This window comes from Marmota flaviventris, chromosome 16, assembly GCF_047511675.1.
Source record: "Marmota flaviventris isolate mMarFla1 chromosome 16, mMarFla1.hap1, whole genome shotgun sequence".
Lineage (NCBI taxonomy): Eukaryota > Metazoa > Chordata > Mammalia > Rodentia > Sciuridae > Marmota > Marmota flaviventris.
Window position 1 is genome coordinate 73,753,102 of NC_092513.1, and position 286,979 is coordinate 74,040,080.

The window sequence follows — 286,979 nt, forward strand, 5'->3', positions numbered from 1 at the left end:
CACGTAGAATTACATTTTTATATAAGGAACTAAAAAAAATCTGGTTTCCATAATGGACTCAATTAGGAATCCACAATTCCTATGACCCTACCAACAATGTATAAGGGCTCAACTGTCTCTATATCCTCAGCAATGTTTTCCCATCCATTTTTAGAATTGTAACCATTCTAGTGCATTTATCTCCTGGTTTGAACTGTTTCTCTGATGGCTAATACTAACCTCTCCTCTTTTCCTACAAAGAATTTAGTGTTAAATATTTCCTGCTCAGCATTGCCCCAGCTGACTCCTACGCATCTTGATAGATTGTATTTTCATTTTCATTCAGCTGCATGTCTTTTTCAAATTTCTCTTGAGACTTCTTGGACCCATGAATTATTTAGAATGTATAGTTTAGGTTTCAAGTGTATGGAGAATTTCCTATTATCTTTATGTTATTATTTTCTAGTTTGGCCCTACTGTCACCACAAAGCATGTTTTAAAAGTTTTAAATTCACTTAAAATTGTTGAGGTTAGTTTCACAGCCCAGCTTACAGTTGATTTGGATTGTATGTTCTGTGGGCACTGGGATGCACATGCTGTCGCTCCAGGGTGAAGTGTTCAATGTTGAGCAGATCTTGTTGCTTGTTGGTGTTGAGTTGTTCTATATCCTTGCTGATTTTCTGTTTAGTCTACCAATTGTCCAGAGTGGGGTCTGTAGTTTCTAACTACAATTGTAGGTTTCTCTGTTTCTTCCATCAGTTCAGTTTTTAAAATTGGCTTTATTAGTGAATTATAGTCATGCATGATAGTGGGGCTAATTTTGGTGAAATCCTACATGCACGGAATTTCATTTGTTCCATTTCACTCCACAGGGCTTCCTCTTTCCCTCTCTTGCTCCTCTTCCTCTACTCTATTGGTCTTCCTTCCATTTATTTATTTATTAAGTTGATGCTCTGGAGATATACAGAAATGTGGAATTCACTGTAGTATATTCATACACACACACACACACACACACACACACACGTACACATATACAGGGTAGTTTTTTTTTTTACTTCATTCTGCATTTCCTCCCCTTTTCCCATCCCTTCTCCCCCCACCTCAATGGCCTTCCTCTGCTCCACTGATCTTCCCTCTATTTTTGTGAAATATGCCCTTTTCCCGATTTGTCCTTACTTTACTCTAATTTCTGCCATGACTTGCACAGCTGAACCCAAGGAACCGGAGAGAAGCAATGGGGGATTAAGAAACACACACACACACACACACACACACACACACACACACACTCACACATAAATATTAAGAAAAGCTGGGATCAGGGGGAACATTGCACTCTAATGGAGAAAGAGTGTCTGAAGAGCTGGCCCAGCAGGTTTATTTATATAGGGTCTCATAAACAAGAAGATCAAGAAGTAAAGGATTACAGAGCATTGTTCTTTGGGCACTAGAAAGTTACAGGGCTAGAAACATTCTTGCAGCTATTTCACTGTTGCAATGCTTGGGGCTTCTTGTGACACCCAGGAAGCCCATTGTCTTATGTTACTGTTAAGCAAGTAGCAGTGCTGGTGAAACATTGTAGTTGTCTTGTTCTGCTCAGAATTCCTGTATCCCTGGGAACTATGTGCCTAAGATCAAGGTAGAGACTGATAAGACTCTTGCACAGAGCCTCTTCAGGTGGAGCGTCATCATAGCAACTGTGCACCCTGTTCCTCTGCACAGAAACATTCCCAGGCAGCAGGGGGGCCACAGCCATGAAGCAATCAGGTACCCCCAGTTTCAGTCACCACACTCCACAAACTTATGCATGTGAGAAGAAACATTTGACCATTGACTTTCTGAGTGTCTTTGCATGATATTCTCCAGTCCATACATTTCCTGGCAAATGCCATAATCTCATTCTTCTTTATGGATGAGTAAAACTCCATTATGTATATATACCACATTTTCTTAATCCATTCATCTGTTGGCAGGTATCTGGGCTAGTTCCAGTACTTGGATATTGTGAATTGTGCTGGTCTAAATATTGATGTGACTGTATCACAATAGTGTGCTGATTTTAGTTCTTTTGGATAAATACCAGTGTGTGGGACAGCTGTCCTAGGGTGATTCCATTCCTATTCTTTTGAGAATCTTCCAAAGTGGTTGCACTAATTTGCAGTACCACCAACAATATACGAGTGTCCCTTTCCCCCCACATCCTCACCAGCATTTATTATAACTTGTATTCTTGATGATTGCCATTCTAACTAGAGTTGGAATCTCAGTGTAGTTTTGATGTGCATTTCCCTCTCAGGGTAGTTTTGTCCAGAGCCATCCGTGGGCTGTGTGTGGACTACATTGGCATTGCAGCCTCGTGAATAGGAGAATGTGGTGTCTGGGAACTTCCAGTGCACATTTCCTCTGATTGACTGCCCAGACACATTGTGAGCCCTAGACAAGGTCTGCCCCAGGTCCCACATAGCACCGGAGATGGGGTGACCTGCTGCAGCCACAGAGCCTCTCAGAGATGGGCATGACCTGCCAAGATGCCAATGAACATGCTGACTTCCAGACACCATGAAGCAAAATTCCACCCCTGAAACCTTATCCCTCCCTGCCTTTGGTGTACCCCCCTAAATAAACCACCCGAGCCATTTTCTAGTTGTTTACCTCCAGCTCCTGTGTGGACTGGACCTATCAGGTGCTTCATCCTTTAAAATTAATTCTGACTTGGTCTTTTGTTATTCACTAATTATTCTAGACTTTAATTTCTTAAGTGGCTTACATCTTCCAAAGCAGGAAGAAGAACATCCTAATGAGGCGCTGGATACCTCTCTCTCTCTCTCTCTCTCTCTCTCTCTCTCTCTCTATATATATATATATATATATATATATATATATATATATATATATATATGTAATTTTTTTTGTGGTAGTGCTGGGAATTGAACCCAGGGCATTGTGCATGTGAGGCAAGCACTCTGCCAGCTGAGCTATATCCCCAGCCCATCCCCCCTCCACATAGTTTATTTGCATTTCCCTCTCGGTGCAGTTTTTGTTTTAAATATGTATTTTATTAGTTGTAGGTGGACACAATATCTTCATTTTATTTTTATGTGGTGCTGAGGATCCAACCCAGCACCTCATGCGTGCCAGGTGAGCACTCCACCACTGAGCCCCAGTCCCAGTCCCTCGGTGCAATTTTTGATTCATATATTTTTTAGCTGTTGTTTGTGCTTCACACTTAGGATTGCTATATCCTCATGATTTACTTATCCTTATGTTGTTATATAAAGTCTTTGGTAACTTCCTTTCTGAAATCTACTTCATTCTGATTTTAACATAGACACTCCTGCTTTATTTATGTCCATCTGGTATACCATTTTGTATTCCTTTTCATCCAACCTCTATCATTATATTTATGATGAGTTTCTTATAGCTACCATATACCATATAGTTGGGTCTGTAATCTCTGTCTTTAATTAGTATATTTAGACCACTTACATGCCATGTAATTACTGAAATATTAGGGCTTAAGTTTGGCATTTTAATTTTTTCTCTTTTATTTTTCTTGCTTGGTTTCTTTGATCAATTTTAGTATTATGTTTTAGTCTATCTACAGTGTTTTTGAGAGTGTCTCTCTGTACCTTCATCAGTGGCCATCCTACGTGCTACTCTGTGCACTTTTCTCTAGTGGTGTCAGTGTTCTACTCATTCAAGTGCAGTGCATAAGTCTTGCTTTCCTGTGTGCCTTTGCCCTCCCCTCTTTATAATGGAATTATCTTAAATATTTCTTCTACAAATGTTTCCTCTACATATGATCATTCATGTTATTTTTGTTTTACCATCATACATAAATTAAAAAGCTCAATATGACCAAGAATATGAGTTGTATTTGCCCCTTCACTCTTTTCATTTTTCTTCCTTCACTTTTTTTTTTGGGGGGGGGGTACTAGGGAATTGAAACCAGGGGCACGTGACCACTGAGCCATCTCCCTAGCCCCATTTTGTGTTTTATTTTGAGACAGGGCCTCACTGAGTTGCTTAGCGCCTTGATGTTGCTGAAGCTGGCTTTGAACTTGTGATCCTCCTGCCTCAGCCTCCCGAGCTGCTTGGATTATAGGTATGCACCACCGCACCTGGCATCAGGTCTTTTGATATAGTAGCATTAACACACCGAGACAAGATTCAATTCTGTCAAGTTGTCAGTTTGTTCCAAATTGATCTATGTACTCAATACATAAAATTATTGGCAGGATTTTTCTTGGGGGGTAGGGAGTTACTATGGATTGAACTCAGGGGCACTTAACCATTGAGCCACATTCCCAACCCTTTTTTGTATTTTATTTAGAGACAGGGTATCACTGAGCTGTTTAGAGCCTCACTTTTGCTGAGGCTACCTTTGAACTTACCATCCTCCTGCCTCAGCCTCCCAAGTGCTGGGATTGCAGGTGTGCACCACTGCACCCAGCTTCCTTCACTTTTTTTTTTTTTTAAAGAATTTCTTTTTTCACAATGCCTTTATTCTATTTATTTATTTTTATGTGGTGCCAAGGATTGAACCCAGGGCCTCATACATGCTAAGCAGGTGCTCTACCACCGAGCCCCAACCCCAGCCCTTTCTTCACTTTTAATGGTTTCAATTTTTATTATTATCATTCTGTTTAGAAAAATTTCTTCAAATTTCTAAAAGAATAGCTATACATTCTTTTAGTTTTCCTTCATCTGTGGATGTCTTGATTCCTCTTTCATTCCTTAAGTAGACTGAATCGGAGTTGATTCTTTTTTCCTTTTTCTTGGTGGTGGTGGGGGGGGGGTTGCCAGGGCCTGAACTCAGGGGCACTTGACCACTGAGCCCTATTTTGTATTTTATTTGGAGACAGGGTCTCACTAAGTTGCTTAGTGCCTCGCCATTGCTGAGGGTGGCCTTGAACTTGTGATCCTTCTGTCTCAGCCTCCTTAGCCCTTGGGATTAAAGCTTGTGCCACTGTGCCCAGCTGATAGTTTTTTTTTTTTTTTCGTTTTTTTTTTTTTTCCCAGTACTGGAAATTGAACCCAGAGATGCTCAACCACTGAACCATATCCTAAGTTCTTCTTATTTTTGAGAAAGGGTCTAAGTTGCTGAGGCTGGCCTCAAGCTTGCAATCCTGCTTCAGCCTCCTAAATCACTGGATTAAAGGCTTGCACCACAGCAACCTGCTTTGGTTGATAGTTTTTTTGTCTTTGCTTCTTTTTTTTTTTTTAAAGAGAGAGTGAGAGAGAATTTTTTAATATTTATTTTTTTAGTTTTTCGGCAGACACAACATCTTTGTTTTTTGTATGTGGTGCTGAGGATCGAACCCCGGGCCGCAGGCATGCCAGGCGAGCGCGCTACCGCTTGAGCCACATCCCCACCCTTGTCTTTGCTTTTGAAAAAAATTTTGTCACTTCCTTCTTCCATGGTTTCTAATGAGAAACCCACTGTCTCTTTTCCTCTTTGGGTCAACTTTCATTTTTCTCCTGCTACTTTTAAAATTGTCTTCAATTTTCAGAAGTTTAACTAAACTGAGTTAAACTTTAGTACAGATTTCTTTGAGTTTATCTTGTTTAGAGCTTGCTCATCTTCTTTGATCTATAGGCTTGTATCTCTTGCCAAATTTGGGGAATTTTCAGCCATTATTTATTCACATTTTTTTTTCTTCTCTTCCTTGTTGAACTCTGATGACACAAAGCTTTCTTCTCCTTCTCCACCCCTCCTCTTTTTTTCCCCCCCTTTACCAGTCTATTTCCATGTTTGTTAGTTTGGGTGGTTTCTATTGTTCTGTCTTCAAGATCACTGATTGATTTCTGTCTCCCCCATTTTTCTGTTGAGCCCATTCACTGAGTTGTTTTGGTGATTATGTTTTTCCATTCCATAATTACTATTTGGTTCTTCATATTTTCTATTACTTTGCTCAGACTTTCTATTTTTCATTTGTTTTAAGCATTGTTTGAATTTTTCATTGAAGCATTTTCATGCTGGCTGCTTAATATTCATTATCAAATACTTAAAACATCTCAAGCATGTTGGCATCTCTCTCTCTTTTTTTCTAGCACTGGGGACTGAACCCTCATGCATGCTATGCACTCTACCACCAAACTACATCTGTGGTCCTTTAAAAAAAAATTTAGAAAATTTTGAGACAGTCCTGCTAAGTTGCTCAGGCTGGCCTTGAACTTGCTGTTCTCGTGCCTCAGCCTCCCAGGTAGCTGGGGTGGTGTTGGTATCTCTTGATTTTTTTTTCGTTCACATTGAGATTTTTTTCATTCAAGTTGAGTTTTCCTTGGTGTTTGTACAATGAATGATATTTCACTGAAATATGAAAAATTTAGGTATTATATTACAAGACCCTTGATCTTATTTAAATCTTCTATATTGGTCAACCTGTTTTCGCATCACTCCAGTCAAGTAGGTCTGGGGCTGTGCTAGCTACAGCCACGAGAGGTGGGAGTGCACAAGTCAAGGGGTGGAAAACAAGTATAATGGCCATGATCATTTGATTTAAGTAAGGAAGAACAGCTTAAAGGTTTCCCTTTCAGCTTCCTGGTTCCTAATAGGGAAACCTGAGGACTCCAGCACCTCACTGGGTTTCCACTGTATTACTCTGGCTACCCTGGGCACAAATGCCTCATTACTGCTTCTCAAGGGGCCTCTACTCACACAGAAGAAATGAACACACTATCATCACCTGCTGACTGTCTAAGAGGCTTTAATACCATCCCAGCGTGGAGGGGGAGGGTTGCCTCATTAGCATCCGGTTGGGGTGGAAGTCCAGGTTGTCCATGCACAGTCTCTTACAATACCTGGGGCAGGCCTCTCCTTCTCCTGGCAGGGGTGGAAGTATTGAGTCCCAGCTTGGACTTCTCTGCAATTACCCTGAAATGGAGTTGGGGAGATTTACGTGGCATAAGTGAACACTAGGCTCCCCTCTGCACCTCTCCTGGTGGAGCTGGGGGTCTGGCTGCAGTTTCCTTGGTGGTCCTTGGCTGGAGTAGAGTGATTATTGTCCAAAACCTTTTTTTCTCCCTGCAGGCTGCTCCTTTCCTAGTCCTTTGACTAGAGAGAAAGTTGGTTTTGACTGAAGGTTTTTGTTTTGTTTTTAGATCCCTTGATATTTCATGTTATCAGCTTCTGCAGCACATCTTAGATGCATGAGGCAGAAAGAAAACCCGTCAAATTTATTACTGTGTTGTTCCCAGGGTCTGGAGGCCCCTAGCCAGTTGTGTTCATCTCCCTACCTTTCAAAAGCTTTTTATGCTTGTTCTATACATAATGTCAAGGACTTTAGTTCTACTTAGCAGGAGGAACAGGAGAAAGTACTTCTATTCCATCTTTCTAGGAACAGATGTTTCAGACAATTTATATCAATGTGACAGGGTTTGATTGAAATCTATTATCCTATTTTTCTATTTGCTGCATATGTCCTTTATTTCTTTTTTCTTCCTTTTTAACCTTTGTTTGTAAGTGTTAGATATTTTGGTTCAATTTTTTCTACTAGGGGTTGACACCAGAGATGCCTTAATACTGAGATGCCTCACCATTCCTTTTAATTTTATGCTTATTAGGGTTATAGTGTTATCTTTAACTCACCTTAAGTCTACTTCAGATGATATTGTATTACTTCACATAAAGTAGTCTTATGACAATATACTTTTCTTTCTCCTCTCTTTGTGCTACTTTTGCCACACATACAGAGATTTACTTCCATAAATACTATAAACTCCACAGTCTATGGTGCTATGGACTGAATTGTACCCTAACCCAAATATGACTGTATTTGAAAATAGAGCCTGTAAGGAGGTTAACAAGGTTAAATGAGATCACAAGGGTAAGACCTTGATAAGACAGGATTAGTGTCCATGTAAGAGACACCAGTGTATTCTTTCTCTTCCCATCATGAGAGACACAGTGTGCAGGTGGCCATCTGCACAGGAAAAGAACTTTCACGTGAATTTGACCATGCTGGCACCATGATCTCAGGCTTCCAGACTCCAGAATGTGAGAAATATATCTTTATTGTCTAAGTCACCCGGTCCATGGTTATTTTGTTATAGCAGCCCAAGCTAAAATGCATGGTCATTATTTTGCTTTAAACTTTTGATAAACAATGATCCCTGACCCTGGCAGTACTGGGGATGGACCCCAGGACCTTGTGCATGCTAGGCAAGCAGTCTACCACTGAACTATATCCCCAGCCCTTTATTTTGAGACAGGATCTAAGTTGCCCAGGCTTGTCTCAAATTTGCAATCTTCCTCCCTTAGCCTACTAAATAGCTGATTTATAGAACCAAGATCTCCTAAAAACTTTTAAATAATAAGAAATTTTAATCTAGATGGGTAGTTATCATTTCTGGTTCTCTTCATTCATTTGTGTAGGCCCAGATTTCCATCTGGTGTCGTTTTCCTTCTGCCGTTAAATAATGTCACTTAACATTTTCTTATTTAAGCCATCTCCTGCCACAAGTCAAGGGGTGGAAAACAAATATAATGGCCATGATCATTTGATTTAAGTACGGAAGAAGAGCTTAAAGTCCCATATACTTTTCTAGTTTGTGTGCAGAGTAATGATCCAAACCAGTGCCATGGTCCCTGGTGCTTGGATAACGGTCCAAGTTCTCTTTATTCATCTTCATATTTAGTTGGAAAATAGATTCACATGAGGGTCATGGAGTAAAGTATTATTACCACCTTCCCCAGGGAAAGGGCTCAGACTCGATGTAAGTTGGGGATAGGTGATGAACTTGGGTCTCTTGTGATATGACTAGATTAGTGTCCATGTAAGAGACACCAATGTATTCTCTCTCTTCCCACCATGAGAGGACACACTGTGAAGGTGGCCATCTGCACGGGAAAATAACCTGTGTGTTCTGTGATGTGATTTCAGAAAAATATTTCACCATGCTCACTCCCTACCCCTCGGAGTGTAAAAAGTAGGTGCTCACATGTGCACTGAGCCCTCTTCTCATAGGGCACTCAACACAGCTGCCCCACCTGTAGGCAGGACTGACCCAGCAGCCAAAAAACCCAGGATGTATATACAACTGCCACGACCACCCGTCATTTAACATTTTTTTACATTGGAGAGTCTTCTAACTTTTCTGTTTAAAAAGGTCTTTCTTTTGCCTTCACAATTTTTTTTCCTTACATAAATAGTTCTTGGTTGCCTGGAGGTTGCTCCATTTTTCTCCCGGCTGGTATTATTTCTATGAGAAATGCGCTGTCACTCCTATCCTTGTTTCTCTGTACATAATATGCATTCTGGGCAGGGTTTTCTATAATCATTGTCTCATTTTCACTGCTTTAAAAATTTTATTATGTTGTGCTTTGGCGTGATTTTCTTCACAGTTATTTTACATGGGTTCATGTAGGTTCTCAAATCTGCGGGTTTATGATTTTCATCAAATTTGAAAATGACTTTTTCAGTCCATTCAACTACCCACTTACTATGTTCAATATTTCCTCTAATTTCTTGAACATATGGAATATAATCACAAAAACTGCTGTCAATGTCTGTGTCTAATTCCATCATTTTTTCTCCTCCTGGTAAGCAGAATACTATGCACCCCAAGATGTTCATACTGTAATCCTCTGAACCTAAAAATATTATAGGCAAAAGGGATTTTACATATGTGATTGAGGGATCTTGACATGGGGACATTAAATGGGGCCTTACAAGGATCCTTATAAGAGGCAGGGAGAGTTACAAGAGAGAGACCAGAGTGATGTGGGACCACTAGTCACGGGATGTGGGAAACTTCCAGAAGCTGAAAAAGGTAAGGAAAACATTCTCTTGGGGAACTCGCAGAAGAAACACAGCACTGATCACTCAGTGTAGACTTGTGGCCTCCAGATCTGTACAATAATGTATTATTTTAAGCTACTACATTTAAAAAGCAATAAGAAATGAACAATTTTCATGAAGAGTTGATTTCTAGTTTCTTTGAGTGTCTGGTAATTTTTGATTGAATAACAGACATTGTTTTATCTTGTCGGGTGCTGTATATTTTTTATATATTGTCAATCTTTGTTAGGCAGGCCTGCAGCTGAATCTTGTCTCGGGTTAATTTATCTCATTACTGAAGGAAGACTCTTTTTGGTACTGTTAACTTTTGAATGATGTGATTCTCCAATCTTCTGGGAATAGGCACTACTTTTGGCCTTGTGGTAGTTTCAGGCACTATGTATTTTTTGCTTTGTTGTGTGCAGCTTCCTTGTGTGCATGCACTGATCAGTCCTTACTGAACACTGAAGGAGGGACCTCTGCAGGTCCCCAGTGTCCTCTTTCTGTACACCATTCCCCTTTCCTGCTCTCTGAATTCCAGTGATGCTGCCCAACCCTCAACTCAGGTAGACTGCCAGGATCTGCCTCATTTCCCATCTCTCACATCATGGCCTGGAAACTTTCTCCAGGCAGTGAGTCAATTGTGACTTCATCTTTTTTTTCCTAAACTTTCAAGAATCTCTGTTCTGCATTGGCTGATGGTCAAATGTCTCATATATTTTGTCTACGTTTTTTAGTTGTTTCAGGTGGAAGGGTGACCCAGTACCTGTTACTACATCTTGGCTGGAAGTGAAAAGCAGAAGTTTCCATCTAAATTAATCTTAAAATAAAATTTTCTTAAAATTAATTTCATATGATCTCCTAAGGTATATTCTCTAGTCTTTCCACAGGCATTAATACCTTTCTTGGCAATATAAGTTAAATATGCATATGTTTTTATCTTCTTAAAGTAGACTGAGCTTCTGGTAGGAAACATAAAAAAATTCTGAGTCCTAGTATAGGACCTTACAAATGTGAGAAGTATGAATACTTAATAAGCATCTACTTAATGGAATAACTAATAAATAGGAATCCTATTTGGCCCAGGACTTCAAGATTTCAGATAGAAATGTTGTAGTATTTTCCTAGCAGTAAGGCTATCCATAATCTTATGAGAGTCTTTGTGATAAGATGTAGATATTGGGCTGGGGCTGTGACTGGGGCTTAGGGGTAGCACACTTTCCTAGCATGTGTGAGGTCCTGAGTTTGATTCTCAGTACCACGTATAAATAAATAAAATAAAGGTCCAGCAACAACTTAAAAAAAAAATTGGGGCTGAGATGACTGAGGCTCTAAAATTTAAAAAAATGTAGATATTGATTTCTTGTGTAGGTAGGTGTATCTGTAGTGTTAAATAAATGGGGGGAAAGGGAAAATGAATCAAATCAAAATAGGATAGTTCTTTAGACAAGTGACTTGGCAATCAATCAGTTTCTAATCAGTGGCTTAAGACTTAGAAGGCATAGCTTTATGATTTCTGTATCTTCTAAGGACAGGGTACATAAGAGGCTTATCATGTATGTTCAGCTAAAAGTACCCAGATTTTTCTCTGAAGTTGTACACAGTTCTGGTGAGATTGTCATTCCAAGTATCTGCTTCTTCATATTAAAGCCAAAGAAACTTTGGCTTTTCACTGCCAAGCCAAAGAGATGTTTGGCCCATTTTACTTTTTCCATGACTTTGAATACTGAGCACGTGACTACAAGATAAGAAAAGACTGCAGTTCCCTGTGTTGTTAGCACCTGGGCTGAATTACATCTACTAGTTCCCACCCCTTTCTAATAATGGTTCTCCCACTTTCATAGATTGACTTTTGAGTTCTTAATCTTTGTAATAAGTTACTTTTTGCTTATATTAGGGAGAGTCATTTTTGCTGCCTATGACTGTTACAGTAACATGGAATCGTATATCTCAAGGTAGGGGTTTACATGGTCTTTTCAGTTAATTTGGCTGTCTGACTACAAGTTCAAACCTGTGAGAGACATCTGCTGTAATGGTAATTCAGCCTAGTCTGCACTCACAGACCTACCCAGATCTCAAGAAATAATAATTGCACAGTACTGACCAGGCAATAAATTGACAGTTGTGTCTGGTACAAGCAAAGTATCCTTAAGATTATTGAAAAACTGAAGAGATATCCGGGAGAATATATCCCAGGTGGTGAGAACTTTTTGAGTGATGTGATATAAATAGTTGTTTAGGCTGAATTTAAAATGTAGGGGGTAAGCCTTAAAATTTCCACATTTATAGAAGTTGGCAGCCATCTAATAAGAGAGTAGAGGAGATTTTGGAAAGAAAGTAATTTATGAAGCATAAAACACTGCACAAAGAAGGTTATAACGAGGTATGACTAATTTATTGAACAAACTAATGAACACTAACATAATCCAATATGGGATCAACTGGTGTAAGGGCCCTTAGGAATTAAGATCTTCCAATATGGTAGCCATTAGATTCATGAGGTTATTTAAGTTCAATTTAAAAATTTAGTTTTTCTGTTGTTCTAGGCACATAGGGTTAGTGGTTACAAAATTAGTACAAATAATTTCCATCATAAGAAAAAATTGTTTTGGACAGTGTTCCTCAAGAAAAATGTCAGGATAAGTTTAGTCAATGTATTAGTGACATAGAAATTTTGATTTTTAAACATTTTATTGTGTTTCCTAGTTTAACAAACTGGAGGTGCCTTTGTATATGATGACCTCACAAATAATTGTGCTGAAATCCTTACTCCTGACTACACTGACGTGGTAGATGGATGCCCCAGGCTCTCAGCTCCCAGACTGGGCCAGTTCTCTCTGCACCACAAACTGTAGCTGCAGAGGTTTAGGTGGAGGCAGTTGTGAACAGAAGGCAGCCAGGACTGTCTCCTCTTTCCCAGCACTGGGCTTTCCTAGGCTCAGGGTATAGCACCACACTGAGGCTATTTGCACTTGAGGTAGAACTTTCTCCCCAATCAAGGAGTTTCCACTAATCCCAGGATGACTGTGTTCCTGAATCTGAGACCCCTGAGTACACTGTGATCTGTTTATGCAGCTGTCTCCTGTGCTAGACTGAGCTGCCTGAAAAATAGACCAATTTCTCTATGTCCATAATCCCAGTAGCTGGCCTACATATAGCAGGTGCTCAGCGAGTGAGTTGTTGTTTTGTTATTGACATCACCGACTGGACATGGCACTTACCCCTCTCAACCTCCATATTCAGATCTGTGAAATGAGTAGGTGGGTAAAGGCCCTTCCATCTTTGAAGAGTGAAATGACACTCAATTCTGCTTGTGGTGGCAGTACTGAGAAATGCCCAAAGCACTACTAAATGTCCTGTTCCTTCACATCTTTCTTCTTCTTCTTCTTTTTTTTTTTGGCACTAGGAATTGGACTCAGGGGCACTCAACCCCTGAGCCTCATCCCCAGCCTTATTTTGTGTTTTATTTAGAGACAGGGTCTCACTGAATTGCTTAGCAGCTTGCTTTTGCTAAGGCTGGCTTTGAACCCAGGATCCTCCTGCCTCAGCCTCCTGAGCCGCTGGGATTACAGGTGTGTACGGCACCCAGCCCCTTTCTTCTGCTTCTTGATGGCCTTGTAAGACCCAAGAAATACTTCCACTCTGGAAAGAACTCTGAAACCAGAACCAGAAGCTCAGGAGTGATGAATTGAGGTTTTTCCCTGGCGTGATGGACAGGACCTACAGATTTGGCTACTAATGTTTTCTTGCTACTTCAATGCCTCTGCATAGTTGGGAAAGATCATTAGGGTGGATATTGTTTTGTTTTGAGATACTTTGTTACTGACATTACAGCTTCTGGAAATCTGAAAAGAAAAGTTAATTTATACATCAATTATTTGGAATATGAAATGCATTCACTCTAGAGAGTCTGAATGTTGACTAGTCACTGCCTCCGGGTAGCTCACCTACCTAATGCTGGTAAATCACAGCACTGAGGGGATCCTAAAGACCAGCCATACTTCTGAACTACTGATATACTGGAAAAGAAGTCTGATTAGTTACTGATCTTCCATTTCTGATGAAGTTCCAAAGTTTGCAAACAATTTAAGGCTATGATATGAGTCACTCTCCTTTGTTTACACTCTAGTATGGGAACTAGGAGGAAAATGGAACAATGGGTTTTCTCAGGATAGCAACATACTCTTTTGGACATCGTCCATCATTTGTGGGAAGAAAGTAAGAGATTCACTGATTCAGAAGACCTTTTGTATCAGGATCCTTGTTCTAGTGTGGAGCCAGTAACTTATCTTCTTTTTCCCTTCCATTTCCAGCCTGGTCCTTAGCAATTCAAGTCAGGGGTGCACCGGGGTGGCAGTAAAGTGTTGGATGCTGGGATCTCTAGCTGCAGTAAAGAGAGATGTAGGGACGAAGATGTCTTAGATGCCAAGAAGTGTGCAAGAGGCTTCTGGGAATTCCCAATGCATTTGAGGTATATATATATTGTGGTAATGGGAATTTGGAAAGAGACAACAAACAGTAACCCCACAGTTGTAGACAGAAGGGATGAGACAATTGTAATGATCAAGGGAACATAGTGACCCTTCCATTAAGATGGTCAACAGCTGATTATATAAAATGTGTGTCAGCTAAGCATTTGAAGACTATATTCTTCATGAGTGCCAGAAATGTGATTTTATAGAAATCGGCTTAAACTTTCATGTTGGCTTATAAATTTATTTTCCTTTAAAAATTTATAGTTGAAAGAGAAAATGAATTCACATCTATGTGGAGAATAAGACTCTTTTTTTTTGGTACTCAGGGGCACTTGACCACTGAGCTATATCCCCAGCCCTATTTTGTATTTTCTTTAGAGACAGGGTCTCACTGAGTTGCTTAGTGTCTCACCATTGCTGAGGCTGGCTTTGAACTTGCAATCCTATCTCAGCCTCCCCAGACGCTGGGATTACAAGCGCCCTGCGAGAATAGGACTCTTAATCCACACAACTAAAGACAAAAAAAAAAAAATACTTTCTAATTTTAGAGTATAAAAACCATCAAAACATCAAAGTCCTCTCAGACTGTAGAGATAAGCCTGTGCTCTTCCAGGTAAATTAAGATGACAATCAAGTAACAGATTAGGCCTGGGTCTAGGAAACATTAGGCATTCAAATCCCAAGCATGGATTACTCTGTCTTTTCCCTGGTCACAGAGTTTAAGCTTAGCCCCAGTCCAGTTCCCCTATCCTACAACAAGACCTGGTAGGAGCCAGGTCTCTGTCATCTTACTTGAAAAAGTGAAAACTCACCTGTTATTGCTGGTGAATATAGGACTCAACTTAGTGGAATATAAATTTAAGATATCATTCTACTATAAAACACATTGGTTTGGAAAGAATTGAGCAATTAAAACAATAGTTTCCTGCTTTGGGTTATAGATGAATTGACTGAAAGAAACCAACTAGTGAAAATGAAGGAAAAGCTGAAAGAATATCTCCTTGGTTTGCCACATATTGATAATTTCTGAACATCCTGGGTTGGCTCTGTCTATTAATTATCACTTTTTTCTGAGTTTTCAAAAACATAATTTTTGTGAAGCATCCCTGGGTATTATTTAGCATTTTTCTTTTTTCCCCCCCTCACTGGTATGGCAATCTCTTCTTGAATTTTAAAGTTTCTCTTATGATTTCCAAAGATTAAATGGATGGAAATGAAAATCCCCAATCATTAGTTGTTCTATTATAAACCCAAGCAGATGTGACTTTTTATTCAACTTTAAATATATTTTCTTTCATTTTGAGATTTAGAAAATGTAAATATCACCCAACCCCTAAATTTTACATAGTGTATCTAAAATGTTTTGTCAGCCATTAATAATGCTACTAAATTTTTTTTAAAATAAAGGTCAACAGTTAAATAGGAAAAGTAAGCATAATTTATGAACATTTTAAACTTTCAAATAGTAAAATAAATGGTCCATGTTCTCAAGCATAAAGTCTACACAATTATAGTATATTGAAATAGTGGGTATAAAACCCAACATTTATTGAGTATTTGTATAAACTGGGAAGTAAGACCTTTGAGTATCCTTATTTTGCAGATGATAAAAACTGCATTCTAAAGGCTATTAGAGAGAGCACAGAGTTAAGATGAGACAGATTTGGTGGTCTATCTCCAGAATCTTAGCATTTTACACTGTCTGAAGGTGAAAATAATTTCCAGAATCCCAGATAATGGCACTAAGACAATTTTTAAAAATCAAAAGAAATAATATTTTAAAGAAATAAAAATAGGATGGGTATGTAGATCAGTGGTAGAGTGCTGGCCTAGCACGTGGGGTCCAGGCCAGCAAGGTAAAAAACAACAACAACGAAAAAAAACGAAGAATAAATATATGAAACGCAGTGCTACTAACGAAAATAACACGAGTGGTTACAACAGCTGGTCAATCTTGCTGACTGCTCTGGGCGTTTTTATTTAACATGGCTTTAAATAGATTAAAAAAAACACATGTAATTCATCACTATTTTGTGCATGAGTGGCAGGTGAAGTGAAAGAGAACTAGTCAGAACACCAAGCGCATTTGACTTCCGTACATACCACAGTGGCTGCATGAGTTTGGGGTAAGCACAGAAATTAAGGTGCGGCTGGCCTCTGCCTGCACTGGCGCGCAGGGTGGAGGCCGGCGCTGGTGCGGGTCACCCGCGCGTCAGGTGCATCCCGCCTCCCCCCAGGTCCCTCCAGAAAAAAGCAGAGGGAGAGCTGAAGGTAAGCCAAACGCCACCTTGGGCGCCTGGGAAGATTATCAAAGGCATTCGTCTCTTTGAACCTGGGGTGGCGGTCCCACGCACGCAGGTCCCAGCCTCGCCGCAGCAGCCGTCCCTGCGCACCCGGGTCCCGCGGCACCGACGTCGCTCGGCAGCGCAGGTGCAGTGCCTCGGCGGGCGCGCGGCGCCCCCTCTGGAGGCGCGGGTGACAGCGGCCGCGCACGGCCGGCGCGGACCTGCGCGCTCGGGGCGTCCCTCCGGGGCTCCCGCTGTGCGCCTGTGCCGAGCGGCGCGCCCCGCGGCTCCCGCACACCTGCCCCCCGGCCGGGCCCGGCCGCGCAGCGCCGCCGCCATCTTGCTGCCGCCGCCCTCCGCAGCGCCGCCCGGCCTCCCAGCGCCCGAGCCCCGCGGGCGGCGCCGGGGGCGGCCGAGGAGGAGGAGGAGCGCGGGGCGCAGGAGGCGCGGCCTCGCTTCTCGGGCCCTCAGGGCCAGCGCGGGCGGGGCGGGGCGGCCCGTGGCCCCGGGACGCGGCCTGCTCGGCCCGGGCGCCTCCTCAGCCCGCCCGACCGCGGCCCCCGAGGCCCGGGAAGCCAGGCCGCGCCTCCCGCTCCTCCTCCTCCTCGGCCGCCGCCGCCCCGGGAGCCGGCCGCGTCCGGCGCCGCCTCTTCCGCCCCGCCGGCGTCCGCGCGGGCGGGCCCGACGTCAGCGCCGCCCCGCCCGGCCCAGCCTCGCCTCGGCCTCGCAGCGCGGCGGCGGCAGGTCCCTCCCCAGACATGGCCCTGGGAGGCGGCAGCACATGGCGGCCGCGGCGGCCGTGAGCGCGCCCCCGGCCCGCCCCAGCCCGCCCTAGAGGCCGCCCGCGCCGGCCCGCCACGGCCCCGCCGCCCCCCGCCCCGCCGCCGCCGGCCCCGCCGCCCGCGCGCGCCCGCCCCGCCGCCGCCATGGGCGTGCAGGGCTTCCAGGACTACATCGAGAAGCACTGCCCGAGCGCCGTGGTGCCGGTGGAGCTGCAGAAGCTGGCCCGGGGCAGCCTGGTGGGCGGCGGGCGGCAGCGGCCCCCGCAGACCCCGCTGCGCCTGCTGGTGGACGCCGACAACTGCCTGCACCGCCTGTACGGCGGCTTCTACACCGACTGGGTCAGCGGCGGCCAGTGGAACCACATGCTCGGCTACCTGGCGGCGCTGGCCAAGGCCTGCTTCGGCGGCAACATCGAGCTCTTCGTCTTCTTCAACGGCGCGCTCGAGAAGGCCCGGCTGCACGAGTGGGTCAAGCGGCAGGGCAACGAGCGCCAGACGGCGCAGCAGATCGTCAGCCATGTCCAGAACAAGGGCACGCCGCCGCCCAAGGTCTGGTTCCTGCCGCCCGTCTGCATGGCCCACTGCATCCGCCTGGCGCTCATCCGCTTCCACGTCAAGGTGCGGCCGGGCCGCGAGGCCGGGGGTCCTCGGGGCTGGGGGCCCCGGGTGGGCCAGGGTGGGCCAGGGTCTAGGGGGGCCGAGGACCCTCCGCCTGGGGTCCTTGGTGCCCAGGGTCAGGGCTGGGCCTTGGGTCACTCGGACCAGGGGCAAGACTGGGCCGGAGTCCAGGGAAAGCCTGGACTGGGCCTGGGGTGGTCCTCCCTCTTTGCAAGGACTGGGTAGTAGGCCGCACCGCCTTCCCTCCATGTCCCAGGCCTCTCTCCCGGGCGCAGCGTGTCGCCAAAGTGGCGCGCGGGGGACTCGGGAGAGCGTGCCTGGAGCTAGCCCCCAGGCGCCAGATGGATGTCCGGCAGTTCGGGCCGCGCACTGTTCAAGTCCGCCCTCAGCCGTCCCTCCTCGCTGGCCTGCTCCGGCCTCACCGACGACTGAGGATACTGAGCGTCGGTGAGAGCCCTGCACCAGAACTGGCACTGGTGGTGTCGATACTCATGTCCTTAGTGTTTCCTTTCCTTTTGGAGGTGGGCAGGCTACTCACTCGCGTTTGATTTGAACGGTATATGAGTCTGTGCATTCTTCGGTTTTAGTCCTTCCTTTCTTAGCAACAGGTTTATGCTGGAAGCCTGAAGGATGAGTAGTAATAGTGGGGGCATCGCCAGGGCCATGGGGAGAAGCCGTTGGAAATGGCAGTGCTGCCTCCATAGCTGTGGGAGGCGAAACTTGTGTAAGGCCCGCGCTTTGGCCTCTAATTCAGAGCGCAGAACCCTGCCCCCGTGCCTTTGAAGATGGAGTGTGCCTTTGGAGAGTGTCTGTGTTTGTGGTGGTGGTTTATTTTATTTTATTTTTTTGCGTTTGATTCCTAGGAGTTGTAAAACTTGACAGGATAAGATTTTTTGTCAGTTTTGTGACAGACTGTTTTTAAACTAGTTCAGTTTTATGTATCTGATGCAGAAGGAGTTCAAAATTAGAGGAAAAGGTTTGGGGATCAGGCAATTACAGGCCTGAACTTGCAGGATTTATTTTTCTGGTGCATAGTTAAGTGTTCAGTGACCTTCAGCAGTGCCCTGACTGGTGGGTAATCAGAGGTCCACATTGTCAGCCTTCTGCTGTTCCTGTGGCAGAGCATTGTGAGGCCAAAACTGGGCCAGAGGAACGTGAGGACCCACAATTAACTAGCAAAATAAGTACGTAAATGATCATGAACTTAAAGTTTTGATCGCTTGCTTTTTCCTTAAAACAGTTTTTTTTTGGGGGGGGGTATGGTATCGGTTTTTTTTAGCACTTGCTCCACTGTCTTCCAACTTGTCCTTTCTATTTCTCTTGAAACTGTGCCCGAGTTCAAAGTTTGTGAAATTCTCCCTCTTCCTCATTGCCCCCACTGCCTGTGATGAGATGGTGGTAGTTAAGCCTAAAATGATAGCGGAAGTCCCACCCAGGATCCTGTTGCAGTTTCACCAGTTGCAATCCCATTGGTGAAATGGTTTTAAGGCTGTGGATAGAATTGGCTGGAGGAGTGGTGATTGGCCCATGAGCCTGGCAGATACTCTGCCTGCCATTCCTCAGGAAGTTCGGGTGAGAGACAGTGTGTGCTGCTCACATTTTCTCAGAGGCAGCCTGGGCTCTGGGAGAGGGAAAGTGGTGCCATTTCTTTTCCGTGATCCACCTCCAGTGGAGCGTCTAAGTGTTCATAGTTTTGTCTTCAGAGTTGGGAGACACCACTTAGGAGACAGCAGGAGCTTTACTCATTTGCTTTTGGTGATATTACAGGCTGTGGCCTTAACTAGTCAGTGACTTTCAAGGGAACACTAAAAATATTACTTTGGCTTAGAATCAGTCTGTATATATAGGGTTGCTGTATCTTTTGAAAGAACTATTGGATTCGTTTTTAACTGTAGATTCTCTTTATCTTTGTGTTCCTTTAAATGCCTCATACACCTAGGACTTGATCAGAATTTTGATCTATGTTTGGAACCTGGATTTAAACCGCATTTAAGATGATCTTTCTGCTTAGATTTCTGGTTGCAGAGTAATTTTGTCTAGGTTTTATTTCAGATGAGCTGTTGATTCCTGATACAGAATCACAGCATAGTGTTAATTGCACAGATTAATATTGTCATGACTTCACTACCTGATGGTCCCTTCCCTTGCAACCTCACTTTTTTAAAAAGATGCTTAATAAATTTGCCTCCTAGAAATTTCTCAGCAAGCAAGTGGGTTGTCAGGAAGTTCAGGTATAATAACAGGAAAAAATAGCCTTCTCTTTCTTCACTGTAGAACCCTTTAAGCTCTCTCACTTCCAGACTGCCCTCTCCTTTTTAGATGTAATTTAACAAGCTCGGTTATCTATTTTCTCGACTCAGCTTGAGAAGAGGGTGAAGAGGAAAGTCTGCCAGAGGCAGGAGCACCATTAATAGCAAGCAGTGACAAGGGAGAAGATTTTAAAAGCTATAAAAAGCAGACATAATTCTGGGGCTATTTTAGAAAAAGAAAAACAGCCCTATGTATGTACTTCAGTAGTCCCTGAGGGTAGTGCAATGTTTATCCTACAATGATGATTTGAGTGAGTTAGAAAACTGTATCTTCAGTGTTGTCTGTTTAAGGAGTGAGGCAGTGTATACTGTTATTTTTAAGATACCACTAAAATGGTTAGAAATCTTAAACCATGATGAGATATCCCTGTATGCCTATTAGAAAGGGAAAAATAAAAAGCTGGCAAAACCAAGTGCTAGCAAGAATGCTGAGCATCTGGAATCTATACCTACTTGCTGGTGGTAATACAAAATGACACCATTTCTCTAGAAAATAGTTTGATGGTTTCTTATGAGATTAACAATTTTTGTGTGACCCAGCAATCCCACTCCCAAACTGGAACAATCAGAATATCGTTTAGTAAGTATGTGCAACAAACTAGATCCGTTCTGTAGGGTACTACTTAGTAATTAAAAGGAAGGCACTACTGATATGTGTATCAACTTAAACAAGAATCTTTTACAGAGGTTTTAGGCTGAGTATAGGAAGCCAGGTTCAAATGAGTGGTTCTCTTTACATGACATTCTTGTGAAGATAAACCGTAACATTGGGGGCCACTCACTGGCATCAGGAGGAGAGAGGAGGAGGTGTGGACATGTGAACTGTTTCCTGGAGGTGGTGGTGGTAATGTGTTTTAACATAAGAATTGTACATCAAAAATAAATAAAAATTTTAGTGTGTGGTAATGACGGTTTTTTAAAAAGAAGGTTAAACACTGGTAAAAGAATTGATAGGAACACTTAACTGTTGGATAAAAGGCATTTCTCATACAAAAATTTACCATCTTGTTGGTCTTCTGATGTTTTATGAATGGACAGAAAGGTATAATTTCCTGTTGTCCTTGCTCAGAGAACTCCTTTTTCAGGCAGTAGTGTGCTTGTTTGTTTTCCATGTGGAGAAGGAACCCAGTGATGCTCTGCCACTGAGCTACATCCCTAGCTCTTTTCACGTTTGGAGACAAGATCTTGCTAAGTTGCCCAGGCTGACCTAAAACTTGTGATCTTCCTGCCTCAGCCTCCTGAGTTGCTGGGATTACAGGTGTGCATCACTGTGCAGGGACCGAATGTTTCTTTGATGGAGTAAAAACTGTACTTTTTTGTACAGTTATAATTGTATTTCTTTGGCCATTAAAAGTTCACCTTTACTTGAACTAGTTTTGTTTAGAACATTGAACAGCCTAATTTGAACTTGGCTTTAGCTTAAATCCGAGAGTATTTCCTCTTGTGTGCCCGTGAGTCATCATAACCTTTGAAACTTCAGTGAATGACTGATGTTTATTTTTAAATCTTGGTGGCATTAAATCACCAAGACTTTTGTAAATCTTTCTTCTATAAGACTGGTGGTAGAGATGGGAGAGTATATCATGAAGTCCTTCAGATTGTACCTTGAATTTGCTTCTATTGGAATTTTTTTAAATCAATTCTTTGATGTGCAACTTAGATCTTCTGTAAAATGGTGTTCATGTTTTAAGTCAGTGAAAGAATGTGAGATTAGACCATGCTTTCAGATTTTTCGTGGTTAGCATAATAATATGTTTGTTTCTAGAGATAATGATCTCTAGTCCTTGTTGAAGTAACTGGTATCTGACCAGGTGCTTGCTAGGTCCTTCCTCACACTTGCTAGGTCATTTAGGCCTCAGTGCCTCCCTACCCCATTTTACATGCAGAGAAATAGGATCTGCTGATTCAATGACATCTGTGGACAAGCTATTCATCACCCCTTCAAGAGGGAAGTGCAGTGCTAAAGTCCAACTTCAGTTTCATTGTGAGAGTACTTTGGGGCGTGCCTACCTGCAGTTTGCCCTGTGTCAGTTGGGATAGCAAAATGTCCATGTTCTTTTTCCAGTTATAAAAGGAGCAGCAGGGTTTCTATGTAGAAGAAATCACCCAACAGTAGACCCTGAGAATTGACTATAGTTTTTATTCTTAAGGATCTTTAGTTGACCAGGAAATACTTAGTGTTCAAAATTGATCATGTTATAACTCAAATCAGTCATCACTTAAAAATGGGTATTTTTCTCCAGTGTATCAGTTTTGTGAGTGTAGTCACATGTTGGTTAATGACAGAGAAATATTCTGATGAATGTGATTTCCTGGATACTTAGAGGGTGCAGCCTGTAGGTTGTATGGTAAACGTCCTGCTTCTAAGCTACAAACTTGTAGAGAGTATACTGTAGGCAGCTGTAACACAGTCGTGTTTATGTACCTAAACATAGAGAAAATACAGTGAAACTGCTAGATGACAGGAAATTTTCACCCCTATAATAAACCATGGTTATTTATGCAGCCCGACCTTGAAATGTTGTTATTTGGCACATGGCTGTAGTTAAATTCGCTTAGATGGCTGACTATCTTAAGGGTTCAGTCATGTTGTAGCATGTGTTATAATTCCGCCATCTTCTTTACACTAAATAATAATCCATTGTATATATTGCACATTTTGTTTATCCATTTGCCTATTTATGAATATTTGAGTTTCTCCCACTTTTTGACTTGTTAATAATGAATAATGCTTCTAAGAACAAAGTATAAAAATTATCTATTTGAGTGTCCCTGCTTTTAATTCTTTTAGGTATGTACTCAAATGGAATTGCTGGGTTGTATGGTAATTCTGTGTTTGTCCCCCACCCCCTCAATGCTGGGGGCCGAAGTCAGGGCCTCACACTTACTGGGCACTTCTCTACCCGCCTGGGATACATCCACGGTCCTGTGTTTTAACCTTTTGAAAGAATCTACACAGTTTTCACAGGGACTGCATAAGCTATAGGTGCTCTGTCATTCGATATGTTATCTGTTATTACAACGTGGTTCTAAGTTTTAACATTAACGTAATCACAGTGTAAGACCTCTTTCCGTTTCTATAGAGAATTCATTCTTTTTAATGCCTGTGTAGTATTCCATAATTTGTTCAGCCCTCACAGATGGTACACACATTTTGAAAGCCACATGGGACTGTGAGTCCACATTGTCAGATCTTCAGATTTTTTTTAAGAAAGCCATAAATCTGGATTTTATTTGAGATTATCCCATTTAAAAAGTACCAAGCCATGCAGTTCTTGAACCATCTCTTTACTATTTGAACACTGATCTTTATCAGCAGTTACCATTCTTGTCTAGATCTCTTCCTTTTTTTTTTTTTGTTTAAAGTTTGAAGTTATACTCCTGAAGCCTGCTGTCTGTTTCACTTGCCTCCTTGAATCCTTTTCAAGGATCAGAGCTCTTTCGTGTTTCCTTGGATTGCTGAAAATGACTTTGAATGCTACAGTCCTCACCCCTCCCTGTTGTCCACTCTTCCTTCTCACAGTCGCCAGCTCCCCTTTTTGCGTGGTGGGCCCTGTCCATGCCTTATTCAGTATCTGACAGCTCCCAGGCCACTCTCTGCAGTCTCCAGCACCTGCTTTCACAAGATCACATCTTGTCCCATCAGCACACCTGTGGCTCCTCTAGTCCCCACCCTGGCCTTCCCTGCTGTCCCGTTCCTCCTCCCACTCTCTGGTTTCACTTTCAGCCCTGACTGGTTTGAGCCCGGTGACCATTCACACAGGTAAGCCCTGCTACCCCAGAGTCCTCTGCCAGTTCAGCCCCATCCTGTGGTCCTGTAGTAAGGATGCGTCGTGCCATGCCGCTCCAGTCTCCACACTTGTGCCCTCCCTCATTTCCAACATCCCCAGCACGTGGACTCACCAGAGCAGCCTTGCTGCCCTGCCTGGCTTCTCCAGCGCCACCCTCGCAGAGCGGTCACCTGCATTTCCATGGAGGCCCAGCTCTTGTTGAGGCATGCAGACACCTGTAACTGGAACCCATTGCTTCATGTTTCATAATTTCTCTACTTTTTAAATGCTTTCAACCCAACTGCTCACCATTTCCTCAAGAATATTCCAAGCTCTGCTTATGCCATTTCCTGGTTTCTAACTACTACTCAGCTTTGGTTTGTCACAACCTGACTCACTGTTAGCCCATCTCAAATGTCAGCTTCCCTCATGAAGTCCCTCCTGATTTGGGGCAGGGTGTCTGTGCAGTGGGGGTCCCATCCCGTCCTGTCCTCGGTGACCTCCTGCTTGCTTTCCTCCCCCACTAAACTGTAAGCTGCCTGAGGCAAGGGATTGTGTCCCACCCCATGGGGGCTCTCCAGCGTGTTCATGTAGGCATCATCTCTATCGGAGTATTTGCTGTGTTCCATTATGTAGCCAGACCATTTTTAGATGATTAATTCTTCTTTCAGTAAATTTTCAAGTGCCTGTTACTGCCTAGGCATGGGTGAGTGAACCAAGCAGGAAGAGGGACACCTCCAGGAAGACTGCTGCCAACAGGGGTGTGGTGTGGCGTGGTGGGGGGGAGTGGCATTTAAATAATTTTTGCATGTTAATGTTTAGAACTTTCTCTGATACCATAAAACAATAAACTCAGTGAAGATCTATGAATGGTTCGCAACTGAGGTTGACAGATGAGACTTGGCAGTGTCTCGTGGCATTTTTGCTTATTAGAGCTGGGGAGTCAGGGCTGTTAACTGTAGGCATTGGGTAGAGGCCAGGGTGCTGCTAAGCATTTTGCAATTCATAGAATACTCCCCCCTCATTTCCTTGCCTTCACACTGCCCCAAATATCAGCAGTGCCAAGGCAAGGAAATCCTGGTATGGGCAAGTCAAAGAACTCTAAAGCCTGGGGTCTTCAGAAAGCCATTTAACTGTTTGAAATAGATATTTCCAAGTATACCAGGAAACAAAAAGTACAACTTTTTTTTTGTACCAGGGATTAAACCCAGATGTGCTTAACCACTGAGCCACATCCCAGCCCTTTTTATTTTTTATTTTGAGACAGGATCTTGATAAGTTGATTAGAGCCTTGCTAGATTGCTGAGGCTGCCTTTACTTGAGATCCTCCTGCCTCAGCCTCTAGAGCCTCTGGAATTATAGGCATGTGCCACTGTGCCTGGCCAACTTAATTAAAATACATACATATGTGCATCCTATTCCTAAACTACTTTTAGACCCACATGCTCTTCATTTTAATTTTCTGAAATTTATGCTGATAGAAAGAGACTAATTAACACACACTATATATCCCAGCCTCAGCAATCAGCCATAGGAGTACATGTCAAATACCATGTAATGTGAAGAAGAGATATTTTAGAATTTGAACTACTGGACTATTTAATGTATTTATAGACAAAAATTTCTAAATAAAATAATGAATCAGAGTTTAGATAAAAATATTCTTAAATTCTCTGAATTTCTTATATAGTTCATCATTTATTTCAGTTTTGCCTATTTGTATGTTTACCCAAGGAAGTAAGTTCTAAGCAGACCTTGCCTGTTGTCCACTTAGAACAATACCTGACCTGTAACAGGTGTTAAACAGTGTGTGGTGAATGCATGCCTCCGCAGTCACTGTAGTCCCTCACACAGGGCACTGTGGTGGCAGGAAGCGGAGGATTTCAAGGCCGGAGTCAGAGCTGATTTCCGAGTTCCCAGCTTGGCCACCTGGTGCGGAGGTTTTTGTCTTTGATAAGCCTTTTATCCTTCTTAGGAGGCATGTGGAAGGCGTAAGGGAATGACTGCTTGGATCAACTGCTGCTGCTTCTCTTGATATCCTGCTTCTGAGGTGCATATTGAGGGTGGAGTTGCACAGCAAATAGAGATAAGTCTAGGGTATAGTACTGAAGGATCTGCAACTCAGAAATAGCACTTCAGCATTCCAGTCATTAGGCATTTCTTAGTTGTCTCAGGAATAAATTAGCCTTTGGGGACAGTGGATTTACCTTGTTACTGGCATTTTACCAGTTATAGTTTGGGCAGTAGCTGGAGGTTTCAGAGCTGGAGGGTTGACCTCACAGGTCTGAAGAGCGTGGATTGTCTTCCATCTCCACCGAGAGCCTCACTGAACTGGTAGATGACATTTTTAGTCAATATTATCAATCTGATCTTCCTTTTTCCTGAATTCTGGAAATTAAATTTTGACATTTTGTATTAAATTTTATTTGTATTATTATTATTAGTCTTTTGAGACAGTGTCTTACTATGTTGCCTAGGCAGGTCTCAAACTCCCAGGCTCAAGCCGTCCTCCTGCCTCAGCCTCCCTGAGTAGCTGGGACTGTTGGCGTGCACTACCACATGCAGCTTGGAATGAAATCTTAACAAGAATAATCTCACTATGATGTAGCTGAGTCATCAGGAGATTAATATAGCAGGCTATTTTAAATAGATTACAAATATAAGAATTCCTTTTTTTAATTTTTAAAGTTTATAAAATTTAATTTGCATTTCTTTTATGACATTTGCTCTCCTATTTTTTTTTTTTTTTTTTAAGAAGGGAAAGGAAACGGTTTTATTGTTGAATAAGCATTAAACCAGACTGCAGTCATACCACAAGCAATCTGGAAAGGAAAAAAATGTCACCCTTTGATCCAGGCTGGGACACACAATTCATTACATGCATGCAGATTGTCATTATCCAAAGGGAAAATAAAACTTTTTAAATGTTTATATTTCTTTTAGTTGTAGTTGGACACAATATCTTTATTTTATTTATTTATTTTTTATGTGGTGCTGAGGATCGAATCCAGGGCCTCGCACGTGCTAGGTGAGTGCTCTACTGCTGAGCCACAATCCCAGACCAAAACTTGTATCTTTTGATAAGTAGGAGGTTATGTCTTAGAGCCAAGTTATATTTGAGAAGCTAAGTTTTCTGAGAAGACCGGAAGACATAGCAATACCCTTATTATTTTTAAATATGATAGTAAAATATACATAATATAAAATGTACCATTTTAGCCACTTTTAATCATTCAGTTCAGTGAGATCAGGCACATTCAAAGTGTTGTACAGACATCACCAACGTCACCATCCAGAATGCTGTCACCCCACATCTTTTCCATCTTCTTGAACTGGAACTTCATCCCCATTAAGCAACAGCCCCTATTCCTTTCTCCCAGCTGTGGCAGCCACCATGTTACCCTCTGACTCTGAGCTGGGCTGTGCTAGGAACTTAATGTAATGAGATCACATAGTTTTTGTCTTTTTATGACTGGCTTATATACCCTTTGTAGTATCTTCAAAGGTTTTTTTCCATGTTGTAGCACGTGTCAGAATTTCCTTTTTTTTTAAAGGGTGAGTAATATTCCGTTGCATGGAGAGCCACCGTCTGCTTTTCCATTCATGTGTGGACAGACGCTTGGGTCACTTCCACTTTTCCATGATTGTTGATCAGTGCTGCTGTGGACGTGGATGTGCAGTTGAGACCAGGCTTTCAACCTGGAAGTGGAATTGCAGGATCCTAGGTTGATTCTATTTACCTCGTGAGACTCCACCACGTCATTTGCCACAGTAGCGGCACAGCTGTTACTTTCCCACCTTGGTGCCCAAGAGTTCCATTTCTCCACATGCTCACCAACACTTCTTATCACCTGTTTTTAAATTAAGTTTGGGGGTAGTAGCCACCCTGAGAGTGAGGTGGTGTCTTGGGGTTTTGGTCACTAGCGAAGTTGAGTGTCTTTGCATGCATCATGCCCTTGTTTTAAGAGAAATGCTTTTCTTTGCTTCAGAGCTCACTGAATTCAGTTCTTATGGAATGAAGAAGGTCTGCAAGTTGTGATTGTGCAGCCCTGATTTGAGGTTTCCTGAGGGGAGAGACTGCCACATGTATCCTAACAGTAAATTGCCCTTTTAAAGAGAGTCAACCCAAGCATCTCCCATCGGATTGGAATTGACTTTTCTGTTCTCATTCATGAGTTGGATCACAGTAGAGAACAGAAGCCTGAGAGTTAAATTTTACCACCTAATACCTGTTGATTAGAGTTCGGTTGACTAAAGGTCAAAGCCTGTTTTTTTTTTTTTTTTTTCTGTAAGCAATAAGATGGGGTTAATTTATATCTCCTAACTCAGACAGCTGGCTGGAGGATATGTCATTTTATTCTTGGAGCTAGTGTAAAATTATTCTGAGGAAAAGCCACATAGGGCATTGTTTCTTTGTTCTATGACAAGCCCTAGTGAAAAGTATCCAGAAACCTGTTTCATGTAGCTTCCTTAAAAGATAGTAACTGACATGTATCTAGTGTTCAGTACTCAGAAGGATGCCGAGCTGTTGACATGCCTGTTGACATGCCTGTTGACATGCGCTGTGGAGCTACCCTGGAGGGGGAGGAATGCTTTTATTTTTGCAGATGAAGAAGTGGAAGTACAGAAAGTGTTACTGAAGTTGGCAGTGGACACCTCATTGTCCAAGTGTCTTCCCTGGGGATCAGGAGTCAGCAACAGTGCTGAGTGTTACTTGTACAGGACTGTCCCCATTGTCACTTTTTAAGAATTGACAAATAATTAACACTTGCCAAGTAAGGTTGGGAACTTTTTAGCCTTTATTCCTTGTAAAATTGGAGTTTTGATGGTTCTGTCTTTTTAAAATAATGACATTAAAACTATTGATTAAAAAGATTCACCCAGGATTCTGTGGTAATTTATAATAGCATAAAATTATTATCTTAAACTAAATATAAAATACTTCCTTGGGTCCCAAAATGGGATTTTGCCGCGGCTTTGACTTTTTAGTGCTAAGGGTGCTATTCCTTTCCTGGAAAGGGTGGGAGGAGAGGCTGCTGGCTGGAGCCCTGAGTGGGACCCTGGCTCCTCCTCCCTCCCGGTCCTGGACTGGAGTGTGAGATGTGGACAGGAGTTTGACTTCCTTGATCTTGAGGACTTCTAATGCACAGATGGTCTCAGTGTTTACCTGCGCTTCCCAGTAGTGAGGCAGCTCAAATCAAAGTCTGATTTACCAGCTGGGCTTGGTGACAAGCCCGTGTAATCCCAGCGACAGGGGAGGCTAAGGCAGGAGGATCACAGGTTCCAGCCTCAGCAATTTAGTGAGATCCCTGTCTTGTCCCTTTGAGGAGTTTGGGGGTAGAATAACCCAGGAGTGCGGTCATTTCTTGACACACCAGGATCAGCTGGTTGGAGTGCTCTCTCTGGTCTGGTGCGCCTTTTCCCCTTGCTTATTTGTGGCACCCTCCTTTGGAGGCAGACTAGTGAGGCCCACATACACCCAGGCCCACATACAGTGGGGGTGGAGGCCGGCAGGATTAATCAGCTTCTGTTCTGGAAGGGATTATTTGGATTCCTCTGTAGGGAACATTTGTGTCTTCTTCCCCCCTCATTTATCTCATCAGCATATCAGTCGGAAGCAGTTTATTTGGGGCTGTGATCAGTCACGTTGTCCACCATGTGGCTTGCATTATAAGGTTGGTTCTGGGACACTCCCTGTCCTTTGGTTTGGGGGCTTTTCCTTGCCTTGGCCCTACAAGATGCCTCAGGTGTGTCTGTTTCCTGGCATCTGTGCTGAGCTCAGGGAGGTCTGTGTTGTCACCAGGGCCTCCAGCAGCTCCATGGTGAGTGCCCCTCCCCCACATCTCCAGGCTGGCCCGGTGTGGCCTCTGCCTCCGCTTATCTGTACCCTCTTCCTCTGCCAGGTACCCTTTGCATCTGTCCAGGTGTTCTTACAGAGCAGTTTCAAAATCATTAACAGGGCCCTGGGGGGAGACCTTGCCAAGCAGAGGCGGTGTTTGTCTAGCCTTCGGGCTTCCTCAGTGAGGTTGCTTCACTTCTGTACGATGCAGCTCCATGCACTGGTCAGTCTGTGTTCCTCTCTGGCACTCCCCTCCCACATCATGGTTGATTTGTTTTTTAATTTGCATACAGGTTTCATTCTTTGTGATGAACAGTTGTTTGAGTTTTGACAAATGCAGGGAGTTGTCTTGTCCCCACCATCTCTGGGTTGTCAACATTTAACTTTTCGCTTCATGTTTTTTGTGGTTTTCTTCTGTAGATCTTTTTTCCTCCTTAATTGAGTGATTGCTGAAGCAAACTTCCATTATTCACCCATTGAGAAGGTTAAGCTGTTATCCTTGTGGGGTTTTTTGTTTTGTTTTTGGTGCTGAGGATTGAACCCAGAACCTGGCACTTGCTGAATGTGCTTTACCATGAGCTACCATAGCCTTACCCTTGTGGTTTTGTTTTGTTTTTTTTTTTTAATTTTTGTAGTTGTAGGTGGACAGAACGCCTTTATTTGTTTATTTATATGTTATGCTGAGGATCAAACCCAGTGCCTCACACATACTAGGCAAGTGCTCTGCCACTGAGCTACAGCTTCATCCCCTTCTTATGGTTTTTAATGTCCTGTTGCGTTTGCATTTTCTCAGATAAGGCATAATGAATTTTAACAGGTGGAGGGGTGTATGAGAATTCTAGAAGTTGAAGGATCCTTGAAGAGCCATCAGGTTTTACCTTGGGGATTGTGCAGTTTATATGGCAGGTTGGGTATGGAGTCTGAGCTGGAGCCTAGACATTTCCACGCTTCTTGGAGACTCAGGAGAATGGACCTACTCCTGCCTTTGCTGTAGGTTGGATGCCTCCCTTCTTGGGAGTGGCTCCTTTATCTTTTGTTTCAGGACATTAGGTCTCATAGTCAGCTATTTGTTTCATGCTCTGTGTACTTTGGGGAGGGTTAAGATATTGTTAATCATTTGCAAATTAGAGTTGTAGTGAATTATTAATGGTTTATGCACTTTGCTTTTGAATGTCAATCTGAAATTGAATGTTCTGAATGAGCATTCTGTAGGCTGGGGAGAGGAGGTGACTGTGAAGAGCTCCATGTACCATTTTCCTTTAATAAGGTTCTACTGGATTTCTGTCTCTAATACAAGATCGTATCTTATTAATCTTTAGATAATTTAAGAAATCTTCAGAGACCCACAAAAATGTGACAGTTTTTACTGGGTGTCTGCTGTCCATAAAGATGCACTCTGGTCCTTGTCCTCTGGGGAGAGCCAGGTCAGACTGCCCAAAGTGCTGTAGAGTGTGGTGTGCTTTCTAATAGGACACCACCAGCTTTTTAAGCATAATTATGTTCCCTGATACAACTGTGTTGGGTTTTGCTTTTTCCTTTCTACCCTGGTTCCATAAATACAGTTTTACATAGTTGTGAATACATCATCCCGTTGTGGTACAGCCGGAAGTTGATTTTAAGTTGAATTTAATTTTTCATTCAGTACAGTCACCATATTGTATTCTGGAATGATTTGATATTTTATTGTGGCATTTTCCCTCCGTTTCTCCACATCCACTGTGGTTGCTGTATGTGCCTGTCTCCATAATGTTAATTTGCTTCTTTCCTGTAGAAGTTAATGTGATAATTTTTATGCTTCTAATATTTTATTTGGCGGTTTGGTTTTTCAGGCTCTATTTCCTGGAGTGAGGTTACTGGGTCAAAGAGTATGAATGTTTTACAGCTCTTGAGATATAATTGCCACCATTTTACAGCGCTCACAGCATTATTTGAAAGTGATGGGTTAGACTTGATCTCAGCCAACTCTTAGACTTCATCTTTGACCCCAGGTGGAGTTCATTGTGTCTCTCTGCTGGGCATGTGCACGCCCACTTTGGGGCCATTGCACTTGCCCCAGGTCTGTGTGGATGGGCTCCTGGAAACCCTCTCAGGGCCTCCTCTTTCTTCAGGTCTTTATTGAAAAAGCCACTTTGCGTTAGAAGGCTTCATCCCATTCTGGTACAGCACTGGTGGGAGTTCTTCTCCATCCCATGAATTTTGTAGCCCAAGGACTGCGAAGAGTAAGCAACTGGGAGATGAGCCGTGGGCAGCTGGACTCCCTCAGCATGGAGGTGGATCTGCTCTCAGTCAGTTTCTTGGAGGAAGGGTGCTAATAAACTACCTCACAGATATAAATATGGAATATGCATACTCCTGTGTTTTTGTTCTGTACCACCACCTACAAGGTGCATGGATCTTAAGAACCAGTGGTCACCTGCCTTTTCTAGAAGTCCTGGGAGGAGAGGTGGGAGTGGTGACTCACTGTCTCCTCTCATTTTCGGGTCTGTTTATAGAGTATACAGACTTACTATTAAAGATATCTGGAAAACAGCCAGTGGTTTCTAGTGATTTTAAAACACTTACAACACCACTCTAAATACAAAGTTCTGTGTAGTAACATCATTTGAGGTAAAGAACTTGAACTTGGAGATTACCATATCTGGAAGTGAGAGAATAAAGCTGGCCTGATTTTAGAATTTTTTTTAAGCTGTACTTTTTGGTCATAGCTCGTGTTTAGTGTTTTTAGATGTAGGGATAAAACAGCATCCTCTTATTCTAAGGAAGAAAACTCAGGAAGTTATGTTTCCTTTAAATAAGTATCTTCCAATAGGCTTTCTTTGCCTCTCAGATTTCATTACAGCTAACATTTCAGTAAGATTTAGTAACCACTTGTATTATGAAAGTCACTGAGAACTGAGATTAAGTGCTGTCCAGTGGAATTTTCAGAACTGATGGAAATGTTCTATTCTTTGATATCCAGGCACTCTGTTAGGTACTGGTCATGTCACTGTCAAATGCTGTAAGTTGATTTTGAGTTTAATTTTTTCTTCAGTATAGTCATTTTAGGTTAAGGGCACTTGTGTTCCTCCACGAAGGCTCTGTAGAGAGTTAATTTTCCATTGTTAACTGAATCACCTGATTTAGTATAAAAGTTTGTTCTTTAAAATACTTTATCTAGGGGCTGGGGTTGTGGCTCAGTGGTAGAGCACTTGCCTGACATGTGTGAAGCCCTGGGTTCATTCCTCAGCACCACATACAAATAAATAGATAAATGAATAAATAAATAATCCATTTACAACTAAAAAATATTTTTAAAACAATACCTTATTTATTGTAGAAACAATAGATAAACCTTCCAGGATTTTTGTTGGAAAAATGAGCATAATAAATAGCAGAAAAGAAATCGGTGGCTTTGGACTTGAAATATTTTAGAAGAACATTTTTTTTCCAGTTATTTCTGGGACTGTGGCAATTGCAGAGGACTTTCTGCTTTTCAGAGGCGTTGCTTCTCTCTTTCCTCCATGGTGTCCTAGAAATCTGAGCTGGTATGTGTGCTCCACGGTGGGGATTCAATAGAAATAAAGAACATTTGGCTTACATTTTTCATCACTAAAGTGACAGTGATTTAGAGCTAGGAGAGGGATAATATTCAGCCTTTGCTTCTTTTAAAAACCCTTCTGATTCTTGTACCTATTTGACACATTTGGTTTATTTTGAAGAAATTGTTTTGTTTGCATGGAAGGCAGATGGCTTCTTTGTCTTCTATACTCTGTTTTCCTTCCCTTTTCCCTCCCTCGTTCTGTTTCCCTCTCTTCCTTCCTTCAGAATAGTATCATGGGTCATCCCGCTCTGTATATTTTCAAGCAGGGTGATCTTTGAACTTCACAAGAATGGAAACTTAACTTGCAGTCTAGATTGGGATCATAAGTTACTGACAGGAGGTGACTTGAATCTGATTTCCCACAGAGACTTTCTGTCGGAGCAGTGGACTTTTTGACTATTTGGCTTTTTTGGATAGTCTGTAATTTTCCAGCTTCTGTACAGACATGTCTACTGTTGAACATTCTGCTGTAAGTTTTACCACATCTGATGAAGTTTTCTTCTCTGTGCAGGTTGCACAGAGCATTGAGGATCACCATCAAGAAGTGATTGGTTTCTGCAGAGAGAACGGTTTCCATGGCTTGGTGGCCTACGACTCCGATTATGCACTGTGCAACATCCCCTACTACTTCAGTGCCCATGCCCTCAAGCTGAGCCGCAACGGGAAAAGTCTCACAACAAGCCAATATCTGATGCATGAAGTTGCCAAGCAACTGGACCTGAACCCAAATCGTTTTCCTATTTTTGCTGCTCTGTTAGGTAGGTGGAACATTGTGAAAAAATATACTGTGAGCATTCTGATCTTTGAAATATTTCAGTGCTTGAATCATTTGGTTGTATATCTTAAATTTAAAAGAACCAATGAATAGGCTCTTCCTTAGCATTCTTTACTTCAGATTTTTTGGCATGACTGACAAAGGGGTATTTTTGTTCTTAAGAAATCATTTAAGTGGGCTGAGGATATAGGCTTGCATGCACAAGGCACTGGTTTCAATCCGTAGCACCACAAAAAAAGAAAAAAGAATTCATTTATGTAGTGTTCTATCTGGGCTGAAAACTTACTTTGTGAATAAATTTAAAAGTTTTGGAAAAATAACATTTTTTAATTACAGGTATGCCTACTATGAATATTAGGGCATTTAAGCCTTTGGCATAAATTATGTTAATAATAGAGGAAAATATGCCATGCAGTTAGCACTGTTATGTTCTCCACCATCTTTAGGATACTCACTACTTAAAAGAAAAACAATTGCCTTAAAAGGAAGAATAAAAATTAAGTAAATTTATAAATTAAAATTCCTTTGGGAGAACTACTTATGTTATAATCAATGTTGAAATCTGGTATTTTTTAATATTTATTTTTTAGTTTTAGGTGGACACAATATCTTTATTTTACATTTATGTGGTGCTGAGGATTGAACCCAGTGTCTTGTGCATGCTAAGCAAACACTCTACCACTGAGCTACAACCCAAGCCCGAAATCTTGTTTTAACTAAGATTTTATATATTAATTTCTTTTCTTAATAAGTTTCGAAGAGTAATATTTATTCTTTGACTTTGTGTGGTTATTGTTTTTTTATCTCTTCTGTCAATTATTTTTCTGTGCTTGCTGTGTGCATGTCTCAAGCTCTAATTTGCAGAGTGTGTAATAATTGTTTCCACACATAAAGTATATTTAGGAGTGAGGCACTCTTGTGATTAGACTTCCTAATTCTGATGGGACTTGGGGCTTTTTTGGGCACATGGGAGAGACCTTTTGGAAACTGCATGATCTTTTAGTTTGTATTCTATAGAGGTTAGCAGCCTAATGTGGCCTGCTTGAGAGGGAAATTACATTGCAGAATTTATAGAAATTTCTAGTTGTCAGAAAGATTTCCAAAACAGTTTTAAGTTTTATTATATAATGGCCAATCAACAAAATTTTGATTTCGCAAGTTTGTTTATGTGGATCTAATTTCAAATGTAAATTTTTAGAGAACTTGTGACTTTTGGGATTTGAAGGTTTAAAACTAATCTAAGTGTATTTGCAAATATTAAAATACAAAAGGATACTTCCTTTGATGTTAAAAGTGAGTATGTGGGTAGCACAATTTATGAAAAGTTCTGTATTTGCTTAGGTTATGAAGAATGACTTCTGTATGTTAGTGAACTTTCAAAGGATATGAAATTGCATATTCTTAGAACATGGATACCTGAACTAATTTGAAATGTGAAAGATACTTTTATTATCTTATTTAAGAAATGTTGAATATGTTTTTTGGGAGGTAATGCCAGCTTATACTTTTCTAGCTAACTACATTGTGAACTTTTGAAATAAATGAAAATCAATAATAATATTTCACCTAATTAATTTGAGTCTTGGAGTCTCTTCAGAAAGTTTAGGCAAGTTACAGGTTAAACTCTTAATTTTAAGAGTGAGGTTTTCTATTTTATTTTATTTTAAAAAAATTTTTTTAGTTGTCAGTGGACCTTTATTTATTTTTTTAAATTTATTTATCCAGTGCTGAGAATCGAACCCAGTGCCTCACACATGCTAGGCAAGTGCTGTACCACTGAGCCACAACCCCAGCCTGAGGTTTTCTATTTTAGAAAAGAGAAGGCTCATTTTTCTTTTTTCCTCCCATAATAGAAAGTTTACACTTTGGTTTTAGGAAAGTTGAGTGTAATAGTCATTCATATATTTAACTCAAGTTTTCTTAGAGTCTGCTGTGGATGTTAGAATTGGCTTAATATTTTTTTCAATTTAAATCTTCACAAAAGACTTCTGACACTTCATGTTTCATAGTAAAATAGTGCAGTCCAGTAACAGCAGGAAGCAACACAAAGCACAGTCAGCCTGAGCGGATCAACGGGACATCCTGCTACTTCATTGCCTGTTTTATGTGGTGATGCATTTGGAATATTATGATGTAGCAGTGTTGCATATGATCTCAGCTTGTTTTTGCTTTCTGTCAGCAGCTAATTAATGAATCTGCTGTCTTAATGCGGAGGTGATTAAGTCATGTTAGAAAAATCAAGAGTTATTTAGGAAATTGCTGTTTTTAAGTTGCAAAGAGGTAACTAACCTACAGATGTTAGTGTATCAGGCATTCAAGCACTACTGGGAAAACAGTATTCCCTCAAAAATGCAGTTTGTCTCAGTTGAAAGCTGTTCTTATTTGGTGACTGACAGCATTCTAGTGATAGGTGGCATGGGTGAGCATTGTTGTAGGATGTGCCTTCTCACATGTAATCAGGGGTGGTGACCAATAGTCATTGACATTTGTCATTTAATTTTGCTAAGGAAGATTTTATAATTGTGCCGATTCCACATTTTACTGTTGTTCCTGAGTGCACAAAATTTTGAGCCACAGCTGTTTCTTGAAGAGATGAACACTTGGATTTGGCATCAGGGTGTTATCAGACTGACTTTTTGCAAATTGGTATTTGTTTAACACTGGGCTGGAAAGTTGCTTAGGTTTGTAGTTCTATGCAGTCCTTAGTGTGAATGTTGTTGAAACTCTACTGGAAGTTCACATTGTACTTGAGTTGGTTGTATGTTGCTTTATGTTAAAAAGTAAAGAAATATTCTCCTTTTCTGTTTGGAAATTTTAGTGATATATTGACAAGCAAGCATGTAGTGAGTTGTTTAGGCATCTCTGTGTCATTTGTTACTATTTTACGTGATTCATGTTTGTATTCTAGGGAATCACATACTACCTGATGAAGATCTGGCTTCCTTTCATTGGAGTTTACTTGGTCCAGAACATCCACTAGCCTCACTGAAGGTACAGACTTCATTTGATCTCCACCATCTATAGCAGTCGACTCTTAACTTTTGCTTTTACGCTAATATTATAAGTCACGCCCTTTATTGTAGAAGGAAATGGCAGTTAGCAGTGTCATGTTTCCCCATCTCAGGAACTGAGCAGCCTTAAAGAACACAAAGAACAATCCTCCTTTCTTCCCTGTTTCCAACGCCTGTATGTTAGAAAATTATCAATTCCCTGAATTCTCCGGGAGGAATGCTTTGTGCCTACACAGAAGGAAATCTTTGAGCTAAAGTTTCTGAATATTAATTTTTTTACTTGTAATATTCACTTTCAACAAGTGTTATAGTTATTTGCTACTCATATCAATGTATTTTAGTATAGTCTGAGAAATTTCATAGCTTTCTTACCAATTTTCTGCAGTTATAAAACAGTATAATTTAATGCTTATTGGATGATAAGGGAGATCCAAATTCATTAGAGAACTGGTTCATTTGTACTTTTTTTTAAATTAACAGTATATTTTCTTACCTTTCTTTCAATTTTCTCCCTGTTTATGATAGTAATGAACATCAGACAAGAGGTACTTCACTCTGATTTTCTGAAGTGAGGCAGTTCATGTGTTGATGTGAGCTAATAGTAATGAGTGAGATTGGTAGGAGCCCCCAGGCACTTCATCTTGCTCTCGCTGGTGATTCCTGTGATTGTAATTGTCATTGGTTGGGTATAAGTGCCTTGGAATTAGGAAGACAGGTAGGTGGGCTTTATATCTGTTTCTAGCTCTGAAACTAACTATTTGGTCTAGGCAAGGAGCGTGGAAATGAATGTTTTCTATCGGCGGGCTTTCTTGCGAAGTTCTTAGTTCTTCAGAATGGCCCTCTATAAACAGTTTTCATTGGTGTTGACTTCAAATTGGAGTTTTTCTTCCTACACTTTCATTTATACTTAACTGTTGATTCCTGAAGTTTCAAGCATACTCTCTCTGCTACAGCTTTCATTTTGTTCCTTTTTCATCTTTTGTTGGTGTGCTGCAGAACATTCTCCCTTTAAAAATTTTTTTTTTTTTTTTTTTGGTTATACATGGTCATAATACCTTTATTTTGTTTATTTAGTTTTTTTTTTTTTTTTTCCAAATGTGGAGCTGGGGATCGAACCCAGTGCCTCACGCATGCTAGGCAAGCGCTCTACCACTGAGCCACTACCCCAGCCTATGTTCTCCTTTTTACTCTAATAGTTTTAGGTTCAAACTGTTTTCAACTTGTGTTTGAAAGTTGGCTTTCCCGCCCCCTCTTATTAGAAATCACTTGTTTTCTTCTTCTTTTTTTTTTTGGTCCTTGAAGGAGAAAAGTTCTATTTGCTATGGGCAGTAGAGTCCCTCCCATATGTTCTCAGGATTGAAGTGGTAGGGTCTGAAGTGTTGCCCCTCAGCTCTCCGGGATACCACGGCTGACCTGCAGATTGGGAGAGTGCAGTCTGTAATCAGTGGTGCTTCAGAGAGCTGCACCCATGCGCATTGAGGCTGGTAAGCACTGTGCTATTACAAGTGGAGATAGTCGTGTAGGCTTGCCTCTCTCTCTCTCTCTCTTTTTTTAATCTTTTATTGATCTTATTTTTTTAAATACACGACAGCAATGGAATGCTTTCAATTCTTATTACACATATAGAGCACGATTTTTCATATCTCTGTATATAAAGTATGTTCACGCCAATTTATGCCTTTATACATGTACTTTGGTTTTTTTTGCATTACAATTCTTAATACACATATATACCACAATTTTTCATATCTCTGTATATAAAGTATGTTGACACCCAATTCAAGTCTTCAATTTTGGCTCAATAATTGTTGGTATCTTGCAGTAAAGTGTATGTGTATATGTGTGTGTGTGTGTGTGTGTGTGTGTGTACACACACATACCTAAACTGTTAAGGTTTAGGTATGAAGCGCCCCCACAAAGTTCCCAAGCCAGTGCAGAAATATTTAAGAGGTGAAATAATTGTATTATAAGACCTGTAACCTAGTCACTCGATCCTAGTTTGAATGGGCTAAGCTGGGTAGTGACTGCAGGCAGGTGGGGGGTAGCTGGAGGACAATGGGGCTGTGCCCACGAAGTGTTCATCTTCCCTGTGGCTCCTCTGCTTTTTGGCCACAGAGAACAGCAGTGCTCCTCCACCACACCCTTCTGCCATGAGGATCTCCCTCACCTTGAACCCAGAGCAGTGGAGTTGGCATTCCATGGACTAACCTTCTGAATACATGAGCCAAAATAAACTTTTCCTTCTGTAAGTTGTCTTGTTGGGTATTTTTGTTACAGCAACTCTGGAGACGAGGCATGTTTGAAGCCAGCCTCAGCAACTTAGCGAGACCTTGACTCAAAATAAGACATTAAAAAAAAAGAAAAGAAAAAGGCTAAAGATACAGTTCAGTGGTGAAGTGCCTCTGGGATAAATCCCCAGGAAACCCCCACTTAAAATAAACTAAAATAAAAAGCTTTGTTTTTACTCAGACTGTTTGGAATCAAGTTGCAAATGCTCCACCTTTGGAGACTTTGGCTTGCATCTCCACCACCTAAAAATAAAGACGTTCTTTCAGTCATTTTGCTATTTATTGCATCAGTTGAATTATTAATAATTCCCTAGAACCATGAATTTGAATATTAAATCCATGTTCAAATTTTTTCAGTTGTTCTCCAAAAGTTATTTATGGTCATGGTGTATTTTTTTTTTTTTTTTTTTAAGTCAGGATCCAGTCAAGTGTTATGCATTGTAATTGTGTGTATTTTTGAAATTAGCTGGGTATTTTTATGACAAAATGGAGCAGTGGTTCAAAGAAACTTTTCCAGTTACTTGATAAGCTGTAGGATTTTTAGTCACATTCTGAAATACAAGCACTCTGGCTTTGAGATGATTTTAGAAATTGCATTTCTTGCCACTTCTGTGTTTTGACCTTTTTTGGGGGTGGGGAAGGGCTACCAGGGATTGACTCAGAGGCACTCAACCACTGAGCCAAATGCCAGCCCTATTTTGTATTTTATTTAGAGACGGGGTCTCACTGAGTTGCTTAGTACCTTGCTTTTACTGAGACTGGCTTTGAACTCGTGATCTTCCTGCCTCAGCCTCCCAAGCCACTGGGATTACAGGCATGTGCCACTGCACCCGGCTCATGTTTTGACCTTTTATACACACTTTCTGTGCGCAACATCATTTTGGTCATCTTAATGTAGATGGAGGGAATTAGATGAGATTTTTTTTTTCCACCACGAGCATTACTGTGTGCAGAATTGCATATATCCCATCTGCTATTTTAGCTATTTTTTTCTGTCAGTTATAAAATATATCTTTTGAAAATTTATATAGTTGTTGCTTATATTCATAATATTCTTGAGAATTTTAATTGGCATTTTACATTGGAGCTTTTCTTCCTGCATATTAACTTACATTTAAAACTTTGTTGATTCCTGAAGGTATAAGCAGACTTCCTCTGCCCCATCTCTAATTTTGTTCGTTACTATTTAAAACAGCTTTTCTGAGGCTGGGGTTATGGCTCAGCAGTAGGGCACTCGCCTCACAAGTGCAAGGCCCTGGGTTCCATCCTCAGCACCACATAAAAATGAATAAATAAAGGTATTGTGTCCAGCTACAACTAAAAATATGAATATTAAAAAAAAAAATAAAACAGCTTTTCTTTTTAATTTCTTACTATGTGTTACACATTAAGTGCTCTGAGTTGATTAGGTATTAAATTCATATAATACCAACCTCTGTGAACAATAATCTAACAGATTGACTTTGGAAAAATACTACATAATGTGATAAAAGGCATGGATCAAGAAGGCTCAAACTTAAGGATACAGAACGAGATAGCCTTAAAATTATCCTACATACTATGTTAAAAAAAAATAAGCAACTAATAAAATTTCCAAGAAAATTTTGTTTTTTTACCATCTGAGGGGAAAAAAAATCACAAAATACTGTAGATAGGAAGTCATCAGTGGTCTATAATTTACTTAGTTTGGAATCCTCAGTATACTGGCAACAGTGAGTTTTAATTTTTTAAAAATTTGTCTTGTAGATAAGTAGCATTCTTAGACTTATCATTTGATTATTTTATTTTTTTGTGGTGTGGGGATGAAACCCAGCACTTGATGCATACTGGGCATGTGCTCTACTGTGGAGCTACCCGACTCCCACACCCAGCTCTGAGATTCATCTTTAAACATGTCTTTTCCCACTTCACCATGTGCCTTGCCATTCACTGAGCTTTCACCCAACCACGTACAACATCTGGAGGCCATGAGGTTCCTTCACTATCTACAGCTCTGGTTCTGCTAAAAGAGTGCTATGTTTACTTTGGGGCTGTATGTGCTGAAATTCTCAAAAATGATCTGAATCGATCAGGAAAGAAAGCTGAAATGTTTAAATCATTGGATAATATTTGCAATGAGTAAAGCTAGGACGGGAACAAATCCTATTTTGTGCTGCCCTATTAGTTAGTGAATCATGCTTATTACTGGATTGTGAATGAGATGCTGGACATGTTTAGGACCCCAAATTGTGAGAAAGCAATAGGAAATAACGTGGTTATTCAAGTTTTAAGGTTTTGTCCGAGCTCATTGTAAGTATTAAGAACTGCTAGTAAGCTGGGTGTATTAGTCAGCTTTTTGTTGCTGTGACCAAAATAGCCGATAAGAACATCTTAGAGTAGGAAAAGTTTATTTGGGGTTCACAGTTTCAGAGGTTCAGTCCATGGTTAGCCGACTCCATCGGTTGGGGCCTGAGAACATTATGGCACAGGGTGTGGCGAAGGAAAGCTGCTCAGTGCCAGGGACAAGATTACATTGTTCACCCATGCTCCACCTGCCTACAGTTACCACCCCGTGGTCCATTCAAATTATTAACTTGATTCAAGTTAATTAATATATCAATTCAAATTATTAATCCATTAAGTGGATTAATCCACTGGTAATCTTATAGCCCTCATAATCTAATCATTTCAGTTTTGAATATTCCCACATTGCCTAACAAGTGTGCTTGGGGGAGACATCTTTAGATCCAAACCTTAAGAGTGGGCTTCACATTTTTAGATTTAGAGGTAAAGAATATTCCATTTGTGTTCAGGAAAATGGAAAGCCTTTTCATATAACTTATACAATTCTAGGGCAGGATCGGGTGAGGACCTTCTAAGATTTGGTAAGTTTTATAAATGAAAGAAAGAAAAATAGTGTTATATATTACCCCTATTCTGGAGACGGAAGGTCCCTCACTGTAGTCCTGGTGGCCCAGTGACTGGGCTAATCCTCTGAGCAGGGAGTCTGGCAGCAGCAGAAACAGCAGACTAGAGCCATTGGGTGGGGCCTGAGGGCTGGTCACCCAAACCTGGGCCTGTGCTTTGTTTGCTTTAGGTAAATTACTTTCATTGGCTATAGAAACTTAGAATATTTTACTTACCTGGAATAGTTGGAAATTCTATTTCTAAACAATGGGTAGATCCTCACTTTTCCTGATGCAAGGTTTATAAAGAGTCATAGACTTAAATAAGTAGAACATCCTTCAGTGTGTGTCTTGACTCTGTCATCATGGTGAGCCCTTGCTATATTCACAATAATAAAAACCAGGTCTGTGTTTTGGCCTTTCGAAGAGGCGCCCAGTGCTGGTCCTACCCTGGACTGCTGTGTCCATTTGCTTGGTCTTGGTGGGATAGATTGTTCTGAAAGGGTCATGGAGGCCTTGGGTGGACTACGGTTCCGAAAGCTGAGCTGTCTGTTGAAGCTTGGGCCTGACTTCTGCTAGTGCCCGGTGGTAGGGCAGCCAGTCTGCCTGGGTAGGAAGAACAGTGGCTAGGCAGGTTGCTGAGGACCTCTGTAACCCAGCATGATGGGTGCTCCCAGAGGGTGTGAAGCTGCCAGCCCTGGCGCAAGGCTTCAGATATAAGAATTTTTTTTATTTTGGGTATTTTATTGTTTTAATTTTTTAAAAAATACATATTTATAGTTGTTTGCTGGCTTTACTTATTTTTTTTTAAATTGTAATTTCTTGTTGCCTGTGGTCTTCCTGAGCCTCACTTTCTAGAATGCTTGCTTCATCTGGGTGTTCTGCATTCTCACTTGGGTATTACAAGGCTTCAGTCAGACTGTTATTTGCAGATCACTGTTTTCATTTTACTAGTTTTCTGTTCCTGAACTTCATGTTCAGCTTCATGTATTTTAGTTTCTGTCCCTGTCCATTGTTCTGGAGCCCCAGTAGCCCTGCCTCCTTTCCTGGACCTCCCATCTTGCCTTGGCTGTCCTTGCCCCCAGCTTCACTGCCAGCAGTCGATGGCTTTCTGACGACTGGGTCTGCTTTGGAGATATCCCTGTCCACTCTTGGAGGAAACTCCTCCTCCGTTTCAGTGGTAAACATGAACCAGAGACTCCTGGAGGTGTCTGTCCTTCCCTCCCCTGGGTCCTCCACCACAGGACTCCCCTGCCTGACCCTCTCACTGTGCTTCCTCTTGCAGTTCAGGGAATGCCCTCCAGCTCCTGGCCTGGCCTGGCCTCTGTCTTAAGGCTGTCCTAGCCGTGGCTAGTTCTCAGTCATCTCCTTTAGGAGCATCTTATCCTGAGGGCAGTCTGTCAAGACACAGCAGGAAAACTTTGTTTTAAATGTGCTTTACCGGGGGCATTGGCTGTGGCTCAGCATTAGCACACTTGCCTTGCATGTGTGAGGCTCTGGGTTTAATTCTCAGCACCACATATAAATAAATAAAATAAAGATCTATGAACAACTAAGGGAAAAAATATTTTTTAAAAAATGTGCTTTACCAGAAGCCTTCTCCAACTTTACATTTTTTATGTCTTCATTGTGTTTAAGCTGCGTGTCCGTCAGAGCCAGGGTATAGCAGTTGGGTCTGGTTCTGAGTAGTAAGGAGGCTGGGCATTACAGGGTCTCCAGGACCCAGGAACAGAGAGCAGCCAGCCCTCAGCCTTGCCTTTCAGAGTGGGATCATGGCACCTTTGACACCTTTAAATATATCAAATATTCTTCCTGTTTTTCAAAAACCTAACCTGAATATGGAGAAAAAATGGAGGAGGACAAGATGAGGTGGTTTGGCTAACCCTTCTGGTCTTATTAGTTGCTCTTTATAGTTTTTATATTTCTTTGCTATTTTTACTGTCAAATTGAAGTCTGATAGTAGCTCAGGTCCATCTCTTGAGGCTTCTCAGATGGACGCCCTGGGTGCTGTAACCCCTGCTGCCAGCACTGCAGTTGCAGCCTAGTGCCTGCTGTGCCTGACCCTTGTGCAAGGAGCAGTGGCTGGAGGAGCCTGTGGTCTCAGGCACTGTATGGAGGCACCTTTTGTCCCAGAAGAGCTGCTGAGTGTCAGGCACTTGGAGGCATCATTGTGTGATACATAAGGGAGCTTCGTGGGAGATAGGTTGGTGAGCATGTGGCTTCATCTTTCTGAAGTCAATCCTTTTGAAAATTAAGTTGAATATAAATTGTAAATAAATAAAAAAGATGGGCTTCATTTGCTTTGCCTTTTTCGTCATAGCAGGGTATAGTTTGACTTCATGAACCTTCCAGAGAAGGAACCATTGCTGGCTTATGAGTGTTAAGTTAACTTAATGCAGTCCCTTCCCACTAAGTCATCCTGTTGTTCAGTAAGTAAGGAGCTAAGAAAAACTTCCTAAAATCTAAGAACTTCATGAGTTCTAGAGAAAATAATGCTGAAAGACAAATAAATGAAATACTTGTCTCTTTTTATTTTTCTTTTTACGTAACTTGAATGTGGGGAAAAAAGGGAGACAGACAAAATGGGGTGATTCTACTAAACCTTCTGATCTTATTAATTGATCATCACAGTTTTGACATTTTTTTCCATTTTTACTGCTTTTAGAATTTTGTGTTACCTTTTTTTTTCTGATTACAAAAAGAATATGAAAAAAAAATCAAACAACATAAAAATAGGTGGAAATGAAAGCTACTTACAACCCAACTCCTGAGAGGCAACCACTTCTAAAAGATAGCTGTTTGATCTTCCAGAATTTTTTTAAATATCCTTAAGTTTTAGGTGGACACAGTATCTTTAATTTTACATTTATGTGATGCTGAGGATTTAACCCAGTGCCTCATGCATGCTAGGCGAGCGCTCTACCACTGAGCCACAACCCCAGCCCCGTACTTCTAGAATTTTTTTTAAAAATGTACATTCTCTTGGTAGTTGTCACTATCGTCATGAACATTAACTACGTATTCTTTTTTTTTTTTTTTTGTACCAGGGATTGAACCCAGGGGCACTTAACCACTAAGCCACATCCCCAACCCTTTTTTGGATTTTATTTAGAGACAAGGTCTTGCTGAGTTGCTAAGTGCTAGCTGAGGCTGGCTTTGAACTCTTGATCCTCTTGCCTCTCTCTCCCGAGTCGCTGGGATTACAAGTGTATGCCACAGGCCTGGATACCTGTGTGTTCTCAATGGTTCATGTAAACCCTTTAGAGTACAAATTGGCTGTGCGGGGCTTTAAGCTCTGAGGTCTTGAGAACCTGCATTTAGTAAGAAATTTATTCTGCTCATTTTTTTTATTTATATGTGGAATTGTTAAATGGAATAATTTTAAATACAACACTAAACAAGACTGCTTTCCTTATATCTTCCAATTAGAGATTCCTTCTCTGTTCTCTGTTTAAAAATAAAGGTGAAAGGCGTGCAGTTCTGAGGAATTTGCTGGAATATGTTGGGATGCAGGAGTAGCTTTTCTGATTATGTTTTAGAGGTTATGATGGGTCCTCTGTCACAATGCTGGGAAGAGACGGACATCATATTTCTTTTAGAATGCTCCTACAGGAAGGGGGTCAGACTTCTTTGTGGTCCTCTTCTTGCAGTAGATGGCTGGCTAGTACAGGCAGGGCCCCCAGAAGGAGACCTGCTGAGTCTGAGTGGGTCTGAGATGTGGTGGGGGAGTGGAGCACTGGGGTTAGGGAGTGAACGCAGGACCTCATGAACGCTGGGCAAGCGAGTTCAGCTCTTCAGAGGCCCTTGGAAGAGATGGGAGGAATCATTACGCTGGAATGTTCTGGTTTTATTTTGAATAAGCAGCATAACATCAGTCTTAAAAATAACCGTGTAAACATTTTCCAGCTCATTTCCTACCCTTTAAGGCTGAGGCCTCCGCCCTGTACCTCACCTGCCTCTGGCACTTCCTGCTCAGAATACCCACTTGGCTCTGAATGTCATCACAGCACTGCTTCCTTATCCCTGTCCCGCACTTCCCCTTGTCCCAGGTAGGTGACAGGTTCTGCCCTCACATGCCAACCACACGTTGGAGGCTCCAGGGCAGCTCTCACCCTGGAGGAGGTCACTTTTCTTGATACCCGACCACATGTTGATCCCAGCAGCTCCGGCCCTGAGTGTGTGTGCCCTCTGGCTTCATGCTTCTGCCCCCCGGCCTTATCCAGGTTGGCTTCCCTTCCTCATCTTTTTGCCATGTCTGGGAGACACTGGCCTCTCTGTCTTTGGCATGAACTCTCTTCATCTGTACTGGGACCCACAGCTGCAGGTTGTTTTTGCCTCAGCTTTCTTTAGTGGAGTCCCTTCTTCTCCTTGCCTGGACACTGGGTGCTCCCATGGCTACTACTAGAGTATTCCTCTCCCTCTTTATTTTCAGTAAAGCTTTATTGAGATATATTGTTCACATACCATAAAATCCTAGGACTTCAAACAATTTAATGGTTTTTAGAATTCAGAGTTATGCAATCATTATCCATATCTAATTTTAGAATATTTTTGTTTCCCTCAAAAGGAACCATATACTCAATAATGTTCTTTTTCTCCCCACCCAACCCCAAGGCAAACACTAACATACTTCTGACTCTGTGGCTCATCTATTCTGGACATTTCATTATAAATAGAGTCACATAATATGTGGTGTTCATGTCACGTTTCTTTCACTTGGCATAGTGCTTTCAGTTCCTCCTTGTGGCATATCTCGGCACTGCATTCCTTTTTATGACTGAATAACATTCTGTTTTATGGATATGCCACAGTTTATCCATTCGTCAGCTGATGGGCATTCGAGTCATTTCTACTATGGGGTGATTCTAAACAATGCTGCTGTGAACATGTGTGCACAAACTTTTGTGTGTTATGTTTTCAGTTCTCTTGGGTGTAGACCTAGAGTTGACTTGCCTGGGTCACGTGGAAATACTGTGTTTAATGTTTTGAAGAACCACCATTCTGTTTTCCACAGCAACTGCACAGTTTACCTTCCCTCCAGCAATGGGTGAAGGTTCTGATTTCTCAACATCCGTGCCAACACTTGCTATTGTCTGCTGTTTTATTTTAGCCACCTGCTGAGTTCAGTGAGATTTCTCATTTTGGTTTTGATGTGTATTTCTCTGATGACAGTCATGTTGAGCTATTGTGTTTAGTGGTCACTTCTGTTTGGATAATGCCTATTCAGATTCTTTGCCTACTTTTAAAGAGAGTTATTTGTCTTTTTATTATTGAGTTGTAAGAATTTTTAATACATTCCAGATGCAAGTCTTTTATCAAATATATGATTTGCAAATATTTTCTCTCCTCCCATGGTTTTATTTTCTTGCTGGTGTCCTCTGATAGCTCTCAGACCTGAGCTCTCTCAGCATACACTTACACTGCTTGTGGGTCTATCACTCACTTGTCCTCACTTTGTCATTCCCTGCTCCCCTGGCCCTTTAAACAGTGCTTGAGGGCCCCTGTCCTCTGGATCGCATTGCTCCTGGTCCTCGGGTACTCCACTGTAGCACTGTCCTTAGAGCCAACAGCTGGTTCTTGTCTTCACCTGGAAGGACGCTCTTGGTATCCTAAACCTGAATCTCCTTCCTTTCTCTTCGGCCTCCATTGCTGGCAGAGGTGACACTTGGTGCTGGCTTTCTAGAGCCTCACTGGCCTCCTGGTGGAGCATCTTAAACCGGCTACACCACGTGGCCTGTCTTACCTGCCTGCCCAGAGTCTCCACCCGCGCGAGTGCCAGTCTGTGCCCTCTGCTCGTAGAGAAGCTCACTCGAGCAGGTGGATGCCACTGTGAAGATGAAAGAAGGGTCCAAGTGGATGAAGAGATGAACTGTGTTCAGGGGTCAGGTGACTCTGGTGTGCAGATGTCCCTTCTTCCCAATCATATCCCAGCAGGAGTTTCTATAGACACTGAAAACATGCTGATTTTAAAATTCTTGTGGAATGTCAAAGGACAGGGATAGCAGCACTTTTCAAAAGGAAGAACAAATTTGGATGGCTTAATACTACCAAATTTCACTCTGAGGCTACCATAATAATTCTGGCTGGTCGTATAGATCAGGGTACCAGATTAGAGTCCAGAAGTAGACCCAGGTATAAATGGTCAGTTATTTTCATCAGAAGTTCTAAGGTAACTAAGTGGGGAAAGAATCATTTTTACAACAAATGGATATCTATATGCAAAAATAAAAAGAATGCAGAAATTAACTATAGGAAAATGTAACAAAATCTTTATGACTTTGAGTCACACAAAGATTTCTTAGTTAAAAATGAAAAGCAATGGAGGGGAAGTTAGGGGGCATGGGGTTATTGACAGTGGTGGAATGTGATGATCACTATTATCCAAAGTATAGGAACAAAGACACGAATTGGTGTGAATATACTGTGTATACAACCAGAGATATGAAAAATTGTGCTCCAATTACACAATTTCCTATTACAATTGTGTAATTTCCTATTACACAAAAAATGTGTAATAGGAATTGTAATCATTCTGCTGTCATATATAAATTAAAAAAAAAATGAAAAGCAAACAACAGAGAAACTATTTGCAGAATAGAATGTCTCTGAAAAAAGTACTTATATCCAAAATATAAGAAGAATGATACAATGAGAAGTCAACTCAATAACAGATGGGCATAAACTTTGAGCAGGCATTTTAGAAAATGTTCAATAATTACAGAAAGAAATACTTCATATAGCTGAGGGAATGCAAATTAAAGCCACCATGAGATATCACAACTAACAACCAATGGACTGAGTGAAAGAGACTATTAATGCAGACGTTATGGAGGACCTGAGCAAATGCAGATTTCTCCGTGCTGTGGAGTGGAGAACTCGAGGAAAGGCCAGTTGGAAAAGGGCTTGGCGGTTGTTTATAAGGTTAGACATACCCTTGCCATATATCCAGCAGTCTCACTCCTCAGTATTTACCCTGAAGAATCGAAAGACCATGTTTACACAGAGACTTGTGTCTGAATGTTCATAGCATCTTTATTCATTATAACCAGATTCTGGAGTTAGCCTGAGCATCTGTGAATGATCTTGAAATATGCATGAATTTCAGGAGCATTATTTTCAATGAAAAGTCAAACCCAAAGGAAATCTATATGACTGCCTTTATATAAAATTCTAGCAAAGACAGAACTACAGTGATAGAAAGCAGAGCAGAGGTTGCCTAGGACTGGAGTTGAAAGGGGTTTAAAAATTGGCTGGGATTGTGGCTCAGCGGTAGAGCGCCCGCCTCGCTCGTGCAAGACCCTGGGTTCGATCCTCAGCACCACATAAAAATAAATGAATAAAATAAAGGTATTGTGTCCAATTACAACTAAATTTTTAAAAATTAAAATAAACAAATAAATAAAATAAATTTAAAGTTTCCAAAAGCAAAATAAAATACCAAATACCAAGAAAATGTAAAAGAACTTAGGAGGACCTAATTAGTTTCAAGAGAGTTGATATGGAACTATAATCTGATTTAAGCAAAACAAGCACATGTTTTACATTTTGCACACTTATTTTTAATTTTGCTTCTTTCAGTATTTGGATTTCTAACATCAAGTTAATATTTTCTAAATATATTTGTAAAGAAAATGTTCTTTGTTCACCATGAATTAATAGGCCGTAGAGTTCAGCATAGTGTAACTAAATGCATTCATCTTCCCCTATTCCAGTGTCAGTTTTAGACTACAATTTAAAATGTACTTTATAAACATATAAATGAATTTCTAACTCGTTTATGCCCCTGGGGAAAACTGACTTGTAATGTTGTTATCATCCTCCACTTACTTCCTCCCCCCACTCAGTGTACACACACTCTTACGTGGGCAACTAAACAGGTTTTACCACTTCACAGGCTCACAGTTAGTCGCTTTAGTGTCCTGAACATCCAAGGATTTCAAATTTCTACCAGTATAAAGAAAAAAGACTCAGGGGGCTAAACTCCATATATCCTGTCTGAGGAGAAATGCTGAGGAAGAAGATTATTTAATAAGTAAGACTTGATGACTTCCTGAGCCGCAGGTGCTGACATCAGATTACTCATACACCCTCATTTCCAGGGGAGTTCACTGGCTCTTACATTCTTCCCTGGGTGGGGGAACTAACTTATTGTGTTAAGGAACTCATGTGTATACATGTGTTCATCTGAGTCTTGTGGCCAGCCTGATTCAGAAGTTCTTTTTCCTTAAAAATGCAATGTGGCAAGATCAGCCCTTGGACACCAAAGTGCTCAGGGTTAAGTGTGCATCAGGAGGAAAGCAGTCATCTTCACAGTAGTGAGAAAGTGGGACCATGGGAGGGAAGGGAAGGGCCCGGTGATCCCGGTGCGCCCCAGTCTGCGGAGTAGGGAAAGCCTGGCCACTGGGAAGCACCAGAGAGCAGGAAGGACCAGAGATGGCCAGCGCTGCAGCCTTTTGTTCCGGCCCCAGGTGGTTGTTTGTCCTGCTGCCTTTTGTGCTCCTAGTGCTTGCCCTCCTGTGTCAGGGCCCGGGAGCCAGGGCCAGGGAGCAGGCAGCCGGGCTCGCAGGAGAGGGAGGGAGCCTGGGCTGTGGCAGCCGAACCTTAGAGGCAGCGAGAAGAAGATGTGCAAAATAAATAAATGATATTTGATGCAATGTGGATATAAGAGTGGTCCCTCTTCCCCTGATGAAGGACACTAAATGGTAGACAGGTTCAGTTTCTTGTGAGTGCATAATCATGAGGTGTTCTACATAGAAGAACATTGACATTAACAGTTGTTTAAAGGAAAAAAGAACCAAAATGAAGAAAAATTTTGAATGAGAATCTCTGTTCTTTAAAAAGGGAAAGTGTGACCCAATGTAAAACTAAAATACCAGTTAATTTGGAAAATGCTCATTTTCTTTGTCTTGTAAAACAGACAAGGTGAGGTGTTAAGGCTATTTAGAATTGAAACATCATCAATACAAAAATGGAACGTGGTACAGTGATTTGGCCTCCTGAAGAAGTAAATGTCTGCCTAAAACAAAATGTCCATCCTGATGTATCCAAATACTGTATCTGGAAACCAACCCCCTCCCAGTCTTTCTGGGGGGCAGCTTCCCTGTAAGCCACGTGAGCAGTGGAAGCAGATTCCTGAGATTGGACCTGTGTGGGGAGGACCCTCATATCTCTGGAGAGGGACCTGCCATCTTGCCCTTGTGCAGAAGTCTTGTATTTCCATCATGTGAAAGTCAAGACCCCTTCAAGTTATTCTTTCTAATGGTAAATTTAGAAAGCTTTTAAGAGTTTTTAATCAACAATATTACAATAAAAAGCATAATGGATTTAAATGGGCTCCTCTGAGTCCTGTGGTATGATAGGCTTGATTTAAAAGCTGGACTATGATATGGTGACATAATTTAAATGAATTCACAGCTGTAGGAAAATGTTTTATTTTAAAAATATAACCAAGAATGAGACTGCAGAATCGCAAGGAGTGAACTGCTTGGAAGCAGTGAATAAGTACATAAATGCTTCTTCAGCAGGCTCTTCTAATACTTTGCCTTCAGGAACCTGACGGGTTGCTTTCTGTGGGTCTCAGCTGTTACAGTGTACTGTGCCCAGCTTCCCTTAACATGGCTCTTGAAAGGCTAAAACAATTGACTGAGTTTAGCAGCTGTAAAGAATCAAAGATCTCAAGGGGTCGTCAGCAAATGACTGCAGAGAGGCTTCCTCAAGTCCCCTTGGGTGTGGTTCCATTGCTAAGTTGCAGTCTTGTGCTCACCACCACCCTGAGGGTCCATCCCTCTCCTCCATCAGTGAGAACACCTGCAGCTTTTTGCAGAGGTGTTCCTGGGCATGTCCAGCTGCTTGTGGATGGGTTTGAAACCTCATGCTGTATGGCCTCAGCACAAGTGCCCTCTCAGGGCCAATCCCATGACTGTGGCCAGCCAGTGTCCACACCACCACCCAGCCCCAGGGCTTTAGAGTCCAAGAAGGTCTTTGTTGTGTTGTTTTTTAAAATCCAAAGTAAAGGTTGTCCAGAGTGGTCAAAGGACAGCTTATCTGGGTGACACAGGGACATCTATTGGATTATCAACCATGACCTATCACGGAGCCAGCAGCAGGTTGCTGGGCAAGGTCTAATGGTGCCAGTATTTATAAGCACTTCCCGAATTGTTCTCATTTGTCAATGATGTGTAAAAATCATAGTACAAAGCTTTAGGTCTGGAAATTTGGAAAGAGATGATGCCAAAAGTGAAATCTCTCACAGAAGAATATTTTTGCACAGAGACGATGATCATTTCCATGCATATGGTGCCTATTTATTATTTAATTTTCTTGCCTGAAAGCAAAGGGTTGGGTTAAATATTTTGGAGGTCTTTTCTAGACCTAAATTTTTTTCTTTCTGACAAAGCAAATAACAGTGAAATTGCCATGAAGTGCCATGAAAAAAGGCAATTGATCAGAAACATTTTTTGCTCCCCCTGCCCGCCACTACTGGGAATTAGACCCAGGGGCTCTGTACCACTAAGCTGCATCCCCAGGCATTTTTACTTTTTATTTTGAGACAGGGTCTCATAAAGTTGCTCAGGCTGGTCTGGAACTTGCGATCCTCCTTCCCCAGCCTCCCTAGTGGCTGCCATCACAAGCGTGTGCCATCACGCCTGGCAACATTTGTATTTTTAATGAAACAATTTACCTTCTATTCTAACAAACAGAAAGTACATTTGTTTCCAACTTTGGATCTGTTGCAATTTATTTGATTTTTTTCCCCCAAATGTTAACTTTTTGAACTAAAAATTTAAAACAAAAGCTGAATAAAGGAAAGGAGGAAATGGAACTAATACTTGTAGCCTGCCACTATATGGCAAACACTTCTGTTACTTGGTTTGAGCGTGGATTTTGTTTTTATGAGCAGACAAGGGCATAGTAACCCTCCTGTGTGGTGACTGCTGATGTTGAGTCACTTGCTATTTGGGAAGATTTTGAATAAACAGGTCTTGATATCCCCCCCCCCCCCCATTTATTTTGATGGATAACCATCATCTACATGGTATGTATACCTATATGCATACCTTTATTTCAGTGTGCTAGAGGATCCTGGCACCAAAATTAATTCCATGGTAAATCCTTTTGAAACTCATTGCACGTTTTGCCGTGGTAAAAACATCACGTAGCATGTACTGGAGGCAGTGTGCTTTTAGCTCTTGGGTACAGTAAAGCCCTGCTGGGTATCCCTATACTAGTGCATTTTTTCTGTCCACTGGCTGCCTTCCTTGAGGAAGGGTGGGGACTGTGGTGTGAACAGGCCCTTAGGCCTCAGAGCCCTCCTCTCATACAGTGTAGATCAGAGGCTTTATCCTGAGCTGGATTTAGAAGGCTAGATTGGGAGCCATCCAGGGGAAAGGTGGGTCTGGCTATAGAACGGTCATGGAGGATGGGATGGAGTGTGGCTGTGCAGTTAGCATGTCATAAAGAGGAGTGTTTGCAGCATGAGCTAAGCTAGTGTCATCTAGCCACTCAGAAAAGTTTAGAGGACACTTTATATGATCTGGCTGGGCCCTATGGCACCTCCCTGTAATCCCAGTGACTTGGGGGGCTAAGATGGGAGGATCGGCACAAGTTTGGGGTCAGCCTCAGCAACTTAGCAAGACCATGAGCAACTTAGTGAGACCCTGCCTCAAAAAATAAAAAGGCCTGGGGATATAGCTCAGTAGTAGAGCACCCCTGGGTTATATATCTATATAGATAGGATCTGTTCACTTCAAGGGTCTTTGAGCAGCAGTGTTGTGGGGGGTGTGGCAAGACTGCACATGGGAATAAAAGCAGCAGATTCCGTTGTTTCCTTTTGAAGCAGAATGGTGTCTGACAGAGCTGCCCAGGTGCTTGAGGCATGTAAGTAGGTTTGTACTCCTTCCTGATGGGGGGTGAAGGGGTCCATAGTTTGGACATTTTTATATCTAGTAACTTCTTTTCTTGGTGAGAACTGTCATGTTTTTGTTTTGTGTGTGAAATCATCTAAAATGACCAGCATTTACTGGGTGTTTCAGGGAAAGGGAGTTGTCACTGGCTTGTAAAGTTGAGGGATTTGAGTAGTTAGCTGGTCACATGCACACAGAGAACAAGGCTGAGGCCTGGCCACCAGGGATCCTCCACAGATGTGCCACCCCTCCAGGTGGCATGCTCACTGTGAGCAGAGTGCCCAGTGTCTCCTAGCAGGAGCAGGAGAGGAACATAGGGCGGGGCAGCTCAAGGCTCTCGTTCTGACCCTGCTCTCCCTGTGGTCATGGCAGCCTTCTCACTTGCCTATGGGATTGTTGAAACATCCCTTAGAAGTTGGGGCACGGACAGGCCGACCTAGGACCTAGTGTTTACCACGTGTCTGCTGTGAGTATGAGTGTGACAGTAGCTTTTCACATTCTGCAGAGAACTCTTGAGTTTCTAGGAAGGTGTGGTGCTTTGGAGGCCCTTATTATTCCATTTTCCTCCTCTGGATGCTAGTAATCTAAAGGAAGGGAATGTGCTGCCTTAGGAGGTGAGGAGCAGCTACTCAACCATGCGGAAAACATGTTTTAATGAAAGAATCTTTTTTTTCTTTTTTAAATGTAGTCTTGTGCCTCTGAAAGTTTGCATGATAATGCAAAGTATTAATATATATGTCTGCCAGAGATTTCTTTCATTTTCTTTGCTTAGTTGAATTTTTCTAATCCTATTTTCGCCCCCCTGTCCCTCATGTCAACATAATTATCTCAGCATTAGAGGCTGGAAGTCCAAAATGGGTCTCCCTGGGCTGAAGTCAGAGTATCAGCAGGCTGTGTTCCCTTTGGCAGCTTCAGGGAGAATGTTCCCTTGTCTTTGCCACCTTCAGCTGCTGCCCGCATTCATGGGCCTGTGGCCCCCTCCTCTGTCGTCAAAGCCCAACCCTGTGATTAGGCCTCTCCATGTAGTACTGAACAGTATTCTTATTTTAAGGCCAGGTGACTAGTAATCTTAGTTCTATCTTGCCACCCAGCGCAGCATATTCACAGGCTCTGGAGAGCGGGATGTGGTTGGTGTTTGGAGACTGTCGTTCTGCTGACCCCAGAGCTTTTATCAGATGTCTTTGCCTTTTTAAAAAATCCGTTAACTTTTTCTGATGCCAGCTCTTGGATAATGAGATGTTCCTACACTGTATTTCATGTTCTGTCATTCTTCAATCAGACATGCCCTTCATCAGGCAGTGGTACCATTGTTCCATAGTTCAGAACTAAATTTGGCCTTTTACTGTGGGTCCAGCACTTGGTGATTGCCTTTATTCCTGTAGTTTTGCAGGGAGTCCTAAGTTAGTGCTGCGGATGGCTCCAGGGCCTCTCTCATGAGTTGCTTTGCACTTAGCATCCGGGGGGCACAGTTCCTATCATCAGACTTTGCAAGCTAACTAAAGGTTGTCAGTGCTCTTTTAATCTAACAGAGTTTTAGCAGCTGAGTTGTATTTCATCAACTGAAAGAAAAGTCCAGGTCTTGAGCTTCAGAGCATGGGAGACTTACGGAAGCTGTAGGGCTGAGATGGATGATAGGAGGCCCCAGGGGAACCTAGAAGGCAGCACCATATTGGAATTTCTGGACCCTGCATCCTGATGTGCCCTGCTCTGTGTCCCATGCCCACTGCTGACATGTGCATTTGCTTCTCAGGTCCGGGCCCACCAGCTGGTCTTGCCACCCTGCGATGTAGTGATCAAAGCTGTTGCTGACTATGTCCGCAACATTCAAGACACCTCTGACCTGGATGCCATAGCTAAAGATGTTTTCCAGCATTCACAGGTAAAAAAAGCAAGACTCAGGGTGGGCCTTTGCATGGTGGTGTGGCTGGTTTGGGAAGGGGACTCAGGAGGTGCGAGCTGACTGTGTATGTCTGGCTGGGCCATACACACCATTCTGAAGGAGCCCGTGGCTAAGGGGCCAGGCTCCCACCAGATGGTCTCAGTCAGTTCCAAACTATAAGGGTTTCAAGTAGTTGATGGCTGAATCTGCTGCTCCGAGTTCTCTGTTTTAAAAAGACCTGTATTCCAGAGTGGGCAGAAGATCAACTGAATGAAATTGGTCAGATGGTATTGTGAATTCCCGATTTGTCTGTATCTTTTAGGGGATAGTCAGGGATTTTCTTCTTTGGAAAGTAAGGCATGTGAACAAGTCAGTGTTAGTGGAATAGGTAAGGTTTGGGGGACTTGTCTCTGTCTAGACATATTCCTGATCAGTGTGCTGCAGTCTGTTCCACCAGCTGCAGGTGGCAGGTCGGGTCTCTTGGCAGGACCAGTGGCTGCAGAATTGAAGTCAAAGAAGTAAGTCATAGAGCCAGGGCCCAACTCTGCCACAAGCTCACAGTTCTGCTTTTCTAACTGCATTGCTTTAAAATAATTAATTTTTGATTTGATTTTTTTCAGTAGTAACCTCTTGATTTTTTTTCCCTAAAGGTTTTAATATCATTCTAAATTCTTATCTAACTTGAAAGGCTACAGATTATTATACATGTGCTGAATTATAAAAGTATGTTCATACACATGACTAGTGGCATAACTAAGGTTTTCCTACATCTGTTTCAGTCTAGAACAGATGACAAAGTTATTCGATTTAAGAGAGCAATTGGATATTACTCAGCGACTAGTAAGCCTATGTCATTTCATCCATCACATTACTTAGGTAAGTAAATAAGGCCTCTCTGTATCATATTGACCTTGCAATAATGCAGAGGTTTGCCAACTTCACCAATCAAGTCTTGTTCTTTGGAAGGGTGAATTTCTGCATTTATGCCCATAAGTGTAGCTGAACTTGCTAGTAATCCCCGAGGATATTGAGGAGCAAGAGCAAACTTAACAGACTTCTTAGAGAAAAGCGGAGGCCATTGAATCACAGGCTAGAGATCTTGGTGTCTCTGACTCTTTGGACACAAGAGAGCCTCTTGGTCTGTAAATGACTTCATAAGTACAGTGGATTTGTAGTTATTTTTTTCATTTCTCAAAAAGACCAGAAAGATCAAAAAGATCATATTTGAAATTGGGGACCCAAAATAATTGTAAGCCTGAAGTCTGCTTGCATATGATGTCTCACAAGAAGCTGTTGGGCAATGAGCCATGAGCATGCTCCTCTTTTCTAAATCAAATCTGCCTTATAACAGTCCAGAGTGGTAAAGTTTGTGCAGTAGTGCCCCAAGTCTGTTGGAGTCGTGTCATTTACTTCATGTCAGCTGTTAATAATAGAAGGCATGTTCAAGAGATTGTTGTAGGAATTAGACTTTTTGTTGGTTCCTGAAGTTTAATTCCAAGGTTGAAAATGTCCCTAAGAGCTGCCTCTGACTGTAGGAGCTTTTCTCCACGGACTCCGTTCAGTGCTGCCTGTGTGCTGGACACTGGGGACATAGCTCAGCGACATGAAGGCTTGGGCTGACTGCACAGATGGGGATGAAGAAGGTGTGGGGCCAGAGAGCCAGGGCTGCCTGGCTGTCTTTGGCGACACAGGTAGCAATAGCCTTCTGATGGGATACCTGTTTCATTCTTGTTCCCTGCAGTTCATTATCCTCATAGCAGCCAGAGTAGTGTTTAAAAATGTGAACCAGATCATGTGTACAATCTCCCCTGGCTTCCCACTGCTCTGGGAGTAGCCTCCAGCTCCTTACCCTGCTCACTGAGACCCCGGCGACTTCCCAGCCTTCTTTCTTGCCTTCAATGCACTGAGCTGGCTTTTGCCTGGGGCCTTTTCACTAGCTCTTGGGCCTGGAGGGCTCCCTTCCCTAACCTCCTGTGTTTGGGTCTGCCCAGGCTTGCTGGTTCCTCCTCTAAGGCCGCTAGGCTTCTCCGTTGCTGTACCTTGGTCAGCCACGCTGCTTCACCTCCTCCCAACCTGAGAACATAGAGACCAGGGCCTGTCTTGTATCCCTGGTAGAGGAAGCCTTGACTGAATGAATAATTAATCCATTAACTGTTTTTAAATCAGCAGAATGAAAATAATATGGTATATTTGAGGATTATCCCTGGAGAAGGGGAGAGAGTATGCTTTTATGTCAGTATCATACCTTACACACAGAAGATGTTTAATAAGTGCTTGTTGGTACATCAGAGAGCATGAATTGAGCTCTAGAACCTGTACCTGAGTATTGGGCCCCACCACTTCCTGGCCTCAGGCTCCCTGTACTATTAGAATGGTGTCATTATCTGACTGTTAAAAAGAGTATATGTGAAGAACTTGTTCAATAGCAGATGCCATTATTGTTATTCTTGTAAACCTAAAAAGGCCCCAAGAGATTGAATATTAAAGTGAAGGAAGCCTGGACATGCTTACGGAGGTAGACTGGCATCCTCAAGTATCTCCATTGATATTCTGCTCCTATTGTGTATTAGTTTGTTCTTTTGTTACTATAACAAAATATCTAAAACTGGGTATCCATAAAGAAAAGAAGTTTATTTAACTCACAGTTCTGGAAATTCAAAGTCCTGTCATTGACATCACTTCAGCTCTTGAGGACCTTATAGCAGGTGGGACCACAAAGGCAGGAGTGTTTGCTGGAGTGAGAGGTCAAATCACAAAGCATGCCGCAAGAGATAGACTGAGGTTCCACTGTCTATACTGGGAGTAGCAACCCTGGTGGCCTGACTAACGACCTCCCACTAAAGTTCTCTCTCTTGAAAGTTCCATCACTTCCCACACCACCAAACTGAGGACCAAATTCCAGCACACGAACCTTTGGGAGTCAAATTACATGCAAACCATAGCATATGGTACAATCTCTGTGGCATTTGTAGCTTAAGCAGTTGTTACAGTTTACTTGGGAGTAGAACTCTTATTCAGAAGGGGAAAAATAGGAAAGTAACTATGGAGAAACACAGTATAGTCACTCTGCATATCTACAGGTTCTGCAAATTCAATCAATTGGGTCAAAAGTATTTGGGGGGAAAAATTACCTGTACTGAATATACACAGAGCTTTTTCTTATTATTATTCCCTAAGTAGCACAGAACAAAAGCTATTTATGTGCATTTACCTTGTATTAGGTTCTGTAAGTCATCTAAAGATGATTTAAAGTATACTGGAGGAAGTGTGTAGGTTATATGCAAATTCTATTCCATTTTATATAAGGGACTTGGAAAATGTGTGGTTTGGATATCTTTGGGGAACCAGTCCCCTGGATACAGAGGGACACCTGTACACCTAACATTTAGGATTGATCTGAGTTAATGATAACCAGTTTGAAGATGTTTTTTATAAGTGAGGTGAGTTTTAAAACTTAATTTAAAAATATGTAATATTTAGCTGGTGGCACATGCTGTAGTCCCACCGTCTTGGGAGGCCGAGGCAGGAAGTTTGCAAGGGACCAGTCCACGTAACTTAGTGAGACCTTGTCTCAAAATAAAAAGAGTTTGGGGTGATGCTCAGTGGCCAGGAGAACTTCTGGGTTCAATCTCCAATACCACAAATAATGATAAATGTTCTACCAAGTGCTTTCATTTTCTTAATTAATCATTAAATGACTTGGTAAGTTGTTTCATAGATTTGACTCTGAATTCAGTTTCATTTTCTCTTTAACCACACAGTTATTCATGAAGGACAGGGGTGTATTGGTAAAGAATTTGAGATTTAGAGTGGTATTTTCAGGCAGGCTGGTACAGGTGATAGCTCCCTGTATATCCCCTGTATAAAGCCTTTCATTGTGATGCCGGCTGTTGCAGAAATCAGAATTGCATGCCTGTGGGCCAGCCAACAGGTGCAGACACAGCACAACATCAGGGCAGGGAGTGGGGCGGTGTGGAACTCAGGGTGTCTGCTGTGTGGCTGGAGGTGAGGCTACAGAGAAATGAGGTGAGACTGGGAAGGCAGGTTTATCCCAAGCTGCATAGACACAATCTGAAACCTGCAAACATGGATTTTTAGTTTTTTTCTGATCAGTCTAGAGACACAGCAGCGTGGAGAGAGCACTTGCTGGTTTTAGTTCCTTCCCGGTGTGTCCTCCCAGTGAAAACAACAGGACAAGGAGAAGCGGTCTCTACTTCCCTGGGGAGCTGCTTTTTTGGCATCCCAAGTGAGATGAGAGGGGGGTGTTTTTTAATAAGTGACAGGCAGTGGTTAGTGGTTCTTGGTGAGCGTGCCTATAACGGAGCAGATGTCGTCATGCCATTCTGTAGGAAATTACTGTGAATTTTGAACAGCCAATGTGAGGGCATAATTTTCATGTTTGTTGGAACCTGTCTTCATTGATTATTTTAGAAACTACAATGTGTGGAGAATTTTTTAAACCTTTTTAACAAAATCATGCTAGCAGTTTAGATATCTGTGGGGCATAAAATGGTGTGCATTGGCTCTAGCCAGAGGCTTATAAACCTGGCTGGAATTTTAGATTCTCCCTCGAACTGCTATATCAGGAATTCAGTTGGGACTCAGGTGTCTGTCTGTAATGTTCAGCTTCTTGTCCCTATAATGAGCATGGAGTCTAGTTAGGAAGAAAAGACGTGTATTTAGCCCACAGTTTGGTAGGTGCAAGGATGTGGTGCTGCAGAGACTCATTTCTGGGGACGGCCTTCTCAGCTGCATCATGTGATGGCAGATGGCCGTGTGGGAGCGTGTGTGGGAGCAGGTGATCACATCCAGAAACAGGAAGCCAGCGAGCTGGGTGGGGCCAGGCCAGGCTTTTATAACCAGCCTCTGGAGATCACCACCAAGAGGGTCATGCGAGAACCACCTGCATCCTTTCCAAGGTCAGTGACCTCAGTGGACCGAAGCTTTCCCTCCAGGCCCCACCTGTTAAAGGTCCACACCACCCTAACACCATCACCCTGGGAACCAGGCTTCTAATACATCAGGTTTTGCAGGGACATCTAGCATCGAAACCATAGCATTGTATTTAAAGAAACAAATTTCCTTGGCCTGGCTGTCCATCCTGGCATTTGGAAACCACCACTCAGCCTCCGTTTCCTCCTTTTTAACCTGTGGGCCTTTTGCAGTGTTGAAAAGAAAACTCAGGCTGGGTGCGGTGACGCACTCCTGTTGGGGAGGCTGAGGCAAGGGGATCATGAGTTCAAAGCCAGCCTCAGCAAAAGTGAGACCCTGTCTCTAAATAAAATACAAAACAGGACTGGGGATGTGGCTCAATGGTTGAGTGCCCCTGGGTTCACCCCCACCCCCACCCCCACTGATTTCCCAACAGTTACTGAGGGTCTAAGGAAGGACATAGGCATGCACTACGCACCTTGCCCTGCCCCGGCAGTGCTGTCAGGAACAGCCTCGGTACGTGTGGCTTGTTTTGTGTGGTGCTGGGGATAGACTCCCAGGCCTTGTGCAGGCCAGGCAAGTGCTTTACCATTCAGCTACAGCTAGGGGGTATTTTTTAAATTTAATGAATGTTTTTTTTTATTATTATTACTATTTATTATTATCATCTACCTGCTATCTATCCTGTCTGTCTTGCAGTGCTGGGGATTGAACTCAGAGCCCCATCCGTACTAAGCAAGTATTTCACCACTGAGCTGCCTCTCCTACCCTTTTTACCTGCCGCCTTTGAATTTGTGATTCTTCTGTCTTAGCCTACTAAGTAGCTGGGATTGTAAATGTGCACCACCATCCCTGGCTACAAATATGGGATGAGGGAAGAATGTATTTGTGTCTATACTTGCCTTTATGACCCCCAGAAACAATCTACTCTTAGACTTTTAAGAATAAGTACACGGGTTGGGGTTGTAGCTCAGTGGTAGAGCGCTTGCCTAGCACGTGTAAAGCGCTGGGTTCTATCCTCAGCACCACATAAAATATAAACAAACAAATAAATAATGAAGTCATGTCCATTTACAACTAAAAAAAAATTTAAAAATAACGAAGACGTCAACTTTTTTTTTTTTTTTTTTTAAAGTACAGGTAGAGCACTCACCTAGCATGTGCAAAGTGCTGGGTTCGATCCTCAGCACCACATGAAAATAAATAAATAAATAAAGGTATTGTATCCAACTACAACGAAGAAAGTATTTAAAAAATAAAAATAAAGAAAGTAGTACAGATGTGACGAGTACTTATTTTTTATGCATTTACTGTCATAAATAGTGTGCTGAGACCTGCGGCTCCAGGGGATGCTTGTGGTTGTCCTGTCAGAGCCTGGTCTGTGGTAGCTCCCAGTAAGTCACTCTGAATGTAAGCACAAATAAGACATATCACAGTTGAGTTCTCAAAAGATTTGCTTTCCTGGTTAAGCCAGAGCCTTCAAAATCACTGATAGAATTTTTAAAGTAACAAATAATAGGTATTAGGGACTCCCAGATTTGTGCATGTAGATTCTGTGCACATAGTTGAGTCCTCATGTACACTTTTAAGACTGCACAGGTGAAGCCCAAGCCCACCGAGGCTAAAGAAATGGCTACTGTACCTTAACTGGTGCTAAGAGCCACAGCCAAGTAATATGATGCATGGCATTTTTGGTTGAAAGGTGATGCCTGCAAGCCATTGAGATGATATGATTATGTTAAGATTTGCATTCATATGGATATTGGACTCCTGGGACTCCTGGAGAGTTCCCATTGGTTGGGGAAGTGCGTTAGGAGGGAATTCCGGAGGAGGAACTTCCTGTTGATCCGGGAGAACGCAATCTTACTGGGAGCATACGCGGCAGTTTCAAAAAATAAAGTTTGTTCCTGCTTGAGTGGCTCGTGATTTTGTGCCCAGCCAGACTGTGGCAAACTGGCCTTCCTTATGAAGAGTAAATGAACTTCCAGTATCCACTTGCTAGAATGGCTCAAATACAAACACTTGCCAACACCAACCAAATATTGCTGGTACAAATGTAAAATAGTGCAGATGCTTTACAGGACAGTTGGATTTTTTTTTTTTTTTTTAAACAATGAAACACACCTACTCTATGGTCCAGTGTGTTAGTCAGCTTGAGTTGCTGTGACCTACAACAGCTTGGAAGAGAAGAGTTTGTTTTGTCCTTGGTGAGGCAGAAATCATAGCAGAGGAAAGCTGTTAAGCTCAGGGCAGCCGGGAAGCGCCTGGGATGACCACTTCCTCCAACCATGCCCCACCTGCCTACAGTTACCACCCAGTAGTCCATCAGATGGACTGATCACTGATTAGGTATGGCTCTCATGACCTAAACATTTTATCTCCCACGTTAACACAGGAGCTTTTAGGGGACACCTCATATCCAAACAGTAACATCCAGCAAGCATGTCACTTGAGCATTTATCCAAAGAAGTTGAAAACTTATGTCCACACAAAAACCTGCACTTGGATGTTTATAACAGAACTTTATTTACAACTGCCCAAACTTGGAAGCAACCAAGTTGTGCTTAAGTAGGCAATGGATGAAGAAACTTGTTGATTGGTTTGTTCCATGCCAAGCACTGTTGTGGGTGTTGGCCAGTGTGGTTAACAGATGGTCATCATTATTGCTCTTATGGACAAGTGTGCAGCTGGTGCAAAGTAATCCTAAGTGAAAACAGGAAAGTCAAGGAAGACCAACCTGATGGAGTCAATATAATTAAATTAGGGGTTAATTCTGATTGATTAATATTGTAAGTGAGGTTTATATATTTGGTAAGAGTTTAGGAAGGTGAAGATATGGAAAAAAGTATATCCCATGCAGAGAAAGTGCACTGGCAAAGAGCCTGAGGTGAGAATACATGGTGTAAGAAAAGGAAGAAGATTGTGCTTGGAGCACAGGAAGCAGGGAAGAATGGTTGGTAATGGGGAGAGCTGCAGTGCAGAGGCCACACACTGCCCTCCATTCTACTTAGGCTGACAAGAGCTCATTGAAGGAATCCTAATTATAAAGATTTAAATAACCGTGTAATATCACACTGCAGTATATTTGTCAATAGAACTCCACTAATAGCTCGCTCTGATTGTGTTCCCCACCCTTGTACCCTAAACTTTATACTAGTCATTCTTTTTATCTATTTAGTATATCTGTATCCCTGGGTACCGAATAGGTTCACTTGTGTTATTAAATGAAATCATGTAACATGTATTCTCTGACTTACTGTTCTAGTTCAATGCTCCTATTACTGTGTTTCTTTTCTTTCAGCATAGTTCTTTTTTTTTTTTTTTAATTCATTGTGTTATTATTTATGCATTTTACTGTGGATAGAGAATTGGTTGTTTCCCACTGATGGCCATCGCAGACAGTGTCACTGTAAGCTTTCCTGCATGTGACTTGCTGTGCCCATGCACAGCACTCCGGGCAGACTTTCCTTTCCTGTTCATGTCTGCACTGTTGCCCAGCATGAGTGCATTTATTCTCCCAGAAGTGGGGTGCTCTCTAGTTAACTCCACATGTTTATTCATCTGGTGATTGTTGAATTATTGTCCAGGATGGTTGCAGTTTCATTTCCCTGATTATTAATGAGGTTGAGAATCTATAGCTGTGTTTATGGACGTGTAGTGTTACCTTATTGGAAATCGTGATCATCTTGATTGCCTGTGTTTCTGTTGGGTTGTTTTTCTTTTTGTGTTGATTCATAGAAATTCTTAATACAAGTTGGATACCAGTCCTTTGTCACTTTTATAGATTGCAAGTGTAACCTCCCAGGCTGTGGCTTGCATTTTACTTTCTTGATTGACACTAGATTCTTAGTTTTAAAATCAGAACCGTGCATTTTTTTTTGTTTGCTCTGTTAATAATCCCTCTCCTAGCCAGCCCTGTGGCACATGCATATAATTCTCAGGAGGGTGAGGCAGGAGGATTGCAAGTTTGAGGAGAGCCTCAGAAACTCATGTCCTAAGCAATTTAGTGAGACCTTGTATCAAAAAAAATAAAAAAAAAATTTAAAAAGGGGTGAACTGGGATGTAGCTCAGTGGTAAGGCACCTATAAAACAAAACATTAAGAATTTGTCTCTTGTATTTATAAATAAAGAGTCACCATGCCTGAGGTTTGCTCCAGTCATATGGTAGTGGGGGGAGGAAGCGCAGTCGGGCTGGGCATTCTGAAGGGGTGACAAGTGCCTAGGGCTCATTGTGCATCCTTTCACTCCTGCTTGTGCATTATTGTGCAGAAGAACGAAAAGACAGTGTAAAGGAGGGACGCCTGTCTAGTCCGAGGTCACAAACGTACTTTTTGTTTTTCTTCTAAACATTTTTATTTATGGATTTTTGCCTTAAACCTATCTGCACTGAATTTGGCTTATGGTATGAGCAGGATTCACATGGGTGACCTGCTGCCCCAGCCCCGCTCAGGAGTAGGCTGCCCCATGCTGTCCTCCTCAGAGTCTCTTCACAGGGGTCTGTTTCTGATCCTATTGAATTTCTGGTTATCCTTATGTCCATGCTATACCATCCTGGCCCTTGTGATAATAGATATCTGATTGGGCAGATCTGCCCACTTAATACTTCTGCAAGACATGGGGACTATAAAGGCATTCCGCCTTTATTTTATTTTATGTATTTTTATTTGATGCTAAGGATCGAACCCAGTGCCTCCCACGTGGTAGGCAAGTGCTCTGCCACTGAGCTGCAACCCCAGTCCCTCGAGACTATTCTTGACTCTTCACTTTTGTATATATTTTGTGATCCTTGGGTAGGTTTTCATGGAGTTGAGCTGACTCCATAGATCAGTTTGGAGAGAATAAATTTTTTTATTGATTTAGCATATTGAATAAAATATTATATTTCTCTTGATTTGAATTGTCTTGAATGTCTTTAGTGAACTTTAATTTTCTTCATAAAGGTCAACCTTTATATATTGTTAGATACATTGCTAAGTATTTTATTTGGGGGTACTATTAGTTTATATCTTAAATTATATTCCAAACTGCTTGTGTATTGAATACAAACTGTTTTTACAGATTAATTTTATATTAAACAGCTTTGCTCAATTCTGAATAATTTTTATAATTGATTTGTAAATTTCTTTGGGTAGTTATGTTGTCTGTAGTTCAGTGTCTTCCTTTTCCTTCCTTCTGAACCAGCTATGACTTAGGACACAATATTTATAGACAGTAGTCATGGGTAATATTCTTATTTAGCTCTTGATCTTAAGGAGAAAGTTAAACATTTTGCTTGTGTAACATTTAGCATTATCTCCTCACATTTTCCAGACTAAGGAAATATCCTTGCTAAAAGTTGTAATCTGGGTACCAGTATGCTCAGGGGTTCATCCTGGTCACTTCAGTTGGCATGGGCTGGGGCAGGGAGTTCTTGCCATAAATGAGGCCAGTCTGGTGAGAGGTAGAGGGAAAGGTGACCTTTCATAGATTACAGGGAGACAGAATGAGCATGCATTGAACTTGAGTGTGGGAACTTAGTGGAAAAGACTGAGGGAGAGAGAGCTCCCAGATTTTTGGCATGCACAGTTCAGGTGATTGGTATCCATTGTGAGACAGGTACTGCTAAAGGAGAAGCCAACTTGGGACAGTTTTGGATGTGAGTTTTAATGTGCCTTCTAAGATACGGGTGGAGATGGTAACACATAGTTGAATATGTGTGTCTATGCAGAGGAAGGAGTCCTGGGTGGGGCTTCAGTGGTTCATGGTGCTGGTGGGGCCGTGGCGGTGGTTAGAGGGTGAGGAGCACCTCAGACTGTAGTTTAGGCCAGGTGTAAGAACACGGGGGACCTAGGGAAGGGCGAACTGAAGAATGGTGCAGCAGAGTGTCCTGAGAACAGCTTCAGGGCAGGGCAGGGTGAGACCACACACTGCTAGTTGTCACAGAATAGCCCCGGTCAGGCCTCACAGGGACACACCACTTCCAGACCTCATGCAGGGGAAAGGGGTTCCAGGAAAAAATGTATCTTGTTTTTCTCCTCCTTTACCTCTGAAAGGTGTGGGAGGGGTGGGAAACACTGGGCCTCCTAGTCTGCCTCAGATCATTTTCATAAAGGTTGGGATTTTTAAATGAAGGGGAGACTTGAGCAAGTTTGAATTGCTAAGGGGACAAGGAACACATCTCGAGGAGGCTAGAGACACATGGTGGCTCTGGTATGTATATTCCATGGCAGGGAAGGAGGGGGCACCTGTTCCCTCCTAACACAGCCACCATAGGCCCGTCCAGTGTGCTCTGGAGCCTAGCTCGCACATCAGCATGGCAGACGAAGGGCAGAGTGTGGTGCAACGAGCCTGCTCCTCTGGGCAGAAGAGAAAGGCAAGCACAGAGTGCGGCGGTGAAGTCGGGGCTCGTGAGGAGCCCAGGCCGTTCCGGATGCGCGCACACGTGCCAGGGTGCCCTCTGCCCTGGAGGCCTGGGTCGGCCCAGCTGTCAGCACTGCTCCCGGTTTGAGGAGTCTTGCGCTCCTGCTGACTGGAAATAGCCTTCCCTAGTTCAGTTTTTAACATTGTTCCCAGTTTTTTCAGGTGCCACACAGAATGTACCTGCTCACTTACTTAGGATTTGACTTTTCACTTCAGACTTCATGCACTCCTGTGTCAGTGGGAGGTCCACAGAGTTGTGCGTGAATTATACAGACTGATAAATGTGCATAGTCAGTGGCAGCTACACAGTTCTTTTAAAGTTAACTATTGCAACTTGACCTCCAAGCTGACCATCCTGGCCTTCGCCTTCTCCCTTGGTCTGGCTCATCCTCAGCTCTGGGCACTCACCTTGTCATTGTCTTGGTTTGGGCTTGACCTGCTTGGCTTTCTCAGCCAGGTGTCTCCTTGTAGCCACAGCCAGACTCTCCCTTCTCCTCCAATGTACTACAGGCCCCATCCCTGCCTTTCTGGAAAGTCTTCATCTGGAGCATAATGGGACAGATCACAGGAGAGTCTCCTCCCCATAACTTCGTGCCTTCATTTCTGTTGAATATTGATGTTCAGCAAAAATAGCCATTGAAAGATGTTTAAAATACTAGAAAATGTTTGCTTTTTTTTTTTAACCAAACATTAAAAACTAGGGTTGGTGGTAGCCTGTATTGATTTATTAAACTTTCAATAAAGTATAAAATATTCTATTGGAGGGTCAGCACTTGTCTTAAGTTATAGAATTTTTTTTTTTTTAATTTACTTTGTTATTGTTTGTTTTGTTTAATGTAACATTAAGTTATTAGAAGAGTCTTTTTTTTTATTTTAATTTTTGTTTTTTGGGTACCAGGGATTGAACTTGGAGGCACTCGACCACTGAGCCACATCCTGAGCCCTATTTTGTATTTTATTAGAGATAGGGTCTCACTGAGTTGCTTAGTACCTCCCTGAATTGCTGAGGCTGGCTTTGAACATCCTCCTGCCTCCGCCTTCTGAGCCCCTGGTGATATAGGCGTGCGCCACCTGGAGTGTGGCTGCCTGCAGATCTAAGTAGAGGTTCTAGTTTAACACTGTTCCTTTTTAAAATTATCTTTAACGGAGAGCAAAAGCTGGGCAGCTCTGTGTAGGTGTCATGAGTCATTGGAGGAGGTGGGCCCAGAGCCACACTTAGGTGTTGCAGGGAGCAAACTCAGCTGGCACCTTGAAGTCTGCTGTGGCTGCTGATTTTCTCTTGCATTCCTAAGGAAGTCCGTAGTATTTAACAAGTACTTTTAAAGTTATAAAAATACTTTTAATATAGTAATTGAACATTCTTGCTGTGGTGTGTGTATGTTGTTGTTGTTGTTTTTTCCCTCTCTCTCTCCTGTCTTAGCCTGTCTTTGGTCTGCTTACTTTTCTAACAAACAAAGAATTGTCTCTCTAGCTCGTGTCAGTGATAGGCAGAGAATGGTGGACCAGCAGTGTTGCCTGCGCTCAGCCCGGTGCCTTTTCTAAGAAAGACGCTCTTGTCCTGGAGAAGGGAGACACTGGTTCTGCTCAGCTGCACGTGGCATGGAGAACAAGAACCAATTTAGAAGAAGGCTGCAGGCTACAGAGGCAGGCCTTGGGAGATGAGGCATTTCTGCAGCTTTCAGGAAGATGTAGACAAATTAGTTCAATTATTATAGGACTATGTGATGTGAGAATAGTGACTCACCCTGTGGAGTCACAAAGGTTTGTTTGAGGTCATTAATTGCAATGTGATTTTAGGAAATATTTTTTCCCTTGGAAATCTTTGGTTTTATGCTATAATATTATTTGTTTATTTTAAGGAAAGTTTGTGCTTTGCAGGATGTTTCAGCATGTAGTGGCCAAAGAAGAATGAAACAAAAATGATCATCCTCACTTTAAAGTTGTTGCTGCATATTGATGAGTCTAGCCTTTCATTTCTCTCATGTTAGGTATGGCTCTGCATGGTGGTACAAGCCACCAGTGACCTCAGGAGGCCAAGGTCAGCCTCAGCAACATAGCCAGACCCTAAGTAATTTAGTGAGACCCTGTCTCAAAATAAAAAGAGCTAGGGTTGGGGATATAGGTAGTTAGAGTGCTTGCCTTGCATGCACAAGGCCCTGGGTTCCATCTCCAGCACAATAAAAAATAAATAGATAGATAGATAGACAGACAGACAGACAGGCAGGCAGGCACTGGGTTCAATCCCCAGCACCACAAAAATAAATGAATAGACAAATAAATAAATAAAAGGGCTGCAGGTGTGACTCAATTGTGGAGCACCTCTGGGTTCTATCCTTAGTACTGCACACAAAAATTATTTGTTAGGTGTGGAAGATCAGCTATAAGAGATTGTATACTAGACCTTTTACAGGGTTGTAAATTACAATATTAGAGCTTGGCTGAATTCTTCAATGTTCTTTGGCCCAAATCTGACTGTGATAATCATAGCACATTTCACCTTATACTCAGAGGTGAAAATTAGTGGACTTGCTGCTTGATTAGGAACCTTCTTGTGTGCAGATGATTGTGCACATGATGTGGCTTTGTGTGCATGGGTGTGAGTGTGCTCTATGAGCACACACACGCCAGCCTCACTGTTCCCTGCTATTTGTATTTGAATGCAAAGGTAGAAGCTGTGTCAAGATTTCTCTTTGTGAAAGCCAAGATCAAAGGCCTGTGGCATTTCAGAACTTGAGCTTAGAGACAGGAACTCCAGCTAGGTACCAGCTAGGTAAGGTGTGTGAGGCTGGTGGGGCATCAGGGTGGAAGGAAGCGAGCAACAGTCTGCCCTTCTCTCCCGACCTCTGTGGGCTTAGCGCTCAGGAGGCCACGGGTCCACAGGATCAGGACAGCGTGTCCAGGACAATGTTCACAGTCCCGGTTTCACCATGCTAGTATTAGAAAGCCTCTTAGCTTTGCACTAGAGTTCGCTTGCAGAGAGTGAACCGTGCTTGGGGGATTTTCCTGTATTTTTTTTACGTGGCAGTAGGTCATGTGGTGCCGTGGGCCGTGCTCCTCTTGCCCAGTGCTGTTCACATCAGCCCTCCTGTTGCTTAAACATGGAAAATGGAACTCAGGGAGTTTGGTTTTATTCTATTTTTTGAGAAAGCAGAGGGGGTCACGGTCCAGCCATGAGGGCCCAGTTGGGGCCTGCTGTGTCTCTCCACAGGATTTGTGTCCCTAGTAGAGTGAGTCTCGGACCCTCCGGCTGGTGGTGGTCCCAGGCTCTGCAGGGCCCGTGACTCGCGTTCCTCACGTGCTTACCTGGATGGTCTTTCGAGGTGCACTGGGGCTGCCTTCTAGGCCTCAGCACAGTCCTGGTGCCACCTTAGGGAGCCTGAGCAGCAACTGGCATGAGGCACCATCCGCTCCCTGGTTTCCCTTTTGCCAGCGGATGTTGCCCTGAACTCCCGCCTCTCCTTGGACCCCATAGGTGGGGATGTTTCAGGCCTGTCTATTGCAGTTTTCTGCTGCTGTGTTTCAGCCATTCTTCCATGTGGTTTTCTATTCCCAGATAGAATTCTGAAAATACAAGTTAGTATAAGATAAATGAATAGCAAATGCCACTGTGCATCAGAACACGTTTGCAAAATCTGGTTTTCATAGAAAACAAAATCCCCAATTACTGATCCTGGTATGCATGCTAAAATATATAAACTTACATTGGTTTTGCTTAACAATTAAAAATAACCCGAGGGCTGGAGTTGTACCTCAGTGGTAGAGCTCTTGATTGGCATGTGGGTTCAATCCTCAGCACCACATAAAAACAAATAAAAAAAAATAAATGTACTGTGTTTATCTACAACTTGAAAAAAAAAAAAAAAAACCAAAAGTACAGGCAACTAGTACCACACATTTTTTATACTTAGAAACTTACGTTGGGGATATAGTTCAGTTGGTAGAGTGCTTGCCTTGCATGCACAAAGCCCTACATTCAAACCCCAGTGCAAATAAATAAATAAATAAGCCTTTCAGTTAAAAAAAAAAAAAAAAAACTTGCTAGTTAGCTGCGAATTGAATTTGTTGTTAAGTGGTTGAGACAAAAAATTTCTCTTGCTCTCCGAGTGTAAGGGGAAGTGCTTGGTCCCTATGCTGCCTGCTGGGTTTCTGGTTCCAGTGAGATTGTGGATCAGGAGCTGCGTGTTAAACCTCAGTTTATAAACAATTCTGAGAAGTGGGACCAGTGGTATCAACATCTGAGGCATGTTAGACACATGGGCCGTGGGCTGGCTCCAGGGATGTCCCAGGGAGATGACATTCTGTTCACAGTTGTTTTATTATTTCTTCCTATATTGATGAAACAGCCAGACCAAATCCGTTTGGAATGCCTGGGATGGTGCCACCTTATGTTCCCCCTCAGATGCTCAACATTCCACAGACTTCTCTGCAAGCAAAGCCCGTGGTAAGGCATTCCCTGAGATGGGTGGGGCAGTGGGCCTTGGGCATTTTGTTTTAATGAATACTAAAATTATTTCTTAAATTCTTGGAATGATATATGAGATAGGTGCCAATGTTGGTCAAATTAAAAAATCACCCAGGAGGAGGCAGCCCCGACATGCCTTGGGCCAGGCCAGCCTCATGTGATGACCTATGCCCTGTGCTTTAGGCCCCACAGGTGCCCAGCCCTGGGGGGGCTCCGGGCCAGGGTCCATACCCATACAGCCTCGCTGAGCCGGCCCTCACTCTGGACACAAGCGGGAAGAACCTGACAGAGCAGAACAACTACAGCAACATTCCTCACGAGGGGAAGCACACGCCGCTGTATGAGCGGTCCTCGCCCATCAACCCAGCCCAGAGTGGCAGCCCCAATCACGTGGATTCCGCCTACTTCCCTGGCTCTTCTACATCATCATCATCAGACAACGACGAGGGCAGTGGAGGGGCGACCAAGTGAGTGTGCGTGCTCACAGAGCACTCCCGGTGCCTGTGACCTGGGGGGCTCCCTCTGCCAGCAGCTGCTTGGGTATTAACTCAGGCGGTCCACTGCAGGTAGGTGCTGCGCCCTGTGCTCCTTGGCTCTGGAGGAGAGAGAAGAGAGGGCCTGGTCTGTGAGGTCTCCACTGTGGCTATCTGCACCAGGCCAGCACCAAGGCCAGAGCTGCAGGAAACCTCTTGGGGAGGGATTTGTGTGACATGTAGAATATGGGGGTTCATGTGCATCAGCCCCACTGTTCCAACAGCCTTAACCTCTGGGACCCTGGCTGTAGGGAACTCTAAATTCCTCTCCTTCTCCAAACTCAGCAGCTCATAGAACTGTTCTTGAAATAATACTATTTGCCCCAGTAAAACCACAGAAAGCTGCCTGGACCCAGGCCGGAGTTCTTCCAGGAGAGGAGTGTTGCAAATACGTAGTTGGTTAAAATCTGATGGAGAAAATCTTAAATGGATACTACCCCTTCCGTTAAACTGTCTTGTGTTTCAAAAAAAGGTAAGGAAAAAAGAAACAGGAAGTGTCTTTTCCATTGAGGCTGTGTTTCTTTTTCCTTAGTTTGAACTCTATCTTGTTGGGCAGATGACCAAGGCTAGTTAATAATATTTCAGTTATAACAGTGCCGGTGGATGTTACCTCTAGCTCTGACCTCTGACAGAATAAATTAGAGAAAGTGTCCAGCCTTGAGCAGGTTCTTGCTGATGTGTCCCCTGAAGCAAGTGATGTTTCCTCTCTGTAATATTCCGTGTGTCCACCTGTAAAATGGAAGCAAATGTCAGCTGACCTTGGTGACGATCAGGGCAGAGTTCTCTGCCACCTGGGACTGCATATCCTGTCTGTAGCAGAGAAATATAAAATTCATAAGTGGGCTATGTATACGCAATCCTGAAACTCCAAAGTGAAGTTAAGGATTATAATTTAGCATTCCAAAATTTAAATTGGCCTTCTAGTAGGATGATAAATTTAATACCTTTTAAACCAGAATTTCTTGGTTGGGGCCCAGAAATCTGCATTTTAAATAAGTACCTCATGGAGTCTCAGGCTCACATGGAAGTCTGACAGGTGGTCCAAGAAGCCCTTTCCCTCTAGAATTCTGGGTCGTTGTGTGTTTTCAGCGAGATCAAAGTATCTGAACAGACTCTGGAACATTGGCAGAGGTTAAAAACGCAAAAGAAGTGGACTGGGGACGGAGCTCTGTTGTAGAGTGCTTGCCTGGTATGTGTGAGGCTCTGGGTTCATGTCCCCCATGTCCCCCATGTCCCCATCACCCAAAAAAAGGCAAAAGAAGTAAGCTTATACCCAAGAGTTACGTGCTAGTGGAGGAGGTTTAGAAACCAGATTGAGGTGGTTGCTTGGACCAGGGTGGGCATTCAGGAGACCATAGACGTTGAGGCTGTAGGCATTCAGGAGACCACAGGTTGCCCATCTGATTTGTCTTCATGAGGGTGAGAACTGGACTTGGAGCAAGGACAGCTGCCTGGGCACTGTGCTTTTCTGTGTGTTCAGTTCTTAACCTATTCATAAAGGGTCTGGTCAGCTCTTCCTGGACCCTGGGATCTGGTCTCCCTGTGAAGTCTTGAAATTCCCAGTCTTCACCCCAGACACGGCATTTTTTACTGCTTCTTGCAGGCACATCTTATTTCTGCAGCTGGGGTGTGAACTGCTCAGTCTTGTGGTCGGTGTCTTGCCATCCTTGCAGCGTGAAGTGTCAGGCAGAGGAGAAGGCACAGTGCACACACAGTGCCACATCAAAAGGCTGGACTCAAGACATCTCACTCAGCAGAGATTTAATTTCCTTGAATCTTCTCCATGTTCGCTTTAATATACAGAGATCATGTCAGAAGTGAAGGAAAGCAGGCAGATAGGAAAAGTGCCTGAAGCCTCAGCGTTAGACCCTAGACTGGGGGTGTGCTTTGCTTATGGCTCGTGCTGTGGTTCAACTTAAGTTTATGTGTGTGGCAGGGGCCAAGAGGAATGAATTTCATGGTTTTCAGTGAAGGTTCTAGTTTGTTGAATGTGTTGTATGTGGTGTGTATTCTATGCAGTTCAAGACTACGTAAGAGAATGGAATTTTGTAGTTAAAAAAAAAAAAAATACTCAAAAGCCGGTAATGGTAGTATGTACCTATAGTCCCAACTATTCAGGAGGCTGAGGCACAAGGATCACTTGGGCTTAGGAGTTTGGGGCCAGCCTGGGCAATGAGAGCCTGTCTACATTTAAAACAAATAGTTAGGGGTAGTGGCCCATGCCTATGATCCCAGCGGTTCTGGAGTCTGAGACAGGAGGCTCACAAGTGCAAAGCCAGCCTCAGCAATTTATCGAGGCCCTTAACAACTTAGTAAGACCCTGTCTCAAAATAAAAAGGGCTTGGGGATGTAGCTCAGTGTGGTTAAGTGCCCCTGGGTTCAATCTGTAGTACCAAAATAATAATAATTTAAAAAAAATAAATAAACCAGGAGTACTAAGTCAGAACTTTAGTTACTTTTGGTTGGAACTCAAATTAGAACCCCAGACCTACTCTGTGCTTTTAGGATGGTCTTAAGGGGGAAAAAAAGTTATCCTTTATTAGCCAAGAAATGCTTGAGCACTTGCTGTTTACTGTGAGCAGGGCAGTGGGTGGGAGAGACAGGGCTGTGCTCATGTGGTATGTTCTGAGGCAGGACAGTGAGCAAATGAAAGTGTGAGGAAGACTTCAAGAGGAGCACTTGTCCAGAGCGCAGGAGAGCAGGGTAGGAGGTTGACACCTGGTCCCCAGGGCTGGGCCTTGTAGAGCTGGAGGCCTTCAATGCCACAGGAAACAGCCTTGAATGTGCTCAAGCAGGGCCTGGGCTGGAGAGGCCTGGTGTTTCTTTGGACATCAGTTTATTCTCAACTCTGTGCTGTTTTCCTTTGAGACAGAAAAGTCTCTGGACAGTTGAGCAGCTGAGCCTCAGAGATCTGATCTTAACCCCTTTGACAGGTGGACTGTGGAAATGCTTATAATCTCTAGACCATGAAATAGCAATGGAGAGCAGCCTTCTAGTTGCCTTACAACTTGTTCCCCCACCCCCAAGACTGCCTGGGGGGCCGAGGGGTGCTCAGTAAATACTTACTGGATAGGTTGAGATGCCTGTGATGGAAAACAAAGGTCAGCTTCTACAATTTAGAAATCCTTCCCATAATACATGTTAGATGATACCACAAGGAAGCGATAGTCAAATGCAGAATGTGGGACAGTTTACAAAAGAAATGGCCTAGTTCTCCCAACAGTAAATCAATGGCATTTTTTTTTTAAGGGTGTTGGTGATGGGTGATGGGGACTGTCACAGAATAAAAGAGGCAACCAAGAAAGAAAAATGCTTCCTACAAATTAAGATAAATGTTTTAAATGGCAAAAGATAGACGCATGCAATTCAGAGGAAATACAGACATCACTAAACACGTAGAAGGATGTTCACCCTCACTAAGAAGATCAAGGAATGAAACTTAAAACATAAAAAGGTATCTTTTTTAAAACCCATAAAATTGTCAAACATTTGTTCTTAAAGATAAACTATGGAGGGTGCCGTGGGTGGAGAGGGTGAGACGTGGCTCTCCCGGCAGGTCCTCCTTGCCCCTCAGCCCTTCCCATAGGAGTCTGAGAGCCACGGGCACTGGGCACTAGGCACCGATTGTGGAGATGTGCTCTGTACCTGTAGGAAGGTGGGTGTGGGCTGTGTGCCCAGGGAGCATTACCCAGTGCCCCTGGAATGTCCTGAGAAAGTACAGAGCTGACCCAGCTGACCCTAAGGACAGGCAGCCACACTGCCAGAGGCTATCATGACATGCATCGGGCAGTCCCTGTGCTTCATCCTTTTGTTTCCCTTTATTTTATTTTACTTTTTTTTTTGATGTCTTGTTCAGCATTTCAGGTTCTTGAGTTGGGAGAGTTGTCAAGTGGCTCTGTTCTCGGTTCTGTGGAATGGGAGTCCTGACAGTTTTGTGCAGGACTCTTGGAGCATGGGGCCGTCCTGCCACCCAGCCACCCAGCCACAGCCTCTGCTGCTGGAGGGGTTTTTCCAACAGAGATTAGCGATAGGGGCAAGCCTGTGGGAAGCAGGCCTGGGTCTAGCTGGGACTTCCATGGTGTGCTGTTTGCCCTAGGAGGAAAAGGTGCCTTGGGCCACGATCAGACCAGCCAGTTACTAGGCCCATGACAGTTGGTTTAGCAGGAGAATAAGAAAGAAATGTGTTTTCTTCTGTTCTTTTTGTCAGAGTAGCATCTGCACACACTTGTTCTATTCTTGGTTAAATTTTTTTAAATTAAGGTGGTGGTCTTCTTTTCCCTTCCCTTTGTGGCCTCTGTCAGTCCTGTTTTGGTTGAATTAAGAATTACATTCAGGTCCTTATGGAGGTGTTTATTTTGTGTTATTTTTTGTAGATTTATTTGGGCTCATGGAATTTGAATCAAAATGAGGTTGCTATATTTTTAATTCTTTTTTTACATCCTTTAAAAAATTACCCTCTCCATACAAAGTTATATAGAATTAAAACATTGGAAAATACAATATTGAGAATCTTCCATCTTCCACCTCTAGAGAGGTGACTCTCAAAGAGTTCAGACATCTTATGTTTCTCTGCATATACTGAAATACAGTTTTTACAAGATTGAGGTCTGGTCTTAGGGATAGCAACTTGCCTTTTCCCCTTTTCTTCCCTCTTTTATGTTCTATACACTTATGTAAGTTTATGTGTGTACTTGTACATATAAATGTAAATATGTGTATTACACTTAATATTGCTTTAGTGTTTTTGCATATTATTGCTGACATTTTTAAGTGGATAGGTAAAAGTCCTACTCAGAGAGAAGACATTTCAGCTTTGTGACTTTATTCGTTCACATGGGCTGTTTCATTTTCTTGTACACTGATATGTGTGCCTGAAGTGGAGAAGGGCGCCTAGTGTCGCAGAGTGTCTTTTGGCATGTACTGTTGGTTTTGAGTTATGCTTGCATGGTCGCATCTCTTGTGTGCACTTTGCACATGCTCACACCCCATTAGCTCATGTGTGTAGCTCCTGGAAGCCCACATCTGGGCTGTGGAGGGTGATTTGGGAAGGCAGGCTGCTCCGCGTAGGAGTTCAGGGCCCTGGGGAGCCTCTGTACCCCAGCAGCTGTCAAGGGCTGGCCTCCTGGTCTGTGATTATCTGGCTTCAGACTCCAGTGCACTCCTGTGTTAGTGGGAGGTCTACAGGGTTGTTCGTGAATTATACAAACTGATGAATGTGCATAATAAGTGGCAGCTATCACTATTATTTTAAAGTTAACCATTACAACAATATAAGATCAAAATATTTGCAGCTGTTGTATGTGGAACTGCAGATTGTTCAGAATACCAAGGTCTTATCCTGGAAGGGGCTTCTCAATGTATCATTGTATCATTTTGCAGATAATAAACAATTTATTTAATTTCAAAAACCCAAATATATTTTTGGTTTTTAATGTAGTATAGATAAAGAATCTCATTTTGTTAGCTCTGACCTGGCATCCCAGGCAGTATGTGCTTGAGGTTGTGTCTTTTTTTTCTTTAAGGGGGTCCGGGTGTTTTTCTTCCACTTTGAGTTTTTTCAGAAACCTTGTGGTTCACAAAGAAAATTATGTTTCCCAGCTTTGGGATATGGGGACATCCACAGGCCAGCAGCTAGGGGAATGGCTTACAATGAGCAGATGTAGGCTTGTCTTTCAAATTGTTGGGCTCTTGTGTTGGACAGATTTCTATCTTGGCTTTTTAACACATAGTGATTTTTCTAGTAATTTCTCATATAAACAGTTCTGAATTTTGGCAAAAATTAGTTTTGATCTGTGCCATTGCAGTGAGAGGGTCTGTGGATGTCCTAGCCACCCACTCCCCTCTGAAGGCGTTTTGTATTCATTTGTCACGGCAGCCAGCAATGGCTCATGGTGAGGCACCTCGGGACCCTCCCTCACAGTCTGTTAGGGGCACCCTGTGACCACATATCTCCCTGATACCAGTGAGAAAAGTGTGAGCCATGCTCACTGTTGCCTGGGATGCGCTTTCTGCACTCTCTGGTTCTATGCTCCCAACCCTGTTCCATGGAGAAGACTGAGTGCAGGGACATTGGCATAATTAGGGGCAAGAGGGCATTGTAGGTGTCTGCATGTGCGGCCTTCTTGGTCATCAGGATTCTGAAGGATGGCATTTGACCAGACCAGGCCTCGAAGGAGAACCCTGAGTGCCTGTCTGGTGAGGCCAAGTCCTGCCAAGCGCCTTGGGGCCCACACCCTCCTGTCGCACATGGACCTAGAGCCTTCTCTTTTTTGTTCTCAGCCCGGTTGAGTTAGGGAGCAGATAGCCCTGAAAACTCTTATTGAAAGTCAGCCTTATTAGTTTGGCCACGTCTGACTTTACACACACACTCTACTCAGACATTTCTACTGTGGATTGTATCTGTTACCTTTCAAAATTTAATACTTCTTCCACATTGGTATTATTTGCCTTTGCTCTTCCTATTGCTGGAGTCAGGTTTTACTCCATGTTCTGCCCCTTTTCTTCTCTCTGACATCATACTCTGGGATCTGGGGTGGGCAAACCAGCACATTCGCTAAGAAACGTGGGAGAAAGTCTTTCAGGGACTAGCGTAGTTTGCTGCCTTTGGCATGCTTTCATGCAGAAGCAGCCCCAAGTGTCCCTGGAGAAGCAAGGCTGTGTTGCCGCTTTCTGACAACCTGCAAGGCCCGCCCTGCCCTGCTTGGCTCCCCTACCACATGTGGACTTGCCACAGTGCACGTGGTCTTCCTGTTGCTCACCTGCTGGATCTTTTCAGGTGTGTGCAGCTTCCATCCACAGCCAGCTCTCCCAAGGCTACGTGTGGCACAGTTTGGAATAATGGGTCTCATTTGAAACCAGTGCCTTTACGTGTGTGTGTGCCTTGATTAGTTCCCTTCTCTCTGAGCCTGAATTTTTATCATCAGAGGCTTATACAGAGGGATGTAGACTCGGTCTGGGTCCAGGGGAGCCTCCCTCCTCAAATAGCCTAGCACTGCACCGCCTCTCCCCCCAGCCAAACGGAAAGAGGGGAGACATCTGATTTAAGTACAGTTTTAAGATCTTATCAGTTGTGTAAGATGAAATATAAATGTGCATGGAAGAATTCTGAAATCTAATCTATCTGTTCTTCCAAGTATGGCCTTTGTCACTTTCATATAATTGCTGTCTTAAGTTGTTTAGTAATAGAGTTATCCCATTGAAGTATATTGGACTTATTTTAAGATTTGCTGTTGTCAGCTGGGTGTGGTGGCACAGGCCTGTAATCCCAGTGGCTTGGAAGGCTGAGGCAGGAGGATCACGAATTCAAAGCCAGCCTCAGCAACTTAGTGAGGCCTTAAGCAACTCAATGAGACCCTGTCTCTAAACAAAACATAAAAAGGGCTGGAGATGTGGCTCAGTGGTTAAGCACCCCTGGGTTCAATCCCCTATACCAAAAAAAAAAAGGCTGTTATCAAGAGGCTTTTCAGGGAAAACTTTAGATTTTATAGTATCATTAGAAGGTTCTAGGAGCATCTAGATGACATTATTTTCAGTTTGATCAACTATATAGAACAAACACTAATACTAGCAAGTGTAGGTTCTGTGGGGTTTCTGGTAGCACAGCAGTGGGTCAAGTTCCAGGGTCACTAGAAAAATGTGATTTTGCCGCAAAACTGAGGTGGTCAGGTCAGTTTTTTCTCACTGGTTCTCATGATGACATTAGAAAGATTTCAGACATGTCACTCTGAGTAGCAAGCATGAGTTTATTAAAGGGATAGAAAAAGGGAAAAAGGGGACAGATACCCTCAGTGGAGAGGGTGGGTCATCTCAGGAAAAGGACAGTCTCCCCTGCCTTGCCCTCCAGTTTTTGGGGGGGATCCCGGAGAAATTTCCAGACAGTCTTGACTTGAGACTGACAGCAGGTTACGTCCCCACTGCACAGTCCAGCTCTAAGCCACTTTCGCCCATGCCAGCCAGTTCTAATTGGAACCTGTTCTCACAGGTTTTATGGTAGGGGGAATTATCCTTGTCTTGCTGAGTTCTGGGATCTGATCTGGGTAAAGGTCAGATAAGTCCCCCCTTTTGGCATTTTGGGCCTGCATTTCTCTTGCAGATAGCAGCTTGTTTCCTGAGGAATGTTACCTGTTCTGTTGACTTAAGCCAGGCAGTGCTGCAGATAAATTGCTTTTTTAAAAGAAAGCTTGTGGGGGTCAGCTAATTATCCCCTAACCCCGTGTTCCCACTGCTCTGTCTGTCTCCTGTCACTCTCACGACTGGTGCACAGCCTTCCTGCCCTCTGTCTGGGGTTCCTGATCCTGGGGGTGGGGGAATGCTGGTTGCCTCTGTGGTCAGTGAACCTTCCAGACGCGTCTTCACAGCGGTTAGAGAATCTTGGCTGTTCTTCATGTCGTATGTGCTACCATCGTCATGTACTCTTGGTGTGTGGCATGATGAAGGGACTCGTCTCCCGTGTGTCACCACCGCATGCCTCACAGCACTTATCCAGCTGTTATTTCTCTGACCCCTACCCCCAGCAGCACACTCGCCAGTCGTTGATGGGTCTGCCTCCAGCGCGTTGTCCAGGCCTCTTCACACTCAGCCAGTAGAGCTGCTTCCTCTGGCCTTTTTAGTGGTCGGGACCCTCCTTCTCCCAGGGTGCTTGCCCTGGTTTCCATGCCTCCTGGCCCTTGCTGGGGGTCCTCTTGTTGGATCAGTGGCACCTGAGTTCACAGCAACCTTGCACAGAGCAGTGGTTCCCTGACAACTCTGGGAACCTGGACACAGAGCAGTCTTTTTGTGTCAAGTGTGTGGTGTCCTTGACTAGAAGGGCTTGTTGTGTGACTGGGATTGAGGAGCTGGAATGAGACTCTGGGGTGTCACCTTGTGGGACAGTGTTCTTGGCTTAAGATGGATGGGATAATCTTCTCATCTATCCTCTTTTTGTACCTTTATTTAAAAATTAGAACTAAAATGAAGTTGATTAGAAGATAGGAGAATTAATGGGTCTTAAAGTCTGTCCATTTGTCACACAGGTCAGTTAGATAAGCCAGCTCTCAGTGTCCCATGCTGGCATGCCCTGTTGTCAGCACTCTTTTCATGAGGTCATTTGAGTGCTTAGGCCTGCCACAGAGGGATCAAGTCCAGGGGCAAAATGCCCAGAGCTGCCCTGGCCATCCCCACCTGGAGTCACCCTGTCTGCTGGGTCTGCAGCATGGAGTGGTTCCCTGCCCATCCTGCTCAAGGCCCCTCAGATACCTGCTACTTATAGGACAAAGCTTTCACTTTGCTGGGCACCATGTAAACTACCCTACTAGTCTTGTGGTCCACAAGCACAAGTCAGCAGAAAACTAAGAAATGGTGCTTACTCTTCACACTTGTCCTGGTCTGTTCCATTTTCGTTTTGCAACATGCTAATTCAACCCACTATGTGGTTTTACCAGACTACCTCAGGGTCACAACATGGTCTAATAGAAGCTGATAGAGACATCTCCACTGGGCCTGCCTCACCCCTCTCCCTACCCTATTTTTTTTTTACTACTTTGCCAAATAAAGCTGTTCCTCAAATAAGTTCCCATTAACCTTCTGTTCTCTAAACTCGCCACTTTCATCATCTTCTCCTTCCTCCTCTTCCCGTGCCTTCCTGATGGTCCGCTTGGCAACTTCCCTGGCCCTGGCTGCAGAGTAGACTAGACGCCCTACATGTGTGTCACTACCTTACACCTTTTTATTAGTTTTGCTGGGAACATTGAATCTTTTGCTGCCTGAATGTTGTCACTTACATGATGTGATTCCTGGTCTCCCTGTGACAACAGAAGGCTCCTTGGAGGCGAGGACTGCCTTTATTTCCTCTGCACCCTCCATAGTGCCGAGTATGTCACAGGCCATCTTTGTACTGTCTGGGTCCCTCCTTGAGAATTCCTTTTCCTTATCAATGGTTGCCACTTGCCCCTTTGAAGCAGGAAGAAATATTCCTGTAATAGAATAGAATTCTTTCTAGAGGTAATTTCTGGGGTGGGGTAAAGCATGGGAAGTCTTAGTGTTGTTTTCACAAGTCAGTAGACTTAGTTTGGGCCCTTCTTGTCATCACGAGCTTGTTTGGACGGTGGTTCACGGTAGTCAGTGATGGTGTTCCTTTTACATTCAGCCACATCAGTGGGAACAAGATTGGCTGGGAGAAGACCGGAAGCCACACGGAACCTCAGACGCGGGGAGACCCAGGAGACCAAGCAAAGGTACAAAGTCTGTGCCTTCTTTCTCTAAGTTCTAATTCTGTGTATGTTGTATGAGTGGTCAGTTTAAATAAGAATCCTTTTCGTTTGAGCACATAGGTCACATATGTCTTTCCAGAGGGGAGGAGAAGTAATTGTGGAGAGTTACCTCCAGCCTGTCTATCTCAGCAAGGCGGGGTTACCCAGTGCACCTCTCTTTGCTCTGGGGCATAGTGCCTGAGCCTGCCTGAGTTGCCTGTCTTGGGGGATTTCTGTGAGCACCTGGAATGTGTTCATTACAAATGGAAATAACTGCCAAGTGTGGTGGCACACATCTATAATCCCAGAGACTTGGGAGGCTGAGGCAGAAGGATTACAAGTTCCAGGCCAGCCTCAGCAACTTAGTGGTATCCTAAGCAACTTAATGAGACTCTGTCTCAAAATTAAAAATAAGAAAAAATAAAAAGGGCTGGAGATGGGGCTGGGGTTACAGTTCAGTGGTAGAGCACTTACCTAGCACGTGTCAGCACCACATAAAATAAACAAACAAACAAACAAATAAATAAAGCTATAGAGGAAAAAGCTAATATAGTAAATTAATCATTAAAAAAAAAAAAAAAAGGCTGGAGATGTGACTCAGTAATCAAGTGCCCTGGGTTCAATCCTTGGTTGTCCCCCTCCCCAAAAGAAAGAAACTAAATTTCACTTCTCCCTTCTTACTTGTTTCTACTTGTTAATAATGATCTCTAGAATTTTTTTTTTTTTTTTTTCCCAAAGCCACACCTGCCACCTGTGGGCCCTAGAAGGAGCAGGACTCCTGCTGGAAGAGGGTTGGTTTATATACAGGGTTATCTGAATATCAGAAATTCATTTGAACTCAACTGTTACACAGTCTCAACTGTTGAATGATTGTCCTACAAATAAGTAACAGAATTGCATTGTGGATACCTATTATTTTCAAAGCACCTTCCAAAGCATTTTGAGTTTTCTTCTGAAAGAGGGAGAATGTAGAAAACACTCGTGAATTATACACTAGTTACTCTTCTTAAGACTTATTTTTGCACTTGTGTATTAAAGAGTAAAATTAAGCACTTAATTACACCCATTTGAAAGACATTTTGTTCCAAAACAGAAAAATTTGTGTCTTTAGGGTGGCACTGAATCAAGCGATAAGCAATTCTCATTTCCAACTTTTATTCTGATCAAGAAAAAGAAGCTTATTGTACAAATAATAATTGCTCTTAGGCCGTTATTCAGAAGATACAGATTATGCCAGAGCATCTCCTGCGTCTCGTCGGCACCACCACCTGGCACTAGCCCAGCACTGCATTAATCATCTGGGGTCACAGTGCTTTCCTGTTCTGTGCACACATTCCAGGTTTTGGTGGGTAGTTATTACAAATTGGGTATTTCCCATCTAATAGATTTGAGCCATTGTGTTTGATAGGATTACTTGGATTTGTTTTGGTTTTGCTTTAATTTTTGCCTGCATGTAATTGAGTTTGGGGTTTTGTTTTCTTTCTCTCTCTTTTTTCTTTTTAAGATGGGGGTCTCTCTATGTTGTCCAGGCTTGCCCCAAACTCCTGGGCTCAAGTGATCCTCCTGCCTTAGCCTCTGGCGTAGCTGGGACCACAGGCATGTGCCACTATACCCAGCAGGATTCTGTTCTTTAAATACCAGCGATGGCAGTAAAGAGCAAGACTTGAGTCAGGGTTGGATATGAATTCAGTTCTGAATTGTTGGTTGCATATTGGTAGGCAGACTGTGTAGCCTCTCTGAGTGTTAGTTTCTTGCTGTGTAGAAATATTAGCAATTTCTTGAGGACAGCAGGAACACAGAGGACTTGGCCAAGTGGTGATGGGGAGTGAGAGCCGAGTGAGGTAGTGAAGCAGTGACAGAGCAGGAGGTCCCAAGAGATGAGCACAGTGGGTGGGGAGCAACAGTGGCTTCCTGAGCCTCGAGCACCATCCCCCCTCCCCCAGTGCAGAGTCACACAGACACAGAGGAGCTGGGAGCACAGGGCTGTCCTCTGAGGACAGCGGGTGTTAGTGGCATTTCTGTGTGTGAGGCAGTCCGAGGAGAGGATCCAGATCAGAGCTGTCTCTGATTGCTCTGTCTTTAGGTTGGCACTAGATCTGGTCTCTCCAGCTAGGACTCTGTACCCTCCATGGATGTCAGGTAGACAAGCATCTGGAACACTTGAGAAAGTGGAAATGTGATGCAAACTTGTTCTTCTCTCTCCTGTCCGTCTCTCTGTAGGCAGAAGGTTCCTCCACTGCCTCTTCAGGAAGCCAGCTAGTGGAAGGCAAAGGGAGCCAGATGGGCACAGTCCAGCCAATCCCCTGCCTCCTGTCGATGCCCACCAGGAACCACATGGACATCACCACACCTCCCCTGCCCCCCGTCGCACCTGAGGTGCTAAGAGTGGCCGAGCACAGGCACAAGAAGGGGCTGATGTACCCCTACATCTTCCACGTCCTGACGAAGGTATTATCCAGGGGCCCTGGAGTGGCTTCCATTCCTTGACAGGTGTTTTGTACTTTTTCATTTTGGAAACCATTTTTCTTTCTTAGTAAAATATTTGTAATCAGAGTTTACGTTCTCCTTTCTAAACATTAAACAAAAGCTAAACGTTTATGCCTGTAAAGACCTTTTGAAAGTCTTACTTTCTTCTTCAACTTAGTTTAAAATATTTTTCAAATTTCTAATGAAATAATGACACATCACATTGTTTTATTACTGGTAATTATATTGTCCTGATTTCATCTTCAAAATTTCTTCCATATTTGTGCTGTAATGTCAGAATTAATTCTGATGTGAGATATAATGTCTGATTTATTTATTGTTTGTCCTTAGAAAGTAATGTTTCCCCTTTTGAGTAGGTAGTAATAACTTCATGTATTTTGACTTGTTCATCTACTTCATTGAGTGCAGTTTTAATGGTACTAATAGCATTGTGGAATACAGGATCTTGTTACCATATGCACACTCGGAAAACACAGTGACCTTTTTACACAGTGTCATAATTTCACTTTACTGGTATCTTTCCAACTGCATGATTAAATATGTGCATATGGTGTGGCATTGTTTTTTAATCTGGGTGTTTCCAGTGCATCTGTGTGTATTTAAATCTCTTCAATGATCTGTAGTCTTTATGTTGGCATTTGTAATCATGGACCCACAATTTAACAAGCTACTTAAGTGACCAGTTATCATGCAGAATTGGTTTGTTACTATCATGTATTATTTATGTGCTTTCCTCAATACTTGTGCCACTATATATAATCAGGCTTTTCTGGTTTTTGCAATTCATCTGTGGTTTGTGAAATGGAGTCAGTAAGTATAAAAGACTCCTACTCCACAGTACTCATGAGGTAGACTGTTGATGGACTAGTCCAAACATTGCTTACTTTTATAAATTAAAAAGGACGTGAATATTTAGCTAGTAATATTTACTCGATTCATTTATTTTTTTAGTTGTAATTGCCTCCAAACTCATCTTACTGTTTGATATTAATATGCATGAATAGTATCACTTTGAGGTTGTGGTTGTAAGGTAAATATTATTTTGGGGTTCAAGGTAAATTATAAAGGGTAAGTGAAAGTTACTTTGTGGGAAAAGGATTTTGCTAAGTTTAAGGGACCAAAGTTTGGGGAAATAACATGTAAAAAGATGGCACAGTTTCCCTGTGGGGCTGTTGGAGATGTAGGGTACCCTGGAGCCATCTGCTGCACCCACCCTATGGGATCTGAGGCCTGTCCCCAACAGTTACTCAGATCCACATGAGGGATGCAGACTCTAGCTAACACTCTTCGGTTCTCACAAATTTCAAGGGGGAAATGTTGACATAATGACTTTGAGAAAAGTAAACCTGTCTTTTCAGATTTTAGAATGTTCAGCTTTTGAAGTATCATAGGGAATAGTTTAGAGTATAGTGCATACTATTTCTTATGAGCTGAATAGCTCTGGCATTAAATTGTACAGGCTAAGACGTGAAGCTTCATGATAGTACAGAGAATTGTCAAAGCGTCATAATCCTAAGAGATGAGAGTGTTAGAATACACATAGCTACTGGATGAATGAATATGAGAGTAGTGGACAAAAAGGGAATGACCAATTTTGAAATTAAATTTTTATGAAAGAAAATGTTATAAAATTATTAAGGCAATAAATTTAACAGACATTGAAGATATCAAATATATTTTAATGTTATGAATATACATAAATAAAATTTCTCCACAAAATGTTCTGAGATATATTTTGGTGTCATAAAATGCCCCAGACAGGACCACAGAATTTTGGCAACAGTCTGGGTTGCTGAAGGCCACACAGTGGATCCTTTGCCTCTGGGAGGCATGTTCTTGAGTCACGAGATTAACTGGAACTTGAGTGAGGTGGGGTGCTTTGATCCGTTGCCCTAGTAGCTGCTCATGACCTCACTCACAATGAGATGCTCTTTGAGCACCTATCACACTAATGCAGAGACCTATTACGTTTGTAAAATGGAGCATTCTCTTAGGTAGAATATTTTTAATATGTGGTCATTTTTAATGAAAGAGCCTAATTAAAAATATATGACCATTTCATTTTCAGAATATTTAATTCCTTGGATTGCATCAGGTCTTTAAAAATTATAAATTTTATTATACTATGACCATCTTAATCCCTTAAATAAAAAAGTTCCAAGTTCTCAACATTTTCTATTCTATTTGTTGTCTGGTGTGATCTGTCTAGGTTGTTTCAAAGACTTTGGATTTTCTGCGTGTTTTGTTATTAATTTTGGATTAAGTATAAAGTAGTGTAGGGTCTGTTTTTAGGCTTTGAGCATACATTTAGACACAGAATGCCAAATTAACTCTTCTGTATGTCGTGGTGTAGGCCAGTTGTTAAGCCTTTGATTTGGAATAGAATTGCAATGTCATTAATGGAGATAATACAGTATGTTTCTGTGAGTTGATTATAAATTCAACATGAAAAATGTGCAATATTATTCTGCTTTCTTCCATGCAAAGGGTGAAATCAAAATTGCTGTTTCTATTGAAGATGAAGCCAACAAAGACCTGCCTCCGGCTGCCCTGCTCTATAGGCCAGTTCGTCAGTATGTTTACGGAGTCCTGTTTAGTTTGGCAGAAAGCAGAAAGAAAACTGAGAGACTTGCTTTTAGAAAGAACAGACTTCCACCAGAATGTATGTACTGTAACAATCCATTGTTTGTTTTCCTCGGTACCTCGTAATCTCTTGTGCATTTTCTAAAGCCTTAGAAGAATCCTGACTGAGTTGACCCAAGAGTCTGCGTGTACAGGAGGTGGGCCGGGCTGCCCACTGGGCAGTAGGCCAGGGTAGAGCCCTGAGGACAGGAGGAGAAGCCAGACTTTCCTCAGTAATGTTCCAGTAATGGTGCTTATTCAGTAAAATAATAAAACCGCAGGTTTACACTTTAAACTGAATGTTGATCTGGAAGCACTCTTGAATGGCCGTCACTCTCTGTAATTACCCGTCTTAGTAACCGGGACACTTGTGTGTCTGCTGTGGTGTTGACAAGGTGCAGATCTGCTCTCCCCAGCAGGCTGGCGTCTGGAGACAGGTCCTGCAGGGCTCTGCATCCATGGCAGAGGTCGTGGGACTTGAGTGGGTCGTCCCAGGATTGCGCTGATTTACCTCAGAGCCCTCGAGAGGCGGTGTGCTTCCAGCCGATAGACTGGGGCTGCTGGAAAGTATTAACTTGAAACTCTGATCAAAGTTGAGGTCAAAAGCATTTTCTTTTATCTTCTAGTGGGTTTATGTTATATTTTTAAGAAAATGGTGCCTTCCTACTCTCAGTAATTTGATCTCCTGATGTAAGCAGTATAAAAACCAGTGTATGTTTACTAGGAAATAGAAAATATCCCCAAAACATAGAGTCTAAAATAAGAATATTATGAGTTGTAGAAATTGTAAATTACCACATCATTCTTTTTCAAGGAAGAACATTTGGTTACAGAGTTCCTGCTGTGTGGTGGGGAAATGCAGGCCTCATTAGAGGTGAAACTCATCATCAGTACTGACTGTGTAGTTCTGAGTTTTAGAACTTAGTTTAAAGTTCAGTAGATTCTTCAATTTTCTGTTTGCAGTTTCTGTGCCAAAATGGTGATCCGTAAGGCTTTAAACCAAGCACCTGTCACTCCTTCCTTGGAGATAGTTGTCCTGAGAGCCACTGCTGAGTTGCTTGTGTGAGCAGAGCTGATAGAAGGTGATGCTGGCCCCACAGGGTCCCTACCTTCCACCTCTGTGTCCTTGATGGATAGGAACACTGAGTGTAAGAAATGGCATCTTCTCAAAGACGTGGCTCTCTTACATGTATACATTCTCATTCTTTCCTCATATCATGTTTCATTTGCTCACCAAAAAATGGCATTTCTCACTTTGTAGCCTGGCTTGGGTTGGTGGCTAATAACGCCCAGCCTTCTATCCTGGGAAAAAGTGCTTTGTGGTAGAAAATATTTGACTTATTTGGTTAAGTGTTCCAAAACTAGACTTACCTTTCCACAGCAGGCTCCTCGAGGAATTTCCAGTGATCCATGGAGGCCAACTTGACTGTCCCCTTTCCCTCTGGCCTCAGAATGTTTGGCTTCGTGTGTGCTGCAGTGCCAGACACTCTCAGAGAGTAGTCTTAACCCCTCGTGCCCTGCTGTGGGTGTGCGACCAGCACGTGTGCACACACAGCTGACCCGTGCCTGGGTCTGGAGTGCTAATAGGCAGTGGGGCCAAACCTTCTCAAGGGCTGAAGTGTGCTGAGCACACAGGGAGGGGAGTCGTCAGGCAGAGCCTTGGCCCCAGAGGTGCTTGCCTGCTCCCACCCCTGTTCCATGCAGGCCAACCCCAGCCAGGGTCAGAGGTCGTGAGAATGAGCCATCAGAGGAAGGAAGGACCAGGAGGAGAAGTCTGGGGTGACTCAGGCAGGTATGCAAGACCTCAGGTGGGGGTGCCATAGACTTAGTGGAGGAGGAAAGGGACTTGGGAGAGTGCAGAAGGGTGGAGGTACTCTTATCTCCAAATGCAGGTAAGATAGGCTGGGCTGCCACTGTTTTCAGAGCTGGGTTGGTCTGGTCCCTCCCCCCATCTCTTCTCTACCCTATCCCTCCTTCCTCTCTTCACCTCCTCCTCCTTGGTAAGGATGGGAAGTTAAAGTTTGATCATTATTGTGGTATTTGATCAGTGGGAAGGACACGGGGAGAGAGTAGGTGAATGTGCCAGGGAGAATGGGAGAAAATTACGAAAGTTATGGATAAGGAGTGGATGTTCGTGGAGCTTAGGTGGGAGGGAGGAAGAGGGAGGAGTGCATGCTCTGGGACTGCCATTCTGGGTGAGGGCTGGGAAAATGGGGGGTGAGGCTGTCTCAGGCCTGCTTTGGAGAAGGGAGCCACTTAACAATGTGCAAAAGGATGAGACCCAGCTGGGTCACACCAGGATCATGGAGGAGTGAGGACTCCACCTGCCAGATTCATCAGACTTTAAAAGTGATTTTTAAAACACATCCATTATTATTGGAGTATCTAGCAGGTTATTAAAACAAAGGGTGGAAATTGATATAGGGACATGGCTGTGGTTTAATGGAGGTGAAGATCTGAAATTTGGTTCATTAGAAATTAAATTCGCCTGTGAGAGAGTACATAAATGTGGTGAGGTCCTTCTAAGGGTTGGTGCTGAACAAATCATTTTTTGCTTGGGTGATTTAGGGACTCCAGTTTTGACTCTTCATAGAGATGAGGGAGCCACTGGAGGTTTGGTACGAGTGATATTGCTATTTAGCAAGGTGAGTTGCCAGCTATGTACAGACTGAACTGAAAAAGACAGGTCTTTATATGGGAAGGAAAGGGCTCATTCAGGTGGACTTTGCCTAGGCTGAGTTAATTAAAGCCCTTAGAATTTAAGTGTTGGGAGAAATGTATTCATGATGTGCTGTTACAAATAAAAACTTGCTTCTCAGTGGAAATGATGTGTAAACTTGACCCGAGTTTCACTGTGAGAGATCTTAGTACTGTAAAGGCAGCAGCTTAGGAATCTTGATCTTCATGGGGAGCTCCTTCATCCATTACTTACGTTCATGAGGGGCAAACAGCCTGTAAAAGAGATTTTATGGCAGTAGTCCACCCCCACCCATGAGTACCCTAGCTGACCCCAGCTCTCCACAGGGAGATTTTCATCCTGAGAATCTCTTATGAGTGCTGTGTTTGAATGCTGTTTGTGAGTGGCATCTACTAATGCTCACTGCGGTGTGAGCACTAAAATGCCTGCCTCGACCTGCTCATCAGATTGCAGCTGACTGAATACTGGCAGCTCAGACCGTCAGTTTAGGCTTCATCACTAGAAATATCTATTAATCGATCACACATTTTGCTAGTAGTAGGGAGAGGGCTGCAGCTTCTTGATGCTGTGAGTGAGACAGGAGAAGGCTTGATCATGCTCCAGTGAAGCCGGACTTTGGACGGTTTCCCAGGAATTCGTGGTTGACTGGTGGAGTCATGATGGTATTGCCACCTGTTGACATTTACAGTCTGACCTAGGGTCACTCCTGGACTACATGCAGATTATACTACATCATTGGCTCATAGAAGAAGAGTCATAAGCCACAGAGGGCAGGCTCCTGAGAAGGCTTGTTCTTTCTATGGGCTCCAGAAGGAGCCTTCCGCTTAGACAGCTTTGGTGGCCATTTCTAAGGCAGGTATCTGAGAATTGTGCTGTAGAGATGTATGTTCCAGTTCACGGTCACCATTATGAAAATAATATTTCAAGAGGGCTTTATTATCAGAGAAAACTATTCAAAGGGTATATTAAAGTCGTAAAGGGTTGTTTAAAAGTATTTAACTCTCATTTAATGTAAGGCATGAGTTCATGTAGAAACCTAGTCTTGATTAAGGCAGGTGATCAATGTTCACAGTTTTCATGTGACTTACCTAGCCATCATTTAAGTTGCTGTATGGTGGAAATAGTATGTCAGACCCTTTTAAGAATTGTAGCCTTGGAAAGTCTGGAGTATTGTTTTCCACTCCTCTGTGTTCATCCCTAGGTTCTGTCAGGAAATGCATCAAACCTTTGCCCACTGTGGCAGCACTAACCCACCCAGGGCAGGGACCAGGAGCATCTGTGGTTGGGGAGGCCGGAGCCCAGAGGCCTGTTTCTCTTGCTGCTGGAGACAGGGCAAGGCTCTGAAGCCAGGCTCCTGACTGGAGGCTTCACCCTGTGGAAGTGCTGAGGCTCTGGCAAGTTCCCTAGGGCCACCTGTGGAGCAGGTGGTCCTGTGCACCCCCTCTTCCTCCTGGCCTTCCTCCTCAGAGCTTTGGCTGCCCCAGTGGCTTTTGTCCTCAGGTGCCCTGGGCCACCCTCAATCAGTGATTCTTCCCAAGGGCCAGGGGAGGGGCTGCAATGATTTGAGGATGAGCAAGGCCTAAGTTTTAAAAGGATATAGTGCATTGTGGAGCCTCAGTTACAATAAGAGTGAAGAATTCATGGTGTAAAGTTCAGTGATTAACTTTTTTTTAAATTAACATTCAATTAATAACAAAAGTGGCCATTATTTGCTCACTTTGCATTTCCCATAACAAGTCTTTGTCAGTATCTCCAAACTAAGTAAGTAAAAGAAACAGGCTTAGGGGCTGGGGATGAGGCTCAAGCGGTAGCGCGCTTGCCTGGCATGCGTGCGGCCCGGGTTTGATCCTCAGCACCACATACAAAACAAAGATGTTGTGTCCGCCGATAACTAAAAAATAAATATTAAAAAAAATATTCTCTCTCTCTCCCTCTCTCTTAAAAAAAAAAAAAAGAAAAAAGAAACAGGCTTTTAAAATAGGTGGAAGTAAATTATAAACTCATGATAAATTTATGGAACCTAGGGAGCAGTTTTCTAGACTGTACTATTTTAGAAAGGATTTCCCTATATAGCTTGAGTGTTTCCTTTATTTAAAATAAAGGACCAAAAATGTTTCATATTTCAGAGTTTTTTGGAATATTTGCATAAACTTTGCTGATTAAGCATCCTTTATGCCAAAACCCTAAATCTGAAATGCTCCAAGATCTGCAACATTTTGAGGTGGGGGGCTGGAGGACTAGGGGATAGATCGAGGGTCCTACAACATCACAGCGTACCTAAACACATGCTCTGCCACTGAGCTACATCCCAAACCCAAAACTTTGTGACTGTATGTTGGAACTCAAAGGTTTTGAATTTCTGAGCATTTTGAATTTCACATTTTTAGATTAGGGACATTAAGTCTATGTTCATTCTCTGTGTGTTTGTGTGGTGCTGGGGATTGAACCCAGGGCCCTGTGTATGCTGGACAAGCATACCCCTGAGCTACGCCCCCAGCCCTGTGTTTATTACACTTTCCTGGCTACCAAAAGGAGTATTGTTGTTTTTTCCCCCTAGTCCCTTTGCTTTAGAAATGTCTTGCTTATGTGACCATTGGGATTAAAAGTCAGTCAGTCTGCCATTATAGATTATTTCATGAAATAGCATAACTGATCAATATTAGTATGCTGGTTTAGTATTTGCAGTATTGTTCTCACCAACCTTTTAATTGATCCATCCCAAGATATGGTTACTTAAGACTATCACCACCACCAGAGTCTGATGTTACTCTTTTGGATTTGTATTTATTTTGTAAGGCCTTGAACTTTTGAGATTTTTTTTATTTTTTAAAATCTGATGCTGGTGATTAAATCCTGAGGTGCTTTACCCCTGATCTATATCCCCAGCTCTTTTTTTTGGAGACAGGGTCTCACTAAATTGCTGAGACTGCCCTTAAACTTTCAGTCCTCCAATCTCAGCCTCCCAAGTTGCTGGGATTATAGCAGCAGCAGGCCACCGTGCCTGGCTTTATCACGTACATGGGGAGAATGAGGATTATGAACGAGTTACCTTCGCATCTGCAATATCAGGTCTACTGCATGCCTCTGCCCTACTAATAAGCTTGATATTTCTGTGGGCAGTGGACTGCCCCAACCTCAGATAGCAAAGTTTTAAGAAGAGCATTCTCAGCCTTTCACCTTTGGGATCCATTGAGCTGTTCACAGGTGTGCAGCTGAGTGGCTAAGAACCACGGGGCTTCCCTGCTGCCCACATGCTGGTGCTGCTTGGGAAGGAAGGAGCAGGAAGCTTTCCTGTTAGAAGGAAAAACCAGCTTCACTGTATCCAGTTTCCTCTTTCTGACCCGAGACAAAGGAGCTCGTAACTGTGGGAGGAGTGCTCAGGATGTGCCTCCTAAGACACAGGTGCATGAGCATAGCAGGCTAGCTGGCCAGGTCATGGAGGTCACTCTTCTCACTCTCTTGTCCCTCCCTGTCAAGGTGGCCTATGCACAATGCAGGCTGCCCCTTCCTGAGCTCTGAGCAAGTATTGCTCATCGGGTAGTGGTGCCCTGGCACTGAGCTTAGGGACATACCATATAATGTGGCCTTATAGGCAGCCACTACCAGTCTGTAGGAACTGGCTTACAAAGAACCACGTTTCTTATTCCTTGGCTGGGGTTGATTCCAAGTCAGCATTATAACAGATTTCCAAGGTGGCTGGTTGTCATGTCAAGTGCAATGCTAGGAAAAGGTGATTAAGGTCCGATGGGAAATACTGTTTTGTTTTTGTTTTTGTTTTTGCTTTTGTTTTTTAAGGACAGCTTAAGTATGACAGTGTTTTATGCCCCCAACTTGCAGTTTAAAGGGGTCCTTTCTATAAAGAAAATGCATTCTGAATTTGGCCTCTAGTCACATAGAAAGTGGATGTCCTAGAGTTGTTCGCTAGTGTGACCGCTAAGTGAGCCTCTCAGGCTGCAGCTGAACCTCAGTGGTTGAGCACGTGCCTTAGCTTGCCTGAGGCCCTGGGTTCCATCCCCAGCACCACCAAAAACAAAAAAAGTTTGTTCCTGAAATAGTTTTCCTATCAGTAGGAAATTTGTTGATGTTGACACACAAGATTTACTCATAGATCTTCAGTTGGATGAGTGGACCTCTGGAATATGTGTCTATTTTTCTGCCCTGCTACTGGCACAGAGTCATTCATACCACCATGCTTTTCCTAAAGCCCGATCTGTGCCCATCCAAGATGTTCCTGTGGTTCGGTTCCTTGGCACCCTTCCAGGCAATCCTGTGTGTCCAGAGGCTTTTGCAAAAACGATGAGGATTCAGCCTCCTTTCTGTTAACTGGCTGCTATGAGCTAGAGCAGAGAGTGGAGACACCTGCCTTCAGGGCAGCCGTGATTCTCTGAGAGCAGTGGGCATTGCCAGCTCACTTATCCCGACTGGTACCCTTTAGCTGCCCAGTTCAGAGACTTGCCACACAGAGCCAAGCCTTTTGCTTTGTTTGGCCCCCAGCACCTTCGACGCTACTATAGTCAACCTGAAAATTGGACAAGCCTTGGAATTCTTCAATCTGTAAACTATTTTTATATTAATTTGTTGTAAATAATATATAAAATGTTGGCTGACCTCACAGTTTTTCCTGCATGGTGAGGGTTGCTAGGTGCTCCTTATGTTTAATCATCAGTCTTATGTTGCATAGCAAGGTTACAGCCCCTTTTCTTAATCCCTGCAACCAGGCTGGGTCGGGGAACCCAAGAAGACCCTCCCTTAGGCTCAGGCACATGCAGGTCACTGCTCACCTGCCTTCCTTGCCCTGGCCCTGCCTGGACACAGAAGCGGCTGGCTGAGTACTTGGTAAATGGTTTGCCAAAGGCTCCACGGCTGAGCTGCTGAGTGGCAGTGTATTCAAATGGTCTCCAGGTTATTAGACTGTTTAAAAGCAGCTGAGCATCTTGTAAGATAAAGCAACTCCAGAGCAGCTTTGCATTCGGAGCAAGATTTGTGTTCATCGTACCTATTTCCTCTGGTACAGACACAAGTTTCTAAATTAGATGTGAGCTGTGTTTGTGAATAGCGGTGCTGGAGCTCAGTGGGAACATAAATGCTTGGTGCTGTGACAGAGCCCGCTGAGTCTAGAGGTATGCATCTGAGGCACAGTGTCAGATGAGGCCAGCTCAGGCCGCTGCCAGCCCTCAGCACCCTGGTAGGAGAGTTGCCAGACCCAGAGCCTGGCAAGTGTTTCTAAGGGCACCAGGCAGGGCAAGTACCTCCCATACCTCCCCAAATGAAGATAACATAATACAATAAAATGATTGCTAAATATGACAAAAGGGGGGCAAACACAGCTGACAGAAGGGAAAGAAACATTGAAGATAAAGATAAATTTAATAAGAATGCCTCTTTTGAGAAAGTCCAAGGGGCTTCTAACATTCTGTTTTTTGTAATTCATTAGAACCCATGCTAGTGTGCATGTTTTGTGGTTGTGTGGAATGGTGTGGCGGGTGTTTGTGGAGGGGGACGGGGTGTATATGGAACGGTGTGTGGGGGTGTGTGCTTGTTGGCTTGCCCCAACAAGCCACTGGTGCGTTGGTCACCAGCTCATTCTGAAGCTCCTCGCCTGGCTTGCTCCTCTTGGCCCATACTTCCTTTGAATTGGATGCAGAAGGGAGCCAGGAAGGGGAGTGGGCTCCCAGGATGGCTGCTCATGTGATGATGATGATCCTCTGTGTTCTGACACTGCTGCGGGGGATGCTTCTGGAAGCTGAGCTGTGCTGGAGCTCAGTGGGAACTAGGTGTGGGGGAGGGGCACCTTAGATTGTGCGTCTAAAGACAGGTTCTGCTTGATGGAGATTTTTTTGGTTTTCTGACAGCTAAAAATATTAAATAAAAGCAAATAAGCGTATGTTTATATATGTATTACCTGTGTTTTTTGAGTTGATGGATTTTCAAATATTTTGAGTGTTTTAAATATCCCTTTAACATTTAAACACTAAGATAGCAAAATGTCAATGGAAGGAATTTGTCTAATGACAGCAGTAACACTTTTGTAAAAGGCTAACTTTTCAGCGACTGTCCTGACTTGTACCCCTGTTCATCCCAGTGAGCTTGATGTGTAGGGGCACAGTCTGGAGCCCTTCCCCAAGGCATGTCCATGACATGTTCCTGTGTGTGACACTGTTACTTGGCTTGTTGGGTATTGAAATGTATTTACATTTTCTGTTGCTGATAAACTGTACATCCACGTATCTAACTCCTGACAGTTTTCATCACATTTTAAGAGATTGTTGTATTGCCTGATATATTTACACTTGAAGTGGAACTGGAGACCATCCAGTTATTCATGTAACTCTGTCGCGGTTTTGGAACCTTCAGAATCTTTCACCTGCCTTAGGTGTTACTTTATAGAGAAAATGAACCCCGGGGGATTGATGTTATCTGGATAGAAATAATGTGCTGAAGACCAAATTAGAATTCACGATACCATCCTGGTTTCTGCCCCTGCTGCTGGCCTGTGGGCCGTGCCGTGGAGTATGGTGGCTAGCAGTGGGGCCTTGGACTCACGTTGAGCCCCTCACTGGGCACAGGACCACACAGGTCCCTGCTCTGGTTCTGGTGTTTACTGAACTAAAGTGAGCCACTTGTTCCTTCTGAAATGCATACCTACACTTTACCATCAGGTCGTCACCTCAGTGCAGTTGACGAGGAAGTTTAACATGCTGCTGGCACATGGAGCACCTTCATTGTATCTGCACTCTTACAGTTTTCCCTTAATTTATTTGGAAATGATGTGGGGAAAATGTGCATTGTAAGAATTCGCACTGTGGATAAGAGGTCATTGTTTTGTACTATATGAATTCAGAACTTCTTGCCCTTTGTCCAAATGAAATGTTAGAGATTCTGGCAGTGTCTTGAGTCTTGCTGGATACAGTCATTGTGCTGACATCATCCAGATTCAGAACTTGGAAATTTTTTTCTACTTGTGTCTTCCTGGCCACTCTTTAGAGTCCGCTGTTTATTCAAGAAGGAAGTCCTTGAGTAAAGTGGTTACCAAATGCAAATTATTTTTCAAATCCAATTTGTGAAAGTATTTGTGAAGAAGAGATTAGCTGTCTAAGTTGGGCTTTCCATGTTAACATAACCATATAATCATGTACTTCTGTGAATTTTACCTATTCTGTGAGTATTACTGAAACTTTTAGTAGATTTAAACTGTTGGTACATTCTAACATCCTTGATTTGTTCATTGGGTCTATGGGAAAGTCAAGTCATGATCTGATTGAGAAGAAATTTACATATGACCTCACTACAAATCTGAATGAGCCATTAATCACAGAGTAGAGGGCACAAAGTACTTGAGCATGAGGGCTCTGTGCTTGGTAGTTTGCTAAGGTGAGGACGCCTCAATTACCTGCAAGGACATATCTCCAGGCTCGTGGGTAGAGCAGGTTGTTTTTGTGCAGGCTGACGGTCGGTAAGTCATGTGCCTCAATGAGCTTTTCTCTCTCTCTCTCTTCTTTCTGTAGTCTCACCAGTGATCATAAAGGAATGGGCAGCTTACAAAGGGAAGTCTCCTCAAACCCCGGAACTAGTGGAAGCCCTGGCCTTCCGGGAGTGGACCTGCCCCAATTTGAAGAGGCTCTGGTTGGGCAAGGCCGTAGAGGACAAGAACCGCAGGATGAGGGCCTTCCTGGCCTGCATGAGGTCCGACACCCCAGCCATGCTTAACCCCGCCAACGTGCCCACTCACCTCATGGTGCTCTGCTGCGTCCTACGGTGCGTGCCCAGCCATGGGTGGAGGGGTGGACCCAGGGACTAAGGCTTGGGGAGGGGGGCAGGGTAATCACAGTGTCCAGCCTTCTAGGAAGGATGGAAAGTTCACTCTGTAGGAATTGTGTATTGTCTGTTGAGACTTGTCCTGGTCCTATATTTGTATATGTTCTGGGAATGTAGGCCCACAGAAATGCAACGTATGGTTTAATTTCTACTGTAGACTATGTTTATAAAGTAGGTATATTTGGTAAACACACATGGCCTGTAGATACATAATGATTTTAGAGAGTTTGTTCTTTAAATATTGAAGATTTTGAAGTCTGGAAGGGGGATTTATTTGGAATTCTTCTGTTGGGAAATTTTCTCTTCTTCCCCCTTCATTTATTTAATCATTTATCTAACTGGTAATGGACACAAGTGTACTCTGTAGGTCATAATCACTTTTTTGCCCTGGCTCTGGCCTTGGGAGCCCTGTCGGGTTGGCCCTGAGGCACACATCATCTTTTGGTGTGGGACTTTTCCTTGCTTCCCTGCCCAACAAGATACTTCTGTGGGCCTCATATTTCCCTGTTCCAGCACCAGCTGTCTGCGGTCCTGGAACAGCATGTGGACCAGGCTGCTGTGCTCCTGGGGCACCTCCACTGGGCCCTTGCAGCACACGGGGATGGGTGAATGGGATATTTTGAAGTTTATCTGAATTGGGGTACATACTGGATGTTTAGTACGTTTTAGTTGGATTTGTTTTATTTTGAAACCATTTAGACATAGAGAAAAGTTGCAAATACAATACAAAAAGCTTTGTTTTAAATTCAGTCCACATCCTTTATTGTAGTTTTCTAGCAAGATTATTCTGTAGGACTACCAAGTAGCCACCAGACTCAAATCCATATGGATCCTTTAGTCCATCTCATCTCAGGCTCATTTCTTAATTGTCCTAACAGTGTCCTCTGTGACAAGGGACCCACTACAGGTCCTGTGTGCTTTCGGGGGTAGTTTCCCACCTGGGGGTGCAAGGTTCCACCTGGGTCACTTGACAGTCCTCCCCAGCAGAGGACTTGATGGGGCATGTGCAGCTTCTCCCTGCAGAGTTGCTCTCGCCTTCCAGGTGATGCATGTCCCGTGGGGGAGGTGCTCTGGTCTCAGGAAATGTGCCCTCCTTTTTGGCTGTCCATGTGTTTGTTTCCGTATGGACTGGCCTCCCAGGGCCTTCAGACCATGGTACCAATGTTTATTTTGGCACTTGTCACCATGACACTGGACCTCCATGGTCTCCAACTGTCCCCTTGTTCTCTGAGCATCTCTTTTTCTCTCTGCAGGTGTTCTCCTTCCTCCTACCTCCTTGCATTAGCTCCAGGATCCCCACTTCTTCAAGCTGTCCTGGGTCCCTCCAAGAAGGGGGGTGGGATTGAGAGACCAGACTCTTCAGCCAGTGGCTCCTGATGCCTCGCTCTCCTATTTCTTGCTGAAAACAGTGCATTCACCTTGGTCCCTCTGACCTGGCACAGTGGTCCCCTCCATTGTGTGTAACTTGTGGCTCTGACAATGAGACTTGGGACTGGCCCTCCTGGCTCCCTGCTTGTTCATGTTCCCTTTGTGGGATGGGCCCCCTTCAGTGGCCATCTTCATGCAGGTCCTGATGGCCCTCTGCGCCCCTCCTACCAGGCTTTAGGAAGGCAGAGATAGAGCTTTCTTTCTATTCTTATTCCTGAAGTTTCTTAAATTTGAAACAAAATTCAAGGCCAATAACTTGTTGAAGGTGAGAATATCAGCTTAGAGCATAGTGTGCCAGTTGGTTAACTTTCTTTGACTAGGTTTTCTTGTTTTGTTTTTTTAAGAGTTTTAAGAGTTTTTTCCTATACTGGAAAATTCAACTAAAGACATGTTTTTATCATCAGTACTTTACATTAGTGAAAGTTTAAGATGAAGACTTTGGGTGCTCTGAGATCAACCCAGCAAAAGTGAGGTGATATATAGTAGCTGATATATAGTACTCACTGTCCACCTGACGCAAGAGTACACTGGACCCCAGGTGGGGGATATAGTATAGTATACAGGTGCCGCTGAACAGCATTGGTCAGGAGTGGAGCTTGATGTCCACGCTTCAGCTGCAAGTCCCAGTGTGTGCTCCTTGGTGTTGCAGCATAGACTCCGACTGCCCTTGAATCCTGGCTCTTGGCTCCCTCAGCCTCTCATCTGGCTGGTGCCACATGGAGGCTCACTCTGTGCCCACTCTCACCTCTGCACTTCTACCCTGCTAGCTGCAGTGTGAACCCTTTCCTTGGCAGGAACTACCTCATGCTCTTCTCGATGCTATTCCCAGGAGGAGACACAGGCAAGACCACGGGATGGACAGGAGAGGCAGGCCTCCAGTAAAAGCTTATTCCAAATACAGGAGCCAGTCTGTGGCTGTAGTTTTTCAACTCCTGTGTAAACTGTTGTAGATTTGACAGGTATTTCTTCGCGATTTGATTCAGCCTGTACACTCTGGTGGAACACCACAGAAGGGTGTGGCGTCTTCTCACGGCTCCAAAAGGCAGTTTTTGTCTTTGCTACGTTAATCTTGGCTCCTTGGTAAAGTTGCTGGGGTACTCCAATGTTAAATGTCACATTGTGGCAGCAGTTGAGGTGCATAAAGGAAAAGTGTCAGTTCAGTCTCTAGAATTTCAGCAGCAGAGGGAGGAGGGAGTCAGAGCACAAGTTGTCATGGCATGACTGTGAAGGCAGAAGGTTTTTTGGTTTTGTTAATCGTGCCAAGGATCAAACTCATGCCTCATGCGTGGTAGGCAAGTGTTCAGTCACTGAGCCGTGTTCCAGCCCGGAAGGTCTTGGAGAAACGTGGACAAAATCGATCAGGCCCTCCTCAAAGGTGGAAAGACAGACTTCGGGGACTCCTGGAAGGGCTCGAGTCAACATGAGTTATCAGGGAGGGCAAGCAGAGTGGCCCTCAGGCCAGTGTGTGCGTTTGGACATGCTGCAGATCATACCAGCTGTGCTCCCTCAGTGGAGCGCAGGCCGTGCTGTCCCCGGGGGGTGTCAGGGCCACTGCTCTGGTCTTGGAGCTCTGGCTTTCCCCAGCTTCCCTGTTTGAGAAGCGCAGTGAAAGGAGATCAGCCTTAGAAGACTCCAGAACAGTCGAGACGGTCCCTATCCTTCCACGGTAAGAAAGAAAAGACAAGAAGGGTAACTAGCTTTCCCAAGGTCCATTGCTGATAAGCTCTTCACGTAACGTATCTACACTCTGCTTAGTTGCATGGAAAAGAACATCCCGAGAATTTTTCCAGAAATTGCACAGGTGGACTTGGCAGTGTGAAAGGGATCTAAAGACATTCTACAGAGGAGTAGTGTAGGTAGGGGCAGCCTAAGTAAGTGAAACAGGAGTTGAGTCGCTGTGGCTGCTGCCTGTGGGTCTTGATGATTGACCCATGCGTTTATGTCCATGTATTCTCCTAACATCTGCCCCTGAGAAGAGCTGATGGTACCTTTGGTTCAGAGAGGCAAATGGAGGAAAAGGAATTCTGCCCAGTGCAGGTGTATTCCTGCAGCTGTGTTGAGTTCTGAGCGGCTTCCCTGTCAGAAAAACAGGGAAGATCTCCAGAAAACCAGCCTGTTCAAGAGCTGGTTCAGTGCTCTGGGGAAATAGTGCCTGAGGGTCAAAGTTTCAGTTTGGCTTTGGGAGGATTGGTGGCTTCAGGACACTGTGACTGTACCCAGGGCCACTAAAATGGACGCTTTGTACCTGGGAAAAGGTGTACATTTAAGCTGTGTATTTTAACACAGTTTAAGCAAAATAAAAACAAACACAAAACAAAAATTAAAAAGTTAAAAGAACATAAACCATGATCCTGAAGACAAAGTACATTGTATAATTGAGCATAACCTTCTCCACAGTGTTGTTTTTGTTTTTTTTTTCCCCAAACAACTCTGAGGACTGACACACACGCTCACTCCCCCCCCCCCCCGCCTCCCCCCTCAGTGTGTACGGTGCTGGGGATTCAACCCAGGGCCTTGTGCATGTGAGGCAAGCACTCTACCAACTGAGCTATGTCCCCAGTCCTAGTCATTGTTTTTGTTGGTTAGGGATGGAACACAGGGCCTCATCATGGTAGGAAATGCTTTACCACTGAGCAAACTCTTTCTTGCATCAAGCCCTGATTAAAACTCAACTCAGAAAGACCATTGTATTTAAGGCTTGTGGTGCTCAAATGAAAGGATGTATATTTCCTCACTGCAAATGTTGACAGTTTACTTAAATAAAAGTTTTAGGCCACTCTTTTATTTAAATATGATAAACACATTTACTATTTGTTCATCTTGAACTTGCATTTCCTGGAGCTGGGTGTGGTAGTGCACACCTGTAATCCTAGCTACTTGGGAGACTGAAGCAGGAGGCTCAAGACCAGCCTCAGTAACTTAGCAAGGCCCTCAGCAACTTAGTGAGACCCTATCTCAAAAAGGGGTTGGGAAGAGCTGGGAATGTGGCTCAGTGGTCAAGTGCTCCTGGGTTCAATGCCCAGTACCGGAAAAAGAAACTATATTTCCCTACTTTTGCCATATAATTTTATAAGCTCCCTGTGCCTCTGTTTACCCATCTCTAGAATGAGATGATAATCATTCTTGCTACGACAGTGGATGAGTTAATATGTGTAAAATATTTAAATAAATAGGAACGTGCTCTTAATGGGTTTATAGGTGTGGAACCTACCTCTCTTTGCTTAGTCTGTATTACCATGGATTAATTATTATAAAAAGGAGTTTAGGTTCAGCACCAACCCTGACCTGGGTTTTTGTAAACTTGGTTTTAAGCCCTGAAAAAATTGACTCAGCAGGTGGGGATGAAACGAGCCTTGTTAGGCATGTCACTTTTCTCCAGACTCCTTGGAGTTGTTCTCAAGAGATCATATAGCATTCTGTCATCAGAAGTTATTTTTAGTGATCAGCTGGCAACTTGATCAGATCACCTGCAGGTTGGTTGAATGAAGAGAATTGGGATCGTTGGACTTGCAGGTTTGTGACTCAGTTGTATGGTTAGCATTTCATTTTCTCTGGGTATTACCTGGGATTGTGTCCTGTGTAGTGAAACAACGTTATTTGTCTCTTGGGCAGTGTTGCTACAGAAACAGGAAGCCCATTGCTCTTGGCAGATCTGTTCTAGCTGATATTGAAGATTTGGGTGTTGGTTTCCCTTCAGCTACCCACACCAGGGTGCTCCTCATTTGAAGGGGATGGGCTTTGGTGAGCATCCTGTGCATTTCCCTGGCAACCCCCGTGGACCCGCCTGTGCCTTATCCCTTGTTGGGCGGCTGCTGAGAAGCCCTTCTTCACTCACTCATGAGATTAATCTTTCTTATTGTGACCTAGGTTCTGCCTCCAGGGCATCCTGGCCTGAATTAAAATGAACCAATCATGTGAATTGGTGTCTATAGTGTACTTTCCGCATTTTAAATGTTTCACAAGAGTGAAGTTGTATCAAAAATCACTGGTGGCAGCCATAGTGGGGCATGCCCACACTTGTAATCCCAGGTGCTCTGGGAGCTGAGGCAGGAGGATCAAGAGGCCCAGTCTGGGTGATTCAGCAAGACCCTGTCTCTTAAAAACCTGAGAGGAGCTGGGGAGGTAGCTCAGTGTTTGAGGGCCCCTGAGTTCAATCCCCAGTACTTGGGGTGGGGGTGTCACTGACGAGGTAGTCTTCAGTATGTACAATTTAGGTGCCTTTTTTTTTTTTTTTTTAAGGTGCCATTTTTAATTAAAGTAAACCATTCCAGTCAGCCTGGACGATGACTACATTTTCATTTCTAATTGGCATCATCTTGTGAAAACAGGCTGGATAAAAGCCTTCGGAGCTTTCTCAGTGATCACATCATCCCAAATGTGCTTAGAACCTCTCACTAGGTGTGACCACACAGTCATGCCCGGTGTTTCTGTCTCTCCCCAGGTATATGGTGCAGTGGCCGGGAGCTCGAATCCTACGGCGTCAGGAGCTGGACGCCTTCCTGGCCCAAGCGCTGTCCCCCAAACTCTACGAGCCGGACCAGCTACAGGAGCTCAAGGTAGTGTGCCAGCCTGTCTCGGGAAGTCTTGCTTTGAGTTTTTGGTGTAACCCAGCTAACCTTTACCAGGCAGACTTGCTCTGTGCACTAAACTAATGATACTAATTCGATGTGAATCAAGAGCCTTCAGGGCAAAAGGGACATTCCTACCTAGTTATATAGATTTGCCATCCCCAGTTGGAAATGATCAGTTCCACCTTGAGAGAAAGATTTTCCCTCATTTCCCAGTGGGTGTTTATTCTTGTTTTTCACATCAGGAAATAAACTTCTCTTTTTTATTTTAAGAGGGGATTCCAAATCGTGGGAGGGCTTGATCTTAAGGATTTTCTAACATCTAGCCAGGATTCTTTTTCTTATTTCATTCCATTGTTCCTAGTCACAACTTTAGTTTTCTCTAAAAAAATGTTCTTTGCCCTTCTAGTATTGTAAAATCCCTTTTAAAACAGCCACTTGAGGAACCACGAGACACCATCATCCCAATGCCCTTTTTAGTCAGCGTTTAACATCATATTCCTTTTAATTTTGCCTTCTAGCAGTTCCTTTTGTTCTTTGTTTTGACAAGGTTTGTTTTCTCTAAGTTGTCACCCAGTTTTTGAGTGTGCACATCTTTTTCAGTACACTTTTATTAGTTGCTGTGTTCACAATTGTTAATTGCTTTCTAATTTCTATTAAATGTTAGAATGTTCAAGACTTCAAAGTTAGCCAAACTCAGGTCTGCCTTTTCTTTTTAATGCACAGGGTTTTGTTTTTTCTTTGCCATCTGTTATTTGTTTTTTATTATTTGTTTATTTATTCATTTATTTATTTTTACAAAGTTTGATTTATAATCAGTTAGTTTCCTTTGACAAAATTGCCTTCACTTTTAGATCTTTTTGCTGTTCTTTATGAACGCATCTTGCCCTGCAGAGGAATTTTAGACTTGCTTTATAGAAGTTCAGTATTCAACAGGTGGTGCTCAATAAATGTCTGGTTTTCCCTAAATTACTGTGTTAAATTGCAAAATTTGGTGCAGAGTGGAGCTCACCTGAGGCTTCTGATGACTTTGAAACAAGCTAAGTACAAAGCCAAAACGTAGAAACCCCTCAAATTGTGTTCTTTACTTTGTGGATCAACTTTTCTGTTTGTTAGGCAGAAATTGTTATTGTCTTTAACGCTTTTGTTTCTGGTGTCAGGCAGTGTGGCGGGCCCAGTCAGGTCCTCCCCGGTGCCGTCACCGAGCTCGCTGCAGGCTGTGCTTCAGGGGGTGGAAACACTTTCCTAGAGTGTGGTGCCACCCCCTACCTCTCCTCCTGTTTCTCTTGTATAGATTATTCCTTCAGTACTGACATCCCAGTTCTGAAAGTCACACCGCCAGGGACCAGGTATGCCCACCAAGCTTTATTCACCATCAAGTTACTTTAACCAAGTCCATCTTATTTCCCATATCCTTTTCATTTTCCGATCCACACACAGGATATAACTTTTGAAACCCAGTCACTCAAAGCTTTCATTTTGGTTCTTTTGAGGTCTTAGTGCCTTCATGGTTTTCTCCCGGTTCTTCATCTGAGGCCAGGCATTTCTAGAGCTGTATGGGACACATTCCATGTGCCGCTGCCTTCTGTCTCACTCATTGCTGCCCGGGGTCTTCTTGTGTGCAGGGCGACAGTCCCGGTTAAGAGCACAGCCTACACTGGAACAGCGTCATTGTCAGGATCGGTGCAGACTCTGGAAGAGCTGTGGGGAAAAAGCGTTTGAGGGGAAGGCAGTCATTTGTTTTGTAAAGATTAAAGCTCCTCTCAGCCATCAGACTGAGAATCAGAACCAGAACAATCCTTATTTCAGTGCTAACCAAAATTCATAGGCAGAGCCAATGGTTCCAAAATTCAGTGGTGGGAAATTAAAATTAAAATTGCCTTTTCATGTAAACATTAAAGTTTTCCAGCATAGCAAAAGCGATGACAGTCCTTTCCTGTGAGATGCCATTTCACTGTTTAAGACACAGTCGCCTCTTGACTGTCGCTGCTCCTGTGTCGGGGCCGTGACCAGTTTGTGGATTGCCCAGGCCCCTCTTTCTTCTCCCCTTAGTGTCCACCACATGCTTTGCCATCAGCGGAAGAAAAGAGGAAGAACGAACCCAGTTCTGACAGCTTGGGCTCTTGTTAGCTTTTCTGCGGGGAGGTTCAGTGGGAAAAGACATTGCAACCATTACCTTAAATGAATTTTTTAAGAATTTCATTTCATCCATGCTTTCTCCGTCTGCCATGTTCATGAATAATTGAGAGTTCTGTGTGGTTCCTTGAACACCTGTGACAGTGACTGATGACCCTCATTTTTTTCTTTTTATATTTTTAAGCCCTTCTCCTAGGTTAACAGCATGAGTGTAATTAAGGTAAAATGAGCCCTGAGCCTGGGTTTCTAGGAGGGTGGGTAAAGGACGAGGAGAAGGAACTTTGTCCAGTTGTAATGTCTGTCCAGTTTCTTCTCCCTTGTTCTTGACATCCCTATAATTGCCTTAAATTCTTTTTAACAGTTTCACATGCCAAGTGCAGAATATAAAAGATGGAAAATGAAGAGCTTTAAAGGCAGTATTAGGGGCGTGCAGCATGTCTGTGATACCTGTAAGAATTATTTTGCATATAGGTAAATATGACAAATTACAGTAAGAGTCTGTGCCCTGTAGTTAGAGGACACACAGAGTCACTGTGCTGGATTTGGGTTCTGAGCTAACTAGATAGATCAAGTTTCATGTGTGCATTTCCCATAAAGTCAGAATTTTTTGCTCTGTTTCTCTAGCTGAGGAACTTTGGATAATGCTGAATATTTTATCTCAGTTTATATAAGAGAATAAGTTTCGAATATGAATATTACTGGCAGATATTTCTACAGTTGAGGGTTCAGATTGGGGTTCTGCAGTCTCTGTGACCTTGAAGTCTGTGACTGTCTATTACAGTGGAATACTGTTAGAAGTCCATGTGTCCTATAGGTGTTGAGAGATGGAAATGAGGTAGAACACATAAAAATACACGTTTGAAAAAAAGGTGGTGTCTGATACATCTTTTTTTAAGTTCCCTACAAGTATCACATTATTATTTGCATAGTAAACATTTAGGGAAAGAAAAATATTATGCAAATGTAAGTTTTAAATAATTTTCAAAGGGCTGACTGCAGTGGCACACACCTGTAATCCTAGTGACTTGGGTGGCTGAGGCAGGAGGATCTTGCCAGTTGGAGGCCAGCCTGGAAAACTTAGCAAGACCCTGTCTCAAAATAAAAAGTAAAAAGTGCTGGGATGTAGCTCAGTGGCAGAACATCACTGGGTTCAAGCCCAGTTCCCCCTGCCCCCACTCCAAAAACATTTTTAATGTAGCCTTTGAGAACTTTTAAATTAATTCTAATTGTTATTCCTGAAATTGAAAATTAAATTATAAACATCATTTTTTAAATTCATGGAAAATAGCTATCAACCAGTGTTGAGGCTGGTTGATACATACATGTTTATACACAGTACTGCCTCATGCCACCCCTCCATGCTGTGTGCACCTGCTGAGGGTGTTTTAACTCACAGTGCAGATGGCAGTTTACCAGGGTGTTAGCAGGGGTTTGTGACTGGAGGTGGCCAGCCACGATCCATGGCCGAGCATGGCATTCTATGCAGGACGCTTGGACAGAGGCAGACCTCTTCAGAGCTTCGTCAGCCCAGTCACCTCTCGCATTCGCCCTTGACCCAGATCCTCTGCTCTCTGATGTGGGCCAAGTGGGGGATGAGGCCCTGGGCCAAAAGTGGTGGGCCCTCCCCTGGCTGGAAGTGTTTTGTGGTCACTGTCCCAAAATGCAAGGGGACAGGGGACCAGTGTCCTGGGGTGGCCCTGTTTACTCATCAGGCTACACCTCTGCTTTAAACCTCTCTCCAGCAGAGCCGCTTCCCTCTTTCTGTCATGACGATTTTTCTTCTTTTGTGCAGCTCAGCGATGGGGTGGCTGGTATCTAAATAAATAAAATAGGTTTTCTCCATTTTGTTCCGATTAGACCCTCTCTTTCTCCACAATACACATAAATAATGAATATACGTCTAATTCCATCATCCAGCCCCAGCTGCTTTCCAGTAATGCATGGGGCATGTAGGAGCTGGCATGATGCACAGTTGGGTCAGGAAATGTAGATGAACCACTTTATTGTGAGCAGACTTATTTTGGAAGTTCATTTGCATTGACTTAAAATTTTTAAAAAGGTTGGAAAACAGTGTTAGCTAATAATGGGAAAAGTTGACATAAACAGCACTAAATAGCAGCTAATCATAAATTTCATTAGCATTTGGCACCAGAATGATCTGTTTTTTCTTCTTTCATGCAAAACCATTTTACTGCCACCTTTAGGCATTATTTAGACTGATGCCCCATAAAGACTGTGTTCTTGAGAAGCCATCCAGGTAGAAGATAGAAACAAGAGCAGAGTTTAAAAACTGTCCTGGATAATCCACAAACGAGGTCTTTCTGTCAGATGATCAAGAGTTGACTGTATATTCCCATTGAGTCTCTTGCCCAACCTGTCCTGAGAGAGGAAAGGGCTATGGGCAGAGCAGGCATCATCACTCACACAGGACGTACAAGCTGTGCAAATTCTGTAGTGCTCATGGTTCAATACAGGATTTCTCTTGTTTTGTTCTTTCATTTATAAGCTATTCATGTCTCCTGAAACGTTTTGACAATTTCTTTAATAAGTAGCTATCTGAAACATAAACATATAAAAATAAAAACAAAATACAAATTTATTTCTGAATGAAATTATCCCAGGTAATTTACCTGACCTGTGTTCAGATCTGAGGTGTTATTTCGTGAAGGGATCGTGAGAGTCCCAGCTGCTGAGGGGACCGTGCATCGTTGGTCCCCTTGTAACGTCCTGCCTTAAATACAGTACTTATACACCCTAGGTGATGATTTCAGATGCCAAGCTGGAATACTTCAGTATGTTCATAAAACATGTTCTTAAATTTAAATATGCTAAATAATAAGAAGTAATTCTATTTAAATAAGACCAGTGCTAGGTCAAATTAGGACTGCTTAGTGGTACCCTTTTATTGAGGAGTGATCTCTGTTAACTTTGGAGAGCAGTGGGACAGTGGGAGAATACTGAAGTGCTCTTATTCCATAGAAATCACTCTTTTCAATTTAAAGATTGAGAACCTAGACCCCCGAGGAATTCAGCTGTCAGCTCTCTTCATGAGTGGAGTAGACATGGCATTGTTTGCCAACGATGCATGTGGACAGCCCATCCCCTGGGAACACTGTTGTCCTTGGATGTATTTCGATGGGAAGCTCTTCCAGTCCAAACTCCTCAAAGCCAGCCGGGAAAAGACCCCACTCATCGACCTCTGTGATGGTCAGGTATGTTGGGCGGGACAGCCTCCCCTGACCTTAATGAAATACGGTGCACAGGCTAACTATGTCATCTTTTATACCATACTCACCATGAAACCTGTGAGAGGGCCTCGCCCAATATTACTGAATTCCTAGTAGGCCTTTGATCCTCGTTACTCCTGGTAGTTAGCTTCCAGAATTCTCCTCAGACCCTGAATTCGCGAGTATGAACCATTTCTCCTCGGAAATTTAGGATTAGGTGCCTGCACATTTGCCTCAGTCAGCTCAGAACCTTGTTCCTAGAGGGTTTCTGCTTACAGACACCTCATTTAATACATACTGTCCATTCGTGGCCTTCGAGCTCATGACAGCAGCACTGTAACTCCAGCTGCAGGAAGCTGCTCTGACACCGGCACGTCTAGTCCCGTGTGTGCTGAGAAACACTGGGCAGCGCCTCGGCACTGGGGTCCATCCTAAACACCAAAACCACCAACCGCAAGGACAGATTGCAAACAAGAAGTCACTAAACAGGCCACAAAGAGGATGCTCATTTTCAACATGAGCTGAGTCTGGCAGGTCGGTGTCGTCTCGTTTCATCTCATCTGGGCTCATATGCCACCCCATGCTCCACACAGGACTGCGAATGGCCAAGGATTGATTTGGGTGGTTACAGATAAACGTCAGCAAGTAGAGGGGTGTGCAGACAGGACTCCCAGCAGTGAGTCTGCATGTTTTAATCTGTCAGTGCTCGTTCACATCTGGTCACGACTCGAGTGGCATTTTCACCTGCCGGCTCCTTGCCTTCCAGGCTGAGCAGGCCGCCAAGGTAGAGAAGATGCGGCAGAGCGTTCTGGAGGGGCTCAACTTCTCCCGGCAGAACCACCCACTCCCCTTCCCGCCACCGCCTGCTCTGCCCTTCTACCCCGCGTCTGTGTACCCTCGGCACTTCGGGCCCGTCCCCCCATCTCAGGGCAGGGGCAGAGGCTTTGCAGGTGAGTCACGGGTTGGCATGCTGTTGGGTGGGAATGGGACATGTGGTCCTCCTAGTGGGATGTAGCCTGCCATGCAAAGCCCGGGTTATTGTCAGTCTTGGGAAGGCCACAGTAGTATTTCTTTGAATCAGCAAAGAGCGAACTAGACCCCAGAGGTGGTGGTAAGAAGGGAGGATGGCAGCCACCAGCGCTGTTATAGAGGGTTGGTCTAAAATCCGTGAATGCAGCTTACAGCGCTGCTCATGTTCTGAAGATGTTTTTTTCCTCCTGTGTGCAGTGTGGGAAAGTAATCCACCTGGGTCTGAGAAAGCCGTCTTCCAACATCCTCCTCCTGGGGCCTAGCGTGATCCCCTGGCTAGCACCCTGTTGGATGACTTGCTGCAGGGAGGGTGGCATCCAGGTGCAAAGGGTGCAAGGCAATGAGGTGGTGAGGGGGGCCAGGATACCCCTTCCCCCAGCTTAAGGAGATGGGGGTCGCTCTGCCAGGTCTCACACCGAGCGGGGGGCCCCTGACCCCTGTCCCTCATGCTTCTCCCTGTCTCTCTCTACCCTGGTCCCCACAGGAGTCTGTGGCTTTGGCGGCCCCTATGGGGAAACGGTAGCATCAGGCCCTTACCGTGCCTTCCGGGTGGCGGCAGCATCAGGACACTGCGGAGCCTTCTCAGGCAGTGACAGCAGCAGGACTAGCAAGTCCCAGGGCGGTAATTACACTCATCCCTCCCAGAGCTCCCGCCTACCAGCCCTTCCTCTGCTCCATCGTCCGGCACCTTCCCTGACTTTCCTCGTGAGCCACCTGCTCCATCAGAGCTCCCTTTCTCATGGGTCCCTGACCCGACTCCCTGCCCTCAGGTCTCTGGAGTGGCCCTGTGGTGGTCATCTTTCCTTTCAGGGTAAACCACTGAGGGTCCACCTAGAGCCGAGCACTTTTGTGCACCTGGGTGACCTGACCAGCACCCAAGCAACCCTCTCCTGGTCAAGGTGCTCACACTTGTGTAGAAAATGGTTACAGGCATAGAACTCCTGACAAAAAGGCTGTCACAGTTTATTTCATGAAAACATTTTGAAAGAAAGATCTGGTGTCTAGTATACAAATAAGTTACTTTACTTTAAATTCCTCTTGCTTCTCTTTTCATTTGAGTTAGTCTTTCCAGGGAGAGAAAAGTCTTTTTAACATTTACTATCTTGTGATGCTGCTGTCATTTGAAACTTGTGACTTCAGCTTTAGACTGCATGTCTAAATATGGCCATCAAGTCACATTGCAGGATTGTTCTGACAAATCTGGAATAACCTTTAGGGTAGGCAAGCCTTTCTCTGGGTGGGGGGCGGGGGGAGGCAATATTTTCCCAACTCAGTGACCTGGGCAGGAGGTGTGGTGTGCTAGGAGACAGGAGATATGGCTGTGGGTCCGCTCGTCTGCAGCCCAGAAGGCCCCTCTTCTTCCTGTGTTTGTTTCCTAGCCTCCCACAAGGCTTTTCTGTCCCATGGCCATTGCTCTTGCACCTCACGGCCCTGCAGCCTCTGCTTCTTCTTCTTCTTCTTCTTCTTTTTTTTTTTTTTTGTGGTGGTGGTGCTGGGAGTTGAACCCAGGGCCTTGTGCATGCGAGGCAAGCGCTCTACCAACTGAGCTATGTCCCTAGCCCCATCCTCTGCTTCTTGAGGTGCTTCAGCTCCTTGCAGTACCTGACCACTGAAGCTGGCCTGTGGTTGGGGAAAGAGTGAGGGTAGGACAGGTACCATTCTGGATAGTGTGGGTAATGATGGCCAAGGAACCGGCTTCCTGGCTTTCCTGCCACGGTGTCTGAAACCCAGACCCTGGGCTGTCCTGCATAGTAGCCACGTCTACCACTGAGCACTCCAGCTGTGACCAGTAAGTGCAGATGTACACCAGATTTCAAAGAAAAATGGATGTAAAGTAGCCCATTTACTTTTTATCTTGATTACATGTTGAAATAATGTTATTTGGGTGAAATAAGATATAATAGTAAAACTTATTTCATCTCTCTGTACTTTTTCCATGTGGCTACCAGAAAACTTTAAGTTTTATCTTGGATTTCTATTGGCCTTTGCTTACGCAGCCACTGCAGTGGCCATGGCCTGCCAGCCCACCATATGGTGGAAGGTTTGTGATAATCCACCCCCAACAGAAAACATGAATCTTGGGGCTCTGGTTTGTTTTATCTGATTTTTTTCTATCAGGTAATAGTTTGAGAATTATTTTAGGTCAGAAAAATTTTGAACATTCAAGATACCTATAATTAATAGAAGTTGGTAAATACAGTGACTACTTAATATTCTGAACTTTGGGTTTCATTTATTAATAATTTTCTATAATGTTTGGCTAAAGAAGTAAACTTGGAAGTATTTGCCTAAACAGAAAAGCATAAGGGCTGGGGATACAGCTCAGTTGGTACAGTGTTTGCCTTACATGCCCAAGGCCATGCGTTCAATCCCTAGCACGCTGCCCCAACCCCCACCCCACCCCCCAAAAGAAAGAAAAACATGTGAGTTTGCAGAGTCCCTTCTTGAATCTCTTTCTCTGAAGGGCCTGCACCCTTGCCATTGGAACCAACAGCTTAAAATCACAGTGTGTACATAGAGTCTACATAATTTAAAAAAGGAGTCTTTGCAAACAAGATAAAATGGCTTCATCCTAAATAGAAACCAGAACTGAAAAGAATTTGCCTGTTTGTTTCTCTTTACCAGTTTTAATGCTGTGATTATAAAGATTTTGTCTTCTTGTGTATTTTTTTGTGCAGGAGTCCAACCTATACCTTCTCAGGGAGGGAAACTAGAAATTGCTGGCACTGTGGTTGGCCACTGGGCAGGAAGCAGGCGGGGCCGTGGAGGCCGAGGGCCCTTCCCACTACAAGTGGTCTCTGTGGGAGGGCCAACAAGAGGGTAAGCTCTGGACCAGGAAAATGTATTTTGTCTAGTGCAAAACAGTAGCCTCTGAATTGCTTTTTTTAAAATGATGAGCTTAGCAGGAATGTTTTTGTATCATTACGTACACTTTAACATCATAAGATCCTATTATAGCATTATGTAAATTTTTTTGGGGGGGGTACCAGGGATTGAACTGAACTGGGGAGGGAGGGCAGCACCACTGAGCCATACCCCCAGCCCTTTTTTTTTTAAGAGACAGGGTCTCATTGAGTGCCTTGCTTTTTGCTGATGCTGGCTTTGAACTTGTGATCCTCCTGCCTCAAGCTCCCAAGCCACTGGGATTACAGGTGTGCGCTACGACGCTCGGCTCACTTTGTAATTTTTAAACCATTATCAAATAATCACACGTTCAGCTAATCAGTTGCCTTTTTAAAAAATATTTTTATTAATTGTTCATGGATTTTATTTTATTTACTTATTTATATGCGGTGCTGAGAATCGAACCCAGTGCCTCACACATGCTAGATAAGCGCTCTACCTACTGAGCCACAACCCCAGCCCCAATCAGTTGCCTTTTTATGACTATTTTTAAAGTATTTTTAAATCAAAAGCCTTGAATATGATGAAAATAAGATTGATTTCTTAAATAAATTTAAGCATGACCATATTCAATAAACTCCATCCCTTACGGAGCATAAGATCAGACACCTTTACATCCACTTAAAGTTTTTGCACATGTTGTCTGTGATAAATTTAAGTGCATTTCTCTTGTCCTTTTCTATTCACCTAGGCGTCCAAGAGGAGTTATTTCCACCCCAGTGATACGGACGTTTGGTAGAGGTGGAAGGTACTATGGCCGAGGTTATAAAAGCCAGGGAGCAATTCAGGTAATGCCCTGCAAGGTTTCCTGTCCTTTGCTGTGCGTGTCTCCTTTCTCAGCCAGGTTCTCAGTGCCTGTGTTCAGACCAAGGGGTGAGTGGGCACTGTGGCCACCAGGCCCTCTGGTACACGGGAGTTTGTCAGACATGCAGGCCCTGGAGGCTGAGCCATTTCCTTCTCATTTGGGAGCCTCTGTCCCTCACTGTGCTCCCTTTGGCGTTCAGCAGCTTCTTGTCTGGTGGGACACAAAATCCCATGCTCCCTGGGATGTCACTGCACCCAGAGGGACCAAACCCAGGACATCTGCTTCTGTTGGTTTCTTTTTTTCTTGGTAGGAAATGGCATTTCAAGACCACAGCCTAGGCACTGACCGCAGGATTGGTCACAGGTCCTGGTGTTCTATTGGTGTTCTGTTTGTTTTAACATAAATACACACAAAACATATACTGGCTTTTGTGGGGGCCCACTCCCCTGGTACTGGGGATTGAATCCAGGAGTGCTGATTCACACTGAGCTGAAATACCAAGTCTTTTTTTTTTTTTTGAGACAGGGTCTCATGAAGGTTCAAGCCAGCCTTGAAGCTACCATCCTCTTACGTCTGCTGCCCAAATTCCTGGGATTGAGGCTTGGCCATTGGCCCACTGTGCCCATTGGTTTTTTTTTTTTTTAAGGATAAGATCCTTGTGAATTCCTGCTGTTGTTTCTTGTCCAAGTCGAGGGCTGTGGACTTTTATTTTACCTCTTCTCTTTTATGTCCTTATGTCCTCTGGACTGAGTCTATGTTTTTAGGTTTCTCCTATGGACAGTCACAGAGACGGAAGGTACATACACGCCTGTACAAACATACCCCATAGATTCATACCTGTAATTCCTCCTCCCACCCCAGAAAATACTTCATGAATTCTTTGTTGAATCTTCCAGTTCTAATTAAGGGCTTAGAAATGTACTTACCCTCTACTACAACCTCTGAATGTTCTTTTTTTTTTCTATTCTGAGAATCTTGGTTCTTTAGAAAACAGGGTTAATTAAATTAGAATATGCTATAATGCATCATTGCTTTCTCCCATATTACACACATGGGCTCAGAATACCTGTTCTCACTACCGTGGCCAACATTATTCACTGCAAACAGCTAAAAAAAAATTTTGTAAGCAGGGTGTGGTGTCCAGCCTCCCCCACTATCTACTACATCCCCTCTCACAGTGATAACATTTATTATAATTGTCAAACCCTCCTGACAGGTCATAATTACCCAGAGTCCGTAGTTTACATTAGGGCTTACTCTTAGTGTTGTATTCTCTATAGGCTTGACATGTATCCACCATCGTCGTGTCCCAGCTCCCTGTCAGGCTGAGGCAGGAGGATCCCTTGAGCCTAGGTGTTTGAGATTGCCTGGGCAAGAGAGTGAGCCCTTTACTTTTATAAAGTGGTGCTGAGGATCGAACTCGGTGCTTCACACATGGGAGGCAAGTGCTTTACCACTGAGCCACACCCCAGCCACCAACTGTGCTGTTCTTATCCACAGTATCTGGAAGCAGCCATCACCTACTATACTTTCCCTTTTTGCTTTATTTTTCTTGATTCTGTAAATACCTTCATATTCCACGTCCTCTCTAGGCCCATGTCTATACCTCTGCTCTGGTCTTTCAAAGACTTTCCTCAGTGGATCCTGCAGGAAACGTCCACAGGAAGGACTCAGGAAACAGAATTCAACGTGAAACGGTTTTCCTGACCAGGAAACAATTTTTCTTCTCCATGATCTTCACATCATTTCATTTTGTTTGTGTGTATAAAGCTTTACTGTCAAAGACATCTAATGCTTTTCCCTTTGAATCCACTCGTGACGTTGTCCTAAGCACCCAGATTGTTTCTGGTCTTCCTTGAGAGTTAGTACCTCTCTGTCATTCCCTGGCACTGGTTTTCCTAGACCATACACAGTGTGAGGGGTACTCTTTCCACAGGTAATTTCAGATCTTATTCTGTGTTAAAGAGTTATCTTGAATTAGGAATGCTCAGTTTTCTTTTTTGATGCGTGCACATACATACACACTAGGAAATGAACCCGGGGCCTGGTGTGGGCTTTGCAAACATCTACCACCGAGCTACACTCCTGCCCAGTTTTGTTCTTTATCTTTTGCTTGACTGCTCCCATTGCTCTCATGCTGGTTCTTCTATACCTGCCTTCAGGATCTTGATTCCTTTGTGTGTGTATGTATGTATATGTGTATATATATGTATGTATGTGTGTGTGTATATATATATATATATATATATACACACATACATATATATATATATATATATATTTTAAGAGAGAGAGAGGATTTTTTAATATTTATTTTTCAGTTATTGGCGGACACAACATCTTTGTATGTGGTGCTGAGGATTGAACCCGGGCTACACGCGTGCCAGGCGAGCGCGCTACCGCTTGAGCCACATCCCCAGCCCAATTCCTTTGTATCTTTTTCTTCCCTTCTTGATAAAACTCACCTGATTAAAATGCACAATTCGGTAATTTGGTTCTTTAAGGATAGTTTGGGGAGCAGTTTTTAGGTTCACAGCAAAACTTATGAGGAAGGTACAGGGAGTTCCTGTCTGCTCCTCCCCCAGGCTCCCCACCACCTGCTTCACCCCTATCAGAGCGATGAACGTACAGATGCATCATGATCAACAGAGTTCATCAGGACTAGCTTACCTTAGGGCTCACTCTCAGTGTTACACATTCTACAGGTTTGACACATGTCCCGTATGTCCACCATTATGATATCCAAGGGTAGTTTCACTGTCCTGAAATCCTGCGTGCACCTTAGAGTCATCCCTCCCTCTCTCCTTGGAAACCCATGGCAACCACTGATCTTTTTACTCTCCCCATAGTTTTGCCTTTTCCAGAATGTTAAAAGTATGGCAGAAAGACTGGGGATGTGCCTCAGTGTTAAGAGTGTATCCCTAGCATGTGCAAGGCCCTGGGTTCCTTCCCTGGTACCATCCAAAAAAAAAAAAAAAAAAAGGCTTATCATCGTTTCTAGATCTTCTCTTTCCTTGTTTTTGCTATCCTGTTCCATTGCTACTCCACTCCCAGCTCTTCTCCTTCCCTGGAGAGCTGTATCCCTGTGGGTCAGTTCATAGAAGAGGTACCAAGAGGTGGAGGAAGCCGCGCTGCTTGCTTGCTCCGACGGCACATTTAGTGATGGCAGAAGAAGCTGCCTCGTGGTGGCAAAGAAAGAGAAACCAGTTGTAGAGTGCGTGTTTCCACATGTGGGGAAATCAGCTGTTGTTAAGTGTTCCTCTCAGGCTGGGAGTGTAATTCAGTGGTAGAGACTTGGCCTGTCGTGCACAAGATCCTTGGTCCAATTCCCAGCATCATAAAAACAAAACAAATTATTTGTTTCAGATTTCCAAGGAAATAACAATAGCATTGATTTGTGAGAATAGCATTGACTAGTGTGGGTATTTCTGAACACAAGTGTCAGGACCTAAAGTAAGAAGTGTTGTGGGAGAAAGGGGGGACTCCTGTATTTTGACAAGGGTCACTTGACATGCTCCCTCTTCTAGGTAGAGCCAGTGGACTTAGTCTGCACTAGTGTAAAGCCCCCCTGGGTTTGAGGATAGGATGACAGGAAGGTGCTGGAGGGCATCACCTTATCCTGGTGGAGAGGGCATGATTAGGTGTGGGGGCGGTAGGGGGGTACCCACCCAGTTGTTCATTTTAGAGGGCATGGGCACAGCCTCAATTTCAGAGGAGACTCATGAGGAATATTTGTTACCTTAAAAGATTGGGTGCTAGGCTTAGTGGTGGAGTGCTTGCCTAGCGCATGTGCAGCCCTGGGTTCAGTCCTCGGCACCACATAAATAAATAAAATAAAGGCACTGTGTTCATTTACAACTAAAACTATTTAAACAACAACAACAAAAGGTTGGGTGCTATATAAAGGGTTAGTTAGAGCTCCTGAAGTGGGAATCTCCCTCTTTTTCAGGATATTAACTGCAGAAATGTCAAGGAAAGGGGCCGAGAAGGGACGAACTGATATAGGAGAAGCTGTACCACCTGAAGGCCACTCAGGGCGAAATCAGAGTCGGGAGTCTCTGTGTGCTCCGAGTCTGTAGTCAGAGTCGCTAGGCCAGAACCCGGCCCGCTGTCCCACCGCTTACCCAGGCTGCCTCACCATTTGTCTTTTCCTTTAAACAGGGCAGACCTCCTTATGCTGCTTCAGCTGAAGAAGTGGCCAAAGAGCTGAAGTCGAAATCCGGGGAATCCAAGTCCTCTGCCATGTCTTCAGACGGGTCCCTGGCTGAAAACGGAGTGATGGCCGAGGAGAAGCCAGTGCCCCAGATGAATGGGAGCGCGGGTGACACCAGGGCCCCCAGCCACTCCGAAAGTGCCTTGAACAATGACTCTAAAACGTGCAATACAAATCCTCATTTAAATGCACTAAGTACAGACAGCGCCTGCCGCAGGGAGGCTGCTCTGGAGGCAGCTGTCTTAAATAAAGAAGAGTAAACTTATTTTTTATAGAGGGTGAAGGATGCTGGAAGGGTAAGGATTTAGGAATATCTGGAGAGAAAGAGAGCCTGCAGTTATGTACATTTTGTCCTTTCCGTAAGAGAAAAATGAGGACTTTGGAAATTCAGATCCCTCTTTGATATCAGAGATTTAAACAACACATTTTTAGTTTTAACCAGTTGTAGTCAAAATGCTACAATAAAACAAAAAAGAGAGAAAGAAAATGAAGAGCATTTGACTCCCGCATTTAAAATGAAGTACACACAAAGTTTAAACTGGTTATGACAAAAGCCTATAGTTGTATTTCTTGAACTATAAAGAAAACAAATTTTGGCAGTCTTTATATATAGCTTAAAATATAATTTTTAGCATTTGGCACCATATGTATGCCATTATATTTGATTTTGCATTACTGTTTCACAATGAAGCTTTGTTTAAGGCTTTGATTTTTATGATTATGAAAGAAATAAGACACAACCACAGTTTTTCTTTCTTACTTAAATTTCATCACCGTTGATGTGGTTATTTTGTGTTAAAAAAAAAAAGTGCAACTATCGAAACTAAAAAAATTATAGAGTAATATTGCCGTTCTGCTGATTTTAAATATACAGTACATCATACATACTTTACAAGCAAGTTAAATGGAGATAAAGTTGAAATCATAGAGATGCAAATGACCTTTCAAAATCAACACAATGTGTTCTGAAACTTCGTGACTAATACCATGCATCTGTGATCAATGAACTATGTGGTTTTGAATCGGACGTAGACCATTAGTATACTACTTGAGCTAAACTTCTGCATGGTTCATAATTTTTAAAGTGTGTAGTTAATATTATGCATGTTATTGTCCTTTCTTCCATTCTTACCAGTATGTGCCCATTTGCAAAACAAAAATGCTAATAATCAGTAATAGTCCTATAAAAGATGTTAACTCTGTTTAGTCATTGACTGATCTTGCTCTAACCTTAAAATTTTGTGATTATTGACCTCTGTTGCATTTATTCTAAAATCCCCCAAAAATTATCTAGCCGTTTTCGAATATCAACATTACCCTGGTGTATTCACTGCTGTATGCATTATTGTTCTTTGTTGCTGTTTTATGCCTTCATATTAGCAAAATATGAAATTCTGTGAAGAAAAAAAACCCTTTGATCTTAAAAAAAAAAAAAAAACCACCCCCCCTTCTGTAGCAGGAAACAAATTGCTTGTTCTTGAAAACTTTCCCATCAAGAATTTAGTAGAAGCAGGTATACTTCTATCATTTTGATGTTTTTGTTAATGTTTCCAAACAATGTACTTTGAAATCAGAATCACTTCTTATCGTTTTCATATACTTCTGATGCTCTTCATCACATTAGTGATCAGAAATGAGGTGTAATTCCCCAACCCCTGCCCGCAAGAGCTAAGTAGGATCTTACTGTAAGTTGAAGGGAGTTCTGCCCTAACTCATGGATTGTGAAGAATGAACTGCTGTTGGGTCTGATTGACTGTCGATGGATTGTGGTGTGGCGTATCCGGAGGCTATTGAATGCAACTTACAATGCTTAATAAAAATCTTTATTCTTTTAGTATAAAGTATGGTGTGGCTTTTAAATTCACTTGTAAAAGCATACATTTTACAGAGGTTAATTCAAATTCAGATAGCTTTTGAAGAGTTCCATCAGAAAACCAAAACGTAGAAATATTGTGCCCTTTCAAAGTTGATTCCACAGTTCTAGCTTTAGGGAAATCTGAATATATGGTCAGTGTGAAAATTATGCTGACTGCGCAGCTTTGGGGTTCTGCAGTTGTTCCATGCAACCAGAAAAGACATTGTCTGATAAAGCAGGCTTAGAAATAGGAAACATTTTTAAGTCCCGTGGTGGAAATAAATTTGATCTTGATAAAACTACGTTTTTACAACTCGGGGTTACAATGTGTGGCCTGCTTTTCGTGCCACGTTTTGACCTGCAGCCCGTGGTGCGCGCTCTCTGCGGAAGGGCCGCGCACCTGGCGGGGGCGGGGAGGAGGCCCTTTTCCAGCCCGAGGGGCGGGGACTCGGGGCGGGGTTTGCGCTGCGGGCGCGCGGGGCGGGGCGGGGCGGGGCGTTGTTGGCGTCCTCACTCGCCGCCCTGCAGGCCGGGTGCGCGCGCAGCCCCGGGCGGTGCCCAGTTGCTGGGGCCTTGCGGCCCGCGGCGGCCTGAGGGCTTCCGTGGAGCCTGGTGCCTTCGGTGCCGGAGGCGGCCCCTGATGGTCCGGATTCCCGGGGGACCCTGGGCGAGCGCTTCGGTCCCGAGTCGGCCCTCTCCCAAGGAGAGCTCCGAGTCGACCTGGGACTGACCAGGCCCTCGATGTCGCCGGAACCCGCCCTGGGTGGCCGCACCGACCTAGGGCCCCGTCGTCCCTAAGTCCCTGGGAGGTGTCCAGGGCCTGCCTGTATGCAGACCCAGATGAATTTAATTCTGTGTTGCCCAGGACTGGGCTTGAGATTTGGGAGGAGCTGAAGCCTCACTCCGATCCTCTTCCTCACCCTGATTGTCATCTATCATTTTGATCCCACTGGTTTCTCAGTGGCTGAGTTTTGAGTTTCACTCCCTCTCTGTGTGTGCCGGCTGCCTGAGGGTGTCACACCACAAAGCTCCTTCTCAGGGCTTTTGGAACAAGGAACACTCCATCTTACCCCCACTCCCGGGAGGCCTTTGAGGAGCAAGTTTGAAACACTCTGGATCCCAAACGCCTGGTAGGAGGGCAGATTTTTGGAGGAAGACTTTTCAGTTTGATGGGCCTCCAACCACCGAGTGCCAGCAGTGTCGCCCCCACTTCCAGTGACAACCACAAACTCCGCCATTTCTGGGTTCTCTGTAAGCTTAGGTCCATCCTACTTGAGAACAGCAAACTGACCTGAACAGCCCTCTGGCTTGGAGATGGGACAGGATGGGTTTCTGCACAATTCCCAGGAGCAGGAATGCCATCATCTCAAAGATGTGCATCCTTTCCTTGATAACCTTCCCCCTGCAGGTTTTCATGTCACTTGGAGAGTGGCAAGTGCTGTAGACCCTGGAAGTTGACTGCAAGGAGGGTCTCTCTGCCTGTTTCTGAAGTCCTTGAGTTGCAGGTTTGAACAGGAAAGAAAAAGGGAAAGGGTGCTGGAGGCTCCAAGCATTAAGGGGCTGTAACAGGGAGGTTGAGGACACCACGCTGGCGGTTCCTCCCACACCGCTGGAATTGCAGGGAAGACCCAAACAAAGGTCAATGCCAAGTTGGGCTGAGGGACTGCAGCTGCAGGTGAACCTGGCCAGGGCTCAAGACTGATTGTGAGGTTGGTGTTGTCCTGGGTGTATGGCTTCTTGGGGCAGGCAGGTGACACACACTGCTCCTGGCTTAGTGTTTATTTTCTTCCTTTTAAAAAAAATAGCTTTTATTGATCCCCACCACACACTTTTTTGTAAAAACCATGCTTATTTTGGCAAGTTTAAAAATACAGGTAAATAAAAAGGAAAAGAAAAGCCACCAGCAACTCTTCCATTACTTTGAAGAGTGGGTTTCCCTTATGGATTTTTTTTTCTTATATACATTTCATACTGCCCAAAACATTTTTCTCACCTAGCATCATTGATGATTGCTATACCACAGTGGATTCCCTGTCTTTATCTGGTAGCCCAGCAGGACATTCCACTTATTTGTCATCCAACAAGTTCTTTGAACATGTACATGCTCACATGTTTGTGTGTGTGTGTGGTGTGTGTGTGTGTGTGTGTGTGTTACAAGGCTTTGAACCCAGAGGTGCTCCACCCACTGAGCTGCATCCCCAACTCCTTTTTAGATTTTGAGATGGGGAGTCTCACCAAGTTGCTGAGGCTGGACTTGAACTGTTAATCCTTCTGCCTCAGCCTCCAGAGTTGCTGGGATTACAGGTGTGTGCCACCACGACCAGCCTCAACAAACTCTTAAGAAGCATCTGTGTCAGGTCCTGCCCTGGGCCCCAAGGAGCAGAAGGCGTAAGGATCCTGCCTTTGTGGCATTTACATTTGAAGGGGGGGTACCCATCGTGTGTACAATTAAAAATATTTCAGGTGGGTTGGAGACGTAGTTCAGTGGTAGAGCACTTACATAGTATGCATGAGGCCCTAGGTTTGATTCCAAGCATGGCAGAGAGTATTTCATATATTGAATGTTTGTTTTTTTTTTTAAAGAGAGAACATTTTTTAATATATATATATATATTTTTAGTTATCAGCGGACACAACATCTTTATTTGTATATGGTGCTGAGGATCTAACCCAGGCCGCACGCATGCCAGGCGAGCGCTCTACCGCTTGAGCCACATCCCCAGCCCGGCAGAGAGTATTTCAGGCATGAAAATGAGGAAAATGAGCTGGGTGATTGATGAATGACAGAGCAATGAGAGGGCTCAGGCCAGGAGGAGAGGATGGAGGTCTGACAGTAAGTCATTGATGGGGTGGGGGGGGAATCCAAGGTCATCCTCAGGCCAGGGTCTGGGGTATCACTGTGAGACAAGATGAGTGTGCTCAGAAGCCTGGGGACTCCAGGTGTCCGTGCCACTATGTGGGTGAATCATGTGACTGTCAATGCCATTACTCCTGGTGAACATCTCTCCAAAAGGAACTGCTCTCACCAATATGGCCCCAAGACACAGCATGGCATTGCCCCTATTTCCCCACCCCCACCCCCCCGCCCATTCCACTGGGGCCCAGGAGTCATTTGTCTGTAGAAGCCTACCTGCTAGGAATGGGGAGACTGGCCTTTGCCAATTTGACAGGTAAAGATGGGGTTTCATTTGTGTGACTTTAATTTTTAGTGCTGGTGAACATGTCTTATGTCTAATTTGCTCTGTTTCTTTATTTTTCTTTTGACAGGAACTTCAAATGTCCCCTGGTTCTTTTATGATCCCTCGGTCAGGCCAAAGGCAAGCATTTTAAGAAATAATTCACGGTCTATAACTTAATCCATATCACCACTTGCAGAGACAACAGGAGTGCTGGCTCAGCCTTGGGGACTCTCTGCATCCCACCTCCAGCTTAGAGGGAGCCTGTGGCTACCCTACAGGAACAAACACGAGGGGCCAGTCCTTCCCTGATGGAGGGCATCCTTAGGGGGTTCAGGAGGCTCTCTCTTCTATTGATTTAGTCTAGCCTCACTTCTTCCAAGAAGGCACTAATTTGTTATTGTCCCACTCCCATCCCCACACATCATATCTTGGGCGGAAAAATTATTTGCTACTTGACAGAGTGGACCTAGCAGAGACTTTTTGTCAGAAGCCTGCTGCTTGCTGGCCTGCCAACCCTGGCTGCATCCTTCACATTGTGGTGCTGGGAGCTGTTCACTTATTGCTCTGTGCCCTGGGGAACCATGGTGGGGTGCTCGGGCCTCCTACCTAGGCCCTGTATGCCCTGCTAGCATGGCTCAGGCTAAGGTGACTCAATGGCCTACAGGTGGGGACAGGAAGAGGTTTTTCAATAAGATGCCTCACTCTGTGCTAGGGGTAGATACATATCCCTCCCAAATTAATATTTTTTTAAGAGAGAGAGAGAGAGAGAGAGAATTTTTTAACATTTATTTATTTATTTATTTTTGGTTTTTCGGCGGACACAACATCTTTTTTTGTATGTGGTGCTGAGGATCGAACCCGGGCCGCACGCATGCCAGGCAAGTACGCTACCACTCGAGCCACATCCCCAGCCCCCTCCCAAATTCATATGGTAAAGTTCTGACCCCCAGTCACTCAGAATGTGACCTTACTTGGAAATAGGTTCCTTGCAGATATAATTAGTTGAATTAGGACAAGGTCATGTTGGAGTAGGTTGGGCCCTAATCCAGGACAACTGGTGAATTTATAAAAAGGGAAAACATGGACACAAGAGAGGCACACACAGAGAGAATCCTGTGGGAAAACTGGAGTGACTACCATAGGCCAAGCAACTACCAGAAGATGGACAGTGGTTGGAACAGATCCTTCCCTAGCACCTGTGTGAGTGTGGCCCTGTAGACACCTGGAGCTCAGACTTCTAGCCTCTAAAGTTGGAGACACTAAATGTCTGCTGTCTAGGTCTGTGGTCCTTTTTTATGCAGCCCAGGACTCTGGAACACTGAATGTGCCACTGTCCTGGAAAGTGGAGGTGTCTGAGACCATGGTAGGGCCACCGTCCTCCCTGACCCTCAGTAGGGTTGGGACTCAGCCAGTGCATGCACCCATTTTTCCCCCCCTCTGGACTCCCAAACTGGAAGTGGCCCAAGCCAACCAGAATGCAAAGGGTTCCACGGACAGTGAGCCCGCCTAGGTAGCAAGAACTGTAGCCAGCCCTGCCTCGCTAGCTAACAAGGGGAGGTAGGGATTCAGGCTGAAGGTCTTAACCAAGTGACCACAGTAGGCCCTACACAAGCACCCCAGACCCATGCATCTGGAAAGAATGACTTAGGGTCTCCCCATGAAGACAGATGTCCTTTGGGCCTTTACCACCAGCTGGTCACTCTGGAGGGTCTGCAGGGGGCTGTGCTTACTCCCAAGGGGACGGTGTCCTCCCAGGGCTGTAGAACTTTACCTGAGTGGGGGAAAGGACAGTCATGGGAAAACACACAGGAAAAAATGAATCCAAGTCGGGTGCTATGGCACACACCTGAAATCCCAGCTATTCTGTAGGCTGAGGCAGGAGGTTGGCAAGTTCAAGGCCAGCCCCAGCAATTTAGTGACACCCTGTCTCAAGATAAATAGACGAATAAATAAATAAGGCAGGGGATACAGTGTAGTGGTAGAGCTTTTGCCTAGCATACAGGAGGCCCCGGGCTCAATGCCCTGTGCAGGAGGAAGAAGAAGAAATTCAAGGAAAACCACAACAGCAATGGTAGTAGATTCATTTGTTTTGTTTTTTGATACTGGGATTGAACCCAGGGGGATTTAACCACTGAGCCACATCCCCAGATCTTTTTATTTTTTATTTTGAGATAAGGTTTTGCTAAGTTGCTTAGGGCTTTGCTAAGTTGCTGAGGCTGGCCTGGAACTTGTGATCCTCCTGCCTCACCTTCCCAGGTCGCTGGGATTACAGGCCTGCGCCCGCTCAGCAGAAGGTTCTATGGAGAAGAAAAGCAGCGGAAGTGAGGAGCATACACCAGTTGCGGGGAAAGAAGGCATCAGGGAAGCCTTCACAAGGAGTGACCTTGGAGGACAGGGTTAATTACCCAAATGGGATGTCAGGATGGCTCTAAAGATTTTACACATGTATACACACACCTTTTAGAACTAATAACTCACACCAGTCGTGGTGGCGCATGCCTGTAATCCCAGCGGCCCTGGAGGCTGAGGAAGGAGGATCACGAGTTCAAAGATTGCCAGTTCAAAGCCAGCTTCGGCAAAATCAAGGCACTTAGCAACTCAGTGAGTCCCTGTCTCTAAATAAAATACAAAAAGGGTTGGGGATGTGGCTCTATGCCGCTGAGTTCAATCCCTGGTATCAAAAAAAAAAAAAAAAAAAAAAAGAAAGAAAGAACTAATAACTTATATTCAACAAAGAGCAGGATACAAATCAACATATGAAAATCAGTCCCCTCCCCATACACTAGCAATGAACAATCTAAAAAGAAGATTAAGAAAATAATTTCATATGGCATTATGTTAACCGATGTGATTCTGCAATCTGTATTTGGGGTAAAAATGGGAGTTCATAACCCACTTGAATCTAATGTATGAAATATGATATGTCAAGAGCTTTGTAATGTTTTGAACAACCAATAAAAAAATAATTTCATTTATAAGCATAAAAAATACTGAGGAATAAACTTAATCAAAGAAGCAAAAGACTTATCCACTGAAAATGATCAAACATTGATGAAAGTAATTAAAGAAGATGCAAATAAATGGATAGACAGCTTGTGTTTATGGTTTAGAAGACTTAATATTGTTTAGAGGTCAGTCTCTTAAAATCACTCTACAGATTCACAGTGATCCCTATCAAAATCCCAATGATCTGTTTTTTAGAAATACATTTTTTAAAAAAATATTGTTTTAGTTGTCAATGGACCTTTATTTTATTTACATGTGGTGTTGAGAATTAAACCCAGGGCCTCACACATTCTAGGCAAACACTCTACCACTGAGCCACAAACCAGCCCTCAGAAATATAATTTTTTTTTTTTTTAGTTGTAGATGGACACAATATCTTTATTTTATTTTTATGTGGTGCTGAGGATCGAACTCAGGGCCTCACACATGCTAGGCAAGCACTCTACCACTGAGCCACAAACCAGCCCTCGGAAATACATTTTAAGAAAAAAATCCAACCTAAAATTCATATGTAGCCTCAGGAGACCCCCACTAGCCAAAATAATTTTGGAAAAGAAGACAAAGTTGGAGAACTCGCACTTCCTGATTTCAAAGCTTACTACAAAGCTACAGTAATCAAAACCATGTGGTACTGGCATAAAAGCACATATACTGGCAAATGAAACATAAGTGAGAGGCCAGAAATAAACCCCCACATGTACCAGAAGTCTCAAAAGGGGATCAAATCATTTTCAACAAGGGGATCAGGACCATTCAGTGAGGAAAGGGCAATCTTTTTAACAAATGGTTGCAGATATCTGTATTCAAAACAATTAATTTGGAGCATTACCTTATGCCATATAAAAAATTAACTCAAAGTGTATCAAAGATCTAAACACAAGAGCCAAAACCAGAAAAATCTTAGAAGAAAATATAAGGTAAAATCTTCCTGATATTGGAGTTGGTGACAATTTCTTGGATATGAAACCAAACATTCAAGTAACAAACAAAAAAAAATAGAAAGTTTGGACTTTATTAAAATTCAAAACTTTTGTGCATAAAAGGACATTATTAACAGAGTAAAAAGCAGCTAACAAAACAGGAGAAAACATTTGCAAATCATACATCTAAGAGATTAATATCCACAATAAATAAAGGATCCCTACAACTTAACACCCAGAAAACAACCCAATTCAAGTATGGGCTAAGGATTTAAATCGATGTTTCTCCAAAGAAGATCTGTAGACGGCCAAAAAGCATAGGAAAAGTTGTCAACATCATTAATCATTATGGAAATGTAAATTTAAACTACAATAAGATACCAACTCAGACCAATTAGGGTGGCTATTACCAAACAAAAACAACTAAGAGAAAACCAAATCTATGAGTGTTGGCATGGATGTGGAGAAATTAGAACTCATGAATTGTTGGTGGGAATGCACTGCAGCCACTGTGGAAAATGGTCTGGTTAGTTCCTCAAAAAAATCACCACATAATCCAGCAATTCCAGTTCTAAAAATATACCCCAAAGAAGTGAATAGACATTGACATATCAATGTTCATTGTAGTGTTATTCACAATAGCAAAGGGTGGAAGCAACCCCAAGTGTCTACCAATAGACAAATGGATGTTTAAAATGTGGTATGTGTGTGTGTATAGTGTACATATGTGTACATGTATATATATATATATATATATATATATATATATATATATATATACATATTTATGCAATGAAAATATACACCTGCACAATGTACACACACAGTACACACATTCACACAAACACACATGTAATGGAATGTTATTGAGTCTTAAGGAGGGAAATTCTGATATGTGCTACAGCATGGATGCAACTTGAGGATATTTTACTAAGTGACAGAAGCCAGTCGTGAAAAAACAATACCGTGTGATTCCCCTTGTATGAGGCCCCTAGAGTAGTAAAATTCATAGAGAGAGTGAGAATATAGAATGATGGTTGCCAGGGACAGGGGGAGTGGACAGTAGGGAGTTATTGTAAGAAAGACAAAGTCTGAGGGAAGATGAAAAAGGTTCTGGAGATGGTTGTTGGTGGCTGCCACAGTGTGAATGTGTTTGATACAAAACTGCACATTTAAAATGGTTCATATGGGCCAGGTTGTAGCTCAGTGGTACAGCATGCACCTAACATGCATGGAACCCTGGGTTCAATCCCCGTCATTGAAAAAAAAAAAAAGTTAAAACAGTAAATTTTAGCTGGGTGTGATGGCGCGCGCCTGTAATCCCAGTGGCTTGGGAAGCTGAGGCAGGAGGATAGCGAATTCAAAGTCAGCCTCAGCCATGGTGAGGCGCTAAGTAAGTCAGTGCGACCCTGTCTCTAAATAAAATACAAAATAGGGCTGGGGATGTGGCTCAGTGGTCAAGTGTCCCTGAGCTCAATCCCTGGTACCCACCCCCCAGAAAGGTCAATTTTAAATTGTGCATCTTTAACCACAATTTAAAAGAAACCTGCACTAGCACTCAGTCATGCAAAGGGGCAAGAGGGTGCATGCCTGAGAAAAACAGGCACTGGAATGGGTGACGCTTACCTCTGAGTTGAAAGGGAAAAAAAATGGGTCTGCCTCAAACAGCTGTGCTGGTGTGCAGCCTGGCGTGTAGGTGGCAACTGTGCTGCCGCTGGAATGCCAGGGTGCAGGGACAGCGTGGGGGCCACACAGCTAGTGAGCCCATGCTCCCTATCCCTGCAACAGGCCGGACGAATGGGGCACTGGGTGGTGACTTTGGGACACGAGTACAGATTCGTGGATGCTGAACTGCCCCTGAGCCCAAGGGCACGGGGAGGGCTTGGTGGGCAGGCATTGGGGTCCAGATAGCACAAGCAGATGGGGCTACCAAGTTTTGGGGCCTTCCCTGGCACGCCAATGGCAGCCAATTGCAGCCCTGTGCCACTGATGGAATCAGAGGCGTTTTCCTCCCCTTACCACAGACATGAACGTTAACCCATTCTTTTGGGGGTCAGGATGCCCCCTGAATTTGGGGGACTACTGATGCCCCCTGCTTGGGGGTCCTCCTCCCACCCCCTTCAGTATGGGAAGCTCACTTTCCTCCCTTTACCCCTTCTCCCAGATCACCTTCTCAGAGGCATCTCTGCGCACCCCTCAACTCCTTCCTTTTCCCCATTTGTTCCCTGCATTTACAAATGTAAAAACACACCCACTGGCTCCCTTCACTCCAGGGAGGATTCTAACAAAGCTGAGACTCTGCTAAGCCTTCAATGTCTACAGTAGGTGCTCAATAAATATCTAAATAGGGGGGTGTTGGGAGAAGGGAGGAAAGGCGCATTTGCAGAAGATGGAGAGAAAGGAGAAAACAGGGAAGGTATCAGAGAAGGCCTGTTTGGTGCTGCAGATGGCAGCCGGCCTGGAAAATTTTTGAGTACCAGGAAAGTGTCAGGTGGACATGCATAGAGCAGGTGTTTTGGTCATGGTCAGCTGCAGAGAGGGGACCATCCTGTGGGCAGGGAGGATGGACAGAGGCAGCATCTCAGTGATCAGTGCCTGAGAAACTTGCAGAGGGAGGGCTTTTCCAGGCACATTCTGGAAGGAGGCAGGCTGAAGCTTGAGTGGCTCAGGGGCCACAGGGTCAGATTGGGGAAGTGTGGGCGCCTTGCTTGCTTACTTCCTCCTACCTCTTACCAGGCAGCTCCTCTTTGGGCTAGGCATTTAATTGCTTTGGGCCTCAGTTTTCACTTCTGTAAAATGGCACCGACACCATGACCCAGGCAGTATGGCTTAGGACTAGTAACCCTGGTGAAGAACCGGAGCGTAGTGTCTAGGAGGCATTTGGTAAGTGTTGATGACTACAATCATCATCTGTGAACAAGAAAATGGAAGAGTTCAAAAGGGAGGACTGCCCACAGTTGCTGTTCCTTGCACACAGGGGCCTCCAGAAGTTTCTAGCTTTGGTGACTAGACAACTCAGGGTTTTGGCCACTGTGCTCTACTACTGCTTTGGCACTGCTGTCACAGGAAAGGAAGTGTGTCCATTAGGTAATTGGGCAGCACCCTCCCCGGCAGGGCTCCCTCTGGGCCTCCTTTCAGACTCCCCTTTTCTGCAGGAATTCACACCAAGGTGCTAATGCTGGACAATGGCTTAATAGTTATTCCTTTACCAGAGCCGAAGTAAGTAAAAAAAAACCACCCTTGAGGAAGGAAACCAAAGGTGACATTGGAATTGAGGCAGGGAGGGTTATGTTCATCCCCGGCAGCTCAGAGGTTTCGGGTGTGCGTGTGTGGGGGTGCCCCTACCCTTATTCCCAGGTTCTTTTTCCCACCCTTCACTTTCCTCATGCTAGTCCTGGAGCTAAGGCCCTTTCACAGGTTAAGGGGCCACCTGTTTGGGGAGGGTGGTGGACTCTGAGGGCAGACTGTGACTCAGTGGGAGGGAGGACCTTCACGGAGCTCCCTGGGATGCAAAGCCCCTTGGCAGGTGCCGGCTGGGCAATGATGCTGGACTGTGCCTCCTCCAGGTGCTGTGAGGGAGCGGAGGCCGGAGGACTTGGGATTCACTTGCAGCCATCAGCATTTCCCCATTTTATGTAAATTGTGCCACAGGGGGAAAGGGAAAGAAGACGGTGAGGGAGGCAGGCAGATTTCTTACCCAGCAGGGGTGCCCAAAGGATGCCACAGCTAGGGAGGGGTCAAGGGACTCCGTCCCCCAGAGGACACCTTTTCTCTCCCCCACACACCAACGCCCCTGAACACAGCAGGTGAGGCCAGAGATCCAGTTCGGGGCACAGGCTGCAGGGGCGACAGCCACAACCTAGCCCTTGGGCTCTGCCTCCCCATTTCTGCTGCACAGATGCGGTGGCTAGGCTGTCCTCCCAGACCCTACGTCTGGGGGCTCGAACCGAGGTTTCTGGCAGCACAAACGTCAGGTAAGCCGTCTCGTTACAGAGCTGACCCATGCCAGCGCGCTCGCAGGTCCCCTGATTTTTGTCCTCCTCGTCCGGGGGGCTGAGCATGAGGGAAGTCCATGGGCTCGAGGGAGGGAGTGGAGCAGCCCCCAGCCAGGGAGGAGGGGAAGGGGAAGCTGTGGCCGAGCCAGAAACTCTCTCGGAACTCGGGAAGGGAGAGAGGCGGCAAGGCCCAAGAAAAGAGAGGAACAGTCCCCTCTCCGCCTCACTCTGGGGTCAGAAAAAAGTTAGGGCGAAGGAGTTGCTTCTTGGCTTTCTGGACGAGGAAGGACATCCTGCGGGCTCTCCTCCTGTACCCAGAGACAGGGAGGGCTCCCCAGCCTGCCTTTCCTCGCGCCCCGGGTCCACCTTCTCCCTCCAGGGTCCCCCCAGCCCATCTTCTTCCCTCGGAATTTCCCCGGCCCACTTTCTCCCAAGGGGTCCCCGCAGCGCACCTTCTCCCCCGGGACCCTCCGGCCCACCTTCTCCCCCGGCCCGCCTTCCCGGCGGCGGGAGCGGGGCCCAGGCCGGCGGGCGGAGGCGGCGCCACCCGGGGCGCTGACGTAGAGGCCGCTCGGCGGCCGGGGGTCCCTTCGGTGGGGCCGCGGCTCCCCGCCCGCCGCCCCCGCGCGTCCATTCCCTTTTGTGTCCCGCGCGCGGCCCGGCCCCGCGCACACTCGCGCCCTGCGCCCCGCGGGCCGGCGGGCGGCTCCCGGCGCGGCCCCTCCAGCCAGCGCGCCGGCATTGTGTGGACGCGCCCGGCCGGGAGCGCGCGCGGGGGCTGTCGTGCGCCCCCGTCCCCGTCCCCTCCCGGCCGCGGCGCCGCCTGCGCCCCGCCGCCCCCGCCGCCCCCGCGCGGCCCGGCCCCCGGCCCGGCCCGGCCCGACCCGGGCAGCGCAGCGGCGGGGCGAGCGGCGGCGCGGCGCGGCAACATGGCGACGGTGCCCGTGTACTGCGTCTGCCGGCTCCCCTACGACGTTACCCGCTTCATGATCGAGTGCGACGCCTGCAAGGACTGGTTCCACGGCAGGTGAGCGCGCCGTGGCCCCCGCCTGGCCGGGCCCGGCTCCCGCCCGGCCAAGCCCCGCGCCTCCGGCTGCGCGCCCCAGGCCCGGCTCGGGGACCGGCCGCCGCCGCATTCCGGGCGCCCGGGTCTGGCCGGGCCGGGCCGCGCGCCCTTTTGTGCCCAGGGCGGGGGCGCTGGGCGCTGGGCCCGCGCCGGGCGCCCCCGGCCGCCGCGCACAAAGCGAGGCCCGCGGGCCGGGAGGTGGGCTCGCGGCGCCGGGAAGTTGGGGCTCCGGGCCCGGGCCGGGCCGGCTGACAGCGGGGCCGCGGCGGCCGTGGAGGCCGGGCACCGGAGGGAGGCCCAGGCCCGGCGCCCCCGCCGCCTCCCCCTGCGAAGTTGCAGGAACTTTCCCCGCGCGGGCTCGGGGCGGCCGGGCCGGGAGAGGCAGGCGCGCAGCCGGGCGCGGGTCCCCGGAGAGGAGCGAGTGGCGGGCTCCGGAGCTGGCAGGGCTGGGGCGGCCGAGGGGACTCGGGCGAGGTGGCGGCCAGGGCCCCCACCCTCCGCCGGGGCAAGGGAGCTCCCTCGGACCTTGTCCTGGCGGGCAGGACCCCTCCCCGGTCTCCGCGCAGCTCCTAGTCCCGGCCGGCCTGCGGGCCTGGGCGGGAGTGCGGTGACAGAACGGTGTCTCTGTGTGTGGGGGGTGGGGGTTGTGGCTTTGCCGCCTCCTCTCTGGCCTTCGCGGTTCCCCATTTCCCTCCTCTCTGTCCCAGGCAGGGACACCCCAGTTTTGACATGACCTTATGCTCTCTAAGGAAAACGGGGAGCCGGGAAGGAGGAGAGCCCAGATACTGAAACTCGCTCTCTTGGCCCTTGCCCATTTCCACGACCTGGCCGTGTGCCTAGTTTTCAGGAGATGAGGTCCCTTCCCACCCAGAAGTAAAAAGAGGAGGAGGAAGAGGTGGCCCTCCTGCCTAAACTGCTCCAACAGGTTCTCTTGAGTCTGACTTTGCCTGTGGGATGTGTTTGGGCCTGATGGGGGTGGGGGCTGGCCTGGGGCTGGATAGGGCTGTGTGCCCTCTGGGGTTCCAGTCTTCAATGCCCAGGAGCAGGCTGGAGGGAGGGCAGGGGGTATGGCGGTAGGTGGTCCCTGATCCTCTGTCCAGAGAGGAGACCCTCCTGCTTATTCTCAACTGTGATTGGTCAGTGGCTTTTAAAAGTGAGCTGAGGCCTCTGGTGCAGCCTGGCTCCTGAACATGTGGGGAGCTGGGTGGTCAGGATGTGACCTGGCCTGGTTACATTTGTCAGCCCTGGGCCTGCATCCTATCTCCATGCCTGTCATAGGGATATCCCTCAGGAGGGTGTGGGGCTCTGTGGCTCACTGAAATCTTTTGAGCCTCCTGGGTGGCCCTCCTGAGATGCCCCAGGCTATCAGAACAGGGGAGACCAGGTGTGGCTCTGCCCAAACAGGGCCACCACAAACACCCACCAATTGCCATCCATCTCAGAGGGATTTGTGGACACACCACAGTGGCTGAGAGCCTGTAGTACTCAGATGTCAATATGCTGGGAAGCTGGCTCTGAATGTCCCTGAAAGTGGTGGGGTCCCTTCCTTCTCCCCTGTCCCCACCCAGGACCAGCTGGGTACCTGTCAGCTCCCTGTTGCTGTCTATACTCAGTGCCCAGACTGGGGCAGGCAAGAGGGCTTGATGTTTGTCATGTGCCCAGGGCGACCCTCTGGGAAGGCAAGGCTAGTTCTGAGCTGGACTTCCAGGCCAGGGGAAAACCCAGGAGTAAAGGGCAAGCCGGGGAGAGGGACTGGGAGCTGGCCTGAGGGGTTAGTGTTTTTGCTGCTTTGGTCCAGATAGAGGCAGAGGCAGAGGAGATAGACACTTGAAGGAAGATTTTGGGGGGGACCTTATCTCCTGTTCCTTATCTGAGGTTTGCAATTTGATTCAGTAAAGGCAGTCGATCAGCTGCCACCTATTTGGGGTGGCCCTGAGTTCTGAAAGGGGGTCAGCCATGGGACATATTTTCTCATTCCTCTAATCAAGGGTCCCTTGCCCAAGTGAACCCTGAGCAGGGAAAGCCCCGTTGTGGGTCTGGATCCCTGGTTGGCTTGGGGCTGGAGCTGCGGTGGGGGGAAGGTTGGAGTTGGGCCTGGTGGGCCAGGCAGTGCGCTGTGGCTCCCACAGCCCTGGCAGATCCCTGGGCCTCCCTTGGCATCACTGCTTGTATGTAAAGTGAAGGCGTGGGGCAGCCCTGCGGGCTTCTCAACCTCCAGGTGTTCTTGGACAGCCAGACCTCTTCCTGGCCCTGCAGACCACCTGCCTATTGTTTACTTCACAGTTCACATTTCAACTCACTTTTTAAAAGTTTGCATGTTTTTACACTTTGTGTTCTGCGGGAACTTTAGACTTGCAGAAGGGCTTAAAAAACGGCAGTTTCCTTACTTGTCCCCTCCGTTCCACTTCCCCTAAAGTTAACATCTGACATGGTAACCACGGCGCCAGCGTCGAAACCAAGGAGAGAGCCCTGGCACACCACTGTTGACTGAACGGCAGGCTTTATTCAGATCAACTTAACCAGGTTTCCCTCCTGGATGTCCTTTTCCTGTTCCAGGATCTCACATCACATTTAGTTCCCTGGGTCTCCTTGCTCTGGTGAATATTTCTTTTAAAAGGAAACTTCGTATCATTGCCTGAAATAGAACATTAGTGTAACTAGCCATACACAGTGACTGTAAAAATAAATACAGTAACTGTTGAAGTCAAAAGCCTCTGTTTGTCCTACCTTAGGTCACATTATGTTCCTTCAGTGAACCTTGCTTTGGGGAGAGTTGGAGAGAGGGTCTCCCACCTCACAGTGGCAGCATCTGGGGCTGAGGATTCGACTGGGGGCAGCTTCTTTCTAGGGCCCCATCTTGCTTCTAATTCATGGCTGCAGGGACACCAAGCCCCATAGCACACCTTGAGGGCAGAGAAGGGGGCACAGCCCTGCTGGGCTGGGCATGGGTGCCATCCCCGGGGTACCCTGCATACCCTGGAAGAGGCAGTGTGGGGGTGGGAGCAGATGGGGAAGGAGACCCTCTTTTCAGCCCCTGGGATGTGAGTGTCATACCTGAGTTACCTCTTTCCCAAATCGTTGCAAGATTCTTCCTCCACTCTCACCTTGACCTTGGCTGGTGCTCATGGCACTGGGTACCTCATCAGCCAGCTGGTCTTTGCTGACCTCCATGCAGTACGGCCTGGGAATTCAGGCTTTTACTAAACAGGGATGGATTTGGGGGCAGGACCTGGTAGGAGGTAGCTGGAGGCCAGTTGCCACCTGACTGTCTTGTGCACTCTGTTTGGTGGAGATGTGGTGCCTTGCCCGGGTGTAGGGAACCTATCCTCTCCTTTCAGAGGTCTTACTTTCCGACAGACTCCTTGGGTCATGGGCTGTTGTCTCTCTTTGTGCCTGTGCCTTCCATCTGGAAGATGAGACCAGACCCCATGCCCTCCACCCCTGCCTCAGCCATATCTTGACGACCTGGCTTCTCACCTGGTTGCTAATTTGATTGGAGCATTTGAATCTCTGGGAAGAATGATTCTGTTAAAGCACCCAACGTCCTTCAACCATAGCTCTGTGCTCCTCTTTCAGCTGCTTGTCCTATTGCATTTGAAGGGTTTTGGGAAACATTGTCTGTTAAATTGGCTTGAAAGAGCTTGAAGGCTGCGCAGGTGACTTTGGTGACAAAAAATTTCATTTATTTTTCAGTAAATATTTGTTGGTGTGAATTCTATGAGGGGCTTGAAGTTGGCCAGGAGAGCTCTGGGGTCAGCCAGACAGGTCTCTCGTCTCTTACAGGGTTTCTTGTAGGGAAATCACACTTGCAGATGGAGTCCCATCTCAGGCTGGTGAGTCTTGTCACAGAGGGGGTGAGTGAGTGCTCTGAGCATAGAGAATAGGGTTGGGAGAGGAGGAGGCCATCAGGGATACCCGTAGGTGTAGCCGGGAAGTCGGCTTCTCTGAGATTGGAAGCCACACTGGGGGTTCTGAACAAAGAAGGGGCAGGAGTTTTGACAGGGTCCAACCTGGTAGCCAGCAGTTAGGGGCAGTGAGCCAGTCAGAGGCAAGGGCTACCATCCAGGTGGGAGAAGACAGGGCTCCTGTAGGGTGTGGGGAGATGGTCAGATTCTGGAAATGCCTGGAAGTGCATTGCTGGAGGCTCGCCTGGCATGGCCCCTCGGACCCTGTATTCTGTCTTTCGCTCTGGGCTCTGTCTGCCCTCCTTGCTGGGGGCTCTTTCTTTGTGTCCATCTTCCTTAGGAGTGAGATGGACTATGGGATGTCAGTATGTCCCCTCCTTGTGGCAGAGCTGTGTCTGGGTACCTGGGGACGGGGAGCAGGCTTGTGGTTGTGCCCAGTGGGCTGGCTGTGGTGTTGCCAGTGGAGTGTGTGGGAGGGGAGGAGGCCCTGCCGTGGTCAGATGTGAACACTGAAGTCTGGGTGACCAGGACCCCAGAAGCTGAATGCTAGGGGAGGGGTCCTCCCCACGGGGGCAGTGTCATGAAGTGTTTAGGAAGAATGATTCATCAATTTAAGACAAGGACTTCTCCCTGTGTGTTTCTGAACTTCTGGGGGAGGTGGGAAGAACGTTTGGCCGATTTCTAGAGGGGAAAGCAGACCTCCCTGTTTTTGTTCAAAAGAGGTGTCTTGAAGGGAGCAACTTGACATAAGCCTCATCCTAATTGCCAGAATGTTTGATGTGAGCCTCAGAACTGCAGCCCACATTTGTTTGGAGCCATGTGGGCATCAGGTGTGGCCACAAATAGCCTAAGATCTGGGCTGAGATTTGGTATGCTTGGTGTCAACCCTGCCACCTCTGGGTACCTTCTTCTCTGTGGCCATCTCCTCATAGTACCTTGCTACTTGCCAGATTGATTTTTTACCCCCACCTGGTTCAGGGGACTGAGTCCAGGGATGCCGTACCACTGACCTATATCCCCAGCCCTTTTTGTGATTTTATTTTGAGACAGAATCTCACCAAATTGTGGAGGTTGGCCTCAAACTTGTGATCCTCCTGCCTCAGCCTCCTGAGTAGCTGGGATTATAGGTGTGCATCGTGACCTGCTAGTGTTGCCAGGTCCTATTTTAAAAGAATGGCGGGATTTGTTGTTGGGAATAAACGTGGGCCATCATATGATGTTCCCTGATGGAGTTTACTAGAAGAATCTAACTCCTAAAATTCAGGGTAAGGGTAAGACAAAGTCCACCAGTTGGTTTGTGGAGTTATGGATGGGGATGGTCATTGCTGTGGGGGCTGACCTCTGGGCAGTGTTCCCTGCCTTAGGGGCAATTGTACATTCATCATCTTATTTTGTTCTCATATTGAATCTGAGTGGTAGACGGGGCAGGTCACACCATGGTCCACATTCTCAGCACTAAGCCAGAGGCAGCCGGAGGAGATGTCACATAGCTCAGTGACATGCAGGTTTCCAGACTTCAGGAGGCGTCCTCTGACCTGCAGCAGGCAGATGCACACTCCCTGAGAGCGTGCAGGTAAGGAGGTGGCATCTGGCTTATGCTCCTCTGGCTCAAGGACCTGAACAAATACCAGGTTCTGGTAACTGTTCATGTCCACAGTTGTGACAATGCACCAAACGGAACTGTCACAGAGGAGAGTTGCAAACTGGGCTAGGTAAGGGACGCGTTCCCTCCAAGCAGCTCCATCCTGGTCTCAGTCTCTGAGGGGCCCTCTCATTGCAGCGCCTCCCTCTCTGTGTCCCTTCTCTGCCTGTTCATTGTCCACCCTAACTTCTGCTACCTGGAGTCCCAGCTCTGTGGCTTGGTGGTGGTAGAGGACTCTCACTGTGCCTCCACCTGGCCACCCAAGTGCTGGGGAAAACAGGAAAACAGAATTCTAGCCAGGACGGCTTTCATCTCAGGCCTGGGAATGGAAGGTCTCTGTGCTGTCTGTCCAGGCTAATGGAGAAATCAGTCTTATTTCTTTCTTTCTTTATTTTTTTAAGTTGAGGTAGAATTTATTTATTTATTTTATTTTTTATTTTTTTTTTAAAGAAAGAGTGGGGGGGGAGAGAGAGAGAGAGAGAGAGAGAGAGAGAGAATTTTTTTTTTTTTAATATTTATTTTTTAGTTCTCGGCTGACACAACATCTTTGTTTGTATGTGGTGCTGAGGATCGAACCCGGGCCGCACGCATGCCAGGCGAGTGCGCTACCGCTTGAGCCACATCCCCAGCCCCTGAGGTAGAATTTAGATAACATAAAATGAACCATTTTAAAGTACATGTTAGTGGCATTCGGTGCATACATATTGTTTTGCAGCCATCATCTCTAGTCCCCAAATATTTTCATGATGCCAAAGTGGATCCCCATCCTGTAAGCTGCCATTCCCTGTTCCCTTCTGTCCCTTCAACCCTGGACGACCACCCGTCTGCTCTCTGGCTCTCTGGGTTTATCTATTCTGGGTACTTTGTTATTTCATATAAATAGACTCATACAATATGCAACCTTTCGAATCTGGCCTCTTTTTACTGAGAGTGATGTTTTTGAGGCTCCTCCTCATCGCAGCCTGGGTCAGTATTCATTGATTTTTAAGGGCTGAACATTATTCCGCTGTATGAGGCCAAAGTTTATCCATTTATCAGCTGATGGACATTTGGATCCTTTCCACCTATGGCCGTTGTAAATAGTGATGTTGTGAACATGTGTGCACAAATGTTCGGTTGAACACCTGTTTTCAGTTCTTTGCTGCATACTAACCACGTGGGCATACGGCTGCTGAGCTACACCCCCAGCCCTATATTTAACTTTTCGAGTAACCAACAAATTATTTTCCATAGGGGCAGTGTTCTTCTCCACATCCTCACCAACACTTGTTATTCTCCTTTTTTTTTTCCATCATAAGCCATCCTGGTGGGTGTGAAGTGGCATTTCATTGCGGTTTTTGCTTGCATTTCCATAATGATTAATGATGTGAAGTATCTTTTTATGTGCTTGTTGGTGATTTTTCTTTGGAGAAATATCTACTCAAGTCCTTTTTTTGTGTGGGGGGGTGCTGAGGTACTGGAGATTGAACCGTGATACATGCTAGCCAACCCCCTTGGCCCATTTTTAAATTGGATTGTTGTTTTTTTATTGCTGAGCTTTAACGGTTCTTTATATATGCTACAGACTATAACTTTATCAGCCACACAATCTGCAGGGTTTTTTTTTTTTCCCTGAGAACCTGGGCTGTCTTCTCACTTTCTTGAAAATGTCCATTGATATACAAAGTTTTTAACTTTTTTTTTTTTTTAAGAGAGAGGGGGGGGAGGGAGAGAGGGAGAGAGAGATTTTTAATATTTATTTTTCAGTTTTTCGGCAGACACAACATCTTTGTTTGTATTTGGTGTTCAGGATCGAACCCAGGCCGCACGCATGCCAGGCGAGCGCGCTACCACTTGAGCCACATCCCCAGCCCCAAAAGTTTTTAACTTTGATGATGTTCAGTGTATGTACTTTTTCTTTTGTTGCTCAGGCTTTTGGTGTCCTATCTATCTAAGAATCTGTTGCCAAATCCAGGATTATGAGGATTTATACTTGTGATGTCTTCTAACAGTTTTATGGTTTTAGCTTTTATATAAGTTTTTCAGCCATTTTCAGCCTATTTTTATAGTGGTAGGAGGTGGGATCCAGGTTCATTCTTTTGCATGTGGATATCCAGTTGTCCCAGGACCATTTGTTGAAGAATATCCTTTCTCCACTGAATGCTTTTGGTGCCCTTGTTGAAAATTATTTGGCCATATACACAAGGGTTTATTTTTGAACTTTGAATTTTGTTCCATTAGTCTGTATGCTATCCTTATGTCAGTACCACACTGTTTTGATCATTGCAGTAGATTTGTGTGTGTGAGTAGGGGGAGTTCTGGGGCAGCTCAGGGCCCCATCCACACTAGGCAAGTTCTGTACCACTGAGCTACACCCCTAGCCCTGTAGTAAGTTGGATATCAGGAAGCATGAGTCCTTCAGCTTTGTTCTTGTCTAAGATTCCTTTGGCTGTTTGTGGCCTCTTGCAATGCCCTGTGTTTTAGGATTGGCTACTGCAGTTCTAAGAAGGCTGTTGGAATTTTTGGTAAGGATCACATTGCATCTGTAGATTGGTTTGGGTGATATTGTCATCTCAACAGCATTAAGTCTTCAGACAACCCATGAACGTGGAAATGTCTCTCCATTTATGTGTGTCTTCTCTAATTTCTTTCAGCAAAATTTTGTACTTTGTTTGGGGGTGGGTACCAGTGATTTAACTCAAGGGCTCTTTATCACTGAGCTACATCGGCACCCCTTTTTATTTTTTAGTTGTAGTTGGACAACAATACCTTCATTTATTTATTTTTATGTGGTGCTGAGGATAGAATCCAGGGCCCTCACTTGCTAGGCGAGCGCTCTACTGCTGAGCCATGACCCCAGCCCCTTTATTTTTTATTTTGAGGCAGAGTCTTGCTAATTTGTTGAGGCTGGCCTTGAACTTGTGATCCTTTTGTCTTGGCCTCCCAAGCCACTGGACATTTTGTACTTTTCAGTGTTCATGTCCTTCACCTCCTAGGTGGTTTTTTTTTTTTTTTTTTTTTTTTTTTTGGTGTTTGTGGATGCTATTGTAAGCAGAAATGGTTAATTTTTTTTTTTTATTCATTGCTAGTACTCCCCCCCCCCCGCCCCCGGGGCAGGGACATGCTGGGAATCAAACCCAGAACCTTGTGCATGCTAGACAAGAACTCTACCACTGAGCCATACCCCAGTCTCATTGCTGATGTTTTTATCCTTATTTGTAATCACTTTTCAACATGTAATAACTGGGTTTCCAGAACCACACTTGTGCAGGGTGTTTATGCACATGCTGTGTGTGTATATTTAAGATGCCATGTGCCTCCTGCATGTCTGTGTGCTGTCTTTTTTTTTTTTTTTTTTTAACTGTGGATTGAACTCGGGAACTTTACCATTGAACTACATCCCTAGCCCCTTTACGTTTTATTTTGAGAAAGGATCTCACTAAGATGCCGATGCTGGTCTTGAACTTGTGATCCTTCTGCTTCAGCCTCTTGAGTTGCTGGGATTATAGGCATGTGCCACCATGCCTGATGCTATCTTCCTTTTTGACCATAAGCATTTGTCAACCCTCTCTGCCAGATGCAGGCATTTCTGCATGCATGTGGGATCCCTCTTGAACTGTGCTTGAGGGTCCTCTTGTACAGTCTCCATCTCCTTCCCCTGACCGCCATCCTCCCTGAGCCCTGCCTTTGTGGTTGGAGATTTGGTGGTGCCAGTCCTTGGCCTCCAGAGCTTGGGGTGAAGACAGTGAGCGATCTTGGAGCGGTGCTGGTGTTCCAGGTGGCAGCACACGGCCTCGTGGATCTCGATGCGGCATTGAGAGCTTGGCGGGTTATTCCCATGCCAACCAGCGCTCAGAGGGCTCAGCTGCCAGAGTCAATACGACAAAGTGGCAGGTCGGATGTGCAGTAGGCTACCCCAGTAGTACTCCTTCATTGGTAAAAGTGTCAGGAAGCTCCAAGACTAGCCAGGGGAGCCCACCAGGCTAGGAAGAGGACACCTGGAGTGTCCTGGGGTCAGGGATACCTGGAGCTAAAGCTGGGTGGGTCAGGAGGGGCAGATTGGCTAGGAGGTGGCAGAGGACCCTAGCCTGGCGTGGGTAGGGTATGCTCCTTTGGGTCCAGGGACCCAAGAAACTTGCAGGGAGGCCAGGAGGGAATGCTGAGGCCATGCAAAGCCTTGGGTTGGGGAGGGACCTGTGTCCTCTCCCGCTCCTTGTAATGTCCATCCAAAGACCACAGTAATGGTCAGGGAGGGGAGGTACCTGACTAGGTCCTTGCAGCCAGACCCAAGCAGGCTGTCAGAGGTCACATGGCCTGCAGGCGCTGGAGGGCCAGCAAATGAGAGCAAAGGTCACGAAAGCGTGACAGGGCCAGCAGAAAGAGAGCCTGCTGAGATATAGGCCTCCCTGCCTCATGGGGCCAGGAGGGAGGCCAGAGGGAGCCACCAAGGACAGTGGCTCAGGCCTTTGGAGCAGCCGTGTGCTGAGCAGGCTGTGTCTTAGGAGTCTCTGGCTGTGCGTGGTAAGGCTGACTCCTCCAAAGTGGGAGCACCGCTTTCTGATCCACACAGAATGCTTGGTGGCCAGCAGCAGCCCTGAGACTGTATAAAGCTCCCATTTTTGTGTGTGTGGTCTACTGACCAAACCCAGGGCCTTCCGGATGCCAGGGAAGCACTCTACCACCGAGCTACACCCCAACCCTCCTCCTTCATCTGGTCCCCGAAGGCTGTGGGCTGGGACAAGGGCAAGGGTCTGATTGGCCTTGGGGAGTGTTATGGGCCCAGGGTTTGGGATGAGGACTGACACACCCAGACCCTGGACAGCCAGACTTGAGCACAGAACTGGACCCCGGCCCGCTACCACTGCTGCTGACCGTTCCAAGTTCCTGGAGGACTGTCACAGACCAGTGGGCTGGACAGAAGATCGGCGTGTGGCTCTGTGACTGACCTCTGTCTGGTGGTTTTGGAGCTGCTGCCTGTAGTGGGGGGTTGTAGAGCCACACACAGGGAGGGGCTTCCTTGCCTGCAGTTTGTGCACAACCATCAGGCCCCTCCAATGCCACCCTGGGCCTTGAAGCAGCTCTGCAGTGGGCCCCCGACCTGAGGCTGCTCTGTAGGGACCCTCTGTGGGGAGGCCCAACTGCCAGCCAGGTACCCGGCCAATCATGAGGCCCTTACTCCTTCCATTCCAGCTCACACCCGGGCTAGATAGGGACAGGGAGGCTTTGTGCCACTCCTGGCTGTGCCTGGTGACTGCGTATCCCCCACCAGGCATACCTTGGTCTCAGGGCCCAAGCATCCTGCACAGACTGCACTGGGAGGCAGGAGGTGTGCGGGTGACTGGACGTGGGTCCTCATCTGTCTGTCCATCCAGCTGGCCACATTTGCTGAACTCCCTGGGGGGGGTGTCTATTAGCCACTGGGATGTGGCATGAGGAAGGCAGCAAGGTCCCTATGTTTATGGGTGGCACACACCAATAGTAGACTCCATTGAGGGACCATGGCTGGGAATGCACATCAGGCGGGCACATCTCTTGTTGCCAGCCACCCAGAAGTCTGTGCTAGGGAATCCCCTGAGGGGATAGCTGGCCCCAAGAGAGGGCACAGGCTGTGGGTGAGCCTGTAAGCCATGGGTGGGAGTTTGCATTTAATTTCCAATGCAAAAAAAGAGTAGGACCAGGACAGGGGCCCAACATTCTCTAGTTGGTGTTTTTACAAAGGTCTCTCAGAGGGTTGCCAGGATTGTAGACAAGATGGAGAGGGGCTGGGGCTGGGGCTCAGTGGCAGAGCGCTCGCCTAGCACGTGTGAGATCCTGGGTTCGATCCTCAGCACCGCATAAAAATAAATAAATCAAATAAAGTCATTGTGTCCATCTACAACTAAAAAAAAAGATGGAGAGAGACCAGAGGCCGGTTAGAAGCTGACAGTGTCAGGGGAGGAGCGGAAGATCCCTGGGGTGGCCCTGGAGTGACCCTGGGACGGGGAGTGGAGGAGCCCTGGCTGAGAGAACCCCCGGGTCCAGGGCGCAGGAGCTGGGGCTGGGCGAAGGTTGCCTGCCCCATGGAAGGTCTGCGTCTGCTCCTGCTCTGGGCTCCACCGGTGTCCACTCCACTAGAGGACAGAGACTAGCTGCCCTTGCCGTTGCCGTGCTGGGGAGCTAACACAGGCTCCTGGGTGCTAGCAGGCGCTTTACCATCCACCCCACCCCCAGTCCCAAGACAGCTGCCCTTGGCCTTGAGGTTTGCACAGTGCAGTCCTTATCTGTGTGGCTGACCCTCTGATCTGCCCCTGTGTGCTCATTGGCCTCTCTGTCCTGTCCCCCTGCGGTGGCCTTGTGCCATCTGAGTTGCTCCTGGGCCCTGGGTGTGGAGCCCGTGGTAGCCATTGGTGCTCACTGTCTCCTTGGTGGTCACCTACATGAGTCACCCGGGTGCCTGAGGCAGTCACGAGTTTGTGAGCCTGGGGGCTGCTCCCCTGCGTCAGGCTGCAGCTGTGGTGGCCTGGAGCTCTGAGGACCCATGTACCTGAGTTCCCATCTCCAGGTGCTGCTACAGATGCTCCCTTTCTGACCAGGGCCCTCTCAGGAGGGCGCCTTGGGCAGCCTGTGTCCTGCACATGTGACTGGGGCAGATCCCTTGCTCTTGTGGGTGTAACACTGGGATCCGGGAGGCTCTGCCTTTGTGTCCAGCATCATGTGATGGGGACCAGGGGGCGGAGGGTGGAGATGGACAGCAGCAGGTGAACTTGGTGCCAGCCTGGGTGCGGGCTCCGTTCTAGCCTGAGGGCCATGCGACACGCCCAGACCAGATACAACCTCTTAGAGTTAGGCACAAAGTTAGAGAAGTGATGAGAATAACTTGCTCTGCATGCACAACAAAGCCAAGCCAAGCCTTGCTGACTTCCCCCGAGTTCTTCCCCCAGGTCCCATAAAGTCCTTCTGAAGTGTCTGTGTGTGGCAAAGCCGGGAGTGACCCTCTGACTGCCTGTGGGTGATGGTGTGAAGGAGGGACAGCTTGAGGTCTGGGGACCTGGGTCTAGGCCTGCCCCGCCGCCCCTAGATGCCCTTCCTTTCTCTTGTTCCTTCTGCTGAGTGGGCACCCCGTTCACAGAGCCGGGGAGGAACCAGGGGAGGAGAAGGAAGATGGTCAGTAGGCACTTTGAGAAGCTTTCTAGTAATTGAAACTGGCCCCCAAGGGGACACTGTCTAGAGAAATGAGGTGTACGGGAGACCAAGTCTTCTCGGTCTCAGTGCTGTGGACACCCTGGGCTGGAGATTCTTGGTGGCAGGGCTGTCTTGTGTACTGCAGGATGGTTAATCCTGGTCTCCACCCCCCAGATGCCAGAAACAGCCCCCAACATCCCAGCTGTGACAACTAGTATCTCTAGATATTGCCAAATGTCCCACGGGAGACACGGTGAGGCCCAGCTGAGGCAAGAAGAGACTCACCTCTGCCGAATATACTGTTTTATCTGATGGAAAATCAAGCTCAGGGGCCGGGGTTGTGGCTCAGTGGCAGAGCGCTTGCCTGGCATGTGTGAGGCCCTGGGTTCAAATCCTCAGCACCACATACAATAAATAAAGCAAAGGTCCATTGACAACTAAAAGAAAAAAAGAAAAAAGAAAAGCTCAGTGGCACCGGGCTTTGCTTACATTTATTCACTTACCTAAGAGATCAGCTGCATTTGGGGCCAGGGTTGTGGCCCAGCGGTGGAGCGCTCTCCGAGTGCGTGTGAGGCCCTGGGTTCGAGCCTCAGCAACACAGAAAAATAAAAAATAAAGGTATTGTGTCCCACTACAACTAAATAAACAAAAATATTTTTTAAAAAAAACCAAAAAAATAAATAAAATTAAGGTATTGTGTCCAACTACCACTAAGGAAAAAAAAATTTAAAGAAAGAATCGCAGTGCCTCAGCTACCATCCCCTGTCCCCGCCCCCCGCCCCTGGAACCGACTCCATTCCCCCTTCAGAGGTCCCTGGTGGTGACAGCCTCCCCTTCACACTATGAGAGGCGAGGGGCGCTGTGAATGTGGCCCTGCAGGTGATGCAGGGTCCCCCCTCCCCTACCCCCTGGGCTGCAGCAAGATGCACTGGGCTCTCAGCTCTTTCCCATCGTGAGCCCCCACCCTGCCCAGCGCAGGTTGTGCCTGTGTTTCAAGAAGCAAGTGGCGGGGTTGAAGGGGACGGCGTTCAGGTGTTTCAGTTGCCGGAGAGGTGGTTCTGATTTCTCTACACGCGGGCAGCCTCCTTCAACCTTTGTCATTAACCTAGAAAAACAGTCTTCTCAGTGGTTTGCAGTTGTTTAACTCTTGAGCTCGCTCACATTTAACTTCCTCTTCCCCGGAGCTGTGCGTTCTGTCTGCTGTGGACAGAAGGAACAGGTCCAACCTGCGAAGCCAGAGGGCACAGGAGCCGTCCTCCCCTGGGTTGGGGACGACCCTTCTGCTCTGTTCTCCCTCTGCAGAGCTCCCCCAGGGCTGGGTGGCCGTCTGTCTCCTACCTGAGTGCTGACTGTTCCCCTTCCTGGTTTGAATCCTGCTGTGAGGTCCAAACTCACTGGTTTTCCTCCCTCATACACTTTTCAGTTTAGAATTATTTTACAGAAAAGTTGCAAATCTGGTGCGGAGCATCTCTGCACAGCCCTGGCCCAGTTTCCCGGGATACTCACATCTTGTCGCCACAGTAGGCGACAGTGTCCGTCGCCATCCATGAGGCCGTGGGCTTGCTTGGGGCCACAGCCCTTCCTGCAGGTCCTCCCTGTGCCAAGACCCACCCTGAAGGCCCCTTTGGGTTCTGGGACGACTTCCTGGACTCCCTGTGTTGGCCAGGCAGCACGGGTCAGACCAGAATATCCCTTTATGGCTGGTGCTCTGTCGAGGGGCTGCCTGTCCCCAGATACTCCAGCACACCTCCAGGTGGCTCTCCAGGTGGCAGACTGCTGTGACCCTGAGAGGGAGCTGGTGCCAGTTGGCGTGTGGTGACCAGATGTGGTGGTCTCATGACATGTGTTCTCACGGTCTGCTGGAACGCGGGTCCCTGTGGCTGCCCTCCATGCCAGTGTCTTCCTGGTCCTGACCGTGGCCCTGATGACCATGAATGCTCTTTCCTGTTCGTGGTGTCTTCTAGATTTCAAATGCATCATTTTGTTAAATTTCAAACTACTCTTTGGAAAGGAGAGAATCCATTACCTGGGTCTTCCGCATCTCATCTGTTAGGACTCTAGAAGGGTTTGGATTGGACCAGGCCCTCCTTAGGCAGAAGGTTTGCTGGGTTGCTTCCAGGGCTGTCTCCCTCTCTGGGCTTCCTCTGAACAGGGTGTGAGAGCTGAACAGGCCCAGGGAACATTGGGTCTCACCTCCTCCTTCTGCAAATGGGAAATGCGCTACCGTCACGTCTGGGGTGGACAGGGACCACGCTCCGCCTTCTCTCTGGGCCTTGGTGCCTTTTCTTCTCTGAAGGAAATCACTGTAACAGAACCAGCTGCCATCCCGAGAAGTCCCCAGGCCCTGGCAGCGTCTGGGTGGGCTGCCATCCCACCTGGGGGGGATGGCTGGGCTTAGGGACAAGACCTGGTTCTCGCAGCTGCCTGGGGAGATTCTCCGCCGGTTGTTCAGGGTCTTTCCCAAGCAGAGCTATGCTGCTGTCTGTCCATCCCTTGTGTGTCGGTGCCGGTTCCCTGAGGCGTGGCTGGGTGTCCAGGCTGGTCTGCTGCGTGCTGCCCGTCCTGGGAGGACTCCGAGGCTGCGGGCAGCTGGAGAGCCCCAGCAGGTGTGGCCCACGGTGGCGAGCCAGCTGGTGGGAGCTCTGGGCCTCTCCGTCTGCCTGGTCTCCTTGCTGTAGCTCTAGAGAAGCACAAAGCTGCTGGCCCCACCTGGTGCTGTCCCCTCTCATGGAAGGGCGCCCTTCAGGAGGTACTGGCCTCATCCTGGAGGACCGTGGCTCTGCCCCTGCTCCAGGCCCAGGTCCTGCAGCCAGATCCTCATGGGGTCAGGGGCAGGGTCTATCCGGAGGCCCCAGGAAGAGGGGCCCAAACTGCTTGTCTGCATCCACATTTCTGTTTCCTAGTCTGCCTTGTCCTTTATGACTGCACAACAACAACAGCTACAACGAAAAGGCCCAAGAACGGATGCCTGACTCTTCAGACAGGATGGGCCGTAGTCAGGTGCATAGCCGTGGGGGACCTCTAGGTCCCAGAGTTATCAGGAGGGTCTCCTAATTCTCACCTCATATTCTAATGTTGCCTGGAGAGCAACAGTGCAGAGATATCCCCCCTCTTCCCCTAACCCCACCACAGAACTGAGGACAGGGGTCTCACCTCCCTTGGTCTGGAGTCCCTATCTCTGTTAATAAGACTCTGGACCACATTTGTATACAAATCTGTAGTCAGATTTGTCTTGTCTCTGAGGATTTTATCCAGATCCCAGAGCTTCCTAGAAGAGATATTTGCTCTAAATCTGCATACAACTGGTTTCCTTAGAAACCGCTGGAGTGGATGTTCAGAATACCTGCTAATGATTTTCAAAGAGACCCTGCCCTTTATTGAGAATAGCTGGTAAAGATTCGTAGGATAAGTTTTAAAGTACATATGGAGGCAGTTTGAATCTTCATTTAATATACCAAGAATCCTACATGGTTGAAGGTTAAAGTAAATGACAGTGTATGCATACAACAGGAAATCATGCCGTCATCAATAGTGGTGTTCACAGCAGGTTGACCTGGGGGACTATTTATGATGTAATAAGTGAAACGATAGCGGGCTTTAATCAGTCGAGGTAAAAAATAGACTGAAAGATTAATTTTCAAATATTTTTGAGGTGCTGGGGGTGAAACCGAGGGCCTTAAGCAGGCAGAGCGAGTGCTCTATCCCTGAGCTACATCCTCAGCCTGAAAAACTGAAATGTTTAGAGCTTAAGAGACTGCTTTTTTCCTACCACTTTTACACTTCCCTACACTTTCCAACTGCTTCCCAGGCCCATTATATCACTTTTATAATCAGAAATAAAGCAGGCAAGGAAGTAAGGATGTCAGGGTTTAGAGGTCAGGTCACCTGGCCTCCCTTTACAGATTTTTATGGACGACTCTGGGGTTTGAGAAACTCCCTGTCCCAGAGCTGCTCACCCTAGGCCTCTTGATACTGAAGGCTGGGACTGGGGTGTCCCCCCTTTCCTGCACCACGTGCCCCCTCTTCTGCTGTGAGCCCCCCACCCCATTATGCACATGAGCCTGTCGATTCCTTTGGCCCCAGGGGGCTGCAGGTGAAGCCTTTAGTTCAGAAGAGCCTCCCCAGCCAGCCCCTCACCTCCTTTGAACTGTGCTGCGAGGTGTCCTAGTCCCAGAGGGCCAGCAGTGTCCTCCCACAGCCCGGAGCAGCAGGGCCACCCTGTCAGCGGCTGTGCTCTCTCACCCTGGGGGTCCACTCTAAGTGGGGACTCAAGTGCATGGCCAGCTGCAGAGGCCACCGTGGGCCTGCATGACCAAGCCCCTTCTGGCAGGTTCCCCTCCTGGGTGTGGGCAGCTGAGCTCCCGTTACTGCTCCTTTGACGACACAGGGGCAAGTTGGGACCTTGTGCTGCACACGTGGATTTCAGGGTGCACCGGGGTGAGCCCAGTGAGGGCCTGGGGGCAGCCCAACAAGCACCAGCCTCACCACACTGGCCGAGGGCACAGACCAGCGTAGATTAGTTCTGCTCTGCAGACATTAAACACGTGGATCCCTCCTGCATGGGGCTTCCCAGTAATGTTTACCGTTCCCCCGGGGCTTAGACACGAGGTGACTTCTAACATAGTTGGGGGTTACAGGTACCAAACGATTACAGCTCTTTAGGTGCTCACGTACGCTGAACCATTAGAGATGCTCAGGTACTTGTAAATACTAAATGACTACTTACAGGTACTCGAACACCTTCAGATGCTGAATGATTACCTGAACACAGGGGCACTTGCAGATACTGAATTTGTTTTTTAAGGTTTTTTTTTAATGCTTCTTTGTAGGCACATGGGTACTCACAGATGTTGGGAAGTTACTTTATAGGTACCAGGGTACCTATAGGTATCAACCCACTGTTGATGTTCAGGTCACGCAGATACTAAACAATTGCTTACAGATATTCGAACACTTACAGTTGCTAGGTGGTCACGTACAGATACTCCCCCTGGAAGTAGAAAGTAAGGTAACGCAAGGCCAAAATACCAGGAGCCACTTTGAATAGGATCTCTCTCCTTTCGGAACAACAGTAATGAATCTCTGAAAATGTAATGTTAGTAATTTAAGACTTGGGGTCACAGAAAACATTTGCTGGTCCCATTCATTGTGTGACCATTTGTGGACACAAAGCCCCGTTCTGAAATGCCTGTGAACACATCTGCCCGGGTGTTGTGCCCGGGTCCATTCCGAGTGTGCCAGACGCACCGTGCACAGCCCGAGAGGTGCTGACTGAGGCTGACGGCGGGTTGACGGTGGCCTCTATAAATCTGTGTGTGTGCACAGCTGGTTTGCTGCTGAATGTGCTCCTATCCAGAGGTGCCTTGGTCGCAGTGGCAGTTCCCTGAGGATGCACAGCTGCATTTCCTGAGCTGGTCTCATGAAACCAAAGTCCCCTTTCTCTGCTTCAGCCGAGCAGGCTCACTGACTCACGCGGGTTGGGGTCATGTCAGCTTCGCTCTTGGCTCCCGGCCTGGGGGATGCCGAGTTCAGATCTGGTGACTGGTCTTAGTGTGAATTCTCGTGTCCCCAGCAGCCAATTGCTCGCTTGCGTGAGGCCCTTGGGCTCCACCACACCTGGCCCTTCTGTGTGTGAGAGGCGGCTTCTCCTCCTGTGTGTTGGGTTGGGGGTGTTGGACAGGCCAGGTTGAGCAGGTGATGTCCCAAAAGCTGACTGTAGCCCAGGGTGACAACTTTGCCGAGCCTCGGGGAGGGAGGCCGTCTGGGAGGGGCTCCATCTGCACACTGCACAGGGAGTGGCCATTTTTCCTCTTCTTCTATTTCCCCTCCTCCTCCTCCCCTCCTGCCTCTCTCCCCTCTTTTTTTTTTTAATATTGATTTTTTAGTGACAGGTGGATACAATGTCTTTATTTTACTTTATGTGGTGCTGAGGATCGAACCCAGTGCCTCACTCATGCTAGGCGAGCACCTTCCACTGAGCCACAGCCCCAGCCCTCTTCCCTCTCTCCCCCCCTTGCACTGGGAATGAACCTGGGGTACTCTACCACTAAACTACACCCCAGCCCTTGGTAAATTTTTTTTGAGACAGCATCTTGCTAAGTTGCTGAAACTGGCCTCTTACTTGGGATCCTCCTGCCTCAGCCTCCTAAGTTGCTGGGACTAAAAGTGTGCCCCACAGCGCCTGAGGGACCGTTTTTTAAGAAAATATTTATTTTTTCAGTTTTGGGTGGACACATTACCTTTATTTTACATTTATGTGGTGCTGAGGATCGAACCCAGTGCCTCATGCATGCTAGGCGAGCGCTCTTCCACTGAGCCCCAGCCCCAGCCCAGGGACCATTCATTTTTGGCAAGTGAAAGTCAGACTTCTCGTTTAGTGATGATACTCTGGGCCGGCGGCCAGGCTCCCACCCTCCTGGAGACAGTGGTCAGGAGGGGGCAGGCGGTCTGCAGGGTAGTCAGGGCTGGGCATATGCTTCCAGAATGGCAGTTACAAGAAAATAAAGCCACCAGCCCCAGTGTGCTGAAGTGGGTCAAGCCCATGCTGGCCCTGGCCTCTGGGCACCTTGTCAGAGGGGGCAGGAAGAAGTCCCCAGAAGGGCGGTGGTGAGTGTTGGGAGGGGCTCCCGCTGGCTGGGGAGGCCTTAGCCGGCCCTCCCAAGGAGGGAATGTCCAGAGAGCCCTGAGCTGGGATGGGCTGGAGGCCACTTGGACCCTGGGCTTGTCTCCCCTCCCTGACCTTTGGCACAGGCCCTGGAGTGAGGGCCTTTCCTCTTTTTAGATTTAATTTTAAATCACTCCAAGTCAGTGAGAATCCATCCACTTACCTAGAAAACCTGCAGTCACATTCCGTGCGCCCCTTCCTCCGTTGGCTGGTCCTGGTCCCTGCACCTCAGGGACTTCCCACGGCCCCATTTTGGCGTGGGCTGGTGAGAGTCGTTCTGCGCTGGGCTGCTTCTCCTGGAGCCTGTTTCTTACGCTCTGCGCAAGTCTCATGGCCCCTCCGTCCAGTGGTGTCCCTGGGGATCCGCTGCAGGGAAGCAGGGCAGCTCCGGGTGGTCCTCTGTGCACCTGCAGGGGCTCCCCCAGGCGAGCTGTGGCCTCTCCGTGTGTGTCCACCATCAAGGGAGGTCAGCTCTCTTGGGCTGGCCCTTTGCACACGTTCACTGCCAACACCATGTTTATCTTCGAGGGGCAACGAGGACCAGGGACGAGGTGGCATCGGCTGGGCAGGAGGGTGGTGTGCGCGACAGAAGCGTCCCACCACACTCCACACTGCCCACACCCCTGCCCCTAGCAACCTGTTGCTCTGGCACGTTTAACAGGGGGGGGACCCAGTGAGACGCAGGCAGAAGTTCTAGAGAATTCCAGACGAGCCGTGGCAGGGGTGGGCAGGGGACAGGGTGTGGAGGGCAGAAGCCATGACTTTACAAGTCTGAGGGAAGAGATCCACAGCCGGTGACCCTCAGTGCTTCAGACTCAGGGTCGCCTGCCGGCTGGGGAGTCGCTGGGCACCTGAGGGGACCCCTGTGTTGGACCTCACTACGCCACAGTGCCACACTGGTCCAGCTCTGGTGACGCTCAGCTTTAACTGGGGTCCTGTATTTTTTTGCGAAGTCTGGTCCCCGAGTGCTGACCAGCTCTTTAGCTTTGCCCATGATGACATTGACGCCGGGAAAGGGGACACTTGGAGAGCCCTGAGCTGTTCGCGAAGATTCAGCCCTGGGGACTCCCCTGCCCCAAGCAGGCAGCAGACGCCTGGCCCCGTCAGAGGAGCGCCCTGGGGGGTGTGTGTGTGTGTGGGGTCTTTGTGCCTGTAGTATATGTCGGGTTGTGGTGTGTATGTCGTGTGCGTGGTGTTGTGCACGGTGTGTGTCTGCTCGTGGTGTACGGTGGGTGTGGTGTGGCGTGTGTGTGGCATGTGTGTGGCGTGTGTGTGGTGTGGCTGTGCCTGGCGATGGCACCGTGGGCCTCTTGTCACCTTTGTCTCGCTCTCTGAGAATCTGGGGGAGGCAGGTGTCACCTGCAGGCGCTGGAGCTACACATTTCTCTGGAGGGGAGGACGGTGCCCAGAGGGGTGGACGGGAGCCTGGCAGAGCTGCACCCCGTGCTCTCCATCTGGAGTGCGCTCACCTGTGAGGACCCGGCTGCCACCTCGTGTACCCACCGTGGTGCTGGCGTGAGCCCAGGTGACCCTTTCCTAAGCTGCCCCGCAGGAGGGGCCGGAGAGAGCCCCCACCCCAGGTGTGCTGTGACAGTGACTGGCCGCGGGCGGTGTCTGGGGAACTGAGGCTCCGGCGGTGCCCAGGGCAGGGTGGGGGGAGACCTGTGCTCACGCCGTCCCCCTGCCGAGCGCTCAGTCCTCCCGATGGCCCAGAGGGACTCAGCCCTAGGGGCCATGCCCAGGCCCCAACCCAGCCAGACTGCGGGCTCCCGGACTCCACGCTTCTGACGTGGGCGTCTGTCCAGCGCGTCGGGGGACAGTTAATGTGTGACCTGGTATTCCTGGGAATCTGTGAGTGTGAAGAGAGATCCCGGGGTCACCCGATAGACAGGGTGACATTGTGCGGAGTCGCTGCTCCTGTCCTAACTGACAAGCCGGCCACACACTGGTGGGAGGGGTTTCCTGGGGTCAGTTTAACTGGTGCCAGTAGCTTTGTCCCGCGGACCCTCACGGGCCTTGGGGGGAAGAGAAGGTGGATGGTCCCTGCTTCCCCTGAACGGTCCCATCCCAGTGTTTATGGGACTCTCTTTCCCTCCGCTGGAGCTGTGCTCTGGCTGGACCTCCGGGTTTGGTGGGTGGCTGAGTCCAGGTGGGGCGCTCGCGAGGCCCCCAGTGACCGAGTAGCCACACCTCAGGAAACAGTCACTGTTGCTTGGGCTCGGGAGCAAACCGCGGACAGCACGGTGGTGCTGTGTTAGCAGGTGGCCGTGGGCGGGTGGGGGCAGCCTGGGTCAGCCTCTCTCGTCTCAGTGTCTGTCTGAGGAAGACGAGGAGTTGGCCAGTGTGGACATAAAGGCCGAGGACCCGGGTGGCTTTAGAGGTGTTTCCTGTGTGCATGCCAAGCTCTGCCACCGCTGTCAGGGGTGTCTCTGGGACCCGTGAAAGCCTGGGCCTTGCCCCGGCTGCTCCTAGCTTCCGGGCTCCCTCTGCCTGCGACGGCCCCTCCTGTTTCTGCTCCAGCTCGCGGCTGGGCATCTGCACCTTCCCGCGGCCTCCTCCCGGCCTCACGCCTGGGTGATGTCTTCAGAGCTCTCTTCCGGCTCACCAGACCCTGGAAGTGTTGGAAGTCAGGAGCAAAAGTGTCCAAGCTGTTGTTTAAAGTGGCCACGAGTTTTGCATCGTAAAGCCCCTTTAGATCCGGAGGGCCTTGTTTTCCCAGTTTGACGGTCGTTCCCTTGTGTGTGAGAGTGCGCGCTGCCTGGCCTCCCATCTTGGCCTCCAATGATCTTTTCTCCCAGTCATTTAACACACCATGTTCCACTGTCTGTCAGGTGACGCGTCTGCTGACACTCACTGGGGCCCATCCTGTCTTCGGGGTTCGGCGCTACCCCACGGAGAGTGTGGCCCTGCAGCAAGGCGGGGTGTCTGCGAGGCTCCGCACCGTGGCTGTCTGCGCAGGAAGACTTTTTAATTCTTTTTGGTTATACATGAAGACTTTTGGTGGTGCTGTGTTTGGGGCTGATTTCCCGCCTGGGCCGACAGGGTGGTGCTGATGGGCGCCCTGCCTCCTGGAAAGTGGGTTTGGCCCATGGCTGCCCAAGGAGCCCCCTGTTTCTGCAGCCAGAGCTCCTGCTTGGACGGAGGCCATCTCTGCCATCTGCAGTGGGACTTTCCCCGAGGGCATGGTGCTCTGAAGGGCCTGGCCTCCCACAGGTGTGGGTGTGGGGATCATATTGCTGTTCTTCTGACTCACATCGATCTCAATACCTGAGATTTTGGCTCCGAGACTCCCCTCCCGCCCACCATGGACCCCAGAGCTCCTCTCTGCAGCCCCTTTGCTTCTTTGCCACTGAGCTACATTCCATCCCCAGCCCTTTTTATTTTTGATTTTGACATAGGGCCTTGCTAAGTTGCTGAGGCTGGCCTTGAGCCTGTGATCCTCCTGCCTCAGCCTCCCGCGTTGCTGAGATCGCATGGGTGCTCCACGGCACCCTGCAGGAACCTCCCGTCTTTATTGAGGATTGGCTGGGTATTTCAGGGGGTGTTTGCCATACCCCACCTGTGTCCCCTGGACTGTGCAGTTTGAGCCCATAGCTGGCAGGAGAGAGCCATTCCTGTAGAGCAGCCTGGCACACGCCACTCTGGGATCCTCTGCTGCCCGCGCCAAGCTTTGTGAGGCAAGGCCTGGCTCTGAGGCTCGTGGCGTTACACCTGGGGCCCACCCAGGTCTGGGTGAGGCCCTGCGCAAACCTGCCCCCAGATGTCGGGGCTCCTGCTCGCTGCTCTTCCCTCGCTCGACCTTCCCTCTGGCCCTCGTGGACCTGCTTTTCTGACGAGGCCCCTTGGAGCCTGGGCGTTAGGGGCTGAGCAGTGGCAGGATTGTGAAAAGAGGCATCGACAGTGAGGACACCACAGTGCCATCACCTAGGAGGAGAGGAGCCCCGGAACATTTCCCTGCACCAGACAGGGGGCTTTAGTTCTCAGACTGTCAACAGGAGAGCCTCAGACTTCCCCCAGGGCGGGGCAGGGTTGTGCTTCCTCTCAATCCCAGCCTCCTGCCTTCTCGCCCTGGGGCCCTGGAGTGCTGTAAACTGCCAGGAGCATTTAAAAATGTTGGTTGGAATCACTCTTAGGGGCAGGTTCTCAGCAGCTATGTCACCTGGACAGAGGGACAGTCTTGTCTGATGGTTCATTTGTTGTGATGTTGACCCTCCAAGGACCACCTTGAGCCAGGCTGGTGAGGCCCACCTGGGGTGGAATCCTCTAGTTTTCCCCAAGCCTGGGGCTGGGGCTCTGCGTGGGAGTCTTAGAAGACAGCAGGCAGAGGTGAGAGGCGTGGAGCTAGAGGGCGCTGGACGGCGGACCAGGGGCTGCAGGTGTGGGGGGCTGGGAGACGGGCTGGCTGTGCAGCTCTGCCCTCCCCTGTGGGGGCCCAGGGCTGCTGAGGCAGCTGGGCTGGATGGTCACATGGGTGCAGTGAGTCTCCTGGACCCTGTGGGTGCCCTGTGCACGGCTGTCCTGCGTGTCCATGGCGGAGAAGCACTGTGGGCTCCGAGCTCGGCCTGGTCTTAGCCGCAACTGGAGTACCCTCGGTGCCCTCAAGTGAGGACACAGTCTGTGTCCTTGTGTTGTTTTTTCAGGTGCTCCTGGGTCTTCCAAAGAACTGCTGGTGTTGGACAGGGGGATTAGGGACCAGCCACTTATTGGCCAGCCCTCCCTGTAACCCTCCACCACAGCTGGGGTCTGCCATGACATAGTGCAGATCCCTGTGGGGCTGACAGACACTCCGCTGTCTGCAGAGTCCAGCAGGGACCCCCATGCCTGGGGTCCGCACGTGCTGGATGCAGCCCTCTATCCTGCCAGGCCGTCCCCAGCAGGGACCATAGGTGGCACCTCCAGGTGTACCCCTGCTTGGTCCACTGGGCTCCTTACCTGTGCACTTGCCTGAGGAGGCCTCACCCAGCCCTCGGGACCAGCCCAGCGCAGGGCCTCCTTGGAGAAGCCATCAGATGGGGCCAGTGTTCTCTCCCCTGTGCCCTCCACATAAGGTTCTGTGGACCCTGGCCCAGCACTCACCCTCGTGGCCACTGTTGGTCTGAGCACCCAGGGGCTGTTGGCTTTCTCCTGATCACCCACCTGAGGCCAGCTGTGGTCTCAGCAGCATATGCCCCGGGTCAGAAGTGGCCTGTGTGCCCCACTGGCCAGCTGAGGGGCATTTCTGCTGAGTCAGACAGCAACCTGGGTTTGACCCTGGAAGCAGATGAGGTGACCCTGGGAGGAGGCACCCAGGGGACCTGAGATGAAGAGGCCCAGTCTACATGGGAAGGACAGGTCATCGAGTCGGTAGGGAAGAGACGTGTGGCTCTGGTCTATAGACAGGTCACACAGGGCAGGGCTGCACCTCTCCACTCTGCTCCTGCATGTCCAGGAGCCCTGGACAGGGGGGTGGGCTCTGGCAGGGGCAGGAGGCTTTGCCGTTTAGTTGAGCGAGTTGAGCATTCCGTGCGTTTGTGTAGGAGTGTAGGCTACCTAGCAGCAGACTCCAGGGTCTCCTGAGCCGATAAATCAGTATCCCTTACCTTCTCATCTTTGTCCCTTTGCTTGCTCACTCTTCGCTATTTTAAGTGATAAATAATGAATAATGAATGAATCATGAGATAGAATGGTTGCATTCCGAGTGTTTATTTAGCGTCACCTTCATGAGATTTTTCCCCTCTGGGTAGCTTTGCCCACATCTCCCGGCATTCCCACCATGACTACTGATGCTGCTGTGTGTTTCTCTGGGGGTTTTCAGTTAGGAATTATGTGCATTGTGATTATTTTTGACAGACTTAACTGTTAGACCACTTTTAGATTTACAGAAAGATGGAGTGAGAAGAACACACCCCTCTTCCCTCCACTAAGTTTCCCCATGATTTACATTTTGCATTGGGTGGTACATTTGTTGTGATGGTACCTTTGTTATGGTCTTTAGTCTGCATTAAAATCCACTCATTGTGTTAGACCACTTATGGCTTTGAACTCTAATGTCATGGATGCACCATTGCAGGGTCATACAGAATAGATTCTCCTAAAGTCCTCCGTGCTCCACCTGCTCGTCTCTCCCCTCTTCCCCGAATTCCCAGCAACGATAGATCTTTTGATTGTCTCCGTAGTTTTGCAGGATGTCATATAGTTGGGATCATCCAGCGCGTAGCCTTTTCAAACTGGCTTCTTTCCTGTAGTGATAGGCGTTCAAGTTTCCTCTGTGTCTTTTCGTGGTTTGATAGCTCATTTCTTTTTAGTGCTGAATAATATTCCCTTGTCTGGATCTGCCACAGTTTATTTATCTGTTCATCTACCAGAGAACATCTTGGTTGCTTCCACACTTTGGCATTTATGAATAAAGCTGCTATAAACACACATGTGCAGGTTTTTGCGGTGACATAAGTTTTCAGTTCCTTTGGGTAAATACCCAGGGGAGCAACTGCTGAATCATACGCTAAGAGCATGTTCAGTTTTGTAAGAAACTGCAAAAAAAGAGGCAGTGCCATTTTGCATTTCTGCCAGCAAGGAAGGAGAGTTCCCGTGGCTCCACAGCTTCATAGCATTTCCTGTTGTCAGTATCCCATCTAATAGATGTGCAGTGGGAGGTCCTTGTTGTTTCAATTTGCATTTCCCTGGTGACATACAACGCTGCCATCTTTTCAGATGCTTCTGTAATTGCCATCTGGCTATCTTCTTTGGTGAAGTGTCTGTCAAGGTCTGTGGCCCATTTTTAAGTTAGATTGTTTGTTTTCTTATTGTTGAATTTGAAGAGTTCTTTGCAAATCTTGGATGGATACCAGTCCTTTAACAAAAATGTTTTCAAATATTTTCTCCCAGTCTGTGGCTTGTCCCTCTCTCTCTCTCTCTCTCTCTCTCTCTCTCTCTCTCTCTCTCTCTCTCAACAGTGTCTTTTGCAGAGCAGGAATTTTAAATTTTAATTACGTCCAACTTGTCAATTCTTTCATGAGTCATGCCCACGGTGGCGTTGCATCTAAAAAGTCTTCAGCAAACCCGAGGCTGTCTACGTGTTCTGTGTCACCTTCTAGGAGTTAGTAGTTTCACATTTTTATATTTAGGTCTATTATGGAAAGTTAATTTTTGGGAAATTTATAAGTTCTGTGTCTAGATTCTTCTTCTTTTCCACCTCTTCCTCCTCTTTGTCCCTCCTCCACCTCATTCCTTTTCGTAGGAGATGTCTGGTTGTTTCAGCATCATTTGTTGAAAAGACGATTTTCTCCCTTGTATTGTCTTGGCTCCTCTGTCAAAAATCAGTTAATTATATTTGTGTGGGTCCACTTCTGGGTTCTTCCTGCTCTGTTGACCTCTTTTACTGTTAGTTCATCAACACACACACACCCCTTTTTTGATACTGGGAATTGAACCCAGGGATACTTTACCCTCCCTAGTCCTTTTTTGTTTTATATTTTGTGACAGGGTCTTGCTACGTTGCTAAGGCTGGCCTCCAACTTCTGATCCTCCTACCTCAGCCTCCCCAGTGACTGGGATTACAGGCATGCACCACCATGCCCTGTTTTTACCCCACTATTTTGATCATGGCTGTTTTATAGTAAGTTTTAGAGCCAGGTGGTGTTACCCCCTCTGACTTTGTTCCCCTTTAATACTGTGCTGGCTATTCTGGGCCTTTCGCTTGGCCACACATAAACTTTAGAGTCAGTTTGTTAATCTCCACAAAGTAACTGGCAGGCGTTGGTCTCATGTCAATTCTAAAGATCAAGTACTGTACCACTGAACTCAGGACCTTTAAAAACAGATATTTTGGAGACATGGTCTTGCTAATTGCTCAGGCTGGCCTTGAATTTAAAATCCTCTTGCCTCAACCTTCCAAGTAGTAGCTGGGTCAATGTAAACACTCTTGGCATTTATCCCATTTAATGTCCTCTGAGCTTTATGGCCTTGGAAGTTTCTGTGGACAGATGTTCAAGTTCCTTGTTTCTTCTATGGCCACGTTCCGTTTACTGATGAGCCCCTCAAAGGCATTCTCCATTTCTGTTATAGCATTTTTTATTTCTAGCATTTCCTTTTGGTTCTTTTATATATAACTTTATTTATTTTTTCAATGTAGTGCTGAGGATCAAACCCAGTGTGTCACATGTGCTAGGCAAGCGCTCTGAGCCACAACCCCAGCCCCCTTTTGGTTCTTTCTTAGAGTTTCCATCTCTTTCTTTACATTGAATCTGATCTTACAGTTTGTCTGCTAATTTCCTTAGCAAATGAATCATAGTTGTTTTATATTCCTGTTCTAATTCCAACTTCCCAGCCGTGTCTGGGTCTGGTTCTTTACACTTGCTTTGTGTCTTCAGACTCTGGGTTCTTTTGTTTGCTTTTGTTTTTAGTGAGCTTTGTGATTTTTGTTGCAACAATATTAAAAACAAGTCTAACCCCCTGTCCATTGCCATCCAGAGGGAGGTCACCTGTAAGATATCTGTATGTGTTTGCCTCATACTTTTAGTCTTCCCTGTGGATGTTGAGATCATGTGGAATCGCTGTTTCCCATTTGGAGCCCTGTGATTGTGGGGTCTCCGATGCTTTAGTCTCTGTGTTTCTTTGGAGTGGTATCTGAGAAGGCTTCTCCTTGTGCATGGGGCCTCTTCTCACAGTGCTGAGTGGTGCCTGGTTGAAGGTGAAATTGTCATGAGAAGTCTCCACTCTTGACTTTTGTGCCCTTGCCTCACAAACCAGAGGGAGAGACAGGATGAGAAGATTCTTGATCATTTCTTTTTTGTGCTCGAGAGCCTCAAGTTTTGACTTGCCGTTAGCTACTTAACCTGAAGGTTCTGAACAGTTCTGAACCAGTCCTTGCTTTTGACTTGCATTCTATACAGATCGATCTTTTAGGATTAGAAAGTATTTATTTTTTTAAAGTAAGTTTCTATATACTTTTAAATTCAAATAACTCTGATTGAAACCAAATCAATTTATTATGATTAAAAATATTTTTTTAGGGACTGAGGACGTAGCTCATTGGTGGAGTACTTGTCTAATATGTGCAAGGTCCTAAGTGATCCCTAGTCCTGGAGGCAAAAAGCCAAAGAAACAAACAAACAAAAAACACTTTAACATCTTCACTGGGTGGATAGCAATAGATACACACAGGGAAAAAATGCTACAGTTAAAACTTTGCTATGAAGAGTCTGTCCCTCCTTGCTACAGACTGCAGCTACCAGACCTCTCCAGAGATGTATCTTTCCAGAACATTGTGATCACAGAGAAGCATGTTTTTGGATTTCCTTCAGTTTCCCACCCCAACACACACAAAAAACTGGCTGTGGTTTTACACTGTTCTGCAACTTATGTTCTTTGCTGAACTGAACCTCCTAGAGATTGTCCAGATTAGCAAGTGTGGAGTTTGTAGTTCTTCATACTCCAGTATATTTACCTGTTTCCCATGGGGGGGGGGGACGCTTATGCTGGTTCTAACTTTGGCTGCTGCAATAGATGCCCTGTGCTCAGGTGTGCCACATGTCCACAGGTAGAGTCTCAGAAGAGGACATAGAACAGGTGTCTGTGTTTCAGATATTGGCTGCTCCCACCTAAGAGCTCACACTAATGCGGGTTCCTGCCAGGAATCAATGAGGATGCTTGTTGGTCTGTAGCATCAGTCTCAGAGTTCGGGTCTGGAATGTATCCCAAAGGCCCAGGTGTTGAAGGCACCATCTTCAGCCTGTGGCACTATTGAGAGGTGGTGGAATCTTTTGGAGATGGGACCTAGTGGGAGGTTTTAGGTCATTGGTGATGTGCCCTGGAATGAAATATTGGGACCCTGGCCCCTCTGCTCCCTCTTTCTTTGCTTTTTGGCTGCCATGGGGCAAACGGGGCTTCATCTGCTGTGTGCTCCCACCATGATGTACCATGCTGCCACAGGCCCAAAGCAACAGGGCCGAGTAGCCACTGATTCAAAGCTTTGAAACTGAGCCCAAATAAACCTTTCCTTTTTGTAAGTTGATTATCTCAGGTGTTTTGTCATAGTGATGAAAAGCTGCCGACACAAGCAGTACCACCAAGCACCCTCTGAAATTGTTGACCTTTACCAGCCCCATGGTGAGGAATCTCACTGCGGTTCCAGGGGGCATTTCTTCCTACCAGTGATGTTGCACATCTTTTCATATGTTAAATAGCCATTTGTATGTCCTTTTCTGTAAGCTATTTAGGTCACAGCTTCAATCAACAGTCAGATGTCTCAAAAGAAGAACTACAAATGGCCAAAAACTACATGAAAAAATGTTCAACATTTTTAGCAATCAGGGAAATGCAAAATCAAAGGTACACTGAGATTTCATCTCACCTTAGAATGGCAGCCTTCAAGAGTACAAATAAAGACCATTACTGGGGAAAAAGGTACTCTCATAGGTTGCTGCTGGTAGGACTGCAAATTAGTACAACCACTCTGGAAAGCACTGTGGACATTCCTCAAAAGACGAGGAATGGAACCACTATATGACCCAGCCATCCCACACCTTGATATATATCCCAAAGAACTAAAACCAACGTACTGTAACGACAGATGCAAAACAATGCTTATAGCAGCACAATTTACATTAACCAAGTCTTGGAACCAGCCCAGGTGCCCATCTGTAGCCAAATGGATCAAGAAAATGTGGTGTAGATACATAATGGAGTTTTACTGAGCCATAAAGAAGAATGAAATGATGTCATTTGCTGGTAAACGGATGGAACTGGGGAACATCATGCTAAGCAGAAGAAGCCAGACTCAGAAAGTCAAGGGTTGAATGTTTTCTTTCATATATGAAAGCTAGAGAGAAAAAAATACATAAAAAAGGGGATCTTATGACAATAGAAAGGAGATTCGCTAAGTAGAAGCAGGGGACCAAGGGTGAGGGTGGAGGGAAGGCAAAGGGGAAGAACTGGGTAATAAAGTTGACCAGATTATGCCACTTTATATATAATTATAATGCACCAATTAAAAATAAATAGAGGGCAGCTGTTCCCTTGTCCTGGATTATCTTGATTTTTGCATCCACAATGTGGTGGAGCTCCAAGGGTCTCAGGAGAGGAGCCCCCCCACCCCCATCACTATGGAGGTGCAAGAAGGTCTAGTTCACCTGCACATACACTCCACAGCCATCCCTGATGTGGCTTCAATTAGAGCAATAGGCCAGTGTGCCCCGCTGACGTCTCTCCCACGTATATTTATTTTAAATAAACCTACAGTGGTGTTTTTGCACTTTTAAATGCCCTAGAGGTCTCACTTTCAACAGGCTGCCCCAGAATGTCGTATTTCAGCTGAGTTACCTAGAGCGACTTGGGCCTTTATGCCTTGGCCACTCTGGCCTGCCCTTCCTGGTTCCTGTTTGCCTCTGGACTTGGGGATATCTCCTGATGGAACCTGAGCACTTCCCTGCTTCCTCTGGGAGTGCTCAAGCCTGGGGCAGGTTTTTCAGGTTTCTTGGTCATGGAACATTAGCTGTCACAGGGACTTCTGAGATGAGCCCAGCAAAGCCCTCGGCTTTAGAGCTCGGTAACTGGGCCTTGTCACACTAAGTAATGCACCTCTGGAGTTTAGGGGAGGTCTGCTCTGGCCTGATTTCCACCAGCCATGCTTGGGGTTTTCTTTAAGCAAACCATTCTAGAAATGTGGCTAAGAAGGGAATTCCCAGATAAGCCAGCCAAAGCCAGCACCTTGGCACGGGCTGCATGGCTGGGTGCAACGATGCCAGAGGGAAAGCAAGGGTGGCATGTGGGTCGGCACGTGTCTGGGCTAGTCCCAATGGCGCATGAGAAATTCATCGAGGAGGCCTGGTGTGACTTTAGGGACAGGCTCTGACCCAGCAGGACCTGGGGGCAGGGTGGAAGTTGGTGTCCAGATTTCTTAACCCTTCCCGGATGTCTCTGTGACCTGGTGTGGAATGACTTCCAGGACCCATTGCCAAGTGCAAAGCCCCTGAGGCTACCGTGGGTCTAGCAGGACCACCCTGAGCCCCCAAATCAGAGCTTCTTCACATCCTGACAGTAGAGGGATTGGGAGGCTCACCTCAACCAAGAGACCCCAATCCTGTCCCCATCCGGGGCAGCCTGGCCTGTGCCTGCAGTTGGCATATGCAGCACCACGCAGCGCCTGCTCTAGAAATGCACAGCTTGGCACAATCACGTGGAAACACCAGAGAAACCCAGACAGTGGTCTCTGCATCAGACCAGCAGCCCAGGGCCCTCAGGAGGCCAGGCTGTGAAGGACAAGAACCTGCCCCAGTTTAAGGAGCTCGGAGACCTGGAGGCTGAGTACTGCATGTGATCTTGGAGCAAATGCACCGATGTCTACACTGACCACTGTGGGGACCCCTGGGAAAATCTGAAGACGTAGATATCTAGAGGAGGGAGCTCATCCCAGGGTGTCACTTTGTCTGATGTTGCATTGTGGTTGGGGTGGACAGTGTCCTTGTGCTTAGGAGGCTACCAGCTGGTCAATTAGGGGGATGGTCCCCTAATCAGTGAAAGACCCAGCACCTCAGGAGACTGAGTGACAAGTTTGAGGCCAGCCTCAGCAACTTAGGGGGGCCCTATTAAAAAAAAAAAGAAAAAAAATGACTGGGGTGCAACTCAGTGGTGAAAGTCCCTCTGGGCTTGATCCCCAATACAGGAAGAAACAAACCAAAATAAAGCAAAACCAAAATCAGAGAGAAAGCAAATAAAGCTGAATGTTAGCATCTGAGGGAAATGATGAGTATTCCTCATACTAATCTTTCTACATTTCTGTAGATTTTAAAGTTTCAAAATAAAAAGTGGAACAAAGAGTCCTCTTGGAGGCCATTGACACAGAGAACTGTCACCCGTCTGTCCGTGGCCACCTCCTCCTCTGCCTCACACTTCACCAGTGCCAGATCAGGGCCCAGGTCCTGCCTGACCCCATGTGGCTTCTGCTTGTCCACACCGAAGGGAGAGTCTGGGGGAGTTGGGGTCCATCCCTGCCTGCTGCCAACCTTGTGTGCCGCACCTTCCATACAAGGGGGAACTGTCCTGGGCTGTCAGGAGGACTTGGGGAATGGTGCCGGGGTCGGGTGACTTCTTGCCTGGCATCTGACCTGAGAGAATGAGGGGCACTGTCCACCCCACACCCAGGGCCACTCCACGCTGCTCACACTGTCTTGCAGCGGCCTGTCCAGTGGCTGCCAGGCAGGCTTGATACCTCAGTGCTAGAAACACCAGAGAAACCCAGACAGTGGTCTCTGCAGGAGACCACCAGCCCAGGGCCCTCAGGAGGCCAGGCTGTGAAGGACAAGAACCTGTCAGTTTAAGGAGCTTGGAGACCTGGAGGCTGAGTACTGCATGTGATCTGAGCAAATGCACAGATGTCTGCACTGACCACTGTGGGGACCCCTGGGAAAATCTGAAGACCTACCAGGTCCTCTTCTCATGATTTAGTCCTCACAGCCACTTTGGAGTAGGTGGTGCTGTGGCCCCTTTCCAGGTGAAGGAGCCAAGTCACCTGCCCCAGGGCTGCCAGCAGAAGAGGCACAGGGGTCAGATCATGCCCTCCAGTGCCAGGTCGTGTCCACTAAGGAGAGAGGACGTTGGCTCACAGGGCCGTCACCCAGCATGTGTACCCACTGACCTAGAAGAGAAGAGCAGCCTCCCGGGGCCTGTCCCTGGGTGTTGGCGTCTCTCGTGCGTGGACCCGAGTGCTGCTCAACATGCAAAACGTGCTTCGCTTGGTTGTGACACCGTGAGAACTTGAAGATGCACACAGGCTCCCTGGGCCCAGCTTCTTCCCTTTCCACAGGGATTTTCTCCCTTCTTCCCTGCCTGTGGCTTCTGTTCCCCCGGCCACCCTGTCCTGCTGAAGAGAAGCACTGCAGAGTTCACGTGAAGTCAGCACTCCAGGAAGCAGCTGTTGCCCTACCCCTCCATCTTCTCCTAGGAGTGAGAAAGAGGCTGGGCTGGGCTCCATCAACTCAGGGTTCTGGAAGAGTGCACTTGGCACACCTGGTAACAGGGAAGAGATGTTGGCTTTCTTCCCACCCAGATTCTGTTTCCCTGTGGAGTTTTGCCCTTTTTTAGCCACTCACTACCAGAAATGAAAGTTATTGTAATGTTCTGTCAGCCCAGCAGGAGAAAATGATGACGGTGAGAGTGATGGGGATGATGGGGATGATGGTGGTGCTTGGTTTGTATGGATACTAGTAGTAGTGATCCTGATGGTGATGGTGGTGATGGTGGTGGTGGTGGTACTGATGGTGGTGATGGTGGTGATGATGATGGTGGTGGTACTGATGGTGGTGATGATAATGGAGGTGGTGATCCTAATGGTGATGATCCTAACGGTGATGTGTTGGTAATGATGGTGGTGATGGTGATGGTAGTGATGGTGATGGTGGTGATGGTGGTGCTGATGGTGGTGATGATAATGGAGGTGCTGCCCGTGGTGATCCTAATGGTGATGATCCTAATGGTGATGTGATGGTGATAATGGTGGTGATGGTGATGGTGGTGATGGTGATGGTGCTGATGGTGGTGCTGATGGTGGTGATGATAATGGAGGTGCTGGCGGTGGTGATCCTAATGGTGATGTGATGGTGATAATGGTGGTGATGGTGATGGTGGTGATGGTGATGGTGCTGATGGTGGTGCTGATGGTGGTGATGATAATGGAGGTGCTGGCGGTGGTGATCCTAATGGTGATGTGATGGTGATGATGGCGGTGATGGTGATGACTATGACAAGCAGTGAACTATCTTTTCAGGCACCTGCTGTGTGCTAGGCACTGTGGTTGGTGTGGTACATACAATCCCTCCTGTAATTCTCTCATCAACTCTATTAAGATCTGATGGTCTATTCTTTGTGGTAAAGAATCTGAGACTCACTGTGGCTCAATACGTCTGGTGGTCACCAAGTTGGTGATGGCAATCACAGCCCAGGGTTTCTACATGCTCTGGGTGTCACTGGACCTGAGATACCCCAGGTGCTGTGCTAGGGGCCAGACCACTGGACCTCCTGACATCTTGGTAGCCTCTTCATGCCTACTTCTGCCCCATCACCACTGGGATCCTTTTGATACCCAGGGCATCTTGAGCAGCAGGAACCTGTCTATACCACGATTCGTCCTGAGACAGGTCCCCAGACTCACTCCAGGCTGGATGGCTCAGGAGGTGTTCTATGAGGGCACAGAGCACAGGAAAGAGGGAGGAGATGACTAGGAAGATGGCTGTCCTTAAGCAGGGTTTCTTTTGCTAGATATAAAAACCCGGTATTTTTGGTGATTTAGTAAAGTGTAGGGGGTATGCTGTCATGTTTAGTGTGTTGCATTGAAACTTAAACTTCTCAACTCAGACACTCAGAGGACCACAGTTTTATTTATGTATTGACAGTGCTGGGGATCAAAGCCTGGGACTTATGCCTGCTAGGCAAGCTCTCTACCACTGAGCCACACCTCCACCCAAGACCTGTTGTCTTAACTACTGTGTCGTTTGAGCACAGCGTGACCTGGTTACCTGACGGTTGCTGGCTGGAGATGTACATTATCCCCAACTTTTGTGATTTTAAAATAACCACGAGTCTTTGTGTGCATGTCTGCTCTTTGCCTAAGGTCTGTAGATGTGGAGTTACTGACCTAAAAGACACAAATCTATTACAACTCTTGCCACATGTGGCTGGAGCTTAGGAGGCTCCTTGCCAATTTACCACCCTGCCTGGGAGGACCAGAGCACCCACCCTGCGCTCCCACTTGGGTCACGAGTTGGTGTTTTTAAAGATGAACTTTGCCAAGGGCCATTCCCAGTGGTGGTCGCTGCCTTAATGCACACCTGCCACCCGGGGAGCTTCTGTGGTCCTGCCAGCGATGCTGCGGAAGGGCCAAAGGTCGGTGAGAGCTCGGCCTCTCCCCCCTCCTTGGGGATTAAAAGAGGATCTGAGATTCTTCCTATAATTAAAACAAAACAAAACAAAACAAAAAACTGTCAGAGCAAGGTTACAAGAACTGAGGTTAACGGAAGTCAGTGCTTTTAACAGCAGGAGGAAAAGCTTGACTGCTGTCCAGTTGTGTTGCTCACAAACTAATTCCATTCTGGGTTTTAAAGCATTAAGGAATGCGACATGGTGACGGGTGCCCTGCTGTGGGCCAGGATCAGGACCCAGTCTTCCCTCCCTGGGCTACTGTGCTGGACCCTTGACTCTGCTTGGAGGGAGCCCAAGACAACGTGAAGCCCTCCAGGGGTCTCTGCCCTGTGGTTGACTGCTGACCGTGGCCTTGGGCACCTGTCATTGCTCAGTGTTGTACCCTGACACACTTGAAGCTGGGATTCCATGTCACCCTCAAGAAAGCCGCTGCACCATCTGCAGAGCAGGGATTCCTGCAGGACAATGGGACACTCTCTCAAAAATCACTTCCTCTCTGGGGCCCCCCTTGCTTGTCCTATGGAGAGGGTCTTAGAGCCGTGCCGAGTGGCAGAGTCTGGTGTTCACCCAAGGAACTGCGTGAAGGCTTCCTGGGAACTGACAAGCTCCGTGAGCCATCTAAATGGGGGTTTCATGGTCCCTGCAAGTCACCGAATCCAGCCCTCCTGCCTCATCCCCGTTCAGTTTCCTTGATCTTGGCCATTTTCTCTTGGGTCGCATCCCCCACCCCATCCATCTCTGGATTTGGAAATTCTACCATCTTTCTGGTTACTGAACTCCTGGCCCTCAATTTGCTTTAGTTTTCTTTGGAGTCCACTCAGTTTGTAGTGCTGGGGTCATAGTTGGCTCAGGTGAGACCGGTCGGCCTCCCTAGTGGTACGATCACACCCGTGCCACTGGAACGCGGCTGCCTCCACCCTGTCCTCTCCACAGGGCCCTCCTCAGGGCCAAGGTGAGTGTGATGGACCGAATCCCACATATGACATGAGTATGGGTACACGTGTGCACCGGCATGCGTACACCCAGAACTGGACACGTGTGCATGCACACACAAGCCAGCACATCTGCCCGCATTCCCAGGCACACACTCATCCCTGGGCACACGCACACACAGACGCAAGGTACGCACAAGGCACTCATGCCCACACCAGGCACTCATGCACGCACATGGCCACACATAGCACGTAGATATACACGGATTCTCACACACGCGTGGCATATCCTCATTTTAAAAGGGATCGGGCCGCTTTTCTCCTCTAACCCGCGTCTTTGCACTTACTGTATTGTGGCGCTCTCATCAGCATGGAAAAGTGACTTCATTCTTTTTGTTGTAAATTAGTTTAGCAGCACTGTGGTCTGCTTGTCTGCCTGTATGTGTGTCTGTCTGTGTGTACAGTGTGTGTCTGTGTGGGGCGTGTGCCAGTGTGAGTGTGAAGCCACATCATGGATTGGTGCTTGGATGCCTATTCGTGGCCATGTGGGCCTCAGCGTCCTTCTGTGGTGACATTTTGAGAGCTGCCTCTCCTGTCATCACGGTGGTACTTTGCTGGGACCTGCAGAACTGGGCTCCCTGTGCCCTGTGCCCACACCCACCCCTCCTCACCCTGTGCCCCATTGGCTTCTCCTTTCTCAGGGCCCCGGTGGACCCTCCCCATCACGTTGACTGCAGGGCAGGTGTTCTGTTTTCTCCCCACAGCTCTGAGGTCTGAGTCTGTGTTTGGTCCTTGTCCCATGCCCCTCAGCCATCACAGGTGTGGACACCCCTGCGGAGCCATCTCCCAGCCCCTTGGAGCCCCACACCTGAGACCCAGACTCGGGGCCTGGGCAAACCTCATTCCTCCGCTTGTGCCTCTCCCTGGGGACTGAGCTGCTCAGATGCTCCCAGGGCAGGGAAGGAAGTTTCGACTGGTCTGAGCTGGTGCCCGGGAGCAGCATGTGCTGGCATCACCAAAGTATGGGGCTGGTCCTTCCTAGTTTTCGAAGGATGGAGTTGTGCAGGTGGCAGTGGCTGGGGGGAGAGTCCCAGCAGGATCAGTTCTTAGGTGGCCCCAGTGGCCTGTGCTCTGGGCTCTCCCCGTAACCAAGCCTGCTCTGTGGCTCTCCTCCAGGCCCGAGGGGGGAGGACCGCTGCGGCTGTCCGGCGGGCGCGACCCTGCCGGGTTTGCACAGCGGCAGTGTGTTCTCTTGTGGAGCCGGTGTCCTGGGCCCTCCCTGCCTCCGAGGTCTCTGACTCCCCTGGGGTCAGATCCTGCCTCTCCCAGCTCCAGGTCTCTCCCCTCTCCCCCAGGTCTGGAGAGGCAGAGGGCTCTCAGCAAGGCTGAAGGAGGCGGTCAGGCCCGGGGCCACCCCTGAGGCTCCGTGTCTCTGCTCTTTCCCAGGGACTACAGCTCATCTGCCTTGGCTTGTCAGAGGGGAGGGCAGCCGAGGCCCGAGGACCCTGCTGCAGGGCACAGGTGACCAGTGGGCCCTGTGCTCGGAGCCATGCGCCTCCTGTGAGGTCCTGTTGGGGGCTCATTCTTCACCTGAGCCAGCTTTTCCCCAAGGGGGTGGCATTAAAATTAGCTAAATCTGGCCGTTGAAACGTCAGGTGGCCTACAAGGGGTGTCTTTTGGAGGGCACGGTGGGCGAGGGCCACTAGGAGTGTCCACAGAGCAGTACCGCTGAGTGACATTTCCTGTTACTCAGTGAATGGTGTTAAACTCACACCAGGAGTGCAGGGACTATGGAATCCTAAAGCCACCAAGCCCCCTTCAGAATGCCAGCGTCATTTGCTCCTGGCTTAGGAAACTCTTTCCCTCTGTGCTGTGGCTATTGTTCTTCATGATTTCTTAGGGGCACTTGGAAAGCTTTAACTTTGGGATAATAAAATAAAGTGACCAGTGTCGGCAAATCGCCTGCCTGTGAGGATGGTGGTGGCCACAGTGGGACCTGGCTCACAGCAGGTCCCTGGGTTCTTCCGTGGCCCTCTGCTCCTGAGCCTCGTTTAGGTAGCTTGGATTTTACCCCTAGGTGGCTGTGGTCAGGGTTGGAGGCCCGGGCAGTAGGGCCTGGCGTAGTGACTCGAGGTTAGGGCCTGTAGGGAGCCCACCCGGGTTCCCTTAGCAGGTCTGCTCCTTCAGTGTGGCAGGTGACAGGGAGGCCCCTGTGGTCACCCCTGGGCCAGCCCTGCACGTTCTGTGCCCCCTCTGGCCCAGGCCCTGGCTGGCTCAGGTTGAGAGGGCACCAAGGCCCTCAGTTCTGTGAGCTTATTTGGAGCAGAAGCAGAGAGACCAACCTGCGACAACCACCTCTCTCTCTCTCTCTCTCTCTCTCTCTCTCTCTCTCTCTCTCTCAATTAGAGCTTCATGGTTATACATGGTGGTCAGGTTCATCCAGGCAAACTCAGACCTGCTAACCACCTCTCTTTCTCTGGAGCTCAGGGTGGCCATTCTGGCCGAGGACAGGCTGCCCCGTCACTGTGCCGTCAGTTCATTCCCTGGCTGCGTGGCGTGGGGTGGCAGGCCTGGATGCCCCGTTGTGTGGGTGGACCCTCCTGTGGATCCTTCTGTGGCTGGTGCTCACCCGCAGTGCAGAGCACAGGGACACTGTGTGGAGGACCCAGAGGTTGTGGCCCGGTGAGCGTCAACGCCCCTGCCCTTTATGCCCTGAGGTGCTTGGAACCTGGTCATGCACTGACTCCCTGGACAGTGCTCCCAGTCGGGGTGCTGGCTGCCACGGGGGTGTGCCCTTGGCCTTGGCTTCCTCGCCTGTGAGCTGGGCTCACGCTCTCTGCTCCCTTGGCGTCAGGATGAGGAGCCAGGGATCTGCTGGCAGAGCCAGGACAGGCATGGTGGGTGCTCCCAGGCCCCGTGCTGGTCCTCCGATGCTTTAGTGGGAGGTGAATTTGAAGAACCTGTTGGTTTCCGTCCGTGAGGATTGGCCTGCAGCCCAAGCTCCACTGTGGCTTTGCGACAGGGTGGATCCCCCACGCGCTTAGATTCGCCTGTGGAAACCCCCTCCACTGCTCCCGGGGCGCAGCTGGTCCTGGGCTGAGGCAGACATGTTGCTTGCTGGGGCATCGCCTGCTCTCTGGGGCGTCTGGGGGCTTTCCACAGACCAAGGTGGTCCCAGCTCTGAAACCAGCAGGATGCAGCCCGTCCCCCTGCCAGGTGACTTGGCTTGTTTCGTCATTATGAATTATGGCAGTCATGACAAAGGTGCTGTTCCGAGCCTGCTCCCTGTCTGGTCCCACAAAAGCCTTTGGGCCTGCTGAGGCCCAGGGTCACTGTGAAGGGGAGGTGTGCAGAGTGCCACCGGGTGTCATGCTGCACCTGCACCTCCCGGCTCCACCTGCTGGCTACATTTCTGTCCCCGCCCTCCTGTGTCGTGGCATGGTCTGTTGGGGAGATCCCCGAGTCTAGTGGCCTCAGGGCGATCCTGACATTGCGTGGGAAACGTCCTCCGCAGGCTCGTTTTCTGTTTTGATGGTTGGGAGCACTGTGTGAATCCTGGGCGTTCTCTTCGCTTCCTTCCCAACTTCTGTTTGTTTACCCAGCCACTTGCCTTCCTGGGAGCAGACGAAGGTCCCTCACTCTGCTCTAGCTGGTTTTGTCTTTTGCTGGACTTTTTAGGCTACCTGGACTGCACTTCGGTTTCGGTCTGAGATAGAGGAACGCTGTATGTCTAAACGTTTCCAAGGTCTGTTTCTGGGCTTTGGGCTCTCTCGCTCAGACTCACGGCCGTGACAGCTCTGGCAGAGCCACCTGCACAGGGACAAGGCCCTGGTGCCTGGGAGGGTTGGTCGGGTACCTTGGGCAGTGGCAGTGACCACTCCATCTATGGAGCACTCACCCCGGGTCAGGCCCATCCGTCCGTTTGCCTCCTGGATCTGCACCTGCAAATGCCCCAAAGGCAAGGGCAATACTGACCCCATGAACCAACAAGAACCACGTTTAACCCCGTGGGCCCAGTTTCTCTGTTCTGATAAGTAGGGCTGATGAAATAATATCCCCATCATTGAAGCACTGCTTCACAATTGCATTTAGGGTTCTTGGCAGTGATGGGGTTCTGATAGTGAAGAAGGTGATGATGATGGTGGTGGGGATGATGGTGAAGAAGGTGATGATGACGGTGGAGATAGTGATGATGGTGGTGGGGATGATGGTGATGATGATGGTGGAGATGATGGTGATGATGATGGTGGGGATGATGGTGATGATGACGGTGGAGATGATGGTGATGATGATGATGGTGGTGGAGATGATGATGATGATGGTGGTGGAGATGATGATGATGATGGTGGTGGAGATGATGATGATGATGCTGGTGGAGATGATGGTGATGATGATGGTGGGGATGATGGTGATGATGATGTTGGTGGTGGGGATGATGGTGATGATGATGGTGAAGCTGGTGATGATGGTGATGATGATGATGGTGGGGATGATGGTGATGATGACGGTGGAGACAGTGATGATGGTGGTGGAGATGATGGTGATGATGATGGTGGGGATGATGGTGATGATGATGATGGTGGTGGGGATGATGGTGATGATGATGTTGGTGGTGGGGATGATGGTGATGATGATGGTGGTGGTGGGGATGATGGTGATGATGATGTTGGTGGTGGAGATGATGGTGATGATGATGGTGAAGCTGGTGATGATGGTGACAAAAGGATGGTGATTATGAGGGGGATGATGATGAGGATGGTGGGGATGAAGATGATGGTGATGAGGGAGATCATGCTGGTGGTGATGTCACTCAGGCAGAGTCAGGTCTTTATTTTTTTTCTCTCTTTTTTATTGAGCTAAAATTCATATAACTTGAAATTAACTGTTTTAACGTGAACAAGTCAGCAGCACTTCGTACATTCAGTCCGTGTAACCATTGCCTGTATCTGGTTCCAGAACAGATCCCAAAGGAAGCTCCACAGCCACTACATAGTAGCCTCCCATTCCCTCGACTTGCTCCCGGCCTACGCACCACTCTGTGTCTCTCTAGATGGACCTGTTATGGACATTTCTTATCAGTAGAATCACACGGTGTCAGTGCAGGTGTGTGTGACATTTTCCACTGACATAGTTTTGAGATTCATCCACATTCTCGGACATACTCAAACTTCATTCCTTTTTTAGGGCTCAATGATATTCCACTGTATGTAGGACCACGTATTGTTTATCTGTTCTTTGTCATTGGCTGTTTGGGTTGTTTTCACCTTGTGGTTTTTGTGAATACCCTTATTACTTGTATTCAAAGATTTTTTTTTGAAGCCTATATTCAGTTTTCTTGGGTATATACCCATGAGTAGTAATTGCTGGGACACATTGTAATTTTATGTGTATTTTCTGAGGAAACATCAAACTTTTTCCCCAAGGTGCCTGTGCCATTTTATATTCCCTCCATTGAGGAATTGGAAGAGGGTTACAATTATCCCATACCCTTGTAAATACTTACTTTTCTAAAAAAAAATTATAAAAGCGAATTTATAGCCATTCTAGTGGGTACGAAGTGATACGTCATTTAGTTTTGATTTGCACTTTAATAACAATGGTGAACATTTTTTCATGTGCTTGTCAGCCATTTACCAATCTTTGGAAAAGTGTTTAAACCATTTGTCCATTTTTAAATTGGATTATTTGTCTTTATTGTTGAGCTGTAAGCGTTCTTCATATGGACGCCTGGTCCTTATCTGGTATATGATTGGCAAATATTTCCTTTCATTCTCTCAGTGCTGTTTCTCCTCCTCCAACTCCTTTTTTTTTTTTTAGTACTGGGAATTGAACCCAAGGGCACTCTACCATTCAGTTGTGTCCCCAGTCTTTTTGTTTTTTACTTGAGGCTGGGTCTTGCTGAGTTGCTAAGGCTATCCCCCAACTTGTGATCCTCCTTCCTCAGCCTCCTGAGTCCCTGAGATGACAGGCGCCAGCCATCCTCACGGTGTTCTTTGATGCACAAAGAACATTTAATTTCCATGAGGCCAGTTTATCTATTTTTTCTCTTGTTGCTCATGGTTTTGGTGTCATATCTAGGAATCCGTTGACAAATACAAAGCCACAGAGATTTTTCTCCATTTTTTTTTTCTTCTAAGAGTTTTATAATTTTACATCTTACATTTAGGCCGTTTTCATTTTCAGCTAATTTTTGTATAGGGAGCAAGGTAGGCATCCAAGTCCGTTCTTTTGCATGAGGCTGTCTTTTGTTGAAGAGATTATCCTTTCCGCCATCGAATGGTCTGGTAACCCTTGTCAAAAATGACTTTTTTATGTTTAAGTGTGAAGTTTTGAAATTGGGAAGTGTAAGTCCTCTTTATTTTTCTTTTTGGAGGTTGTTTTGGCTCTTTGTGGTTCTTTATTATTCCATACGAATTTAAGGATAAGCTTTTCCATTTCTGAGAACAAAGGTGTTGGGATTTTGTAGGGATGGCATTGGATCTCTCATCACTTTCGATATTATTGCTATCTTGACATTAAGTCTTCTGACCTGTGAACATGGGATGTATTTTCATGTATTTCTGCCTTTTAAAATTTCAGTGTTGCATAGCTTAGGTTAAGTTTATTTCTAAATATTTTATTTATTTATTTTTTTCCAGAAGTAGGGCTTGAACCCAGTGCCTTATGTGTGTTAGGAAAGTGCTCTACCACTGAGCTTCAACCCCAGCCCTTTTTTTTTTAATACTTATTTTTTAGTTGTAGTTGGACACAATATCTTTATTTTATTTATTTTTATGTGGTGCTAAGGATCGAATGAACCCAGGGCCTCCCACGTGCTAGGCGAGTGCTCTACTGCTGAGCCACATCCCCAGCTCAACCCCAGCCCTTTCTATTTTATTGTGAGACAGTATCTTGCTAAGTTGCTGAGGCTGGCCTTAAACTTGGGATCCTCCTACCTCCGCTTCCCAAGTGGCTTGGGATTACAGGCATGCACCACTATGCCTGGTTCTAAATATTTTATTCCTTTTATGTGATCATAATTGCTTTCTTGATTTTATTTTTGGATTATTCCTTTCTAGTGTATGGAAATACAGCTAGTTTTTGTGTGTTGATCTTGCATTCTACAACTTCTGAATTTATTAGCTCTAGCATTTTTTTTTTTTTTTTGTGTGTGTGTGTGTGGATTCTTTAGGAATTTTTGTAGGATTATGTCATTCAAATAAAGATCATTTTACATCTTCCTTTCCAGTTTGGATGCTTTTAATTTCATTTCCTTTCTCTGAATAGGACTTCTAGCACTGTGTTGAATAGAAGTGGCAACAGCAGACATCCTGTCCCCTGCCTGATCTTCTAGGGAACGCTTTCAGCCTTTTATCGATGTGTATAATGTCACCCTTGTGTATGATGTTAGCCGTGGGTTTTCACGTATGGCCTTTATCATCTGAAGACGTTCCCTTCTATTTAGAGTTTGTGGAGTTGTTGTTGTTGCTGTTTTTTAATCACGAAGGGTGTTGGATTATGTCAAGTGGCTTTCTCTGTATCAGTCTAGAGCCACAGAAGTGGCGTGTGGTTTTCTTCATTACGTTGATGTGGGGTGTGGTGTGGAAGGAAGGAGACCAGGAGAGGACTGGGAGAGAGGGAGCAGAGGGCGAGGCAGAGGCTGTGCCGCCCCAGAGAAAGGGCCAGGTGAGCCACACTCCCCCGTCAGACCTCTGTCTTCTTGAGTAGGGGAAAGAGAAGCAGAAATCTGCTGTCCCAGCCTCCAGGGAGGGCTCAGGGACACTTGCCTTCCTAGCAGGCAGCTGTGATGCCTCGGGGATTGCAGCATTGGCTCATTTCCCGTGTGGAATGACCCTTGCATTCCTGTGATAAATCTCACTTGTTTGTGGTATGTGGTCCCCTTAAGGTGCTGCTGGGTTTTATTCGCTAGTATTTTGCTGAGGATTTTATACCAGTGTTCATAAGGGTTGTTGGTGGGTAGTTTTCTTGTAGCGTTTGCCTGACTTTAGAGTCAGGATGATGCTGAATTTTTATAATGGACTAGGAAATATTCCTTCCACTTCTAACTTTCTGCACAGTTTGAGAGAATTGGTGGTGCTGAATTATTTTTGGCTCAGCCCAGGTTTGGTATTATTCATCTTTAAATATTTGATAGAATCCACTAGTGGTGATTTGGAATTTTGTTTTTAGGAAGGTTTTTCAATGACTGATTCCATCTCTTTATTTCTTATGGATATGTTTAAAGTTTCTATTTTTTTTTTAAATTTCGATAGTTTGTGTGTTCCTAGGAATCTGTCCATTTCACCTCGGTTGTATAATTTATTGGCCTGTGCTTTTTCATATTATTCTTTCAGAATCCTTTTTGGTTTCCTTAAGGTCAGTAGTAATTTCTGGTTTTAGTAATTTGAGTCTCCTCTTCTTTTTTTTTTTTTTTTTGGTCGGTCTATCTAAAGACTTGTCAAAGAACCAGCTTTTGGTTTGGTTGATCCTCTTTTAAAGTCGCTGAGTTCATTTTTACATAGGTTACTACATTCCCCTCCCAACACTTAACATTGGAGGGCCCCCCATTCAGGGGAGAAAACAAGTTCAGAGATAGATATGATGTTCCATCATCAAAGAAAGCTCAGGGCTATAAGACGTCAGGAAAAGTATCCAGTGGCTCAGACCCAGAAGAGCACGGGTTCCCCTGGAGGTGAGTCCAGCTGCCCTGAGCTTCCCTCTCCAGGGACCCGTGTGCCCTGTGGCTCCAGCAGCCCTCCTGGCATTGCCAAGGTGACTGAGTGGGCTGGGGAATGCAGCCTGTGTCCTTAGCAGGTGTAGGAGAAGAATGACAAGCTCAGAGCCAGGTGTGAGACCAGGCCCAGCATCTGCACTGAAATATGCTGCTTTCCCTGTGGTTCAAGCGTAGGCAGTCTGCAAGGGGAACTGTCACCCTCTCCCACCCTGACGTAGCCTGTCAACTCCCAGTGGTAACTCACCTGTCCCCACATGGTCTTGTCATTCATCACTCTTAATGGTCACTGATGATTCCATTAGGGGGAGGGACACTAGATGGCAAAGTTTGTCTCTGAAGAGAAAATTTAAGCTGTTTCTAATCTTCTTCTAACACAGAATGCTGAACAAGCGTCGCAGTGCATACAGTGCTTTCCTCTCGGGATGTTCCCATGTCCACCTGTTGGGGTGTGTGTCCTGCCCAGGGCTTCGCCAGTATGCCCTGCCCACAGGAGCCGTCGTGTCCCTATTTCCCAGTCTCATCACCTTTACGTTTTAGTGTTTTAAAAGATTCCTACTAATTTTGATAGCTATGAATCTCTATCGGCCCCCAAATAAAAAAAAATAAACAAAAGAAAACATTTAAAAGGTCATTCTAAATGTGACTGAAAATGGTTTAGGAAACTTGGCTTTAATTGTTTGGGAGTGCCTGCCCTCCATCAAAACCATCTGCTTGGTGGACATCGGTGGCTTCTGGATAGCTTGTTCCTCTGAACTCCTCCTACACAGAAATTCTGGATGTGCCCCTGGGGAAAAATGTCATTTTTAAAAAATGTCTGGTCAGTTTTCTTTACACTTCTTGGCTCACGAGAAGGAAACGCTGAAGCGTGTTCCCAGCCCATCGACTGCTTTTCCTTGTGGGGGTAGATTTCCCCACGTCCCGCCCTTCATCAGCTCGATTCCCATTTATTGCATGGTACAGATGGCCACTTTTCTGTCACTTTTAACCAAAAAAGTAGAAGCCATCGGCATGGAGCCATGTCTTTCCATCTTGCTGGGTTTGATACTCTAGAAGCTTTTGATGTTTTGGGTCGTAGCCTTTGGTGCTCACTGTCCTCATTCCCTAAGTGGTTTTGGCCTGTGACCAGGCCAGTGTCTGCTCAGCGGGCAGCTCTCTCCTGGGCTGAGTTCTCAGCAGGAACTCAGGGAGGGAGGTTGGAGAGGTCATGATTCCTGTGACCCAGGTGTCATCCTGAGCCCTCTGGGGTTGAGCTGGGCAGGTGGCCGTGGTATGTCCTGCATGGGGTGCTCCTGGCTGTTGCTGGTATGTTCTGTCCTCACGGGCTGCTCCGGGGAAAGACCTGGGGGTGACCTGGCTCTGAGATCCCCCCTCATCTTCTCTGAACCCTGGGGGACAGGGTGGAGGTGGCCTTGTGGAGACAGGCCTGCTGGATGTGAGGCCCAGCCCATCCAGTGGGTCCACATGGTGGTCATGTCCAACACTGTCTGCGTCTGGGCTGCAGATCCACTCTAGGAGGGCAGCCCTGCAGCCCCCCTGCCCTCCAAGGACCCTGTCCCTGTGCAACTCTACTCCATCTGGCCTCAGTCCTCAAGTGGTGAGCTGGGACCCTACCTCAGAGTTGGTGGATGAAAGTCACCTGAGGGGGCTCCAATGAGAAGGTAACGATCTGTTTCCTCCTGTTTCAGCTGTGTTGGGGTGGAAGAGGAGGAGGCGCCAGACATTGACATCTACCACTGCCCAAACTGCGAGAAAACCCACGGGAAGTCTACCCGTAAGTACCCAGAAGGCCGCCTCTTGCCATCTGGAGTGGCCAATGCTCGCCTTGGTTGCAGGGAGGGCCGGGGCTCTGCTAGGCCTGAAATGCCCTGGGTAGCACCAAATGGCAGTGTCACAGCCTCAGGACTCCAAAGCTGGGAACCCCTCAGGCCTCACCTGCCCCTTCTGATTGGCTCCTGCCCTCAAGAGCTATGCAAAAACCCCACTAGATTTAAGGCCCAGGGCTGCATAATTAACTCTGGTAGTGGCCACAATAGCCTGAGTCTGGGGTGCAGACTTGGGAATTCAGGTAAATGGCGATGACGGTGCATCAGGGCCCCTAGCTCAGCCTATCCCTGCTGCACTGTCCATTGCCACGGGTGGGCCCAGGTCGTCCGTATGTGTTTGTGGGTGGGCTCTGCATGCTCCTCCAGCAATAGCACCCCCCTTCCCAGGGAATCTCGGAGGGCCTGTGTCTCTCAGAGCTTGCTGTTTGTGTGTGCTGAGGCCTCCCCTTTCCTCTGGTCCCTCTCAGGTTCAGTGGGTCCTGGGGGGCTCCCAAGGCACAGGCTCAGTCATGCTTGGCAGGTTCACCCAAGTAGGTTTTCAGCTCCAAGGCCAAGCCTGGGTAGCAGGTGGGGGTCAGAGCCATGTTCTGCAGAGACCTCAGGAGAGAAGGGGCCTGGAGACTGGACCCGTGTCACAAGTGTGCAAGTGTGGCCTCCGGGCTCCTGCCTGGGTTTGTACTCACAGAAACTGAGGCTGATCGTAGCCTTGGCTGGCTGGCTGATCACACTCCCATTCCTGGCCCTGGGCTGGCTGGGCTGAGTGGGATGGTACCCTGGGATAGGGCTGGGGCGTCAGTCTCCTTCAAGAGAGTTCCCTCCGGGTCCCTGTTGCAAGTCCCAGGGGCCAGACCCTCAGGCTCCGTGGGCAGAGCCCTGTAGACCCAGTGGGATTGGAGGGAGGAGGCAGAGGTGGGAGAAGCCCCAGCGCTCTTGTTCTCGGAGTCCAGCCTGATCCAGGGGAGCTTTGGCTGGCCTGGTGCTTGGTGAAGCTGGCGCTGTAGAGTGAGGTCTCCCTACTCTGGGGACCTCACTGCTGTCTCTTGGCCTCTCTAGGGCTTGGCCTGTGTGTTAGTCAGCTTTTTGCTTCTGTCACCAAAATACCTGAGATAAACAACTTAAAGAAGGAAAAGTTGATTTGGGCTCATAATTTCTGTCCACTGCTCTGGGCCCCAGGTGAGACAGAGCATCATGATGGAAGGAGTGACAGAGGGGCACTGCTCAGCTCTTGGCAGCCAGGAAGCAGAGGTGGGGGAGGGTAAGGGGCCAGGGACAAGATATACTCCCATGGGCAAACCCAGTGACCAGGTGTCCAACCATGCCCCACCTGCCTGCAGTTTCCACCTGCTCCCAATAATCTATTCAGCCTTCAGTGGACTAACCGTTGAGGTCACAGTCGTCCTTCTGATCCAAGCACCTCCCCAAAATCCCAACTCTGGACATTGCTACATTGGAAACCTAGTCTTCAAGACGTGAGCTTTGGGGCACATTCCAGATCCAAACCGTTAACTGCCTGTGTCCATTGCTCTGAAGGTGGGGGCTGCACCTGTTCCAGATTTTGTCCCTTGCTCCCTAGCACATTCTCAGCCCCGTCAAATGCCACCAAATATGTGGGTGGGTGAAGATGAGAAGTCTGGTGGTGCTTTCTGAGCTTTCTAGGCTGAGGCTGTGCCTGGGGGAAGTTACCTTCCTAGCCCCTCCCCAGCCATTGGCAACCCTGGGGACAAACGATGACCCTACATTCTGGTGACTGCTTCAAATCAGAATTAGGGGAGGAAGAATTTCTCCTGGGTCCAGATACCTCGCCGAGCACACCTGGAGATCTCAGGGCCTCCTTATCTTTGCAACAGGACCCAGGCAAATGAGGCAGAGCTTCTGGGCGGATCCAGGGCTGCACCATGGGACCTGGGAGGTGGCCAGGGCAGAGCAGGGCTGGCGTAAGGAGGTCCCAAGAAGTGTTTCCTTGGGGTGGAGGATCCACCTTTCACTCAGGGGCCGCTGGTCAGAGGATTTTGGGGGCAGCACTGCTCTGTGTGGTTTATGCCACAGGTGCACATGAGTGTCACCTGAGAAGAGGTTCTAGACTTAGAGGTCTTGGAAAGCACAGGCTGCGGCTCCTGCTTTGACAGTCAGCACGTGTTCCAGGTGTCTTTGCCTGGGGACTCTTGTGAGTCTGGCTGGGTTGGGGTGGGGGGTGCGTAGCTGAACAGGTTACCCACATTGACGAGCACATGGTGTTGATGTCTTTAGTGCCCCTGGATGTCCTCTGAAACACTCAGTGTGACAACCCACGTGCTGTGGGATGCATGTGTACCCACCCCACCCAGGCCCCACCCCTGTGCTTGGGGAGAGTTTGGGCCAAGGTTTGGCCATCAGCTAAGAGCTCACATGCAAGTTCCCCATCCCATCTCCTATAGCCCAGCCCCTAGGGAGCAATGTGTGTGTGTGTGTGTGTGTGTGCGCGCACGTGTGCATGTGTGCGTTTGCTTGCTTGCGTCTTTGTTTGTGTGTGTGTGTGGGTGGGGGGTGGGTGTATTAGTCCATTTGAGCTGCTGTAACAAAATACCAGAGACTGGATGGCTTAAATGACATCAAATTTATTTCCCACCACTCTGGAGACTGGGAAGTTCAAGAAACAGGCTCTGGCAGATCCTGTGTCTGGTGAGGGTCCTGTTCCTGGTGCAGCCTGTGGCCTGTGGAGCCCTCTGGAGGCCCCAGGCCTGCCTCCTGCCTTCCTGCCCTTGCTGTTCTGGCCTGGACTGGGGCTTTCAATGGACATGGCGAGGACAAGAGGGACCCATGCCTGTGGCCAAGCATCACCTTCTCTTTATGGAGGCCACAGTGGTGGGATTGCAGGGCCCTTCCCCGAGCTGTCCCGTGTCCTGATAGTTCCTTGGACTGATTTTGAACCATGGGCCCCACAGTTTGTCTGACCAACATAAGGCAGGTGTAGGCCTCAGGTTCCTAGACTGAATCTTGGCAAGGTGTCCTGTGTGACAAAGGCACAGGAGAAGCAGGAAGCAGCAGCTCTGGGTTGCAGCTCTGTGACAAGCACAGTCACCAAATGCTCAGACTTACTTTCCCTTCTCTGTCACCGTCAGGTTCTGAGGACGGGGGTGAGAGCCTGCTTGTCCAGGCTCCATCCTCCCCTGCTCAGAGCGGTGCAGCGGGCTCCGTGCTGGGCCTGGGGGACACCTGCACCCCATGCCCCAAGCCACCTTCAGGGGTGTTACGGGGAAGGAGGTGGAGAGAAGAGGGCCACCTGTGGTGGTGGCTATCAGGTGCCAAAGGTCCCAGCAAGGAGGTGTCGGGGTCTTGATATGGAGGGCAGGCGGAAGGCGTCATCCAGCTCTGGGATGGTGGTTCCCGTGGCTAGGGACCTTGCAGGAGGTGACTCTGGTGATCTTGGCAGATTTGGTGCCTGAAGGAAGAGGAGTCCTGGGAGACCCCAGGTTCTGCGTCAGAGTGTTGGACGGTGATGACACTTTAGTTGGTGACACCAGAGGCTGGGGAGGAAGGGTGGGGTCCGAGTTCCTCTGTGTGTGTGTGTGTGTGTGTGTGGTAAGGGTGAGGAGGTGCTGGGTGTGAGGGTTGGGGTTTCAGGAGGTCTGAGTACTCACAGGCTCCCCAGATTCTTCCCACCCTTCGAAGGCCTTGCTGGGTCCCCCTGCAGGGCAGCAGGTATGAGGGCCCCGGAGGAGGGGTTGCACTTGATGACATTCCCCACCTCCTGTCCCCCACCTCCTGTCCCCCCCCCCGCCCCCCTGCAGTGAAGAAGAAGCGGACGTGGCACAAGCACGGCCCGGGGCAGACGCCCGACGTGAAGCCCGTGCAGAACGGCAGCCAGCTCTTCATCAAGGAGTTGCGGAGCCGGACCTTCCCCAGGTGGGGCCAGGAAGGGGTGGGGGGCCCCCGCAGAGTCTGGTCCTCACCCTGTGGCCCTGCCCTCTCCCTTCATCTTTCACCCCCTGCAGCCAGTGGCCATGTGCTCTGCCCCCATGGGCTCCCTCTTCCAGGAGAGGGGGGAGTGGTCATGCTGTGCTGGAGGTCACAGAGCCCCCACTGCAGCCCCAGGGTGATGGCCAGGGGGACGAGCACAACCCCTGCTCCCCTGGGTGGAGGGCACCCTTCCTGCCAAGTGCCTCACCTTTATGTCGTTCCTGTGGGTTCCTTTCTTTCTCTTTTTGGTGTAGGGATGGAACCCAGGGTGCTTTAGCACGGAGCTACATCCCAGCCCTTCTTGTATTTTCTTTTGAGACAGGGTTTCGCTAAATTGCAGGGGGCCTCAGCCTCCTGAGTCGCTGGGAGAGAGGTGTGCGCCGCGGAGCCTGGCTCCCTGGTTTCCTCAGCCCTCCTGGGAGTCCTCTTGCCTCCCACATGGCCAAGAGGCCAGCGCCTTGAGGAGGTGGCATGGAATGGCCCCCGGTGAGAAAGGGCATTCACCAGAGGCCCCCCTGAGCTACCCGCGGCTGAGAGCTCCTTTCTGTTTGTCTGACAAGATCTTTTTCCTTCTTCTTTATTTTGGAAGGATGATTTCACTGGAAAAAGAGTTTTACGTTGTGGATTTTTCTTTTGACACTTGAAGTATTTCCGCCAACTCCTTTCTTGCTTCTGGGATTTCTGATGAGAAATAGAATGTCACCTTGTCCTTACTCCCCTCTGTGGAAGTGCTTTTCTCTTCGGACTTCTTTCTTTTTTTCTTTTTCCCCCCCTTGTTGAGTGAGGGGTAATTCACAGACCAAAATTCATCCACTTAAAGTGCACAGTTCAGTGGTTTGTGGTGTGTTCACAGACATGTGCACCTTCACCAGTCAGTTTTAGAACATTTTCATCCCCCCAAAAAGAAATCCCACGTGTTTATTGTCACCCTTATCTTCTATCCCCCGCCCACAGCCCTAAGCAACTACTGTCACTTTCTTTTATTCATACATTTGCTTACTATGGACATTTTATATCAATAGAATTGTACAGTATATGACTGGCTGCTTGTGTCCTGTGTCACGCCTTCGAGGTTCACCACGTTGTATCGAGGGTCAGTGCTTTTTTCTTTTTAATGATTGGATAATATTCCACTGGTGCCTAAACCACATTCTGTTTATGCATTCACCGGGGAGGGGCATTTGGGTTGTTTCTGCATGTACAAGTTTTTGTGAGGTCATGTTTTCATTTTTTTAAGAATGGAATTGCTAGGTTGTATGGTAACTCTGTGTTTAATTGTTTGAGAAATTGCTAGACCATTTCCCAAAGCAGCTGTACCATTTTACATTCCTGCAAGCAGTATATGAGGCTTCTCATTTTTCTACATCCTCCTCACTAGGGTCTTGTTATTATTTAACATTTTGATCCTGACTGTCCTAGTGGGTGTGATTTGGTATGTCATTGTATTTTGATTTGCATGACCAAATGACCAAAGATGTTGAGAATCTTTTTCTGTGATTATGCAACTTTCTAAGAGTTTTGTCCTTGTAGCATTTACAGTTTATTCTTTATTATATCTTAATTAATTTTTTTTTGTATATGGTGGGAGGCAAAGATCTAACTTTATTTTTTTTTACATGTGGCTATCCATTTGTCCCAGTATCTTTTGTTGAAAAGATTATTCTTTTACTGTTTATTTTTATGTGTTGCTGAGGATCAAACATAGTGCATGCCAGGCAAGCACTCCACCACTGAGCCTATTCTTTTACTACTGAGTGGTCTTGGAGCCTGTATCAAAATCAGTTTGCCATAGATGTACATGTTTATTTCTGGATGCTAATTCAATTTCACTGGTCTATTGTTGTCCTTATGCCAATACCACACAGTCTTTTTTTTTTCTTCTTCTTCTGATTATTTTTTATTGGTACATGCCATTGTGACATATTTCACATACATAAAAACATAATTTGATCAATTTCATTATCCCTCTTCCCCCTTCCCTCCTCCCTTCCTCCACCCCCATATCGATTACTGAAGTCATAGTAAGTTTTAAAATCAAGAGGTGTGAAGCAAAGTCTAACGTTGCTTTTCTTTTTCAAGATTATTTTGGTTCTTCTGGGTCCTTACCTGTTCCTTGCATTTTACTAAGATCAACTTGTCGATTTCTACAAAGAAGTCATCTCGAATTCTGAATGTTTTTGATCTATAGATTATGATAGAGTTTTTCCATCTTAACCACGTTAAGTCTTCTGGTGCATGAACTTGGGATGTTTTTCCACTTATTTGGATCTTTTAAAATTTCTTTCAACAACGATTTATAATTTTCTGAGTTTTGGACTGCTTTGGTTGAATTTATTTGTGTTTTATTCTTTTTGATGCTCCTGTAAATGGAATCATTCATTTTATTTTCAGATTGTTCAGTGCATAGACATATATTTGGTTTTTGTGTATCAGTCTTGTGTCCTGCAACCTGCAGACTAGTGTGTTAGCTCTAATTTTTAATGAATCCCTTAGGATTTTCTCTATAAAAGATCATGTGACTTGAAAGTAGAGATGGTTTTACTTCTTTCTTTACTTTTCTGTCTGGATGACTGGTATTTCTTTTTCTTGCCTAATTGCTTTGGCTTTAGAACCTCCCTATGATGCTGAGTAGAAGGGGCAGGGCAGCGGTGATCAGGGCTCCACCCAGTGCTGTGAGCATGCCACTTGAGGGGGGAGCTTCAATTCCACATGTGGCCCCCCTGCAAGAAGGCAGCCTCCACTTCCTGGCAGTACTTACCCAGGGCTTAGCCTCAGCCACAGAGACTGGGACAGTCAGGGTTTCAGAAAGAAGCCCTGGAGTGGGAACAGGCAATGGAGCCTATGTTCTTGGCTGTAGGTGTCTAGAGTGGAGTCTGCATCCTGCTGAGCAGTGGGAGGTGGAGTGAGAGAATGCTCTGTATTGAAGTATCACAGCCTTTCTGAATGATTTTTTATACATTTTCTTCATTCGTGAATGAACCGGCTTTGAAGAATTGCTTTGTAAATAATTTCCCCCAGTTCCACTCTCATGCTAGGAATTTCTCTCTCTCGTCTGGATTCTTTCAAAACATTACCTTTGTCTTTGGTTTTCTGCAGTTGGAATGTGATATGCCTTGGCGTAGATGTCTTCTGGGCCCTCTGGATATGGGCTGTCTTGTCTGCAATTTAGTAAAATTTCCAGCCTTTACTCCTTTTTTTTACAATTGATTTTATTTTTTTATATACACGACAGTGGAGCCTTTACTCCTTTAAATATTTTCCTGCTTCTTTGTCTCTTTTCCTTCTGATATCCCCATTGTGCATATGCCATGCTTTTGCATAGAGTATACTTTGTAATTTGGGGTTGAAAGCTGGGCGTGATGTGTTGTGTAAGAGGAACTGAGGTGACTGGCTTTCCGTGTGGCGTTAGGTTAATCTGGCTAGGACGGGGCCATGTTAAGTTTGCTATAGCTCTAGGTGCCAGAGACTTCACTTCTTCGAGTTTCACTGTTTAATTACCTCCCCCCATTTTCTTTGATTTCCTGATTAAATAGAATCTGTGTCTTGCAGCTGTTATAACCAACTTGTTATCCTAATGTGCTCTTTGTCACTGGACCCAGGTGTATTTGCTCTTTACTCAAAAGCCAGTAGTTGAGAGGAAAGTTGGAAAAGAGGAAGTCAGGTTTATTCAAGGACCAGGCCTGAGAAGATAGAGGGGGCTGTCTCCCTTGGCACTCTGTCTTGGGGACCTCAAGTACTCAGAATGACTTTTATGGAGGAATGGAAGGATGTGCATTGGGACAGTGGGCAGAGAGGTCACATGCTGAGCAGGGTCTTCATCAGGTTACATGTCTCCTGGCCGACGCCCCCCTCCCCCACTGAAAAGTTGCAATTGACCTTGACTACCGAGGTCTAGTTACAACCATATTTTCTACAAGTTGAACATACAATTGACTGTGTTAGTGATGCACAGAATTAAAGAATAAGGAGGGCCTTGTTACACACGCAGATCTTATCTGAAAGTCTTATCTGAAAGTCGACAGATGTTCTGGGTTCTGTAAATGTAGTTACAGTTATAGTTCACTGTAACCCTAAAGTTACAGTTGTGTCACTCTGTGTTCACCGTAACTGTAAAGTTAGGTGCTGCTCCTCTTTAGAATTTAGAATGCTCAGCACAGGGAAGAGAAGGGACTCCGCGGAGGGACAACTCCCAAAGGAGTGGCCACCGTTGTGGTCTGTCGACTTAAGAAATCACGACCAAGGTGTTTTTATTCAGGTGCAGAATAGATTTGCAAATCAGAGAATAGAAGAAGTTCCGTTTGATCACGCTGTCATTCCTCCGAGGGAAAGTTGGTCTGGGCTTTTATAACAAGGAGAAGTGGCACATGCAACTTGGGGTTGGAGGAGGTCAGCTGGACCCAGGACCACGCAGTGGGTGGAAACCACCACCTCAGGGTGCTCGTGCACCTTGTTGTCCACTGGAATGCCCAGGTCAGGGGCAAAGACTGGTCACTCTGGTATTTCTCAAACCTTGCAAGCGAAGTGTTGCTAGGTTCTGGGAAATTTTTCTTTCTAGTGGATTCAGTTCCTGACCTCTCTTGTGGCAGGTATCCCGCCCCTATCAGTGCATCTCTAAGGCCAAGAGAGGAGTCTTGTCTCGTTTTATCCATTCTAAGCCTTTTGGACTTCTATTTTACCAGGTGGTCAGGCTGTGGGGAAGGGAGTGTTCTGGGATTTCATGGTTAATTCTCAGTGCTTTAGTTGGCCTGAGTTTCTGGGCCGTGACCTTTGGAAGCATTTCCCTTACCTGAGACCTGAGACGGCATGGCTGGAGGGGGCTGGACTTGGCTTATTTCCCTTCTTCCTGTCATAGAAAGGTCTGGTAAAGTGATTTCCCCTGGATGGTAGACCTTGGTTATGGAGAACATTCTAGGTGTATTTAAAAATGATTTATTTTCCCTTTCCCCAGCCTAGGTCAAGAGGGATCTTTGTTTTCTGTTTTGTTTTTGTTACCAGGGATTGAACCCATGTGCACTTAACCACTGAACCACATCACCAGCCCCTTTCTAAAATTTTTTATTTAGAGAGGGTCTCACTAAGTTTCTTAGGGCCTTGCTAAATTGCTTAGGCTGGCTTTGAATTTGAGATCCTCCACTCTCAGCCTCCCAAGCTGCTGGGATTACAGGCAAGTGCCACTGTGCCCTGCTAAGAGGGATCTTGACCTTGAGTACTTGGTGGTTTCTGAATTGATGAAAGTATGCCCCCCCACCCCCACACCACCACCCTGGGTGGGGACTTTTTAACTCATAAGCTGGTCTATACTCAACTTCCAACTGTTTGTCCAAAAAGGTTACCATTTAAAATTCCCATCAGCTTCTGCTCCAAGTGAGGCAAGTCTTGCCTGTGATTTTCTTTATTTTCCTGTTTCCTCAGATTTGGTGATGGTTGTTTGTCCTGTAACCCCAATTCCCTGATGAATCTGAGAAAAGTTGTTGATTATTGGTTTATTTGGCTTTTTTATTGTGAGGATGGGAGTGTCAGCTTTCAAGCTCTTTGTGTGTTGGAGTTGAAACCAGAAGTCAAGTTCCACACTGTTCCAAGCACCTCACGTTAATCGGGTTATTTATCTTTTCATAATTAAGTTGTAGGAGTTCTTTACATATTCCAGCAGGGCGTGGTGGCACATGCCTGTAATCCCAGCAGCTCCAGAGGCTGAGGCAGGATTTCGAATTGAAAGCCAGCCCCAGCAACTTTGGAGCCCCTAAGCAGCTCAGCAAGACCCTGTCTCAAAAATAAAAAAGGGATGGGGATATGATTCAGTGGCTGAGCGCCCATGGGTTCAATTCCTGGCCCAGAGGGGGGAAAAATCTCTTTACATATTCCAGATACTCATTCCTTTTCAGATTTTCTCCCCCATCCTACAGGTTCTCTTTTTGATTTCTTGATAGTATCCTTTGAAGCACTAAAGTTTTGATTTTGGTGAAGTCCAATTTTTCTATGGTTTGTGCTTTTAGTGCCACTTCTGTGAAAGCATCACCTAATACAAGATCTTGAGCATTTATGCTTTGCTCTTCTACAGTTTTTGTAGTCTTAGCTTTTTACTTAGGTCTTTGACTCATTTTGCTTTAATTTGTATATGTTTTGAGGTGGGGGCTGTGCCATTCTTCAGCAGGTAGATCTCCAGTGTCCCAGCACCTCTCACTGGGAAGGCTGCCCTCTCCCCATTGGTCTGTCTTGGCACTGTGGTTGAAAAGCACTTCACCATGGATGTGAGGGTTGACTTCTGGACTCTCTGTTGTGTTCCATTGCTCTGCATGTCTCTGCTTATGCTTGGGCTGTCTGGTCTTGATTGTCATAAGCTTTGAAGTGAATTTAGAAGTTGCGAGGTGTCCTGCGGGTGCCTTGCATTCCGTTCAGCATTCCACGTTTTGGTAGGAATTGTGTGGACTGCAGATCAACATTCCATCATTTGTTTTTTCTTTCTTCTTTTTTTTTTTTTTAATTTTCTTTCTCTCTCTCTCTCTCTCTCTCTCTCAAGCACTGGGGATTGAACCCAGGGACACTCTACCACTAAACTACATGCCCACCCTTTTATTTTTCTTTTGAGAAAAGTTCACACAAGGTTGCCCAAGCTGGCCTCAAACTTGTGATCCTCCTGCCTCCGCCTCCTAAGACGCTCCTAATGCCTGGCTCCGTTGTTTCTTGAATCCTACTCCTTCCTTCTAGTTTTGATTTCCCTCTTGTTGAATAATAGCCTTTACTACTTCTTTTAGCAAAAGCCTATGAAAAATAGACTCTTTCTGTCTGATAGTGTTTTCATTTCATCCTTATTCTTGAATGATTCTAATATCCTGAAATTGATCTCTAGTTCTAGAGTTAAAGTTATTTTCCTTTTACTCCTTGAAGATACTATTTTATTATCTTTTGACATCTCTTGTTGCTCATGATGTCTGCTGTCAGTCTCGTGGCTGGGGTTTTTGTTTTTTTCCTGGTAAATAATGTGGTATTTCCCCGCTCCTTTGAAAACACTGAAGATAGTCTGGTCTTTGATGTACCGTAGTGGACGCTGATAACTCTATGTTTGCGGGGTTTTTTTTGTTGTTGTTGTTTATCCTGATTGGAACTCTGTACACATTTTTAATCTGAGAAGTCATTTCTGAATTCTGAAAAGTATTCTTATTTTCTCTTTCAGTAGCATTTCTCCAACATGACCTTTGTCATTTTTCAAATCTTTCTTCAAATTCACTTTCTTCTGTTCAGCAAATTGCCATTGAATGCATCCATTGGGCTTGGAAAATTTCAGTCATATTTCTATTTTTAGAATTTCTATGAAGTTCCTTTTCAGTGTCCTTTTCTGTTCTTTTTTCACACTCCCTGTTCTTTACCAGATCCTTTCATTTTCCTACTTGTAATGTGTTGGATGTGTTTTAAAATTCCTTTTTCAGCCGTTCTGTTTCCCTCAGTTCCTGGGATTTCCTCTTGCCTGGTGTCTCTGTGGACTCCCTCCTGGTGTTCACTTGCTTCTGTGGGGCTTGGATCTTCATAGGGGTGGTTTTCCAGGGTCGCTGGCATGTCCCAAGCTGCTACTTGGTTTTGTAAGTGCCGTTTACTGTGGCCCCGTGAACTTCATAGCTCCTGATCCCATTTGGGCTTCCTGCTCTGTGGATTACTGTGAATTTGGAATTCTCCCCAGTGATAAAAGAGGTTTAGATTATCAAGGGCAGCTTTCCACCTATGACCCTGTAGAGGAGACATTTCTCTTGGCTTCCAAAGCTTCCTTGCGTGACCTTGGTGTTCCCCAGCCGCCCCACAGCAGTCTCCGTACATTTTCTTCTTTCTCACCTTCCTCTTACTCCTGCTGGTTTATCTTTAGCACTGTTACCATGTGGTCCAGCCAGTGGGCCCTCTTTCATCCTGACCTTAACTGACTTCTGGGCAAAACTGGGCCGGGAGCAGTGGCACACACCTGTAATTCCAGTGACTTGGGAGGCTGAGGCAGGAGGATCACAAGTTCAAAGCCAGCCTCTGCAACTTAGTGAGGCCCCAAACAATTTAGCAAGACCTTGTCTCAAAAAATTAAAAAGGCTGCAGATGTAACTCAGTGGTTAAGCACCCCTGGGATCAATCCCCAGTACCCAGACAAACCAACCAACCAACAAACCCCCCAACACTGGAGGCTGCCGCCCTCTTCTCACTGGAGCCCTGTGCTTTCTTGGGTCTTCCTCCCCCACCTGCTTTCTCTCCTGCTGACTCCCCTCCCTGTGGCATCAACTGCCAGGGGCTCTGTTCCTGGCCCCGCCCTGAGGCTCCACACCTGTCTCCGTCTTCTAGCTGTTCTGAGCTCTTGACCTGTAGCTCCACTGCAGGATCCGACACACACCTCAGACCAGACATGTCCCCAGCTCAGCAAGGTCTGCTCCTTGCTCCCCACTCCGGCCCCTTCTCCATGGTCCCTCCTCTCCCACCAGTCCCCTGCCACCCACTTGGCCGCGTCCTCTTCCCTCACCCCTGTGTGATGGAGCAGTGGTCGTTGGCATCTCCTGAGCCCCCTCGTTCCCGCCTGCTCACTATCCAGGCACCCGCTGAGGTTCTGAGCCTCCTCCTGCTCCTGTCTTGGTTCTGCTATAGTCCCCTGTCCCCCCAGCGGTGTACAGAACCGCAGGCTGTCACCACCCTGCTGAAACTTGTCCACGCTCTGTGCCTGCAACACGAGCCCTGGCCAGGTGGACGGGCCCTCCAGTCCCCAGCCCCCTGTCTTTCCTCACACCTGCCCTCTCCTCTACGCCCCGAGGCCTTGATGGCGCAACTTCTGTCCCCGCTCCTTAGGCCCCTTCAGGCCTCTGCCTGATTGCTGCTGTCTCCCATGGAGCCTGTTCTCAGGATCTCCAACAGGGGCTCCTCCAGCACAGCCTGGACCCAGGACAGTGCCCACACACAGGGGTGGGGTGGGGAAGGCATCCACGGTGTGGTGGCCGAGGAACCCACATGCTCTTTGGGCTCCCGCTTCCCCTGGAAGATTGTCAGGGCCTGTCCAGGCTCTGAGACTGTCATTGGACCCCTCTGCCTGTGGATCTCCTCATGCCTCTGGCCGTGTGGTGGCAGCAGTGTCCAGTAGGGGGCAGGCCAGGATTGGATACCCTTGTGAAGGTCACAGTGGCCATCCGGGTGGATGCCTGGTCCTGGCCCTGCCACCTTTTCTGGGCCAGGAGTGTGGGGCAGATGGGGCTGGGCAGTGTAGGAGGTGGAAGAGGCCTGATTTTTACAGCCGCCTCCCATGGAGCCTCTTCTGGGTCCCTTCTGGGGTCATGGACTCTGTCCACCGTTTTGGTGGCTCCTTCCCTTGTCAGTGCTGACCCTGGTGGCCACTATTTTAGCTGGGTTGAGTCCGGCTCCCTGGAGCTTGGCAAGTCCTGTCAAGGTGATGGGGAAACCAGGTCCCAAGGCGGGTGAGGGAGAGGCTGCGAGTGCCTTCTGTGTGGCCGCACTGGGCAGCTCCCAGGCTCTGGTGAGGGATCCCAGACCAGGGCGAGGAGGTGGTGGTCCCAAAGCATTGTGTTATCACACCTTGTCCCAGGGCTATGGTGGGAGGTGGGAATGGGCTTCAGGCCGGGGCTCACTGAGTCCTGCTTGATGGAGCTCTCCCTGGACACTACTCCCGTGTGGCTCATCCTGTTGGGGCCTCCTGGCCCAGGCCACCCAGAGGCCGTGGGAGAACCTGCTCTTGTCCTCACCCTTTGGGCTGGAGCTGGGCAGTCAGAGGGGGATCCCCCCAGGCTGTGGGGATAACAGGAAGGGCAGTGGTATGCAGGGATGTGGCAGTCTCAGTGTCCCTTGTCACCATGGGCCCTGATCTCAATGATGGGAGCAGGGTACCTGGTGGTGGGGGTACAAGAGCTGGCACCATGTCTGCCTGTGACTGCGCTGGTGGCCCCAGAGAGGTGCTTGGCCTCTCCTGCCGGGGCCCGTCCAGACCTGTCTGGTGCTGGCAGCTGTGACAGGGCCTCTGACCTGCCCTTCCCCTGCAGTGCTGAAGATGTGGTGTCCCGTGTGCCCGGCAGCCAGCTCACCCTGGGTTACATGGAGGAACATGGCTTCACTGAACCCATCCTTGTCCCTAAGAAAGATGGGCTGGGCCTGGCTGTCCCCGCCCCCACGTTCTATGTCAGTGACGTTGAGAACTATGTGGGTAAGTGCTGTCCCCTTCCCATCTCATGGGGGTCTGAAGTTGTGAGGCACTGGGGTCATCCACTGCCTGACCTCCCCAGCACCGTGGACACATCTTGGACAGAGGAGCCTGGCAGGCCCAGTTCCTTCCGCATGACCCTGGCTACAAAATGGGGCTCGTCGGGGGGCCCCCTGATTCTCCCAGTCTTGAATCCCACTGTTGCTGGGTATCAGGTGGTGGGAACTTGGGTCCCTCCCTGCCCTGGCTGCCAGCTGGGTCCAGGCCTGCTTTCCCTACGCCATGACCTGCTTCCCCAGTGCCAGGGCCACCTACCTCTCCTGGATGCTGCTAGTTCCTGCTGATGCGGGTGGTAGCTGCCTTGCGTGTCCATATATAGCTGCAGCTTGTGACACTCTGTCAGGGCATGTGCAGGTGGAGGAGGGTGTCTGTGTGGCAGACATGAGGCAGCACACCTGGGGTAACTCTGGCAGGGTGGGCTCCTCGGTTGCTGGACTCAGGTGTTCATGGGAGGGGGGTCCTGGGAATGGCTGGTGGGGAAGGAGGAGAAATCCTGGAAACACAGCACCCAGCATGGGAAAGGGTGCGGGTGTGGGCGAGGCCCTGCAGCCCAGCAGCTCCTTCGCTCTGACCTTGACGTCTGTGAAGCCCACGGTCAGGGGTGTTGGGGGCTAAAGTGAGATCATCTGTGAAAGCCACCAGGCACACGGAAGCACCCCCAGGAAGCTGCCACGTTCCATTTTGGCAGTGGACAGGGGCCACATGTGCACACTGGGGCTTCCCAGGACGGGCCCTCAGATTCACGCAGGGAGGAGAACATGCCCCGAGGGAGCCGCAGGGGAGTCTCAGAGAGGGGTCAGGGAGGCCTCCTCCCTGGCTGCCGGTTGGCGGTTTTGGGGTCTGTGGAAGAGGCTTATTCTGTGCAGTCCTCCTCAAGAGGGAGGGCAGACAGCGGGCCACTGGGTCACTGTGTACGCAGCCATGCGTAGACAGGGACATTGGCAGTTCACAGCCGCCTTGCTCCACCATGCTGGAGAGTGGCCTCGTCTTGGCCGTCTCTGGGCGTATTTGTCCTACCAGGCACAGGAGGCCAGTCTGCCTGTCAGAGCTGCCTTCCTCTTTCTAACACCAGGCCTGGCTGTCCTGCTGGGCATGGAGCGCAGTGGGAGCGCCGGCATCCAGTGTGCACTGCCCAGCACCAGGCCCTGTCCAGGCTCCTCCCACGTAGGAGCAGCTTTCATCCTGCTGGCAGCCCTGAGAAGTGTGGACCCGCAAGGGCCCTGGCCCCTCCATGGGTGTCCCTGCGGGGGCAGGAAGAAGTGGTCCTTAGTGGTATTTATTGCTTCCTACAGTCTTTCTTTTTCCCCTTAATTTAAAAAAAAAAAAATTGTGGAATTTTTAAAAAACACATCCAGAGTGACAGTGAGCCCTGTGCACCTGGCACTGGCCACGAGCCCCCAGATCTCTGTTCATTTTCTGCCAACCCCACTCTCCTCATCACTGGAGGGTTTTAAAGCAAATCTCCACATACATCTTTTTGCCCATAAAAACTTCAGTGCGTGGCTGTAACAGGTTTTTAAAAATGTGTAATCACAATTTCATCCTCACACTCCGTAGTGCTAATGATAACTCCTCAATAGTATTGAAGACCCAGGTTAGTTCCCCCCAGTTCTCTCCAAAGAGCCTCCTTCCATTTGGCTGTTGGCATCCGAATTCAAACAACATCCACACGGTGCCTTGCATTTTTGTGCCCTCGAAGTCTCTTCTCCTCTCCGATGGCTCCTACCCGCTCCCATTGTTTTGGTTTATTGGAGAAAGGGGTTGTGGGTCGGCAGAACTTCTCACATCTGGGAGTTGGTGGTCAGTGTCCCTGTGGTGTGGCTCACTGGGTCTCTCTGTCCCTGGTGCTTCCTGTAAACTCAGGCTCAGGGTCCTGTGGAGATGGAGCTCAGGCTGGGCACATCTCCTTCTGGATGGGTGTGCCGCCATCTGTGAGGACACCTGTAACCTGCCATACACCTCTGGTGATGCTACCCTGGAGGTCCCCCCAGTGGCCTTCAGCTCGCTTCCAACTATCCGCTGTGCCCTGGCAAGGGGCCAGCTTGCTAGTTCCCTCTGTTCTCCTCCCTCTCTTGATCATGGATCTTCCATAAAGAACTTTTCCTCTTCAGTTATCTGGTAATCCTGGAGAAGACATGGCACACACCTACACTTTAGAAATTAGAAAGTCAGGAATCCTGCACTCTGGGAACACTGCTATGGTTTATATCAATGTCCCCCAAAGGCTCATGTATTAAAGACTTGGTCCCCAGCCTGTGGCACTGTTGGGAGATGGTGGAACCTTTAAAAGATAGAAACTCCATCACAACCTCGGAAAAGGCAGGATCAATGTTTTTCCCCTAATTTTTCAATTGATTGATTTTTAGAATAGTGAAGTACCTATATTAGTCAGCTGTCACTAGAACAAAATGCCTGAGCAATAACTTAAAAAGGAAAAAGGTTTATGTTTTAGTCAGCTTTTTGGCAGCTGTGACTAAATGACCTTGCCTGCACAACTGTAGAGGAGGAAGAGTTTATTTGAGGGCCCACACTTTCGGAGGTCTCAATCCATAGACAGCTGGCTCCATTCTTCAGGGCCCCAGGTGAGGCAGGAACAACATGGCGGAAGAGTGTGGCAGAGGGGAGTGGCTTTCATGGTGATCAGAAAGCAGAGAGAGAAACTCCACTGGCAGATGCAAATATATCCCCAAAGCCACCCCCCAATTCCCACTTCCTGCAGCCACCCCCCAATTCCCACCTCCTCCAGCCACCTCCCAATTCCCACCTCCTCCAGCCACACCCCATTTCCCACCTCCTCCAGCCACCTCCCAATTCCCACCTCCTCCAGCCACACCCCAATTCCCACCTCCTCCAGCCACACCCCATTTCCCACCTCCTCCAGCCACCTCCCAATTCCCACCTCCTCCAGCCACACCCCAATTCCCACCTCCTCCAGCCACCTCCCAATTCCCACCTCCTCCAGCCACCTCCCAATTCCCACCTCCTCCAGCCACACCCCAATTCCCACCTCCTCCAGCCACCTCCCAATTCCCACCTCCTCCAGCCACACCCCATTTCCCACCTCCTCCAGCCACCTCCCAATTCCCACCTCCTCCAGCCACACCCCAATTCCCACCTCCTCCAGCCACCTCCCAATTCCCACCTCCTCCAGCCACCTCCCAATTCCCACCTCCTCCAGCCACACCCCAATTCCCACCTCCTCCAGCCACCTCCCAATTCCCACCTCCTGCAGCCACCTCCCAATTCCCACCTCCTGCAGCCACCTCCCAATTCCCACCTCCTCCAGCCACCTCCCAATTCCCACCTCCTGCAGCCACCTTCCAATTCCCACCTCCTCCAGCCACACCCCAATTCCCACCTCCTGCAGCCACACCCCAATTCCCACCTCCTCCAGCCACACCCCAATTCCCACCTCCTCCAGCCACACCCCATTTCCCACCTCCTGCAGCCACCTTCCAATTCCCACCTCCTCCAGCCACCTCCCAATTCCCACCTCCTCCAGCCACCTCCCAATTCCCACCTCCTCCAGCCACACCCCATTTCCCACCTCCTCCAGCCACTCCCCAATTCCCACCTCCTCCAGCCACTCCCCAATTCCCACCTCCTCTAGCCACTCCCCACCACTTCAGTTACCACTCAGTTAATCCCTATCAGGTTAAGACTCTTACAACCCAATCGTTTTTTTCCTCTGAACCTTCTTGTGTGGTCTCTCACGTGAGCTTTTGGGGACACCACATCTAACCCTAACAGTTTATTTTGGTTTGGTCCCATAGCTTTGGACCTCTGATGAGTGTGCCAGGTCACGGTGGGTAGAACAAGCTGCTATGTCACGAGCCAGGAAAAGAGGAAGAAGGAAGGACCAGAGTCCCATAGTCCTCTTCAAGGGCATGACCTAAGGACCTCTCACAAGGCTCCTCCTTTTAGAGGTTCTGCCATCTCCCAGTGGCACCACAGGCTGAGGACCAAACCTCATGGGCCTTGGGGGACACTTATCCAAACCTTGGCGTGGCCCTCCAACTGAAGGGTTTTGACTTCTTAGTCCTTAAAGTCCAGAACTAACGTGCCCCGAGTGGCGTTCAGGGTGTGCTTACACTGAAACGCACTGTCGGTCTGAGATGCAAGTTGACTCGGCATCTGCATGCTCACCAGGGGACCTGGCTGCCCTGCCTGAGGCCCAACGTTCACCACCTCACAGCGTCTCTGGGTCCTGTGACAGGGGGAAGGGAGCGCTGGGCACTTTGAATCCAGGGGAATGGCAGGCAGGAGTGTTCAGCACCCAGAGCCTCAGGGCCAGGCCCACCCACGCCACATACAAGGCACCGAGGGTGTGTGTCCACCCTGAGTTCAAGGGGGGCCACATCACTTCCTTGGTGTTCTCATGTCCTCCTGCGGCTTCCCAGGGCCAGAGCGGAGCGTGGACGTGACAGACGTCACCAAGCAGAAGGACTGCAAGATGAAGCTGAAGGAGTTCGTGGACTATTACTACAGCACCAACCGCAAGCGGGTCCTCAACGTCACCAACCTCGAGTTCTCTGACACCAGGTGACCGGGCCACCCTGGAAGTGGGGGCTAGAGGGGCCTGCCTTGGGTTCCGACCCCTGCTGCGGGGCAAACATCACGGGAGTGTGACTTGCTGGCCGCGGCACATGCTGGTCCTTCCTGTTTCTCTTTTCAAGTATGGAAGTGTGAATAGTGTGGATAAGAGAGCAAGCAGAGGAGGCCCGTCCCCGGCCAGGGACCCTTGGTGAGGTGTGGAGTGGTCTCTTCCAGGATGAACACAGTGACACACTCCTGACACGCCAATGTATGACACGCTCACCAACACACTCATGACACACACACAACCACAGGCACGCTCACCACATGTCTACCCATATGTCACTGAGATGCTGAATCACTGTCACACTCACCCATTGACACACCCACTACGCATCCCTGGCACACTTACACCTTCAAATACATACGCAGACACTTGCATTCACAGGAAGTCCCACTGCTCACCTACCCTGCACCCTGCCTCCCCAGGCCTGGCTCCCCTCGCTGCTTAGATGATGAGGTCCCACACAGGTGGCCCTGTGGACCTCGTCCCACGGTTCCAGAGTTCCAGGTAGTGGTTTTGGTTTTGTTGGAGACGCTGGGGCTGGAACCCAGGGCCTCCTTGCTGGGCAGGAGCTGCACACAGTCCTCGGGCCACGCAGTCCCCAGCCCAGAGCCACTGAGCTGGCAACGTCTCTATCCGCTGGTCGCATGCGGCCTCCGTCCTCTCCTTAGGACCCTGCTCGCCTCCAGGACTGTGTACTTGGCTGTGTTCAGAGCCTGCCCTGCCCACCCCCCACCCTCAGTTCCACTGCCCTCCAGCTGGCCCCTTGGGAAAGACCTGGAACACCCGTCACCATGGGCAGGAGTGGCTAGGAGGGATTTTATTCTTGCATCATTCCCACCATGTCTGCTTCCAAAAAGCACCTGAGGTGACCCATGTGCATATAGGATGTGGGGAAAAATCAAAGAAAACCACACCAAGGGAGAATACAGGCCTGGACCCAGGGCCACAGAAGGAAGGGGACTGGACACTGGGTTTGGTTTGAGCCTCCTGACAGCAAAGGCACAAAGGGGTGGCCTTTGGTCACAGAGAGGGCAGCTGCCTGTATGAGACTCTTCCCAAGGCTGCTCTCGGAGCGTGTGTTGCGTTGGTCCCTGGGACACACTGAGTCATTTCTCCAGCCTGCTCTTGGGGTCCTTCCCCAGAGACACCTGGTGACAGACAGAACTCGATGGTGCTTTGGCCTGGAGCTTCTCCTTGGGCCTCTCAGGGACGTGTTTTGCCACCTGTGTCCCCAGGCGCAGTCTGAGGCTCTTATCGAGCACTCGTGCACCTGAGTGTTCTCCTGGTGTGGGCCAGGGCTGCGGCAAGACTGGGAGGGCAGCAGTGTGCCATGTCTGGCTGGCCAGTCATCCTCCAGAGGTTGGCCAGGCCACCAAGATGAGGCCCAAGCCCACGGGCATCTGGGGCAGCCCTCAGGGCCTGTGGTGACCAGTGTGCACCACCCCTCCAGATGCCCATGGTGCAGTGGGTTGAGTGCCGTGGGCCAGCTGCCTGTCCTCTAAGCGCATGCCTCACACCACGGCAGCCTCGGGGGCCCACAGGAGCGCTGGGATCCTCTCCAGCTCAGAGGAAGGGCCGACTGGATACCCGAGGGGCCAAGCCAAAGAGAGGACTTCCGGGCTGTGTCAGGACGTGGAGTCAGCAGGCACTTCCAGTGTGCCCTGTGTGAAAGGCCAGGCCAGATCCCAATGAGGAAGACCCAGGTTGCCGAAGCAGGGACCCTTTCCTGCAGGCAGCACCTTTCACTGGGGGCAGGGAACCCTCTTACAGGCCAGGGACCCCCTCCTGAGTGCAGCAGTATGCTCAGGGCATGGACTGGGGACCTGAGAACTCTCATGGGGGGTGGTCATGAGAAGGTTGCTGGAGATTTAAGGGTGAGGGTCTGTGGCTGAAACTGTTGAGGCCAGGGTGGCAGGACCAGGCTTGGGATTGTGGCAGTGTTTTGATTTAGGGTCTTTAAGATAGAGAACTTGCTGGGTGCGATGGTACACACCCGTAATCCCAGAAACTCAGGAGACTGAGGCAGGAGGATTGTGAGTTCAAAGCCAGCCTCCGCGAAAGTGAGACCCTAAGCAACGGGATGTGGCTCAGTGGTAAAATGCCCCTGGGCTCAATCCCTGGTAGGAAAAAAAAAAGAAAAGAAAAAGAAAAAAGAGAACTCCCTTCCACTGATTAGGAGAAACACAGATGAAAATAAAGATTTTATTTCTTCTCGGTCCTGGGGCTATAGCATCTGCTTAGAAGAGTCACACATGGAGGTCAGGGAGCACTGGAGGGGAGAGAGGGGGCAAGAGCCAGTGACCTTAGGGGTCCAGGTCTAATTCCAGCCGGCTTCCTGTGTGGAGTTGGAGTTGGTGGCTTCCAGCAGGCAGGCCTGGGCTCCACAGAGTCACACTGTCACCAAGAGGTGATCGTGGTAGCAGACGTGCATAGTCCAGACCAGTAGAGAGGCCACCAGGGCCAGTCAAGCATGTTGTATGCCACTCTCCCATGGGGAGGTGGTCACCAGGGCAGACATCTGGACCAACCACATTGAGGAAGTGGGAGGAGGCTGGGAATGGAGACTGTGAGGGGTGACTGAGTGCGACTTGTGGTGTGGGAAAGTCCAGCCTTTGTTTAAAGAGGATGTCATCAGAGTGCGCGTGGCTTCACACTGAGGTGGAGAGGGGGATGTGGGGGGCTGGGAAGGAACTTCAGATGGAGCAAAGGGGACAGGAGAACCCTGTATGGCCTGAGGCAGTTAAAAAGCTCCGAGACCTGGTTCTCCAGGGTGGCCAAAATGTCACCATCCAGTTGCTGCTGGCCTTGACATTTTGACGCAGTATTATGCAGTGTATGCCAGACGTTGACATTCAGTGGAATCAAGGCTCTCTTCACCTTCCCCCACACCCCATGGGTGTGAGTAAGCGGGATCTGGCTGTGCCCTGGTGTGCAGGGAGGGTTGCCGGTGAGAAACCTGGACCCTCAGGCCCTTTTAGGAACATGGACGTGGGCTGACGTGGAGTAGTGGACGGCTTTCCAGTTCCCCTGGGAAGGGGTCCTCCTCCTGGGGTGGTGGGTTCCCAGGCCTTCTCCTGCCTCTTGTGCATGTGGAGAACAGCATTCTTGGCCTGCGTGGCCACAGCCAGGTGGCTCAATTCACCCTCTGCCATCTTCAGTTTGCCTGTCCGTGAAATGGGAGCAATGCCACGTGGCCCATGGGCTGGTGACACAGTGGGTGACATGCTCCTTGCCTGCCCCAAGCTTAAAAAAAACGGAAGCACTGGTTCCCATCACCACTGACTCTCTTCTCCTGCCCCCAGAATGTCCAGCTTCGTGGAGCCGCCTGACATTGTGAAGAAACTGTCCTGGGTAGAAAACTATTGGCCTGATGACGCTCTGCTGGCCAAGCCCAAAGTGACCAAGTACTGCCTGATCTGTGTGAAGGACAGCTACACAGACTTCCACATCGACTCTGGGGGAGCCTCTGCCTGGTACCACGTGCTCAAGGTGAGCCCCGCCCCGCCCCACTCAGGGCACGCCTTGCCTGCATGCACCCGGGTCCATGCAGTTCCCCCAGAAGTTACCCCACAAGAGGGACCCTGGACTCTCGGGCCCTGGGACAGGAGGCTGTGGAGATATATCTGGGTAGAGGGGCAGGGGTGCACTGAGACTGGTGACATGCTTGTGTCTCCTCTTCCTATGGGACTGAGGCTCACTGACAGTTGGGTGAGACCACTGGGGGTCCCGTGTGCAGAGAAGGTAGAGGTGTTGGGGAGCCTTCCCGGAAGGGAATTAGCCACAGCCCGGACTCCCATGGCAGCCAGCCCAGCAGGAGCCTCTCACTAGAGGAAGCCAGAAGAAAAGCCAGATGCCAGTGACAGCAGAGTCCCTAAGCTTAGTTTTTCCAGATCACCCGGGGCTGGGGTTGGGGGTGATGGCCTTGAGCCAGTTGCCACAGTGTCCTCTGGCCCACCTTTGACCCAGTACACAAAGTCTCGGGTCTCACTGCTCTGTGCAGAGCCCTGCCTGGTGGCTGTCCTGCGGGTAGGAATGACGCGCCTGTCAGGGTGCTTTCCAAGTCAGGACTCGTCACAGCAGCACCAGGGCATCTTTGCTCTCCGGTCCCCCAGTGTCCCCAGCACTGGGTGGACACTGCTTCCCCGTGTTCTGTCATCTCCAGCACCAGGGGGCTCTGTCCCTTTGTCTCCCATTGTACCCAGCACCGGGAGGGCTCTGCAACCCTGTGTTTCAGTGTCCCCAACACCAGGCAGGCTCTGCCCGTCCCACAGCATCCTCAGCCCCGGGTGGGAGCTGCCCCCTGCCCCTGGTATTGTGGCTCTGCCAACGGGCTCTCTTGACAGGGGGAGAAGATCTTCTATCTCATCAGGCCGGCCTCGGCCAACATCTCCCTGTATGAGCGCTGGCGGTCGGCCTCCAACCACAGCGAGATGTTCTTTGCCGACCAGGTGGACAAGTGCTACCGGTGCACCGTCAAGCAGGGCCAGACTCTCTTCATCCCCTCAGGTGAGCACGTTGGCTCCGGGAACACGGAGCTTGGGCTTGCCAGCCCTTCTCCTGGTCCCTGCTCTGTCCCCTGTGCTGTGTCCCAGCCACCGGCTGCCTGTTCCACCCAGTCCTTAGAGAGGAAGAGCAGCAGGCTCTGTGGTAGCCGGGGGCCTGGGTGCCAATCCCGTTTGGTCAACACTGGGACTGCCTCTGGGCTGTGTGGCTCGACTCCCTGTGGCTGAGCCACCAGCCTGGGAGACCTGGCTCAGAAGGTGGCAGAAGCAGCCGCGCATCAAAGACACCGAGACCAGTGCTGAGGAAGGAGGGCAGGTAGCTGCCGATTTGGATGTTTGTTAAGGGATGTGTTGACCGAGTGCAGGAGAAAGCAGGTCCCGAGCAGCTGAGTGTCCCCCAGATTCTTCTGTGAGAGTAAATGCCAGACCTTTTAGCTCCATGGTCTCACCCATAAGTAGTCCGCCATCTGAAAGACTTCATTCCCTTTAAGGTAACACAGTTATAATCCTGGGTCCTGTCTTTAAAAGTGAACAATTAATCACAAGTTCACGGTATCATCAAATAGCCAGAGTGTTCAGATTTTCTAGCGGTGATATTTCTTTTTCCATTTAAATTCAGGATCCAGATGTCCTCTGAGTTTGACTGGTTTCCAAGCCTCTGAATCTTTGTACTCTCCAGGGCCCCTCTTTCCCTCCCCGTCTTCCTCACAGTCACAGTTATTTTAGGAAGAGCTGCGGATTTCCCGGGGTTTGGCCCTGGCTCCATCCCCAAGGATGACCTGGGGACCGATGCCAGCTCTCAGGGAGAGCAGAACCAAGTTCAGGTTTCTCCTGCCCCTGCATATGGAGGCCTGGGACCTAGCTCATGCTCTGTGTGGTGCAAGGCTCAATCCAGCCGCCTGGGCTGGCTCAGTCACGTTCTGTCCCCAGTCCCCTCAGAGGGGGTAAGCAGCCAGGATGGGCTGATAGGACCTGGGCAGGGGAGGCCAGCACCGGTCTGCAGCCTGGACAGGCAGCTGCTGAGTGCACAGAGCAAGGTGGAGCCCCGTGTGTCTCTCGCAGGCTGGATTTACGCCACGCTCACCCCTGTGGACTGCCTGGCCTTCGCGGGACACTTTCTCCACAGCCTGAGTGTGGAGATGCAGATGAGGTAGTGCCAGCAGTGCCATCTGCCCTCGGCGGGGTTCCCCCGGCTGGGTTGGTGTGACGGACATCTTGGCCCGAGCCGGCTGGGCCCAACCTGTGGATGGTTCTGGGCACCACTGTTGGCCTTGCTGGGCTGGCGGGAGGGCACAGGAGCTCCATGGTCTCACAGTCCCTGAGGGGCTGGGGGTGGGCAGGCTAGTGATGGTTTGAGGTCATTAAAAGCTGCTGCCACCTCTCCCGGGCTTTGGCTGAGGTCCCAGGAACTGCAGCCCACTGCATCCTCCTGATGTGGTCGGTCCTCCCAGTGTGTTCCTCTGGGTCATTGTGGCTGTGGCGTGGCTTGGGTAGCGTGGCCGTGGCCTGTATTCGCCCTCTAGTGTGGTAACTTGTTATTCCTTGCACTAAATGTTTTTTTGCTGTGGCTTCCAGGGCATATGAGGTGGAAAGGAGGTTGAAATTGGGCAGCCTGACTCAGTTTCCCAACTTTGAAACTGCCTGCTGGTACATGGGGAAGCACCTGCTGGAGGCTTTCAAAGGTACCGGCTGTCCCAGGGCAGGCACTGAGCCGTGCCTTTGGCTGTGGGGTGGACAGACCTGGGATGGGGCTCTCTGTCCGGGTCTGGGTACTGCTTTTGTGTAGCTTGATCACAGCCCCTTGGGAATAAGAAGGCGCTTGGGGCTGCTTGGTGCAGGACCGTGGGGACAACCCATGGCCTATCTCCTGGCACTCCCACAGTCCTTTGCTGGGGCAGGGCTGGGATACTGGGTGGAGAGGGCAAGCCAGCTGGCCTGTTTCAGGAGCCTGGTGGGCGAGCCGCGGGTAAGGTAGCAGGAGGCTGTGGAGGGCCGACCCTTCCCCTTGCAGGAAAGGCCACCAGGTGGGTGGGCACCCCAGGTTCCAAGAGGAACCGTTGGCAGTTGGGCAGGTGGCTGTGGGCGGAGGCCTCTGGAAGGCAGGGCCCTGGGCGCCCTCCAGCCTGCTGCTGGGCTGGGTGCCCACCCAAGCTAATGAGCTGTCTCCTCTCCAGGTTCTCACAAGTCTGGAAAACAGCTGCCCCCTCATTTAGTCCAAGGAGCTAAAATTCTCAATGGTGCTTTCAGGTCATGGACAAAGAAGCAGGTAGGTAGCAGGCCACTTGTGTTCTTGGACAGGGGAGTGGGTGACAGGCAGGGGCAACACCCAGGTATGTCCTACTCAGTGGGTGACAGGTGGGTGGCCCAGTCTGGCCCAGGGAGTACTTTTACATCACTCACAGACAGCTGTCTCCTGCCCACTGATGGAACCATCTGGGACTCCTGAGGGGGTAAGACATAGGAAGATTGAGAGTGCCCCCCCATCTGGGGCTATGGTGGGGACAGCACCATGAACCTGGAGAGGACAGGAGGACCTGGGAGCAGCTGGCCCAATGACCAGGCATCTGGATCTGGACAGGGAGTGCTAGGGACACTGTTGGACCCTCCTACTTAGGAGCCGCACTACCTGGTGCAGGCACCTAACCAACTTGCAGTGGCCTGGGCTCTGCACCAGCTGTGCCTTCCCCATGACCCCATGGTGCTGGCCCCCTGGAGCAGCGGACACTGTTTCTCAAACAGGGCCCAGAGGACCCCGCTTCCTGTTTGCATTCTCATTGCCTGGGTTGTGGCTACAGAGAAGGGGGCGGGTCTGGCTCAGCCTTGGGCCCCCTTGGAACCTTGTCTCCTCCTGGGGCTGTCATTGTGCAGAGCTACCTGGCCATCTGCAGCCTGAGGGAGGAGGGCTGCCTCCCAGGGCTGGGGTCGCCAGCAAGTCCACAGGGACTTTCACAAGGTGGAGTCCACGCAGGGAGCCCAGTGCAGCTGACTTGCTCATGGGTGAGGCAAGTGGGGAGAGCGCAGCTGGTGTCCTCCCGGGGCCGTCCTGGGGCCACCATCTCTTTTGGGCCTTATGACTGGGGTAGTCCGGGGGCCCCTGCACCTCACTGCAGCCGCCTGGCCAGGCAGAAGGCTCAGGTCCACAGCTGCCCACCGGCTGCTCACAGGAGCCTCAGGTGGGGTCCTAGCCCTGGGCAGCGCCTCTGGAGTGGGGCGCACAGGCAGGTTCCAGGACCCAGTGCTCCATGGCAGCCTCTCGCCCCAGGACAGTTGGGTGGTCCTGGTCCTGTCTGGGTGGGAAGGAAGGGAGTAGATCGGAGGGACGGGGCAGGGGGCGAGGAGCCGCAGACGGCAGAGCTGGCGCTGACCCCGGGTCCCACAGGCCCTGGCGGAGCACGAGGATGAACTCCCTGAGCACCTCAGGCCCTCCCAGCTCATCAAGGACCTGGCCAGAGAGATCCGGCTCAGTGAGGTGAGGACGCGCCTGGGGCTCTGCGCTGGCCCCGGGATGAGGGTGGGCTGACCTCTCCTCCGGGTCTGTGAGCCAGCTAGACCGGAGCTGCCCCTCCAGGTGGCTCCCCTGCCTGAGGGTCCACTCCCAGGCCTGGAGCTGGGCTGGGCTCTGGTGGTGGCATCCAGGGACTGAGAGGTGGATGGGCCTCGCAGCTCCCACATGGCGGGGCGTCCAGCAGGGGAACCCCCTGCGTCCAGCCTCTTGGTGCCCGCCCCTGTGAGCCTGGCAGAGCCTGGCAGAGCCTGGCAGCCTCCCTGCTCAGGGAGGACTGAGGAGCCCGAGTGGGTGAGGATCTGGTGCCGATGGCGACGAAGGATGTGGGGGTGCTGAGTGTCTTGATGGCCCAGGACAGTGGAGCTCATCACAGGGTGGTGTGGGGTGGGCGGCTGTCACGTGTTGGCATGGAGTGTTATGAGCAGATCATAGGGTGGTGTGGGATGGGTGGGCCTCTCTCTGCCTCTCCTGAGTCCTGTGGGGACCCTCCTGGCCATGGTCTAGGGACCTGCGCGACCCTGTCCTTTTTCCCATCCCAGAATGCCTCCAAAACCGTCCGACCAGAAGTGAATGTTGTCGCCTCCTCTGATGAGGTCTGTGACGGGGACAAGGAGAAGGAGGAGCCCCCGTCTCCCCTCGAGGCCACCCCACCTCGGTCCCTCTTGGAGAAAGTGTCCAAAAAAAAGACTCCCAAGACTGTGAAGATGCCCAAGCCATCCAAAATCCCCAAGCCCCCGAAGCCCCCCAAGCCCCCCAAGCCCCCCAAAACTCTGAAGCTCAAGGATGGAAGCAAGAAGAAAGGGAAGAAGTGCCGGGAGTCATCCTCGCCCACCATCCCCAACCTGGACCTGCTCGAGGCCCACACCAAGGAGGCGCTGACCAAGATGGAGCCGCCCAAGAAGGGCAAGGTGGGCCTGCTGGGTGCCGGGCCGGCGGTCCGGCTGGGGCCGCGGTGTCCTTGCCCTCCAGGGGCTTGTGCCTGTGCAGGGAGGGGGCAGCCATGAGGTGGTGTCCCAGAGCGTGCCAGGGTCGTGCTGTGGCAGTCTTCCTGCTGACACTCGGACTGTGTGTCAGGCCCAGACGGTGCCCCGGCCAGCAGTGGCACAGAGGGAGGTGGCACTGTTGGTGTCGGGCAGGGGCTGCGCTCAGGAGGGCCAAGCAGCACAGGGAGAGGGGTGGTCTTCCGGGAGGGTGGCCCAGCTGGGAATCGAGGAGCTGTTCCTGGGGCTGAGACCTGAGGGTGGAGGAAGCGTCCATGCAGAAGCAGCGTGGACAGCACTGGAGCCCGGAGAGGGACAGACCCAGCTGGGGCACCCACTCTGACTCCAGGGTCTTAGGTCTGGGCTTCAGGAACCTGCGCCCTGAGACCAGGCACCACCGAGGGTGAATGACCTCCAGGGGGAGGCTGTCACCGGCTTCTTGGGGGCCCTCCTCCAGGGTCACAGTGGGACACACTGGTAGTTTCTTTCTCAGGATAAGCGTGGATGAATGGATGGATGGAGGGATGGATGGAGGGAGGGATGGATGGATGGATGAAGGAGGGATGGATGGATGATGGAGGGATGAACAGATGAATGATGGACAGATAGGTGGAGGAGAGGTGGCTGAGCCACATGCGGGCAGCAGGAGGCGGGGCCTTGTGGAGCCAGGAGGCCAGGGCTTGGGGGCCAGGCTTCAATGGTGTAAACCAAGGGAGCCCTGCTCATCCTCCACGTCTGCCTCTGAGTCACGAATGCCGTGCTTTCTAGGCTCCAAAGAGCGTCCTGAGTGTTCCCAACAAGGACATGGTCCACACACAGAACGACGTGGAGCGGCTAGAGATCCGCGAGCAGACCAAGAGCAAGTCGGAGGCCAAGTGGAAGTACAAGGTGCGGTTGTGTGTGTGTGAGTGAGTGTGAGCTGAGGTCGGTCCATGACTCCCTGCATGCGTGAGGGTGGTGAGGTACCGGACAGGCGGTGCCCTGAGGCACCTCTGCAGGTCTGGAGGGCGCGCAACCCCCCCTGAGAGTCACCTGCTGTGGGGCAGCATGGATGCAGAGCCCACGTGCCACGCTGGGTGGGTGGAGTTTCACTGTCTTCGCCATCAGTGCCCTGGTGTGTGTCGCTGCTCCCTGGGAGCCAGGAGGGCCCTGCAGGCTCGGGGCTGAGCAGCCGTCGGAGCCGTGAGTGACTTTCCAGGCCTGTGCCTCTGCCCCCGCCCCGGGGCTCAGCAACGGCCCCGCTCTTGCTTTCAGAACAGCAAACCCGACTCCCTACTGAAGATGGAGGAGGAGCAGAAGCTGGAGAAGTCGCCCCTGGCTGGGAACAAGGACAAGTTTTCCTTTTCTTTCTCCAACAAGAAACTCCTGGGGTATGTGAGGGGGCTCAGGTCGGGGGGTGACCCCACAGGCCGCACCACACACACCGCACACGCCACACAGGGACCGCGTCACGCACGTGCAGATGCTGTGCAGACATCCTGTGCCTCACACACCCTACACAGGCACACGCAGCACACTTCTGCACACTGCAGCACGTCCGTCACACCTGGGGAAACCCAGTGGACACTCCCTGGCCAGCACGTGCACACAGCTCCCCGCACGGACAGACCCCACTCTCTACCAACACGTGTACACTGCATCATAACCCCACCCACACCCACGTACACATACACGCCACACGTGCATTTCACACCACACGCACACACGCACACACACACTCACAGCCTTTGACCGATGCACCCTCAGCTGAGCTCTTCTGCCTCCAGGCTGCTGACCTTACGCACTGCAGCTCTGTGCATAGCGCGCCTTGGTCAGGGCCAGGCCTCAGGAAAGCTGAGCCTCTGCTTCCAGCAAGCTGGGCCCGTGGGGCAGCTGGGAGGAGGGATCCTGCAGCGGGCAGGGAGGGAGCCCCAGTTGACTGCCTGGCTGTCATGAAGGCACTGAGGTGGTGAGCAGGGGAGCCCAGTGGCCAGTGGGATGGGGCAGTGTGAACCCGGCAGTCTCCTAAGTGCACCTGAAATCGTGACTGTGAGGGGCACCACGGGGAAGGGTTTGCGGGCCCCTAGGTGTGGAGGCCTGTCCTCCGTGGGAGCCAGGAGGGCTTTCCAGAGAAGGCGGAGGGCACCAGCCTCGGAGCTCAGATGGGAGCCAGGGGTGCTGTGGTGTGAATCAGGCTGTAGACTTCCAAGCTCCGGCTGCAGGGTCTGCCTGTCCTGGGCACAGACATGTCCCCGAGATGTCCCCATTGCCTGCTGAATCAGACAGGTCCTGGTGGGAGTGGTGGCCACTTTTCTGCAGTGGCCACTGAGTGACATGGTTGGATCTCAGGTTCCTCACCCAGGAGATGGGAGGAGGCCCCCTGGGGTGGTGAAGAAACAGGCAGGTGCCAGGGCTGAGCCTGGTGAGAGGCTGCGTCCTTTCCTGGGTGAGCCCACAGTTGCTCAGCAGGTGGTAGCTTGCATGGTCTGGTCTTGGTGCCCTGACCCGATGGCCCCGGGCTTGCCCCTTATGTGCACTGCCTGCAGGTCTCGGGAGGCTTTTCAGTGGGATTGGTTCCTTGATTGCACCTAGAGTTTAGAGATGGGATGAGAAAGGTGGGCGTGACTCTGGCTACGCGTGCCCCTGTGCGCATGCGCGTGTTGGATGCGCAGCTCTAAGGCCGCAGTCTGGATGCTGCCCTTCTCCGAGAGCCCTGGAAGCAGCGGCTGCCCCACGCACTGTCCGCGCACCAGCCTCCCCTTCACTTAGAACTCAGCTGCGCCTGTTTGAAGTTCCAGGCATTTCTGCTTCTCCCTGCTGTCCCCGCCATTGATTGAGTCCTCAGGCCCCGGGGCCCAGGCTGGAGCTGCGAGGGCTGAGCACGTGGGTGCGTCTTGCCTGGAACAGCCTTCCTGGCCCCAGCAGAGATGAGTTACGTATTTCTTAGGCCAGGGAGCGTACACTGTGGCCCTGAAGGTATCTTTCCAAAACAGCTTGCAGAAAAAGACAGGAGGGTTGGCTAGTTCCCCATCTAAGACCGGATTCAGTGTGTGTCGGGATTGTCTAGCAGGCTGGCAGAGGGCCTGTGTGTGTGTTTGGGGGCCCTGTTCTCAGAAGGACTTTCTCTGTACCACATGAGCTGCGTATCAGGACCACACGCCAGGCTACCGGGCATTGAGGAGGTGGCCGTGGGCTTGGGGAGTATCTCCTCTCTGTGGACAGGTGACCTCCTACAATGCAGTCTTGTCTTCTGCCACCAACTGCTTCCAAGGGATGCTGGGACCAGGGTTTCAGGGGAGATCCTCATAGCCTGCTGACCTGCGTCCTTCTGCCCCCTAGCTCCAAGGCCCTCAGGCCCCCGACGAGCCCTGGTGTGTTTGGGGCCCTGCAGAACTTCAAGGAGGACAAGGCCAAGCCCGTGCGGGATGAGTATGAGTACGTGTCAGATGACGGGGAGCTTAAGATCGATGAGTTTCCCATCAGGAGGAAGAAGAACGCCCCGAAAAGGGACTTGTCCTGTGAGTGCAGCGTGGGCGTGGGCGGGGGCTCGGGCGGCCCATCCTGGCCGGGCGAGAGGTCAGTACCTGGCCAGCTCCATGCAGGAGGACTCACATCTGCTCTGCTTTCAGTCTTGTTGGACAAGAAGGAGGTTCTTCCCACGCCTGTCACGAAGCCAAAGCTGGAGTCGGCAGTGTACAAGGTGAGCCCCCTTCTGGGGCCAGCTCGGGGGCTCAGTGGGATGGTCCTTGTGTCTCTGCTTGAGGCGACCAGGGGCCTCCGCCCTCTCCCTGCCCTTTCCTCAGCGTTCTTACAGAGAGGCTGTGGGTTGGGCTCAGATGTGGGGTTGGCACAGGAGGCACAAGTGCCTGCCTGAGCCCTTGGCCACCTGAAGAGCCACCCCCCTCGCCCCAGTCAGAGCCACCACTGGGGAGATAGGTGCAATAAGATGCCCCGGGGTGGAAGTCTGCGGGAGGGGACTGTGGTCAGGAGGGGGTTTGTACTCAGATGACCTCCAAGACCACCATGCAGAGGCCCTCTCTGAGGATCTGGGGTCTCTGCCCCAGGAGCCACTTGCCCGGGGGCTGATCTGGAGCTGAGGCTGCTGCCCAGGGCCTGGAGCTCTGGGGGACTGCAGGTTCTCCCCCATGCCCTGCTCCTCCTGCCGTGGCAGCCTCACACTGGGCTCTCTCATGTGAGACCTTTGCTGTAGAAATGGTGTAGGTGGCCCTGGGGTCCTGGAGACAGCCCGGCACCCTTGCCAGCCCCGCATGTCTGGCTGGCTCCTCCCTCAGCTCGGAGGCCTTGGGCAGACCCTGGCAATGTTCATTAGAAAGAGAGGGCTCTATAAGAACTTTCTTATGTTTCTCCCTGAAGGGAAAAAGTGATCCCCCACCCTCCTGCCACGCCCCTGCGCTGACCAGCACCTTTGTCCCCATGTAGCACAGTGACGACTCCTCGGATGAGGGCTCTCTGCACATTGACACGGACACCAAGCCTGGACGCAACGCCAAAGTCAAGAAGGAGAGTGGCTCGGCAGCTGGCATCCTGGACCTGCTGCAGGCTAGTGAGGAGGTCGGGGCGCTCGAGTACAACCCCAACAGGTGGGCCCCGGCTACGTCCTGCAGCATCCAGGCAGCGGCCGCTCTCGGGCGCACGGCCAGACCCTAGGCTCGGGCAGCGAGGCGTGCCACGGGGTAGAGACTCTGGGAACTGGGCTGTACCTAGTCTCAGGACAGCGCAGAGTCCCTCACAGTTGGGGAAACGGAGGCTCAGCGAGCTCAACCCTCTTGCCTGACTACAGCTCCAAGGTAGCAGACAGGCCTAGGGTCACGTCTGCTTGATTTGAGAACCAGAGCTTTGGGGGTTCCTGAAGTATTGTCTGGTACTGGGCTCTGTTGTCCTGGAGTGAGCCCTGATCCCTTGTCACACTTTGGCCTGAGGAAGGCAGGGCCCTTGCGACCTGTTGGGCGCTCTCTCCATTTCCCAGATCTGCGTTTTAGTCTCTGGTTTCTGGAGGTGACCACTTAGATGAAACTACTGACAGCTCAGCATGGCCCTTGGGGCTGCTCCAGGGCAGGTGGACGCTGAAGGCCCCGCCTGCTCTTAGATGGCGGAGGGGCTCTGGAAAGGCGGATTAAGAGCTTGATTGAGAAGGTTTGGCTAAATCAGTCGGCTGGGTTTTGTTTCATAAATGGCTGTTTGCGTGCAGTATCACATTCACCCCTCCAGCTGCAGGCCCTGTCTTTCAGCGGGAGTGAAGCATGACTAGAGGGGTCCACAGCACCTTGGGGGACAGATTTCCTGCTTGGCATGAGGTCATTTCTGTTCTGTCCTTACTGCAGAGATGATTGTAGCCAGGAGGTGAAGGCTGGCCGCCTGGCCCTCCCCAGTGGAGGCTGCAGCCCTGCGCGGGGCTCCCCGCAGCCTGGCAGGGGCTGCTTGCCTTCCAGGAGGAGGTACGTGCTGGCTGAGCCTCCGTGACTGACCCTGGGGACACCCTGGAGCCCCCATGGCCTCCATAGAGAGGACTAAAGGCCAGGGGCTGGGGTGAGACTGAGGTCTCCCAGGATGTGGTCAGATGGAGCTGAGAGCCTTGGCCTGGGTCACCAGGTACCTTGCTGTGGATGCTGTATAGAGGGGACTCTCAAGGGCAGAGTGGGGACAGAGATGGGGAGGTTCTGTGTCTGAGCCCAGGACGGGAGGCCCATCTGCTAAGGAGGCACCCAGAGCTGCCCCAGCCCCTGTGCCTTTAGGGGATGGGCCCTGAAGACACCGCATGTGACCTCCTGCATGTGCATGCACAAGCACACGTGCCCACGGGGGCCTCCAGGGCCAGCTGGCCCCCACAGCCTGCTGCAGGCAGTTCCTCTCCTGCAGTCCCCCATTTGGAGTGTAGGTCAGTTTTTGATGGTCCATTTGCTCTGCTGTAAGTACTAGCTGTTTGGAAAAAAAAAAAAAAAACAGCTAAAGAAAACTGGAGGAAAATATGTTAATTTCTGTGGATGGTTTGCTTAGTGTTTACCGCTGTGGAAGAAAGGAGAGGATTCGGGTATGATAATTGGAGGATTAAAGTATTATTTTCCATGCTGACTGGTTAAACTTTGCTCATTGATTCACCAGTGACTGTGGACGGACAGGCTGGGCGTGAGGTCCCCACCCTCTGGGGTCGCCCTCTGGGTGGACAGATCACTTCTGCACTGGCTCCAGTGGGGGCCCCTCCCCCTGTGTTGGGGAACCTCATGGTGGGTGTCTCGGCATCCCCCTGTGGCCCAGGTCGGGGACAGGATAGGGCCTAGTGCAGAGGGTTCAAGAGCAAATAGCTCCTAGTGGTGGCCTGTCCCTGCTCAGAGAGGTCAGTGAGGATGGTACAGTGGTGACAGAGCACGGGCAGCTGCTGGCCTTGGCACCGCAGCCAGGCAGCGTGACAGCGCAGCCCTGGGGGGCAGTGGACGGGCAGCTCCCGGAGCACCTCCCAGGGAGCTCAGCTCCGTCGTCTTTCTTGATGTTTCACGGCCGTGGTGGGGGCCTGCGAGGCAGCTCTCATGGAGGGCTGTGGAGACTGGTGGCTCAGGAAAAGGACCCTCAGAGGGCTGTGGGCCTGGGCCTCCCACAGGTCCCTTGAAGGGGGGTCTCCTGCAGGTTTGCCAGGTTTGCCTTTGCAGGGTGTGGCCAGATCGCTCCGCCACCCTCTGTCAGACCCCGTTCTTGGGGACTCACTTGCTTCTGAGCAGCGACGTCTCCAGGTCCCTGGGTGCTTCAGCCTGTGTCTGGGCAGCACGCCCCCCACTGCCCTGGCCCCTCTCCTCTCATGTGTGCTCTGCCTCCCGTGAGGGGCTTGAGGTGCACGAGCCTCTCTCCCCCACGCAGAAGTCCTGTCCTGGGCCTGACACCCCTTCCGCGCCCTGCTCACCCCCCTCTCAGCAGCTTGTCCTGCCTTCACATCTCAGGGGCTGGGGGAAAGGGGAGGCCGAGGCTGGAGAGACGATGCTGTCGCACAACAAGCCTCCTTAGCAGCGGGCTCGGGAGGGAGGGGGGCAGGGTACTGTGTGCCTCTGGTCGGGGCGGGGCTGACCCCCACTGGTGGCGGGACTACTCTGCAGGCTAGAGTGGGCCATCCCGCCCTGGGTTGGAGGAGTGCAGGGCAGTGGACAGGAGGCCCGCATAGAGCTGCGGGGAAATGCAGGCTCTCCGTCCCGGCCACCTGTGGTGTCTGGAGCCTGAGCCTGACTCACCGTCTCCAGAAGGGGCGGGGCGTCTCCAGAATGGGCGGGGCGTCTCCAGAAGGGGCGGGGCGTCTCCAGAAGGGGCCGGGCGTCTCCAGAAGGGGCGGGGCGTCTCCAGAAGGGGCCGGGCGCTGGCATTTTTAAGCTGCTCAGGCATTTCTGAGGCACACAGGTGGGGGTTCTTGTTGGGGCAGGGCATGGCCTGGGCGGGGCAAGGCCCCACAAGGACACTGGGGCTGGGCTCCATGGTGCGGATGGTGGGAGGCTCCCCACGAATCCCAGAACTTGGCCTCAAGGGGCCTTGCCGTCCAGCAGCTTCCAGCCCCAGCTCTGCGGAGTGACCATGGTCATCCCGTCCCACCTTTCCCTGAGCCTGGCTTTGGAAGCTGCATCTGGAAGGAGGGACACCAGTGCAGCCAAGAAGGCACAGGCACAGGAATGGGCAGGGGACGAGGAGCTGGCCAGAATGCCAGCTGGCTGCTGTGGGCGGCCAGGCCTGGAGCTAGAGGGCAGCAGAGGACTGGGGAGCAAGGGGCCCCCAGAAAGCCTGGGAGTCTGCGTGGAAGCTACCAGAGACGGGGAGTGTGGGTTGGACAGAGGTGCAGCTGTGCCTCTCCAGGTGGGCACAGGAACAGGAGCATGTCTGATGCAGGTGGGGGTGTGGATGCAGGTGTGGGCATAGGTGTGGATGCAGGTGTAGGTGTGGGTACAGGTGTGGATGCAGGTATGGGCAAAGGTGCAGGTGGGGGTGTGGATGCAGGTGTGGGCGTAGGTGCAGGTGGGGGTGTGGATGCAGGTGTGGGCGTAGGTGCAGGTGGGGGTGTGGATGCAGGTGTGGGCGTAGGTGCAGGTGGGGGTGTGGATGCAGGTGTGGGCGTAGGTGCAGATGTGGGGACAGGTGTGGATGCAGGTATGGGCGTAGGTGCAGGTGGGGGTGTGGATGCAGGTGTGGGCGTAGGTGCAGATGTGGGGACAGGTGTGGATGCAGGTGTGGGCGTAGGTGCAGATGTGGGGACAGGTGTGGATGCAGGTGTGGGCGTAGGTGCAGATGTGGGGACAGGTATGGATGCAGGTGTGGGCATAGGCGCAGATGTGGGGACAGGTGTGGATGCAGGTGTGGGCGTAGGTGCAGATGGGGGGACAGGTGTGGATGCAGGTGCACATGCAAGCAGATATGTAGGTGTAGGTGTGGGGAGAGTCTATGCCTGAGAGGGGAGTGCTATTCTTTCTGGGTACCGTGCTGAGTGGGAGGTGCCGGGAAGGAATGTCCTCAGTGAGGCTGAGGTTGGGGGTCTGTGGTGGGGAGAGCAGCCCAGGGTGCCCTGAGGGGTGCACAGGGCTGGCAGGAGTGCAGGAGGGGGAGGGCTGCTCCTGCTGGCCAGCCTTGAGGTGGCAAAGCCTGGGGCATGATCATGCAGGACCTGGCCCTACCCCGTCCCCCTGTGTGTCTCCCTTCTGTGACCCATTTCTGACCCAAGGCCTCCAGCCCTCCCCAGAGTGGGGCTGGGTGAGCAGAGGGGCTTCCTGACCTCTGTCCACGGGAAGTCATCAGCCACACCACCTCTCCGCCCCATGCCCTCTGCTTGTCACCCAGGCCAGTGACTGTGTGGCCCCTGGGCTGTGGGCTGTTGGAAGTCCAAGCGTCCTGGGCTGCAGGCTGCAGGCTGCAGGCTCGGTCGTGTCCTGGGCTGAGGACCACTGTGTACAGTGAGCTGTGGGCTGATGCTCTGGGCTGTGGACCTGGGGCTGTGGCTGAGTCCCTGTCTCTCTGTGTCCCCAGCCAGCCGCCGGCGTCCCCCAGCACACAGGAAGCCATTCAGGGAATGCTGTCCATGGCCAACCTGCAGGCCTCTGACTCCTGCCTGCAGGCCACGTGGGGCGCTGGCCAGGCCAAGGGCAGCTCACTGGCAGCCCATGGTGGCCGGAAAAACGGAGGTGGCAGCAAGAGCTCGGGCAAGCGGCTGCTCAAGAGGTCGGCCAAGAACCGCGTGGACCTGGACGACTACGAGGAGGAGCAGGACCACCTGGACGCCTGCTTCAAGGACTCGGACTACGGTGTGTGGTGCTGCCGGGGATGGGGCCGGTGCCCGTGGCGGGCAGGAACCTCGCATCCGGGGCTGTGCCCACCGGGAGCTCTTCCTGGAGCTGAGCCCTTTTTGATTTTGAGATGTCACTTACACGTCATAAAAGCCACCCTTAAAGGTTGGCAGTTCAGTGGGCTTTGTTGTCCTCAGAGGTGTGTGCGTCCACAGCCACCTTCATCACATCTCCCGGAGAAAACCCTGACCTCTAACAGTCGCCCCTCCCACTTCCCTGCCCCGGGCAGCCCCTGATGTGCCGTGGGGCTCTGTGGCCCGCCTGCTCTGGACTCGTCACACACCTGGATCCTGCATGTCACCTTTGTGTCCTGAAGATCCCCCCATTGCCAGGGCCTGTGCCAGGGTTCCTTCCCTCTTTGAGGCTGACTCTTCCTCCAGATGTAGCCCACGTTTGTCTGTCCATCCGGGGACCCTTGTGTGGCTCCTGCACATGCCTGTGCGTGCTCCCCCCCTGCCCCACACCCTCGTTCCTAGGAGGGCGGGCGGGGTCGTAGGTCACTGTGTGCTCAGCTCTCTAGGACCTGCCCAAGGGCTTCCCATGCAGCTCTACCATTTTGTAGTGGCAGGACTTTGAGATCATTGTGTCCACCCTGCCTCTGTGTGAGACCCCAGGTGGCACTGTGGCCACATCGGAGGTGTGGCAGGTAGTTAGAAATGGGCTGTAGCTCTGGCCCCCTGCCGTGACAGAGCCTCCATCTCCCACCAGACACGTGGTCAGGCTGCATAGCGCTGTCTCCAGCCCTGTCCAGAGGGCCAGAGAGCAAGGAGCCTGTCCGCGTGCCTCGGAGAAGGTTCCGGGTGTGGGGTGCTGGGGCAGGCCCACTGTTCCCGGGGCCGGACATGCCTTGCTTAGTCCAGAACTTTCTCCCAACACGCGTACTACTGGCCAGAGGCTGGGGCCTTGCCCAGCTGGGCCGCCGTGAGTTGGAGAGCTCCCACACACCAGGCTGGCCGAGCCCCACATCTGGTGGACAGATCTGGGCCTGCAGCGGGGCCCGCCCTGTTGACAGGCAGACTGACAGCTCGGCCGACTCCTGTTTTCTGCACTCCTTCGGGGTGTGGAGTGTGGGCTCCTGCTGCTGCCTCCCGAGTCACAGGCCTGGGGTTCCTCTGCAGGCCTTGGAGGCTGAGGGACCACGACCCACAGTGCAAGGGTCCCCGGCAAGTCACAGTCCAGGGGCAGCTCCTGCTGGCCACTGTACTGCTATGCCCGGCCCCTCCTCTGAGATTCACTGCAGAGCCCACCCAGCTCCTGGCCTTGGATGGTGGACGGTTCACAAGGAAGCTGGAGACCCAGAATTCTGTCCCCAGAGCCGGGTGCCCTGCTGGGGGCCCGTCCCTCCCTGGTCTTCCCACCTCTGCCACAGCTAGCCTCAAGGTGGGGCCTCCCGAGGTCCCGGGCTCTGTGGACAGCTGTGTGGACGGCGGTCCCGAGAGCAGGAGGCCGGGTGGGGCAGACGTGGCTGGTCAGGCGGATGCAGGCGCCTTCTCGTCTGTGCCCACGCTTGGGGTGGTCACTGTGTGGCAGGCCTGGGGCTGGGCTCCGGGGCACCAGTCAGGGAGGTCTGTTGCGCCGCAGCCCAGCTGCGTCCAGCTGCTCAGGGGCCCAACCTCCTTTCGCCTCCCTCAGTTTACCCCTCACTGGAGTCTGACGAGGACAACCCCGTCTTCAAGTCCCGGTCGAAGAAGAGGAAAGGCTCGGACGACGCCCCCTACAGCCCCACAGGTAGTGCCGGGGGGGGGCCACGGACACTGACGTGGACGGCTGTGTCCTCGTCTGCCATCCCTCTGGCCACTGGGAATGTGGGCTTTGCTCTGTGCTAGCCCTGTCCCATGGTTGGGGGGCCTGTCCTGAGGGACTGGTCAGCTGCCTGCAAGAGCATGACTGGGGCTCTGCTTTGGGTCCCAGGCCCCAGGCCAGGCACTGGGAAGCCCCTGGGGTGGGCCCTCTTTCCACGTGAGGGGACCTGCTCGTGGAGGGACGCCTGCCGAGGTGGCTGGTGGGCGCAGCCCTGCCCACCTCCCAGGTGGCCCCCGCTGGCCTGCCTGACTCACAGGCTTGGCCTGGGAAACCTGATGTGGTGCCCACTGTGGACAGGCCAGTGCCCTGTCTCCTCCCTGGCGAGGCCCGGTGCTCGGGGTCCTGTGGACTCGGGGATGGGCCGGGGTGAGGGGTGGACGGACTGTGGCTGAAAGCTCAGGGGCCGGCCCTTGTCTTCCACAGCCAGGGTCGGCCCGTCGGTGCCAAGACAGGACAGGCCTGTGCGGGAGGGGACGAGAGTGGCCTCTATTGAGACGGGGCTGGCGGCGGCTGCGGCCAAGCTATCCCAGCAGGTGAGGAGGGGCTGGGGGAGAGGCTCCCTGAGGCTGGGCCCAACACCCTGACCCCAGATGTCCCCATCCTCCGTCCCCACACACAGACCACCTGGGCTGGGGGGGTCAGGCTTGGGGACGTTTACTTACAGGGTGGCCCATCCCGTCCGAGCCCAGATCCTGGGGGGAGACGGGGAGCCAGCGTTGAAGGCCTCGGCCCCTCGCCCTGGGCCCCTCGCCCTGGATGGGTGCCTCTGGCTGAGGCTGGGCTGTTCTGGTGCCGGGGGTGCCCCGGAGGGACCTGCATGGCTCTCACCCTTGGCGCCCCTGGGAGGGGCCCTTCCGCTCCCCTGGGGCCCTGGCCCTTCCCCTCCCCTGGGCCCTGACTTTTCCAGCTGTCCACGTGGAGACGGATGGTGGCCTGTCCACTCGGGCTCTGCTCTCCCAGCCCACACAGGGTCCTGGAGCCCAGGTACCCAGTCCACCAGGCCTGACTCCATCCGGGTACCACCCACAGAAGTCAGTAGGACCAAAGTGAATGTCCCTTCAGAACTGAGGGGCCTGTGGCAGCTCAGAGTGCCCGGCCCCTGTGCCCACGCACCAGGGGAGTGCACACCGTGTGGGGGGCCCGCAGTGGCCGCATGTCCCAGCTGGGCCAGGCTCAGGACCGGAGCCCTTCCTGCTCAGCACGCTGTGACGAGTGTGGTGGCCCCTCCCCAGGCCCAGCACTGGTGTGCGGGGCCCGGCCCCCTGGGTTCTGACGGGACGTGTGTCCGAAGCTGCCCTGCGGGTAACACACCTGCATATTTTGTTCAAAGGAGGAGCAGAAAAGCAGGAAGAAAAAGAGCACTAAAAGGAAACTGACCCCCAGCACCGCCTCTCCCTCCGCCTCTGCCTCGGCCGGCACCACCTCGGCCTCCACCACGCCGGCCTCCACCACCCCAGCCTCCACTACCCCAGCCTCCACTACCCCGGCCTCCACCAGCACGGCCAGCAGCCAGGCCTCTCAGGAGGGCAGCTCACCTGAGCCCCCGCCTGAGTCACACAGCAGTAGCCTGGCTGACCACGAGTACACAGCGGCCGGCGCCTTCGCGGGGGCCCCGGCTGGCCGCGCCTCCCAGCCCATGGCCCCTGGAGTCTTTCTCACACAGAGGCGGCCCTCTGCGTCGTCCCCCAACAACAACACTGCTGCCAAAGGTAGCCCCGTCCTGCCTGCCCCTGCTGGGCCCCGGGGCAGCCCCAGACTTGCAGCCCCTGTCCCTCGATAGAGGACGCTACATGGCCAGGGCAGGTTCTGGCCTCAGGACGGCAGACACTGGGGTCTGAGCTAGTTCCCGTCTGGGCATCTGCATGCCCCCGTGGCAAGGCACACAAAAGTTTGCAGCCAGCCTGCTCAGTGTTGATGTGGGGAAGAGCTGGCCTCCGTGGAGACCAGGGGAGAGGGCTGCTCATCAGATCGGGGCCAGGACTGCCTCTGGGCCTGTGGATGAGGCTCAAGTCTGAAGCTCTGGGGTCCGACAGAGCTGCGGTGTGGTCGGCCATTTGCCAAGGGTGGGGCTGGGACTGACCTGGTACGCACCGGGCTGCTTGCAGGGTCACCAGCCCCTCTGTGTGGGCTGGACATCGTGTCAGCCAGGTCCCCTGCCACCCCCTGTGTCTTCATCTCCTGCTCCTGCCGGGCCTCCCTAGCTGCCCCCTGGTCACGGACCCCGCTGGCTATGGGGACCTGGGTGTGTATGGTACCAGGCCCAGGGTGACCTCGAGTCCCCGAGCCTGAGTCCACCCACTCACCATGGCCCCTGTGGACGCAGCGGCCTCTGAGCTGGGTGCTGTAACTTGGCTGGACTCGGAGCTCAGAGCTGTGGCCACAGAGGCCCATTTTTGCAGAGAAAGGTGGGGCTCAGGGGCTGCAAGCTGACCCAGTGTCGGGGGGCCCCGTGCCCCGGCTCGCCGCCCCCTTTGCCATCTCACCCTTGTGTTTTGTGTCCCCTCCCCCACCCTCTTAGGAAAACGTACTAAAAAGGGTATGGCCACGGCCAAGCAGCGGCTCGGAAAGATCCTGAAGATCCATCGGAACGGCAAGTTGCTCCTTTAAAGCTCGGAAGCCAGGATCCTTCTGCTCTGCTCAGGACCCCGGAGCCCCGCCAGAACATCCGCCCCCCGGGAGGGTGGTCGAGCTGCCTCACCCAGGGAGGGCCTCGCTTCCTCCCAGCCACCACACCCCCAAACGAGCGTCTGTCCCTTGAGCAGGCGGAGCGAGCCAAGCATGGCCGTCCCTCGTTTTGAATACGGACATCCTTTCTCAAGTTGCTTAGAGTGACCAGTTCCTGAAAAGCGGCCCTGCCAGTTTGAGGATCATTCCAATTTCAGGACAGCCTCCAGGCACCCGGAGCATGGGTGTGATTGCGGGGGCCTCCGCAGCTCTGCTGGGAGCACGAGTCCTTCGAGGAAGGTAGAGTGAGCCAATGCTCACCAGCCCCAGAGTCTGAGCTGGCCACAGGCTGGTAGCCTCCAGAGGCTTAAAAAAAGGCAAAGAACACAGAGAGAATGAGGAGGAGCAGGCGGGATGTTTACGTGCCCCCTTCGCTTCTCTTCCCGAGCGATTTCTCAGACAAGTCCAGAGAGCGCTCGGCCGGCAAGGAGAGGTCTGCCCCAGCTGGCAGGTGGCAGTCTAGAGAGTGGGTGTTGCGCCCAAAATGCCCAGGGGCGTTTCTCTGGGGTGACTAGGACCAGCAGCTGGGTTGGTGTGTGAGCGGGTGGGGGAGCCACCGTAGGATCCCCAGGGGAGGGCGAGGGCCCGGCCACGTCTCCCACGTCTCGGGGCCCCGGGGGCCCAGGCTAAGCCTCGTGGAGGGGCCCCACCGACTCTGCCGGCTGCACCCGGGAGAAGCACTTCTCGGCCGAGGCCCCTGCCCCGAGACTGGCGGGCTGGAGGGCGGCCAGGTGGCTGGGGGCCGCGGGATGGCACTTCTCTGTTCTCCCGGGCTGGCTGGCGCGGGGTGTCGCGGGCACGGCCGTCCCCGGATGGCTGGCTGCCCCGCGTCGCAGAGGGTCTGGATTTGTTTCTCAGGCAATCCTGTATTTTAATTTTAGATGTATTTCCTGAAGCATATTTTTCATAGAATGTAGCGTGTAAATAGCTTTTTAAACGACTTCTTTTTTACAAGAGCAAAAGTATCTTTAGGAATTTCTTTCTATAGAGTCCTTCATTAACCTTTATACGAGTTTTTTGCCGACTCTGATGGACAGTTGGGTTCCAGTGCTTTCTTTTTTTCTTTTTCTTTTTTTTTTTTTTGATTCTTTTTCCTTCTTTCCTTTTGTTCTCCTCCTTCTTCTTCTTCTTTTTTTCTTTTAGGAACTAAGGTATTGCCTGAAAAACAAGTCTGTCTGTGCAGCCTTACACTCTGTCTTCACAGAAGCAAACAGTACACAAAAGATGGACTTCAGACACATTCTGAAGACGACTCCTCGGCTTTCATACCAGCTCTTTGTTTTCCTTCTTGTATGACGAGGGGGTCGGGGGACAGTTATTTTACTAGCACCTTGTGAAGTGTTTTCTGTGTTTTGTGACGCTGTAATTTATTAATGTTTGTAGCTTTTTATATTTGTACATTTCTTATGAGCTTTGTTTATATACCCATCACCTGGATGTTTCGTCCACGGGGAGAAGCAACTTGGCGGAGGCCTTATCCACCCCCACTGTCCTGTTAGGAGGGACGCCGAGGGACGCCGTCCCCAGGGCCCGAGGCTGGGAGAGGGGAAGTCTCACAGGGCCCCAGGCTTACTCAGAACTGGCGTTTTTAAAGTTTCCTTTCCCTGTCCTTGTTGAACATTTATATAATCTAACCCGGGCATCAAGCTGTGTTCTCTCTCTCTCTCTCTCTCTCCTCTCTCTTTCCTTCTCTCCCTCTCTTTTTAATTTTATTATTATTTTGGCAACATGTACATTTCTAACAAAGTTTATCGTGGCTATTAAAGTGTTTTATTTCCCGATTCATATTACTCTTGTATCGAGTCCATGAGGTCTAAGGCAACTTAGACCAAAGTTTTAAAAAAGTAAAAATATTTCAGGTTTTGTACAGAACCACGTCTGTGTCATTACTGCCTCGTTCGCCGCCCCCCCCCCCTGTCCTCCAGTGACTGCCCCGCCTGAGGCTGTCCGTGATCCCCGGGGAAAGCCTTGGACTGTTCCACCAAGCCACAGCGCCCCAAGCTCGCTGGCAGGAAAGGACAGGAGAGATCCTAGAGGACCCTGGGGTGGCGGCCTTTGAAATCCGAGGGCTTGGAGGACCTCGCGTGCCACCTAGGTTATGGGGTGTGTGAGATGGTCAGCACAGGGGCAAGGACCCACCTCAGCAGGCCTCATTCACAAGAAACCAGCGGAAAGGCCCTGTCCGTGACAGGCTTGCTGACATGACAGGACAGGAGGGTGCCCATCCTGCGCACTAGGTGTCCGTCCATGGCACTGGTGGGCAGGGCTGCCGGGGGGTAGGTGATGCCTGCTTGGTTTAGGGCGAGTTTCCTGGGTGGGGGCCGATGACCATGCCGAAGACGACGGGTGAGACAGTCCCAAGGGTCCCGGGGACAGCTGAGGAGTAGCCTTGCCCCACTAGCAAGCCCTTGTGCAGGCCCCAGCCACACGGGCACCTGGGGTCTCCGGTGACGGGAGGCACCAACCTCAGATAAGCAGCTGGAGATGCGCGAAATTGGCCAAGGTCGCCCAAGGCCACCAGGTTGTAGGTCACTGAACAAAGATGAGCCCTGTTTACTAACACCCTAAGCAAACATAGAGCAGATGTCCCCAAGGGAGACCGCCAGCAGACAGTCCTGCTGTGGCGGACCCCAACCGTACCCAGGAGGTGGCTGGCGGCTGTAACCCACAGCCTGGCGGGAGTCCCTGCTGGAAGCTCTGGGAAGATGACCCATCCTGAGCTGAGCCCCCAGGGGTGTCTTTGGGCCCTCTGGGCTGCAGGGTGGGGCAGGGGCTGGGCTGTCACAAGGTGGTGCCCTGGGCCGTGCTGAGCCGCCAGCACCTGGGATCCTCATGGATGCTAATGGCCTGGCCCCCAATGAGATGGAGGTGGCCTCGCACCCCAGCCGGGGGCTGGCCTGGAGCTCTCTCAGCAGTGCCCATGCTCTTGGGGACAGTGCCCAGCCCTGGGCTGCTCTGTGCGTCTCCTCCAGGTGGGGTTCTGAACGCCCCCAACCTGGGGCCCAGCCCCGTGTTCTTGCAGCTGAGCTGCCTGGGTGCTGGCCGACCACCACCCTAAATGCCGTCAGGATTGTCAGAGATCTGGCGATCCTGGGCCTCGGGAGGCGCTTCCAGAGGCCACCCAGCCTCTCCCAGGGCCCCGGTGCCATCTTGCACTACCCTGGCCTGTTGGGAGGCCTGGGCCATGTGTTGGCCCTCGCTCTGTGCCAGGCGCCCTGTGTGTTCGTGGACCCTGGAGGAGGGTCTCTGAGCCTGTGCCTGCAGCAGGGGACACAGGCCCTCCTGAACCTGATGCTCCTCCCCCAACCTCCGGGTTGGTGACAACAGGCCCCTGACAGTAAGGCTGGGGGTTCAAGGCACAGGTGGACGGATACATGGAACCCTGTAGCCAGGCCCCTCTGTCCACAGGGGAGGATGGGGACCCCCCAGAGGAGACCTTCACTCACTCTCCTCATTTGCTTCCATGAGCCACAATGAGGAGCCCCAGTTCTGCCTCGGGGACCGCCCCCCTGCCCTCAGTGGGCACAGCTCAGGATGGCAACGGCCCCTCAAGGCCAGAGGATCCAAACCCGAGCTGTGTCTTCAAGCAGGGAGTGTTCACAGCACACTGAGCAAGAGAACCGAGACCCCCATCCTCGCAGCCGGCCCGCCTGTCCTCAGGCCGCCCAGCACAGCATACTAGGGAGACGCGGGGACCCCTCTGCCGGCAGGATCGTGGTGCTCTGGAAGTGACCCTGATTGTCATCATTTCTCAGGCCCTTCATGGTGGGTGGCCTAGCAGCTGGCTCTGACCATCCTGTTGGGTTGGGGGCCACAGGGTGCACAGCTGGGTCCTCCAGGTCCACTGGGCAGGGAGGGAGGGGTTTCACTGGCACATTTTTGCTGAGGAGTCCACCGAGGCTCAGAGCAGGCCCCAGCTACCCTGAGCAGAGCTGGACCTATGCTGTCCCTGGTCCCTGTCCCATGCAGAGTGCGTGGCCAGGCAGGGTAGGAAGGGACCGCAGGGAAGGCTCCCGAGCAGACCAGGGGGATGTGAAGATGCTCTCCGAGGCAGGTGCCAGGCCCCAGGTTGGTCAGACAGCCCCACAGGAGGAATCGAGGGAGGGTCTGGAGCCCACTTAGAGCAGGCCCATGGGCCCACATGTACAGTGGCCCTGGGGACCCCACGATTTGTGAGAAGATGGAGTGGCAGGTGGGCACTGCAAGGGGCTCCCCTGTCCATTTGCCATATGTCCATCTTCTCCATGCCTCGTGGGGAGCTCAGTGTGTCTGCACGGTCCCGCCTGTCCCAGTGCTCAGGTCTGTGGGCCCTGCTGGACCCAGGGCCTGTCCCTGCTGGACCCAGGGCCTGTCCCTGAACCTGCTGTGGGGAGGGAAGGGTCCAAAGCAGGAGTCAGGGGCAATGCCCAGAATGAACACCAGGGGGCAGGGCAGGGCCGGGAACAGGAGGAGCGTGGCCCTAGGTTACTTAGTGCCTGGGGCTGGGGGCCCCACGGGGCTCAGGGGGCTTGTGGGAGCCAGGGGACTGTAACTCAGGAAACAGAATTACAAGCCTGCCGTGAGTGCTGGGGAGCAGACGGCAAAATTCATCTGGGTTTAGTCACCAAGTTTTAAGCACCAGTATGGCCTCGCGTGCAGGCCCTCTGAGGGAGGGCCCAGGAGTACCTCTGCTTACTGCCAGGGAAACTGAGGCACGGGGTCTCACAGCTGGTGGAGCAGGATTTAAGTACACATGGATCAGCTTTTGAGAGAGACCCTGCCGTAGGTGGTAGCCAGGAGGGCAGACACCCAGATCCGGGGACAAGCGTGGCCCTCTGGGGAAGGCTGCAGGGTGCCCGCCCCGGGTGCTGCATAGTTCTGAGGAGGAGCCTGATTGCAGATGGAGACACTGAGGCAGAGCTCAGCTGGGATTCACAGCAGCTGGGGGCCTCTGCCCTCCTTGTCCCCGAGAAGAGGAGGCTGCCTAGGAGTGAGGGAGGGAGACAGAGCACTCACGGCCCAGGCTTAGGGAAGACACAGTGCTGATTCTCAAATCCCAGCCGTGTCCCCTCCGTCCCGCACAAAGTCTCCTTACTCCCAATTCCCATGGACCTGAGGGGACAAGCGTTCAGAGTGAAGCCCTGGGCGCCAGCGGTAAAGACTCTTGAGTGTCCTGTTTCTGTGGTCCCGGCGGTCGCATTCCTGAGCCCTACTGTGTCCTGGGAAGGGCACTACAAGCTTTCACATGGCTCTCCGACCACTTACTGTGCTCCCCAAACTCAGATCCACAGAGGAGACAGGGGCTGGGCATGTGTCCGCCTGTCTGGACCGGGAGGACTGTCTCAGGAGGTGGTCTTTGAGCAGAGAGAACCCTGAGACCCTAGAGGGAAGAGTGTTTGGTAGGAGGAACAGCCTGCGCAAAGGCCCTGGGGCAGGAACAAGCTTGCTGAGGAGTAACAGGAGGCAGTGGGAGTGTAGAATGTGGGTTGAGAGCTGGCGGGGTCAGAGTGAGAGGCCTGGTCCTCTGGAGCCCTTGACAGGTCCTCACCTGGCCTGGCTGTGTGGTCTGAGTGGCAGCCTCAACTTCCTCTTGTGAAGAGTAGGATGATGGCCTTGACCTGACAGAGGGATGCTCCAGGCCCAGCTCCTCTGTACCTGCCCCAGAGGCGGGAACCTCTGCCCCCGGGCGGGAGGGAAGGGCGTCCTCATCCTGCCCTCCCTTTGACCTGGCAGCTCTTACGTCCTGATGGCCCAGGGAACTGTCTGCACAGGAGTCCAGGGTGCAGGACGCGGGCCTGCCTCTGGCGGCCAGGCCCCCGGGGAGCTTCTGTGGTGCATGTGTCCCCAGCAGGTGTGAGGAGCAGGTGGAGGCTGCGCCCCAGGTCTCCAGGGTGCGGGCCCCGACCCCGGCAGAGGACCCCTCCTGGCGCTTCCTTACGCATTTACTCATTTCCAGTTTCAGTTTCCTGCTATTTTGGAGTGAATCCTTTTGATGTTTTCACAATTCACGGACTTTCATCCTCAGAGCCAGTGAAGAGGGGAGGCCTGGGGCGGGGGACGCAGGGTGGAGGGGCTGGGCCGGTGCAGAGGCCTGGGCTGCAGGAGGGGAGCCGGGCCGGCTGTCTGCGGCCTGACAAATGGCCTTCAGTAAAGCCCTGGCCTCCCTGGTGATCCGCCCACCGCCCAGTCTGAGTCCAGCCGGTCGCCTCATCCAAACAACCCGGGGATGCCACCTCTGCAGAAAAATGACGCTGTTCCATTAACATCTGACACGGATTTGCAGGCCCCAAACAGACAAGCACGCGTGTAAACACCCGGCCCCAGCTGGGCCCTCGCCCGGCCTCGAAGCAGGATCCTAGTCATTAATTGTCGTCCTCCTGGCCTGCTCAGACCCCGGGCCCCCAGATCCAGCCAGTGCAATTTCAAAATCAAAATCCCTCCCTGCCTCCTGCAAACTCTATTTACCAAACAGCGGATGTGGCGGGGCTGGTAGGAGGAGCACCAGCAGAGCCTGCGCCTGCCTCTGGTGCTGGTGTTGGGGTGCCTTCCAACAGGGTGACCTTGGAACTCAACTTCCTCCCTGTAAAATTGGGGCGGCAACCCTGGCCTCCTGAGCTGGTTGAGAGGGACAGCAAGCGCCTCGTGGGCTGCGGGGATCATATCTGCCAGGTGTGAGCACTGCCGGCCCCCTGCTGTGTCCTTTGGGACAGTTCTCTTGGGCTACCTGGGCGAGGACTCAGGGTTCAGAGCTAGTGTCATCCTGCACACGCCGTGGGAGGCTGTCTGACCAGCTCTGGTTCTTCAATTCCCCTTATTTCAGTTAATTTAATAAGTGCACAAGGCCACCTTGACCTTGAAGTGTGTGTCTTTTTATGCAGAAGAGGGAGTTTAATAGGACTGTTGTCCAATGGAGCCTGTGTTGGCCAATAATGCCTTTTCCCTCTGTGTCAAAGGGGATCTTATGTAAATAGACGTCCCGAGTCCCTGTAGGTGACGGAATCCGCTTTGGTGAGCTGCAGGCCCAGGAAGGGCATCCCTATTTCCTTCCTGGCTTCCTTCTCTGGCCCCTTTCTTTAGCAGCTTAGGAAATTGCATGCCTTTGCCTCCAGGGGGCACCAGGGGTCACAGCTACTCTGATCCCTCAAGTGGGGGAGGACCTCATGGGGTTTTAACGTGGGGACAGTCACGTTACCCTCGGGCGCCACTAGGATTACAGAGATCGACCGCATTAGCTGGGTGCCAGCTCACAGAAGGGCCCACGCAGTGTTTACTGGGGTCATTATCGTTGCTCCAAAAAGCCGTCGACGTCACCTTTGAATCTCCAGCCAGCCTCACTCTGCCTCCCGGGCTGTGTTGTGATCATGGCCAAGTGTGAGTTTATTCCCCATCCTCATCCAGGTGTTCGTGGCACACAAATCTCACACTAGACTCGGTGTCCCTGCGGGTGGGTGATTACTGGTGTCAAACATCAATGTTTGGGGGGCCCAGGAGCAGCGCCGAGCTGGGGAGCTGGGGGGCCGTGGGGGGCTTCTGGGAGGAGGAGGGGGAGTCGAGGACTTGAGGAAGAGGCAGGTGATGAATTCTGGGGACTTCTGCCCTTGGGTGCTGACCCGGATTCGCTCTGCCCTGAACTCAGCACCTGCGGAGGTTTTCACGGCTGTGTGAAGGTGTTTCCAATCCCTCAGCTGCTGCTTGTTCTGGACTGAAGTGTGGTGAGTGTGCAAAGCGGTTGTGAAGGCTGTTGATGGGCCTGGGATTGCAGCCACCCTTCCTCCTCAGACAGGAAGGGCGCTGCACACTCTCCCGGGGACCCCGACACCAGCCCAGGCCTGTCTGTCTGCTTCCCTCCCCGGCTGCCCCCAGATGCAGCTTTGAAACATCACCCTGTCTGGCTGCTTTCCTGCTCAACCACCTTCTGTGGCTCCCTATTAACTGCCCTAAGGACCTCGGCATTCTGGGCCCTTCCTTCTCTCCTACCTCAACTTCCACACCCCAGCGGACAGGGCCTCCTCTGGGTGGTCAAGTGGAGCTCCTCGTGGCCCCTTTTGCCCCTGTCTCTGTACTTGACTGTTCACGGGCTGGTGTCGGGGCCAGGGAAATGAGCCAGCGGCGGTCCTTCCCTTTCAACCCCTGTTCACGGGGCCCGAGTGACCAGGACCCTGGAAAAGAAGGGAGTGGAGGGAACCTTCACAGAGGAGCTACCTAAGTAGCTTTTTCAAGAAGTGACCATGGCCTGAGCGGGGAGGGACCTGAGAGGAGGGGGCGTCAAGCAGAGTGATCCATGGGTTCCCCGGCCGAGGGCAGGAGTGGAGATATGGAGGGACAGGGATGGGGTTGGCCAGGATGAGTGCAGGAGCCAGGGACAGGACACCCAGCTGCACAGGGCCCTGGGGCAGGCAGGGGCAGGCTGTGAGAGGCTGGAGTTGCAGGGTGATTAGGACAGAGAGGCCCCGGGTGGCCCTTAGGGGGACCGGGGTTGTCATTGTTTTCTCCTGTGAAGCCTGGGTGAGCCATGACCCAGTGGTCAGCGGCTAGGCCTGGCTAGCAGGGAGGCAGTCCAGGCTGTTTTCACCCTGGTGGGCTGGGCCGCCCTGCAAGCAAACCATACATCCCCAGCCCCAGCCTGTTCCAGGCACCTGGCCATTGGCTTCCACCCCACACTGCCCTGAGGGCTGGCTCCCGACCTCCTGGACACTCTGCCTCACCCTGGACTTGGCTGGACTCAGTAAGCTAGAACCTGTCTTGCTGCATGACTCGGGACCTGGAGAGAAGCTCCCTCCTGGGCCTTGGGCCAGTTTGGGGCTCAGGTATAAACCAGGCCCAAGGGAAGCTCTGGGGCCATTGGTTTTTGTCCCTGGTCCCTCCCGCTTGACAGGGAAGTGATCACCAGTGATGTGGGTGCTCCTGGCCCACCTCGAAGCCACTGTGCCTCAGGCTTGTGGGAGAGCCGGGGCTTGTGGGAAACTTTGGCAGCCGGTTAACAGGGGTATTGAGAGTCAAGCAGGTGCGTGTGGGCTGCTGAGGGAGAAGCTCCCCGGGAAGCAGACGTGGGAACTGATGGTATGATTTGAGGGACCAGGAAGAAGGGGAGTGGGCCAAAGCCAGGGTCACGGAAAGGACAAGATTTGAGAGCTGCCTGGTCCTCCTAGGAACCCCAGGAAGCTTAGAGAAAATGCCTAGCTAAGAGAAAGACTGAAGAAAGACCCCCCACTCCCCAGAGTAAGGCCAATCCAATAGCACGGGGGCAATGATGGAGATGTTCCTTCAGTTCAGTTGACAATGAGAAATGTGGCTAATGTGACTGAGTTCTGAATTTTAAATTTTACTTAATTTTAATTACTTCATTTTTAAATTCAAATACCCATCCAAAAATCCAGGGAAACAGAAGATAGAAAAACAATAGAGAAAAATCTGTGAAACTAAAAGGCAATACTTTGAGAAGATCAATAATATTGATAAACCTTTAGCAAGATGGGATACGGAAAATTGGAGAAGATGCGAATTACAAATATCACAAAGAGAAGAGTGTTGGGGTCATTACTGTAGCTTCAGCAGGCTTCAAAAGAATAAAAATGATCAAACTCACCCAAATAAGTTTGACAACTTAAGTGTTATGAACAAATTCATTAAAAAACACAAATAACTAAAACTGACACAAGAAGAAAGAGAAAATCTGATTAGCCCTCATATGTAAAAATTTTTGAGTTCATAATTAGGAGGCCTTCCAGGCCCAGATGCCCTCACTGGTGAACTCTAGCAAACATTTTATGATGATTTAATACACAAACTTTTCCAGAAGATAGAGGATTATGCAATACTTATCTCATTTTACAAGGCTAGAATTACCCTTCCATTAAAATTAGATGTGTTACAGAGACAACCACAAGAAAAATTCCTCATGTACACAGACACAGATTCTTCAGAGAATATTAGCAAATAAAATCCAACAACATATAAAAAGGACAATACATCATGTTTTAGTGAAATTGATGTCAGGAAGGCAAAGTTGGCCTAACATTCTCAAATCTATCAATGTAATTTACCACACTAAGAGAATAAAGAAGAGAACCTCTTAACAAAATTGAGCATCTACTCAAGATAAAAATTCTCAGGAACTTAGGAACAGAAGGTAATGTGCTCAACCTGATAAAGGGCATCTATGCATACTTTTGGTGAGAAAGTTCTTGAGAGCAGAACTGAGATAAGAATATACACTCTTGCACTTCTATTCAATGCTGTATTTAGCCAGTGCACTAAAGCAAGAAAAATAAAAGGCATATGCATTAGATGACATTCACAGTTGGCATTGCATTCATAGAAATTCCTAAGGAATCTTCAAAAGAGTTACTGAAACTGCTTTGAGCAAAAATCTAGAGCACAATTCAAGTTGTTGTTGTTATTTTATCTCCTAAGGAAGAGATAAGGAGGGAAAAGTGTGAAGACCAGAGGGATTAGCAAATGTCAGTTTATCAAGGGTACAGGATGCAAGATTAGTACCAAAAATTAATTAGATTTCTATAGGATAATAGTGAACAACTTGAAAATAAAATTGTAAAGCAGTACTTTTTGCTGTAGCTTAAAAAGCATGAAATACTTGGGGCTGGGGTTGTGGCTCAGTGGTAGAGCGCTTGCCTAGCATGTATGAGGCACTGGGTTTGGTCCCCAGCACCACATAAAAATAAACAAAGAAATAAAGGTATTGTGTCCATCTACAACTAAAAACTATATTTAAAAAAGCATGAAATACTTCAGGATAAATTTAACAAAAAATATTTGCAAGACCTATACACTAAAAACTAACAAAAATGGTGAGAGAAATTAATGAAGACTCAAGTAAATGAAGAGAAGTGTATTAATTTACTGGAAGAGTTGATTTTTTTTTTTTTTTTTTTTGTAACGGTGATTGAATAGAGGCACACTTAACCATGGAGCCATATCCCCAGACCTTTTTTTGTATTTTATTTAGAGACAGGGTCTCATTAAGTTGCTTAGTGCCTTGCTAAGTTGCTGAGGATGGCTTTGAACTTGCAATCCTCCTGCCTCAGCCTCCTGAGCTGTTAGGATTACAGGCATGCACCACCATGCCTAGCAGAGTTGATATTTTAAGATGTAAATTTTCCTCAAGCCAATCTCTACATTTATTAAAATTCCATTCTTAGCAATATATTTGGTAGAAATTGACATGGAAATGTAAAGGATCTAGAACATCCAAAAATTTTTTTTAAAAAGAACAAAAGTGAAGAACTACAATGGTTGATTTCAAGATTTGATATGAAGTTATAAAGGCTTGTTAGCTAAGTAAAAAGACAAGTAGATATAGAAAAAATGGACCTGAATGAATTATGTAGAATTAATCCATTATGGTCAATTCATTTTCTCAAAGTTACAAGGCAATTTGATACAGAAAAGGCAAGTCTTTTCAACAAATGATCCTGGAAGAACTAGATATCTATTTGGGGAGGGGGTGGAGTTAACTTTGACCCTTAATTCATATCATATGCAATAATTAAGGCCAGTGGATCAGAGACCTAAACAAAATGTTAAAACAGTACATTTTCTAGAATAAAACATAGAAGAAAATATTTATGAACTTGTGTAGGCAAAACATAAAAATAACAAAATATAAAATAAAAAAATTGACACATTAAAATTCACACACACAAAAACACCTGTAAGCTTTTAGTAAGAAAATAAAACAAACAAAAAAACAAGTCACACAAAAGTCATAAATCTGTAGACTGAGGAAGCTAAATGAATTCCAAATAGGATAATAACCAAAAGTTCAAAACTAAGAAACACCAGAGTTAAACTTTGGAAAGCTAAAGACAAAGAGAAGATCTTCAGAAGTCAGAGCTAGATAGCACATTACCTATGAAGAAGGATCAATTAAATGACAGCAGATTCCTCATCTGAAACCATGGAGTTCAAAAGGAAGTGGTACAACAATTTTCAAGTGCTGAAAGAAAAGAACTGTCAATCCCCAATCCTATATTTACTGAAACTATCCTTCACCACTGAAGGAGGAATAAAGACCCTCTCAGATGACTGAACACAGAATTCATTGTCAGCACACCTATCTAACAGCTGCAGGAGACTCTCTGACAGAAAGAAAATGATAGCATAAGAAGACAGGGACCTTCAGAAAAGAAATAAGAACAATAGAGTTGATAAAAATAGGAGTAAATGGAATAGGTCAAAATAAAAGTAAACTCTCCATCATGAAAGTTGAATCATGCCATGCAGTCTGGCTGGGCACAAAATAACCGAGCCGCCATGAAGCACTTGTAGGTTCAAACAGGAACCCCTTTATTGCCCGAACTCCACCGGCACTCCACGCACACTCCCCGGGAACTCTTCCACCCTCCACCTGGCTCCTCGAGAACTCAACTGGAACTCCGAGAGAACTCCAAAGTAGTAGGCGCCCGAGGCAGCAGGAGCCGCCCTATTGCCAGATAGCAGGGGTCTATATACAACTGAATACACAGCCGGTTTCAATCCAGCATCATCCAGTCACAGCAATTATACACAGCTTAACTTAATTATCATCATCTTAATGGCGTCACCTCTTAACCACTCCTTCTGGCAAAATGCTAGGCGCCATCCTGACTCAGTTGTGGCTCTCAACAGAATCATTTTTTTTTTGTTATTGAAACGAAAGTAATGGCACCCTCAGATATGGTGTCCAATGTTATATAGAAGAAATAATCAACAACATTATATTTGAAAGCTAGGACTGGGAAGGAAGTCTAAGTGGAAGTACGGTTTCTCTAAACCACTCATACTAGAAAAACATCCACACCACCAGGCTGGGATAAGTAACAAGTGGGCATGCTAATAACCTAGAGCAACCACAAAGCAAACTATTCAGAGCTACTATAAAAAATAAATACAATTATAATAAATAAGAATAAAACTATCAAAAAATTTTAAGTAACCAAAGCAAGGCAACAAAAATGAAACGAGGAAAAAAAGTACAGTACAAAATAACAAAATGTCAGATTTATGCTCTAACATGTCAATAATTGCTTTAAATGTACATAACATGAATATATCAATTAATAGACAAAGATTGAGAGTCTGGATAAAGTTCTTCCCACTATATGTGATTCTCAAGAATGTATTTCAAACACAATGACAAAGATAGGTTGAAAGTCAAAGGACAGAGAGATATATGCGTGGCAAGCATTAATTAAAAAAGAATAAGTGGCTATGTCAATATAACATAAAGTAGAATTAAGAGTGAAGGGGCTTGGATTGTGGCTCAGCGGTAGAGCGCTCGCCTAGCACGGGTGGGACCCGGGTTCGATCCTCAGCACCACATAAAAATAAAGGCATTGTGTTTTGTCCATCTACACCTAAAAAATAAATAAAATTTTAAAAAATGAATTAAGAGTGAAGAAAATTACTAGGGACAAAAAGGGTCATAAGATAATAACAGAAGCATAAATCCATCAGAAAAACATAGCAACCCTAGGTGTTAGTGTAATGAACATCATAGCTTCCAAGTCCATGAAGCAAAGACTGATCAAGTTGAATGAAGACACAAATCCACAGTTATGAATGGCACTTCAACACCTGACTCTCAGCAACTGAGAGGACATTAGCCACTTCACTGAATAGCAACAGAACACACATTCTTTTCAAGAAGGCATGGGCCATTTAACAAATTTTAGCAAATTTTCTAAAAATTGAAATTATGAAAAGAATGTCCTCTGACCATATTGATGTAACTTAGGAATTAACAATGTAAAGTCAAAAGGAACATCCCTAAACACTTGGAAAGTAAACAACACATTTATATGTAATCCATGGAACAAAAAGTAGGTCTCAAAGAAAGTTAAATTATAAGCAGAACAGTAGAAATTAAAACGTGGCATGTCAAAATATTAGGGCTCAGTGAAAACCATACTCAGAGGGAAATATATAGCATTAAACGTTTGCATTAGAAGTGGGACTAGTTTTTAAGTCAATAATATACCTGTGTTATGGACTGAATGCTGTTCTTCCCAGATTCTTATGTTGTAATCCTGAACTCTAATATGATGCATTTGGAGGTGGGTTGGGAGGTGTTTTAGTCAGGTTTTGCATTGTTGTGACAAAAGACCTACAAGAACAATGAGAAGAGGAAAAGTTCATTTTGTTTCGTAGTTTCAGAGGTTCAGTCCCTGATCAGCTGACTTCATAGAATGGACTCGAAGTGAGGCAGAACTTCATGGCAGAAGGGCCTGGAGGAGGAAAGCAGCTCGGGACATGGCAATCAGGAAGCAGAGACAGAACTCTTCTGCTCACCAGGGACAAAATATAAACCCCAAAGGCACGCCCCTAGTGACCTACCTCCTCCAGCCATAACCAAATTACCACCCGGTTAATTCATGGATTAAGTTACAACTCTCACAATCTAATCACGTCACCTCTGAGCAGTTCTTGCATTGTTTCATGCATGAGCTTTGGGGGGACACCACATATCCAAATCACAACAGGAGGTGATTGGGTCATAATGGTGGACACTGCATTAATGGAACTAAGTCCTTATGAAAGAGACTGCAGGGAGTCTCACCTCTTTGCATCATGAGAAGATATAATAAGTCAACAGTCTAAGAATCAGGGAATGAATCCTCACTAGACAACAAATCCACCTTGACCTTGGACTTCCAGAACTTTGAGAAATAAATTTCAGTCTATGGTATTTTTTTGTTATAGCAACCCTTTCACATTAAGACAATGTTTATACCTTTAGAAATCAGCAAAAGAAGTGCAAAATATCTCCAAAATAATTTGAAGGAAGGAATCTATGAAATTGAGAAGAGAAAAATCAGATTAGAAAAGTAATGAAAAAAAATCACTAAATCTTCTAACAAAATTAAGAGAGAAGATCCAAAGCACCAATGTCAAGAGTGATTCTATAGCCATTTCAAATTAGTAAGGTTATCCTACAGAACAAATTTGTGTTAACAAATTTGACAACTGAAAATAATGGTCTAATTCCTCAAATACTACAAGTGACTGAAATTCAACCAAGATGAATAAGACAATAGAACAATCCTATAACCACCAAATAAAATGAATTGGTCACTTACATCTCTTAAAAAAAATCTCAGGCCAAAATAACTTCACTGGAAAAATGCACCAAACAATTAATAAAGAATTAGCATCATTGCTACACAATCTCTTTCAGGAAACAGAAGAGAAGGAACATTTTCATACTCATTTCATGGGGACTTGTTACCCTGATTCCAAGGCCAGACAAAATTAGTTCAATGTAGTTCAATGTACAACTATAGGTCAAAATCACTTATGAACTTAGATCCTACATTCCTCAACAAAATGTGAACCAACAAAAAGTTGGTTATTAAACAACAAAAAGTATATACACTGACCAACTGGGATTTATTCTAGGAATGCAAGGCCAAACCAATATTTTAAAGTCAAGCAATACAATCCACTATATCAATAGGTCAGTGAAAAAAAAATATGATTATATCAATCAATAAAGAAAAATATTTTGACAAAATTCAAAAAGCATTCATGAAAAATATTCTGCAAACTTGGACTGGAGGGGGAATTCCTTTGATTTGCTAAAGAACATGGACAAGAAGCCCACAGCTTTTGCTTTCCCTTTGAGTTTGGGAATAAGGAGAAGATGTTTGCATCAGGGTTATTTCTACACAGTACTAGATAGTCTAGCTGTTGTGATGAGACAAAGGGAAAAAGTCACACAGTTTATAAAGGAAAAATGAAAGTGTCCCATTTGCAGATGACATGATTGCATCCAAAGGAATTAGTGGGTTCAGCAAGGTTGAAGGATAGCAGATTAACACACTACTTTAGAAGTAGTGAGTTCAGCAAGGTTGAAGGATAGCAGATTAACACACTACTGTTTGATTGGATTTCTACATAACTAAAAATAAACATTTGAAAATTGAAACTAAAAGAACACTATTACTTACACTCACTCCAAAGAAAATGAAACGCTAATATTTAGTGCTAAGTGTAAGAAAACTTGTACAGGATATTGACAATTATAAAACATTGATGAAAGAAATCAAAGAAGACCTGAATAAATGGAGAGCCATACCATGTTCATGAACTAGAAGATCCAATATAGTAAAGATGTCGTTCTCCCCAAATAGATCTATAGGTGTAATGCAATTTCTATCAACATCCCAAGGTTTTTAGTAGGTGTAGAAAAGCACACTATGAAGTGTCCGTGGAAAAGAACAGGGCTTCAGTTAGTGTTATGGGCAGAATTGTGTCAAATTCATATGTTGACATCTTAACCCCCAGTGACCTTGGAATGGAAACTTATTAGGAAGTACGGTCTTTACAGAGGTAATCAAGTTAAAAAGAGGTGATTGGGGAGGATCCTCATCCAGTATGACCAATATCCTTATAAAAAGGGGAAAGGTACATAGGCACAGGGAGAATACCTTGTGAACGTGAAGGCTGCCATCTACACACCAGGGAGAGAGGCCTGGAACGGATCCCTCCCTCACAGCCCTCAGAAGGAACCCTGCCCACACCTTGACTTAGAACTTAGTCTGCAGAACTGGGAGACAAAAATCTCGGTCTTTTAAGTCACCGTGATTGAGGTGCTTTGTGATGGTGGTCCTAGAAAACTGATACAATTAGTTAAAACAATTTTGAAAAAGAAGACCATTGTGGGGGGAGTCACTGGACTCCATATGCAAGTTCATTCCACAGCTACTGTGAGGAAAAGACAGGAGGTCCTGCTGGGGGCATGGACACTCAGATGGATAGCACAGAACACAGGACTCGTCCACAGCCCAGTAGTGCCAGGGCACTGGGGTGGGTTGCAGACAGGCCAAAGAAAATGCCCAGAGACGACATGGAAGATGTATGGTTTATGGGGGAGACCAGTGACTGCTCCAAGAAGAGTTCAGAGGTGACAGGCAGACAGCGCCTCCTCTTCCACATGGTGCTTTGTCTGGGGGTGGCTGGCTGCATGAGTGACAAGCAGCCTTTCCCCGGTGCCTTCAATCCCACACTTGTCCCTATTCAGAGAGGGGTTTCATAGTGAGACTACAGAGACAGTGACATCCTCAGCATTTGCTTACTTAGTTTGCTTTTCTGACCAGGATCGCAAGGAGCACCTGTCCAGGTGTACATGCAAGAGAGAAGCTTTTCAAAGGTGCCACCAACTTGCCCTGGTTCCCAGTGTGCATAAGAGAGAGCCAGCGTCCTGTAAGGTAGCATTGCTCTCATCGTGCCCTTAACCATGTTTCTGGGAAGAGAAAGGGGGTGTTCAGGGTATTTTACTGTCTCATTTTGCTTTAGGGATGTTACAATAGAGAACCCAAAAAAGAGACCCACACAAGTATGGCCAAGTGGGTTTTGGGGGAAAAAAATGCAAAAGCAGTTCAACGGAGGAAGGGTAGGTTATTTCAACAATTGATGTTGCTCCTCGGCAAACCAATGAACTCAATCCAAACCTCACACAAAAATCAACAATTACTTTCAGGAAAAAAAGATGCAGATGGAAATCTTCAGGTTTTAGAGTAGTCAAAGAGTTCTTACACTTGGTGTCAAAAGAAGGATCCATAAAATGAAAATTGATCAAAAATAAATACTTTTGCTTCTCTGTGAAAGATGGTATTAAAAGGATGAAAAACAATCTACAGCCTGGGAGACAGTTTGCAAAGAGCTGATGAAGGACAAGGATCGAGAATATATCATGACCTCTTAAAGTCCAGCAGTAAAAACCAGTTCCATTAGAAAACAGGCAAAATTCATGCACGAACTGTGCTTGTGTGTTTGGTGTGTGTGTGGGAAATAGAACCCAGGGCCACCCCACAAATGTGAGGCAAGGACTCTACCACGGAGCAACACTCCCATCCATGAACAGACGCTTTGCTGAAGATGATAAGCAAATGGCCGATAACCATATGATAGAGTGCCCAGCATCCCTGCCATTGGAGAAATGCAAATAAAGCCCAGCCTGTGACTGTAATGGTTAATTTGAATTGTCAACTTCTTGATTGGATTAAGAGATGCCTAAGACTAAGAGGCTTCTGGGTGTGTTAATGAGGGTGTGTCTAGGAATGATTGGCATGTGGGATAGCCACCTGAAGTGGAGACCCTCCCTAAGTGTGGGCAGCACCATCCAATTGGATGGTGGTTTGGATGGAATAAAAGTTGGAAGAACAAGGAAGCAGCCACAGATGCAAGCTAGATTCTTGATTGGATTTTTGATTGCTGCTGTGATCATCTGAGGATATGGGACTCTTGCTTCTTCATTCTTCCAAAGTGGACTCTGCCATTGATTCTCCAGGGAGTTTCCAGAAGTCTTCTGTCTTGGACTAGGGTAGCACCGCTAATCCCTCTTGTTCTGGGGCTTCAGCCTCTTGGACTGCGCGGCTGCTGGTTCCTCCAGCTCTCCAGCCTGCAGACGGCCACTGTGGACTATCCAGCTTCTGGTCGCATAAGCCAGTCTAATAAATTCCTTTTTTATAATCACGTGTCCTGTTGGTTCTGTTCCTCTAGAGAACCCTGACTAATACAGTAACACTACTACACACCTGTCAGAACAGCTAGAATGAGAAATAGCAACCACATTAAATACTGTGAGGATGCAGAGAAACTGGGCCACTCACAGGCAGGAGTGTATAGTGATATTGCTACTCTGGGAAAAATTTTGGCAGTTCCATTTAAACCTAAGAATGGAATCATCAGGAGATCCAGAGATCGAGCTCCTGGGCATTTATCACAGGGAAATGAACATTTATTTGCATGTCAAAATTTGTGTAGGAAGGGCTACAGATAATAGCTCAGTAGTCAAGCACTGGTTTGTCCTGCCTGAGGCCTTGGGTTCAATCTCCAGAATACATCCCCCCAAAATTGTGCAGGAATATTTTATCAACTTTCTTTGTAATAATCATAGTCTGGAAACGATCCAGGTGACCTTCAACAAGTGAATGTCAAAATGCACTGTGGTATACTCTCAGCATGGATGCTACTCAGAGATAAAAAGGAATGAGTATTGACACACCCCAAAATGTGCAGGAACCCAGGGAACTATGCTAATGACAAAAGCCAGTTTCCATAGGACATGTCCTGTGGGATTCCTGTCATATAACATTTATCAAGTTATATAATTACAGAGATGGAGAACAGATTCAAGGTTGCTGGGGGTTAGAGGTGGGGTTAGGAATGGCTAAGAAAAGGAGAGCACGAGGTGGTCTTTGGAGATGGTACAGTTAAGGATTTTGATTCCAGGGGTGGTGATGTTGATCTATCCATGGTAACACTGCATAGAGCTGTGTGTGCGTACACACACACACACACATACACACACATGCACAAATGAATACATGTTTAACTGGATACATCGACCAATGCCAATCTTCTCATTTTAATATTTTACCATCATTATGCAACATGAAGGGTGATGTTGGACCTCCTGGACATTTTGTTTTTGCAAATTGCTTTGACTCTATCAGTATTCAAAAAAAAATTTTTTTTAAAGGCAATCCATATTTGGGAGGAAAACAAAACTAAACAGGATATATAGACTCAGAATATAAAAGGAACCCTCAGAACTCAACAAGAAGACATACAATAAAATCCAATAAAACATCTGAAAGCCCTTTCAAGAAGACATGGAAATGGCCAGTCTGCACATGCAGAGGTGTTTAGGGTCATTCATCAGGGGAAATGCAAATTGAAGCCCTGATGAGATCCGACTCACTGCGCATTCATTAGCACGCCTGCAGCTCAGTCTGTTAATCAGCAGCAATAGCTCTGCGTGGGGGCATGGTCTGGGCCGTTCTCTTCCAGAACAAAATCCGACATGAAAGCATTCTCCCTCGTGTCTCCTTTGGGCAGAGCCTTGGCCGCCCGCCGTTGGCTGCTGTCCACCCAGAGGCCCTTCCCTGTGCTCTGGTTCTGCCTCGTCCCTTTCTGTGCCAGGCACTTCCCCCTCCAGGAAGTTTTCCTGGATTCCCCAGGCTGAGCAGGGCCTCCTGTGTGTCCTTCGAGTCCCTGGGTGTCACAGTGCTGACCTGGTGTTTCGTGGTTCTAGAAAGCCTGACTTGGCTCTTGCTGGGGTTTCCTCCAGGACAGGGATCTCCATCTCCAGCCCAGAGCCTTGAGGCCCGGCCCACTGGGGTTCCTGCTCTGCTCTGCTCCGTGCGGGAAAGGAAACCTGCATCCAATCTTCCGAGCGAGGGCCATACCTGTGTTTGGAAATCCAAGCCTGACAGGTGGGGTGGGCCCTGCTGTCGGGGGTTCAGGGCTGATTCGTTAAAAGGTTTTATGAAAGCATGCTAAATAGACCGTGCAATTGCGAGAATAAGTTCTTCTCTGGTGGAAATTACTCAGCCATTTGGTTTTTATTTTTGTGAATGCGGCTCAGCCCTTTTGAACACTCACTTGATATGCCTTCATTGCCAAAGCAACAGGAAGATATGCTTTGAATTCCCTGTAAACCCCGTGTAAACACCAGGCTTACGGGTAATTGCAACAGAACACTAGCTCCGCCTGGGGAGCCTCTGCATGGCACCCCCGCCCGGACTACTGCGGCCACAGCTGCCTTGGCCTTGGGAGCCCCCATGGAATATGTACCCAAGCTTCAAGGCCTAAAATGTGCCAGTTGAGCCCCCACCCCAGACAGAGGCCAGGCCTTCTGGAAGGGACTTTCTCTGGTGGAAAGGGAACTCGCAGCTTCCTCAGGCCTCTGGTCTTTGGGGTCCTGTCTTTCATGGTGAGTCCCCTGGTCACCCTTCTGCTATGGTCTTCCAAGCCAGGTCCTCAGGTAGCCTCCCTACCCCAGCTTCTGGCTGAGTGGCTTCCACTCTTTTGATCTCTGGCCCACTTCTTCCTGCCCAGCTGGCCCTGGCTGCTCCTTCTTGGCCACATCTGCTGTTCTTGGCTCCTTTGACATGGGCCCTCTGCTCCCGGGACATCCACCATCTTAAACCCTTCCCGTCCTCTCTCCTGGGGAGAGTTTGTGTGGGAATCGACACGTGCATTCCAACTTGGAACTCAGGCTCCTGCCACAACCCACATCTCCTGCAGGGAGAACTTTTTCTTGCTTTTGGGCTTTCTTGAATCTTCTCCAGGTCCCACCTACACCCAACTGATCCATCTCCAAGTGCTCAGGGTTGGTCTGGCCCAGAGCATGTGCCTGGGCAGCACTGGCCTGGACAACTGGACGTGGCAATGGATGCTTCAAAGTTCCCAACACAGGCACTGCTCAAAGAAGTCAGCTGTGGCACCCAGAGGAACCCTGGCCTAGGTTTCCATGTGGATGAGACCTGGGGAGCTGCAAGGGGACCAGGTGATGCTGCTGGGATGGACACTGATGACCCTAACCATCACACAAAGGACTGGCTGTGACAATGGTCAGGATTGTGGTGCTGCGTGGGGCTGGGGGAGGCCTCTAAATCTACCCCACCTCCCTGTAGCACACAGGCCCATAGAACCTGGGGTTTGGAGGGCTTGAGGGCCCTAGCCCTGGGTTGGCCCAAGCCTAGGTGCTGTCCTTCTGCCCAGGGCTGCCTCCTCTGCCACCCTCTGGCCACAGGCCCTCAGCCCTCCCAGTGTCTCCTCCATCCTGGCTGAGCTGTCACTGAGAGACGTCATCCTGTGCACAGAGATGCCAGGGGTCCTCCTGAGACACCAGGGGTGGGTCAGGGCTGCCAGGCTGGGGACTGTCGAGCTTCTTTGCTACATGTCACATTCCTCTGGGGTCCCATCAAGCTGCAGAGGAAATGGAGCAGACTGCTTAGAGGAGGGAAGCCTCATCTCAGGGAGGTCTGAGTGGCTGGGGAAGTGGGATGCTGAGCTCTGGTCAGTCATGGAGGCCTGAAACCGGACTCCACCAGAGGCTGACCCTTGGCCATCACTTGACCTCGTTATGCTCCGTCTTCTCATGGGGGCACAGTGCTTGAACCTGCAGGGCCGCAGTGGGGGTGGGCACGGTGACAGGTGTGAGACTCAGCTCCTGCTGGGGATGTGACGCACACCAGTTAGTGCTGGAGTCATTGGTTCTAGGTAGCTCGGTGGTGGTGCTCTGGCGAGCTTGTGCGAGGCCCTGGTCTGACCCTAGCGCTGCAGACTCTACAAAATAGCAATGGTAGGTCCCTGAAATACCCCTGAGCTCACAGCCCCTGCCTACCAAAGATCTCGTCCCTTAGATCAGGCTTGGGGAGGGCGTCCTTCTGTCTACCTTGAAAGGCAAGGGAAGGACAGCTGGCCAGGTGCTGGCAGCCCCATCTGAACTATGCCCTAGCTCACTTCTGAACTCTGCCACGGTGGCAGGCTGGCCCTGGTGAGCCCCGGGATCTGTTCCTCATCACACTTCCAGAGAGGCAGTCCAAATGTTTTAGCTGGGAACAGACTTGGAGGATGCAGACAGCTGGGGACTTCTGGAATCTTCCAGAAGCTTCTTGGCTCACATGTCTGGCTGGGGGCTGAGATGACTCTCTGTGGGTTGGGCTTGCCCACAGCATGGTGGCTGCTGGGTAGTGGGACTTTTATAAGGAGGCTTGGGGCTCCGCAGGAGCATTTCCAGTGAACCTAGAGAAAGCGAATTTCCTTCTGTTGCTGGGGAGGAAGACACGGAGCTGCTTCCTCCAAGTCTGGAATGGGCCATCACAAGCCCAGGCAAGGCCCAGGGGATGGACATGAAGCCTGCTTCCACATTCAAATTTCACACCAACAGAAAGAGCAGTAATGACAACGGCCATTCAGGAGCTGGCACAGGGCCAGAGCCACGCCCCTCCCCCCATGCCTGTGAGCTGGATGTTGCTACCCCAGACCTCGGGAGGGGCCTATAAGGCAGTGGGCATGGAATGTGCAAAGGCCCTGGGATCCACTGAGGTGGGAGTGTCTGAGAGTCAAAGCAAGGACGTAGGAGGTCAGGGCTAGGTTAGTAGACAGGACACCTGGAGCCGTTCTGTGGGCCCTGGGGGTCTTGAGAGGACATGAGAAGGACTCATGAAGGACTCATGGAAGCCACCTCAAACCTAGTTCTCTCCCCTCCCCTACCCCCCAGGCCACAAACTGAGGTCTTCCAGGAGGGCCTGGCTCCCACAGGGACCAGGCTGGGCCAGCCAGTGCCAAGGCCAGTCTCATGGCCTCCCCCTCCCTCTGTACCCTCTCCTCCTTGGTCACTGGTCGCTGTCAGGGAGCAGCAGGCGGCAGATCAAACGGCCCCCCCAGGGCCCAGCCTTGCCCATGAGGGAAACATCACGCTGCTCTGGAATGAGGTGATTTCGAGCAGCCGATGCGAGGAAATGGGTATTTATGTAACGGTGGGCATGGTTTTTATTTTCCCTAATTTTCAGATTACTTTCGATTAGGCCTCTTCGGAGTAGAAAAGGCTTGAAGTGAAATCGATCCTGCCTAAATCATTATGGCCTGCCCGGCCTCAGGCCGCCTCTGCACACAATTACCCCAGACCCTGGGGTTAGGGGGCAGGCTGCAGGCAGGCACACTTCCTCGGAGCTCACCGGCCCCGAGTGGCCCAGGGCTCTGGACAGGGCCTTTGTGCTGAGTGGCACACAGCGGCCATTGATTCCAAGTCCTTCTGGCCAGAGGGGTGGGGGGAGGGGGAGAAGGGAATAATTCCCACCAACATCTGGACTCTATCTCTTCTCCCCACCCCCAAGTCAGGACAGGGAGGGGGCGGGGAGAGGGAAAAAAGGGAAAAAATGCCCAGGCCAAATTCAAATGCTTTCATAAATTTTGCACTAGAAATGTTTTGACGTGAATATTTTTGTCAGTCTCTAGTGTTTGCCAAAAGAAACTCAACTCCCCACGACAGCCCAAGTCCATGCTGCAGTAGACTCAGGAGCTGCTGCAAGGCAGGCAGGCTCAGCCCCAGCACCCACAAGGCAGGCCTGGGGTGGTGGATGGAGAGAGCTGGGGACACTAGTGACATCCATGCAAGTCACTAGTGTGGCACCCTGCAGCCAGGGGATGCCCCTCCAGGGTGCACAGGGTGAGTCCAGCACCAGATCCAATAGAACACAGGTGGCCCTGGAGCCTGAGGGGTGGGGGGACTGTAGGATGCCTTAGGAGGGAACTCGACACGTGTCAATAGAGGTTTTCTTCCCAGAAGTTGAGAAAATAATCATTTTTTTTCTTGATCATGTTTTTCCACTTTTCTGCAATGAATATAAATTACTAAAAAGTTGATTTAAAAATATTTCTGTTTCTCAGAAGCATAAGTGTATAATTACCATGTGATCTACTAATTCCACTTCTGGGTATATAAGCCAAAGAATTCAAGGCAGAGACTCAAACAGACACTGTAAGTTATTGTTTTTCTGACCAATGGGCAAGGTGGGAAAGAGTGTTGTGTCCCTTGGGGGATGGAACTTTTGACAGCGAGGGGAAAATCCCCACTTTGATGTGAAGGCATTTGAGATGGGGGTCACTCTTCCAGCAAGAGTTGAACTAGGTCAGACCTCCAAACTTCCCTCCTCCAAAACGAATCACACAGGACATAAATTTGGCAAATGATTATGGTGGTCAGAAGTTTCTGCAGCCTACCCAGAGCACACAAAAAAGTCTCTGTTGTTTTAAGCCACATAGGGGTTGTTTGTTAATGCAACAGAACCAAGATGATACTGACTGATATGGACATTGGACATAAGTGTTTCGATCTCTGGATTTTGTAGAAAAAAAGCCCATGTTCCACATGACAATAAGTGTCTGAGCTGAGTAACAGCTTAATTTGGGGGCAAGGTGTCTCCACTTTGCCTCAACCTCCATCTGGCTCATTCACTCACTCAGCTACCACTCCAGCAAAGTTGGCACATTACTGTCCTTGTTTGGCTTCCCCCAGGGCTATGCCACTCCGAGTCATCTCACTACTGAGAACTCCTATGCCCAAACTCAGTCACCCTGATATATACGGGACTCTTGGTGCCTGAATACTGTTATGTCCTCGGGATGTTTGTGTCCAATGCTTAGGGATGAGCTTGGGGCATCGGAGGTGTGCAAAAACACTTGTGCATGACAAACCCTTACACTGAAGAAAAACACTCGAAGAGTGGAATTCCTAGCCACGGTGGTGGGTGGAGAGGTCTGACTACACTCACAGCCGTGTACTCCACGTCTTTCAGATCAGGAAGATTTTATTCTAAGTATTCAGGAGAAGGTAGCAGGCTTTTGGAGTAAAAGGACAGTGAGACCCAGAGACAGGAGGCGGTCACATAGCTAGGGAAGAGAAGAATGTGACAGGCCCAAAGCAAATGCTCACGGGGGTCTCCTTCATGTGGGTTCCCCGGGGCACCTCAAAGTGCTCCTGCTTCTCTTGCTCCCCTTGAAGGTCATCAGACTTTCTAAGGTTTTCAAAGGATAATCAATCTGACCCCTTTCGAGAAGAGCAATCCCCTCTGTACACTGCCACCGGCTGGCTGCTGGTGTCACACTTTCCATAGGGTGGTCACTTCACCTTGGGTCAGAGTGGGGGCGGGAGGCCCCTTCATTACACTTCCGTCACACATTTTTGGAGGGAAAACACAGACCAAGAGAAGTGACCTCTCTCAGGGTACTCACCTCAAGAACGTGGAAGGAAATAGGCCAGTCACTGTAAAGTCTTTCTCAAATGAGCGCAGAAGGCCCTGTGTCATGGCTGATCAAGAAGTGCCTGGAGCAGAGTCAGTGACATGGTCTGTGAGAAGAGCTGGACCTTCCTTTTACCAATGAGGAAAACCAGGCTGAGAAGGACAGCCTGGGGCAAAGGTTGGAGCAAACCTTCTGCTTCCAAATCCAGTATTTCTGTGCCTGGAGAAGCTTCTTTGCCGTGCCTGAAAATCGGTAGGGAATCCTCAGGCAGATCTGGATTCCGCGCTGGACTGTGCCTTGTCTTGTAATCATGAGCAAGTCCAGGTGTCCCAGAACGTGGGTTCTTGGGGATGTGGGGCAAGCGCACCCCTCTCATGGTGCCTGGGAGCAAGTTAATTAAGACTGTGTGAGGCTCATGCAGAGAAGGTTGGTTGTGCTACCCACTCACCACCCAGGTGATTCCTGGAGCTACTCGACTCAGAGTGGGTTTTCCCTGGGTGAAACCCTAGGATTCCCATCCGGAAGCAGAAAGAGGGTTTTCCATGCACTTGAAGAATTAAGATGGTGAGAATTGAAGAAACTTTCCCCTCTGCCTTTTCCTTCTTCGGGAATTAAAATATCCTTCTGTTTACTTTGGAAGTGAATAAATGCCTGGTCTGAGAGCACCATTTGTGTGGAACCTGTGTCCGGAAAGGCAAAAACCCAGTCACCTGGCACTGGTCGGCTGTCAGGCTGGCCTGGCCCGCGCTTCCTCTTCTTCCCTCATTTCTTTCTTTAGTTTGTCCCTCTGTCCCCTGTGTGTGTGTGTGTGCCCAAATATGCACGACAGAATTTACCATCTTAACCATTTTTAAGTGCATAGTCCAGTGCCATGAAGCACTTCACAATGTTGTGTGTGACCACTGCCACCCTCCATCCCCAGAACTTTTTCACTGTCCCAAACTGAAACTACTCCCCAGTCCCTGGTAACCACCACTCTCCTCTCTGTCTGTGAATTCATCTACTTAAGCTACTTCATATAACTAAAATCCTATAGCATACATATGGAGTGTCCCCCAAAAGCTCGTGTGTGAGACCAGGTAAGGATTTTCAGATGAGACATTTAGGTTGTGAGAGTCATAACCGAATCAGTGGATTAATCCACTGATATGGATTAACTGGGTGGTGACTGTAGGCAGGTAGGGTGTGACTAGAGGAGGTAGGTCACAGAGGGCCGTGCCTTTGGGATTGGGCCTTTTGTGCCTGGCTTGTTTCACTTAGCTTAATGCCTTCAAAGTTCATCCCTGTGGTAGCAGGTGTCAGAATTTCCTTCCTTTTTATGCTGAATAATATTACATTCTATATCTATACCATGTTTTAGATAGCTTTTTATCACTGTGACCAAAATACTTGAAAAGAATATGTAGAGGAGGAGAAGTTTATTTTCTCTCATAGTTTCAGAGGATCAGTCTGAGGTGGGGCAGAACATCATGGCAGGACGGCATGGTGGAGGAAAACAGCTCAGAACATGGCAATCAGGATGGAGAGAGAGAGAGATAGATAGAGAGAGAGAGAGAGAGAGAGAGAGAGGGAGAGAGAGAGAGGGAGGGAGGGGGAGGTGTGGAGAGGGGGAGGGGGAGAGGGAGAGGGAGATGGAGGGGGAGAGGGGAGAGAGAGGGAGGGGGAGAGAGAGAGAGAGAGAGAGAATATGAATGAACCTCTACTCTCTACACTCACAAGGGACAAAATATAAACCCCAAAGGCATGTCCTCTGTGACCCACTTCCCCTAGCCATACCCTAGCTGTCTACTTACCACCCAGTTAATCCATATCAGTGGATTGATCCACTGACTAGGTTATGACTCTCATTAACCTAATCACCTCTCCTCTGAAAATTCTTGCCTTGTCTCACACATAAGCCTTTGAAGGACACCTCATATCTAAACCGTAATACCATGATGTTTAATCGATCCATTTACTTAAGTGTGTGTGGATTCTTGGGTTTGCTTCTACTTCTTGACTCTTAAGAATAATGTTGCTATGAAAGATCTCTTCAAATTTCTGTTTTCAAATCTTTGGGGGATAGGACCAGAAGTGGATTTGCGGGGTCAGATGGTAATTCAGCCTTTAACTTTTTGAGGAACCACCTGCTGTATTCTTTACCAGCTTTCCTATTTATATTTCTAACAGCAATGCACAGAGTATTCAATTTCTCTCCATCTTGGCCAACACTTGTTATTTCCCATGTTTTAAAATAATATCTGTCCTAATAGATGTGAAGTGGCATCTCATTGTAGTTTTGATTTACATTTCCTTAATGATTAACAGTTGGGGCATCTTTTCTTGTGTTCATTGACCATTTATGTATATTCTTTGGACAAAATATCTATTCAACCCTTTGCTCATTTTTTAATTGACTTGTTTGATTTTGTGTTCTTAAGTGCTAGTAGATTTTTAATGTATTTTGGATGTTAATTCTTTATTAGATATGATTTACAAATATTTTCTTCCATTATGTGTGTTGTCTTTTCATTCTTTTGATAATGCTGGTTCATACACAAAGTTTTTAAAAGTTTTGTATACTACAAATGTGTCTATTTTTATTTTTGTTGCCTGGGCTTTTGATGTTATAAAAAGCATCATTAAATCCAATGTCATGAAGATTATTCCTTGTTTCCTTTCTAAGAGTTTTACAGTTTTAGCTCTTAAGTTGAGGCTTTTGATTCATTTTGAGTTAATTTTTGTATGTAAGATAAGGTCAGTATGGACAGCTAGTGAAATGTCACCTGGTTACAGAAAAGATAGCTATCCTTTTCTCACTATTTGCATGGAGTATTTTTTTCATAGGATCTATTTTGATCTATTTATCTCTTTAGATCTAAAGTGAGACTCCTATAGACAGTATATAGTTGAATCACTTTTATTCATTCTGTCAATCTGCCTTTTTTTTGGAGACAGGTCTCACTATATTGCCTAGGTTGGCTGTGAACTTGTGATCCTTTTGCCTCAGTTGCCGAAGTAACTGGGATTACAGGTGTGTGCCAGTGGGCCCAGTTTCAATCTTCCTTTTGATTAGAGAATTTAATCCACTTATGTCTAAGTAATTACTGATGAGGAAGGACTTGCTCTTGCCATTTTGTTTTCTGTTTTCTGTACAGCTTACAGCTTTGTGTTTCTCATGCCGTCATTCCTACTTTATTTTGTGTTTAGGTAACTTTTTTTCTTTTACAGTGAAATATTTTAATTCCCTGTTTGTTTTTAGTATATTCTATAGATATTTACTTTGCGATTACTCTACGTGGGGTTTATCTTTAACATCCTAACATCGTAACAATATAATTCAATTTGATGGGAATTTAATTTCCATAGTATACCACTCTGTGCTTCTATACCGCTTTGTCTACCCTTTTAAGTTATTGATATTTGTACATTGCTATAGTTTGGATAATTGTCCTCAAAGGTTCATGTGCTAAAGGCTTGGCTCCCAGCCTGCAATGCTATTGGGAGGTTGTAGAACCTTTAGGAGGAGTCTAGTGGGAAGAAGTTAGGTCACTGGATCTTTTTATTTCAGCCTGAGGACTCCCTTTAGCATTTCTTACACAGGTCTAGTGATAACAGACTCTCTCTACCTGTTTTTTTTTAATTGTCTAATTTTGAAGAACCGTTTTTCTGATTATAGAATTCTTGGTTGACAGTGGTTTTTATCCAGCACTTAAATATAAGCATCCCATTGTGTTCTGGTCTCTAAGCTGTATGGTGAGAAGTTGATTTATAATCATATTATGAATTCCTTATAACATTTGACATGTTGTTCTCTCTTCCTGCTTTAGAGATTCTTCGTCTTTGGGTTTTGATGCTTTAATTATAATGAGTCTTGGTGTGGGTTCCTTTGAGTTTTCCTGTTTGGAATCCTTACAATGAAACTGTTGATCTGCTTGATAGTATCTCACATGTTACTCAGGGTCTGTTTACTTTCTTCATTGTTTTTCTTTCTGTTCCTCATATTCAATAATTTCAGTTGCTCTATATTCAAGCTCACTAATTCTTTGTTTTGCATGTTCAAATTTGCCATTGAACCCTCTAGTGGATTTTTCAAATTTTGGTTATTATTTTTATAGGGTTTCTGTTTAGTTCCCTTTTATAATTTCTCTTTATTTATTTTCTTATTTTATTCATCTGTCTGTTCCTGATTTCCTCTAGTCATTTTTTTCCCTGCTTTTCTTTAGCTATTGATGCATATTTAAAACAATTGTTTTAAAGTCTTCACCTAGTAAGTCTAACTTCTGAGCTCAAATTATATTTGGTTTCTATTGGCTTAATTTTTTCCTTTAACTGGGCCATATTTCCTGTTTCTTTGCATATTTTGTGATTTTTTTTTTGGTTTTTGTTTTGAAAAATGGGCATTTTACTACTATAAAGATAATTTTGGAAATAATATTCTCTTTCTTTCCCAGTGTTTCCTGTTTTGTTTTGCTTTTATTGTTGATGGCTATCGAATTTTTGTTTTGATGTTTTTCCAAATAGTTAAGACTATTCCTTGTCATGTGTGATCACTTAAGCCTCTGTTCCTTTAGTTCATATTCAGTTAATATTTTGATAGTGATTTGCTCTATTTTCAGGAATTTCTTTCTCATTTGACACACACACACATCCAAGTTCTAGGACCACCTTTGATCTTTAAATGTAAGAAAATCAAAACTCAGAGAGATTCATAAAACCGGTCCACCAGAGAGTTGGGTCTTGGAACCAGAATTCAACACCCACTGATCCTATATTGTGATTATCTATTGCTGCATAGCAAACAACACCAAAACTTAGAAGCTTAAGATAACAATAATTTAATTTTTCTCATAGAGTCTGTGTATAAGAAATTGGAAAGGGCACAATAGAGACAGCTTATGTTTATTGTGTGTGACCCCAACAGTTGGGAGCTGGAATTGCTAAGCAAGCAGGTCTACTTTAAAGTGGCATTTTGACTCTGTCAGCAGGGCTGGGGTGGCCAAGGGAAAGGCTGGTGGGAACTATTGATTGGAGTGTCTACTGATGCCTCTCAGAATGGATTGGGCTTCCTTACATCATGGTGGCCCCAGACTAGTGGAACTTTTTACATAGAGTCAGAGCTCCAAGTGTGTTTTCCAGTGAGCAGTGTGAAAGCTGCACTATCTTCTGGGACCTTTATAATTTATAGTGTCGTTTCTCCTTCTCATTGGTCAAAGTAAGTACAGCCCACCCAGACTCAAAGGGGGCTCTCCGTTGTGCAATATTAGATAGTTTGTAGGCATATTTAAAAAAAACACATACCTGTTCCTAAAGTCATGTTCTTTGTACTGGTACCAGCTTTCTGATGGACCTACCTGGGTTCCAAAGAGGAAAGTGTGTGGTGACGGTCCCGACTGTGCTTTAAGGACACCAGGAGATTTGGAGCAGTGACAAGGACCACTCTTATTTGGGCAACAGCCTCCTGAAAGACATCACAGAATGGGTGAGGCTGGGCTGGTGGTTGGGAAGCAGTTCTGAGCCAATGATCACCGCAGGGGAAAAAGGAGATGTTCTCCTGATTATTAAGTGTCTACCATGTGCCAAACAGCTGTGCCCAGCCTGGAGGAGGGCATCACAGGGTATTGGAAACAGAACAGAATCAGGGTACAGGAGTGCTTATTATTAGAATTATTGTCATTATTTCTTCATGAAAGCCCTATAGATCACTTACCCCAGAAGGGTTCCCAAGAGAGAAAATAGTGTTCCCAATGCCCTCTGCATGTCAAGGCCACTGCTCCACATCTCGTGGGCCAGTTGCTTCAATGATTGGCTCCAGCTCCTCTCCGGGCCTTGGTTTCCCTGACTGATGCTCCTGTCAATTCCTGCTGCCTTTGGAGCTGGGAGGCTGCTGGGAGTAGAGGTGGCCCTTTCCTTCTCTTCTGGTGAATCTTGGGCACCCACTTTACCTCCAGGGCCTCAGTTTCCTCATCTGAGCATAGAGGGGCTTTTGGTGATTTCTGTGTCTTTCTACCTGGAAACCAGATGCTGCTGTGTCCCCATAGTGGCCCTGCAGCCTCTGGGAAGAGTGCTGCGTGGTTATTTTGGACCTTCTTTGTCTCTGTGTCTGTCTCTCCTGACAAATCCTCCTGGGGGGAATCTAAGAATGGAATCCAGCCAGGCTGAGCTGCAGCAGGCCCAAAGCCTCGTGCATTCTCAGATGCAAACTGCCTGCCTGCACCCGGTGAGCCAAGTGGGACGGAGGCCAGGACACAGGCTGTGCATGGGGTCCTCACTCCTGCTCCAGCTGCCCTTCCTGACAGAAAATCAGGGTATTCAGGGGAGATGGCTTGGGCTCAAGCCAGGACAGGACCATGAGTGTCTGCACCTGCCATTGCTTTTGGATCCACGAATCAGGATGGGGGCTGTGAAGAAATTTGCTCAGAATGAAGGAAACCGTCCTCTGAGGTGGGGAACCAGGTTCAGTCATGAGCTTGCTGTGTGAGCTTCTCATGTTGCTGTTCCTCTCTGTTTTCAGTGGATGGCACCACTCTCCATGATGCCTATCGATGTCCTAGTTCAGGGTCAGAAGAGGGGACCCTGAGTCCCCTCCTCACGATGTCCATCTATCATCTATCTTCAGTCATCTGACTTTGTGTTTATCCTCTATCTGCCTATCTCTCTATATTCCTATCATTTATCATTTATTTATTATCTACCATCTATCTATCTACCTACCTGTACCTACCTACCATCTAAATGCGACTGGATCCCAATTCAATATTCTGCTTCAGGATATCTGGGGTAAGGCCTTCCATTTATTTGTTTGTCCCCCAAAGCTCCTGGGTGCCTTGCTGTCTGGGAGAGAAGAGCAATGCTGTCCTTAGTGGGTCCCAGGTGATTTCTACCTCTAGCCAAGCCATGTCTGTTTAAAAAACCAGGACACAGCCCTCACTCTGGAGAGGCCCTCCTCTCCATGGTGAGTGGTTTGGAGATACCCAGCCACTCCCCTCCTTTCCTGCTGTGGTTGTCTGTGGTCTTGTTTTTGACTACACATCTAGATCATGGGCCATCATAGTCCTACAAGGGCCTGGGACCCCCGTGTATTTAGATCCTATCCTATCAGGACTCGGAGCAGCCTTGACCTTTTTTCTCCAAGCTTACATCATGGTATGTCTTGACCTCTGCAACAATCGCAAGGCCATTTGTCAATTTTTCCCCCTTTAGTTTTTATAAGTCGTTTTAGTTTTATGTTTTAACCTTTAATTTAGTGACTCTTAGAGTTAATTTTTGCATACAAAGTGAAGTTCAGATCAAGATTCATTTTTGCCTATGGATGTGTTATTGCTCCAATACTATCAATTGAAAAAAATATCATTCCTCCATCAAATGGCTTTTGCACTTTTGTCAAAGCCACTTGGCCATCCTAGTGCAGATCTCTTTCTGGGTTCTTTGTCCCATGCCTCTAGCAGCGCTGCGATGTCTTCCTCACAGTAGCTGTGGAGTAAGCCTTAATATTGAGTCAGTGATTCCTTCCACTCTATTCCTTTGTTCACGGTGCTTTAGCTTGGCAAGGCCTGTTTTGTTCATATGTAATACTAAGATCAGGTGAGTGTGTAGGTTTAGTTTCCCCTTTAGCCTGGCTGGAGAAGTTTTTTGGTCTTCTAAATATAGAATCGTGTTGTTGGTAAAGAAAGATGATTTTAGCTTTTCTTTTCCTATCTGTATTGCTCTAATTTCTTTCTTTTGCCTAATTGCTCTGGCTAGAGATTCAAGGACCATGCTGAATAGAAGTGGTGAAAATGGGCATCCCTGTCTTGTTCCTGTTTTTAGAGGGAATGCTTTCAGTTTTTCTCCATTGAGAATGATATTGGCCTTGAATTTGTTGTATATAGCATTTACAATGTTGAGGTATGTTCCTTATATCCCGATTTTTAAAACTTTTTAAAATTTTATTTTTTTGTAGTTGAACAACATGGCTTTATTTTATTATTTTAAGTGGTGCTGAGGATCGAACCAGTGCCTCACATGTGCAAGGCAAGTGCTCTGCCCCAGCCCCCCTATATTTTTTTTAGTGTTTTAATCATGAATGGATGCTGTATTTTGTCAGGTGTTTTTTTCTGCATCTATTGAGATAATCATGTGATTCTTGTCTTTAAGTCTATTTATGTGATGAATTATGTTTATTGATTTCTGTGTGTTGAACCAACCTTGCATCCCTGGGATGAACCCCACTTGATCATGGCACACTATCTTCTTAATGTGTTTTTGTATGCAATTTGCCAGCATTTTGCTGATAATTTTGCATCTGTATTCATCAGGAATATTGATCTGAAGTTTTCTTTCCTTGATGTGTCTTTGTCTCATTTTGGTGTCAAGGTGATACTACCTTCATAGAATGTATTTGAATGAGTTCCCTTCTTTTCTATTTCATGGAATAATTTGAGGAAGATTGGTATTAGTTCTTTAAAGGTCTGGTAGAACTTGGCTGAGAATCCATCTGGTCCTGGGCTTTTCTTTGTTTGTAGGCTTTTAATGATTTCAATTTCATTACTTGAAATTGTTCTGTTTAAAGTTTCTATATCCTCCTTGTTCAAATTCCTGCAGGAATTGTTGATATCCTCAAGATTTTCTAACTTATTGGAGTATAAATTTTCAAAATAGCTTCTGGTTATCCTCTGTATTTCAGAAACTCCACCAGAAAACTTCTAGAACTCATAAATGAATTAAGCCAAGTAGCAGGATACAAAATTAACTCTCATAAATCAATTGTGTTCCTATTCTCCAGTGACAAATCAGCTGATAGATAAATTAGGAAAATGATCTTATTCCCAATAGCCTTAAAAAAATAAAATTCTTGGCAATCAATCTAACAGAAGAGGTTAAGGACCTCTACAATGAAGACTACAGAACACTAAAGAAAGAAATTGAGGTATGGGGATATAGCTCAGTTGGTAGAGTGCTTGCCTTGCATGCACAAGGCCATGGGTTCAATCCCTAGCATCATCATCATCATCATCATTATCATCATCACAATATTGAGGAAGACCTTAGAAAGTGGAAAGATCTCCCATGTTCTTGGATAAGTGGAATTAATATTGTCAAAATAGGCCATACCACTAAAAGTGCTATATAGATTCAATGCAATTCCCATCAAAATTCCAATGACATTCTTCATAGAAATAGAAAAAGCAGTCATGAAATTCGTTTTGGAAAATAAGAGGTCCAGAATAGCTAATGAAATCCTTAGAAAAGCAAAGCAGCAGTTATCACAATACCAGACCTTAATTATACTACACAGCTACAGTAACAAAAACATCATAGTATTGGTACCCAAACAGACAAGAAGACCAATGGAACAGAATAGAAGACATAGAGACAAATCCACAAAAATACAGGTACCTCATACTTGACAAAGGCTCCAAAAACATACAATGGAGGATATAGCCTCTTAACAAATGGTGCTGGGAAAACTGGAAATCCATATGTAGTAGAAAGAAATTTAACCCCTATCTCTCACCGTGCACAAAATGTAGCTCAAATTAATCAAGGACCTAGGCATTAGATGCCGCAGTCCGGCTGCAGCAAAATAACCGGGGGGTGACGAACAACTTGTGTAGATTGATACAGCAGAAGTGGGAGCCGTTTATTGTAGGACAACAGAGGTATTTATACATTCCACACAGCTTATCTAATTAACATAAACTCGATAGAGCAGTCAACCAATAAAGAATCTCCACACTTAAAGGCTCGCTGGCGTTACTTCACAAACTACTCCCTCTGGCATTTTGCCAGGCGCCATCCAGACTTGTTTACAGACTCTAACAATTAGACAGAAACTCTGCACCTACTAGATGTAGGCCTGGCTGATACCTTCTTGGCACCAACTCAAACTACCTCATTGACCTTTTTTTTTTTTAAGTACTAGTAACTGAACCCTGCGGTGCCCTAACACTCATCTACATCTCCAGGTCTTTTTATTTTTTGTTTTTAGACAAGGTCTTGCTAAATTGAAAAGACTGGCATTGAGTTTGTAATTCTCCTTCCTTAGTACCTCCAGTCTCTGGGATTATAGGCATGTGCTACTATGCCTGGCTCCTCATTGACTCAGTGGAGATAGAAGACCACTTCCCTGATGGTTCCCACTTATACCAGGGATGGAGAGGTCAAGGGCAGACTTAAGCGGCTTTGTTGCTATAGGCAGGGTTGCAAGCTTACCACTCCAAAGGCCTCAGTGATACTTGGAGCCTTGACTTAGATCACTGTGTTCAGTCTCATTGATCGTGGAGATGATGTAGGCTCAGCATGTCATTGGACCACACCAACACTGTTGGCAGGAGGATAGAGATCACCTGCTTCTTCTGAGCAGGGGATGGAAAATGAGCAGCCCACTTGATACCAAATCCAAACTAGTCTGATAAGAAAATTAGATCAGTATCACTTGCTTCTCCTAGAGGGAGAACCAAAGATCAATCTTCTGTTCAGATCTGCTAATACCACTGAGGTGAGGTGGATACATAATTTCCTTTCATCTTTGATTGGAGTAGGGTAGGTATTGCCAAAAAAGTTTCTCTCTTATAAGGCTGTCCTATTTTGGTATATACATATATCAAATATAACATGTATATTTATACATATACACATAAATATATTATATAATAATATTATTCATGTATATAATATATTATAATGTATATATTTATATGTGTAATATCTATTTTATATAATATATTTGTATATATAAATATATGAACATATATTTACATATTAGATATATTTATATATTTTAATATTATATAACATGTATTTTTAAAAATATATTTTATATTATATAATATCTTATATATCTTGAAAACAGTTGAGCCTGTTCCAAGGGGACTCGTTTCGTGGGTGGATTTGTCTGTGGGAGAATCAGGCACCACAGGGTTAAGTTTTCTGCAGGGGGGCAGGGGCAGCTCCCCTGAGCCAGGTGTAAATGTGGAGCTACAGTTGACATCAGTGCTCTTCCCGATGGTGGTACAGGAGCAAGGCCATTGACACAGCTGCTGAGGAAAGGCCTTGAGCAGTCAGATCCCTCGGGATCCATGTTCCCATTCCTTCAAGAGGCAGGGATTCCGGCAGAGCTTTTCAAATGTCTGTCCTTTTGTGTTTTCTATCCTTTGCACCAACATCTTTGCACTTTGTCTGCAATACTTACGATCAACTCACCTTTTAAAACAGAATCAACATGGAATTCACAACATAAAATTAACCATTCAAAAATGAATCAATTCAGTGGCTTTTAGTGCATCTGCAATGTTGTGAAACCTCACCTCTATCTGGTTCCAGAACATTTGCATCGCCCCAGAGGAACTGCACATCCACAAGGCAGATAGTACCTTGGGAATCCCCCTCTACTGTCTCTCCAGATCTATCTATGTTGCACATCTCACATGAATGGAATCAAAAAACATTTAAGACACCTAGAGGTAAATAATGCACGAATAAATGGATGAACAGTTTGGCCTTTGTGTCTGGTTTCTCTTACTTAGCAATGTGTTAAAGAGTCACCCAGGCTGAAAAAAAGCCTCTTTCTCTAGCCAAAAGCATATATATATACACATATACACATACACACACATGTATATATATATATGTGTATACATATATGTGTGTGTATTTGTGTGTGTGCATATAAAATACATGTGATACAATGTACTATTAGTGACATTTAGTATGTGTGCAACGTTGTAAAACCAGCAGTACTATACAATTTAGAACATTTTCACTGACCCTAAAAGAAAACCCTACCCCCCTTAAGCAATTAGTCCCCACCTCTCCTCTTCCTTCCCTGTCAAGCGTTCGTCACCCTTAGGTCTTAATGGATGTATCTATTCTGGATGTTTCATACAAATGAAATCATGCAGTAGGTGACTTTTTGTGTCTGGGAATGTTTTTAAGGGACCATCAATGTAGCAGTGCTTCATTCCTACTGGTGGATGAGTGATATTCCCTTGTCTGCATATACCACATTGTGTGTATCCACTTGTCAGTTGATGAATGTTTGGGATGTGTCTGGTTCTTGGCTATTGGGAATGATGCTGCTGATAATGCTCATCTACAAGGTTTTGTTTGAACACTCTTCTCAGTTCTTCTCAGGTTGTAGCCAGGATTGAGATTTCTGGGTCACATGGTAATTCTATGTTTAACCTTTTGAAGAAGCAACACATTGTTTTAAATAGCAATTGCACTATTTTCAATTCCGCTGGCAACAAGAGTTCCAGTTTCTCCACACCCTTACCAGCACGTATTAATTTCTGTGTTTTCCCTTAATTCTAGCCATGCGGAGGCCTGTGACGTGATATCTCACAGTGGTTTCAACTTGCATTTTCCTTATGGCTAGTGGTGTGGATGTTTGTTGGCTGTTAGACTATCTTTTTCAGAGACGTTGCCTATTCAAGTCTTTTACCCATTTTTTTTTGTTGTATTTTTGCTGTTGAGTTGTAAGACTTCTTTTTTTGTTATGAATATTAGCCCCTAGTCAGATCCAGGATGACTCTTTAACTTTCTTGAAAGTGTCCTTTGGTGCATAAAAGTATTTAATTTTGATAAAGACCAATTTATTCTTGTTGCTTGTGAGAAGAGGCTTTTGCATGTGCGCCTGTTGGTGTCCCTTTGAGGTTGATCACATGACTATTCTCATTTATACAGACCACTGCTGGGGCTCAGGGGGGCTGATTTGCTTCAGGCCATTTCTTCTTCTATAGGTGGTGGGGCCAGGGGTGGCAGCAGTGTAGCCCCACTGCAGTGCCCATGATCTTTCAAACACATGATATGGAGACTCGACTGCTGGTCTCCAGAGTAACGGGGTGATGGGAGGTAGCCCAGTGTGAGTGTGTGTGTGTGTGTGTGTGTGTGTGTGTGTGTAGCTCAAGGACCTCAATTTAAAGAAACAGACCCATGCTATCAGAAAGTCCAGTTAATCTGGAGCCATGCAATAAACTATCTATTATGTACATAAAATTCTAAGTATAGAATTTCATGGCAGTTACCTGCCCACTAGAATTTAAGACACTTAGAGGTAATAATGCACGGATAAATGGATGAACAGTTTGGGAATGATACTTGCCATCCAGATAATTGATCGGGGTCAAATTCCACAGAGGTTTAACTCTGGGAGAAGCAGAATCACCAATGTGCTCATCAAAGATGGCTTCAAAAAAACATGAAAACCTTTACATCTTAAATATCATTTATTTTTATTTTTAAAATGGTAATATCTTTTTTAAAAAATCTTGATTTAGTTGTAGATGAACACACAGTATCATTATTTATTTTTATGTGGTGCTGAGGATTGAACCCAGTGCTTCACACATGAGAGGCAAACACTTTACCACTGAGCTACAGCCTCAGCCCCAGTAATCTCTTTTCTATTATTCAAAATTCAGTAGATAAAAAGGGCGCATGGGATACTCCTCCCCTCTCTGTGCAGTCCTGTCTCTCAATCATGGCTTTTTGCATTTCCTTCCAGAATTTCCAGATAAGCATTTTTTCTCTGTATTATTTAATTTTAAAATATTTACTTTTGGGGCATACAAATGTGCTTTGATTTCTTTGTTTTTCTCTCACTATTTACCTTGAAGACCAGTCCTCAAGACTATGCCATGAATTTCCTTATTCTTTCTCAGGACTTGCCCTTATCCTCTATTCTCCTTGCCTTTCTATTAGGTCTTTGGAAGCCAGGGCAGAGGGCAGTGGCCCCAGCAGCTCTGTCACACCTGAGTCCTGTGTCTAAACTCTCCCCAGCTCGAAGAACATGGTTCTCTTGCCAACTGGGTCTTTGGAACCTCTGGGGAAGCTAAGATTCTGAGGGTTCTCTTGTGCCTTCCAGGATGGAGCTGGATAGAGCAGAGGGAGAGGATGGAGAGAGACTGAGGTGAGGGTTCTAACCAGACCTGGAGGAGGAAAGACACCTTCCTTCCTTCCCATGACAAGCCCCACTGTGGGCTGAGTTCAGAGTGCCTAGCCATGATCTCTTGCCACCTTCCATAGGCCTGGTTGGGTAAAATGCTCCCAAATCTTGCAGGTGAGGAGATGGGTGGTCAGGCCCTCAAGCTGACCATCAACTGTGAGGGGCTTCAACTCCTGCCCCCTGTAAGAATCACTGAATGTGCTCCTCCATTTTTGTTCTTCCTTGGAGAACACACAGCCAGTTCCCCTGCCAAGCCCAAACTTTGGGGCCAGATAGACCTGACCCAAGTCCTGGCTCTACTCCGAGCAGCCACGCACCCCTGAAAACCCCCTTTGGCTGCAATGTCTGCATCTGGTAGACCCCAGGTGGAAGAAGGGTTCTGGACACATTCTGCAGGTCAGGGATTTGAAGGCACCCAGCTGTGTGAAGAGGAGGCCTGGCTACGGATGTGCAGTGCTCTGGCTCTCTCCACTCTGGAAGGTATTCCTGCTCCTTTATAAAGGGCACAGAGTTCCCTGACTTGGCCTTTCTCAGAATACTGGCTGCCCTTCTGCATCCATCTGATCATTTGGCACAGGTGCATGATCTCAGGTGCCTTCAGGTGGGTCTACCTCCTCTGCTCCTGCCCGGCTCTGTGAGTGCAGACCTGGGCATCGTCAGACATGGTCACCTGCCAGGTCCTGAGGCTTGCTGGAAGCTGGACCTGCGGGAAGGCACAGGACAGATTCAGAGTCCTCTGAGGATGCCTCTCGTACTCACATTTCATCCTCAAGAGGAAGGGAGGTGGGGCAAAATGATAGGATTGCCTGCCCACCCCCCAGCACCCTGATTGGTGAGGAGGAAGTGGCAGCCACAGAGGTTTCTGCTGTCTACTTCCATCTTGCCATCTCCTGCCGTTCTTTGGAGATCGAATCTCTCACTCTCCTGATCTAAATGGTTTGGGTGGAGCCAACCCTGGGACCTAGCACCAGTTGTGGCATGACCTGGCTGCCATGATGAACTCAGGTGTGGACATAATGTTGGATCAGAGCTTGGCAAAGTGGATAAAAACACACCACGCAACTGTATTCTGCTTACGAGCCCCTTCCTTCAACTTCAATGGCATAAGGAGGTTGAAAGTAAAAGATTGGAAAAGATAATACCATCAACATTAATTTCTTAAAAGCAGGAATTTCTATATAAATATCAGATAAAGAAGACTTTAGAGCAAAGATAAATACTGGAGACAAAGAGAAATGATAGATAATGAGAAAAAGATCAATTCAACAGCTAGGCACAGTGGCACATACCTGTAATTTCAGTGATTTAGGAGGCTGAGACAGGAGGATGGCAAGTTTGAGGCCAGCCTTAGCATCTTAGTGAGACCCTCAGCAACTTAGCAAGACAAAATAAAAAGGAATAGGGCTGTAGCTCAGCGGTAAGGTGCCCTTGGGTTCAATTCCCAGTACCAAAAATCAAAAACACAATTCCCAGGAAAACTTAATAGTCTCAACTAGACAGCAGAGTCTCAAAAAACTTGAAGAAAAATTGGTACAGCTTCAAAGATAAATATTAAACTGTATTAGTAAGGTTTCTCTAGAGGAACAGAACCAACAGGATTATATAGTTTATGTGATTATATGCTTTATGTGATTATAAACAAGGGATTTATTAGATTGGCTTACAGGATCGGAAGCCAGAGAGCCCCACAATGGCTGTCTGCAGGCTGAGAACTGGAGGAACCAGTAGCTGCTCAACCCAACAAGTGGGAACCTCAGAGGAAGGACCCACGATGCAGTCCCAGTCTAGACGGGAGGCCTGGAAACTCCCTGCTGGATAGAGTCAGCTCTGCCAGGGTGAAGGAGCTGGAGTCCCATGTCCTCAGGCCACGGCAGCAGCAATTCAAGAATAGAGCTGCGTCTGTGTTGGCTTCCTGCCTCTTCCACCCTCTCCCGGTCTTTCAGACAGTGCTGCCCAGGGTCAGGACAGGTATCTCTGCCTCCCCCTCAGTTTGCTGTCTTACACGCCAAACTTCTCGGGAAACAGCCCCATCCACACACACTGAAGTCTTTTAATCTCAGGTGTCTCTTCATCCAGACAAGATGACGATGCAGACTAACCATCACATTGCATCTTAATCTGCAATTAAAGAGATGTCAACACCCCTAACTCAGCAACAGGTGGAACTACCAAACAGCAAATCAGCAGCATGTAGAGAAACCAGACCCAACCAACCAGCAAAATCCAGTCGACATTTATAGAGGAGTCCAACCAAGAAGCAGAACACACAGGCTTTTCAAGGGCCCTTAGGGCAGTCACTAAAAAGAGACATACCTTGAGCTTAAAACTACTTTTAACAAATTTCTAAAAATCGAATTCATACTGAGTGGGTTCTCTAGCCAAAATGACATAAAACTAGAAGTCAATACATTCTTGTGCCATGTAATGACACATCAATCACAGACTGTATATACCCAAGTGGTCTTAAGAGATGATAATGGAGCTGGAAGTCTCCTATTGCCTAGTGATAATGCAGCTGTCATAACACGTTAGGGCAACGTACTACTCACATGTTGGTGGTTATATTTGAATAAACACACTTACTGTTCTATCAGTTGTATAAAACTGTAACACACAGAATTATGTTCAGTGCCTAATACTTGATAACGATCAACGATTATGTTACTGGGATGAATTTACTGGACTCTACTGTTTGTCATTATTTTTGAGGGCATCATTCTGTTTATAAAAAAGCTAACTGTAAAACAAGTGTGCCATGTTATCCTGCCAGTAGCTTCATACATCTCATGTTTATTGTCACTTGATTGTATCAAGAGGCCACACTGGATGATTGACCCATATCACCTGGTTTTGGCAAGAACTCTGTGATGTTCTCACAAAAGAACAAAAGGTGAATGAAATTCACTTAATGGTGAATTTCACAGAATGCATCCCTGTTGTTAAATGATGTGTAATTGTAAGAAAAAGACAACAGGAAAACTTTAGACTGTTAGAAATTAAATAACACACTTTTAAATAATTTATGGGTCAAAGAGGAAGTTTCAAAGGAAAAAATAAAAATATGCGTGATTCAAATGTGCTGAAGAGAAGTTTATAGTACTAAGTGCTTACATTAGAAAGGAAAAAAGGTCTCAAGTCAATAAAACATGTTTCAACATCAAGGAGATAGTAAGAGGAGGATTTTTAAAAGAATTTTTTTAAGATGTTGATGGATCTTTATTTTATTCATTTATTTATAAGTGATGCTGAGAATTGAACCCAGTGCCTCACACATTTCAGGCAAACGCTCCACCACTGAGCCACACCCCAGCCCCCTAAAAAGAGAATTTAATAAAATTGAAAATGTAAACAATAGAGAAAAATTAATAAGACAAAAATCTAATTCTATGAAAAACATCAATTGAACTAATAAACCTATAGGGAGGTTGACAAAATGAAAGAGATAAGACAATCACCAATGTTAATGAATTAGGGGATATCTCGAGAGACCCTTCTTCAGTCCTTCAGAGGCTGATAAAGGAATGCTGGGAACAACTTTATGCTCATAGGTCCAACGATTTAGTTTCTTGAACACCACAAACCATGAAAACTCAATCAAGGATAAATAAATAACATCAAAAGTCTAATAATCACTAATAAGTTGAACCTGCAATTAAAAATCTCCTGAACTAGAAATGTCCCAGCCCGAATGGTTTCACTAGAAAATTCTTCCAAATATTTAAAGAAGAATGATCACGAATTCTATAAATTCCCTCTACTCTCTTGCAGAAAATAGAAGAAGAGGAAACATTTTCCACCTCACTGAAGGAGGCCTTCCACAAGCCAATGGCTAACCACACTGGTACCAGCAGCATACCAGGGTATCCTTCTCAGCCGTGAAAGGAAATGAACTCTCAATCCATCCAACAACATGGATGAATCTCTGGGGAATCATGCTGAGCGAAAGGAAAGTCAACGCAAAGGTTACGGACTGTGTGATTGCATTTATATGTTTTTATTAAAATGGCAAAACTGTAGAAATGGGAAACAGATTAGTAATTGCCAGGGCTAAAGGGCAGGTGGGGATGGGAGGTGAACGTAGAGGACAGTGGGAGGGAGCTTTGGGACAGGACAGTTCTGGGTCTTGATGGTGTTGGAAGATTCATGAACCTACACGTGTGTGTGTTGGTACCACACACACACACAACACCGCACAACACACACACACACACAAATGAGTGGAAATTAAACTAATGAAATCTGAATAAGATTGATTACTCTGAGAGTGTCTAGGTAGCCAAACACTAGGTAGTATTTGCTACTTTAGCTCATTTTAGTCAATTGAAGAATGACGTTATGTGGTCTCTCCTTAATGTGCTGGAGAAGGTAAAGGAAAGAAAATAATATCAGGCTTCAAATTTCCAACTCAAATTCTGCATTAATGACCTTCTATCTTCTATATCTATCCTGAAATCCGTATCTCCTATAGACATAGGACTGGGGTTCCTGAAAATCAAACCCAGAATTTCATTCTGTGAGTGGCTGAATTACAATGCAAATTGAATTCCTAACTTTTTGCTGTCTTTGGTACTAAAGTGAGGGCATCGATTAGGAAGGAATCCTGAAAATTGGAATGGGGACATATGGAAAGATCTTGATGAAACTGGGGACATCAAACCTCTAAAGTGTGCTGAGTTTTCTTTGCCGATAGAAATAGCCCTTTTACCTGCCTAAAAAGGTTAGCCTTCCTTTGCCTACAGAACCTGTAGCTCCCTCCCACTAACCCCAGGGAGCTGTTCTGCAAGACGCTAATTTTCCTCAGCTTTGCTTATAAACTGTAACTGTATTCAAATCACAGCAGGCCCCAAAATGATCTCCAAGGATCTACTAAAAAATAATAAGAAGAAGTAAATAAAATAAAGTTTAAAACCAACCAACCCACAAGCGAACAAAAAAAGCCATGATTTTTTCTACCTATAAATCTGAAAAATATGTGGGAATGAATGGAGATTAAGGGTGTGAAATAACGGTGGAAGGAACATAGGTTGGATCAGAAGGAATTTATTGAGATGAGTCCACTAAGCAGATATTCTGGATTTAATATTTCAGACTGAAGGGATAAAAAGAGCTCCAACAGAATGTCAGCCGGACAATGACTGGTCAGCTGAAACAGAATTAAAACACTACACAAAAGAAGGGTCAGATGCCAGAACTCCTTTGAGAAAATAACCAAAGACTTAGGCAGATTGCAATGTTAGAGTGGATCTTTCATTTAAGACCCTATGAGGGTTCAGAGGACACGTCTTCACCATGATTATGAGGAAGAAATTTATGAAGAGAGGCCTAGCATCCTTGAAGAGCTCTGTGATTGTTCTCTGTCAGTCAGAAGTCACAGAGGGAACTGCTGAAACGCCATGAGGATGATTAGATCCCAGAAACCAAGTGGCTGAAGCTTATTCACTGAAGGCAAGTGGACATGGTTACTTCAATGGACAGTGGAGTCAAAGAAGCAATCATAGTAGTCTGGCTTGAAATGCCATAGGTATGGCTAATTGACCGTGGTGTTTTTAGGAATGTGTTTTATGGTGTCTATGGAGGTGAGACTCACATAGGATGAGGAAATTTACCAAATTCTCACTTGAGCTGTACAAGTAAAAAGTTCTAGGTCAGGTGAACAGATTTACAACTGGAATCATCACAGAAGCACAACTTCTCAATTAATTCCCAGACTGGAGCCAGTTTACAGACCCAGAACTCCTTAAAGGAAGGGGAGACCTTGTTCCTTTGAGGAAGAATCCTGTACGCTGCCAAAAATCTATATCATTAGTATAGTCATAAGCTTTCTCAATCACCATAGTGTGCAGCGGGTAAAATGCATTTAATGCCATTGGGTGGATTGGGGAAAGGAAATAAATCAGATTTTAGGGAGATTCTTGGACACTGACTCTGAACTGATGGTGATTCCAGGAGACTCAACACATCACTTTGGGACTGGGGATGTAGCTCAGTGGTAGAGTGCTTACCAAGTAAGCATGAGGTCCTGGGTTTGATCCCCAGCACTATAAAACAACAACTCCCTAATCACTTTGGTCCATCAGAGAAGGGTCTCATGGAAGTCAGGTGATCAATAGTTTTAGCCCACTGTCTTACATAGGGTCCAGTGAGTTTCCACATCCATCCTGTTATTCATTCTCCAGTTCCAGGATACATAATTAGAATAGACATACTCAGCCATTGGTAGAATCCCCATATCTGTTCCCTGCTTCCTTAAGTGAGAGATATTATGGCAAAAAAAACAAAGAAACAAACAAACAAACAAAAAAAAAAAACTGAGCATAAGCCATTAGAATTGCCTCTATCTTCAAAGTAGCAAACCAAAAGCAATTCTTTGATAGATTGCCCAGATACAGTGCCACCATCAAGGACTGATGATTCCTAACACATCCCCGTTGGTCTCCTATTTGGTCTGTGCAGGAGGTAGAAGGGTCCTGGAGAAGGACTGTGTATTATCAGAAGCTTAGCCAAGTGGTGACTCCAACTGCAGCTGCCATTCCAGATGTGGTTTGATTGTTAGAGCAAATGAATCCTTCCCTGGTATGGGCATGTGGCTGTCGGTGTGCAAAACACCTCTTCCAACATTCCTGTCCATTAGGACCACCCGAAGAAGCTTGCTTTTGGCTGGGAAGGCCAGCAATACACCTTCATGGTCCCCCCCATCCAGCCTGGTGTCATAATTTGGCTCACAGGATTTTTTTTTTTAATTTTTTATTGTTGGCTGTTCAAAACATTACATAGTTCTTGATATATCATATTTCACACTTTGATTCAAGTGGGTTATGAGCTCCCATTTTTACCCCATATACAGATTGCAGAATCACATCAGTTACACATCCATTGATTTACATATTGCCATACTCACAGGATTTTTTAAAAAATATTTTTTAGTTGTCAATGGTCCTTTATTTTATTTATTTATATGCGGTGCTGAGATTTGAACCCAGTGCCTCACACATGCCAGGCAAGTGCACTGAGCCCCAGCCCCCGCCGCTCACAGGATCTTGATAGCCTCTCCTACCACAGCACGTCATACTGGTCTAGCACATGATGTCATCGTGTTAACTGCACCCATTGGGTGTGAAGCAGCATTACTCTAAACGTCTTGGTAAGATGTTAATACACCAGAGGGTAGAAAATAAGTGTGACAAAATTCCAGGGGCATCTACCCCAGTCCACTTTCTAGAGGTCAGTGTTCTTTCTCGCAGCCCATTTTATGAGTGACCTAAAAAGCTACTAACTTTTTTTTTTTTTTTTTTTGGAATTGGGGATTAAACCCAGGAGCACTTTACCACTGAGCTAAATCCATAGTTCCCTTATTTTTTTTTTATTTTGAGACAGGCCTCACTAAGTTGCTGAGGTTGGCCTTGAACTTGCAATCCTTCTGCCTCAGCCTCCTGAGTTGCTGGGATTATAGGCGTAGACCATGATGCCTGGCCAACTGCTAGATTTTGGTTGTGTCTCTGCAATAGGTCTGGGCTGCTATGCAAGCTGCTGTCCCTTGGGCCATATTGTCCAGCAGATCCACTTGTGCTTCAAGTGTGACTAGCAGATAGAGATACTGTTTGCAGCCTTTGTCAGGCCCCCTCAGGTGAATCCCAGTGCATGTCATTACGATTTCAGAGCAAGGACCTAATGCCATCTGCAGATAACTATTCTCTTTTTGGGGGACCGCTTTGGCCTGCTCCTGGGTCTTAGTATAAACTGAATGATTGACCATGGGCCACCAAGTCACCATGCCATTTGAGATGCCCACCTCGAACCAGTCCTTGTCTGTCCCTCCAAGCCCTAAAGCTGGGTGTGAACAGCAGTGCCCCATATGGCACCAACCACAGTCCCAAAAACCTTAATTCTGAATAGTGAAGTCCTGAAAAATCAAAATCCCTAATGTCTAACCACCCCATCACAATTCCAAAAGATTAAACCCCCAAAGGTTGAAACTGAAAGCCAAAATCCAAACAACTGCAACTCCCAAGGAAGAAGAAAAGGTTATGTAAGAGGGTAGAGAACTAAATTCTGGGGAAAGAGATTGGCCACATGATTCAGCAATGATGAAAACGTCAGCTTAAAAATGCACATTTGTCTGCACTAGCTTTCCCTCCAGCTGATGGAATTCCAGGGGCGTTTAATGAGTTAAAGATGCGTTTGTCTGAAGAAGCCAGTGAAGTTGCTGAATGTTACGTTCCTGGTAGGACAAGAAGACGTTTATGCAATGGTTTTGCTGTTTGATCACCAGAATTGCTCCTGGGGTCTGCATATGAGGGCACGCATTTCCACATACCCCGAGCAACACAGAAGCGGGGCACAGAAGGTGGGAAGATTTAATAGGCAAGTCTCCTGTCGGTGTTTGTCACATCATGGAATGAACTCGAAACAAGGAGCATCAGGGAGAAAATGAATATGAGTGTCTTCTCCGAGGTGAGCCATGCCCTAAAAGAAAAAGAAGCAACTAGTCATCATGATGCAAGATTTTAAAATACAGTTCATGAGCATGAATGTTGGCCAGCTCCTCTATGAGCTCCCTCCTTTCAATTGTCTGTAATCTACCCTGGTAATACACTTTTTTTGCACGTTGATTTTTCTTGTTTTCCCCTCTTTTTGGTCCCCCCCACACTATTTTAAATTGCTAGTATTATTTTTTACAATTTTCTTGGGGATTATGGCATTCAGGATTGTGCCTTTCAGGACTATGAACAGCACTGGGATTTGCCTACCTTGTGTAGACTGCCTCCACCAAGACTACCATTTGTGTACACGCCAGTCCTTACCCACAGTCACGGTGCTCCACACAGCATTGCATCTGACCAGGGAATGCCCTGCAGAGCCCAGAACGTACAGCAGTGAGCCCTGCCCATGGGCTTCACTGATCTTACCATGTTCCCCACTACCCTGAAGCAGCTGACTCACAAAATGGTGGAATGGCCTTTTTGTGTGTGTGGTGCTGAGAATTAGAACCCAGGGCCTTGTGCATGCAAAGGCAAGCACCTTACCCACTGAGCTATAGCCCCAGCCCTGGCATGGCACCAGTTGGGAGGCAGTACCTTGTAGGGCTGGGGCAAGGTTCTCCAGAATGCCATCTGTGCTCTCAGTCAGAGCTTTTGACCTTGTGTGGGTAGAATGGCCAGGGTACACTCTTCTGTGTCAGGTTACTTTATGCTCAACACGGTGTCACTTAGATTCTCCCATGTTATTGCCCAAGCCGAGACTTGGCTCTTTCTCTTGTGATGGGTGTCCCATTCCATCTGATGAGCTGGCTGCCTCGCAGGGAATGCTCCTGTGATTGGGTGATAGTGAGGGAAGACGTTGCCGTGTTCTTGCTCTGAGGGTGTCTGGTGGTGGCCTCCCCAAGTGTCTGTCAGGCACACCTCAGGAGTGAGACTGCTGTGTTCAGCCTTCCTATTCTCTCTTTGGAGGTCCTGGCAGGGCAAAGGGGCAGTGGGTTCTGAGGTCCTAGAGGGTTGACCCCAGGCCAAGAAAAGAGAACTGGGGGTAGAGGGGTAGATGCCAGGTTAACCTAGGGAAGGCCCCGGGAGATATTTCCCAGGCAGTGAAGAGCTGGCTTTGTGGTCAGGAGGGGACACTGGGCAGCTGAGGCCACTGAGCCAAACGGCATCCCTTGAGAAAGGTTCTTCCCAATATCTGTAAAGCAGAGCCACTTCCTGTTCCAGGGCGCATGCTACAGACGCTCGCCTGAATCCCCTTGCCTTCCACATCAGTGATTGCTGGAAACTTCCATGCCAGACCCTGATTTCTCAGCTGAGGGGTCCCTCTGGCTCTAGAGTCTCTTTTGCCACTTGCACAGGGTGTCAGAGCGCTAAGGATCACCCCCCCACACACACACACACATACGCACACTCCAGCAATACTGAATCAACATCTCTTGGGACTGGGAAGCTAAACTCCCAACATCCTCACTGCAGGGAAAGGGACACTGAGGAGCTGGTCGACCCAGCTGCAGGGCCAGGAAGGACCACCATATGGAGGTGTGCTGCCACCCTTCTCTGCTGAGTGCCTCCTGGGGCCACCTGCCTTGCTGCTCTCTGAATAGGTGTCCTTGTTCCAGGATCTGCTTCTGGAAGATGAGGCTGGGACCTAGAGAAGACATGTATTTTGGATGACTTTTGACCAAAGACAGGCATTAAACAGACTATCGCTCACTCTTCCCCTCACACACTATCCCAGCTTCCAAGGCTGGCAGGAACTGGTATTCGTCAGCTTTCCATCCCTGTGACAAAGTACCTGAGATAAACCACTTAAAATGAGGAAAGGTTTATTCCGGCTCACAGTTTCAGAGGTTTCAGTCCACAGTTGCTTGGGTCTGTGATGCTGCAGTACATCACGGCAGGAACACGTGGGCAGGTGACTTCCTACCTCATGGCAGGAAGCAAAGAGAGAGACGGAAAAGGCCAGAGTCCCAATATACCTTTCAAGGGCACACCTGAAATGAACTAACTTCCTTCCATTAGGCTCCACCTTGTAAAGGTGCCACCACCTCGCAACCGTGGTACAGGCTGCCAACCCAACCTCTGGTACATGGGCCTTTGGCAATATTAAGAGCACGGAGCTCCTGCACTATTCCATAGCACAAACCACTGTACATGTCTTCCTTCTATGGAGCTGGACTGTGGTCTTCACGTACAAATTGCTGAACAGAAATCTGATAGAAGCTCTTGTGCACAGAATCTGCACGGACTGCAGTCATAGAAGGATCTGCTGCATCACACTGTAGCTTCCCTCTGTGTGGGCTCACTCTCAGTCACAGGTAGTCAACAGCAGTCAGAAAATACAAAGTAGAAAGTTCCAGAAATAAGTTTTAAATTACATAAAATCTTGAAGTGTCCCATTCTCTCCCACCCAGGATGTGGATCATCCCTTTGTTCAGCCTGTCCTTGCTTATACTCTACCCAGCCATTAGTCACTTAATAGCCATCTCAGTTATCAGATCAAAGTTCTTGGTACTGCAGGGCTTGTATGTAGGGTTCAATAAAGATTTCAGGCACTCATTGGGGATCCTGGGATGTGTCCTCCATGAAAAAGAGAGACTACATAATATACAATAGTATAATGCAGATGATATATGATAGAGTAATACAGAATATCATTATAAGGAATACAATTATTATTATGTGAGAATATATTACACATTGTGAAAGTTGTCAGAATAAAAATGGAGGGCTGGGGATGTAGCTCAGTTTTTGTCTTTAAAACCTTCTCTTGGTAGAATGCTTGCCTTGAATGCACAAGGCCATGGGTTCAATCCCCCAGCACCTCAAAAAAAATCAATCAAAATGGAATCTTTATGTCAACCCTAATGAAAAAAATGTAGATAGAGCCAGGAGGTTATGCAAGAAGGGTTCTTACATGTGATCACCTTATAATAACTTTCACAAAAGACTCTTCCAGAACCACAAGCTTGGACAGAGGCCAGCACAACCTCATACAACATGTGCTTTTATAAGAAAAATCTGCCAACAATGATCTGTTCAACCTCAGACAGATGCCACCTTGTTATTAATCATTGGTTAATTAACCAAAGCTTATTGTTTCAAAGCATCTGTGTAATCCTCATCTTTGTCTTTAAAACCTTCTCTTTGCCTCAATCTCTGCAAATTTCCATTGCAATACTCTGATATCCTCCCCAAAATCAGTATTTTGGGGAGAATCTCTAATTTTGTTTAGATTGACAGTATTAAAATAATGTAATAAACAAGTATAAATATAAATATATTCGTTCATCTGTAAAATGGGCTCCCAGTCACCTAGCCGTCTTAGGGGCCACACTTTCACTGAAGCCTCACGGCTTCTCAGGAACCCAGGACTCCTCCGGAGGAAGAGCTGTTGGGGAGGAAGCAAGCTCTGTGGTCCTCATTATGACAACGGCTGGCCTCACCCCTGGCTCCTGCCCCCTTCTTCTGGCCATGGTGCCCATTTTCTTCTGGGGTTCACCTTTTCCCACAGAGGTAGAAATGTTCACCCAAACTGGGGCCCTCATCCATGGCATGACCGTGAGGGATTGGCTCTGAGAAGGTGACCTCAGCTGTCCAATCAGAGTGATCCAGGGGAGTAGGGGATCTCAGCTGTCCAATCAGAGTGAGCCAGGGGAGTAGGTGACCTCAGCTGTCCAATCAGAGTGAGCATGGGGAGTAGGGGATCTCAGCTGTCCAATCAGAGTGATCCAGGGGAGTAGGGGATCTCAGCTGTCCAATCAGAGTGAGCCAGGGGAGTAGGGGATCTCAGCTGTCCAATCAGAGTGAGCCAGGGGAGTAGGGGATCTCAGCTGTCCAATCAGAGTGAGCATGGGGAGTAGGGGATCTCAGCTGTCCAATCAGAGTGAGCCAGGGGAGTAGGGGATCTCAGCTGTCCAATCAGAGTGAGCCAGGGGATGTGGGCGGGTGCAGAGAGCTTCTCTCTGCCTTTCTGCCCAGGTGCCCTCACCAGGCACATCCCCACTACCCTGGGCAAAGGTTAGTCAGGTTTCTATCACCTGTGCTACACACTCACCATGGGAACGTGGGTGAAGTGGTAAGTGACATCTCTTACCCTCCTCTTCCTCATCTGTAAATTGTGCAGCCATCTTGGGGTGTATTGGTGAGAGCTACATGAGATAACTGATACTAGGGTCCTGAACACTGGACTCTCACACAGTGGGTGCTCAAATAAGTGTGAGCTCCTTGTCCCCAGACACACAAAAGGACACTGAGTCCCAGAGGGAGGCAGCAGAGACAGCTGGTGTGTGTGTGTGTGTGTGTGTGTGTGTGTGAGTCCCAAGGAAAGCTCCCAGCCGAGGTGGTTGAATGAGAGGTGTCAGAGCCCCAAATCCAGGGCTTCCTTTTCAGTGGCCCCTCCAAGTGTCCAGAGAGCAGAACCTAGACTATAGGAAAACACAGTCTCTTTTGCAAATTGGTGTTATGTTTGGCTGTAATGAACAGAAAAGTAAAAATTACAGTAGCTTAAGATAAATCCCACTTTATTTCTCTCTCATAAAAAATGCAGTGACCCCAGCACTTTATCTTTCTGCTCAGTCTTCTTCAACCCCTATCTTCAATCTGCTGGTTAAATATGGCTGCTTGAGTGCCAGCCATCAGATCTGCCATTCCAGCAAGCTAGCAGTAATATAAAGGGCAAAGAAGCATTCAACCTCCTACTTTATGTCACTAGTCCTATGTGACATTGGTGTTATGATCTCATTGGACAGCACTCACAGGTGTAATCATGTCTAGCCACATGGGAGACTGAGAAATGTAGATATATCTAGGGGCATGATTCTCTGTGTGTAAGGGGAGGAGGGAGCTTGGTCTTGGGGACACACCTGGTGCTACTCCTCCAGCTCAGGTAGGCTCCGTGTGTGTGTGTGTGTGTGTGTGTGTGTGTCCATTTTCATTTCTGAGCCATCGCTGAATTCATTCTCACTGTTTTGGTCTTTTCTCCACTGTGCTCAGGAGAGCCAAAGAACATGTCCTTGACCCAGATGGGCCACTCAGTGTAACTGTATCTGCTAGTGGCTGATAGCAGGGGTACATAGCAGAATATTCTCAGGGTACAAGGCTCATGGCCGTATCCTGCGGAATGTGAGCTGGTCCCATTTGAGCTGGTCCCTGTCCATAGTCACCCTTTCCTCAAGGCCCACACTCACTTCTGAGGCCTCACCCACCACTGACAGCTTTTGTGATCCAGGAGTCCGTGTTCCTGCAGCAGGGAGATCCCAGGACTCCCACCAGCCAGACTCAGGTTGGAGCCCCAACTGTGACGCCCACCTGCTGGGGGCCGGGAGGGGAGGAGTTTCCACCAGCTCAGTCTTAGTCTGTAAAGTGGAAGAAGGATCCTCGACAGTGCAGGGGTATAGGCAGCAGATGGACAGCACGTTCACCTGGCCACTCAGGTACTTAGGAAGAACCTAAGTACATCAGACATTTGCTGGTCACCAAGGATAAGAGCAAGGAGGTGGCAAATGAACCAGATAGAACCTACCCTTTCCTGTGGGCCTTCCAGTCCAGTAGGGTGGAAAGACGGTGAAAACGACTCCAAGTGAAAGTACATTATGGAGCTGTGGTCCCCGGGATCTGAAGAACAAAGGGAGAAGCTTAGGCACGTGGTTGGCTGCCTCATAACCAACCAACCCCTTAATATTCTCCTACATGGCTCAGGGTTGTATGTGACCAAATGTCTGAGTCTCCTAGGGCTGTCAGAACTAAATACTGCAAACTGGATGGCTTAAAGTGACAGGAGTTTATTTGCTCGCAGTTCTGGGGTCCTGGACCCTGGAATCAAGAAGTCAGCCAAGTTGGTTCCTTCTGGAGGCTCTGAGAGAAAGCCCTTTCCAGGCCTATCTCCCAGCTTCTGGTGTGGTCAGCCATCCTTGAAGTGTTTGTCAGCTTTTATCACTATGACAAAAGGCCTGAGATAAACAATTTAAAAGAAGAAAGGTTTATTTTGGCTCATGGTTTCAGTCTATGGTCATTTGACCTTGCTTCTTTTCGCCTGTGGCAACACAGATCATGGTGGGAGCACATGGTAGAGGAGGCCTATTCTCTTCATGCCAGTCAGCAGGCAAAGAGAGAGAGATGGGAAGAAGCTAGAGTCAGAATATCCTCTTCAAGGACACACCTCCAAAGACCTAACTTCCTCCCAATAGGCCCCACCTCTTAAAGGATCCACTACCACCCAACAGTGCCCCCTGGGCCCAACTCTTAAACACATGGTTCTTCATGGCATGGTTTAGGCCCAGACTGTAGCACTTGGCTTATAGATACACCACTCCAACCTCTGCCCCATCTTCAGATATATGAAGATGTGGCTTTCTTGTAAGGATGCCAGAAATTAGATTTAAGGCCCAACCTAGCCTATCCTAAGCTCATTTTAACTATATCCGTAAAGACTTTATTTTCAAATCAGTTCCCATTCTGAGCTTCTGGGTACACCTAACATTTGAGGGACATTATTTAACCCAACATACAACAGAATATGATGAAGGTGATGACATATCACTTCCAAAATTAGGTCATGAAAGACCACGCCTTCGCTGCCCACACCTTCTCTCCCACTCCACGTTCTTGGATCACTTGCTCTGGGGTAGGTGAGTTGCCATGTTGGAGACCCCTCAGGCAGCCTGTGGATTGGTCCCTAGGGTGAGGAGCCACAGCCTCCAGCCAACAACCTCCAGCCAACAGCCACAGAGCAAACTCAGAGCAGATCCTCCAGTCATGGCCAAACCTTCAGAGAGATGAGACCAGCTGATAGCTTGACCACAGCCTTGGGATGGACCCTGAGCCAGAACCATGTAGGTAAGCTGCCTCTGCCTTCCTGATTCACAGAAATTTTGTGATAATAGGTGTTGTTCTCAGTTGCTAAGCTTTGGGTAACTTGTTACGCAGCTGTAGCTAACCACGACAGATGAGGGGAGGAACAGGGGTTGCTTCAGGCATAAGGAAGATCTGAGCAGAGACCTTGCATGGGATAGGGTCTGAGAGAGGCAGGTGGGAACAGTCTGGAGATGAGGTGGCAGGGTTGGTCATGTCCCTGGAGACCACGTGGCCAGGACTGAGTCTCTAAACAAAGCTAATGGCTCAGGTTTCTGGAGTGAGCTGCAGATGGCGCCTCTCCTCTAGTCTCCTACTCCCTGCAGGCAAATGACCGCCCTGCCCCAGTGTGGGACCTGTTGCCCTCCTCGCTGCCTTTTGTTTAGGTCATGTTTTGTTTTTCTGGGTGCCTCATTTACAGTCACCAGATGTTAACATCTTTCAGTCGCGCTAGCTGGCGTTCATACAGTTCTGGAGGAGAAATGTGGCCTGGCGTTGCTGAGAGTTATAAATGAGTCCATTAACGGAGGTGGATTTGCTAAAAGGTTGCCTTCTTCCCACCTGGTCCAGCACATCGCTCGCATGATCGATGATTCCGCGGCCTTCAGACACGTTTTGAACCTCGGCACATTCTTAATGCCTCAAAAGTTTCCAATTAAAGGCAAATGGCTCTTGGCAAAGTCCAAGGCATTTTTTTTTTTTCCTAACTAAAATAAATACCTGGGCAGGCTCCAGAGTTTATGACTTATTCGCGCGACTGAGGATAAGCAGTTAGGAGCCGGGTGAGGGACGTGTTAGGAGCAGAAGGCTTGCTGAACCATGGAACTCACCCAGAAAACGGTGCCGGACTGGGGCTCCCGGGCACCAGGGCTGAGTGTTGTGGCTCTTGCATGCGTTTGAATCTTGGGCAGGGGGTGATGGGAATGGAGGGGCTGGACTGAGGTCCGGAGGCTGCAATCACTCTCCTGTTCTCCACTCCAGCCCTGTGGCGTGTGCTTCCTGAGCTGTTCCTAGGACAGTCTTGCAGATTTGCCTGGGCAGTGGGGTCTCTAAAAGGACCATGGGAAGGGAGCACAGAGAATCCGGGCAGTCGGGGGCAATTGTGACCATCATTCCCTCTGCAGGGGTCCCTTCATGTGATGGCCCCCTGCTCTTGGAAGGTGCTAGCCAGGTGCCTTCTCTCCTTTGCTTTCCCAGCATTCCTCTTGTTCAGAGCGTGCTGCTCCATCGGAGGGTCTGACTACGGAAGCAGGTTGGAGTCCTGGAGGAGGAGCACTTCCTGGGAGCATGGCATCTCATTCTGGGAACAGGGGTGACCCTGGCCTAGCTGGACTTAGTTCCGACCCCTGGAAGGTTGAGCCAGACCCCTGGGCCAAGAGGGAGTGGTCCCCTCCCCGTCTCTCCTGCAGCCCAAGGAGCTGGGCCCTGTCTCCTTCCCTGGGGATCTATCCTTCCTTGCTCATGGACATTAGGCAGAGCCCTCTTCAACGGATCATGGCCCCTCCCCAGGAGGCTTAGATGGGCTAATAGGGCCAGGCCTGGGGCACCCAGGTAGCACCTCCAGGGAGCCAGGAGGAAGGGAGGGCGGCTGTGCCCAGGCCTGGCCCTTCTCTTACTGCCATTTTTCCAGGGACCAGGCTTGACTTGTGTGGTTTGAGCGGAGAGTGGAAAGAGCCCCCCTCCCTAAACACATGTGATGCTTCTTTTGTGCCTCATCCTCCTAGGAGCAAAGCATCAGAGAGTCCAGAGCTGATAGGTGCAGGTTGGCACATGGGGAGCACTCAGTTTCGGGCTGGGGGTCACAGATTAGAAAGCATCTGAGACAGAGCTGGAAAGGACAGCTGCATCTGGATGGGAGGGTCCTGGGGGCAGCAGACAGCCCGACGCCTCCATTCACAGCATCCCACGGCCTTGGGGACGCTGGGTCTGACTTGGCAGGCTGAGGTTTGGGCTGCCACCCCTCTGCATTGCACAAGTCCCCAGGCTGTGCTGCAAGAACCTAGCATTGGAGGCCTAGCAGGTCCTTCCAACTGTCCAGCTGTCCATCACTGCCCCATCTGAACACATTGCTGACAGGAGGGAGGGTATGGGGACCCCCTCTGCAGATGGCAGCACTGATGTACTGAGGGGACCTGTGGCCAAGGTAGCGGCCTCGGGAGGAACAGAGCTGGGGACTGAGAGGCCGCTCCTCTGTGCTGAGTGCACGCTCTGGTAGCTGAGAGGCTTGGGTGAACTCCAGTGGCTGAGGTGGGTAGTGGCGTGCATGACCCAGGCCAGCTGGCCCTGGGAGAGAGCACAGAACTACTAGGTTAACCCCAGTGCGCGGTGGCAGCTCTAGGCCCCTGGGGACACTGTGGGGAGCCACTGGCCACCTCCTCCTTACCTTACTGTGGGGTCATCTTACCCCACAGTCTGCAGCAGGGACAGGGCTCCTGTTGGGTCCAGAGTGCTCTGCGGGTTTGGTTGGCAGCTTTCCAGACCCACTGACTGCTCCGAGGCTCCCGTCCTCTCCTGCTCCTTCCTTTACCTCTCGCAGGTGTGGTCTGAGGTTGGTGACCTGCCCTCCCCCAGGCCTTGCATGCCCCTGCTCCCAAGGGCACAGCCACCCGGTGAACACTGACTCCAGGTCCTCGTGCCCAGGTCCCTGCTAACTCCTGCACATCTTCAAAGCACCTGCAGGTGGATTTCTTCTCTTACTGCCATTTCCAGAGCCAGCATAGTGAGCCCTGGGAGGGGCCAGGTCCCTGTGGGGATCACTGACCCCTTCTAGCAACCAGGACGTGTTTCTCAGTTGCCCAGCTGAGCCATGGTGGCTGTAAGGTCAAGGCCCTGGTGGAGCTCAGCCTGTCCCTCAGAAGCATGGGATCACCCACCTACGACACAGATGGGCGTCCAGGGCACATGGCCCGATGGTGACAGTAGCAGCTCCTTGGTACCAAGCAAGGACCACAGAGGATCTGATTCACTGGGTCATCAGCATGGCTCTGTGCCAGCCACTGTGCTGAGCTGGGGAACCTCGAGAGCTGTAGGACACTGCCTCTTCCATGGGACAAGGACGCAGAGCCCCATCTTGTCCTCCATCCTGGCATCCCAAAGCCACATTGCCCACCCTGCTCTGCACGCAGCATCCTGGGGTAGAGAGACCTTCAACCTCCAGATTTGTCACCCAGGTTCCAATCCTGTTTCCCCAGGATCCAATGTCATCTCCTGAGACCCTGCTTCCTTCTGCAAAATGGGGTGGCCGGCCGGGCAGAACTCAGGGACAACAGGGAAGCTGGCACTCAGGCAGGGTCCTCTGGGGCCCAGGCTGTAGGCGGTGGCTGCAGCAGCCTAGGAGCTGCAGGAGTCACAAAGAAGAAAGGTTGTGACTGTATATAAAAATTGTGGCCATGGATTTTAGAGAAGGAACAAAGGTTAAAAAAAACGTGCCTTGTTTCCTCTCCTTCTTGGATCATGAGGTGGAGTTTGCTCCCCACACCCTCCTGCTATGATGCGCGGCCTTTGCCAGAGGCCTGAAGTCACTCAATCTTGGGCTGCAACCTGCAAAAGCAGAAGCCCAAATAAGCCTTTTCTCTTTCTAAGTGAATTGCCTCAGATATTTCATTACAGTGACAGAAAGCTGACTGACACAGTGGGCACGTGAGGTGGCCTCGGAAATTGGAAGTCAGTCTGGCATCAGTTGGCAGAGCCACCCCATTCCCACTCCTTGGCAAGTCCCTACACCCACAGGCACCAGGAGACAGGCAAAGAACGTTCCTAGGAACTTTGCTCATAACAGCAAGGGAGTGAGGGCCCTTGGCAGTAGAGTGGACAAACTGTGAACTCCTGCAACAAAACCATCAACAGCAACAGCACGAACACTGAGGAAAATTAACTACAGGTACGTACTTAACCGTGCAGGGATCTCACGACCTCGCACGCTCACAAAGGGATCTATAGCCTGTGGTTCCAACTCTACAAAGTCTGGAAATAAGCAACACGCACCCTCCATCACTGAGGGAGGCACACAGGTGTGTGGTGAGAGGAGCTCTGAATGCACAAGGGACCCGTTAGCAGGGTGTGGGTGCAGCCGCCGCCCTGTGGGAGGGGCCGCTGTGGGAGTTCCTATTTCTTGAGCGTAGGGGTAGCTTGAAGGTGCTCATTTCCCGGCATTCTTCATACCCTACACATGTGCTGTAGGTCATCACTCCTGTGAATCCAGTGTTATTAAGAAGGAGTCCATGGCTCCTCTTTTTTTTCCTGTTCACACCACCCACCTGGGATCCCCTCCTGAGACACAGCCCCCTGCCCTTGGCCCTGGGTCTCTCTTTTCTTCTGTCACCCCACCCCCACCCCACCCTGCCAGCAAGAGTTGATGGTGTCGCTCTTCCTTGTGATCCACCTGAATCCTGCCCACCCTGGCCTGGGGAAGACCCGTGATCCCAGTTCTGCTCTCAGAAGCAACAGGGGTTGTGGTAAGATACTCAGATGCAGTGGTCCCAGTGTCTCCGCCCGTCCCATCAGTTCATCCTGGATGTCCCACTCCCTGTGCCCCTCCCCGTAAACCAGGAAAATGCTCTCCAAGGTTCACAGTTAATAGTGGGGACAGCCTGACCCAGACCTTGGCTCCTTCATCTGGAGCCCTCAGCTTGGTCTTGAGAGGGACCCCAGCCTGTCTGGTAGGGACACAGTGCCTGGGGCTGGGAACGCCATAAATCTGGGGGAATCCCGTGATTCCCCAGAAACACAGAGGTTCCATACTCCAGATGGTGGGCACCTTCCCCTCCACTCACCATCTACAAATGGCCACTTTCTTATCCTGGAGTATTATGGGTTGGATTGTGCCCTTCCAAAAAGTTCTACTGAAATCCTGATCCCCAGGACCTCAGGATGTACCTTGTCTGGAAATAGGGTCATTTTTGAGGTGATTAGTTAAGATGAGACCATATTGGAGCAGGGCCTCAACCAACTGAACTGATGTCCTTATAGAAGAGGAGGTGACATGGAAACACACAAAGCGGGGAATGTCCCTGTGACTGCACGGGCAGAGAGTGACACTCTGCAGCCACGAGCTAAGGAACACCAAGGGTTTCCAGCCACCACCAGAAGCAGGACGAGGCTGGCAGCCTCCAGAACTGTGAGAATGCATTTCTATTTTTTTAAGTCACCAAGTTTTTGGTCCTTTGTTCCAGTTGCCCCAGGAAACTAACGTAGTGAGTCTCCCTTCATGGAATTAAATTAAAACGGCCCCAATTCTGTCACCCAGAGGAAGCGGCCGCTCCTGATTGGCAGTGCCTGTGTGCGTGGCCCTTGCCCCGAGGTGGGCTACGCGGGCTGTGTGGAGACCTCCCTCCTTTCCCACTCGTGGACGCACTGTGGACATTTCCACCTGGGCTCATAGGGTGGTTTGAGTGGGTATGCGGCTTTCCACTGTGGATACAACATGGTCACAGAGCCACACGTGGTGGATGGGGAGGCTGTTTCCTCCCTCCCTCCCTCCCTCTTCCTTCCTGGTTCGAGCTCCTTCTCCACGCCCCTCTGGCTCTCGCTCTCCAACCTCCCTGACTCTTTAAAGAAATGAGAAAACACAGACCTTTCTGATCACAAATGTTTTTAAATGCCTGCGTATTAATGACTGGTGAGTATGTGCGTTGGCAAGCCCAGGGTGATCCTTCTTGTCTTAAATGAGAAAAAGTCAGAGGAAAAATGGGCTTTGTGTTGTCAAACATTAGCCTGAGCAGACACCCTCTGAGCGCCCGGCTCGGGGGGCTTCCTGAAACCAACTGCATTTTTCCTGAAGGAGTGTGTTTAACGTCAGCACCCTGAGGAGCTTGGCCGAGAAGAGCCCCGAAGGCCAAATATTTACACAACCAACCCTAGAGCCCCATGGAAATGACCTCATGAACATTGTTTTTAATTCATAAGACATGGTGATGAATAGGAGCCGTGGCCTTCCTAACACTCATTTATGGACAGTGGGGGCTGGGGGTTGGGCTCCTGAGCAGGGAGCCATTGGGGATGAGAGGTGGGAAAAGGCTTTGGTGTCTGGCAGGATGAGGTTTTAGTCCTGGCTCCAGTTTCCTTGCCTTGTGACCTTATGTAAGTCACTTCAGCGTCTGAGCCTGTGTCTTCTATGAAATGCAGAAGAAAATGCCAATTCTCAGGTGTAGGGTAAAGACGGCCTGTAATAATGGGAAGTGTGGGCCTCTCTCTGCCTGGGGGTCTTCCATTTGGCCATATGGGACATAGATGATATGTGTTCCCTTTACCTGCTATGGAGGTCCTGGCAGACAGCTACCCTGCCCCACCAAAGGTTAAATCAGGGAGTGCAGAAGCTTCCAGACAAACAGCAAACCATTTGGAGGTATTATTCATATTCTCTTTCACTCTAAAATCTGGCCATAGCTGGGCATGGTGGCACATGCCTGTCATGCTAGTGACTCAGGAGGCTGAGGCAGGAGGATTTCAAGTTCAAAGCCAGCCTCAGCCACTTTCTGAGGCCCTAAGCAATTTAGCAAGCCCTGTCTCAAAAAAAAAATTAATAATAAAATAAATAAATAAATAAAAAGGGCTGGGGGTGTGGTTTAGTGGTTGAACACCCCTGGGTTCGATCTCTAGTACAAAAAAATTTATAAAATTTGGCCACCTCTGGATAGTGAGTGCTGACTTGTGACGTCCTCTGGTCTGCCGTCCTGTTCCTGCCCATGTCCTCGGGGCCTCACCAACCTACATCCAACGCCAGTACTCGCATCTCTACTTGAGGCTTCCTGGCCTCCAGAGCTGGTTCTGCCTGTGGGAGGCAAACCAGAGCATCTGAGAGTGCATGGCCCTGAGGACCACCCTCAGGCAATGAATGGTGAGAACTAAGGGGGAATCCTGCAGCCCCCTTGTCCCTTGGATTGGGTCTTTCTGAGGGGCATGTTCTGCCCTGGTTCCCAGAGTTCTTTCGTGGGTTGAGCTCCCTTTGCCTCCTGCGGTCACTTTCTTGACAACGCACCTTCCCTTTCTGTGCCTCTCTTTCTGACTCTCGTGCCTACTCTCCTTTTGGTGCTTCCTGGAATTACCCCTCAAATAAACCACGTTCACTGAACCCTTGTGTAGAGGCTCCGGGAGGAGCACAGAGCCTCTGCACCAGCCACGTCCCCAGCTCTTTTTTATTTTTTATTTTGAGACAGGATCTCGCTAAGTTGCTTAGGGCCTCAATAAGTTGCTGAGGCTGGCTTTGAAGTTGAGATCCTTCTGCCTCAGAAGGATCCTTCTCCCAAGCCACTGGGATGGCAGGTGTGTGCCACTGATCCAGCTCTAGCAAAAGTGCTTTAAAAAATGAAGGTGGAGACCACACCAATCATAAACAAGCATGCGGAGCAACAAAAAGTCTCAGACATAACTGGTGGGAATGCAAAATAGTTTAGTCACTTTGGAAAAAACAAGGTAGTTTCTTAGAAAGTTAAACATACTCCTACAATATGATCCTGTAGTCACTTCCCTAAGTATTTACCTAAATGAGTTGAAAACTTTAATCTACACTAAATTTTGCACACAAATGTTTTTTAGCAGCTTTATTCATAACTGCCCCAAACTGGAAGAAATCAAGATATCCTTTAGTAGGTGAAAGGGTAAACAAACGATGATGCACCCATGAAATGGAATTTTGTTTGACACTCTAAGGGAATAAATCACCATAGCACCAAGTACAAGGAGCAAACTTATATGCATGATGCTGTGTGAAAGAAGCCAATCTGGAAAGGAAACACACTGCATGATTCCAATTACATAGCATTCTAGAAAAGGTGAAACTATAGAAACAGTAAAAAGATCAGTAGTAATCTGGGAAAGAGGAGCCGGAAATCACTAGGTGGAGAACAGGGGACGTTTAGGACAGTGAAGCTATTCCACATGCCGCCATGATGGTGAATACACGTCGTTATACATGGGTCAAGAAGCTTAAGGTAATTTAATGAATAATAATATGGCAATATTGACTCATCAAATATATGTATCACATAGTAAGTTGCTAATAATGGGGAACCAGCATTTGAAAGATGAAGTGGGTATTGGGAAACTCTGCTTTCTGTTCTGTGTTTCTGTAAACCTAAAAGTTCTCTAAAAAACATCATCTATCAACTTAAAAGAATGAATGCAAAGATTTCCCAACAAGAAGCTTGAAAGTCATGACTTCTGACATCACACACACAAAAGGGAACCATCAACAATTCTTCATAACTATGTCAGAAAATTGAATTCAGAGGGCAGATTCTTGCCCTGAAACCCAGAGAGTCAGGAAGATGCCTAGTATTGGCTCACTGTGAACTGCAGCCACTGTTGAAGTCAGCCACTGTAGGAACACCTGGGGCAATTAACTGAATAATTTTAGAGACTTAGAATAGAGTAGCTTTGCAGATAAAAGCTCATGGGGTCCAGAGTTAAGGGGTTCATACATGCATGAGTTTTGCTTCCAAGAACTACACCAAGTTCTTAGGGTGAAGATCAAAGGAAAACACCTTTTTTCTTCTAACAGAGAAAGAGGAAAAATAACCATCTTGAAATAAAATCTAGAGTATTTGGTTCTTCTAAACAAAGTCCTATTTTCAAAGGAAATTACAGGTCAACATTCCTGAGGAAATAAATGCAAAAATCTTTAATAAAATATTAGCAATCCATGTTCAAAAACATATTAAGAAGATTGGACACCATAATTAAGTTCTTTCACTTCAGGGATACAAGGTTGGTTCAACATGCACACATCAATAAACATAATCCATCACATAAACAGAATTAAGGACAAAAATCACATTATTATCTCAATAGATAAAGAAAAAGCCTTCAATGAAATTCAGTACCCATTCATGTTAAAAACACTGCAGAAACTAGGGATAGAAGGATCTTGCCTCAACATCATAAAGGATATATATGAAAAACCCAAACCAAAATCAGACTGAATGAACCGAAAGCATTTCACCTAAAATCCACATTCAAAAACATATTTAAAAGATTGTGCATCATGAATAAGTTCTTTTGTTTCATCTAAAATCAAGATAAGGATATCTACCATGACCTCTCCTATTCAATATAGTACTTGAAATGTTAGCCAAAGCAATTAGACAAGAGAAAGAGTTAAAGGGATACAAATAGGAAAAGAAGTCGAATTATCTCTATTTGCAAATGAAGGTATCTAGAGGTGATAAATAAATTCATCAAAATATCAGGATACAAAATCAACATACAAAAGAAGAAAAATGGAATTAAATACAGAAATATAAAAAATATCAAAGGGAAATCCCACCAAATTGAAATTTTGTATCCATGAAACTATTTAAAAGTGACAGTAGACTTAATTTAATTATAAACATATATTGCAAACCATAGATCAACCACTTAAAAAGCTTCTAAAGATGTATAATCAATATACTAATAACAGAGAAAATGGAATTATGGAATACTTAATTAAAATTAGAGAAGATAGAAAAAGTGGAAGACAAAACACAAAAACAGAAAAATGGCAATGAAAAGAAAACAGTTATAAACATAGGAGATATTAATCCAACTGCATAAATCATCACTTTAAATGTGAATCATCTACATATGTCAATCAAAAGACAAAGCCTGCCAGAAAGGGTAAAAAAGCAAGACCTAACTATATGTGTTTATAGGAAACCCACTTGGAATATAAAGACACAGATATATTAAAAGTGAAGGAAGGAAAAGACATACTGATCTGGCATGAATTAAATAAAGCTGAAGTAGCCATATTAATTTGACAAAGCAGGTTTTAGAGCAAAGAAACCATCACGAATAAAGAGGGATGTTACATAATGATGAAGGTGTCAATTCTCCAAGAAGAAATAAGGACCCTTAATGTGTTTGCATCTTAAAAAAGAACATAAAAATATGTGAGGCATGGCTGGGGATATAGCTCAGTTGGTAGAGTGCTTGCCTCACATGCACAAGCCTCTGGATTCAAATCCCCAGCAACACACACACAAAAAATGTGTGAGGCAAAAACTGATAGGCCTGATGACGGAAATGTCCTGTATCTTCATCGTATCCACAACAATACTGTGGTTGTGATATTGTACCATTGTATCATTGCAAGAAGCTATCATTGGAAGAAACTGTGCAAAGGGTATTTGGGATCTATTTATTGTTTCTCACAACTGCATGTGGAATTCATCTATTCTAAAATCACTGCACTGTCCAGCAATTGGCAAAGCTGCGAGTTTAAATGAGATTTTATTTTTAATATTTATTTTTCTGTTTTTGGTGGACACAACATCTTTTTTTTTTTTTAATGTAGTGCTGAGGATCAAACCCAGCGCCCTACACATGCCAGGCAAGCAAGTTACCACTTGAGCCACATCCCCAGCCCTAAATGAGATTTTAATAATGTTATATGATGTAATCTCTGTGATTACTCTGAAAAGGAATAATAAATGAAGATGTTGTATAACTAAAAAAATAATAGAGTGGAAAAATGGTACAGACTCCAGAATAAAGCAGGAAACCAGAGAATAAAAGAACATGTAACATAAGTGGCAAATTTAAAAAAAAATGGAAAATGGTGGGGTTAACCCCAATTATATCATCAGTAAATATACTGAATGTAAATGGACTACATATCCTAATTTAAAAACAAAGATTTCCAGGCTGCAACAAAAAAGAAAAACTCAATGATATGCTGCTTGCAAAAAAAAAAAAACATGCCTTCAATGTAAAATTCAAAAATGAAAGGAAATTAAAAATATATTCTGCAAACTATCGAAAAAAAAATCCAAAATGAGCTCTCCCCACAATTCATTGTTAAGTAAAAGTATAATTAGAAACGTAAGGGGATATTTCCCAATAATATAAGTCCATTTAATTATTTAAAATTTGACTCCATCTTATGTTAGAACCTTAAAATATAGAAAGTCAAGATGGAAAAATCTAAAATAAAAATAGAAAACCCACAATCATCATAAAATATTTTGACACATCTTTCTTGCCAACTGATGGAAGAGATATGAACACATCTGAAAGGATATAAAAGATTGAATAATATGAGTAAAATAGTAGTAGTTGCAAAATCAATGAGTCCTGGTCTACATTTTGGCAAATCATTTGGTCAACTTTCATGATAACCCCGTGACAATGTGAATAAATGTAAGTATCATGTGTATAAATGTGGAGAGCGGTGACAGAGAATGGGAGAGTAGTGACTGAAATTGGGGGTCTCTGATGAAATCATGGCTGTGGCAAGCCTGGTGCCTGGGAATGTTCCTGTGCACAGGTGAAGGATGCCTAGCTGCTGTAGCAATGCC

At 47.7% G+C, this 286,979-nt stretch overlaps 2 protein-coding genes across 3 annotated transcripts; both read left to right on the forward strand.

Moving 5' to 3' along the window:
- Positions 1-17,226: 17,226 nt before the first annotated feature.
- Positions 17,227-120,489, forward strand: Fam120a (family with sequence similarity 120 member A). 2 transcript variants are annotated; one of them, XM_027950949.2, is made up of 18 exons: positions 17,228-17,924; positions 33,934-34,180; positions 37,106-37,188; positions 56,035-56,163; positions 56,943-57,039; positions 71,839-71,936; positions 72,141-72,424; positions 82,614-82,701; positions 84,937-85,164; positions 87,691-87,865; positions 98,029-98,278; positions 104,208-104,322; positions 109,473-109,682; positions 110,464-110,647; positions 111,211-111,348; positions 113,405-113,546; positions 114,322-114,418; positions 118,597-120,489. In XM_027950949.2, exons 1-18 carry the CDS (start codon positions 17,451-17,453, stop codon positions 118,906-118,908), a joined length of 3,351 nt encoding a protein of 1,116 aa, XP_027806750.1. In that variant the 5' UTR covers positions 17,228-17,450; the 3' UTR covers positions 118,909-120,489. The 2 variants fall into 2 exon arrangements, with proteins under 2 accessions (XP_027806752.1, XP_027806750.1); XM_027950951.2 differs by lacking the exons at positions 109,473-109,682; positions 110,464-110,647; positions 111,211-111,348; ... (1 more) ...; positions 114,322-114,418; positions 118,597-120,489 and adding an exon at positions 105,629-108,113 and having other exon boundaries at positions 17,227-17,924.
- Positions 120,490-132,469: 11,980 nt separating this feature from the next.
- Positions 132,470-222,825, forward strand: Phf2 (PHD finger protein 2). Its single transcript, XM_071602549.1, has 22 exons — positions 132,470-132,630; positions 179,242-179,327; positions 183,147-183,261; positions 193,320-193,480; positions 197,938-198,079; positions 201,443-201,629; positions 202,484-202,646; positions 203,705-203,792; positions 204,218-204,324; positions 204,817-204,908; positions 206,022-206,111; positions 206,687-207,055; positions 207,896-208,015; positions 208,382-208,497; positions 210,446-210,624; positions 210,736-210,806; positions 211,547-211,707; positions 216,110-216,384; positions 218,059-218,154; positions 218,653-218,762; positions 219,560-219,938; positions 220,748-222,825. Exons 1-22 carry the CDS (start codon positions 132,533-132,535, stop codon positions 220,834-220,836), a joined length of 3,294 nt encoding a protein of 1,097 aa, XP_071458650.1. The 5' UTR covers positions 132,470-132,532; the 3' UTR covers positions 220,837-222,825.
- The last annotated feature ends 64,154 nt before the right edge of the window (positions 222,826-286,979 follow it).

Excerpts from the sequence above, each read along its gene's own strand:
- Fam120a (XM_027950949.2), top strand. The coding sequence starts at position 17,451 with ATGGGCGTGCAGGGCTTCCAGGACTACATCGAGAAGCACTGCCCGAGC. Across the intron at positions 87,866-98,028 it reads GAACAGACTTCCACCAGAAT|TCTCACCAGTGATCATAAAG; the intron begins GTATGTACTGTA and ends TTCTTTCTGTAG. Across the intron at positions 113,547-114,321 it reads GTGGGAGGGCCAACAAGAGG|GCGTCCAAGAGGAGTTATTT; the intron begins GTAAGCTCTGGA and ends CTATTCACCTAG.
- Phf2 (XM_071602549.1), top strand. The coding sequence starts at position 132,533 with ATGGCGACGGTGCCCGTGTACTGCGTCTGCCGGCTCCCCTACGACGTT. Across the intron at positions 203,793-204,217 it reads AGTGTGGAGATGCAGATGAG|GGCATATGAGGTGGAAAGGA; the intron begins GTAGTGCCAGCA and ends TGTGGCTTCCAG. Across the intron at positions 210,625-210,735 it reads CCCGAAAAGGGACTTGTCCT|TCTTGTTGGACAAGAAGGAG; the intron begins GTGAGTGCAGCG and ends CTCTGCTTTCAG.